Source organism: the organism of the source record quoted next, unplaced genomic scaffold, assembly GCF_019419815.1.
Source record: "Pyrus x bretschneideri cultivar Hongxiangsu unplaced genomic scaffold, Pyrus_bretschneideri_v1 Contig12, whole genome shotgun sequence".
NCBI lineage: Eukaryota > Viridiplantae > Streptophyta > Magnoliopsida > Rosales > Rosaceae > Pyrus > Pyrus x bretschneideri.
The window spans coordinates 327,457-604,935 of record NW_025999413.1 but is presented as its reverse complement, the minus strand read 5'-3'; the positions used below and the strand labels follow the sequence as shown (position 1 = coordinate 604,935).

The following is a 277,479-nucleotide window of genomic DNA, read 5'->3' as shown; positions in this document are numbered from 1 at the left end:
AAAATCTTCAGAATATCCCAAATTAATTTTAAGAAATATGTGATGTGACGAGAATGACTTGAAATTTTAACTTATAATTAATCTTGCAAAAATTCCCAAAGCTGATCCAAGTTCAATTTTAATGCCAAAACGCTTTGAAGAAACAACCTTAGGCATGGAAATGTGTATGATTTCAAGTTTTCAGCATCCAACTGCTTATTAGCTATCGAAATACAAGTCGATCAATGTCGATTATTTAGTCGGTATTATTATTCGTAGTTATAAACGGCATAAGTTCATCATTCATCTTCCATGTTAAACTTAAACCCCAAGCTTCCGAGACGTTGGCTGTTGTTGAATAGGTGCCTCCTTGTCGCACAGAACAGGAGTCGGAGGTGTTCCCGTCAGAGGAATTCTGCCATCCGGAGCTGAGGCTGAACGCGGTGGTGGCCTAGGAGGGACGACATGCGATGGTTGATGAGCTGAAGCACAATCAAGAGGAATGAGGGCGTTCAGAAGGAGAAGGAAAACTAGAGCAGAGTAGAATGCTGGAAAGTGGGAAATGGTGGAAGCCATGCTTGCTAAGGAAACTAACGGGAAATTTCTGTGTGTGTTTTAGTTAACTGAAAGGGCAAGGTATTTATAGGGAAGAAGCTAACTTCATGCGAATCATGCCCCCGAAATTTCGGCTTGAAACAGTGCTAGCAACAACAAACTTTTCGAACTCTCACTCTTTTCTTGTTTTCCCCCTTCTATGCTTCAACACAAAAGTTTCAGTACATAAAAATGTTAGGAGCACATCTCGTAACGGTCAAAACTGCAGCAGGTTCGACAGAGCGTGCTGAAGAGGCATGTCAAGTAATTCTACAAGTAAAAATTTGTGATACAAATACACGATGTATATACAGTTTATTTAACCGAAACAAGAAAAATCAGCGAGCCTGACTCTGTCCAGTAATTACCAAATAAAAAGTTTCTGATTTATAAACAACCTAACTGTATGACTTGAGAACCTATATGTATTTGACTTTTGCACGAGATGGAAAGGCGAAAGTACTCAGCTTACAAGTTACTACTCGTGCATCTTTAGTCTGTAGAATTTAGCTGCAGCAAGACTTTTAAAGCAGATGCTTAGCATATCCTCCTCTTAACTCCCAAGTTCTTTGCCATGAGACGCACACGCAGGGCTACATAAATGAAACGTAAAGGAGAAACTTAACATATATAACAAAGAAGTCTAACAAAACGAAAGTAGAACCCAATGTGCATGCCAAAGTTGATTGGCCGTGTCCTAAATTCCAAAATTCTCCGCGAGACTATATATTCGAAAGACAAGTACAGTGGAAATGAAACAGAGAAAAGAGGCGACACCTTTTCACAGTACTATGGATTTTGACCCTATCTTTCCAGGTGTTGTTAACCCTTTCTTTGAGCCAGAGATCCGTGTTGCCTGGCTCAGAAGAGTTTTGTAATCTTGACTTCTTGACCATTCATCAATTTCACGAGCACGTAGAACTGGCAGAGGATGTGAAAGTTGCCTCGTTTGAGCATTTCTGGACAGCATGAGAGCATGAGTTAAAACAGGCAAATCTAACATGTACCTAACCTAACAAAGGGTGATAAACCTATGCTGTCACTTACCTTATATACCACCCCACAGGGTTTGAAGAAGCTTTGTCGTAGGAGCGAGCTTGTTCCAAAAACGCATCCACATTTAGTTGATCAGCCAGAGATGGGCAGCCCCCAGCTAATTTCATTAGAACAGAGACGACCACCTCTTGTGGGCACATCAAAATGGATATCAGGTAATCAGGATAACCAATATGAAACACAAGTTTATTCAAAAACATGTAGCTTCTGGAGGTTGTATACCTTTGGGTCTTGTGCAACAAGAAGAGCTGCACGATCACAAGTTAGCTCTGCTGCTCGAAGCCAACGAAATAACTGTTCTTCCAACCTCTGAGCAATCATCCCACCTAGCCCTATGAATAACACAAATATTCAAACGCATCAAACACAATGAAACATAACACAAGTAACCAAAAAAGGTCAACCAATGATATTAAGTATCAAACCAGGTATTGTATAAGCTCCGAGGGTAAGAATATTTGCAAACGTAAGCCACACACCATGGTCACATTTCAGATGGCCCAACTCATGAGCCAAAACAGCCTAATTTCAAGTTAAACAACAGAAGTTAACTGAGAACCGAGAGATGATAAGGGTAACACTTTAAAACAAAAGGTAAACAATTAAAATCCAAGAGATAACTTGTCACCTGCAGCTCTTCTCGTGTCAAAAGCTCCACGAGACTAGTATGAACAACAACAAACGGCTTTTTACCACTTATTGCTAAAGTATACGCATTTGGTACAGGACTTTGACGAACATATAAATCAGGAGCATCAATGCTGAGAATCTCCGCGGCCTCCACCATCAATTGATGTAGGCCAGAAAGCTGATAAAATAAAAGGCAACACATAAGCTGACGACATTAACTTTAATGCAAAACCTGGACTTGCAAAAGAAGAACAAGTTTTCCGCTTATATTTCCGCAACTGGACAACCTGATCTTTCGAAACAAGAAGGGACGTTCCGATGTTCTCAAGAAGCATGACTTGCTCTGCAACAGATCCTGCAATGCTCATAAAATAATATATGCACAAATTAGTAAACAAACACCATTTTACACAAGTTTAATCCTACCCAAATTGGATGAATATTACCTAGCAGAATCTTTCCAAACTCATTCAATCCCGGAATCGCTCTCAAAATCAGCGTGTTCTGCAGAACAAGTTGATAAATTTACACTCAGATGCTAAAAGAGTGTTTTATTTTTAATCTGAAGAGACAAATGCAAGTATACAACTGAACATACAATGTAAATGCATGTTTTTTTTACATCTTCTGAAAGAGTGTTTTTACACAATCAAAAGCACTTCTGACTACATTTGGATGAAAACTTAAAAGGGCTTTAGTTCGTAGAAGTACTTTCGAGAAAAGCATCTCGAATACAATACCGTCTGGAGATACACTTGCAATGTTATGCTTCTCCAAAAAGAACTCCCAAGTACTTTTCCAGAAAGCACTTAAATTTTGAATGAAATATCTACATGTTTATAGTAAAATCACTTTCCAGTAAACAATTAATCGCACCTGTTTATCCAAGGGGTGCCGAAAATCATCGGCATCGAGGTTGCTAAACACAACGGAGACAGCTCTGCACACAGGAACTCGAATTCCAACTCTCCGGTACTTCTTGACGGCGGCGAATTCGACGGTTGGCGAACCGAACCGCAAATGATCCGAAGCCACGGAGCTAAAACTAAGAGAACTACGGTTCTGCGTCAGGCAGACAGAAGAGATCAAGGGCGCGGCGGCGGAACCCATGGAAGCCCAGAGACGGAGCCTCAGAAGAGCAACGGCGGAGGAGAATATTAAAATCTAAACTCCATGTTTGCTGATTAGGGAGGTCTAATTGGAGGGATTGAGCATGCGTTCTCCAGACCTCCACCGTTTTTAAGATTGTGTCCACAGCCGTTCTTATGGTGGTCCTTAGGCGCCATTTCGCTTTCGTTGACCGGCGTTCGTGATTTTTTTTATCCCGGGTAGGGGCAAAGACGGTAATCAACAAAAAAAAGGGTAGAATACCCGGCCCAAAATTATTCAATAAAAAGGGGCCCAAGGCCCAATATTAAACCTGCATCACCGTTTGACCCTAGGAGACGAAATCGTTAATTTGCAGTTTAACCAGTCTGGGATGTTCGTTCGTGCACCATCATCGATAATCCTGAACAATCAATCAATCTACTTTCCTCCTTCAAGTCGCAGAGTGTTCGACGGTCGAGATTTACTTGGTCTCCGATTCCTACAACCATGTCAGTCCCCTAACCTGAGCTCAGCTAGCTAGGGCTTTTCTCACTTTCGTGGAAAAAACTTTCCCGGGAAAAAAAATTATTGAATTAAAATTTTATCCAGCTCAGTTGGGTTTTATACGATTTTATTATTTGTGGGTTTTTTTTTTTTAATTTGTATTTTGCAAATTTTGTATGAAAAAGAACGGATTTTTAGTATAATTTTTCTGCATATTTTGTTGGAAAATTAAGGAGGAAATCTGTGAATCGTCCGCCGACGCCGGATGTTGCAGAAAATCAAGAAAAAGAGCGCACTCTTCAAGAGCTTATCAACATCGAGGTGCGGTGTTTTATTTTAATTTAATTAATTGTTATAGTTATTTATTTATTTTTGGAACTGAGGAGTTGATTTTACTGAGCTGAGTTAGATTATTCCGGTTTCTGGTTCGAATTTACCGCCTGGTTTTTACAGTTGATTGAGAGCGGTGAAAAGGAGAGGTTAATGGAGCTTCTGAGGGAAAGGCTGATAGAGTGCGGGTGGAAGGATGAAATGAAAGCTCTTTGCAGGTATTTCTGTGATCCATTCATCAATTACTGTATGGAATTTCAGTAAAAAGTAATGTCTCGTTATTTGATTAGTAATTTCGAGGTTGATGTGGGTTAGGCGAGTTGACCTGGATAGTGTTCCCGCCCCCTTGCACCCGAGTTCGAATCACCCTCCCCTTCAACCAGAGTAGTTTAGAATGTATATCGTCTTGTCATATGAACCTGAAGGTTCGGGACAATTGGAAATCTTTTAAAATGCGCCCTCACTGGATTTGTGATGCATCAGAAGTATGGCATTTGTTAGAAATTCAACAAACCCAGTTACAATGTTGATCAATTTAGGAAACACTCAGTAAATTTACCTAGGCTTCGTTGCCATATACTCGGACATGATTGTTTTGAGGTCATTGATTTTGGCTGATCTCCACACTCTCCTTTTGGAGGTTGCGGCGTGGTCCTAAGAGCTCGATGGTTGTGTAAGCTGAATCTTGTCTTTGGGATTACAGCAACCTCGATTATGCAATTGTATGCAAAAGCCAACTGTTCTAGCCTTGATGTTTGCAAATGGAATTGGATGCTAAGATAGCTTCAGTCATGAACTATTTGATAACTCGTACATCAAATCATCCATTACTTTCTATGTTGCAAAATCGTTTCTGTATATTTACCATAATGTTTTTCATGCACTCAACCAAGTGTTCACATATCAAGGTTGCTAATTGAGCATCTTTTAATATCTTTGTATCGTTAGGGCATTTATAAAGAAAAAAGGGAGGAACAATGTTACAGTTGATGATCTTGTACATGTAATGACCCCAAAGGGCAGAGGTAACTCTTTCTTTCTTTCTTCATATTCTTCTGATTGTCTCAGACTCACAATGGTTTGCATAAAAGGCCTTGTTTGTCTGCATAATTTGCTAAAAATATCATCTTCGTGGAAAACTTCCACATCTTATTTTACCAATTCTCCTATGGCGTACTGTGTTTGGTGTGCGTAATGCAAAGGTAGTGTTGAGAGTATGATAGATGATGGTGTCTTCATGGGAGCGGGTAGCATGATGGATGGTGTGGGAGGAGTTGGACGTCTCTGTAAAAATGGGCTGGTAGTGTTCATGAGGGAGTTTGGATTGTCTAGATGATGGTGTCTTTGAGCATTTGTAATGAAGTCGGGTGGGTGGTGCGGGTCGGAGTGGTAGTCTCATATTCTGTAGAATAGATGGGTTAGGAAGCTACAAGCCCGCAGTTGTGGGTTTTGTCAGAGCCAGGGAAGGTGGTTTTCTGGACCCTGTGGTCATGGTGTGGCTGTTTTCTTGTGATGCTGATCATTAGGGTCATTAAAACCCCTTCACTGTAGCTCGAGCGAGGTTTCTGTTTTGGCATTACTAATACTACACTTATCCTCTGTAGTAAAAATTAATCGGTTCCCTCATAATGTTATCCTCTCTAAGTGAGACTGAGCTTCATTTGGGAAAATGAAATGAAACTGACCGTACGTAAATTGACAATCAAGGAAAGTAGTCTTGGAATTAAAAGAGATTCAAGTTACCTGGATCTCGTTCGACCTTGACATAGTTTCGTCCAATTTCATGTGAACTAGATGTTAATCCCCCGTTTGCCAATTAGTACTCACCTCTTTTCTATCTTCGAATCAACTGATCTCACTGTTTAAATTTGCCATATATTTCTTTTTCCATTGTGTTGCTCTAACAATTGTAAGTTTGTCTCGACTCTTTTCCACACAGCCTCCGTCCCTGATTCCGTGAAGGCGGAGCTTTTGCAAAGAATTCGTACATTTCTTGTGTCAGCAGCTCTTTGATGCACCGTGTGGTTCCTGATTGTGACAAATCTAGGGATATGATGATGATGATGGGTGGTGGTGATGAAGAAGCTTTTTCTGAATGAAACTCATTAGTGAATAGCTTGGAGGGCGGCGGGATGCAACTCCCTTTTTATTTGTTATTTTTTTTGTTTCCATGGGAAAATTGTATAATTAATTGATGTTATGGAAAGCAACTTAAACGAACATTTATATTTTCTATCAAGTTTCTACATTTATCAAGCTTATCATGTAAAAGCCATCCATGGAGATGCCTCAAACTTCTAATTTGTTTGATAAACACATAAACTCAAATAGCATAATAAACACATAAACTCTAAATTGAGTGTTCAGAAACGAAATTTGGGTGTACAAAAAACCTCTTTACATACATTCACACAAATATTTTTAACCGTCATATGGTGATTGTAAATTGAGTGTTCAGAAACGAAATTTAGGTGTACAAAAAAACCTTTGTACATACGTTCACAAGAATATTTTTGACCGTTGTATGATGATTGTATTAGATAAATGTAATAAATATTGTAGTCAACTCCTTAATTAATGGTGGATGTTAGAATAAGAAAGAATGAAGATTCGGTATCTCGAATAGATTTTTTTGGTGATTAATCAATGATTAATGTATCGGTAAAGAAAGTAAAACAAAAAAATCAATCAGTAAGATTTTGTTACCTTTTTTGTGATCAGAGGAAATCTCAATCTCTTATATAAACAACCATGACCTCAAGAACCCTAAAACTTCGTTTTTCTGCATCGTTTCTAAAAATTACACTAATATGGGTCGAAGCAAATCAAAGTTACCTTTGGAGTTAATTCCGAACGAACGTTCGCGTAAGGTTACTTTTCGAAAGAGAAGGAACGGATTGTTGAAGAAGGCAGTTGAATTACGCACACTTTGTGATGTGAAGGTGTGTACAATCGTTTACGAGAGGAAATCCAAGGGCAAAGTGAGCAGATTAGCAACGTTCCCTGAGGAATTTAAAGATGTCGAGGAAATAATTGATAAGTACAAATCAAATTCATCAAAGGTAAAGAAGGTCCAAAGTTTGGGTGACTTCTACGCCACGCAAACGGTTCAAGTGAAGGAGGAGTTTGGGAAGCTACGCAGCAAGAGCTGTGAAGAGAAGTATCCTGCATGGGAAGATCGTCTCGATGCGTTTTCAGTAGAACAAATGCTCGACCTTTTGACAAATTTGGAGAACAAAATTGTAGATACTCATAAGATGCATGGCATGATGAAGGAATCAAATCAAATTGTTGTGCAAGAGACAATACCACCAAAGGTGAGCACCTTTAATTACCAAATCTTTGTCGAATTTTTGTTTTGTAGTTTTTAGGGCCTCCTTTGGCATCTAGGATTATAATTGATCAGATAACTAACTAAATTTGATGTATTTTGAAGGAAGAAATTGTCGTTAACATTCAAATTTTGTTGAAGGTATATATATAATTAAGATGGATTAGCCATGAAAGAAATTTTTCCTTCATAACAATTTCGTGAAGATTGGAAGGGTTTTGGAAGTCGGCATCTGTTTTTTCATTTAGAATACACGACTTTAGCGAGTTATCAAATCCAATCCAATCGTTAAGACCAAGGTCTAAGCGTTATTAATTAATCAAAGCTGGCAAAACTCGAAATTAACAATAATCTACTTTTTAAAATAATGTGCAGGTCACGTTTGAAAGCAACCAAGAGTATTCTCAGATGCAATCTGCAAGCACATTCTGGGCTAATAACAACAACATTCAGTACACTTGTTCTTCAGCTACTACTTCCAACTCCAACATCAAAACATCTACGTGGGATATTCCTGCGCCATATGGAAATATGGATGGGAACTCAACCTTCTATAATCCCATGCAGCAGCAGCAGCCATGCATGTACGACTCAATATTTTCAAGTGCTGCATCTCAACAAGAAGAAGAAGCAGTTGTTCCAAGTGTTGAAAACCCTAACACTATTGGCATTGTTCCGTTGAGCGTTTCGTACGATCAGCCAATGCTTTCGCTAACCATGCAGCCGAGTTATCTGGAATGTCCGATTTCAGCAAGTGCTTTTGGTTTGTCATCCGAATACGAACAACAGTTTGGTGCATTTCAATCACAGCACATGTTTTACGACAACGTATTCTTCGACAACATGGCGCATTTCGAATAAAACAGCAATTGGAAGGCTCTGGATACTCGATCGATGCATGTTTGAGGGTTTTAAAAGTAGATTAAATATTTAAACACTACTACATATAGGCTGGATTTGGTGTTCTGGTTATCTCTTATATATGCAAGTGGTTTAATGGATACTAAAATTATGGGAAGTATATATCTTGTTAATATATTTTGCATCTTATATATGTTGTGCATGTAGAAGGCTAACTTGGTAGCGGTTTTTTAACAAGTGTTTTGATATAGGTGCCTCGTTTTTCAATTTCGTTGAAGAAAATGTAGGAGATTCTAATTACTCTGTCTTTTAATTCCTTGTTAGTGAACGAAACAAAATTTGTTAGTGAACGAAACAAAATTAGGATGATATCTAGCAGAGTAGTACAAAAGTTATTATATACATGATTAACGGACGTTTGATTGGGGTTTAGGGTTTAGGGTTCAGGCAATGCTACCGTTACAGTTATTGCATGCATCCGCCTCGCAAACGATTGAGAATTGAAAGAAATCACAAGGGCAAGCAAGCATTGAGCTAGAAGAAGCTACATTAGTAAACAACATGGTAGATGCTCTTTATTTTTACCAAAAACCAACACTAGGAACAAGAGACGGGCATCCCCAACTCAAGTTTATGGGTACAAATTTGAGGCACACCATCAACTAAGGACTTGACCTTAAGGAGGTTTTATCATTACATTACACAGCGACAGCGCAGTCGGTTCTCTTTTACATCTTCCGACTGCTTTTCATCGTTATCAAAGCTATCAAGTGTTGTACAACTTAAAACAAGCAACTTCACGAGACGAGATCACTTATTCAGCAGCGCTCACTCACGAGAACACTATATAACTCCAGACGATAAAGGAAAAAAGGAAAAAAAAACCACCAGACTTAACCCCCCAAGCTTGCGCTCCATGGAAAATCTGTTGAAAGCACACAGCTGATATGCACCACAAAAACCTACATCGACATATTGCTGCCAACATTTAGCTTATGCTGCAGAGCCCGCTTGTTCGCATAGGTCCAATAGCTCCAGGGTCTGCAAAATCATTAAACATCAAATGAGTTTATACGAGGTAATTACAATTGAACCAACAAAATGCAATGCAGACAATGACTTTAGCCGTCATACCTCAGGAACTGACAGCTCAAGACGGAACTTGGGACCGTCATAGTGGTGCAAAACTGGCCTGAAGGCATCTTCTTCCAAAGCCTTGCAGATTTTTCTAACACAGATCCTTACCTAGTAATCAATTATAACAAAGGGAGACGGTGTCCATCAATAAATTGGAAAAGTGCAAAAAATCGAAAGAAACAGAACTTTCCACTTCATCATTTCAAATTTACCTGAGCAGGAAACCTAGATTCACCTTTACACTTCTTGTCTTCCCAAGCAGTTGGATCAATGTTTGAACCACCAAAGCTTGCTGCCTGCACAAAACCAATTGAAAAAGGAGAAACAATAAGCTAATAATATCACAACAACCTTACTTGAAGAAGCTAATATCATAGTCCAATCTGTATACTTTCTATACTGCAAAGAATATTGCAGACTAAAGTTTGACATAAGAATATTACTATATGGTAAGTTTGAGAACAAACCTCAAAAATGCCATGCAGCTGGTGTGTCGTATAATTGTAGAGAAACAGCGGCAGGCCTGGTGTTATTGCCCGAACAGAATCCCTATACCTTGGAGGTAAACCTACCATATACATATAATGATTAATACGAAAGAGAATTACTTGGGAGTGTCAAAGAAGGAATATAAAATATATAATTCAAAAGCATAATCTGCATTTATTGTTAACTCAGGAATTAAGTTGCATGGCTAGAGGAATACATACTAAAATCACAAATCATTTCGTCCAATATATCATAATCCTACTTATAACTTTTAAGAATTCAGATCCCTATGGAAATCCCTAATAAGCACTAGCATAAACTCAAGGACCCTTTACATGAACTAGCATCTCAGTAAAGATTGCAAATGCATCGTGCAGGGAATGCCAGCTAGATGTCAGTCATTTATACCTGGACCTTAAGTTGTAGACTGAAATTTAACTTATAAAAAAAGTTTAAAACACGAAAACAGATTCTTAAGTGAGCTAAGAATTAGTCAAACTTACCAAATAGTTGTCGCTTCAAATCTTCCTGCATTGTGTCATTGTTGCATACAAAGATGTAACCTCCAAGCACCTCATTTCTTGGGAGCGTCTCAGTTGCCGGCAAGGTCTTGAACCTTTTCTCAACTGTATTTGCAGATTCGTTGTTGTTATTGTTGCTGTTGTTGATTTCTTTGTTGCTGTACTTGTTTCCAGTCATGTTTCCCACAATGCTTGCACTGTTTTTCTGGTAAACTGCATTCATGTTATAAATACCATTCCTGAAGGAACTTTTGCTCACATTTTCATTTACTTTAGAATCCAAGCTCAGCATGTTAAAGTATTGGCCTTCAAATTTGTTATCTTCCTGGAACCCAAATTTATCCCTTGCCCTTTGTTCAGCTGGGCCCTTTGAAAGATCAAGGTTATTCATACGCTCGCCCTTTACCCTTGTCTGCTCAGCCAATTTTGAAGCAGCCATTAACCATTTGTGATCTTCTGCGACTTTTGACTGCCCTCGGAGCTCATCACCCAGTTGCCAAAAGCTGTTCAAGCTCTCCATCTTGCAAACTCTACTCAGATTGACAGATCCTGTAAAACAGTGTTCAAAGAAAAAGAAATTAATAGATGAGTTAGAAAACTTAAAAACGGGGTTGAGAATAGGAAACCAGTTAAACTTAAAATGTTAAAACATATAGCAAATATGCATCATAGGAAAAGCTTATCTAATTAAAAAATTGCACAAAGGCAGTAATAACTATACAAATGCCAAAAGGAACTTTGATTAATGAGCACTGATGGCAGATTAAACAAATTAAGCAAGACCAAAAGAGAACATTCACAATTGGATCGCAGGCATACCGAAACATGAAATCTATTACTTTTTCCTTTCTTTTTTTTTTTTTTTTTTTTTTTGAAAAGAAACAAGAATGCTGCATTCAATCAATGCACTTAAATTGAGAAAAGAATTCAACCCACCCCTCCCCAAAACCCTAAAAAGAAAGTAAAGAGGATAAGGGAATCAATAAAACAGCTAATCTATTCACAAGAGAGAGTTGTGGCACCCTCATATACATGAGCAAGAGAAACAAGCCTGAAAAACTTTGAGAAGTGGATGAAAATAAAGATATACGCGATCAATTGGCAGATAAGATAATAATAACCTTCGCGTTGGAATCAGCATGCTATATTACCATTTATAAACGCAGACTGTTAATCAATAGAAAAATACAAATCTTTAAACAAATTCATTTCGGTGGTTGTTTAAACACAGACACTCAATATTCAAAGTCTAACAAGGTAATTTTGAGATATTGCTATCAATATACCGAAAATAACCATATACAAATCTCTGAAGCTGAGTCTGCATAAATGAAAATAATTTTATGAAAGGACATTTATGCCTTTAAAATTAGGAAAACAAAGACTTCCCAGTAACTAAGTTTAGAATTTACCCAAATTTTTGCAAGGATAGTTTTAAAAATGGAATGTTAAAATATGAAATGTTAAAATCACATAAAAAAGTTTGAAACTCTAAAATTCATTTCACAATTTGGCTTCCTAAAGTATTACCCAATTGGGTTTGCAGAAACACACCTCCACTACAAAATCTGACATGGGAAGCCATTTCTCAGCGTTTTCCAATTTTTTTTTTTTTTTTTTTTAAGTTGTTCTCAAAATTTGAAGTATTTGAAAATAAACAGAAGGTTAAAAAAACGAAGCTTTCAAATTTTGCCTTACATACTTCTCATGATAGGAAATTAACCTAAAAGACCCAGAAACAACATTTTCCAGCCAACCAAACAAAGCAGGGAACAACAATTACAGCTACAAAGTCAACCAAAATACATAAATATAAATATAAATTAATTCCAAATCGTGAAAAAAAATAAGCTAATCAGTTAACAAAAACCTAAATCCATAAAATCAACAAATAAACTCCAAAATCAAAGATCCAGAACGCGCATTTGATATTAAAACAAGAAAAAGAGCAGAGCAACATAGATTAAAGAGAACGAGATGCAATTAACGAAATGTAGCAAATAATTACCAACTAAACTGAGATTAAGCAAATAAAGCTTCAATTTTTAGGTTCAAAGAGGAAGTGGGGGGCTCAGGCTTTGATTTTGTGGAGTGAGTGAATTTTCAACTGGTTAGAAGAACCCTAGATTTGGGGATCAGAGGGGAAGGCTTTACCTTTTATCTGCCGTGCGATGTGAAACCGGAAGATGCGACAGAAGACAGCACAGCAGCTGGACTTTTAGTGTTGTATATATGCTGCACTTTACTGATAATGCCCTCGAGTGTTTGCTGAATTACATTTGTTGCCAATTGGGGTTTTGAATCTTTTCTGGTGGTCATGAGTCTCATGACACATGACTCATGAGTGTCACGATCCATGGGATGTATCGGTTACATGGAAAGGTTCACATGATTTTTCATACGATTCATAGTTTATTTTAGGGGATTAACTAGTCATTTTGTTACAGACTTTATTGAAATTTGGAAAGACTCACATAGACATTTCAGTCTTTTCATAAACATCATCGTATGACTCACTAGCATAAGAAATTGAATAACATGAAGAAAAAAAAATGTTTGAATTAATAACTTAAATTATCCCAAAACTTAAATTTATATATATATATATATATTGTGATTAAGTTATAAAATTTCAACTATAAGTCGAATGAGGATCCCTTTCAGATCCTTTTTGTGAGGATCATGAGGAATTCTTAAATTGTGTTCATTCATCATACATCGTGCGACCATAAATCATTTTAAATATTTTTATTTAAATTAAACATGAATCGTACCTGACAAAAACTATTTGCACAATTTACAATGAACAGACACAATTTGAAGATTTCCAGGATTCTCATAAAGAGAATTCGAAGAGATTCCTCGTTCCTATAAGTAAACGTGGGTTGCTTGATTTGTTTGACATGAACAATAAATTTGTTTGGAAATAATTTTTTGAGACAAAACGATAGCATAATTAGCATACATAGTGAAAGATACGAAAATAGTGAATTAGAATGGTTTGACAATCATACCTAATCACATGTATTTGCAACACTACATTATGGATATAAAAGGTCACTTGAATTTTTAGTTCAAATTATAGTTGAATAATCAACTAGCTATTAGCATAGCGATATCTCTCATACTAAGATCGAGAGTAGTATCAAGTTCAATTCTCTAACGCCCAAAACTATGGAATTGTTAAATTGGTGGTCTTTCCCGTACTTACATATTATACATGAAAGAGGTTGGAATTTAATAACCACCCTCAAACTCGAGTGAAACAAACCACCAACAGGATCGATGCTTTTGGAGATGATCTTGAAGATTCATGAATCATATATGTTTTTATCATGTATTGTGTTTAATTTTAAATAAAAATATGTAAAATAATTTTTTACCGCACAATATACAATAAATATAGAAGATTAACGGATCTCCTAAATTCTCATAAAGGGAATCTAATAAGGATCCGGATTCAACAACAGAACAACCCAGTCGGTGTGCTTGACAAATGGCACGGGATGAGTCCAACGGGGAAAAAGGTGACAACAGCAGGCGGGGCCTGAGCCGGGCCGTAGTCCTTTGTCACAAACTTCCCTGCTTCCACCGTTCACGTCTTTTACCCAACATGCTCATCCAATTGACATGACTTCTAATTTTTATTTATTTATTGTTTTATTTCTGGGTCAGATGAGTTCGAAATTAGATTCCACCGCTTGTCGGAATGTTTTGGCTTTTGTATCGGCAATGACTTGCGTCATACTTGACGACAAGTATTATGAATTTGTCGTCCAAGTGATTAAGTGTGTTTGTTGTTATACGTGAGGTTTTGCGTTTGAATCTTCGACTTTGGAGAGTGTATGTGTCAAAGAAAAAAGAATAATGTGCTATGTAATTGCTGGCGTATAATTTATCAATTGTAATCCAGATAATATTTGTCTTTCTACCAAACAGAATTACAATAATATTGATTTGAAATTATGAACAAGAAATCCCCCTGTTATGTCTGTTGAGCTGCAGACCAAGCCGGCTTAAATATCATCAACTTGTAACGATATTTTTATATGAACAATATTCTATGTGTTCAGTGTCTATTTTATAACATAGTTGGTGGGGTTGCTTGCCAGGTAACGTGTGAGGTCTTGCAAATATTAAGAGCGTTTTATTTTAAAAAAATACATTGCTTTTTTACCAAAAATTAAATAAATACATTGTTCCTCAGGAAAATTAATTTCGTTAAAAATGATCAGTACTGAGAATGTTTCGTTAAAACTTCGTTATTCACCAATGTGTTAGTATTAAAAATAAATAAAAAATCCTTTTGAGTTTTGAGCCTTTTCATGGTTCACGAGTATTGTAATGGACCAACCCTTCAAATAGTTGATTTTGGTCCGAACTTCGAAATTGGCTTGGGCTCTGGCGCCTCATTTGCACAGATGTGCCACAAAGTCATATTTTTCTTTGAGGAATACTAAGAAGATACTCTTAAAATAATTTTATATGACTCTCTAATATTTCATGTTTTTTCATAATATTTTATAATGTTAGCTCGTAAATTGACGTTAAATTGTAAGCTATCAAAAAGTCCCTTTATTATTTCTCTCTTTCTTTTGAAATTGCCAATAAATATTACAAGGAGAGTGTCAAACAATACGATGCTTTCTAGCAAACTTAGCACTAACGTTTATATTTGGATTTTTTTTTTTACTTTATCAAACGTTGTGTGTTAATTATTTCACAAAACATAAGACGTTTAATGCCTTTGAAATTTTATTTTATACTTTTCATCTTTAATCTCTAGCTAAAAGAAGTAAAGGTTCCTTGATTTTTGTGTACAAAATGACCCGTGGTATTTGATAAGTGAAAATGTCTACACGCAAAAGTTGTTGGTATTCCCCTTTTACTTTATATTTAGTGAACAATTAGCAATGTCACAAACTTATAATACTATAAGTTCGATTTTAAAGCCCCTTGGTCTATTAAAATGAATCAAATGTAACCTTTTTTTTTTTAGTTTTGTTCTATTGAAGTGCGTATGCTACAAAAGGGTCAATTTTATCACGTTTTTCGTTAGTTTTTCTTACTTAAGAACGTCTACTAAGTACACTAAAATAATCCTTCATGCAACGAGATAACTATCTAATTGAAGGTAAGAAACTAATGAACGCATTTTAAATTCTTATGGAGCTTCATAACCAAATTCAAATTTGAGATAGGCAAGTCAAGAGAAGATGTTAAATTCAAGAGAAAAATTGGATGTAACTTGAGTCACGTGATTAGCTAGATGATCAGACAGTTTTATAAAAATAGGAGCACAACTCTAGTTGTTTTTATTTTTAAGAAAAAACATATTGTAGTCATAATTTTTTAACACGTCGAGCTAAAGAGGTAGAAAAAAAGAAAAAAAAAGAAGAAAGAGAAATGGCGTCACTCTAAGCATCTTCTAAAACCCTACTATCCGTATAGAGCACGCAAAACCCCTGGCAAATTTCCAGTGCCATGGATTTGCAGCACAACGACTTCGATCGCATTCTTTTCTTCGAACACGCCCGCAAGATCTCCGAAGCCACCTACATTAAGAACCCTCTCGATGCCGATGTTCGTATATATCTCTATCTTCCTAATTTGCCACTCCTTTTTCTTTTTTCCATCTTTTCTTGCTAGCTTTCGAGTTTTTTATTTTATTTTTAAGAAGTTAAATTTTGATCTGGGTTTTCGTATTTTGTAATTTGCAGAACTTGACGAGGTGGGCTGGAGCTCTGCTGCAGCTTTCCCAGTTTCAGAATGTTTTGGAGTCAAAGAAGATGACTCAAGGTGCTAACTTTAAATTTCCCCAATATATCTGTTTTAAATTTTGGGTTTAATTATTTTAGATGTTGGAATTCTCCATGTATTTATCTGGTAGCCTTGAAAATTTGAAATTTGGGACTGTTTTTCATATGGTTTATTTGAGAGTTTCGAATTTGCAAATGCGGGTTTGTGTTTGTTTGCCCAGATGCTATTTCGAAGCTGGAGGAGGCATTGATGATTAATCCTAGGAAACATGATGCTCTGTGGTGTCTGGGAAATGCTCAAACTGCTCGCGGATTTTTTACTCCGGACCACAATGAGGCAAGGGTTTATTTCCAAAAGGCGTCTCGGTGTTTCCAGAAGGCTCTTGATGAGGTACTTCCCCTGAAAAATCTCAAACAATACCGCATTGTTTTTCACCTTTCGATGTGCAATAAGTATCTTATGTTCTTTTTACAGGAGCCGGGAAATGATCTGTATCGGAAGTCTTTAGAAGTGGCTGCTAAGGTGCACTGCTTTCTAACCTGATCTCTTGACAATGCTTGGCTTTGTTGTTGAAATCGTGTGTTGGCATCCATTTTGGCGTAGCAAGACGTGCATAGAAATTTCAATTGTCTCGGGTTTAATGTAGTGTCGGTTTTGTTGAGATTGTAAGAATCAACTAGCCAAGATCCAGATTAAAGCCACAGTAAACACAATCAAGAAAGTACAAAACTGTTTAGACATGAACAACTGTATTTACACTAACCTGATGAACCTCCATTGAAGAAAGCCATTGCAGCAGATGTCCAGATCCTGCAGGCTGCAACTCTTCTCCTCTCTGGTAGAACTCTTAATGCTCTAACTAAGAATAGGACTTAGTTCTAGACTGAGCGTATGTTCCTGAGAGCAGAGATTGCAGCATATATATACATACATATATCTCTCCTAATCCAATGGGGATTTCCTATTACAATCCACTTAGGAAACAACTCATGTTTCCTAGTCTATATCAGTTCTTCTCCATGACAGATTCCTCTATCAACAAGAACTTATATTCATCTTCCTATAAGGCTTTCTTATATTAATCGGACCAAATAGCTAATGCTAGTTCACCAAATACTCATGTTCATATTCTTACATTCTCCCACTTGAACATGAGACATTGAACGAGCACAGCCTTCACCAATTATAAGAAGTGATCACATAGCCTTATTTAAGATTTTATCATCATGACCAATGTCCTACTGCATTTCAAAACACAGAAGCCAAGAATCTCAGATTATTGCCTAAAACAATCAATGATTCAAGACTCACATGTATCCAATCTGCAATTATGACACATGATTAACAATACCAATCCAGAATATGCTCCCACTTTTCAAAAGATTACAATCTATATCAATCTTCAATGAAAACAGCATTTCAATAACTGAATAAAATTCACGATACATACAACTTTTAAAACAAACAAATTGTTCTTGCAAAGCATCATATGAATCTAACAAGTCTATCATCAAAACCTCAACACTCCAACACGGAAGCCTTAAGTTTCGAAACAAAACTGTTATTAAAATATAAAACAGTCTAACAAAATATCTCAGTCTGCTTGCTCAGACCAAAATGTAAACAAAATGCCAAATTGAATTACTCACATAGCAGCAACTTGCAATGTTTCTGAAACAGATCAATTACTCCCACTGATCTAGAGTTTCCAATACTCCCATCCGAGATACATGTTTCTGAAATTCTCCAATGGACAACGCTTTAGTCAAAGGGTCTGCAATCATCATAACAGTGCTGATGTGCTGAACTTCAATCATCCCATTCCTCACTTCCTCTCTTACTTTAAGGAATTTTACATCCATTAACCTTGAGGCAGAAGTTCTTCTATTATTCTTTGCAAAAAACACAGCAGAGTTATTATCACAAAACATCCTTACTGGTTTCTGGACTGATTTCACGATTTTTAAATTAGTCAGAAAATTCTTCAACCACACAGCTTGTTTCATTCCTTCAAAACAAGCTACGAACTCTGCCTCCATAGTGGATGTGGCTATCACAGTTTGCTTCGCACTCTTCCAAGAAACTGCACCACCATTTAACATGAAGACGTAACCACCGGTTGATTTCCTATCATCTACATCACCAGCCAAATCTGAGTCAGTGTATCCTTCAAGTTCCAAGGATTCGCCTCTTCCATAAACCAACATGAAATTCTTGGTTCTTTGTAAATATCTTAGAACCTTTTTGGCAGATATCCAATGTGCTTCTCCTGGATTTGATTGAAACCTTCCCAACATTCCAGTTATAAAAGCAAGGTCAGGTCGTGTACATATAGTTGCATACATGAGACTTCCCACTAGAGAAGCATAAGGTTTACCCTGCATTTTCTCTGTCTCCAAGTCAGTCCTCGGACATTGACTTTTTGAGAACTTATCCCCTTTATGAACTGGAACCTGTCCACAACTACAATTCTCCATATTGAACCTGTGTAATATTCTATCAATGTACCCTCTTTGTGATAAGCCAAGTAATCTTTTCTGCCTATTCCGTACAATCTCAATCCCTAACACATAGTGTGCCTCTCCTAGATCCTTCATATCAAAACTTTCACTGAGCATCTTCTTAGTTCTCTGTAATAACTGTGGACAGGAGCTTGCTAGAAGAATATCATCAACGTAAAGTACCAGAAAAATGAACTGAGAACCAGAAATTTTAAGGTAAATGCAATCGTCCAATTTGTTTTCTTCAAATCCCTGAGAAGAGACAATCTGATCAAACTTTAAATACCATTGTCTAGAGGCCTGTTTTAACCCATAGATGGACTTATTGAGCTGGCAAACCATGTTTTCCTTCCCCCTTTCAACAAATCCAGGTGGTTGTTTCATGTAGATGCATTCCTCTAAGTTGCCATTAAGAAAAGCTGTTTTGACATCCATTTGATGCAGCTCTAAGTCAAAATATGCAACTAATGCCATGACAACTCGCATTGAATCTTTAGAAGAGACTGGGGAAAAAGTATCGTTGTAATCAATACCTTCTCGTTGAGTGAAGCCTTTTGCAACTAATCTTGCTTTGTGTCTCTCAATTTTACCAAGAGCATCTCTTTTGGTCTTGTACACCCACTTACAACCTATAGGCTTGATTTGAGGGCTAGATTCCACAAGTGTCCAAACATTATTTTTATACATTGAATCTAGTTCCTCTTTCATAGCATTCTGCCATAGAGTTGACTGTGAACTTTCAATGGCCTGAGAGTATGAAATAGGGTCATCCAAATCACCAATATCAAAATCTGCTTCTTGCAAGTAAACATAATCACTCATAGCAGTTGATTTCCTTACTCTTGTAGACTTTCTGGATTCAATTGACACTGGTTGTTCAGAATTTGAAGCAGATGCAGGTGCAGGAAATTGATTATCGATTTCCATAGTTTGGTCAGCGAGAGAATCCAAATCTGCAAGTGTTTCTTCTCTTTCATTACTTGATGGTTGACTGAATAAAGGGACCTGAGTGTAGTTGAGGGCTTCTGAGATGTCTTGTAACTGATCCACCTCTTCAAAAATGAAATTCTCCCGCGATAGATCTGTAACATCTTGATCCTCCAAGAATACTGCATTATGCGTTTCTTGGATCCGAGTGTAATGTTGAGGAACATAGAATCTGTAGCCTTTTGACTTTTCAGGATACCCTATGAAGTAACAAGATTGAGTTCTTGAATCTAACTTTCTTTCATTAGGATTGTAGAACCTTGCTTCTGATTTGCAACCCCAAACGTGAAAGTATTCAAAATTTGGTGTTCTACCATGCCATAGCTCAAAAGGTGTTGATATAACAGATTTGCTCGGCACTCTGTTCAAAATGTAATTTGCTGTCTTCAATGCTTCTCCCCACAAGAAACCAGGCAATTTGGATCTCGACATCATGCTCCTTACCATACCTATGAGAGTTCTATTCCTTCGTTCTGAGACTCCATTTTGTTGAGGTGTCCCAGGTGTTGTATACTGAGCTACAATGCCGTTTTGCTCTAAATAGACTGCAAATGGTCCCTTTTGTTGTCCTGATTCAGTGTACCTGCCAAAGTATTCTCCTCCCCTATCCGATCTAACAATTTTAATAACTTTACCTAACTGTTTTTCAACCTCAGTTTTGTAAACAATCTCTTTCATTGGAGATGTGCCCTAACCTCTTATGCCAAAGAATATAAGACGAATCATGCTCTAACATTCTTTTTGAATTGACATTCAGAACACACTGATCAACAGAATCATTTATACATTCCAGTCGCCAAAGATTTTCAGACAAGAGGGCAATGCCCAAAATTTTATGAAAACTGTTTTTCTTAAAAATTTTCAAACATATATCATCAGCAGAGAATGCATAGCCATCTTTTATTATTTTAGAAGCAGAGAGCAAGTTTCTTCTCATTTTAGGCACATAGAGCACATCTTTCAGTCGTAACACGAAACCAGAATTCAGTTTCAAGTTCACTACTCCTATGGCAAGCACTGCAACCTTAGTCCCTTCCCCCACATAGACATTATACATAGTATTTCCAATCTCCTTTTGTTTTTGAAAACCTTTCAAAGAATTAGTTATGTGAACCGAGCATCCAGTGTCAAACCACCAAGAATCAACAGGTACTTCACAAAGATTTGATTCAACACAGACAAGTACTTGTTCCTTTTCTTTGCTCTTCACAAAATCTTTAAAAATCTGACAATCAACTTTTAAGTGCCCTTTAGTCTTGCACCAAAAACACTTAAGTTTAGACACATCTTTAGGTCTAGGTTTAAAGTTGATAGATTTTCTAGGGGAGTTATTTACTTTAGCAGATATATTGAATTTGTTAGAATTCTTAGTGAATTTAGAATTCTTACCAGGACCTGAAGAGCTGCCATTATTGAATGCTCTCTTCTCTCGTCCAGATTGCACATAATTTGCTTCTTCGATTTCCTTGCCTTTCTCTTGCTTTTGCCGAGTTTCCTCTTGCACACATTGTGCAATCAATTCATCTATACCCCAGTTCTTGTCCTGAGTGTTGTAAGAGACTTTTAACTGACTATACTTGGTAGGGAGGGCTTGAAGGATCATGAATACAAGCTGCTTCTCACCAATGTTTATTTCCATAGAGTTTAGCTTCTCGGCAGCATCTGACATTTTCATTATATGATCCCTTATTGAACCAGTACCTTCAATCTTGTATTGAGTCAACACAGACATATACTGGCTTACTTCTGCCTTCTCAGACTCCTTGAATTTCATTTCAATTGCAGCCAAATATTCCACAGCAAGCTCTGGTTTCTTGATTCCCCCTCTGATAGTGTCAGTCATTCCAGCTTCTATGATGGAAAGTGCTACCTTGTTAGCTCTTGACCACCTCTCAAAATCTGACTTCTCAGCTCTGGTGCTTTGATCACTCATAACAGGTTTGGGATTTTCAATTGCTATATCAAACTCATTGAGAGTCAATAGCAAGTTGATATCCCTCCTCCATTTCTTGTAATTACTACCACCAGTAAGGATCGGAATATTTGCTAAGTTTAAGGTCTTCATAGATATTGCAGACATCGATGAACCTGATATCACCATATGAACATTCAAAGTTCTGATTTCATTTCACAGTCTATTGCACATCAAAGCTTTATAACCAATACCCATATATACAATCTTAACAACAACCAGTTGATAGGCGCATATAGGATTATTGATTTCAGAGTAGATCATAAACTGATCACCATATATTCAGAACCAACCATCACACTGATTTGTTCCATATATCTTAGTTTATGATCTGATTAGTTACAATAAATTTTTCATAATTTTAACCAGATATAATCATCTTACGAATGACTTCATTCTTTATACAGATCATTAAGATGCATTATTCTAAGAAACTAAATCATATGCCAAGAATGACTTCTTTCATGTTCATAAAAAATTATAATACAAATCTCTAAACATGGTTCTTCATATTTCTTATCCGAGTATTGAAGATTACATACCTTTTAAAGAGACAACCATCAACACATAGCAGCGGAAACATTTTTTGTACAGGTATTGAACACTCAATAACCAGATTTGATTTACTCGGATTGCAAATAAATGGGTCAGGATGAGAGGGACGAGTTAGAGTTCTCTTCCACTGATGAACAAAACTCAGAAAACCTCAAACAGAGAATCGCATCGATTTCGAATACCAACAGTCAAATTAAACTAACCTAATTTTATTAAAACGCACCGTTTTAAGAAAACCTGTTCTGAGATTTAAAACCGGTTTCGAAACCTGATCATGGTGATTTTCATTGACCCGTGCTTGATTGATTTTAAGAACTTAAATCTAAGGCTCTGATACCACATGTAAGAATCAACTAGCCAAGATCCAGATTAAAGCCACAGTAAACACAATCAAGAAAGTACAAAACTGTTTAGACATGAACAACTGTATTTACACTAACCTGATGAACCTCCATTGAAGAAAGCCATTGCAGCAGATGTCCAGATCCTGCAGGCTGCAACTCTTCTCCTCTCTGGTAGAACTCTTAATGCTCTAACTAAGAATAGGACTTAGTTCTAGACTGAGCGTATGTTCCTGAGAGCAGAGATTGCAGCATATATATACATACATATATCTCTCCTAATCCAATGGGGATTTCCTATTACAATCCACTTAGGAAACAACTCATGTTTCCTAGTCTATATCAGTTCTTCTCCATGACAGATTCCTCTATCAACAAGAACTTATATTCATCTTCCTATAAGGCTTTCTTATATTAATCGGACCAAATAGCTAATGCTAGTTCACCAAATACTCATGTTCATATTCTTACAGAGATGTCAATTGTTCTTGATTACAATATTTCTAGAACTGTATTCTCTTATACTCTTTTATCTGCTCTACTAGTTTATGTTATGTATGTTACAGTTAGACCTAAATTGCAAAGTTACTAATTACTGTGTTTATAGACCCCGCAACTGCACTTGGATTTACACAAGCGTGGTTTGGGTCAACTGGGAATGGAGGCTGCTGCTGGAGCAGGAACTGGACCTTCTACTTCAATTGGTGGAAAGGTACTATTTTTGTCTCACAGTTCCTTTTTCCGATACCTTTGTTCTTTTATGTTCGTGTTTTCCTTACTAAAAGTTATTACGTTTTGCCAATTTAATTTCTTATGCATGCTTCTGTTGTGTTATCGAATTTGAATTTATGGTCCAAAACGAATGTTATTACGAATAATAGGTCCCAGACTCTTAAATTTTGAATATTAGGCAATGAGACAGATGATACAGTACTATTTCATCAGTGAAAGTAAAACAAGTTTCACTTGGTATCCAACATTTGGGATTCATTTTCGCCCATCTAGTATCGTGATATTTTTACATGTTCAATTATTGACAGCGGAGTCCTGGTATCTTTTATGCTTTTTATTTCTACTTGATCTGTCGACGGTTTGTTACTTTGTCCTCCTCCCTTTGCTCTGCAGGCTACAAAGAAAAACAAGAACAGCGATCTCAAGTATGACATATTTGGTTGGATAATCCTTGGTGTCGGAATTTTTGCTTGGCTCAGATATGCAAAGTCCCATATGCCTCCTCCTCCGCTTCTGCAGTGAGTATAGCAGTAACTGGTCATAACTTTTGTTACTCTGGAAGGCAGTTTGGAGATCAAGTTAACTTTTACAGTAGCGATGACAGCGTGACTGATATAATAGATGAACGATATTTAATATTTTATCGAGTGAAATATAAATGATGATTTTGCAGCTAGTTTTTGTGGATGTTGGTTTGTTTTGGCTCTTAATACGAATTTTTTATTAACGCGATTAATTAAGCTAATGTACTACATTAAGCTCATCTTAATCTGAAAATTAGTTAATTAAGCCCAAAGTCTGGGGTTGGATGTATAATTTGGGAGGTTAAACTCATAAGATTTCCTTTTTCTAAGCAATGGAGTAATTTTTTAATATGGCAGTCACGCCTAGATTACGATCATTGACGACTACTAGAGCATATAAAAATTAGTTCCGACAAACAAAATAATTTATAACTCGTCTTATAGATAAATTTTAAGGAAAACTAATGAAAATGGTTTGAAAACTTTGAGTTTTAATGATAAAGACAAAATAAAGAGTAAAGTGAATAGTACCATGATTGACTTTTTAGTGTAAAAATATGGTTTTTTGTTAAAGTGAACGTGGACTTTTCGTTAAAACTCCTTAAATTTTAAAAGTGTTTATGAATCATATTAGCTCATTCATGAAGCATTTTAATTTTTTCACAGATAATGGCAAATTAAACGAATCCAATAATATGTGAATTAGTAACATCACATTAGAGTCTTATATAAACAAATAAAGAGACTAAAGTGAGACTTAAAAAATAAAAAATAAAATAAAATAAAAAGAAAAAGGAAAATTAATTTAAAAAGCTTGAAAACTTTACGTTTTAATGAAAATAACAAAATAAAAGCTAAAACGAATAGTACTAGAATTAATTTTTTAATATAAAAATATAATTTTTTCGTTAAAATGAACAATACGGCGAATTTTTCGTTAAAATTCTTTGAGAAAAACCCAGCGGAGCAGCCCATTCGCCCACTACGCATTGAGGCGAGTCGTCATCGGGTTTTCCACGTGCTATGCCTCTGAGACGACGGCGTTTTCCTCTTGTGAAGCTGGAAGTTTCTATACGCCGGCTGATTGTACGTAACCATTGGCGGACGTTTTCCGACCGTCGTTTCGGTGCGAGAAACTCCAAAACAAAGTAAAAGCCAAGAATTAAAGGCTCTTTGTAATTTTCTATCTCTAAAAATTTGAGATAATGGCCGCGTACTGTTACGGTTGCCAGACGGAAGTGTATAACGGCGGCCACCTAGCTTCCTCCTTCGGCTTCCCGCGGTCTTCGGCGGCGCCTGCAACTTTCGGCCGCGTATACTTCGACGCCCCGAAACCCCGCCGTTTCCAAGTCTTAGCTCTCTCCGTTAAGCGCAGCCCCAAGCGCCTCAAATACGCCGCTCCTCGCTTCACCAAGGTCCTCTCTCTCTCTGTTGAAATGTAAATTAACAAAACTTTGGGGTGAATTTGCAAAGATTATGGAAATTGATTGAGTGATGATATGATCAGGAGGATGAAATGCTTTACGTTGAAGTTGATCCGTTGCAATCGGGAGCTGACAGCTGGAAATTGGAACCCGTTGTTGATCTTCTGAAACAAGGAGCTGTTGGTGTTGTTCCTACTGATACTGTGTAAGTTTGTAAATTTAGCATAGTTCAAATGCCCGCGGTTTAAATTAGATTAGAATATCGCTGGAATGGAAAGAAAAGTTTGTAACTTTTGACAGTAATTGCATTGTAGGTATGCATTAGTCTGTGATTTGAGGTTTAAATTAGATTACAATATCGCTCGAATGGAAAGAAAAGTTTGTAAGTAATTGCATTGTAGCTATGCATTAGTCTGTGATTTGAGGTTTAAATTAGATTAGAATATCACTCGAATGGAAAGAAAAGTTCGTAACTTTTAACAATAATTGCATTGTAGGTATGCATTAGTCTGTGATTTGAGAAACAACTCGGCTATTGAACGTCTTCGCCGGTAAAACCCTCTCATTTTTTAGCTCCATTATTCGAATTCGTTCAAAAGTATCAATTTGTTGTTAAAAATGGTCTTTGTTTCGTTGCAGAATCAAGAACATCGACCCTCTAAAGGTAAAGCATCATGGGTTTTATTTTGTTTTGGTTCTTTCGGATTTTGATATTTGGTTTTTAACTAGTGTGTCTTTGTGACTGAGTTGCTGGCGCAGCCCCTTGGCATCTTATGCCACTCCTTCCACGACATTGATACGTATACGACAGGGTTTCCCCGCGGTGATGGCCAAGGTCACGCAAATTTGTTCCGATATGTTAAGCAATGCATACCCGGCCCTGTAAGTTTCTTCTTTGCTTCTCTTACTATCATTGTTGCCTGTAGCTGTAGGAACTAGGAACAAATTTTGGACAATGTTACATTGTTGCCTGTAGCTGTATTTTCCTCAAATTTGCCCTATGACAGAGCTTTTCATGTAACAGTATACTTTCATCTTAACTGCAACCAAACAACTACCTAAAAATTGTATAAGGTATGGGATGGCAGATGCCAAATACAAATTAAGGAAAGATGTGGGTGTTCGTATGCCTGATGATCCCATATGTCAAGCAATTCTGGAGAAGATGGGCTCACCATTGATATCCACAAGGTAACCCTAACTTGATTTGTATACGTTTGCATACTTGTTCCGTTGTTAGTGAGGGTGATGGTTCGAAATAGATATGATTTGTACCTACTTTTCGTTAATGATTTGAATACACTGTGACAAGATGAGAAGCTCTTTCCATACTTGCATTATAAGCAGCCACAAGAGCTTCTTCTAGAGGTTCTTCTGTTCTACTCCAAATGATGTTATACTGAATATTTTTCCGTGTTGTCAGTGTCAAGTGCCCGAAAGAGAATGAGTGGTTGATAGATCCAGTCATTATAGCTGATACATATGGACCAGAGGTATGCTTTTGCCACTCTCATAAAGGTTTTTTAGTTTGTATTAATTCTTTCTTATTATAGCCCTTAAATTGCGTGTTCAAATTCATTACAGGGCCTTGATTTTATCGTTGATGGGGGGGTAAGAGTGGCTGAACCATCAACTGTAGTTGACATGAAGGTGATCCCTCCCAAAATCATACGACAAGGAAAGGTATTGGGCCATCCATTAATTAAGGTTTCAGCATGCACGAGTCCTTTCTCATAATAATATGAACCTAGCACTCCTCGAACATGATGATGCTGGGTTTTTTCCATGTTACCATCTGTTAACTTATGTTGTAATATTGATGCGACTAGAGACGGCTGTTTCATTTGCAATTTTGTAGCCTCTGAAATATTGTTGACTTCTAAAGTAGTGAGACTCAGCATATCTTTGTGTGTGTATGTATTCAGGGACCTAAATTACACTGGATGGTGACAGAAGATGACAATGAATCTGCTCAGTCGTAGGAAAGCTCCTCTCCTCTATCAGTCCAAAGATAATCATTCATCTCGACAAGTCCTTTGGAGAATCTGGATGTGGGCATGTCTAATGTTGCACCGGTTTTGCCACTTTCTGCTCAGTCGAGGATTTGGGCTATAGATTTACCTCCATGTGCAAGAGGAAACAAAAGAAATTTGTATGTTCTATGTAGTGCTAGGAAGTGCTTCAGTAGAAAGTTAACAGTGTGAAAGTGAACACCGAAAAGGAGAGCTAAGAGTGCATCCTATGGTCAGCACTAGCTTTCCTTTAGCAATGTGATTTGTAAGTAGACTGCAGAACCTTTTTCACAGCAACTACAATGAAAACAAGTTCAAGCTCGCTAAGGGCCAGTTTGGAAATGTTTATTTTCTAGAAGTGCTTTTATCAGAAGCATGTGAAATTTTATAATTCATACTTGGTACTTGGTACTTGGTAGTGCTTTTATACTTCATGAGCATTTTTAAAGTTTCTGCCAAACACTCGAACTTGTTTGGAAGTATTTTTATAATGGCTAAAAGCGCTTCTGGTGAAAATATTTTTGGAATCAATATTTAGTAAAAATACAAGTAAATCCTGGTAAAGCATTTAAAGTGCTTTCTAGAAGAAGCAGATAGCTGGTATTTATTGCAAAAAGCACTTGAAGTGTTTTTGTGTCCAAAATATTTTTTCTACAAACGTTTTCAGTTATTTTAAAAGCACTTCCAAACTAATCAGTTGTTTTGGTTATCTAAAAGCACTTTTAAATACTTCCAAACAAATGCCTAGTTAGTAGATTTTGACACGCTTCTAGTAAAAAATTCTTATGAGCAAAAATGTTTCTTATAGCAGTTCCAAATGAGCCATTAAGGTGATAGTAAGCAAGTACTAAAAGAGAAGTATTTTCTGCAACGGGTTTTTTTTTTTTTTTTTAATCGAAAAAAAGAAAATGGGTGTGAAGAAATCATTGTGTTTCGAAAACGGTTAGACTTGGGACTTTGAAAAAAATGCACCAAGGTGGAGGCCTCTTACCTCAAAAGCAAAGGGTTGGTTGAGAGGTAGTTAATGAGGTTTTTGTGAACACCATTAAAGGTGCAGTTATGAGACTGTCAAGATGGACACTGGTGTGGTTGCCCTGCCCTTTTCTGTACGTTTCCCTTCAATTTAAAGCTGTGAAATAATAAACACAATTACTCTCTCAACATTTACTTTCCCCTGCAATTACCACACCCTTCTCTTAATTTTTTTTTTTCTTTTCCTCCTTCAAGATTTGAGAGCTTTAATGCGATTTACATGGCCGTCCTTGGAGGTGGTTTCCTCATGTTTCCTCGGTATGCCTTTATTGTGCTTAGTTTGCTGTATCTACAAGATGCAGCTGAGTCCATGGTCCTCGTTCGTTTCGACAGAGCTCCGCCGGCACAGTCGAGGTATTCTTCCGCTGTTTTCCGCTACTCCGTTGTCATGCCGGACGGTTCCAATGCATGCAAGCACAACGTGTGTTCCATTTTCTGTCAGGTATGTATTTCAATAATTTTGCGTTATCAGTTCGCTTAATTAGTTGGCTAGAACAGCGTGCGCCTCTGCATTCAAGTTACAATCTCGCTTCCTGTAATTTAGATTAGATTTGATTCGAATACCACTTAAATAAATAAAAAAAATTAGTCCATTTGTGTGATGAAATCTGTTTATGAACAGCTTGATGGCCAAATTTTGAGTCCATGTCCGGCTCGTGTCATTGTATTCAAAAACTTGACCGTTAACTGCCATCACGAATTTCGTCTCAACGTCACAACTCGGGATGGACGGAGAAACTCATCAGCTTATTCTTGGTTCATTGGTGAGTATCAATGCCAGCCCTGAAATTTGTTTCCTTTTTCTAAGTTTTTAAACGGGTGGACTCTGAGATGTTTTCGTCGTTTTTATGACAGATACAATACCACCAACTGCAACAATTTTTAGTGAACAGAATTACACGAGTGCTGAAAAAATAGCCATTGATGTCACATTTAGTGAAGCTTGCACCGGAAAGGGCGGCTTCACATGTTTGAACTCATCAATCTGTGATGTAAGTGGATTTCTTACTTCTTTTTATCACCCTTGCATGATGTTATTCAAGAACATTCTTAGTATTACCATGGAAAGTGATCGAGAAGGTAAGTTTCATGCTTCAACGATTGACAAGGGTTAAAATTTGAAAACTTAATTGCGTTTTGTGCTTTTGTAGGTCATAGTAAATGGTCCTGGCCATGTACAAGCATCTTCGTTACGCATGATTAAACCTAGTATCAGTTACAGCCTTGATGTAATTCTCTCCCCGAAAAGTTTATACGGGCGTGTTGCCATCAGAATGGCAGATTGTTTTTGTACAGATCAGGCAGGAAACGGATTTACAAGGACAAATGGTTCCACAATCATCGTTCGCTTTGGTAATACATAAACCAAAAATTTACTTCAATTAGCCGCTTGCTGCATAAGCTTGGGGAGAATGTACTGATCACATTTGTAATGAATCTCTTAGATAGAAGGCCAGTTCTCGCAGATTTTTGGACCTCCGTTCCAGCCTATGAGTTGGCGATTAATGGGATTCCACGAACTGTCCGTGCTACTAACAAAATGGAGGACTTGGAAATATTTTTGGACTTCAGCATTCCCGTTATGAACACAACAGAGCAGGTCCGGAATGCATTGGTTGTAAATTCGGGTATCTTAGTACCTAGTCATGGTAGAAATCAAGGAAACCGCGGGTTTAAATTCCAAGTAAGCAACTACGTCTTTCACATAACCTTTTTTGTGAGTATGGTGTGTTAGCATAGCTCATTTATGTTTAACCTTTCATGTTGTAGCTCAGAAATACATCTGCAACTGAAATCATCACGGTTAAATTACGAGCTGGATTTATACTCGGGAGGACAGGCACTCCTGTCACATCGGTTCCCTCGGTTACATTTCTTTATGGTAATATATTCCACAGCTCAATACGTTCCAAAGATAGTTATGGGTGCACTTTAGTAGCTTTCTCGAGCTAACTATTTACTTTCTTTCAGATTCTGTGGAGACTGGTGTAGGGTTGAGTACCGGTTCTCAAAATTTTACAAAGGACCGTGTCATCAGTGTGGTAGTTGAGTTTACAAAGCCGGTCTTTGGCTTTCAGGCCTCCATGGTAAATGTGTTCGGGGGTAGAATAACAAGGCAGGTGCATATGGCGACTCTAAAACTTCTGATATCATAATACTATTTGTCCAATCAGTAGCTTGCTGCATTCACATACGTTTGAATAAAATGTTTCTTTTAATTTTAGGTTTAGGGAACTCTCGAGAGCTCTGTACTCGTTGAAAGTTTTGCCAGCCACGGAGAATGTAGTGTCAGTTGCGATTCCAGCAGGGAAAGTATATGACATATCAGGAAATCCAAACATGGCATCTAACCAACTCGAAGTGAAATACTGTATGTATCATTCTTCGCACATCTTTTTTGTGACATTCCACATCGTCCAGGGGAGTGAACCTTATATGTATATTCCCATCCCTACCTAGCACGAGGCTTTTTGGGAGCTCACTGGCTTCGGGTTCCATGGAAACTCCGAAGTTAAGCGAGTAGCGTGCGAGAGCATTCTCAGGATAGGTGACCCATCGGGAAGTTCCCGTGTGAGTTCCCAGAAACAAAACCGTGAGGGCGTGGTCGGGGCCCAAAGTGACCATATCGTGCTACGGTGGTGAAGTGGGCCCGAGAAGTGGATCCCCCCGGACCGGGATGTGACATTTGGTATCAGAGTCTAACGTTGGCCGCGGTGTGCCGACGAGGACGTCGGGCCCCTAAGGGGGTGGATTGTAACATCCCACATCGCCCAGGGGAGTGATCCTTATATGTATATTCTTATCCCTACCTAGCACGAGGCCTTGGGAGCTCACTGGCTTCGGGTTCCATGGGAACTCCGAAGTTAAGCGAGTAGCACGCGAGAGCATTCCTAGGATGGGTGACCCATCGAGAAGTTCTCGTCTAAGTTCCCGGAAACAAAACCATGACGATGTGGTCGGGACCCAAAACAGACAATGTCGTGCTACGGTGGTGGAGCGGGCCCGGGAAATGGTCTCCCCCGGACTGGGATGTGACATTTTTTCCTAGATTTATTCGTGATGGTTCATATATTGTACTCTGTAGCCAGGGAGAAAAAGCTATATTAAAACAAAAAAACAGACACCTTTTCATATGGCTACCTCCCTGCTTGACCCTCTAAATCTGTGCAGACTCAACCCCTGCAATATCAATCGCATTGCACTCTTTTGTTACTGTGGGTATATTAGCGACATCATTAGCAGCTGCTATTTTCTCCGTTTCTTCTGCAAATCTTGGAGCAGTGGGAACTCTTGCTTCTGAGAGTTCCAACGCCGTTGCTTCTGACTCAATGAACCTTCATGTAAGTAAAGATTAAACAGTTCAGCAGATACAATATCCAAGTGGACAGATTTTGATATCTGTAATTTTGCATTTCTTCAGTTATAATATCTGTTTGTTTTTAACGTAGGGTATGGTCGGACACCTTCAAGTTTTTGTTCTCGCAGACTGGCTCCCAGTTAATCAGCCAATTGAATATTTGGAGACAACGAAAGGTCTTAAGTGGCTCATACCTCGCCAGGAGCTTCCATGGAAAAACGACAACTCTTCAGGTTGGCCACACCAAGAGAAGCTTGAGACAACGACTTCAACTGAAATTGACATATGTTTTACCAACTCATCTTATATGTGGTATGATATACCAGTGCCAATTGAGGTGTACCCCAATTCGGGTTGGCTTCATGGACTGCATAGTATGCGTATGCCACCTTATGGACAACCTCTTGATTCGAATGAATACTTCACATATTTCTTGGTGAGTATATATTTCAGCATTCAACGCTTATGTTCCTCACTGATGAAAACCACTCGACTGCTAATCATTTATGTTACAGAGAGGAGAGCCGTTGTCTGCTAGCAATGTCATCAAGGGAATGGAGAATTACAGAGGGTAAGCTCCACGTTTACCTTTACTTTGGTGCTTTTACACTAAAATCTGAAGACTGGTTGAAAGATTATACAAAACGCGATATCTAACTAAATTGTAACAGGTGGGAAGATTTGCAGATGAACCTTTTTTGGCTTGGCATTGGAGGAGGCAGTTTAGTCGTAATCCACGTGTTGGTAGTACTTTTCCTAAGGTGGAGACTAGGGACTCCAGTTCACGGAATACTCTCAGTGCCCAGATTCGAGCTCTTTCTTTTGATTCTCATGCTGCCTTGTATCTCTCAGTCCTCTGCATTTGTTATTAAAGGTAAGCAGACAATTTTGTTCTCTCAAAACCCAATTGTTTTGATTGCCACTCAAGCGTGTTTTGAACATAAGACTACTCTAATTTACAGGTGGTACGATGGGGGGAATAATTATTGGGGCTTTATTGCTAGCTATCCCCACAGCCCTTATCTTATCGGTGTGTCTTTTTCAAATCATTGCAATCTTCTCCAGCAATTTTTTTCAGTACAAGGAAGTCAAGCATGTAGCTAGAAAAGATCCGTGGTATGCAAAGCTCTGGTATTTATTCACTGGGAGACCCAGAGCCGGAAAATGGTTTCATAAGGAAGGGCTTCCTTCGTCTTTCCTTCAACAATTTGGGATTCTCTTCATAAGTTTGCGGGGTCCTCCATTGATCATCTCTGCTGATCAAAATGAACCGAACAGCGTATCCAAATGCACTGGAAGTGGCCATAGTGGTATTGGGAAAATGGGACCGGTCAGCTTGGATGAAAGCACAGCAGAAACAACAATTCCTATATCCAAAAGGCTCTTGGGTTGTGCTAGATCCTCCTATATTATTCTCGATCTTTTAAGACGGGTCTGTTTGGGCATCATATCCGGAGCTAACTCATCAACGAAATCAAGCCAAAGCATATTAGCATTGGCCATTACCCTGGTACAGTTCATCTATCTATTTACTCTGAAACCCTACATCAAGAGGGCAGTCCATCTGGTGGAAAGTGTCTCTCTACTGTGTGAGGTGGGCCTATTTTCGCTATTTATCGTTATTAATGGCTCAAATCTTGTTAAATCAAGAAGCTTCGGATTTATAATGCTAGCTCTCCTGTTCGTTACCTTCGTTGCCCACATGATAAACGAATGGTATACTTTGGTAAAATCCGCACTCAGACTCTCACAGCCTCAAAAAAATTCATTCAAGCTCGGATTGAAGTTTGTTGCTAAGGGTCTGATCCTCCCGTTCCTTCCAAGGAAACAATGGTCAAGACTCACAGCTGCATCCTCTCAGCCTACAACAGGCCTAGCTCCACTCCTTCCGGATACAAGAGCACCGCATGCTGACCCTATTAGCGCTATGACTGCAACCATAGTCCCTGTGCTCAGTCCGGGATCACCTGGCCCTAATGTTGTACAAATCATAGGTTCCACTAATGTGGAGACGGCCCTTGGCACACAGACAGCAGCAGAAGCAAAACGGCAAAAGGGTCTTAAACTAGAGCCGACAAGTGATCTGAAGAAACTGAGGGAGCTGGCAATGGCAAGCTTTTCGGGATATTCGAATCTTGAGGAAGCCAGTACTAGCTATGGTACTAGGATGCAAACTCCTCGAGCCTCTACTTCTAGAACAAAACAGTAGTATAAAAACTAGCATCAAATTTTCTGATCTATTAATGTAGTTCCTGTGGTTTACAATCTGATAGACATTTTTATGCTGAATTAGTAGACAATTAACAGAAATAATTAACATTTCGAAACCCGAAAATTTTACTGAAGATTCAACAGAAAATAGTTTCTTCATTACAACAAAACAAGTTCATCAACGTAACAATTACATACATCAAAACTTTCGAAACTTTAAGACGAAAATATACAATCAGAGAAGGAAATTAACAGTGGTTTCTTCACTGAGGTGAAAACTATTTACCCAATTCTTGATGTGAAAGGGAAACGGCGCAGTAAAACAGTAAAGGGAACAAAGAGCCTCCAAGAAATCTTGCTTCAGTGGTAGTCACCATAATCATGAGGCATACCCTGAGCAACATTGGCAACATACCCATCAGTGAAAACATCTTCAACCGGTTCTTGCTTCGCGGCAGGCGCTGTCAGCAGCCGGTTCAGGCCGTGCACAGCCAGCCACCGGTTCAGAAACAAATCTTGAGCCACCACCGGCATTTCATTAAGCGCGGGAACATCTCCAAACTTGACCACATTGATCATAAACCCTTCTTCAAAAGTGGGCAGCATTGTTCCATCTTCAAGCGCCACCAAATCTTGCCACATAAGCAATCTCGGAAGAGCATGCTGCCGAAATATCAGCGAGTAGTCGGTGCTGTTCCTCTGGTAATCATCAATCGCCTCGTCGATCGGAGCGAAAACTGTGAGCCGGGTCTTCCGATTGAACCCCACCAGCTGCGCATCAAGAAATGCGGCAAAGATTGAGTACCCTTTGGACCTCAGCAAATCAGCTACGAAACCGAAAGATTCGGGACCGGGCCGGCGAGGTTCAGCCTCCATCACAGTCGCACTCGGAGCAGGGCTCGGCGGTTGAACACCGGAAACAGAGCTCATCAATGGAGGATCTGCCGCCCGTTCTTGAAGGGCGTCGGTGGCCAAGAAAGACGAATTGAAAAACTCGTCGATTGCATAAACGATCACCGACCCATCATCCAGAACGGCGTTAGGATTAATACCCAGATCGTTGATCGACAAATAGCCCTGGAAATTTGGGGAGGCGGTGACGGTGAGGGAGTAATTGGTAAGCAAAGTCGGGATCTTTGTATTGGGGCGGAGGTACTTGAGGGTGTTGACGGAGATTCTTCTCGGGGAGATGTGGTAGAGGAGGAGGGGGAGTGAGGGCTGGCCCAGGCTCATGAAGGCGGCGTCCGGCGGAGCGAAGATGGTGGCAGCGGGGGATTCGAATTCGATGGAGTTGGAGACGAGTTGGAGGGTGAGGGACATGGAGAGGAAGCCGGAGTTCGAGAGAACCTTGGCGGCGTTCAAGAGGGTCACGGAGGTTGCGAGGGCGGAGGAAACGGAGAGGGAAAGGATGGTGAGGAAGATCAAGAGAGTAGCGGCGGAGGTCGCCATTGTAGAGTCGCAAAAACCTTTGGGTTTCGGAATCTTGAGTTTTCACAGAGAGAGAGAGAGAGAGAGAGAGTCTGGTTGTTGGAGATTTGAGCAGAGAGGAGGTGAAGTGAGTGCTGAAGTATTCAGTTAAAAAGCGGCGGGAAATTTAGAACGGAGGCGGTTAGTTTGTTCAGGTGGTTAGAGCTTTGACCAAACAAGAGAAATGGTTTGACTCTTCCTTCTCGAGGCTTCGTCCGTCGACGATATAATAGGGCGACTAAACGCACCGTCTTGGAGTTTGCAGTAAATCCGAATTAAAGCCCAACACCATCTTTGTCACATGGGCAAAAGCCCCAAAATCAATCCTGACGGGAATAAGTCTGGCTTAGGTCCTTTTGCCCGGCTGAAGGACCTAAGCCTCTCTCTGACGGGAATAAGTCTCTCTCTGCTGAAGCTTTGATCCTTCGAGCTGGGTACAAAACGTGGCCCTTTTGCCTGGCTTTGGTGTAGGGGTGGTAATCTGCGACTCTAGTTGAGGGTTGGTCTCGAATTGGTTATCAAAAAGGTTTACAAAATATTGATTTTGAGAGCAATTTAATTCAGATTGTTTCCGCATTGATGATCCTTCTACTTCGACTGTTCGTCTCGAATTGGTGATAGAAAGGGATTTTAAAAAATAAAAAATAAAAAAAGGTCATTAGTTAGATTTGAGGTCGAAAAATAGACAAGAAAAAAAAAAAAAAGAGGTTGAGTTGGATTAGGAGAGTAAACTAAATGGAATGAGGACCTCGGGCGTATAAAGCTTATTGGAGGGGTACCAACATCAATCAAAACTCCTGACTCTTAAAGGACTTTAATTAATCTCTCCCTCCTTGGACTTGAAAACCCTAACTTAAGGCTAAAGAAATTGATCACATCATCTGGATTCCGCTAGCTTCTCAGTCACAGTTTTCAGAAGGAGCAAAGGGTTGATCAAAACCGATCGATCAGCTGCAGCACCGCACCACACCATCTTCACATGCTAAGAGTGCGTAACACTTAAATAATTACTCCCTCTCTCTCTCTCTCCATGTTTTTAATTGTTATTGTTATTATTTTGTAATTCTGATTGTAGTACGTACCCGATGTTTTCATATGAATTGATTGTGAAATCTTCAACACTACCTCTTCCGAGATTTTTAGATATACTAACAAATATTTTAGATTTCTTGAATTTTAACCGCTGGAGGATCTTAAGGGATATTGAACGGTTTGAGCATATGGGCTTCCACTAGTTCCGAGGGAGTGTATATGTAGGGTTTAGGGTTAAACATATTGTTTGTTTGCTTTTCAAGTTTTCGCTAAGTCGTGATTATTCAGCTTTCTCTAAGAATACTGAAAGCTAATGATTATGCATGCAATGCATGGCAGTAGGAATGAATGGGCATGACCAGCTAATCATGGATTTCGATGAGGACGAATACATTAGCGACGACGACAATGTTGACGACGACGACGGATACTTTAGCGGCATCGAGGAAGAGGACGACTACTTTGGAGACGAATACCACTGCGACGAGTACTACTGCTTCGAGTTCGGCCAAGATCTCAAGTTTGAGAAGACGTTATTTCCTGAGGGGACGATCAAAGAGTGGGTTGCTAAAGATGAAGTGCGAAGATTTATAGCTGAGAAATTCAAAAAATTTCTACTCACCTTTGTCAATCATCACAGTAAAAATGTTCAGCAGCAGCATGATGAAACTGAAGTTGAGTACGTGCGCCTCATCAATCAGATGGTGTCAGGTAAACATCAATATATATAAGTATATGTATATTGTCCCTCTTAAAAATCTGGATCACAAAGATAAAAGATTCATGCTCCATTTGTTTCGTCGCAGCCAACAAGTGTAGTCTGGTGATCAATTACGAGCAGCTTCTCCCCGTTCAAATCCAAATTGCCCGTTGGATGATCAAATCCCCCCGACTTATTCTGGAAACCTTTGAAGATGCTGCCAAAAATGTTGTGTTTAATTTACACCCAAACTACAAAAATGTCCATCAAAGCATCTACGTTCGCATAACCAACCTCCGCAAGTGCGTTTCCATTCGCAACATTAGGTATTTATAAAACAACCACTCTCATTTTTTCACCTTGGCTTTGGGCAACCAATTTTACTTTAGTGGCTATTGTCCGTCTTTTTTGATGATATTGATTTCAATTTTGTTCCCGAATCTCTAACATGATGTTGTTGAACGCAGTGAAACCCATTTGGATGCCTTGATTTGCATTCGAGGGCTTGTGACCCGATGCTCTAACATATTTCCTAAGTTGCAACAGGTAATTAATTAGGCCTTGTTTGGTAGTGTTTTAGAACGAGTAAAAATACAAAACCTTGCCTTGTTTTTAGCTAAAAAAAAAAACTTTCTAACAACAAAAAATGCTTCTGAAATCATTTGGCAGAAAGAGGTTGAAAGTGTTTTAATTATTTAATTCCGTTTGTTTCTTGCATTAGGCAACATCGTCGTCCAGGAATTATCAGATACTCACACTCCAAGAGAGCTCCGGAAGTGTGCCTGCATGTCGACTTCCGAGATGCGTAGAAGTGATAGTATCGAATGATCTGATTGATTCTGCCCTTTCTGGGGACGAGATAGTGAGATATACTCATTCCTCCCCACCTTGATTGATTTGTTTGCTTTAATGCCCATTTAGCTTGTTATTTGTTTCAGTGAATGAATATTTACTCACCTTATTATGTTTCTATATACCTCCTTAATTAATTTTGATTTATATTTCTAATTATAGGAGGTCACCGGCATTTATACAGATAAATTCGACTTATCGTTGAATGCAAACAATGGAACTCCGGAGTTTGCCACTGTGGTTGAAGCAAATTATATCGCCAAGACCAAGAGCCGGGATTGATGATTAGGCATCTCCATATCCATCTCCGTCGCGGTCGCCTTACAATGCAAGAAAAGAAGTCATTTTGATTCTTAAAAGTTAACATGAAATGGGTATTTCGAACTTGGAAATTCGTCTATTATGTTATTCATATTAATGCAAATCGTCAATGCATTCATTATTTGTGAGCAATTAGATAACACTTTGAACCCATCTCTCGATTTCCATTTGAAATTCACTGTTCCGCATGCTGGATCATTTACTATTCCATGTTCTTCCCGAAAATGGGCTAATCTCTATATTGTGCGAAGCTAAGCATCTTCTATAATGTTCCTAGTTGAAATATTATTTTTCTGCCTAGTATTATTGCATAAACTCGTGTCTATTCCCAGATCTATGCTTATATTGCACAAATCAATTTCCACATTCGCGGGTAAATGGTTTACATAATTACTAGATTAGTAGTGGGCTTTAACTAAAGGACGATGCTAGGAAGACTAAATTTGTAAACTAAACGATGTGTCATCAATAGGAACGAGCACGTTTATCAATGTTTCAGTAACAACTCAATCATCACCTTCCATGTCATTTATTTAGTTTGTAAACTAAATGATGTGTCATCAATAGGAAATACCACGTTTATCAGTGCTTATGTAATAACTCAACCATTGTCTTCCATGTCATTGTGTTTGCAAAATTTTATGTACAAATTAAGTTTACCTAGCATTACCCTAAACTAAAACAAGCCAAAATCCAATCTCTCTTCTGCCCAACATCCCAAACCCTGAACTCTTTCTTCATCCAACTAAAATCCCCCAAAAATTAACGTCCACATTCTTCCGCATTCCAAGAGGAACAATATTTAAGTTGAAAAAAAAAAAAATTACAAATGAAACCGACCTACCAAACCAAATCATATCCAATCACTCTACATAATATATCCTCTCTTTTTTTTGGTGGGGGGAGGGGTGGGGGGAATTGATATTTGATCCTTGCACAAAACTATAACTTGTAAATAAAATAATAAATAATAAAAATATGTTGCAGTCTTAATTTGGTTAGGAATGTGATTGCGTAAATCATATTGGGATTCTGTAGTATCTTTTAGATGGTTGTAATAACTAAAAGCTAAGAAATTTACATTCCTATTATTATAAATAAATAAACGCATAATGAGGTGGCATAACATCCCCATCACAATTCCTCAAATTCTCTCTCCTTCGCACCGCACCTCTCTCTCCCACCCTATAATTTTTCAGTTAAATAGACCTACAACAAAATTCAATATAATATTAATACCAAATGAGATTTGGCTCAGACAATGGTTGAGAGGGGGAGATCGGGTCTTGGCACTACAAGAAAAAGACTCTTTTGCGACCCTCTATTTGCGACAGAGCACACATGTCACATCTCGGTTCGGGCCCCCATCACATCCCGGGCTCGACTCCACCGTAGCACGATATTGTTCGCTTTGGGCCCCGACCATGCCCTCACAGTTTTGTTTTTGGGAACTCACACGAGAACTTCCCGATGGGTCACCCATCCTGGGAATGCTCTCGTGCGCTACTCGCTTAACTTTGGAGTTCCTACGAAACCCGAAACCAGTGAGCTCCCAAAAGGCCTTGTGCTAGGTGGAGATGAGAATATACATATAAGGATCACTCCCCTGGGCGATGTGGGATGTCATTACACAACCATCGCAAATTCTTAGTAATATAGATCGTAAGGTTTTTTGGAAAAAAACTTTTGCGACTCTACTTTAGGTAATGTCGCAAAAGATGACATTTGATACGACACCCTCCCCAAAATTTTTAATTTGGCATCTGGTTTTTCATAGCACGCCCTATCTTTCGATGAAACGTATTTATCCGCTTTCAATTTTTGGTAAAGTTAGGATGAACTAGAAGCTAAAATGTTGATCATACAACATTTAATGTTTTTGCCCATTTGGATAAGGGTAGTTTCTTTGATGGACAATTGTCTCTAAGTTTCCGGAATTAGATAGAGGAATCAAAACGCATCCATAAAGCAAATTATTTGATCATTCATTAGCCTTTAAGTTGCTATTGGTGTGAAAAAAGTATGCATTGTTAGGTATTTGGAAGCAAAATTGGGGTTCTTATGAGACTTGAGTTTGGGTCTTCTATGTAAGTAAGTTTAAAATAAACTTGCAATGTAATTTTAGGTTATAATACCAAAATTGAGTTTTTCCCGCCAAGAAAGAACCGAGGGAGATAAAATGTCGAGCATACAACATTTAATGTTTTTGCACTTGTTTCTTTATTTATAATGCACTTGTTAGCACCTTCTTGTTTTAGAAATAGTAGTTTCTACTCGTGTAGATAATTACAGAGGATGAACACTTGGTCAAACTCTTAGGCCTGTTTGGGATTGAGGTGCTTAAAAAAAAAGCTACTATGAAAAAAAGCTATGAAAATTTTTGGTGTTTGGTAAATTTTGAAAATCAGCTTTTTTTCAAAGTTGAGGGTGAAAAAAAGCCCAAAACCAAGAGATGACAAGAAGCTGCAATTTGCAGCTTCCAAAAGCAGCTTATTTTCACCACACACGGATGAACAGTGTCCAGCTTTAATGAAATATACCATAACCCAAAACTGCCCTCGGCTTTTCCCTTCATCGACGCTCTCGCCTTTCTCCAAAACGCTCTCGCCTTCCCTTCACCAAAACGCTCTCGCTCTTCACCTCAGAGCTCTCACGCATAACCCGAACCTCAGGCTCTCTCTCGTTCTCTCGTTCTCTCGTTCTCTCGTTCCGTCGTTCCAAAAACTACCGATCTCGTTCTCCAGGTTTCTCCAGGTAAGCTTCTCATTTATTTGTTTGGATTTTTCAAATTAGGGATGGGGAGATTAGGGAAAGAGGGGTGGGAAGAGCAAAGGGATGAGGGTATAGGTGTCGGGAAAAACAATTGGGGATGGAGGGTGGGGAAAAATTAATTGGGGAACGGCTATGGCGTCCCCAGAGATGACCACATGGTAATTGCCTTTCTGGGTTTGGTTTCATTTGTGGGTTTTTTGGGGGTTTTTTATTTGGGTTTTGGGTTTTAGGGTTCAAGTTCTGATCTTTTTGTTTATGATCTTGTTTTCGTGTTCTAATCCTAACTAGTTTAGATTAAGTGGCTAAACTTGTTTTTGATCAATTTTATTAGCTAAAGTTGCAAGCTTTGTGTTTGGCACTGCAAATTGTAGATTAAATGTTAGGATTAGTACATAATTAGAGCTCTGGTTGTGATTGTGTTATGATTCTTGCTTGTGCTAATGCTTTTCGGTTTTCGGGATTTTACAGGGAAGAGTATGGATTACAAGAGCGTCGAGGACGCGATCTTCGGTTTGGAAAGTTAGTGATAAGCAGCCAGGTTGACTTCTGTCTTTGAAATTCATGTAATCATTGTCATTGTGCTAATCATCCTCACCATAACTAAATGTGCCACTGTTTGGTTTTGTGGACCTGTGGCAGGTTATAATGCAAGTGACTCAGATTCAGATGAACTGAAGGGTGATTCTTAGCACGACGAAGTTGGCCTTCGTGTCCTATCAAATTTTGAGCTGGTATCGCTATTGTTCTTGGCCTTCTTGTGCTTGTTCTTCTACATCCTGCAATGTTTAGAATAACATAGCATGCAAAATGAGTGAACAATGAATATGTTATCCATTCTCAAAAGTTTATGATCATATGAAATCTGAAGAAGTTGGATTTGTGTTCTTTAACTGGTTATTAATTTACATGGTTTCTTTGTTTTTGTTTGGTGGGGTAACTGCATTTTTTGTGTGCGTGTACTTGATCCACAATTGACTGACATTGACATGCTTTCGTTTTTGTTTATCTTCCTTTATACTGTTGATGCAAACAAATTTACAGAATATTGCTTGTTTCTCCTTGATTTTCAAGCTTAGAATTTGCTCCCTCCTCCCCAATTTCCTTCCCTTCTACCAAGACAAGAGGACGGAGCAACAGTATGTAACATATTTCCTTCCCATTATCATTTGTGATTCCTTCCACTTCTCCATCCTTATCTTTTGTTAAGATTTTCATTATACATGTCTAGTAAAAGAATATTGAGGTAATATGGTCAAATTGAAATCTGAAGAGAAAAAAGTTAAAACTATTCCTTAAGCTTGATCTTTCAAGCTCTGTGTGCTAGTATCTGTTTGTGTGGATTGCTGTGTGTGCCATATCCCAGAGGATTTCAACTCGTCTTTCGTTGTGCCTTTTTACTGATGAATAGTTTAGCACACGTCGCTGCATAGAAAAAACATAAAATAGATTCAGCATTGTGCATATTTTTGTTCCTTATGGCTATTCATTTTTCTCTGGTACGAGACTGGGTATATGAAACTGAACAGTAAGCAATATTGTGATACGTAATGGTGGCAGGCAAGTAGTGATCAACAAATAACTTTATCCTCCGCCAGATAATTGATGTTTTCCTTCTTCAATTGTGCATATCCCGCTAAATTGATCTCTAATGTCTTGTTTCTTGTGGTAGGATGTCGTAGGCTGTGCTTGGAATCGTGCTGACCCTCGCCCGTCATGGATGTGCCTGTAACAAGATTTATACTTTCTTCAGTTAATTTTGTTTATTTTCTGGACGTATCACTGTACCTAAGCCTTTATTTTCATGGGAAGACAATCATTTGTTAATTGCAATTTCATCTCTAAAATTTCGTTTGAGTTATTGTGAAAGTTAACCATGCTTAAGTGAAAGAACACGTGGCAGATGATAAGAGTTTATGATGGTGAGCAATAATGCTCCCAATAGTTTCAATAGTCTGATTTCAAATAAAAAAAAACTACTTGAATGTAAAACGCATTGAAGGCCCTAAAAACTTAAGACCTCGTTTTCAATGGCTCGTAGAGTCTCAGAGCAATTCCACGCCTAAAAAAATGAGCTGGTTCAAAGTTCATTTAATCCACCCAAAATGAAATTTTCAATGGCTCGATAGTAGTGATGATGATGATGATGAATATCAAAATTATCAAGTTGAAGGATCACATGAGATAGAGGCATTAAGAAATAGAATAGCAACAAGTTTGATGAATGCATCTAATTAGACTACTTTCAAGTACATTAACAATATTGTACTAATGAATCCTAGCTATTCACTCTAAAATATTTCTATTAAAGTAGTTTGTCATACTAATTAATATTTAAGATAAAGTTTATAAATATTTTTCTTCTAAAAATAAAATATATTTAGTAATTCACTTTTATTTGTTAAGAAAATTAAATTAATAGCACATCTAGTAATATACCCTTTTTGGTCATTTCACACAGTCACAGCTGTTTTACAAAAAAGTTTACCAAACACTATTATACTGCTTTTTGTTTCCAAAAGCACTTTTACAAAAAAGTTTACCAAACACTTTGCTGGCTTTATTTCACAGCCGCTTATTCTCACAGCACAGCCACTTATTCTCACAGCAGCTTTTTTTCAAAGCACAGTAATACCAAACCAGCCCTACCTCTTGTAAGATATTACTTTTGTAGTATTGTGTTTAGATGAACTCTCCCGACTGTTTTAGCTACGTGTACTACTTTGCAACCTATGTCAAGGACGATCAAGTCTCTTATGCGCACCATTAGGGTCTGTAGGAGAGAATTTCCGATCAAGAACATTCTTCGTTTGTCGTGCTTTGGCGATCTCATGCAAATAATTCCCAACAATGCATACTTTTTTCCACACGAAAAGCAGTTCAAACCCGAATGAATGATCAAATAACTTGATCTATTCGCACATTTCGATACCTCTATCTAATTCCGGAAACTTCAAGACAAACAAGCACCAAAGCATTACCCTTACCCAAATCACCGCATTTATGCATGAACTTATCGATTTCGAGACATGGGTTCTACTAAAATCGAAAATTAAGCAACACCCATTTGATCAATTTAACTTTAAAATCAAAATCCGTACGAAAAAAAACCACATGCAATTGAGATTTTATTCATGTTCTATCACCACAACACCTAACAAGAAAAAAAAGACCAGAACAGCGAATGATTCGAAGAAGGAAAGGAATCTGTGGATCTCAATTTAATTTAATTATGGTATTCAATTGAGTATTTTAATCTGATTCAGGATTTTGGTTCACAAAGTTGATTTCTTTACACAATCTGAATTTTTTGTGTGGAACCCACTTTCGTAATCGTATTTAGATTAATTTTTCATTTAATTGTTGTTTTGTTAAATCTGAATAGTGATTGATACTATATGTTCATTGTCAAGATTAATACTTTTCCAAATTTGGGGTTTCTTGTTTTGTTTTTGGTTTTATGACTTTCCTTTCGCTAACATTGTTTGTGTAATGATTAGTCATTGCAAGCCAGTGTCGAAGGAGGAGCGAAATGGTTGGTTAATAAATTCAAAGGTTAGTTTTCTCCTCTGGCTCTGTTTACTTGCATTGTCTGTTAAAGTAAACCTCACATAATGTTGTTTATATGACTGATTTTACGAGTCCTGAAAGTTCGGACATTGTAGTTGTATTAATTCATGGGGTTTATATGCAATACGTCTATGTAGTGGCAATGAAAAGTGAGTTAGCGATCGCGGATTCTGGCCAAAGTATCGGTGAGCTCGAGTTGTAGAACGCGTTGTGGTTGAGGTTATGCCCGAGATGGTTTGTTCCTTAATCTTAATTATGCTGGGTAGATATGTGTATATTTATACAACCCTTTTCCTATGGCTTTAACTTGCTCAGGCTCTCGAAAATGTCGTATGTGGAGTACAAGTAAGTAACTTGCTGCTGGGATTTCTTGAAATAGCCCAACATTACAAGGCAAAAGAAAAAATAGCGAGTTCTATAAGTTGTATTTGTGCTGTCGTGGACGGCGGAATGGTGCTTCCAAGGTCTAGGTTTTGGATTGTATAAACTGCTATCCTCATGGGTGAACTAGTACTATATTCGTTCACTGATTTTTTGGGCGACAGAGTCATTACTGGTGTAGTAAATTGAAAAGAATTGAAGATCATCTCGGTGAGTATTTTTTGCTATCTTAAGCTGCTTTGCTTCTTTGTTTTTAGATAGTTATTATTCTAGTTAGGGTCTTGCTTTTGTCATTCGAATCAGGGTTCCACTTCATTCTTGTTTTTTGTTCTGTTGTCGATCAATATTACTACAGTGAAGTAATCTTGATTTGTATTGCTAGAATGAAACAAGATTGTTCTTTGTTTTAAATAGCTACCACTTCCCTTAATTATCTTGATTTGTCTTGCTACAATGAAATAAGATTGTTGTTTTTTCATTTGCGTTTTTTATATATGTTCAGGGATTATTCGGATGATGTACGCAACACATGATGCAGATGCTTGTAAGTTGACGAAGAGGGAACCAGATTATTTACTTGTAAGAATGTCACTGCATCGAATACGTATATTTTCTTCTTTGCATCCCAACATATAGGATCTCGTCATGTTTTCTCTTTTACAATCAGCATTTTACCAAAAATAAAAAGTACACGGAAGAAGGGGGATTGCTCGTGAAGTTCTAAGATTGGTCTTGATTGTATCATGGTTTACACAAATTGGTTGCCTATGTATATGAAAATGTTCTCGCATGGTTTGCACAGATGGGAGTGCACACTTGTTACTGCAAAGGGGAACTCTTTTTTTTTCATAGCTTGTCTTATACGAAAGTGTTCTTTCATGGTTTTAATGCCCATCCTGTGCTTCTGACTGCAGATTCTTTGTTCGTGGTGATGGGCCTTTTGGAGCGCTTGCCTAGTTTATTGTTGTTCAACTCGGTAACTTTCACATTCAATTGTATTTCAAGAACACTCGTACCTCCGATTGGTGAGCAGAGATGCATTTCTTTTCTTTTTGTTTCCCAAATTATTTGCAGACTTTGTGTTTGTAATAACTCTAATTCTTGCACTGTTGCCGAGGTGGACATACCTCTGTTTTAATTTGAGCCTCTATGCAAAGGACTGAGAGTAGAGCTGCTGCAGGGACATAATTTCTCGCAGGTTCGAGGGGAGGAAGTTAGTTGTCGAACTAACTTCCTAGCAAGGAGTGACATATTTCCTGTAGGATTGTAGACGGTATAAATGTTTAAATACTGGAAGTGAAATATTTTCTTTAATATCAAAGAAACCAAATAAGTGTTTTTTTGTTTTGTGAATTATGAATTATATCAATGCTTTTGGATTTTATTTAACTTTGAACCTGCAGTAAAATTTCAAATGAAATAATTTGGTGAAGCTGTTAAAAATAATGTCATTGTGGCATCTCATTTGACGCCCCTTTTATTTTATTCTTTTTATAAACCTAAGACCACTTATTTGCGACGCGTAAGTTGACGTCGCAAGTCCGTAGTTAATACTATTTGCGACGCGCTTAAAGCGTTGTATATAATTAACCAAACATTTACGACGCCACTTTGTTGCGACGCGTTGCTACCCGTCACAGGCCTGTCGTAAAAGGACTATTGCGACACTTTTAGCCGCTTTCGCAACGCTTTTTGTCCGTCCGAAAAGGCCCTTTTTTTGTAGTGTGGGGTGTTAATTCAATTATTTTGGTAAATTTAATTTGTTGGGTGGAAGTTCTTGCACGGGGAGAGTAGCAAAGTGAAAGAGAGAAGGATAGAAGAGTCATTTTCTCATTATAGCATTACTCGTTAATTTGTGCCTAATTATAGAAAATATTTTATTGAGGTTCAAAACAATAATCGATCACTGATATATGACTAACTTACAAAGATTTCATTGATTTTGAATAAATAATTTTAGCTCCAAATTCCTTTACTTTCTCACACAGTACGTAATCCGGATACATATCTATATAGGATCGGTATCAAATTTAAATATACCAATACCACAAGGAGTTAGTTCTCTCGCTAATTTTAATCCCTTGTTTCACAAGTAAGCCCTTAGATGTGTTGGACTTAATCTCTAACCGGACTACAAGAAAACCGATAACTCTAACTTATTCTTTAGCCTATATATATCATTCATATGTTCGTATGATCAGAACTCCAAAACCAACAAGATCGTCTTTAAGGAGCAATGGATTCGAAAGCAAAACGCCAAACTCCTCCTGGAGATAGGATCAGTGAATTACCGGATGAAATTCTTTGTCACTTACTTTCGTTCCTTCCAACTTTACATGCCGTGCGGACCACGATTTTGTCTACAAGATGGAACAACGTATGGTGTACCAGTGCTCCCATTAGCCTACAGTTTGATAGCAGAGATTTTTCTTCTGGACCTCAACAACAAACGAGGTTTATGAGATTTGTTGACTGCGTGATTAAATTATGCGGCTCATCATGCAACATTAGAAGACTATGTCTTCACTGTCACTCTTTCGCTTTTAAAGATGAAGATTTCTCTCGTATTCATAGATGGATATCCACTGCCATAAAAAACAATGTCATTGACCTTGATCTTTATTTGTTTAGTAATAATAATTATGATTCCTTCGAGAAATTTGAAATGCCTCCTAGCGTTTTCCAGTGCAGATCATTGGTGAGTCTGAAGTTGGACACAAATTGTCTTACCTATAGTCCATCTACATCAGGTTGTTTCCCAAGCCTCAAGTACCTTCATGTTACGTTTCGGGACTATATTAATGAGGGAAGGGTAAAAATCTTTCTGAACTGCCCTGCTCTTGAAGATTTGACTATAGTTGGAAACGTGGGTGGAGATGTTTTGGAACTTAACATCTCCGCACCTCAGATGAAGACGTTAACAACTGATAATCTCGACTGCAAGTTTTTCGTTGATGCCCCGAGACTTGAAAACCTCAATGTCAACATCGATTGGCCTTCTTTGACGTCGAATTATGTTTTGGAGAATTCTAAATCTTTGGTCAAGGCCAAAGTTCATGTCAAATATATAGCACCAAAACACAAGCATCGATATCCATCTTATGTTCCCAATATATCTGAGTTACTTGCAGGTACTTCAAGTGTTAAATATTTAACATTTTTAGCTCCTCTGTATCTGGAAGCACGCTATCTGCCGGATTATGAGAATCTGAACCAACTGGAGTTAGATCTTCGTTGCTTTTGCTGGGACCTTGTAGTAGAGTTGCTCAAGAAATGTCCTAGTATGAAACACTTGATCTTAAACCTTCATCGTACAGCATGGAATCACGATTACAAGCCAGTCAATCCACCAACGCTTGTGCCGGGGTGTCTCTCGTCACACCTTAAGACTGTCTCTATGCGTGGATTCCACGGAGAACAGGAGGAGGTTCAAGTGCTCAAGTACTTGTTACACTACGGTGAGGTTTTGAATAAGATTACTATTTCTACAAGGAATTTCGTAGGTAATCCCGCATGTCTTACAAAAGAGGACTTGTATAAGGAAATTTTGTTGTTTCAAAAGGGTTCAGAGACATGCCAAGTTGAAGTTATCTAGAAGAATGCAAGCAGTTTTAGCTTCTCTGATAAGAGAAGGGCCGGGTTCGTATACTCTCAAAGTTGTAATTTAGACATCATGATATTTTCTTATTGTGAATGCAATTACGCTCCAAAAGCGTTTTAATTTTTATAAATAAATGTGAACTAGAGATTCGCGCAACACACATTTTTTGAGAGTTGTATATATATATTAGATTCACATTTTTACATGGACATGTTGTCATGACAAATATTATATGACGTCCTATTTAGTAAAATCTAAATTCTAAAAATTGTTGAGGCAAATTTGGAAAACAATATAACGGCCGGCCTCGTAATCATCATCTTTTTACCACTTTTTGTTTTTCTTGTTTCCTAATCTATTTACAATAACAAGGAGAACATGATTCCTTAATTTTAGGCTAATTACAACATAAGAAGCCATGTTGGACAAAGTACTAAACCCTAGCTTTGTATTGTACCTGGAGTAAAACTCTAAGGGTGCGTTTGTTGCACCGGACTATCTCGGACTGGATTAGCGTTAGGGACTAAGCTAGACTGGCTTAGATTAGACTAAGCTGAACTGACTTAATGAAACGTTTGGTGCAGTGTCAGACTAAAAAGAAGGATAATAACAAACTACAATATTATATTTTTTAATTCATATATAATAATATTATATTAATTAATTCTATCTTTTTTATTCTAATAATACTCTCCCTCTCTCTGGAAGCCTTCATCCTTTTCTCCCTCTTTATCTCCCTTGTTCTCTTCGTCCCACACTCTCCTTCCCTTTCCTTTTTTTTTTCTGATTAATTGCCAAAAAAATTCTGCAAAACGAAGAATCGAGCTTGGTTTCTCTGGTTTTTGTTCTGTGCAAGATTCCAACTGGGGGGAGCTTTCCAATTCTGTGGATTCAATCAGAGCTGCAAGTCTTTGGAGTGGCGGAACCGGCCTGCAGCGATTCCCAAGCGTGCTTAGAATATCTTCTATGCAGGAGAGGCCGACTGCTTCTGAGTCGTCGTCGCAGCAGCATAACTACAGTACCATCAGGATGGAGCAACTGTTGTCGTCGCGGCCAAGTTCGAGCCGAGCTCGGATCTCGGCGGAGCAGAAAGAGAAGAAAGCGAGGAGAGAGGAAGAGGGGAAGGGGGAATTGGCGAAGGGGAATGATGATGGCTCTCGGCGTTTGTGAACATAGAAGCAGCGGAAGACGCGAGGGAGTTAGTCCCCGCTAATCCCATGGTTCTCGACGGGTTTGCTAGCGAGGGAGTTAGTCCCGGCGAGTCCCTTCTAATCTCATTAAACTTAGTCCCGGACTGTCAACAAACATGGGACTAGATTACTACATAATCCAGTCCAAGCCAGCGAAAGCTAGCGAGCTCAAACAAACACACCCTAAACCCTAGTTGACTAGAGGATTGGACTTGTGTTGATGGGATTCCCGATGGCCTCCAATCTCTCAATCTTCTAACATTCTCTCTCCAAAATCGTTTCAAATTCTTCTTAACTAGGTTTGCTACGTATTATCTGATTAATTTTGTTTGTCTTTTCTCTGGGAATGTTGGAACCGTACGTAACAGATAAAAGGAATCAGTATGTTGACTTTCATCTTTTCATGTCTTCGCGGAACTAGAGAAGACAATTACAGAGTCCAAGTTTTTCAAAATTTGAATTAATACTTTTTTTCATCTTTTTATATCTCTGCCGTCAATCGATTGTGTTCGATTTAATAGTTTAACCAGGGCCGAAGTGGCTGGTGTTTCTTAAGCAGTGAGATGGCGCGCTGATGCTTTATGGTGAATCGCTTATGGGATGGTTCCTAGGAAAGTCATTGTCTATTCTCACAAGTGTTAGTCTGTGAATTAAAAGATGGTGGAGGGAATAGAAACGTCATGAAGCTATGAAACTAGCGGCTATTTGGATCTTCATTTTCAGACTGTATTTCAGAGGAGGAGATTTGCATTTCTGCTGTCAAGATGGGTGAGTATTCACGACCTAAGCTAAGCAGTAATCCGTTTGTCTGCATATTTAATAGTGTGAAAATATATATCCCCATCAATTTTAAAAACAAAAAAATAAAAAAATTTACACACTTTATATGTGGGGTACCGTATATACTAATATTATATTATCTTATTCATATTTATTAATGTTTTTTTATTTCTTTTAGAACCACCTCTCTCTAAACATATTCCTCGTTTCCTCCGTCCACTTACTCACGCGTTTTTCTCCCATTTCGCCTTTTTTTATTAGAATCTTCCTCCTTTACTTTCCGCATTCTCTCCCTTCCCCATTCGTGTCCACTTGCGGCACTTGACTACTCTCTTTCCCTCCAAACAGATATCATGAACCCGTGGACCAGCAATGTATTCGATCATTCTTTCATTTACTTTTCTAAACAAGTGCTAAAACTGGAGTTGCCGATCAAGCAAGGAAGAGGGCAGTTGCAAACTTTCATTAAATGATGGAGATGATGGTTGGACATAGTATGCTGCTATTGTAATGTTGCATTTCGGATGTTATAAGTGTCACCTGAAACGTTGCGTTTCCACGTGGACAACCCTAATTGGTTTCTTTCCACGTGGACAACTCTAAATCTCTCTCTCTTTCTCTCTCTATCCATCTCTCATTTTGTCATCGTGATTTTCTTACTCTTCTTCGTTTTCTTGATAATTTGTGATAGTGAGTGCAAGGTATCTTTGATTTTCTTTTTTAGTACATTGTGCAATTCCACTACTTAATTTTTACTGTATTTAATTAGAGGGTTGGGGTTTGAGATTTACATGTTCTTGATTTCTCCATCTCTCTCAATTCTCAACAGTCAAGAACGTAAATCTCAAACCCCAACCCTCTAATTAAATACAGTAAAAATTAAGTAGTGGAATTGCACAATGTACTAAAAAAGAAAATCAAAGATACCTTGCACCTCCTCCTGAGTCACTGGGTTCATCATAGCTGTTCAAACTCGATAGAGATCGAGAAATCAAGAACACGGAGACTAACAAAATCGCTATCACAAATAATCAAGAAAACGATTGAGAGCGAGAAAATCACGATGACAAAATGAGAGATGGATAGAGAGAGAAAGAGAGAGAGATTCAGAGTTGTCCATGTAGAAAGAAACCAATTAGGGTTGTCCACGTGGAAACGCTGCGTTTCAGATAACACTTATAACATCTGAAACCCAGCGTTCCAGTAGCAGCAAGACTATGTCCAATCACTCGATCTCCATCATTTAATGAAAGTTTGTAAACGCCCTCTTCCTTGCTTGGTCGGCAACTCCAGTTTTAGCAATTGTTTAGAAAAGTAAATTAAAGAATGATCTGGTCATTGGGTGGTATATGTTTATACTGTATTTGGGTAGTGTCCAAATCGTCTTGACCATATTCAAAACGTTGACCATGTCCAAGCCGTATTCAGGATGGATCTGAGACATGTCAAACCCTCCGATATTTCGAGATTTTGGAGTGTCCTTTCAACCTAAGTCTTCACAGGTTCTGGAATTTGGAAAATAAACTAGCTCGTCAAATGCATACCAGCTTAACTGCCACCTCATCCCCAGTTTGTAAACTTCCTAGCAATCACGTGCTCCATGATGCAGCAATGTCAAATACGATTCGACCCACAATATTATGCTCTATACTAATCCTAATCTAATATATGAAGAAGGTATACAAATATAATATATTAAGAAGTTATGCTAATCTAATATGTGAAGAAGGTTCTAGTCTTATATGAAGGCGAGCAGTTGATGCAACGGAAAAGTTATTTTTTTGTGACAAAAAAGTCACGAAGTTCAAGTCGTGAAAACAACTTTTTTACAAAGCATAAATAAGACTGCGTACGATAGACGTTCACATCTTCTATAATCATAGAATACGTATTAGTGCTGCATAGTGTTTAACCAAAAACAAAATTGTGTTGCATTGTGTGCTCTCCACACACAATTGCATGCAAGGCCACATTGGAGCGTGTGTGCGGATTATATGTGCCAGTCTTCAAGCGTGTGTGGTCACGTGTTTCTCACTCTCACTTTAATTGACTCAATTACCATCCGAAAATTGTAAGTTAATATAAAATATAAATACAAAGTTAAGAAAAGTTAATTGGTAATTAATTATATTCACTACGAGATGGTCTAGTGGCTAGAGATAAATTTCAGGCCTAGCATATTTTGGGTTCGTTTTTAACGCATCACACGATGGTAATCAAAAGAAGGCTAAATTGCTTTTATGGATCTTCCTGACTTCTTGGAATGATTGTTGTGGCGAAGCTACTCATCTGATATTTGGTCTTAAAAAAGAAAAAAAAAAAAGGTAATGAATTTACATTTTGTTTTATTCGTGGGGACCATATTACTAGATAAGGACTACACATGGTATAAAAATTTGGAAGCAATACATAGATTTAGGAGCCAAATGTTTATTGAAGCCTTTCACTTCCAAATTCCAAAACTGGCGCCAAAAAAGATTCCCGCTACAATATTAAAACTTTGAAAAATGTCCAGCCAAGGCTTCCCTCGCAAGCTTCTTTCCCTTAAAACCTTATTTCCATAAACGTCCTTCTTCATTTACCATAAAGCCCTTCACCAAACCCAATCTTCGAACCACCACTGGTCCAACACTCACCAAAAGGGTATTTTACCAACAGAGATTTCAAATGACCGTTACACCCCTCTTCACAGTTCACAGTTCACACCATCCTCATCCGGTAGCCGCAAACGCAAACCACCGAAATCGGACAGCGCGCCTATTCACCCTCCTGAATTTCCCAAAGTACCCTCGTGTTTGGTTCATTCTCCCGCAAGCTTCTCGTAAATTTGAAATCACCCGCTCCCAAAACCCCAATTCAAAAAAATTCAAAAACCCTCCGCCCTCTCTATATATATTCAGTCCAATCCCACCCTAAATAATCAATCCTAAACCACAAATATTCACAAAATTTGATTTCGTTTCTGAAAAATCCCAAATCGAGTTTCATCACAAAAATGCCTGCCTTCCCAGAAGAGCCGCTGCTAGCCCCGAACCCGGACCGCTTCTGCATGTTCCCAATCCAGTACCCTGAAATCTGGGAAATGTACAAGAAGGCGGAAGCCTCCTTCTGGACCGCCGAGGAGGTCGACCTTTGCCAGGACGTCCGCCACTGGGAAGCTCTATCCGACGGCGAGAGGCACTTCGTCTCGCACATCCTCGCCTTCTTCGCCGCTTCCGATGGAATTGTCCTGGAGAATCTCGCCGGAAGGTTCATGAAGGAGGTCCAGGTCGCCGAGGCCCGCGCCTTCTATGGGTTCCAGATCGCCATTGAGAACATCCACTCCGAGATGTACAGCCTCCTTCTCGAGACATACATCAAGGACTCCGACGAGAAGCACCGCCTCTTCCACGCGATCGACACCATCCCCTGCGTCACGAAGAAGGCCCAGTGGGCCCTGAGATGGATCGACGGCTCTGAGTCTTTCGCGGAGCGAATCGTGGCCTTTGCCTGCGTGGAAGGGATTTTCTTCTCTGGTAGTTTTTGCGCGATATTTTGGCTAAAAAAGCGCGGTTTAATGCCGGGACTGACTTTCTCGAACGAGCTGATCTCACGAGACGAGGGCTTGCACTGCGACTTCGCGTGTTTGCTGTACTCGCTGCTGAGGAAGAAGCTGAGCGAGGATCGGGTAAAGTCGATAGTTCGGAACGCGGTGGAGATCGAGAAGGAGTTCGTGTGCGACGCGCTGCCTTGTGCCCTGGTGGGGATGAACGGCGATCTGATGAGCACCTACATCGAGTTCGTGGCGGATCGTTTGCTTGGCGCGTTGGGATACGGGAAGATGTACAACGTCCAGAACCCGTTCGATTGGATGGAGCTGATCAGCCTCCAGGGGAAGACCAACTTCTTCGAGAAACGCGTTGGCGAGTATCAGAAGGCGTCGGTGATGAACAGCATCAACGGCAACGGTGGGTCGCATGAGTTCAAGATGGACGAGGATTTCTGATCGTCTGATTGAGTGATGGATATCGCTTTTGTAATATCTTTGTTTTTTTATATAATTTTAAAATTAGGTTTGTTTTTTTGTTGATTTTTCAGTGTCATGTTCGAAATTATAAATGAAAGATGCGATATTCCCATAATCTTAGTTTATTTTTAGGAAAATTAATAAAAAAATGATTTAAAAATCTTGAATTTTAATGAAAAAGATAAAATAAAAAGTAAAATGAATAGTATTATAATTGATTTTTTAATATAAAAATAAGATTTTTTGTTAAAATAAATAGTAATGAGAATGTTTTTTTAAAAGTTATTTTATTTTTAGAAAACTAATGAAAATGATTTAAAAAATTTGAGTTTTAATGATAAGGACAAAATAAAAAGTAAGTGAATAGTATTAGATTTAATTTTTTAATGTAAAAATATGATTTTTATTAAAATGAACAATACTGTGAATTTTTTAATCTTTTGTTAAAACTTCTTATATTTTTTTCCTAATTTAATTTTTGAATTGTGTGAACAGAGTTATTACTTTTTATTTTTTTATTTGTTACTTTTTGAGTGAGAAAATAATTAAGAACAAAAATGAAATGGCTTAGGAAAAGCCAAGGTGTCTTTTTATCGACCTCATCCTTAGCGGCCATAGCCGAAGCTTGAAAACTGAGTTCGTAGTTGCAGAGCTCCTCCGAAATGCTGTCGAGGGAACAGCTGCTTCATCTTTTCGATCGATTCTCTTTCCTCACATCTCAGCCTGGTACATTTTCCTCCCTATTGTTCTCGCGCGTACTTTCCCTTTTTTTTTTTTTTTTGGTGAATTTTTCTTCCATTTCTTTATTTGGATTTGCAGAGGTGAAGAAAAGAATCGCAGATGGTGTTGAGGACAAGCAGGTGAGTGAATCACCATTATGTTATGAATTAGTGAACCGGGTTCTGTAATTTTGGTATAGTTTTTATACATTCGTGGTTGTTTGAAATTATTTGTGGTGCAATTGTTTTTGGTCCGAGTAACCAGTTCTTCTGGGGATCAAATCGAGGGGAATGCTGGGTTTCTTCCCCTCGCCGCAGAAACCTGACTAGTATATAGTTCCGGCTGAACTTTTGGCAATGGTGTTTTTGTTTTAGTTGTTGAATGTGATTATTAAGTATTGTGCAGGAAGCTGTAGCTGTAACTACTGCGATCCAGGAGGAGATATTTTTGGAGATGGGGATTGGTAAGTTTTATCTTCAAATGCCAAGCATATCTTTCATCCAAATGATGAACTGCAAGTACTCGTTTTTCGTTAACTTTGGTAGTAGTTTGTGATCTAAAATTGCTGCGTTATTGGTATCGCTAAGCCCTATGCTGAATTTACTTACCCGTCTCTCTTGATACTGATACCGTTTAAGTTTTAGGATATCTCTAAACCAAGTGGATCCTTCACTTGGTTCTCTCTTCCCCAGTTCATCGTTGCTATGTTGAATAGTAAAAGCCTTATACATAGTGATTCTTTAAGCAATTACTGAATACTCACTTTGGTTCACTAGTCGATTGTGTTCATGTATATTTGATTGGAAATCTCGACAAGAGTAAATTATCATGCTGCAGTTATACATCTATTGGTTCAATTTCTTCTTTATGTCGAGTTGAGATCCAGATCTTGTATGTACATGTGCCTGCTACTTACTGGAAAACATCGATCCAGCAATGGTGTTTTTAACAATCAAATGAATGTATGCCACTTATAAGCTTCATACCACAATCAAGGTACAACCTACAATCTTACTGAACTTCGCAGTAAATGTTTTCTCTACCGCAGATCCAAGATTTGGCCTATCGTGCCTGGGACAGGTGAATGTTGAATACGAGAATGATCAGGATGTGATGATTCAGTTTTATAAATTCGTTGCAAGGTAATCTCTTCTGCCCATTTATGAATTTAAACTTGTAATTGGAAATAGCATTCAAATAGCCTGCTTGGATAAGTAGTTGTTTCCTTTTTTTAGTTTATATGAGGATTCAACCAAGTGATGAAGTTGTACAAGGCCAAAGTTTTTATGGCCACCTAAACCTTGTGCTTGTGTTTTTGTTTCTTGCATTTCGTTCATCGTGACTACATTTTGTTCTTAAGTAAGTAAATCTCTGCACCATTTTTAGGATATGTTAAGATGCTGTTTTTTTTACTCTGTAACTTCGGTTATCGATTTGAAAGTTGTCTGAGTTTAGCTGGTGAAGGATTCTAGAGTCTAGTGAGTTGTAACTTAGTAAACCTTGGGGTAGTATGCGTTACCTTAGATATTGGGTTGAAAGCGCAAATCTTACCTTTAAAATGTGGGGAAGGACAAAAGCAAAGGTTCTGATATTTATATAGTATGTTGCTGTAAGTACTCATCTGCAAAATGGCAGGGAGGAGATGGCCTGCGATGAAGCTGAGCTTGGAGCAGATGAATTTGCTGAAAGGATGCATAGTCAAGAACAATTACAGGAACAGGTAATGTATGTCCAAATATGACAATTGAAATGTTAAAAGTTTATGTTTCTAAAGCACCAGAAGTAAATTTTCTTTTTTCAGCAACTGGAGATGCTAAAGCACATGCGTAAATTTCCCATGGATGATCAATCTGCAATCCTCAAGAAGGTATGTAGGCTGTATATAATCTCTTAGCTTCCGCTGGATCAAAAATTTGGAACCTAAATGACCGAAAGATTGGTTTCATCTGACTAAATTAGAGATTAAGAAGGCGAATGCAAACGTCTTGTCGAAATTCTAATGGCTATTTGGCATGTGATTTACAAAGAACAAAGCCAATGTATGTTGTTTTGTTATCACAGTTGCATCAGCAGATGGAAAACGCCAACTTTGATGGTGCTGCATCTGTTTTGTCACCGGAGCAGATTCAGGAGACTGTTCGAAGGAGGGTGTCTCCTTTATATAACCCGAGATAGATTGGGATATGCATCGGTGATGCAATGTAGTTTGTACTTTGTATTTCAGACTCCAGTTTAAGTATCAATGCATTTTAGTTATTGAGTAACTTGGAAACCAAATTCGAGTTATGAGCTGCGGCGTTAGAGAAAGTATCTAATTCCTTTGGGATCGAAATTGAGGATGTGGTGCGTTGGATTTCTGAAATGCCTGAAAAAAAAGTTACCAGAGGTGTTTCTGGACAACTACGTTTGAATACAAATGCCAAAGACCTTCCCGAGTGAAAAATAATAGGAAGAAAAAGGAAGGAAAATGAACCCGAAAAAGGTCCCACCGAGATTTGAACTCGGGTTACTGGATTCAGAGTCCAATGTCCTGACCACTAGACCATGGGACCAACTTGGTTAAAGCTGGACCTCTTACTAATATAAACGAAGGAGTTAAAATAACAGTTTAAATTTTGGTAAAGTTATTGTTGAATCTGATTTTTCTCCTGGTGTTTATCTGATCCATTTCATCATCAAACACTTATACAAAGTGACTAGGGTTGCAAGTCGCGGATTATTTTGTTTTATTTTATAAATGATAGGATAATATGCATTACATTCGGGGAGAGGGATTTGAACACGAAACTTTAGTTGCTTGAGTAAATGTTCTTAACTAACTGAGTTACAAACTACTTACAATTATCTTGCTTATTTGAGTCATGCAAAAGCGATGCGCTTTCACATCTTGAATGAATCTCCGCTAAAATATTTCGAGATTTTAGACAGGAATATACATGATCTTGTTATAAGCTCCTTTCATACTCATTTATGATGAAATGCGTGCATGGAAGCAGTGACGGATTTAGAATTGGAAAATGATCAATCAATCTTGTTTGATTGACAATCTAGAATTATTAGAAGAAAATAAGAAGACTAAGTAATAAATTCATTTCAACTTTATATATAAGCGTTGCTCGCTTAAAATCCTCATTTTAAGAACATATGAAATTCGTTTTAATTTGAACTCTTGGATTAATCTAACGCATGAAACCCTTCTTTCTTCTTCCCCTACCCGTGACTCTCCCCTCAATTCCCTCTCTCTCCCTCCCCTTCCTCCGTGTGGGTTTTTTTATTTTTTTCATTATTGCATATGAAAAAGGATAGAGGAACAAAAAGAAGATTTAAAAAAAAAATGCATAGATGTTAGGAACAAACGCTTCGGGACGAAAGAAGTTTTTTACTTTGATTTAGTTTTTAAATTATTAGTTCACCAACCCAAAACAAAACGAGATTCAAATATTCAAACGAAACCTTGGACAAGCAACCAATACACAAAACAAAACGAGATTCAAATATTCAAACGAAACCTTGGACAAGCAACCAATACACACACACACACACACACACACACATATATTACACTTTTTGCTTGTTATGTTGGATTACACAAGCAACCAATAAGCGTTGAGACTACTAATTACCAAACTTGTGGTTATGGAGAAAGACGTGGCATTGAGGCCAAAAGTCGAACGGTACATATAAATTTACAAGGTGTATCCACTACACATGTGTTAAAATTTAAGCTCATTCAACGATCATAAATAAGGTAGTAAGCATTGCTATCACTCGAGGGTGGTGAGCAAAAATATTCTTAATTTACACTCTTAACTCAGAGAAATTTCATGCAATTAAGATGCTTCATGATATAATTGTATTGTGCTACTTGTTGAATAACTCAAAGATACTAGGTATGCAAAAGATAAAATGTTCAATACGCTAGCAAACAAAATTAGTCTGACTTTGTGTGCTTAATACATATTATATATAAAATGTTCGTTTAAATTATAGCACACCAAATTTCAAAAACAGAAAGTTGGACCGAAAGGTTATTTTACAATTTTTGGGGTTGTTACGTAAAGATTCCATCATCCCAAATAACAGTTTGAATTTTGATAAAATTATTGTTGAATTTTAATAAAGTTCATTTCAACATTGCGTATATTTTACACTTTTTGCTTGCAAAGTTGAATTACATAAGCAACCAATAAGTGTTGGGATTACTAATTAGCAAATTTGTGGTTATTTGGAAAGTTGTGAAATTGAAACCAAAAGGCTAACGGTCTCATGTTTCAAAATATTTTTAATTTTTTCACGTGACATTGTGTGACTAATTTGAGATAATGCCACACTTTACACCTCAATTACGTGTAATTATTCTTCACATTTTGCAGTTGTGCTCTCCAACTAATTGGTCCTCTTCCTCTTGTAAAGACATATATTGTAATTGAATTGTTTCATAATGACTACTCGTTGATCACGAGAAGAGATTTTTTAATGTGACCAGTACACGGGATGATACATCATTTGTCACTATACAAATGGTGGGATATGTGAGCTAAAAAGTTAATAACTTAAAAAATAAAATTTTCCATCACTTCTATTAAAACATGTAGTGTACCACTTATGTTCTCATCACAACTAAAAATTTCTTGATCACGAGGTATTTAAACTAGTCCATGTTCGCTGATTCATTGCTGATATATATTAAGAAGAATGATTAGCGATAATCAACTATAAATATCCATGCACTAACCATCTTCGTTTGAATTATTGCTCATCAATTAATTTTTATATACACATGATCCTCACTCCAAATCTTCACATATATTATATACTGAATTTAAAAACATAGGTTTATTTTTTATTGTTCAAAAACAAGTATTTAAGTTGAACCCAGAACCACATTTCATCATATCCACATTCAGTTATGTCTCTTGTAATCCAAACACCCGATTTAGGCTATTTTCCTCTTTTCCCTTCTGTCCTTCTCTGCATCCTTGTTATTTTTCGCAAGAGATCTCAAGCTCGAACCTTAAAGTCTCCCCCAGGGCAATGGAAGCTACCTGTTATAGGAAACCTGCATCATATGGTGGGTGCATTGCCACATCACATATTGGCAGACTTAGCCAAGAAGCATGGACCCATCATGCACCTAAAGCTGGGACAATTAGAGGCAGTGATAATTTCATCCTCCAAAGCAGCACAAGAGGTGTTGAAAACACATGAGCTCACATTTGCTCAGAGGCCTCAGGTTTTGGCTGTGGAAGTCATGTCATATGGACAAGCTAGCATTGCCTGTGCTCCTTATGGAGATGTCTGGAGAGAGCTGAGGAAGATTTGTGTTTCCGAGCTCTTAAACCCAAAGCGCGTGCAGTCTTTCAGGTCGATAAGAGAGGAAGAAGTGCAGATTCTTGTCGAGTCGATTGCTTCGGTATCACGGTAAGGACGACTAGGCTTTAATTTCAGCGAGAAGTGCTTCGGATTTACAGATGGCGTTGTGTCCAGAGCAGCATTTGGGAAGAAGTGCAAAGACCAAAAGGAGTTCACGTCGTTGTTGGAGGAAGCAATTAAACTGGCAGGAGGGTTTGACATACCTGATTTGTTTTCTTCACTCAGATTTGTTGGTTATCTTACCGGGACAATCCCCGCTATGATAAAGTTGCGTGACAAGATCGGGAAAATCCTCGAAAGTATCGTCGACGATCACAAGATCAAAAGATCAGAAGTTTTCAGCAGTACAGCAGGCAATGACAAAGCAAAGGACGAAGAAGATTTTGTTGATGTGCTTCTAAACCTTCAGGAGTCTAATAAGTTGGAATTCAACTTCACAGTCAATCAGATCAAAGATGTTGTTATGGTATGTAAACCCTACAATTAATTATGAATGTTCATGGATTATCTAGTCCGGCTATATTGACGTTTGTTCTTTATTTAATGTCATTCTGCTTTGTATCAGCGATCAAATATGTTACTATGAGCCGTAGAAACGAATGTTCAATTAAATAATAGATTGCGATTTGCCATCACTAATGTATCGATGTTATTGGCATGCAGGACGTTTTTTCTGCCGGGAGCGTGACTTCAGCGACCACCTTAGGGTGGGCAATGTCAGAGCTGATGAGAAACCCTAGAATCATGAAGAAGGTCCAAGCTGAGGTGAGACAAGTACTTCAAGGAAAGACAACCGGAAGATTTGAAGAAACAAATGTTCAGAAAGTGGAGTATTTGAAATCAGTGGTGAAAGAAACCCTAAGGCTGCACCCTCCAACCCCATTGCTCCCAAGAGAAGCAAGGGACATGTGTTGAATCGGCGGATACGATTTGCCGGCCAAATCAAAGGTTATTGTTAATGAATGGGCATTAGGAAGAGATCAAGAGAGTTGGGGAGTGGATGTTGAGTCTTTTAGGCCTGAGAGGTTTGAGGGTTCCTCCGTTGACTTTCGAGGGTTTGACTTTGAGTTCATTCCGTTTGGGGCCGGCAGGAGAATCTGTCCGGGAATATCATTTGCTACTTCGCTGATTGAACTTGCTCTTTGTCAGTTGCTCTGCGACTTTGATTGGGAACTGGCCAACGGGATCAAGCCCGATGATCTTGACATGACTGAGACTTTTGGAGTGACATGTAGAAAAAGGAAGGACTTGTACCTGATTGCAACCCCGCGTTTTGCTTCAGTCAGTAGGTCGTAGTGGCTCGGTGTGCTGGTTGTTTGCCATGGCGGAGTCAACTGCTCCTGACGTCCAGCCTATGGCTTTTGCTTTGGTTTTTTTCCATTTGGTCACAAGTGTTTGGTTTGCTACTGTTTGCATGTTTGTGCCAAAACAATTATCAACTTTGTATATGAATAATATTCGTCAATAACTTAGGAGGTGTTATGAAATAGGAAACTTTGTACTTAAGTTCTTAAATCTTAACTTGATTTAGAGAAAAACTTGAGTAGGGCAGCCTAATCAGTTGTATGATAAGACACTCTTACAAATAAACAGACTTATTGTATTTGAGTATTATCCGACCGAAAGTAGCTACAACTTCCCAACTCACACGGACCTAACCCTTATGAGTTGGCAAGACATCTCTACTCCAAGTTTATCTCCTTTATCAGAATGGCTAATTATGATCGCTTGAACAATTATAAAAGAGAGAAGAATAAAGGTCTTCAAATCAAATTATTCAAAGCCCAACTATAGCACACCAAAAACCTTCTCGTGGATGAAGGCTTGTAGCTCAAGCCCAGTGGACTGGTATAAGCGGCCCAAATAAAAATTAGAACACACTGGGCGGGGATACCCAATCAGCAGCCACCACGATAAGGCTGTCAAGTGTCAACAAATTCACATTCTTCAGTTTATGAAAGCTTAATAATTTCTCAGAAAAGGCGGTTGCGTCCATGGCTTTCAACGTCGTCGGGGCTTTCAGAGGGCTGTCTCTCCGCCCAACCTCCACCTCCACCTCCAGCTCGTCCTCCTCGTCCTTCCTCAGAGGCGACTTGGGTTCTCTGCAAGTGGGTCCCAAGCTGTCGTTAGTGTCGTCGGGGCCCTCAGCGACTGCCATTGACGATTCAAAACGCGCACAAGAAAGGAGGCGGGAGTACCAAGAACGGTCGCGATTCCAAAGGGCAGAGGCTCGGCGTCAAGATTTACGGCGACCAGGTCGCCAAGGCTGGCTCCATCATTGTCCGCCAGCGCGGCACCATGGTAACTTCAAAACAACTTGACAAGGAAATGAACTGTGTCGAACTCGAATTTGGGTACTTGTGGCAATGGGTCGTGTTCGGATTTACTAATTTATGTACGTGTCGTGTTCATTTCGTTTAGACGCATGTTTATTTCGGCATTCGGATTTAATAAATCAAAAGAGAATCAATAAACAAAAATAAATGCGATTGTATAGAAAGAGAAATGGACGTGCGGAAATCATATTTATTGATAAGTGTTGCACTTAGAAATATAGAATGTTGTTGTGACGTGTGTGTTTTCTTTGGCATCAAATTATCAGTTCCATGCAGGGAAGAATGTGGGGCTTGGCAAGGACCACACCATCTTCTCTTTGATCGACGGCATGGTGAAGTTCGAGAAGTTTGGACCCGACAAGAAGAAGGTATGATCCGGAGTTCCGAAACCAATCGCAGCTGGTGGTTTGATTGGCTGCGTGTTGCATACTAACACGAATCGTTGATTTGTACCATCTGCAGATTAGTGTTTACCCGCGAGAAGTGCAGCCGGAGAACCCCAACAGCTACAGCGTGAACGTAAGAAAGCAAGGAAGGAAGGCTACATCCTCCAGAACAAACCCCAGCTAATACTTGCGTCTGCCGATGCTGCAGATGCTGATCCAGTCTGTTGATTCTTGCTCATCTTTTAGTAAAAGAACTTAGAAGCGTTTCTGCATCATATAAGCACTTTCAAAAGAAGCATGTGTCAAAGAAGTGCTTTGACAACTTTTCTACAAAGTGCTTGGATTTCAGTGTACTTCAAATGAAAGCACTTATGAACACAAATGTTTCTACGTAAGCAATCTCAAACGATGAAAAAGAAAATTTTAGCGATAGTTGCTGAGTTCCAACAACACTTTCAAAAGAAGAATGTTTCTACGTAAGCTGTTGACTCCTAACTGGTCAACTTTGGATGGATACAAGGAAAATTTCTAGAGAACGATTAATAATCATCACCTACAACATTCAAAATCTTCCAAACATCCTTCCCTGAGTTTCAACTTATGTGGAGCCCGGTTTTTTCTCATGTTGAACAGCTCTTGGGACGAATGTCATGCCACGAGTTGGTCTACGACCAAAGCTGATGGCTGAAGGGGTCGAGTCTGATGTGCTTAATTTGGAGACGCCAGAAACAAGGCCATCCATGGTTTCGTTATCTACTTGCATACTAGATGACTCTGCCTTCTTCAAAGTAGCTTGTCTGCGTTGGTTCTTCTGCCTCTGTTTTTTTGAAGGAAGAGCCTTCTTGAAAAACTCAAATGAAGTGGGGAATTTATGCTTGTCCACCAGATGTTGCTGCCGACTTTTGTAGTTCTTGAACTTCAAACCACAGCCTTCCATAAGGCATTCATACTGTTAAACACGGACATCCAAACAAATTTAAAACAACTAAACCAGTGTCTGCTCAAACACAAGATAGAGAAATCTTTCATCTTTGAACTAAGATGATCGCTTCAGGACGCAAATAACAAAGCATAGGTAATTAGGTGTAGACAACCATATCATCTAGCAAAAACCATGAGCATTAGTCAAGGTGTAATACGAGGAATTCAAGGGAAGAAGAAATGTATGAATCGTATTCTATGGCAATGTTTGTATTTTGAGTTTGCTTCACACAAAACTCGAATATTTTTAAAAATGAAAAACATTTATAGAAACGTAAAATTAAAACATTCCTTCAGTAATAAACCTGGACGCGTCTCTATAGACAAAATTGTATGTTAACAAAGATATTATCTAGAAAAATCCATGAGCTTTGACAAATAGCGGATCAATTCTTCATCCTTAAGTACAATCCAAATCTGTACTTAAAGAGTTCTTTGAAACTTTGAAGGATAATGATATGCAGTTTAGGGTAAGGATTCAAGCTATTAGCCCATTCATTATCAGTAAAAACATATAACCATGAAATGACTTCTACTGTCATGTTTGTCTTCTGTTTTTGGTTCTCGGTAGTTAAAAATCAACAACGTTTGGTAAAAATGAAAGAGGAACTGTCACTATGCCATTACTTCCTCAAATTCAAAAGGAGGACATACGACATACGATCATACTCAATCAGACAGTGCCAACACAGATCAAGGAGGAAAATAAAGAGCAAATACCATGAGATGGCCGCGTGCAACTTTCGCCTGAAAGAAAGAATCGTGTGCTTCAGATACATGTATGCTGAGCAACCGTGACGTTGGGTAGGCTCTAGAGCACACAGAACACGACGCAGTGTGCCGTGCATTGTAGTGATCTTCAAAGTCCTCCAAGGAACTCAAGCGAGCACCGCAACCAACAATCGGACAGAAACACCCCCTGCAAAATCAAACCACACACTTCACTTTCGGGAAAAAAAGCAACACAAAACAAGTGTCTTACTGTAGTACACAAATTTTTTATAACCAGGACATATGACTACCTGCCTTCCCCATCTACCATTTCTCGAAGCTGATGCTTTTCGTCTTCCGTTAAATCCAACGCAATCTACGCAATATTACAGTAAATCATTAAGCAAAAAGCAACCAAATTTGAAATTCAAATTCATTTCAGCCGAATGTGCAAGCAAAATTTTGAAATGCTAATTCCTAATTGCGTTTGATGATTAAAAACCCCAGTTCAAATTCGGACCGAGCGACGTAAATCAGCTGAGATAACATCAAAATTCATAAAATTTAACCAAATTACACAGAAATGCAAACCTGTTTGGCGAGCAGTTCCCTCTCGATGTTTCCAGATGCGAAGAAAGGAGATTCGGGAGCGAACTTCCGACGGAGGGGTTTCCAGTGCGGAAACCCTAATTGTGCTTCTTCTACATCCGTCGACGCCATGGCCGTTGTGCTAGACTGACTGTTGGTCTTCTACTGTGAGCCCTGAGCGAAGAGACTGGTTTGAATTTTGATCGCGTATCGCCAGATTCCAATGCTTCAACCGAACGGAGCGTTGAGCGGCTTGTAACCGCCTACTCCTTTCGGGCTTCGTCCTCGGCAGTCCACGTCATGAGATATTTGGGCTCGATGATTGACTATATGAACCAAAAGATAGCCCATCTTTTTATGGGCCTATTTGCTTGCGTCGTCTTTGATTTTCGGCCCTCTAAATCAGGCCTATTTTTAATAATTTCACTCAAAATTCACAGGGACTTCATGAAAGTCCATTAAATTTTATGGATATATATATATATATATATATATTTTTTTTTTTTAAATAATGCTTGAGAGATCAAATTTGTAAATTACATGATGTGTTATGAATTTTAATTTTTTTTATGAAATGAGATGCTACGAAGTTAGTATCGTGTTTCAAAATATTTTTTATTTTTCATATGCCATTGTATAATTGATTTGGGATAAAGTCAACACTTCATGCCTCAGTTACATGTAATTATTCTCCATAAAACAATTGTATTATAATTACTAGTTGGTCAGGATGTAATTCAATTTTTTGATCATACCTACTCGCTGAATGAAAAATGCTAAGAAAACTCTCTCAAAAGTAAAAATCATGATAGACTCTCTGTCACTGATTTCCACTCGACTCTCTGTCACCGATTTCCACTCGTTAACTAAGTCAAAGATCCAAAATACTTAATGTTAGTTGATACAATACGCTAGCAAACAGAAACAGGCCGACTTTGTCGCTAAATATTTAAGAATGATTAGCAATAATCGACTATAATTTAATCCATGCACTAACAATCTTCGTTTGATTTATAGCTCATCGATTAGTTTTTATATTAAAGGTCGGCTGCAAATCCCACTCTCCGCATTTACAATGTTTTAATTTATTATTATTATTATTATTGGGTTTGTTTTGTAAAGATTCCATCATTGAAAATAACAGTTTGAATTTTGATAAAATTATTGTTGAATCTGATTTTTCTCCTGGTGTGAATGTGATCCATTTCATATCAAACGCATATACAAAGTGATTAAAGTTGCATCTTACGGATAATTTACATTAAATTATGGGGAAGAGAATTTGGACATGAACCTCAAGTGTATGGACGAATATTGTTTTTAATAATTGAGCTACAAAACACTTGCGATTATCTAGCTTATTTGAGTCATGAGAGAGAGATATGCCTATACATCTTGAATGAATCTCCTCCAAAATATTCCGAGTTTGTAGACAGGGATAGGCATCGCCTTGTTATAGGCCATTCATACTTATTTTATGATGAGTTGCATGCATGTGGAAATAGTGACGGAGCCATAATTCTAGCAAACGACAATCACATGAATTATACACTAATTAATTTGTACTAGGAAGGGGAAGGAAACTAAGGAGAAATGGGTTGAGTTGGCCGAGGTGGAAGATGATCAATCAATCTTATCTACTAACAATTTAAAATTAGAAAATGATCAATCAATCTTACATACTAACAATTAAAATATGAAAATGGTTAATCAATCGTATCATACTAACAATTTAGAATTTATAGAAGAAAAAGAAAGACTACATAAGTAATAAGTTCATTTCAACCTTGCAATATATTACACCTTTTGCTTATTAGTTGAATTACATAAGCAACCAATAAGTGTTGGGACTACTAGTTAACAAATTTGGGGTTATGGAGAAAGATGTGGCATTGAGGCCGAAAGGATACCGGTATCATATAAATTACACTCTTAACTCATAATTTTTTTTCTTCATGCAATTAAGATGCTATATATGGACTGATGGAGACAGTATATTAAGCACGTCTCGCATTTCAAAATATTTTTAATTTTTTTACATGACTTCTTGTGATTAATTTAGGATGACGCCACACTTCACGTATAAATTACATGAAATAATTCACCATACTATGGCTACTCCTACTCATTGAATAATCCAAAGATTCTTAGCATCAAACTATCAGTTCCATGCAGGGAAGAATGTGGGGCTTGGCAAGGACCACACCATATTCTCTTTAGTTGACCGCATGGTTAATTAAGTTCGAGAAGTTCGGACCCGACAAGAAGAAGGTATGATCTGGAGTTCCACAACTCGTCATGGTTGGTGGTTTGATAGGCTGTGTGTTGTAGGCTAACACGAATTGTTAGTGTTTACCCTCAAGAAGTGCAGCCAGATAACCCTAACAGGGGTTAAAATGAGGGAGAACTTCGGGCTACAGCGTGAACGTAAGAAAGCAAAAATGGAAGGCTACATCCTCCAAAACAAACCCGAGCTACTACTCGCGTCTGCCGATGCTGCAGATGCCAATCCAGTTTGTTGATTCTTGCTGATCTTTAGAGAATGAGGTTGTCCTTTGATGCTAATTTACTCAAAATTGTGAGCAACCTTTGCAGATGATTCGCCTTTGTTTTTTGTTTAGCAGGCATGAGTAGAAGAACTTACAAGCGTTTCTGCATCACATAAGTACTTTCAAAAGAAGCATGTGTCAAGGAAGCGCTTTGACAACTCTTTTACGTATGCTTGGATTTCAGTATACTTCAAATAAACACACTTATAAAAACATAAAAGAGATAATTTCGACCAATTGTATTATTACACTTGGTGTAACAGGCCATGTTCGCGATACATAATTGAGGATCCAGTACAAAATGCAAGTTGGCAGCTTGTGAGTGCTATCACAAGAGAAATTTGGGTCATATTGCTTGACTAGCTGACTAGATTGGCCACCTAGTAAATAATGGCACGTCATTAGTTACTGCCACATAAAATTCCACTAACAAATATATTATCATTTATGTAATCAAAATATGAATAATATAAATAACATGTTTGTTGATAGTGTGCCAGTATATTTGTCGATTTTAAATGATCGAACTAACCAGCTGATTAGGCGGCCATGCCGTCACATAATTTGGCTCCATGCAAAACATTCTCAGCCTCTGCTTACATTTCAATTTGATGGGTGCAAGGAATCCACAAAAAACATTAGGGTTCCTATCATTTCTTTGATTTTAAGTCATCAATCATTTTGGAAATAATTAAAATTAGGGTAAATAAGAGTTGGTAGAGAGATAATGTCTTCTACAAAATCTCCACATAGCTGATTGAGTATTGCATAAGACTTATTTAACACATTTGCTAAGAAAATACACTTGTTTAATATGGATGAATTTTATTTCTACACGACTTTTAAAATTTGAAAATACGAACTTAATTTATATGAAAGTCACCTTCCTATTGTCATTTTCATTTCAAGCTAGCAAGTAATGACTAAGGGAGCAAGTAGTGACTAAGAGGAGTTGTTGCCTTCCAAAATAACTAATGCCAACGAGACCCAACTCAACCAAATGGTCAAAGACATACACATAACGTTAAATATAAATATATATATATATATAGGAAGCTTTTAAGGGAATGGATCTTTATTTTTTTTTATAAAAATGGGGATTAGTTGTGGGGCCCACATCACATCGAACTTTAATGATCCAAACGTCTATTTTTCAAGTTGTACCTCATAAATTATCCTTACAAAATATTAGCTAAATCGGAAATATTTAAGACATCCAATTAGGTTCAAAAAAATGAACAAATACTTTATTATATAAGAAACAATGAAATTTGATCTTGATAATTAAATAGGCAAATGGTTTTAGATTGAATTGAATTTTTGCAAGGATGATCTATGAATCGAAACTAACAAAATAGACGGTTCAGATCGTTGAAATTCGATGTGGAATGAACCCCAGGCCTAATTCCCTTTTTTTTTTTCCAAAAAATGAGGATCTCTTTGCATAAAAGGCCTGTATTTGTGTGTGTGTGTGTGTGTGTGTTTATTTATGACTTGCATGGTTCAACAATTGTTGGGGGGGGGGGAATCTTTTAGTATTGAGAATTGCATGATCACGTTGTGTTACTAATTTACGTGTTATGATACAGAAAAGACAACATGATTTCAATTTTACGGATATGCAACTTAAATAGTTAACAACGTTTTATCCATACACATGAGAGCACGTGTCCAAATTCGTGTAAGCATGCAAGAGTCATAGTCATTGAAATATTCATAGCTACAAAGTTTGACATACAAAGTTACTTGGATGCATAGATGGCTCTACAAGACAATGACCAATAACCAAACACTAGAAACATTAATCAAAGTGGTGGAATTTGGAAGCTTTAGAATTTTCTGATAAAATAGGGTTTGAAGGGCTGTCATTGTCTCTCTCAACTCCCCTTTATCTTTTGTAACTATAAAATAAGAATCATAAATCAATGGATATTACAAGCAGAGAGAGAGAGAGAGAGAGAGAGAGAGAGAGAGAGAGAAAGAGAGAGGAGAAAATGAAGTTATGGAGGAGAGGGTTGTTTGTGGTGTTGGTCATGATGTTTATGCAGGGGAAGGAATCAGAGGGACGGTTAGTAGAAAACTTCTACAGCTCTAGTTGTCCAAATGTTGAATCCATAGTGAACCAGGCAGTCTCTCGGAAAAGAGATCAAACGATTATCACACTCGCGGCGACTCTGCGATTATTTTTCCATGACTGCTTTGTTGAGGTAATGTTGCAAACTTGCATCCCAAGCATTGTGTTTAGAATGTTCCAAATAGTGATCTAAGTTCCCAACATCGTTTGATCAATTTAGGGATGCGATGCGTCGATCATTATTGCTAACGGGGACGCAGAGAAGGATTTTGCCGATAATCTTTCATTAGCAGGAGACGGGTTTGACACCGTGATCAAGGCAAAGCAAGCAGTGGAAGCACAATGCCCTGGCGTCGTGTCTTGCGCTGATATTCTGGCTGTCGCTGCCCGCGACTGTGTAGTCCTTGTAAGTCTTGTCATTAGACTCAATGACTAATGTTCCACAACAGAGTGTCTCATGTTCTGCATTCAAATTCTCTGCAGGCAGGAGGCCCTTCATTCCCTGTGGAATTGGGACGCCGCGATGGACTCATCTCGAAAGCTTCCCGTGTGGCTGGGAACTTGCCAGAACCGACCTTTAATCTCAACCAACTCACCACCATGTTTGCCATACACAATCTTTCCCTAACGGATGTCATTGCGTTGTCTGGAGCACATACTCTTGGCTTTTCACACTGCAATCGCTTCTCAAACCGCCTCTACAACTTCTCGTCGTCCTCTCCTGTTGACCCTTCTCTGAATCCTGACTACGCCAAGCAGTTGATGGCAACCTGCCCCAAAGTGGTAGACCCCAACATTGTCATGCCCTTGGATCCTGACACGTCCTTCACATTTGACAACGCTTATTACAGAAACTTGGTTGCCGGGAAAGGGTTGTTGAGTTCAGACCAGGTTCTATTCTCTGACTCCGCATCTCGGTCTACTGTCCTCGATTTCGCTAACAACGCAGATAACTTCAACGGAGCGTTTGTCACCGCCATGAGGAAACTCGGAAGGGTCGGCGTCAAGACTGGTAATCAAGGGGAGATCAGGAGAGACTGCAACACCTTCAATTCATGAGATAGCAGGATTCCACGTTGTACGTAGAGCTTTCAATAGATCAGATTTCGGTTCAATCCAATACGAACCCAATAATCCGATTAATAACAAGTTACATCTATTCAATCTAAATCTAATTGTTAATGTTTATGGATTAAGAAGTTGAATTTGATAATCCGAAAACGATGGCAACCCAATAATCCAATTAATAATAAATTAGATATGAGACGAGACCAATTCGATCAAAATTTAATTATGTTACATGTCCAATTGTACGCCCCATAACGAAAAATAAAATGTCACACTTATGCATGTAAAAACGGTCTACCCTCAAAGGGCCGCCACGAGTTCACCTTCTTCCTTTAGGCTATGGGATGTTCCGAATTCAGAGTCGGGCTTTATTGGACCCGTTTTGACAAGATTTGGTTCTTGCATAACTGCAATTTACGCTCTGAACCGGCTCAAGACTCGGTCCAAATCCAAAACCCAGCCCCTATTAAGAGCAATTTCACCCCTAAAGACTTTAGGCCGGTCTCTTGCTTGGCTTGGGTTGGGTGCAGGTCGAAATGCTAGGCTGGAGTGGATAACCTGGGTGCCAGGCTGGTTTTTTGGCTAGGTGCTGGCCTAGCCAACTCCGTTCCTTTTATGTAATATGTTTTAAGGAACCTTTAGTTCAAGTGGTTACATAGAATTTACCCATGCATGCGTTTATAATCCTAGCTTCGATTCACCCTCCACGGTCCACACTATCTTTCAAAAAAAAAAAAAAAAAAAAAAAGACGAGAATCACTTTTGAAATGATTAAAAATTAAAATTAGGGTAAATAATTAAGAGTTGGTAGAAAATTTATGGTCTTTTACAGAGTATGCTTATACACTATGCCAGGCATGGCACGACAGTAACATGCTATTGCTAATATTTAAATTAACACATTTACTAAATAAAATAAAATACTTTTTTAAAACGGCAGAGTGTCCGTTCCACACCACGTTTAAAATTTCAAAACATGAACTATAAATGATTTATGAACTAAAAATGAATATCACCTAATTCAATCAAATGATCAAATAAATGTATGAACATATGACTTCAAGTGTGAAACAAAAAGTTCGAACTGCTTAGCGTGACAGTCATATTAAGAGTGTGCTGAATTAACGCATTATGATATAACAACAATAATAATTATGTCTTATCTTATTAAGTGGAGTCAGCTAGATGAATCGTAGGATGCGCTAGGTTTTGCTACATTTTTTTTTTATTTCTTAAAGTCTCTATCCAAGTCTTCCTCTACTCATTTTACCTTGAGCATCCGTCCTATAGTCACATTTTCTAACGAAGCATCAGTAGGTTATTCGCATCTTCTAATAATTATGTCATCAAGTCTTCCTTCATCTTCCTCTACCCATTTTTCCAAGATGCTGTGATAGGGATAGATAAATGTCATTGTCTTTCCATGTCATCTCCCTTGAATCTTCTATCACAATAAAAAGGTTCCTCTACCCATATTTCACTTAAACAGGTTCATAAGTGAAACAGAGCCAGAGAAAAACAGAGCTAGAGGGAGAAAATGGAGGTATGGAGAGGGAATTGGATCCTCTCCGGATCCACACATCATTAGCCTGCTGAGTATGCGATCCGGCCCATTGATATTTGATCTAATAGCTACAAACAAGAAGCCCTCTAAAATTTATAATAATTGTAGCCGTTAGATCAAATTTCAAAGGGCCGGATCACCTGTTCAGCAGGCTCATGATATGTGGATCTGGTTCCGCATGGAGAGGGTTTGTTTTGGTCCTTGCTTTGATGATTCTGCAGGGGAGGGATTCAGAGTAGCAGAGAACTTCTACGGCTCTAGTTGTCCAAATGTTGAATCCATCGTGAAGCAGGCAGTCGATATAAAGAGACGCCAAGCGCCTCCCACAATCGCGGGCACTCTGCGATTATTTTTCCATGACTCCTTTGTTGAGGTAATGTTGCAAACTTGCAAGCCAAGCATCATGTTTAAATTGTTAAGAGTCAAAAGTTCCCAACTTCATTTGAACTTTGCAATATTCAATGGCAGGGATGCGATGCATCGATCATGATCGCTTCACCAAACGGGGATGCAGAGAAGAACTTCACTGATACTCTGTCGTTACCAGGAGACGGGTTTGACACCGTGAGCAAGGCAAAGCAAGCAGTGGAAGCACAATGCCCTGGTGTCGTCTCTTGTGCTGACATTTTAGCTATGGTTGCCTGAGATTGTGTATTCTTTGCAAGTGTTGTCTTGAGACTGAGTTGTCACATCCACTGGACAATGTACTACTTCTCTCATGTTCCACATTCAAATTTTCTGGCGGCAGGAGGCCCTTCCTTCCCCGTAGAATTGGGACGCCGTGATGGACTCATTTCGAAAGCCTCACAGGTTGCTGGGAGCTTGCCAGAACCTTTCTTTGATTTGTTGCAACTCAATACCATGTTTGCCAAACACAATGTTTCCCAAAGTGATGTCACTGCATTGTCCGGAGCTCATACTCTCGGCGTTTCACACTGCAATCGCTTCTCAGACCGCCTCTACAACTTCTCATCGTCCACTCCTGTCGACCCTTCTCTAAATCCTGACTATGCCAAGCGGTTGAAGGTAACCTGCTCCAAAGAGGCAGACCCCGGCGCAATCAGTGACTTGGACCCTGACACCCCATTTACATTTGACAATGTTTATTACAAAAACTTGGTTGGCGGGAAAGGGTTGTTGAGCTCACATCAGGCTCTTTTCTCCGACTCTGCATCACAGCCCACTGTCCTTTTTGCTAAGAACTCAGGTAACTTCAACAGAGCCTTCGTCGCTGCCATGAGGAAGCTTCAAAGAGTCGGTGTTAAGATTTGTAATCAAGGGGAGATCAGGAGAGACTGCACCACCTTCAATTCACGATCATCGAAAGCCAAGAAATATTCATCATGGTATGACCTACTGGTTCTAATCAGTAGGATTAATAAGCACCCGATAATCTCCGAAGAAGAATTTATTTCTCAGGAATTTAAGTTTTTCATTGTTAATTGTAATTGTTCCTTATTTTGACGAAAATCTGCCATCTTTTTCAATCACTGGAAGTAAATATGATCCTTGCAAAACAAGTAAGTATATGAAGCTAACGAAACAAAACACCGGCAACAACAAAATGAGAGACAATCTTACTATCAATTAATGGGAAACTTATGGACACAACTGATCATGAAACAAAAAATTTCAATGTCAATTGACAGGCAAAATTCAATACAACGTTCTGATACTCCAAAAGACAACCTTACATGACCAAACATAGCACTGAATTGGGACACTGATCCTCGAGAGTTCTGAAGAGGCGTATATTTGCCTTAAATCATCCTTGAAATGTGGTTACAGAAACACACAAAGAATCTACACAACCTCAGGCAAAGTATAGAAACATCAAACAATTTGGAAGAAATACAATGTCGTTCGAAAAGGGCAACTCAGAAAAAAATACAGGATGTATTGGATGGAAGCCTCAGCTCATGAAAGCCCAGCTGGACGTGATTTTCCATACAGGTGGGCATATACAATCTTAGTCCGATGTACCAGAATCATGCTTAAAACAAAGGCAACAACGCATAATCCGGACATGATTAACGAAGTTAAGAAGAAGCATATAGAACCGTCACACTTTGGTGCGTCCATTCGAAGCATGCCTTGGAAAACTGATGTTCCTGGACTCATGTGCGGGTGATGGTGCTGATGAGCTTGCTTCTCAGCTTCAAAGTCGTATATACTGCTAGCAATCACGCCAGAAAAGAGCAACGAACCAGCAGGGTTTGCAATTGTGAGGAAATTGTATAAAGCCCCGAACTTTTTCAAGCCAAACAATTCAGAAGCAGCAGCTGGCACAATCGCCCAATGAGCCCCGTAGCCTAGTCCAACCAAGATGGTGGCAATGTGCATTGCCCCAGGCCATCCGAAAGCAATGAAGATATGCCCAACTGCCATAAGGAGTTGTGCCACAGCCATTGCTACCGGTCTTGGATAAGCAAAGTCCCTATCGAATGCATAGCGATGTATGAGAATTGAGAAGTCACAAAGCCAAGTTTAAATAATTTCTACAGAAACTCTAGATGAGAATGTAATCAGTTCATACCTCACAATAATCTCAGAGAAGTAACCGCCACCAACCCGACCAAGAAAGTTCCAGATGCTGATCATGGATACAAATATATGCGTATTGTCATACCCGAGAGACTGGCTCATCTGACCGAGGTTGTCAATCACCGTTAAACCAGATCCAGAACCCAAGAGAAGTGAGAAAAAAATAAGCCAAAAGTCAGCTTTGATCAAAGCTTGTGTCAATGTGAAGTCCTCCCCTCTATGCGGACCGCTCCTCCTCTTAACCCTAACTGCTCCATCGGCAGCTGCTTGGAATAGTTTCGATTGCAATTGAGCAATTCGTTTTTGCCTTTCGGATGCTGGAAGTAAGTCCATTTCCTTAGGCTTCTCGTCTTCCACCTCACTAAATATTACCTCATTTGCATCGTGCCCAGATTTCCCGCGGTCTTGTGTCTGTGGCTCGGGTAGGAGTGCCTCTTCTTCTAGAGATCTTGCCTCGGAGGAAATGCTCAACGAAATGGGAATCACAATGGGAATCAACAGGAGCACAAACAAAACCGCTGTAAATATAACCATCACGGTGTGGCTCAAATCAATTAGATCTTCAACTAGCATGACCCCCATCAAATAAGCAGCTAATAGGAGGCACAGGCTATAAATAAACGTGAAGCTCATGGCATCGGTTGGCCGGACTTGTCTGTGACCTCCAACTGGTCTGACTATAAACATTAATGCAATAACCACCATTGCTGGACCAACCGCAACCATGAAAATCAAAGATGCATGGTCTGGGGAATGGATCATCACATATATCTGAGTCAGAATTGCGCCGCTCAACCCAGCAAAGCCCTTGAGTATTCCAACCACGGGACCCCGACTTTTTGGGAAGTTTTGCACACAAGAGACCAGAGCAACTGTGTTGAAGAAGGTCTCGCCGTTTGTTCCCACGAATATAAGAATGCACATCTGCGAAATTGAAAATTGTATTTGTTAAAGATTAAACCAAGGCAAGAAAGATGATAGAAAGTAACAGGACTCCGTCTTATCAACTCAACTTCTCAAACCATATATACCAAGAAACACTCTATCCATTTCCAGAGTTTCAATCAGTATATATCCGCAAAATGAACAAAAAGAAGTGATTTTCGCACTCTCCTTTTTCTCCGCCTACCCTCCTCCCTCTCTTTTAGCCTTTGGATTGGATTACCAAAGGAAATAAAGAGACATAAATAGGGCAAAGAGTGCAGAACAAGAAAAAGGGAGTGAGAAAATCACCAAATACCATCCACAACGGCAAAACACACGATCAAGCAATAAAAAAAAAAGTAACTAAAGTAAAAGAAATACAAGAAAAGCAAAGAACTTTGGTTTGATATGATACTCACAGCCCACAAGTTCAACGAAGGAGCTCGACCAGTAACAACAAGCCACACCCAACCGTACCCAACAAAATTCATCAGAGCGCCAACGAGCAGCGCCGCCCACAGAGGCAGCACCTCGCACAAACTCCCCGCCAAAAACCCAACGCTGTCCCCGAGATCTTTAGCCACCCCCAGCCGCGAAATCTGCCGCTGATTGTAGTCCATGGAGCTCTTGATCACCGGCGATATGCTCCCGAACAAGTAGCCGATTCCCGCACAGGACTGCACCCACATTGCCGCCACGAAAACCAGCCATCGGTTGCTGAAGAAGGACCGCAGCTTCTCCTGCACCCGACCCATCACAGAAAAGTGATATTTTCGATGATTTTCAGTTAAAGAGATGATTTTTTTTGTTGGGTTTTTATTTATTCACAATTTATGAGAAGATTAGGAGGAGGAAGAAGAAGAAGATATGTATTCCGGTGACGGTAGTAGGCTGGGGGCGGCTGATGGTGCTGTGCTGGTCTGGGACACTCAGTGACAGGTTTTTATATTAATTTAAATTTGTCCATGTGACTGAAAATTTGTCGATCTGTCGATCTTTCATTGGTTCGTGGATACCCGTACCAGCGAATTTTGAGAAAATTAAGAATAACGATAACCAAACAAAGTGCAGCCTTTTGCGATGAAGTAGGTTGTCGTTTTAGCATTTGTTGCATAAGGAAGTGCTGCGTAACATGCGGTCGGTGGACTAGCTTATAAAAAAATGGAAAAGGAAAACGACATGGACCATGTGGTCTGCTCTTTATTCTTCCACTTGATGAATTATGTCGTTTCCTCAATAATTATGTAAGGGACATGGATCTGGGGATTCGGATCCATGTATCTTAATCCATTAAATTCATATATTCAAACCATTGAAATTTGATCAAACGGTTAAAGTTATTATAACTTTTAAAATAAGTCATTGTTTATAGCCGTTTGATTAAATTTCAATGATCCGGATACATGAATTTAATGGATTATGATACATGGATACGAAAAGAACTCATGTCCTTATGTAAGGACCCCAGTTAATATTTTGCTTGATCATGACTAGTAATATACTAATATACTAATCCTGAAATAATTAGAAAATAATATTTTTCGATATCTTCTTATTAAGTAGTTGTCTTTCTCATTGGTATCAATCCAAAATGAACGAGCAGAGTCGCATCTTCGAATAATGATCACATGACTACATGTCAGAAGAATCATCTCATTACATTCAACCCTCATGAACTCTTTTGTTCAAGCTTAGCTTGATGGTTTGCTTTAAAGTTTATGCGGAGTTCCGATGTATATGGGTGTAAGGAATCACTTAGATACAATGTTATAGTGGCTGAAAGGTAGTTATCTTTTATGACGGTATTTCATATTAGTAAATAACTTTAGAAGTAAGAGAGTGAACAAGATTCTAAAATCTTCATTGATAATATTAATTTTGGGTATGAGATTCTCTCTCTCTCTTTTTTTTTTTTTATTGAATTGGAAGCAATGTATTCATTAATCAAACTCATGAAGAGTTACATATGTCTTGGAATAGAAGCTCCTGAATAAGAATAGGAGGCTCCTCAAACCAAACTAAATTATTGCTACTAAACAAAGCAAACTTCGCAAGCCGGTGTGCAACACCATTACATAAGCGAGAGACATGAATAAACCTCACCATAGGGAAAGTGGATGCTAGCTGCAGTACATTGTCCGCTATCATACTAATCGTTGATGAGTCTGAATGAGTCTGATTGAGAGTTGCAATGGCCTTCATGTAGTCACTCTCTACCACGACCTGTTGGGAGCCTTGCTGCTGAGCCATCTGCAAGCCATACCTCACTGCATACAGCTCCAATATCAGCACCACCTCCACACCACTCAACTTGTCTTGATTATTCAGTGCCACCCACATGTGAGTCGGGGTAGACCATTGTGGGTGGGGTAGAGAGGCCCACCATGGTATGAGATTCTCTTAATCAATGATATTTAACGTGTGAATTTTTATTTTGAAAATTTATGTTTTTCGTCATATTTTTCGTGAAACTAACTTTATAGTGGATATTATAAAAGTAAAAAATAATCTAAATTAATTTCAAATTTAATTGTGGCTTGTGCGTGCTCATGGATTTTTTTACTTTGTAATTTTTATAAACAAATAAAACTATCAAAAAACCAAAAAAGATGTTTAATAAAAGAAAGATGAGGTAAGAAATACATCCAGGCACTTCATAACAAGAATGTCGATATGTCCGAGTGGTTAAGGAGACAGACTTGAAATCTGTTGGGCTTCGCCCGCGCAGGTTCGAACCCTGCTGTCGACGATTTTCTTTTTCATTATACATATTTTATTATTTGGGCTCGGCCCACATCCATTTGTCCAGTTGGGTTTGTTGGCTTTGCATCTTTGGGCTCATTTGAGCTAATAGTCTATTTTTTTCGTTTATTAATACAAAATTAAGAACGCCTCTAAAGGAGATGTTAAATTTTTAAACATCAAAATGATAGTTGATAGCTTATGTGGTAATTTGACATTTTGTACAATATTTTGCTCCATCCGATATGTCAAATAATAATGTCATTTAATAAATTTTTTTATCTTTTGTGGAGTCCAATGATTAAAGCAACCAATCAAATATTTAAAAAATACAACAACATTTATTATATATTATATTAATTTCTTAAAATCTCATTTCATAAATTTGACATTTACTGTCAAATTTGACAGTAAAGGGCTTTGCCTTCAAATGACTCAGCGCCACCTAAGAAATTGAAGGCTCGTTTGGAGAGAGTTTGTTGCCATTTTTTAGTGTTGTATGCCTATGTAGCAATTTTGACATCTCCTTTAAAGATGCTCTAAAGATAGTAGATAATCTTAGACAACGGAGTATATGGTATTTACTATTTACCTATAAAGATTTTGGTCTTTGTTGGGTAATATTTGGATGCAAGCAATATAGTCAGGAAAAATCGAACTCAAGACCTTGTGGGGAGGGAAATTTGAACTTAGGCTCACTCGATTAACTAGAGTTGGTCATTTTAACCCCTCCAGTTGATCTAAGTCACCAAAAATTTGAACTCGGGATACTTCGGTTGAAGCAGATTGATCTTTGCCGGTATTCCAATTATATATCCGTATGTGACTGGCCGGTAAAACCCGGCCACAAGGCAACAAAGGTCTTTTTGTTAAATACCAAATTGATCTCTTAAGCAATTGAAAAGTGTCTTTGAGATCCAAATGCTTCACCAGAATCAAATTTGGTTGAAAGAAAGGGGGCCAATACTTAATAGGATTTCAGAAAAGGAATAGGAAAACAACTATTTTTATACATAATGCCTCAGTGACAAGAAAGCTCCCTACCATCAATCTTATTATCTCAATTTCTAATGGTTCTTAAAAAACACTGACATCAGAAGTCGGGTTAAACTAATGAGAGATTCTTAAATGCTACTGACTGTATAATTAAGAATTCATCGCTATGATTACATGACACAAGAGATATAAATACATAATAGTAAGATATGTATTTTCTGTAAATTGTGGGTATCAGCATCTACGGCAAAAGTACAGTTGAGTAGCATTCTTGTAGGGTTTTGTTGTCATGCGGGAAGCTTCCTTTAATTAGGATGCACGTGATGTGAGGTGTAAACTACCAAAGTACTAGAAAATGTGAATGTGGATTTTTTTTTTTTTAATTTTTTAATTTTAGGGTCGGAAAATTGAACCCAGAACGCGTCGCGTAAAATTCGGATCAGGAATTCATTTCCAACCATTGAGCCACGCTATGGTTGTTGTGAATGTGGAAATTGGAATAGCTTGATACTCTAACCTTACACTTAACCTTTTCTCCCTAGTCATCAATCCCTTGTCTCTTCCTCCCAAATGCTCAACTTTATAATCATGCATACCTTTCATCTTTCTTTCCCTCGTACCATTACCAAACAATCCTTATCCCACTCATTATACCAGCAAATCACAATCAGATCACAGCTAACACACATTTCTTAAGTTTTGGGAGAGGTCAAGCGATCAAGCGCGTGACATATCGAAGGAAGAAGATGTCGGATTGGGGGCCGGTTTTCATAGCAGTGCTTTTGTTTGTACTGTTGACACCAGGACTGCTGATTCAGATGCCGGGAAAGAGCCGGTTTGTGGAGTTCGGAAACTTTCAGACGAGTGGAGTGTCCATACTGGTTCATTCCATAATCTACTTTGCTCTCATTTGCATCTTCTTATTAGCCATTGGTGTCCACATGTATTTTGGCTCTTAATTATCACTTGGTTGCACCAGTGTATTATCCCTTAATTTGCTTGTTTGTCTCTGCATCTGGATTTGATCTTGTACTAATGTTTGGATTTTCCTTCCTTCGTTTCGGAGATTTAAATTGCTCGTTAGGATCGTGTTCATTGTTAAATGATAGTCAAGTAGTGAAGGTAAAGATTTCTCTCCGTCTACATTGTTTGTGCCGTTGATTTTTAGGTTTGCTGGGTGCTGGATTTTAACAAGAAACATCAGTACAGATGGTCAAATAATTCGTATAATTTTCTGTTTTATAACCATTTAACGACATGTGATTCAGAATCTGTGGATAGGTCATCAAAACACGCTAGCTTAATCAGTAGCTGAGCCGAGAATTATGCGAATATTTAGCGTAGAATTAACCGAAGTTTCTAAGAATTAAAGCAACGAGCTTAATTAATTAGCCTCCATGTTCCTTCTAGGTGAGTTCCTAGCTAAGGCTTTAACTGGGGAACTTCTAAATTGATTAACCAACTAAACAAAATTAATTAAACGGAAAAAATGTGAAATAATATGCTGATCTCTCCGTTACATGTCTAAGATCATGTTTATTGCTGAGATCCTTGTTAGCGATATTTCATCATGAAATAATTACATTTATGCAGATTATGGAAGGTAAATGAAAGCATAAAGACCCTTGAAAAATAGAAAGATTGGTATGAGTTCTTCATTTCACATAGCAGAATTCAGGAAGGTAAAATGGTAAATAGAAAATAGTAAATAAAAGCAAGTAAAACTACAGAATTAACTCCACCCTTCAGCTGGTGTGCCAAAACCACAACATTTCTTGGATCCTAAGCATAGATGTGAATGTCAAGAATAACGAGAAACAGAATGATGAGCAAACCATAGATCACGGCGTGCAACAATATCGATGCGATGCTCGTTTTCATGTTCATGAGTTCGAAGGGACGTTCCCTGCCGGGCATCTGAAACACCAATCCTGGCGACAGAAACGCAAATAGCGCGGATGCTATCAGCGGAGCTGCCCAATTTTTCATTGTCAAAACAAGATGTCACAGCAGAAGAATAAGGGAGGAGGAGGAGGAGGGGAAGAATGTAGCAAAAGTGTATAAAAAAAAAGGAGCTTTAGATGCTTTATAATTTGGATTTATGCCCTTGAAAGAGGGGAATAAGAATCCCTTAAAGCTAGAAAGAACATATTTATTCCACTTTAATTAGCCTTTTTATTTGAATTTTAACTGCTTTGTTGTTGCAGTTGTTAAATTGTTTAAGTAGAAATGAGATGTTTGATTAGAGGAAATTCTAGAATACAGCAGATCATCTCATCTTTATGATTATTACTAGTACAAAAATATTTCATCGAAACCATGTCCCTGCATTCCAATCTCATCCACCATTCTCTCAATCACACCTTTTAAATTTTGAGTGGACAATTACTTTATCTAAACCGTGTTCTCGACGCACTCAAAGTTTTATCGTCTAAAAAGCTCGAAGTTTTACAACCACATTTCAATGTCCGCTAAGGATTTGTCAAAGATGTAAAGAATAATTAAAAAAATAAAAGCTTTGAACTAGTGGATGGTGGGTCCAGATTGCACAAATCTACTCTGTAACCCAAAGCAGAGAATCGAACCTTCATCAGTAGCCAGTGGGCTAGTAGCTTCCTTGTCTCCACTGCTCGCCATGGTTGCTTGAAAATTACAATCACAAAATTACAAAATCGTTTCCCAAATTCCGAATCCCAAGTGTCACTCTCGCTCACTCAAAAACCCTAATAAAATACGCAAAGCAATTCATCCCCAATTCCTCCATTTCGTCACAGCAACCGAAAGCTGGCAACTTTAACCCCCAGCTAAAAAACCCAAATCCGAAAATCCAGCATTTGATCTGAAAACTGATTTTTTGAGGACGCAACAATGGCGGACTGGGGCCCAATACTGATAGGGGTGGTGCTGTTCATCCTGCTGCAACCGGGGCTGCTCTTCGCTTTACCGGGAAACAGCAAGCAGGTGGAGTTTGCGCACATGAAGACCAACGGCAAGGCCATAGCTGTCCATACTCTCATCTTCTTCGCTCTGTACGCCATTCTCATCCTGGCCGTCCACGTCCACATCTATACCGGTTGATCCGGTACCGCTACCCTCCGCCGCTTTGGATCTCATATGTATGTTGGTCTGTCTCTCTTCTGGGCTGGCTTGTTGTAACTTAGTATTTGTACAATTTTCTTTTGAGCTCCATATAAATGTAAAGCACAAATCTGTTTTCTGACTTGAAGAAGAAGATGCAGCTGCTTGCTTATGAATTCTGCTCTGATCTGAGATATGAGAAACCCCTTTTTTTAAATTAAATTCTGTCTACCAACTAATTAAGGTGCAATTTAATTACTGTTCTTTTATTTGTTAAATGTTGTAGAATAGTGGTCTGAACTTGTTTACTTGATTGTAGCCAAGTTGGATTAGAATCTTTCTGCCAGTGGATTAGGTTAATTAGATTAGATTAGAATATCGCTCGAACTTTGAATGAGACATCTAGAGTGGTGTTCGGAATTTGAATAGCTACTCGTTTAGAAGGCTATGAATGTCTAGGCTTATTGGTGTCAAAAATCCGTTTGCTAGTCGTTGATATGCAAAATTCCAGAGTCGGATCTGTTGACGCTTAGGGGATTCATTTTGTTAAGCTTCACATTGCGCAGATAGATACGGTAGGTTCTTATCTAGAACTTTCCCCCTTAGGACGTTTGCGCATGCTTGGATGACAATAATACTCAATAAAATTGTAAGTCAATTCCATAAAATTAGGTTTATTACAATGTTCATGATGCTATAAAACTTAAACATAATGGACCGAAAACTTAGCATCACTACAAGCAAATTCATTGAGATGCTCCTTTACAATGTCCGTGTCAAGTGTGAATGTGAACCAAACCAATCATGTAGCACTACACCGTTAAACTAGGAACACAGTATAAGCCATAAGGGAAGAAGAAAATCCGAATAAGGAGTTCGTTTACAAAAAGATGAAAATATATCGCAATATAAAAAGAAAAGAACAAACTACTCCAACTATGGGTGGTGGCTGAAAACAATATGGATTAGTTGAAATGTATGTGAATACCAATTGCAATGATCAAGATGGTGATTATGCAGAAGTATATGACGGCATGAACAAGAATAGCAATCCCGCTTGTGGCCATGTTTCCGAACTCCATCACCCTATGTCTTGCCGGTAGTTGGAATAGCAGCCCGGGCGACAGGAGGATGAACAAAACAACTGCAACAACAACCGGCCCCCAATCAGCACTCATCTTTCTATCTCTCCTCTCTCTCTCTCTAGGTAAGTTGGAATGAAGAGGTATGAAAACTTTGAGGCTTCTTTCTCTCGAAACAGATAAACAGAGCGTTGTGCTGTTTCCGAATATGTAGAAGGATGGAGCCTAATGTCTTAGCGAAGAAGGAGAGACGGATGCTAAACTTAGTGAGAAAGAAGAGAGTGGGATTAAAAGAGGAGAAAGGTATTAGGAGAAGGTGGCGGATTGCTTTATGGACAGCAAAACAAAGATGTTTGCTTTCGTAAGCTTCCAATAATTGTTCGTTTCCAGAAATATCGTAAAGTAATATGTGGGAGAATGAAGTATAAAGTTGAGTTGGTATATGCACATGTTTGGAATGCTTTTCTTGTTTGGTCTAACTTTCTACAGGAAAAAGCTAGAATGCATACATCAAGGAATTATCATGTCCGCTACTTGAGTTGACTGCGGTCGATAAAGAAAACAGACGGAACTGCATAAATCGTTCCCGTGTTGTCTCATGTTGACCCGTATGTGGTAAAAATAGTGTTATATTCACGTGGGGATCAACCTCAATCAAAATCGATATTTTCATCCAAAAGTACACATGGGTTTCACAATGGTAAAGAATTTCATTTCTTAATTGTGACCGAGATTGGTAACCGGCTCCATTGTATGGATTTGATTAACGGTTTTTTTTTTACCACACTGGGGCTTACTTCTATGAGCAAGTATTCATTAGGTTTGTCTGAATAGGGCAACTCTCACACGAATTAAGGATTGTGAGATTGTGAGTCGTCATGTTTTGTAAGAGGGCCACAAATGACACGATTGAAGCATCCTTACACGAGTTTTTTTTCATATCTGTAAGAGTACTGATGTTCATAATATGTTTTTGTATCACATTTTCATACCACCGTAGGTGGCATTTGACGTAGATAGCCACATTATTTGAATTAATCAGATTTTTAATTTAGTTCATTATTTAATAAACTAATAATTAAAAAAAATAGGTTAATTAAATAATGATTGTGGTATACGAGAAGTTTTTCTCCTTCATTTTCTTGGGATTTGCAAATTTTTTAAATGATGTTGTTGTCCACATCAGATGCCACCTAAGGTGGTATAGAAATGTGGTATAAAAACATGGTATGAATAGCATTACTTCATCTGTAATTTAGCCAAACTTTTTTGGCTACAAATTAATACGATGATGTTCGAGAACAAATTGGACCCACAAATGATAACTTATTGGGCCTATGTTTAGGCCCAAGAATAATTGGATTTGGGCAAGAAACAAGAGCCCAAAATCAAATCACCGTAGCCCATATTTTCCAAAAGTCCAAACAAAAGTACCACGTAATGCCATCCAATGAGTAAAACGAGGAAGCCGTTTTTGTCCGAAGGAAAGATACCGTCGGCTGTTTTCTAACTCTTTGCTTCGTCGTGGAGGCCGGAGTATTCTACCTCTTTCTGTCTCGTTGAATTCCCATTTTGTCCCTTTCCCGCCCGGACTCACCCTTTTTATGCTCCTTCCTTCTCGTTGCCCTTTCATTTCCACTTCCACCGTACCAGTCATCGTCTTCTTTATTATTCTATCCATCAACGTTGCTCGGAGCCTCGACCTTACTGCGAAACTAGTTAGTTGAAAGCATGGCGGATTGGGGGCCAGTGGTGATAGCGGTGGTGCTTTTTGTGTTGTTGACGCCGGGGCTGCTGTTTCAGCTGCCCGGGAACAGCCGGGTGGCGGAGTTCAACAACATGCAGACCAGCGGGGTTTCCATCTTGGTTCACACCATCATTTACTTTGGCCTCATCACCATTTTCCTCATCGCTATCGGCGTTCACATCTCCACTGGCTAGCTTATATGCACGCTATCCATCTCCAACATTTACATTTTTCCGATCCGCGCGCATGCAGGGGGATGCATGAATGAATTGTTTTGTGATTTTAGTAAGAGTTGAGTGTGTTCGATGAAATTTATCAGCACCTGCTGTCTATGAATGTTACATGTTTGAAAACTTGAAAGCAAGCTACTTGGATCAGTCTCACTAATTAAGTGCGTGTTTGGTTCACTCGCGGAACTGGTTCTTCAAAAATGAATTAACATAAGCCAAAGCAAGATGAATAAAACGTTAACACATATTTTGTGCACCAAAAGAAAAATTCAACACGATATAAGCTTTTGCTGCTCGTAATATTCTCTGCAATTGTTGTCTCGATTAGAGTGATATGGTCTCCCCAACCAACGATGGTTTTGTTATAGTCGCGATAACATTGTACGTATCTTTGTACAAGACGTTATGTTTTTCATTTTTAAGGTAGATTTGACTTCGGTAACCGTGTACGAGCTTACTCATTACATCTGTTTATACAAATTATCCCTAGATCAGTATATTGGTCACTAAAAACAATATATCAATGTTGTATTCTTGTCTTGTTGATTAATAAAATATCGTTATTCCTCGTCATAAAAAAATCAATTCAATCTGGGGAGGGCTAGGCTAAATCTTGATCTGGGCCCACATATAGAAGATTTCACGTCTAAATTATGTTGGGCCATACAAGTCTCATCAATTTTGCCTTTAATTGTTAGTAACCCAACAGCCCAACACGAGAGACAGGTGTATATTGTTCCCCTTTTTTTGTTGGACCGACTGCGAAGAGGTTTCATATTCCAACACGTTCAGTCATCTTACTGATACGTGGTCACGTTTGTTTTTGAGTGGCAAAGCAACTCCACCAGCATGATGTGATCGATTTCTTAGTGGTTCATTTTCAGTCCTTCTTATTGGTTCATTTTTAGACCATACGATGTGATGATTAATGATTAAATTTTTTCTTTAAAATTTGTAAATAAGATCTATCTACCAACCGTCACATAATGTAGTTATAAAATACACTTTTTAAAGAAAAAGATTCCCATTTTATTCAAAAAAGGGGAATTAGTTATGGGATCCACTCTACAACGAACTTCAACAATCTGAACTGTCTATTTTGTAAATCTTAATTCATAGATCATACTTGAATAGGACATACTTGCTAAGATCGACATATTTCGTCCATATTTCTAATATATCAGTTAAATATAGAAAAAACTCTTATATTTCGTCTAAACCAATGTTTGACATTCTCTAAATTTTCATTTTAAATTCCTATCATTTACATCAAAAACAACCGGTATCAATATATCCGTCAATATTTTCACAAATTTACAGATATCTTCACGAGTATTAATATTTTAAACACTACATATACATACGTACCCAAATCCATAATATTTAAAATAAAATATTAATAATAAAACATAGTGGCCTTACATTACAAAGTCATGTCGGGATCTCATACAAGTCACACACGATATCACACACATAATCTAAAACACAGAGCGGCGGGGTCCACTCGGCGGGACGTCTCAGTCTCGACAGATGTCACCACAGTTGGTGGACGGGGCAACCTGAGTTATTGCCACATGTACAATATAGTACATAAGTTGCCTACACCCTTGGAAAAGTAGTCAAAACAATTGTAGTATGGTGGCCGGAACATAGTCGTCGCTGCTGCGGCTGTTGTTGGTGGTGGTGGTGGTGTTATTAGCGGCGGAAGTGCTCTGCCGATCCGCTTCCTCATCGGCAGCTCGGTCCTTGCTCTGCTGCTCCTTCAGCTTCAGCGCTGCAATCTGAAAAATTAAAGCCATCAAGTGACTGAGTACTAGGTATATATATTTAATTTGCTTTTCTGTCACAATTTCTACCTTAATTTCTTCAATAACTCCACAAATATATAATTATATTTATATACCTCATTTTCCAAGCGAACCTTCTCTTCTTTCATCTGTTTTTCCTGTTCAGATTAGAGACAGGCATAAATATTTACACCAACATATAAATTGCACCAAATTAAAATTCAGTGACATAGAAACTATGGATATATATATATATATATATGACACCAGCAGAAATTCAGTGATCAAACAACTGAGAATATAAGAAAAATATTAAGTGAACCAACATAGTCGATCTTAATGTACACACCACAAAAAAATGAAGCAACAAAAATGCAAGTCCCTGCACGAACCGTGGGTGCGAGGGAGGCATATCCACGGTACACATGGACCGCTCACGGAGAAATGTGTAACGTGGATATGCCCTCAAACAGATTGCAATTGGCAATAGAATACATTAGAACCCCTTCCACGTTACACATAAAAGTAGAGTGTCATGAATAAAACTGGCTGTGTTGGGGCCGGAAAAGTGAACTGGGGCAGGGGAAAAAGATGAGGAAGAATTGTAGGTTAGCCATAAGATTGAACAGGGAGGATCGAGTAGGGTGTCTGATGAGAGAGAGCCTAAATCTAAGCTGATACTATGTAGAAAAAGGTCTTTTATGTTTCATTCATTCACAAAGATACAACATACAATGAACCTATTGTAGAAGATTCAGTGAACCTAATCTAGAAGATTACGAAGAGATTTTGGAGAGTGAGAAAATCTCGCTAATATGGATGAGTTTGAACTACAAAACTCTACTCAAAACCTGAAGAAATACCTGGATATCATGGAAACAACAGAACTTACTAGCATCACAATTGTCCAGAAATTAATACTCTTCACAGGATTTACCAACTTCCAAAACTCAAGGACAATAGCATAACAAAAGAGAACAGACATTTCAAACATTATTGATCATCGACGAAATCCCAGCTAGAAAAAGAAACTATATATGCAGGTTTGTATTCGGAAATAGGTACTTGAGCCATTGAAACCAGTCTGAGTGAAACCATAATGCTATTTTTGGGTTCTTTTTCCATGTTCTGTCTCAATAAACCAGAATATGTACTAGTTGACAAACCTTTAGTGATCTTGTTTGTCTTAGAACTGCATCCAATTCCTTCTCAAGCTGGGTGAGCTCTGGAACATCTAGATTATCAATGTCTTGTGTTTCCATATCGCTGCAAGAACATAATCAGATATAAGTCACGTGTGTGAAATGTAATGAAGCTTCTGTACATGATACTTACCTTTTAAATATTTTCAGAACTCGGTTAGCGCCTGTGCGGAGACCACTGCTTTCTGAATTATGGTTCTGCAGCCGAGATTAGCAGGATGTGAGAAGAGACGATGTGGTAAATGATAAACCTCTATTCTTATCCTGAGAACATAGGCTGAAAGTATTGCTACTGGCTTTTGTAATTATTTTGACAGTGACACAAAACTTTTAAGTCCTAACAAATACTGTAAATTGGTTGTCTGGATCTGATACAAATGTTAAGAGTGACTTCTGTTAAAAAGACTGGAAAATGATATTTTTCATATTTATTGAGGTGCAAAGTATCGAATTTAGAGTGACAAGACATACTAGAAATTAGATCAAGGGAAAAATCATGCATGATGTAGCTTAAGATGACTAGTAGAGTTGGTTGAGACTTGACAGTTACCACATTGGCTTGGCAGAGTTTACCACATTGGTGGAGTGAAATTAGGCATGATTGGGAAGCAATTGGTACTCCCCATCTAACACAAGGGCGAGGGCTTGAGAGCATCTGGAGACTAAGAAGCGACCGCAATGACGGGCCTTGAGATTCTATCAGGAAACCTAATGGCAGGGGGTAAGTAGGCCAACCTCTTATAAGCTTATGCAAGGTTTCTTTACTCTACAAAGTGTCACATCTTCACATGCTCCTCACCTGTAGCAAGGTTCGCACAATACATAAGAACAATATCTAATTTGGAGCACATGTGGCCATATGGCTTCAAATGTTGGATAACTTATTCTATACTATGATGGAAGTTGAGATTACGGGAGAAGCAGTCTAACTCATTATAAGGATGTTTAGGATTTCTAAACTTTTTAATATGAGACACCTTTCTATATCTTCACATGTGCTTCACGTGTGACGATGATCAAGTAAAACACAGGAGCATCACATATTGAAATTGAAGGACTCGCCTGAGCAAGTGTGGCTGGGTAAGGTCAAAAGTGGGCTAAGTTGCACTTATATCATGGAAGAAGTTGAGCTTCACCCTTAACTTTCTAAGAAATAGCTTTCGCTTATCCTCACATGCCTCCAAGGTTTGGAGGCAGTCAAGCTAATCATGTGGACAACACATATGAAGTGACTTGGAGCACATGTAATTATAGAGTTTTACATGTGAGCCAAGTTGGACTCCCGAAATAAGGCTCCAACGACAAAGACTCTTGTCTATTCCTAAATAGGTTGTGACTAGAAGGAACTCATCTCATCCTCACACACCTTCTAACATTGATGAAACTTTAAGCACAATGCATGGACAAATTAACCGGGTGACCTAGAACAGGTATGGCCTTTGGGCTTCACATATAGACTAACCAACTTCGATACCATGAAGGAAGTGGAAGTTTAATCCTGAAATCAATTGGAAATAAGGGCAGAGGCCCCAACTTCTAATAAGCTCTGTGGGACAAATCTTTCGATTCTCACAGTTATGGAGTGAAACTACACATAATTGGGAAGCAATGGACAAGCTTACTTGTTCACCTGCACCTTACAAACAAACAGTGAAGTTGGGGAGGGGAGCTAATACAGGACACTTGCATAGTGGGCTGTGTTACCATGTAGACAGTGACCACAAAAGCTTAAATGGATAAAAAATTGACCAACAATATATATCAAACCTAGTTTTTAACTGAGCTCGATAACTTGGTAGATTAACATATAGGTGAATCCAATTTATGATTTCAAATTCAACACACTGTTGATAAGTATGCTTATTAATCCAATCTTGCTCAGATGGTGATTGCGTGTTTGATTCCTGGCAGGTGTCTCATACACTAAGGTTTCAAAGAAGAATACATCTTACAAGTGAAAATAACAAGAATTAACTACTAGGATATAATCCTGTTAATTTTACGCAGGGTAAAACGTTTGACTAACCTTGTCAGTACCATCAGCAGTCTTGGAAGCAGCAATCTCCTCATCATTATGTGTCTGGTAACGCTCCAGAAGCTTTTCAAAACTGAAGTAGATAAGGGTCACAAGGAAAAAATATATATATCAGAAGCCAGATTATTTTATGCACTGATTAATATGACAGAAACAAATAATCCATGATATACTTACACGACAAAAGATGCCATTTGTACGAATATAATTCATCTAACAAGTAGGATTAAATTGAAATAAAACATCTAGGGCTAGTGATTAACAGTAAATTAAGAAATGTGGAATTTCGTAGTTAAGTCTAATTGTCAAGAAGCATGAAAAAACACACACGCCCCAACTCCAAAACCCTATCTTGAGTAAGTTGAGGTTTCACCATAAATCCAATTGGCGATATGATAAGTAGACCAATTACTTATAAGCACATGCAAAGTTCCTACTTTTTTCGATATGGGATTGTTACTCTCAACATGCCCCCTCAGGTGTTGTGGATTTTTCAAATAAGGTGACATTAAGAGCGTGTGGCCGTTGAGCTTTACACATGAGACAATCTACTATGATACTATGAAGAAGTTGAGGTTACACCACAAACCAATTGGGAATATAGGAGTAGGCCAATTACTTATAAGCACATGCACAATATCTCATTTTTTTGATATAAAATTATTACTCTCAACACACACTCGTATAGAAAAGGAGGCCTAGGGCTGGCTATGTAATATATATGCTCTGTATATCCAAAACAAACTTCGTCGTTAAAAACCAGAAGTTTAAAGTTCTGAAAATTTAAAATTCTGATCAGATAACCTTTATGATATTATGAAGCCCTAAAAGGGTCCACTCCTTACTCATGTCAAGCATTTCAATGATCTTTAAAACAGAAAAAAAAAAAAAAAAAAACGAAATCGGCTTACTGTTCCTAATAATGGAGTTCATGCATGTGAGATAACAAGGGATTTAGAAGAAAAAAAAAAGATAAAAATGCACTACTTAATATTAGTATGAGGAATTTGAAATACAGTATATGATCGTTATAACGACAAACAAAGTACTAAGAAATGACTCATATAGTGTAACCATTTGTACATCTTTTGTAGTCATTCAAAGGCATGTCTCGTATGCTAATGACCATTCCAAGTGATTTGAAAATCCTTCTCACATACATTTATAATACCGACGTAGTATATTTCTAAACCTCTACCTCTCCCATTTCATAGTCTTTCTCTTACAATTCGGCCTCGATCAATTAGAATTACTTGCAAGTTCATCACACAAACATAACCTTAATGCATTGTATCTAACTCATTCAAAATCCGTCGTCTAATATGTTGTAGAGCATTTCTAGCTAATATAACCTAAATTGCTTGACACTTGCAAATTCCTAATCCAAGCATAGCCTAAGTCACAATCTTCACATGGCGAGCTTGGAGCTAGCTATCCCAATTCAAAATGTCATTCGCAATTTAAATGCTAGCTCCTTCGTGGCCCAAAAGCATTAAACTCCAAAATCCAATTGCCCTCAAGTGAGTCCGGACCTCAAGCGTTGTCATTGCTACGATTCCATTTGTTGCGAGAAAGCTAGTGAATGAGTTCGACCACGAATATTCACAAACTTGTGGAAAACCGAATGGAAATAAGAGGTAGGTCAAAGCTTCCTTTTCTATTGTAGAAAATTCAAAACACAGACCCTCTCATGTGGAGATTAAGAGTCTAACACGTAAAAAACGTATTAAGTGATGATTGGACTCAAGAATAGCAACTTTGATACTATATTAGATTGTGAGTATCTAACCTAAATCAATTGTCAAGAGCAAAAAGGTCAAGATAAATAAGCAATGAAGATAAAGCTTCTTTTTTCATGGTGGGTCCACTCTCCAACACATGTCCATATTCCCTTCTAATTTAGCCATGTTCCAAATAGATATGAAATTCTAACCTATGAACCTTGACATTTGTGTGTGTCCTTCTTGAGAGTATCTCACCTTAAAGATGAAAGTTTGGCATTAGGTATTAAAAGGTCCTTTGGACCTCGTCGCGATTGCCAATTGTATTTTAGATGCTTACACTATAATATATATAGTAGGTTAAGCACATGTTAGGTCGAACAAAAACACTTGCTCCTAGGCAAGTGAGAGTTGTGGCATGCTGGGAGTATCTTTTGCATTAAGTACTTAAAAGAACTTGACGTTTCCACGTATTTCCAATTGATTGTGCATTAAGCGTTTATAATCTAACTTGGTATCAGAGCTAAAATTGATAGATATCCTTGAATTGAAACATGATAGGAAACAATAGGGACCAAAACAGAATAAAATTGAACCAATAGGGATAGAAGTAGAATTTTGTTCTACAAAGAATGACATTTGGTGGATGTTAACCCGTATGAGTTGGAAGAATCTCCAAAGATCGATTTTAGCTCTTTGGGAAAAGAGGAAATGAGTTTCATGACAACATGTGTTTTGTGTCTTTTTCATTACTTTCTCAATCCTTTATTAACTAGTCTTTTCATCCATTTTCTTTATTTTTTATGGGAGCTCTTTCTTGTATCCTTGTTGTAGGTTTAAAGTTGCCCGACTAATTTATGCGACTAGTGTTTTCATAAAACCTCGTGTAGCCATTTAGTATTACAGGTCTAAAATATTCTTCTTCACTTGTAAGTGTTTTAATATTATTGCTAACCATTGTGAGGTTAAGCACACTCCTTCTCTCTAGTATAGATAATATCGTTTATTAAAAGAAAAAAGATATTAAAAACTCATGACGGCTGCTCTCTCTCTCTCGATTATGAGACCTATATATTAGACATTTCCCTAGGAGTGTCCAAGAAAGATAGTGCCTACAAAGCCTATACATGTAACTATTAGAAGAATACGAATTTTAGGTATTCACCATTGCATGCATTATGAGACAGATGCTCAAGGTAAAAGGAATAGAGAAAGATCTAGAAAGACTTGCAAGGAGACTTTAAGAAAAGACTTGAAGTATTTGGAGCTAACTGACGACTTGGCGTAAAATCGAGCGCACTAACGTTTTAGCATTCATACAACTATCCCCACTTAGTAGAATAATACCTTGTTGTTGGTATTTCACCATTCCAAGCATATGGTAAATCCCCCAAGAAGGTTATAATAAGTGACATATGCGATTTTACTCTCAATGTAATGTGAATGCCATGACCATTACGGCAACACTTCAAGATAGACGGGCCAAGGATGAAAACTTGATTCAATGGAGAACTGATGGATCAAATAGTTGGGCCTAATCCCTATACTGCACCACTGGAGATGAACATCAGATCTAAACTTCACATTGCAGTTAAATGCATATTTTTAGTGTTTTAGGAATATCTAAAATCGCTTTCAGATGATGAGTGAAGTTTTAATAATGTGTGACATGAAAAGCTAATGCTTTTACATTTTAAAACCACTTATAAATGCTTTTATGAAAAAAACAACTAGCAAGTGCTTCTTCAAGAGTTCCAACTGCATTTTTAAGAAGCACTTGAATTTGATAGAACTTTTTATTTGCTTCTAATAAAAGTGTTTATGAGCAAAAGTACTTTCTGAAGGAATATTTTTAAACGGGTTCTAAGTTTGGGGCAACAATAATTTAAATAGTAGACCAAAGGACATTCTCGACGTGGTATGCAATCGAGTACTTGGATTGGAGAATATTGTCTCACATCATAAAGTTAATAAACCTTGTAAGGGCTTTAGAAGGAGTTGGACTATTCTTCAAATTTTCTTAATTGTATTGTAATACTTTGGCTCACGTGTGAAAACAACAGTCACACATACTATATACTACCTAATATGTGTTGTCAACAGTCACATGTGCTCACTCATTTAATATGTGTTGCCACGCATTTGGTTTGAGTGTAGTCACATGTTACTGTATGTGTGACGTTGTTAACAATTATACCACATAAGGTTATGTAAAAACCTTCTTGTCATCCAAAGGTTTATATAAGGAGCTAAGTTGATCCCTCTAATTAGTTGTTTTAAGGTAGAACGTCAACTTCTTTCATAGTATTAAAGCAAGTTGATCATGTGTGAAGCCTCACAATCCTCTATGCTCCATGTCATTAATTACATTGTCTATATTTTAAGCTTGAAAATTAGCGAACACATCAATAAGTGTGTGAGGAGTTGAATTATTCCTCAATTACTATTTGTTTTGGTTTTACTCGACGCCAGATGGCAAACTATGAGGTATGAGGTCAAGCTAGGACGCTGACTATGTCAGTGGATTATCATCATACACATTATTTAGATGCATGCATAACTTATCTACATATATATTGTATTTTATGAAGTATAAGCTTAAAGTTCTTTCCTATAAATACTAGTTAATTTCACATTTATAGTCGGATCATATGTAATAGACGATTTTTTTTTTTTTTTAAAGGATTGGTTTTCAAAAAAAAAGAAAATTTAAAAGGATTTATAAAAGCTTTTTTTTTTTAGAGAAAATTAATTAGATTGTCATCTTTATAGTAGATTTTATTTATTTATTTATTTTTTATGATGATGCCATATCCAACATAAAAAACAATGAGAAGAGATCCTCTCCGGATCTCTTTCACCAAGGCCACAGGATCAAGTAATCCGAACCTTTCAAATTACATCCTACGGCCTACTTGTTTTGACCGTTGGATGAAATTTGAAAGGTCCGGATCACTTGATCCGGTGGCCTTGATGGAAGAGTTTCGGAGAGGATCTCTTCTCAAAAACAATGATGCCATTGATTTTGATCCTTTCTTTTAGGTATGTTGTTAATGCAAAAAATCGAATTGATTTTGGAACAACGTAAAGTGTGAAGGTATATGATCTTCGAAAGGTTACTTCTATCACCAAGTATAAGTATTATGTAAATAGAGATAGGAAAGCAAACGCAAGATATATGTAGTTTATCTTAAGTTGGGCTATGTCCACGAGGGTAGAGGAGTTGTCATTAATATTCAAGCACAATCACCATTAGTGAGTTCTAATAATGAATTAAGTAAAATAATAGCATTAGGGATTAATTTATAGGACAATAGTCTCCTTTCATAGCTGAGGAGAGTCACATGTCCGCTGTTGATGTGAGACTAGGATTTTTATTCTGATGTTGACACATGTTGCGTTGTGGTTGGCCTTTTGGTTGGAGAGAAACTCTTGTGCTTCGGCGACACCCCCTCAACACGAATCCTTCAGTGGGTCTCTGAAGGTATAAAGTTGATCGGTGTCGGTAATTTCGAGAGTACTGTTTGTACCATACTTCACCAATCTCGAAACTACCAAGCACCGGTCAACTTTATACATTCAGAGACCCACTGAAGGATTCATGTTGAGGGGGTGTCGCTGAAGTACAAGAGTTTTTCTCCAACCAGGAGACTAATCACAACGCGAAACGTGTTAACATTAGAATAAAACTCCTAAAGTCCACACTGACCGCGGACGGAAGCATGCGACTCTCCTCAACTATAAAAGGAGCTCATTATCTTACAATTAATTATAATGCTATTATCGTACTTAATTCATTGTTAGAACTCATGAATGATGATTGTGCTTGAACCCTTGTATCATGTAAATTCTACAATATTAGTGAAAACTGCTCTACCCTCGTGGACGTAGCCTAACTTAGGATGCACCACGTATATCTTGTGTTTGCTTCCCTATCTATCTCTTTACACACTTGGTGACTGAAGCAACCTTGCAAATATCATACCCTGATACTTTACGTTGTTCCAAAGTCAACTCGATTTTGCACATCAACATATATTATAAGAATATACAAGTAGATTTTGATCTTCGTCCTTTGTCTTGGGTATATTATTACGATATATAGAAGTAGATTTTGATCTTGGTCCTTTCTTTCCTAGGTATATATTTATAACACTACGTAAGATTTTATTGAACTTTATAAACTTATGTACCTTCGCCCTTCATAGAATTGACTACATCTTTCTTCTTTCTGCAGAAAGAGTTGATGTTTAAATTCTCGTAGTTAACATCATTATACAAATATCTTTACTACAGGGCAACTTTAATATTTTTATTTTTTTTTAATTTTTAAATTCAAGATGGTTAACAAAGCCGAGAAAGCTAATTAATTACTTCTTAGACGCAAAAATCACCAATAATCGTGCAAATCGAACGAATAGACGTAGACCTTCACCTCCTATTAACCCTATAATACGATATCAGATATGCTTAAAAGTAGACATTGACTGCTCTGATGGTCCATTCTACTACGTGCTTCGCCAACTCACGTCATGCCGCGAAACAAACTTCAACTCAGACATGCTCACGACGTGCATGCATGGAAACTTTTCCTTATCAGCTCAACATATCGTCCTATACTATTTCAGTGAATTATCGAATGAATTCTTTCATGCACTGAAAATACTACTTGACATGTTGACGTGGTGTTATAAATTCACTCGCAAACTAATTCGACTTACAGTACATACAACAATTAATACATGAGTGTGTACCATAATCTCGACATACAATAACAATTATCACACACAACAACGTCCTATCGGATCAAATGTTGATTATATTGAATATTCGCTATTTTAGATACCTATGAGAGCTAGTATTACTTCCTTTTCCACATTTTGGATTCCATATCACATCGTGTTCCCAAATTAGATGTGATTAGACAATCTATGAAAGGTTGAGGTACGTGATAAGTAGTGGATGATAAGATGAGGTATGCAATAGAGGGCAATGTTCTATTGTCCTACTGGAGTCAATAATCAAACTGTACATTTGAACCACACATTATTTAGGTAAGAACTCGATACAAAGAAAGGGTAGATATACATAGTACGCGTCTTCACTATCTTATTAACTATATCTACAGTACTCATATAACAGCAATTCGGGTCCTCCACAGGCCCCTTGAAGAGAGTGCTGCTATGTCCTACTCTAAGGACACTACTGTCGGTAGTATAGTGACATGCAAACATATTATAGAGTAGTGGCGGCTCTGCTAACCCATATTTTAATACTTACTTTAATTACTTTAATGATGACCATCTTTCGATCGCTTCAATCTCAATATATATATTAGGTAAAGATGTTCACGTTATCAACGGTTGACGATGGATGCTCCAGTTATTCTGTTGTATGCTACACACACCATAGTGTTGTACATGCATGCATGGGATGAGGTAACAGATGATGATGATGATAATGATGATGATGATAATAATAATAATAATAATACTGAAAGCTAAGTTAGTGGGATATTTGGTCCAATGGCGACCATTGGAAACGTAGGATAGGAGAAGGCTGGAAATTCAGAATCCGAAACCCTCACTTGTAACCAAAGGACAAAGTATATCTGTAAGCAAGGACAAAGAATATCGAAAGCTAAAGATATACGGGAACGATATTTGTTCTTTCAAATTTCCATCCATATCCCCAAAGGGACGAGGACATACACAAACTAAAATTATACAGAAGTTGTGAACAGAGGACACAAACAACAACAGAAAATAATAAAATAAATAAATTAAAATAAATGGATCCATTGATTGGTAAAATTTTTAATTACATAGCAGCCTAGCACTACAGATGGATACATACAGAAGAAGGAAGAAAAGATCATTCGAGAGCCAGCTGGCACGTTCCTATTTGCTAAAGAATTATGGCGGTGGAAACTTGGAAGGAAGAAGAAATTAAAGGGTGCGTACCTCTCGGCGCTACAGAACTCGTAGAGCCTCCCCTTGGCGGAGAAGATGACGAGGCCGACCTCCACGCTGCAGAGCACGGACAGCTCACGTGCCTTCTTGATAAGCCCGCTCCTCCGCTTGGAAAACGTCACTTGCCGCCTGATCTTGTCGGCGATTGGCTTCAGCTGCACCTTCCCTCGCCCCATTAATTACTTGCTCTTTGCTTGATCTCAATTTCTGTCTCTCTCTCTCTCTCTTGTTTCTCTCTCTAGTTTCCGGGAGCGAAATGTAAAACCCTAACCCTAGAAGCAGCAGCGGATTCGAAAGAAAAGAAAAGGAAAGAGGGGTTTCTACTGATTATACAGAAATTAGAATCCCCACCGGCTTGCTCTATCTCTGATAGCTCAGTCAGTCGGTAACTCCTCCCAGCCGTTGCTTCTTGCTTCTTGTTGTACTTGTGTTGTTGGATACCATTTCCATTCGAGGAATTTACCGTTTTAACATCAAAACTGACCGACCCCGTCTCTCTTCTCCCTTCTGTAGCTTATTCAACTCGGCTGTGTCGACTCGGTTCGACTCGGTTCAGATATTTTGAATGGAGGATACTACTCAAAAGAAAGAAAAAGAGAGAGAGATATTATATATATAGTGGGAGAAGCAGAGGATAGATACTCTCGGAGATATTGGCAGGCGTACTATATAACGTGTCTTTATTTGAAACACCAACTAAAGCTGAATTAATGTAAAATATTACTATTTTGGTTTCTAGGACAAAATTGGAAATGTACCATGGCAAAATAGGAAAGCTATGTTTTTGGTGTTTGTGTGGATATTTAATGTGTCTTGGTGAGAGTGAAGGCCCAACAATACAAAAAGCAAAGGGAGGATTGGGCTCGGATAAGGTAACAGCCCAAGAAGAATTAAAAATTATTTTTGCTAATAAATAGGCAACAAGCCTATGTTAGAAGTGATAAGTGACAGAGGGCAGCTCATCCCAGCAAAAAGTACTTTTTAAGGGTATGGATGGGTAAATAAAGTGATGACTCACCACGTTCCGAAGGACATCACCAAAAGGCAAAGCTTGGACAGGCAGGCTAAAATGTTTATAAAAGCAGCAAGGGATCCCAAAGACAATAACACTCAACTAATCAATCAAAATACATCCCACTTTACTCTCAGAAAAGAAAGAAAATAGAAAGTTTAGTTTGTCCAAACTTTGTTCTTTTAGTCATACATTCACCAAACTTTGTCCAAATGTTCATCGTACATTGTACGACTAGTTTTCGTTAGGTACTATTTGTATTTAATTTTAAATAATAAAATTCAAATGATTTATGACTGCTCGATGTACGATGAATGACTCATATATGAGGGTCCCTAGGATCTCCACAATTTGGATCCGAATGAGATCCAAATCCGTTATTTTATTAAAAGGTAAACTTTCTATTTGGTTTCAGCATTGTGCAATAAAAACAAAAGTAGTCTGATCACGTGATTGGTCTAATAGTTTTTTATTTTTATTTTTTTGAATTAAGTAGTATTTGATAATGTACAATTCTTTATGTACAATGTGGATGCGAGCTGGGCGCCTTCTTCCGCCTCGGCGTTTGTTAGAGCGGTTGTAGGGGATTCTGATGGTATGTTTGTGACAACATGAACGTATATTCTCCATGCTTCTTCTGTAGCAATTGCAGAAATGGTGGCAGTTCTAAAGGGGTTTGAGCTGGGCATTCCCTTGGGCTTAAATTCGGTGATTATTGAGTCCGACTCACTAAAATCTATCTCTTGGCTGAGGAATGTTCTGACAAATGGTAGTTGGGAGGCCTTTCCTGCTTTGATCAAGAGCAAGAAGCTTGGAAAGTCATTTCAAGACTGTCGCTGGTCTTGGATCCCAAGATCAGTCAATATGGCAACAGACCATCTTGTGTCGCGACAATGTCGGGAGATGTGCGATTACACCTGGGTCAATCGGGCCCCATTTCCCTTGTTCATGTACTTAACAACGATAGGCTTCCATGCCCTCCTTAAACTTTTGTATTGGTAATGCAAGGGGTGACGTGTTAGCATAGGTTGCAACGTCCTTTCAATCTGCATCCCCTTGCATTGCCCGACTTTATTTTTTAGCTAGTAGTTGCTTGCCTCTATGTAGGCCTCGTTTGTAAATTTTTAGCATCTTTGCCTTGGTAATGCGATTTCCAGTTCACCAAAAGAATTTCAATCTTATGTGAGTGTTGATCAATTACATGTTCAATCGGTTCTAAAAATTTATAAATATACTACTAGGATTGCACCGAAGTATTAAATGTATATCTGTTTGAATAGTTAGATTAGAATTCACAAACATCATTTGTGCATATCTAGCCGTCTAATAAACCTTTTATATTGTGCCTTGTTTACTTTTCGTTTATTACTGCTTTTTATTCTTTCAAGCGATAATAAACAGGAAAGGGGAATTAAACTCAAACTACCGGTTCAAATGTGAATATTCTAAACGAGCAAAGCTACAAATCTTTTTGAATGCATGCATTTGATACATAAGATTGACTTGACTTGGACTAATTGTATAGATTGGCTTGGATTAGTTTGGCATGGGTTGAGCCGGTTAATTTAAGACTCATTTTAAATGACTTAAAATAAGTTCACATGACATAAAGAAAGGTGTAATTTTAGTTTATTCAAGCGTTTTTTTAACTCTATGTTTGATATTGCTTAAAATTAGTATTTTTACAAAATGAGATGATTATGCTAAACAGGTGAAAAAAAAAATTAGTTACGAACTCATTATTCTCGAAATTCATTCTGAAATCTTATACTAAATTCGATAAATTGATATACTACCTATTGCAAATTTTTACAATTTTAATCGAAAATAACTGATATTAGTATATTCATAAATTTACATAATGATATTTTCATTTATTCGATATTTTAAACAAGCTTTTGTCGCATCAACCACGTCCTCATCCTTTTCCATATTTACGTGTACCAAATTTTATCCTGTTTTGGGATTGGCCGTAGGTTGTCGTGGTCGCGAGCATGGAGTCCAGATCAGCTGTGCCCAAAGACCCTCTGCCCACCCTGGTGTCCTTCTTTCCACGACATCTTCTCTCCTTACTCTCCCAACTCGATCTGCACGGTGCACACCAAATATCTTTTGCTGCTTTCCCAGTCCATCCCTATCAGGGTGGAAACCCCACTTAAAATTGGCCTTGAATTCCTGAGCTTAGATATTTTTCTATATTGGTGGTCAAACGAGATATATTCTTACTTACTTTAACTATTTGTAACGGATATAATATGGTGTTTGATTGACTAAATTGAGATTATAAAATTTATCGTCTAATACAGATGCGTAAAAATTTCAACTATAAAATTTAATTATGTAGAATTTATCGTCTACTACAGATGTGTAAGAGTTTAAAGGCCTAAAATCCAATTATGTTATGGTTGTCATAGTTCATAAGTTATTTGTAAAAATATTCTTTCGCATGGACAATCGTTACTTATATGCATAAAATACAGATAAAGATACCCTGTACACGAGGTTTTCTATGGTGTTCCAGACAGCCAAAAAATATACCGGTTTGTAGTATGTACACTTGGCGTTCGACTGGGGGTATATGGCATGTGATCTTGGAATGAATCGATAAAGGAAGAAAGAGAAAGGGCAAACGTATTCCTGAAGTTATGTCAAGAGAGAAGGCGGTAGGACAAAATTCCATGACTGCGGTTTTTGTTGAATTGGACTGACGCCGGTGATGTGTATTTTAGGGTTAGCCCAACATTTGGCGCTGGCATACACCAAGGCATGATTGTTTTTTGGACCCCATGGTCAATTTGGGCCTATTGCCGTCCATCTCAGTGGCCGGATTCACAGCCCAATAGGTCATACAAGAAAAAATGTTAGGTTTAATTGACATTGCATATCATTTTGTGCACGCTGTCCAATTGACTGTGTGATGATTCGGATGGTATTGTAAACTTTGAGACTCTTATATGGGATATTATGTTAGTTACGTGTTGCATTGTATTGATAGAAAAACTCATCAATTTGATGATGATTAAACGTTTAAAGAGATAAAATGTATAAATTGTACAATGACGGAAATTGAAACGACAAGATTTTTTTTTTAGAATTTACGAATTTTCTTGTTTGGTAAACTTAAAAGAACAATGGAATTGAATACGGAATTTGTTATTTTTAAACTTTCATTCATATAAATTAAAAAATGACACATATTTACATGAAATTTAAACTTAAGAATTGGAGGTCCCAAATTCCAAGTTTTTTTTTCACGCAAAAATTCCAAACATAGTGTAACTTTGCAAGAATATTGGGTTACTTTCCATTGCTAATTAGTTTTGATGGTTGTGGCTTTATATCCTTTTAATTAATCCATCCTTGGGCTAATATAGTTCGTTTGACACGAATATATGCTTTCACAGAAGTGGTAAGAGAGGTAGCTCCTAGTATTTAGAAAGTGAACCAATAAGGCAATAATTTAACATCAACTTGGAGTATCAACGTAGCTGCAAATTGCAATAGCTTGAATCGTAATAAGTTGCATGTTCTAGCAGCTTATTCGGCCACCGTGATCTTTGTGGTTTGATCGAATTTTTAACTTGAAAAATCGTCAATTTAATCATTATGTTTTAGTGTACATATTCCTGTTTTGATCGTTTGTCCAAATTCAGTAATATTAGTGTGCTCATGTGTCGCACATAAATGAGCACACATTAAAATAAATAAGGTCAACTTAGGGAAAAACAATCATTATTACCAATAGAAGAGACACAATGATCAAATTAATAAAAAATAATTAACCTGAAGAATGAACTGAAAACCAAGTAGTACCGAAAAGATTTTTTAACCTAAAATTGTAGGGTAGGACCGTAAGATCCACAGCCTAAAGAGTAAAAGGAGAGGATAATGTGCGATTCTTAATTCCACTTTAGAAAGAAAAAGCAAAAGTAAAGAAAATAAATCATTACGATGTTTCATTTTCACCCATTAACTTTTCAACTAAGAATTTAAAAACTTTAATAGAAATTCTTTTGTCGAGCTCCATATTTTTCATTTTCGCATATTAAGTTATCACGAAATTGAATTCAAAGTTGTCCTAAATTCCGAATAAGTTTTTTTTTTTTTTTTTAACTATAATAAAAAACACCTGGTAGTGTTCACTCAAATGAAAAATCTTATTTTTACACTAAAAAATGAATTTTGGTATTATTCATTTTATCCTTAATTTTGTCCTTATCGTTAAAATTCAAAGTTTTCAAACCCTTTTCATTATTTTTTTTTTATTTTTATTTTTTGGGTTTGAAAAAGGAGGCTAAATGATAATAGCCCAAACAAAGCTATTTAATGGTTAACATAATCCCTTTCTCTCAGTGGTGAGAGTTTTTCTCACTTTAGTGTGAGGTTTTTAATCTTCAGAAATTTACAGTGGCGCCGATCCTAGCTTTAGCCGGGATCGGTCGCCTTTCCCCCCTTTCTTTCTTCCTCTTATTTCTTCTTGGTTTCTACAGTGTTGTCCCTCTTATTGCTTCACTAATGTCTTCAATTCCTCTGCCCTTGTGGGTATCCCTTTCTCCTAAATAATTACTATTCCGAACTTTTGTCATGCATACTGTTGAGATCGTGCATAGAGTTTTGGTGTTTACACCAGCTCAGGTGTTTCCAACACCACCATTTTCTCTATGTTGTCTACTTTTACCGGCAGTGTCGTTCGTGGGTTTCCACGGACTTCATCCTGATAGTTGGCTTCTCTTGTTTAGTGGTCGGCTATCCTATTTTTATGGAAGTGCTCAAGGAGCGGATCGGAGTTGGAAGGTGCATCCAATGAGGCAATGCTTGGTGGTGGGAGAGGAATTGGATGGATCTTGTGGAACAAGGGAGGTTGTGAATACTGTAGAAGTTTCCAGATTCTGTTGTGTAGCTTTGGTTTGGGCCTATCTGTTGATTGGCTCCTGTTGTGTTTTATTTTGTTTCTGGCCCATCTTTTGCTGTTTATATGTGTACTTTGGACTGCCTTTAGTTAGCTTGTAAATGTTTCAGTTGGTTGGTAATAAAGTGAAACTGGTTGGTAATAAAGTGAAACTTTTACCAAAAAATAAAAAATAAAAATAAAAGAATAAAAACAAAGTTAGTTAATAATAAATCTAGATATGAAAATCCCAAGTTAATCTTCACGAACAAAATTAACTGAACAAGAAGAAGAATTATCAAAGTAAAAGTTGCCTAAATTTAAATCAAGACTATAAGTCGCTAAACTATCCGCTACAAATTTTTTTCAAGTAGATAAGCGCCAAGATCTTGAAGCAAACCCGATAGGACAAAACAAGGGGACCAAAGAATAATTATTGACACAACTTGCAACACCTGATGAACTTTAAGGTTAGAGTCTGATTCCACTAGTAATTTATCAATATGTAATCTTCATGCCAATGGTAATCCAAATAATGTCTTGATAACTCAACAATGAGAATCTTACTTGTGCCCAAATTGGCGCAAAACTCAAAAATCCATTAACCATAAGAATCTCTTAAAACACTACCTAATCCAGTAGAATATTATTTTCCTTATTGCAATCATCAACATTAAGCTTAAACCAATCCGAAGAAGGAGCTTCCCAACAGAGCAAAGATTCAATACTATAGGTTTTGTTAATCTTGTGAGTCTTAGCATTCAACCATTTACTAAGGTAAGTACAAATAGAAATTGTAGGTTTGTCAGTCATTCAAAATCTAGCTAAAACAAATGTATTTCTCCAACACCAAATAAACCAACAAGCAACGGAAAAAAAACTAGTCTATGCTCTAAACCTCCAATATGAGTGATTTAGTAGTGATATTAAAATATTAAAATGAAATCAATCATGAAAATTAATGTGGTCTGGTTGTTAATTATACATTCCTAATAAGTTTTTCAATTCTAGTTCCTGGTTGACGTATATCATATTTATTTAAAGTAAACATAAATTTTCAGGTTTTTTTTGACATGCATGTGTTATAGGAAAACGTACACTGATTTAGGGTTTGAAATCCTCCAATATAAAAATGCTTACACTAATTTTCTTTTGTTCTGCAGTTGATCAACTCTCCAGGAAATCAATAGCAGTACACATCGATTAATCACCAAATTCGAAATTATACACAGCAGTATTCATCTAAATTTGGGTGTGCATATCCATTGATTTCGTGCCATGTGATGAAGACTGTGATAACTAATTAAGATCAGGTGCACAGATGTAATGAATTATTAACAATTGATCGTTGATTCGAACATCGTATTAATCATGCATGCATGCAATACTGACTCAAATGATGCCATACTTGTAACTTTTAAATTTGGTGATACACATAATTAAACAAATGAAATTCGATCTCTCTGCACAAATATTAAATCATGTTTAGGGATTTTTATTATGAGATCGAACATAGTAATTATACATATTGTGTGATGGATCGTACGTGTATTGGGTCACTATTTGATTATCCCTCCTTGTGATCAAGAGTTGATCCGTTCGAGCTTGAAACGTTCTTGAACCGAGGAAATATAGCTGGCAGCCTTCGTATCGACACCCTCGTCACCAGCACCGCCATAATGATCAAAGTACTGCTGCTTGATGAGGCTGTTTTTGATATGATGATCTGCAGCGCCTGCCGGAACAATAAACGAAACCTTCTGCTTTGGCTGAGCTGCTGCAATCACGTAATCCTGGCCGTGGACTGTATACCCAACTGAGTAAGCTGGTGAAGTAGTAGCCTGGCTCGGCTTCACCTTGCTTGTTGCTATGGCGATGCTACTATATTGCGTACTTGTTTTCGAATTAGGTTTTGCAGCTCGGCAGAACGGCATCAACTTCCCCTTCATGAAACCTCCGCGTTTACGATTCGACTCCATTTTCGTAATCTGAGTCCCTTTTTTCTATGTAGCTCTATATCAAATGTGTTAGAGCAAATATGTTGTAGTGCAACGACTGAGGAGTCTATATAAATATATATATATATATATATATATGTTGTAGTGCAACGACTGAGGAGTCTATATATATATATATATATATAACATTTTTTTGTTGCGGTACGCATTTTCTTTTTCTTTCGAAAAAGTTGCTGATCAAGTTGAAATGGGTGCAGCAGATGGCCATGGTCGAACAGTATATATCGTGGTCCTTCTACTAAATATCTGGAAGAATCATCTTTAATTATGTACGTGTTCCATTTATCCCGATGTATGGATCATCACTATCAGCTAATTAGTTAACAAATACTTTATAAGATATGAGAATTTGTTTTTTAACTATTGCCAAATTTCAGAGAAACGAACTAATTTTACAACACAATATCATTCACAACTTACCCAGCTGCTAGCTCAGTTGGAGCTGAGTTTTATCATAAGAGTTTCAGGTGCAATAAAAATAGGGGTGTGATCTCCACACACCCCATTTTACTTCTCACACATCTTTTTAATTTTTGACCGTCAGATCAAATGAATTAAAGAAGATCAACGGACAGAAATTATCAAGGGATGTGTGAGAAGTAAAATGAGATGCGTGGATAGTACACCCTTAAAAATAACACCATATATTATCTATTGCAATTTGTATTGTCAATTTTTCCATGTGGAAGTTTCAACAATTATTCTTCTAAAACCAATAATTATGTTTGATTAATTATGTCCTTCACATTGTTTGGGGAGGTTAGGCACACTAATAAACTAATAATTAGTTGCCAGTGACAAATAAAATAAATAAGCGTTAGAATATATAAAAAGAACAGAATCACTTGGAAACTAATTAATTAAGAACTTATAGAGAAAGGCCACATATCCTACTACAGTTAAATGTGTCATTTTAGAGAATTAAGCAAGAATTTTATGCTTCTCCCACGAGCTAAACGATTACTATTAGCCTATGTTACAATTAAGGACATGTTTTCGTGATGTATTAAATGATTAATTTGCATATCCTGATTATGATTCCCCAAGTTTTAAAAAGTGATTTTTAATCAACTTTTTGTTGCTTGATCCATGAGGACAACCGAATAGATTATACATCCGTCTCCAAAAAGAGATAAAGTGCTCGAAAGAATAACGATCGGTCGTGCATGTTTTGCAGATCAATTTTCAAGTAACTGACCATGGAAAAATATCATGCAACTGATCGTCATCCTCATCGTGATCATCATATTTTACAAATTTACGGAGAGAATTGTTGGACTTTTGAGATTCTTAGTGTCCCATATGAGGAACTTTTAGTTTCCATTGCTATTTATATAGGTCTAATCCTTTGTTCTAGTAATTAGAACTTGGACCATATGGAAATTGAATGAAGGTTTGGTCCTTATAATTGTGTGGATTAGGTTTGTATAATATAGCCTAATGCCTTGGAAGTTAAAATTAATCCAAGTTCATTAATTATAATTTCAGATTAAGTTTTTTAATTAACATGTTAATTAAGAAACGTTTGATTAAGAGACACAACTCTTTCTAAGAGTTGTGTGTTTTCAAATACGCTCAACAGGTAGTTGAAAGGGTGTGAAACAATCTATATATTTGCAATCACAGTTTCCAAATAGAATCATCTTTTCTTCCTCTTTCTCTTCCGTACAAAATTTCGAGAGAGTAAACACACAAAACAATTCTCCAGAATTCTATAATCTAGTGCGGGTTACACACAAAACAATTCGCTAGAATTCTATAATCTAGTGCGGGTTATAGAATTAGATAGTTGTATCATGGTCGAGCAGACATTGTAAAACCACAGGCACAAGAGTGAGATTGAAATACTGTTCGAAGGACATAACTTTTGCGCTAGCTTCTACTTGTGGTTAATCAAGTTGCTACCAATTTAATTCATGTATTTATTCCTGCTATTTCATTCTGTATAGCAAGTATTTTTCGTCAATAAAATATTTCAAGTTCTGTTATTTTTTATTTATTTCTGAATTGTTTTCCAACAAGAATATATGTATATGGTGGTACACTGGTAGCAAACAGGCACTAGACAATACCTCATGCTTCTTGTTTGTGTGCTTGGGTCGTTGGACGAGGCATATGGTGCTAGAGATTTAGACAGCAAGCATAATTTCTTGAAAAAATAGAAAAAGGAAAAAAAAAAAAAAAAAAAAAAAACCCTAAACTGGCAAACTTGCAGGGGGCATATATTTGGTGGGATAAGAACGGTGTCTTTTTCAAAGTACACCAGCACTCTCGGTCGATCCACTTTCATCATATATGAGGAGATTCAGATTGCTTGGCTTTTCATGTAGCAAATCTAGAGAGTGCAAACTCAGACACATGATATATATATATATATATACTGATCAGCATGAAGTAATTACGAATTACACACACACACACACACACACAAGCTATTTCTTAACAAGAATCTCGTTCTACTGTAGCAAAACCGGGATAAAGATATTAGCGTTGTAGTATATATGGTAAGGATCATGTATTTATCATATACATACAAAGAGATATACCATGTCTATGCAGTTGTATTTTGGAGGTTAATGAAAGATAGAGAAAGGAGAATATGATCTGATGATATATACTTTAGGATGATGGATCAAGCTATGGCTAAGGATACTTGCAAATTGGGGATGCTTTGCTTTACTCAAGCATGTGCTATCTAGACAGTAGAAAAATTTGAAAAAAGCTTCCACATTTCTCTAACTTTTAAATTTCGCGGATAAGATATTCTATTTCTACCTGATTGAAAAGTCCCCTATTCCTAATTCCCTCTCTATATACAACTTGGTTTATTAGTGCGTGTTGGAATTCTTGTTTATTTTCCATGTTTGCTTTGTTTTTCTATCTTCTTTTCTAATGTAAGTCCATTCTCCCTCCCAGCCTTTGACTCTTACTATGTTCTCGGTTTGAATTTTGAATTTTTTTATGCGGCAAGTGATCGAATATTTTCATGAACCAAACTGGCGTAGTTGCTTTGCATCCATCCACAACTTTTGTGTTCATGCGCTTTTGGGTGAGGAGAGACTTTGAATTTGAGATGTAACGGGTTAAAGAGAAATATTATATTCATCAGGATAATTCACTACTTACGTTACTTATATAGTAGTTAGTCTCGCTGAATAGCAGGAGCAACTTTTAATTTATTATTAGCGCAAATGATGGATTCAATAAGTTCTTGCCAATACAGATAACGAAGAACCATAAGATTGATTACCTTAACATGACAAGAGATATTTCTTTTTCACTTTTTGGGGGTCTCAATCGTTAAGGAATTCAACTGATCCCAATCCAAAGGCTGTGACAACGCGACATGTCCCCAAGATAGTATCTCATCTTAATTTACTCCAATTCTTCTATATTAGCATGGAAGTGAGAAAACTTGATTTGTGGTGTCGACCGAGACGATGTTATTCAAAATACACCTTTCACAATAGCATGAAACTCATATAATTCCGTTTTCACTGGACCCACAATGATCTTACCAGTGTGCGAGTTACTCAAATTAGACAGCACTAGCTGACTAAAGGAGAGTCCATTTTGTCTGAGTTTTAGGCTTTCTCCCTTTTCCCATCCTGGGTTTTCTGTCTGAGTTTACGTGCTTTCGTAATGAAAATTGATGAAGCCCAATGTATTCCATAGAGAAGAAAAGGCCACAACAAGAAGTTAGATACACAGGATGGGAGGACTATCTATGTGTAGTGTGTACACATTATGTGTAACATGTTTGTGATATTGGCACGGCTCAATTAGATTAAATGACCCGATCAATTAACCATCAAGAACTTTTGTTTGATTGAGCCATGCCAGCATCATTATCATCATTCCACCAAATCATTATTTGTATGACAGAGAGGAAGATATTGAAATAATGGCTTTGGGCAGAGAATGCTTGGAACTTTGAAATGTTGGCTTCTTTTGTAGAAGAAAGGAGCGAAACCCATGCAGAAAATATTCATAAATCAGTACTAAAAGTCTAAAATGGTTATTTTCTGATTAATGTTAAACTTTGAGGCAAAATATTTAATCAGGTACATTTTAAGCACTCTAATTGGCCAATTAGAGTCGCCCCGCTATCAAAATCTATCAAAATTTGAGCTCAACTCTATATCACAACGAATTCTTGAATGTATCCAATGTTATATCTTATTTCTCTATTTTTTTCGTCATGTGATAACACATGTTAGAATTCGGCTATCATCTTAATTTGGTCACGTTTATGTTGAGAATCAATACGAACAAATAATGATTAATTTCACTATAGTTGGGATTGTGTGGGAGCAATTGCCTTCAAACTTCATCCAAGTTTCAAGATGATGCTTTAGCTTAGAGTCGATAACTCTTTGAATTCCTTCCTCAACCATGGGATTATATTGTTCTCTATTATAAGAAAGGAAACTCTAATAGAATGTATGTCATGGGAAATAATTTCGGCACTACTCTCTTATCTTTCTAGCCATTCTTGTTTATTTCTGTCACTTTTTTTTTTGGTCGAATTTATTTATGTCACTTGATTTTCTTTTAAATTATTCAATTCAAATGCTAAAAATAAACACGGTAGTCATGTAGAAAACAGGTGGGTGTTAAAACTCCTGATATCATCAGTCTCACTCTTCAGACTTTAATTGGATTATATATTGATATAATCAAGCACAAATCAAACTAACTTGTCATCTCCTAGTTTGGAAAGCAAATGGAAGAAACACTATTGTTCGTTTCCATAAAACACAATTACTTCAAAACATTCAAATGGTTGGGAAGTTTTCTACAGTTGACTAGTCCCAGATTACTTATTCAATCAACATGTGAGAAACTAGTAAAGTATTAAAAACACAAGCTATTCCAATAAAATTGGAAGCATTTGCGCTCAGTTGTCCCAAAAGCCATCAGGGCACATTGGAAACATCATTTCTGGATTTACAGGCCTGTCCTCCACATTATGTGAGCATGGATGAGTTGTGGTGACAGTGGGTTGAGCCCAGTGGTTTAGCCCACTAACTGGATTTTGTGTTGGATGAGATGACAGAAGATAGAGGGCACAACCCTTAGTGCTTTTTGGTGAGGCAGCAGCAATGGTTGTTGGAAACTTCTGTTGCTGGCACAAGAAAGCTTGAGGGGCTGCTCGGTTGCCTGCAGCGGCTTTAGGATCATTTGCTTGCAAGAAAAGAAATTGTTTATCTCCTCCGCCGTTGAAGGAATTGGGAGGACTTCGTTCGTCAGCTGCGTACAACCACTGGTGGTGGTAGTTAGAACGCATGGATTCTGCTCCTTTTTTGTCCTTAACAGGCCAGATACATCTCACATTAGTTGTTGCACATACTCGTGGATTACCAAATTGCACGATCCTGGGACCTGAATGTTAAGAAATAGAGAGGCATAAATAACAATCTTATGATGTTGAAATATCTCACATTGGCCTTAGAAAGAAAGAAAAAAGAAGAGTTTAAATATTTTAACCCCACTTCATCTAACACCGAGACATTTTTTGATAAAATCTCACACTTGTCGTGTGACATCCCACATCGTCCAGGGAGTGATCCTTATATGTATATTTCCATCCCTACCTAGCACGAGGCCTTTTGGGAGCTCACTGGTTTCGTGTTCCATGGGAACTGCGAAGTTAAGCGAGTAGCGCATGAGAGCATTCCCAGGATGAGTGACCCATCGGGAAGTTCTCGTGTGAGTTCCTAGAAACAAAATCGTGAGGGCGTGGTCGGGGCCCAAAGCGGATAATATCGTGCTACGGTGGTGGAGCGGGCCGGGATGTGGTGGGGGCTCGGGTTGGGATGTGACATGTGATAATTAACAAATTAGGAACAACATCAATGTTGTTTGAAGTGGGCCGATGACCCACCTCTCGGATAATTTTACACATAAGGCAAGGCAATAATCAATATGGATGATTACCAAACGAATGAAAAATATAAAATTCTCTATGTAGGACGTCTGTCAATAGATATCGTAGGGGATATTGATATAAATCCATCGATTCATTCCTATTTGTTTTGCTGGCTACACTGATGCCAATAATCTGTGCTCTTATAAGAACGGTGTGTCAGTCCTCTTAAAGACAAATGTACTCGTCTCAATTCCATTTTTGGTTCTAAACCAAGAGTTAATCACAATTTAGCAAAATAAATCCAGTTCGGAAAACATCTATCAAGACTGAAGACAGCAACAAAAATATAGTTACTTAGTCCTAATTAAACAATTCAAGTGATTTGGTGCATAGACTCCATACCTTTGTATGTGGAGAAGAAGAAGTGGGAACTGAAGTACAAGGATTCCGGTTTAGGTTTCCGCCGGCGCTGGTTGTGTCCACTGAGACGTTTTCTGCAGCTTCTCTTCACCTTATCAAAGTCCACCAGAGAATGGAATCTACAATCATATCTAGATATTGTGATTCAAACTGATAAAAAAAAATAAAAAAAAAAAGCTCTTTGTTAATCAATTGTCCATAAAATTCGCCGGGCAAGATACATAAGACAACGAAAACACCGGAGATTATTCATTTTAGAAAGATAATTCATCGGATAGGTTGTAGTTTTAAGCCTTGAACCAAATACATTAGGACTTGTTTGAAACTGTTCTTGTGTAAAGCACTTATGCTAAAAGTGCTCTTGTTACAAACATGTAGAATTTATTATTAAAATTCCAGTGCCTTTCTATGAAGTATTTATACGATAAGTTTTTAATTGTTCATTAATACTTTGAAGTTTTAGCCTTTACAGAAGCAATATAAAACCTACTCTTACTATCGGATTTAAATAAAACAATTAGACTATTCTTACCAAAAACTATTAATGAAGCATGGTGAACTGTTCATATATATATATATATATATATATATATCTCTGTGTGTGTGTGCGTGTGTGTGTATTATGCACCTGCTGCACTGCTGGCAGAATCGCTTCTGTTCGCCCCTGACGACGACAACAGGGGCCTTGGAGTGGAGGTGGCAGACTCTGTGCCGCCGATGATATTCCCGACAACGGCTGAGGTCCGCCCTGCAACCGTCGACCAGGCATAGAAATTTCAGTTTATCACCTCCATTGTTACTACCACTAAGCCTTCCGGACGATGAGAGCTTCATTGGGTCCTCCTCCAATCCTAGTGATTCAGCTGGTCGATTCTCCATCTGGGGTTGTGAGATACTGGAACCCACCAGAGCAGCAAGGTCGCTGTCCTCGAAGTCCCAGTACTCCATTGCTGCCCGGTGTAAGAATAACTCGGATCTGCTGGAAAGAAAAACAGAGGAATTATATTCCTTAGAAACTGCGTTGAGTTTTGAGGATAATGAGCACTATGAACTATGATAATTCTGTTCCCACTAAAACAAGGAGGGTCAAAGGATTCATTGCAATGTGAAAAACCCAAGTTGGAAATATATAAGTTTAATCCCCTCCACTAAGAGACTCAGGGAATATAAATACATAGATTTCCCCATAGTTGGTAAAATGTTTTTGTTTAAACAATAGAAAGAGAGCAGATAAATCAAGGGAGGACCACATGAGGCCGAGAGGTTTCGGCTTGTTTTTACCTCTATTATTCTGTTTGTCCCTAGTTTATTGGGCCAGTTTGAAGCATTTTTTTTGTTTATAGAAAAATTAATTAAAATGATTTGAAAATTTTGAATTTTTAATAAAATAATAAAAATATGTTGTAAATGAATAATATCAAGAGTGAGTAAAAATGTCTTTAACATTAAAAGTGAACAATATCATAAGTGTTTAGTTAAAACTCCATTTCTTTATTTAGGAGTGCAAAATAAATAATAATTTAAAGAACAAAAGTTGTGTGATATTGAAGAAAATTACAGGGAAAGGACTTGTAACGAAAGAGACAGGTATATATCTTATTACTTTTCAATCCAGTTGCACATTTTATAATGATCAACATGGAGAATATAAAACTTTTAATCATGTGAATAGTAATGTTAGGAAGATTATCTATTTGAATTATATTTTGTAAATTATATGATTTGATTATTGATAATTAGATTATTATTTAAGTGTTGATTAACATGCTTATTTTCTATTTGTAACACATCACATAATTTACAAATTTAGGCTATAAAACTTTTAATCATGTGAATAGTAATGTTAGGAAGATTGTCTATTTAAATTATATTTTGTAAATTATACGATTTGATTATTGATGATTAGATTATTATTTAAGTGTTGATTAACATGCTTATTTTCTATTTGTGACATATCACATAATTTACAAATTTAGGCTAAAAAATTAATTTACCTAGCATTATTAATGGGAAATTCCCTTCTCGAAATGAGAAAATTTGGTGTACAAATATTTGTCACATAACATATTATTTCACATATTAGTATATGAGTGTGCGAAATGATTGATATATGAGGGTGTGCCTGAATACATTAGAAAATCTCTTCTCGAAAACTAGACTATTTACATAGAAAATTATTCACATTACATACAAAATGCTCTTGTATTAGAGTGTATCATAGTGTTGCCAGTTTTGTGTCTAATTGACATTTTTAAACATATAAATGTGTGATTCTCTAAAAATTAGAATCGAAATCCTTTGTGTTAAAATATTATACATGTAATACTAGTAAAGAAAAACTAGGTTGATATCGATGGTGATAAGTAGTGGCCTAGCAAACCCATAAATATCATCATAAAAAATTCAGCATCCACCATGGGTATGACCAGGCTCCATTTCATTCCACTTATGATCCATATGAATCCCAAAAATGGTATATAAGAAATCTTAATGTCGGCCTAAGAATTAGATTATACAATTCATCAAGATAAGAACGACTACTTAAACACTAAATTAAAGGATCGTGTTTGGTGTTATTCAAAAACCTTGTTAAATTTTAGCTATTGATATTTTTCAATTTATTTGATCCGACGGTCAAAAATTAAGGAGTATGTAAAAAATAAAAATAAATATGTAAATAACAGTATCAAAAATTGAGAGAGATGTGTGAAAAATAAAAATAGATGTGTGGATAACACTACCCTAATTAAAATAATTAATAGTGATGAAAGTCATTGCCATATCTCAGTAGATATAGTGGTGGGTTTCAATTCATGCGTCTGGGTTCGAAACTTTTTTTTTTCCCCTTAATTTTTTTACAAGCAAACAATATTATTTACATTAAAGGAGAATAGGTAAATTTAGTCGAGTTAGCAATAATAGTTTTGAACGCTCTCTCTCTCCTTAATAATAAAAATAATGAAATTTAAAAAAAAAAAAATTGAAAGTCACTGCCCACTGTGCCCACGCCCATATGTTAAATTCAATTTTAATGAATGGGGCGCACCACTAGTAGTGTTAGATTATTCGTCCGAGTGGGACTCATTCTTCTTTCACTCATACCTAATTTCAAATTCGTGGTTTGGTGGTGGGTCAATTCATTAGTTCGTGGTTTAGCATTATTTTTTTATTGGGTAATGCTAAGGAGACTTAATTTAGAGATTAAATTTTGAAAACTAAAAGACATGAAAGTTTATGATTAATTTATTACTTAAACATTGATAAACGTACTCATTTTTATTGGTGATATATTATTTAGTTTGCAAATTTAATCTTCAAATTTAATCTCCCTAACATTACCCTTTTTCATTTACAGGTTTATTTTTGGATTTTTTGCTTGCTTACGTGTCAAAGTAGTTTTCTCCACAACTTGCAATATATTGGCCAACATTAGGTTTTTAATTTTTATTTTATTAATGGCTATTTGAAAGATATGTAATAAAATAAGTTTGACGGTAAGTCTCATTCCTTTTCAAGCCTTTGTCGTTATACTTTGGCCTGGATTAGGTAGGTTCGAGTTTTCATTCCTGGTCCAATACGTAGATAAGCAACTTATAGTCTCTCCTAGAATCTCAACTGAGTTCTGTAAAGCTCATTCTATAGTTCCTTAGTCATGTCAAAGTGAATCAGATGATCTTACTAAAGTTAACCCAAGCCTTGCGATTTGTTGTGGGTTTTTCGAGATTCAGCAGGTTATTTTCTTGGTGGTTTCTCCCTAAGTTTGGGGCATCATACTTCTTTCTATGCAAAGTTTCATGCTTAATCCTTGCTGTGGAGTTGGCTCATGCACGGGTTGGAAAATTTTATGGCTAGAAAGTGACTGTTTTAGTGTGATATATTTCTTTGCTTTTGGTTCTTTTTCTCCTCCTTTGGTAGCTCCAGACCCATTGGAAACACTGTATATCCCGGTTGTAGCACATGATTTTCCATTGCTCTCACATATTTCGAGAAAGGAATGCAGTTGCTAATAGCAACAAATTAGCTAATTTAGGGCTTTTCTTGCCTTTACTTGTTTGGCATGACGCTCCTTCAAAGGTCTTCCTTTTTCGAATTCAGATTTCTTCAACATGTCGGCCTAAATGTTTCTCTCCCCTTCTTGATGTATGATTTTCTTTTTACCTAATCCTTTTGGAATTTCCTTTTTGTTTTGCAGCTTATCTTGCATGGTCTTACCTTTAAGGTTTTATTTTAGAGGGGTTTGGTCATATATCCCCCTCCCCTTTTTTTCTTGTATTTTCATTTTTAAGAAGGGTCAAGTTTATGTCCCCTCTTTTTTTCAAGAAGGGCAAGGTTTATGTCCCCCCCCCCCCAAAAAAACCACCCCAAAAATTAGGTGTAACTTTTTTTTTTTTTTTGTATGCGTAAAATTTTCTTACCCTTGTTAAAAACTATAGTTCAAGTAAACATATGTATATATTTAGGGATTTTTCGCTAAAATGGATCAGGAGATTTACAAAACTCCTCACTTTGGTTCTTGATACTTGAAATCAATAGAAGTGGTCCCTAAGATTGTCCACCATCAATCATTTTGGTTCTTAGGTGAAAAATTATGTTAAGTTAGGACCAAAATGACAAAATTACACTCAATTTAATAAATAATAGGCCAAAATAATTTGACCAAAATTGAGGGTATTTTTGTCATTTTATTCTTATTTTATGGAGATTTTTCACAAATAATCAAAATGATTGATTGTGGACAAACTCAAGGACCAACAAATCTCAGAGACCAAAATGAGGAGTTATGTAAATCTCAGAGACCACTTTGGCTAAAAAGCCTATATTTAGTTCATAAAAGTGACTATGCCCCAGACCTGGCCCTAATGGCCAAAGGCAAATGTATCGTATTAATATGTAATTTTATGAATTATTTGGAGAAATAAATTGAGTTGGATGATGAATGAACCAGTTATGCTTGATTTTGTGAACTACTCATGATGAGAGAATGAGTTAAGTTGTTGGGAAATAAATTTTGGGAGTTGTGTTAGGATCTTTTGTGTAGTTGAGTTCAATTTTTTGTAGGTATCAAGTCTTAAGTCAGTTTAAAGTGCACATAGTCTTTATTGGGTAATTCAGAATTGGCGACAAAGAATTAGGCAAAAAGACTAACAAAATATGGGCCTTGAATGTTTTGTGAAGGGAGTTAGTTGTATAATTGAGTATACCACATCACCACTACCATATTATACGGATTAACGGAAACATAGAAAGTGTTCAACAGTTGCATTCATGCATATCATTTTATATGTGCATTTGAAGTAGGTATATGAACTAGGAAATCCAAGAGGGTAGGCAAGATGAGGTCAAATTAATTAGATAGGGGACGAGAAATTTTCTTGTATCATTAGAAGAATTGAAGTTTTATTATTGTCCCTTTATTATTTCTTTGTAACTTTGTAAGGAATTATTGGTTAATTATATAAAAGGCACGTGATGGTAGTGATGAGGACCCTGATGTGCCTCCTGGTTTTGGTTGATGAGTTCTCATGCTATTCCGTTTTCAGTTCTATTATGCAGCCATCAATTTACATAAACAATGCAGTAAATCATGGCCATGGTAACTCCTGAGGAAGTTTTTTTTTTTTTTTTTTGGTCAAAGAAACTTCATTAACAACACAACAAAATTACACAAGGTGAGGCCCAGCTAAATACAACAAAAAGAACCCAAAAAACAAACGGAAAAAAAAAAAAAAAAAAAAAAACCCCATAACAAAATTTTGAGCGCAACAAAGAAGAAACCCAAAGTAAACCCAAATTGCCTGTATCCACCACCGCCGCCAGAAAGTTGCATACCAAGCCTCCAACACTAGAATTCAAGTCGATCATAGCCCGATAAGTGGATGAAAAGAAGACTTCAACAATTTTCAAAGAGCGCAACAAAGATCAGCACCACGAATTGAAGGAAGATCGCAGGAAACAACCCACAAGCAATAAAGGCAACAAGGCCAAGCAGAGGCAAGAAGGTGGAAAGAACCCCAACCATCGATAAAACCCGACACTCTACACATGTCACGGCCCGATCCCGATATACGTTCATGATCAACACGTGACCTCGCCAAGTATCCGTATATTTAACATACCCCACCTCTGAGATACGTTTGAAGGACAACTCCAAATTCGGATTGCGTAATAATTTTTGTATACTTTATGGTTGCATCTAACCTCCTCGTTAGACTGCCTATATACCCTTAATAGGGATCAAGCCATTCGTAGTTCATCATTTGTCAAACTCTAAACTTTTCATAAAATACTTCTAGCAAAAAACATAGAGTACCACACTACACATCAACCATAAGCCAAACAACAATTGTCATTTTTCCATGCACACAAGTATGTCATTCACACACATATGCTTTCCAACACCATTCCATAATCACATCAATCAATAACACGTACAAAACACCGAAATTGAGGGCTAGAGCGACACAGTTCGGCTGAAGCCTACATCTCTAAAGTTGAAATCAAATCCAAGGAACCAGTAAGTCAAATGATGTGATTCAGACCACTCAATGAAATCCATCAACATCGGGTTCCAGACCACTCAATGGAACCAAGACACCAAAGGGGATTCCGGACCACTCAACGAAATCCAAATCTGGATATAATTCCGGACCACTCAACAGAATCACGGAGTAGAAGGGATTCCAGACTTTTCAACGGAATCCGAGTGGATACGATTCTGGACCACTCAACGGAATTGGAGATCACGAGGGATTCCAGACCGCTCAACGGAATCCAGATAGAGCAGGAAACTAGACCACTCAAAAGAACCCCAGCGGATACCCAGTTCCAGCTCACTCAACAAAACCGAGCAGAAGACCAAGGAACATATCAACGGCTCGAAGAAACAAAACATGAACCAAATGCTTAATTTACAAAGGCTCAACGTAATGAAACAAAGCACAAGTACTAAATTGAGAACGGGTCAATGAAGCGAGAAATGAAACAAGGAAACGGGATATGAAACAAGCTCCGAAGCAACAAACCCCATGGCAATAGGTTAACGGTCCACTACTAGCCCTTACATTTCATCACATCATACCAATCATGCAAATCAAACCACATTTCAAATATTCATGTCAATCACATTTCACAAATATCATCAGTACACAAGTCAAATCACGTTTAATAAACATAGGTCAGTGGCTAAATATATAAAAAATCACATTTAAATAGAAATCACATTTAAAAAACCAATTCATATTCACAAATGATATTAATGTAAGAAATCAAGGTAATAACCATATCACTTATATTCAAGTCACTCTCTAACCAATTTAGGCCCACTAGACTTCAATTAGTCTCCTGTGGTACTAATTTTAGTATTTAGAACGCTTCAAGACATGTTAACCAAAATCAACCATCGGTCAGTGATAGGGTCCGCAACCTATGTAATTTGATCCTAAGATCTGCACATCAGATTTTAGATCTGTAACTTCCCAAGAGTCTCATTAAGCTCATAGAAGAACATACTCAAATCTCATCGTAATCCAATGGTCAGGATCTTCGTCAATCACCAATTCAAGTGGTGGTCAATAATTAGTTTTATAAACTTAGAAATCCAATTCGGGAAGATCCGTATGTCAAATTCTATATCCGTTAGTTCCTAATATCCTCAAATATTACGTTCTATAATGCATTAAATTTTGGTGACAATCCAACGGTCGGATCGTTGATGTATATAATAATCAAGTAATGTACCATGATGAAACTAGGTTCAAATAATCAATTCCCATCATACGGATATCAAATATGAAATCAGGACATCTAATTGAACTTACAAAGACATCGTCAGCCCACTGGCCACGAGCCGCCGCGAGTGGCGGTTTCCTGAGAACGGAAACCCAATTTTTCGACTAACTTTAACAATTACCAAATTTTATAAGAATGTATATCTCAATGAGATGAACAACTTTCATACCTGGACCGAAGTCCAATTCAGCCGGTAAACACCTGAAAACCGCTTCGATCCGCCGGAAACCCTTGAAATAAGTGCTCTCGATTCGACCTCAAAATGAACTCCGACGCCCCAAAACTTGTTTGGGCTTTGTTCCTAATCTCAAGAGGAGTATTTTGGTTGTGGTGCTCGATGGAAAACCTTTCAGAAATGGCGGATTCGTCACCGTGCACCCGTGTACCCTTCGGTGCATTCTCACCAAATTAAAGTCAATTCCTGTTGGTATTTGGGTGGAAAAGGAAGAAGGAGCTATGGGGAAATGTTTTCCAGGTGGTGGTGAGCTTCAACTCACCCGAAAACCATAGTGAAAGGTGTCGGAACAATGGGAATCACCGGGTTGGGTCGCGGGTCAAAATGGGATCCGAGTTCCCCTCATTCTCTCTTATCTCTTTTCTCTCCTTTCTTCCCCCTCTCATTGGTCCGTTACCCTCATTTTCTCTCATTTCCCTTCATTCACACCCACACACGTGGCTCCTGATCAAAGCTCCAACAAATCCAGATTAATAATTAAATGATTATTTTGTCTCTATCTTTGTTTGTTTATAACTCTTTCGTTATAATTCCAAACTACATTCTGTTTGCGCTCACATGTTCGTATCAACGAGTACTATCCAAATATGTAAAGAAATCTGAAAAATTACAAAAAGGATCAAATACGTCCACGAAGAATTCCGTTTAATTCATTAAGGGTGATTTTGTCCATTTACTTATCAAAAAATTTATACGCCGTAAATACAAACACCGTCAAAACTAAGGATACAAAATACGTAATCTTAACTATTGAAATCCGGGGATGAAATTTCACAACACATCTTCCTCCTAAAAGCGAATCTCGAAGATTTGCATTTGTGGTGTTGATTAGTGGAAGTCGATCCAAAGTGCGAGATCCATGGAGAAGTGAGCCAATTGGAAAGGGTAAGATGTGTAATGTTGGAAATTAAGGAGGTGGAGGGAAAAGTAAATGGAAAAAGGGGCGGTGATGAAGGGAAACCAGAGGCATTAGAGAGAGGGAGTGGAAAGAGAGACCGGAGAGGAGGGTTGAGACCAGTGAAATTAAGGCAAGATATGGTGGATGATAGGAACGATCAGGCTTATAGACAGTGGAAAAAACAAGCTGAAAAGAAAACAAAGCAAAGGAAACATAAAAGAGAAGGAAAAGAGGACTCATTCTGGAGATCCTGAGGAAGCTTATATTGAGGTGATGGAGTGGGAAGGTTTATTTGCGATTGCCTTGATAGAAGAGATGATTAATTATTGACTCTTGGATATTTAGTGCATCAAAAATATTTAGCTTCTAGATGGTTAGACCTGATGCCCTGATGTGTGAGCAACAGGAAATCTGTATTCAAGTTTGGTAGATCATGAACAAGATGCCAAGATTTGCTACAAAAATGTGCAGTTAAGAATTGAAACACGTAGGATAATGATCAAATAATTACGGAATAGGAAGTTGATGTGGGGTGTACGGAGGTGTATGTAGAAAATCTGGGGTGTGAGAGTAGTATGGAAAAGTTTCTAAGGTTAATTGAAAAGTAGATGTTGGGTGTGAATAAAACAATCTTTTTTTAAGAGAATCCTTGTAGGTTTTTTCTTTCCTTATTTCGATACAAATAATAGAGTGAGAAGAGGAGATCGAGGCAATCATAATTTACACCCTTAAGGTTTGAGGTGATTTTTAAAATAGGGCAGTTTTAATTTTCTCACCTTATCCCCTAAGATTTTAAAATTATATAATTATATAACTTTTGTATATTTGAATGTCTAATTATTCATTAAATTGATGATTTTTTTGTCAATATGGTGTAAATGGCTTATATATCAACCAATTACGAGTTTCATGCCCACCATGTTTTCAATTTAATGAAAATTCAAATAACTCCATAGACAAAAAGTGTAAATTGCCACAATTTCACAACCTTGGGAAGCAATATGAGAAAATTGGAATCTAGTGGCCCATTTTTAAAATCACCCAAACGTAGAGAGGGTGAAATGTAGTTGGCCCTTATTTTAACTACAAACCCAAGAATCATATAGTTTATAATCAATCTAGAAATGCTTTGATACGATGTAAATATATGACTCCGTTAACATACAACATCTACAGATCATTCCGAATTAATTGCCTTGAATCTAACACAACCAATAGCACAAATTAGTTAGTGAGGCAGATGCTCTAGGAACATCAAGGCATCGACCCTAATTGAAAATGAAACCTACTGAGATCAGATTGAACAGAATTTTGCCAAACTAATTGAAATATTCTTGAATTTGTGATTGGGAAGAAAAGAAAAACGATAAAACTGAACTAATTAAAGAGAAGACATTGGTCATCTTCCCTAACTAATTGAATTAACAGAACAGCTCTAAAAAGAATAATATAATCAATATAAACCCGCATGCACTTGATAAATTAGCATAGCAAAACCAGTCAATAAATCCACTGGCCACCGCCAAGTCAATTAAGATATATAGTACAAAACTCCATAATAATATTGATGAGTACAATTTCTTTTACAAAAGCAAGCAAGCACATTACTTGGATATTTCTATAAATATATATACGGAAATTATGTAAACTGAATGAATGAATACTTAATTATAATTTCAGTAGGGGGTGTAAATTTGCATCTGACTCAAGATATGTTCAAAATTATCAGAAGGCTTGTCGATGGGATGGGTGTGCGTTCCTTCGTAAGTGGTCACCACAATGCCTTCGTCCTTGTTTAGGCGTTGGACTTGTTTTTTAACGTTGCACCCTTGATACGTGCATCGGTAGTAGCTTCTGCAGATTAATTAGCAAGATCCAGTATTGTTATTCCATATATATTCAGGACATATCATACAATTACTAAAAAGTAAGCATACCTGCATGCAGGCATATGTGTAATCATATGATTCAAAAGATAAATATCAGTTGGAACATGCATTATTCTTTGGGCATTGAAAATTTGAAATGATCGGTCACGTTGCACTGGTTCTGATTATTGATGATCTTACACTGCTGCCTGGTGCAGTTCCCAGACGATAGAACTGGAGCAAATCTATCAACTAATAGATTGAATATGTAACCCTTTTGTGTAACTTGTAGTTCTACCATGTAGTCATGGGTCCCGGCATGTACGCCTCAAATACATTACAATTTATACACAAGTTGTTTGTTCCGCATCAAAAGGTAAACTAACATTTACATAATTGTTAGGAAAACTTTTGCAGGGATCAAAAGTTTTTGCTTCCAGTTAATTAGCTAGAGAAAACCCTAGCTAGAACTCAAAACAAGGAAAAACAAATTAAACACTAAACAATTTGTTGAATAATGATCCCACATCGAAAATCTTAATAAATTTTAGGAGAAATTAGGATGCAATCCCCAACCACCAATATCCTTTGATTGAAATCCGATTGATTTTAAATTTTTGATCAAAGTCCTCTACTTTATACACATCAGCATATTTACATTTAAAACTTTATGCCACCCACAAATGTAATTAATTCATTTCTTTTCAAAATTTCATAAGATTATTGAGAACTAATCAATTCCTACATATTAGGCAAAACAAAATATGTTTTAGTACATAGCTTTTTATTTCTTTTATATCTTAGTTTGAATTCAAGTTATTTCTTTAACGGGTACATGTGAATTTAAATGTACCCATTGATGTATTTGGGATATTTGCACCCATAAACATGTTATGGTTTTTTTGGACTTGTTATATACAATTTTTATAACGTGTATATTTGAGTTCCACATTACAATTGGTACATTCTTTCTCACAATTCCTTTGTTGGGGTACAATTACAGTGGGTACATATAAATCTGAGATAATATTATATATGGGTACAAAGATGAACACAAAAGGCAGGTTTAATTTGCACTTTGTGGGTAGAAAGACAAGAAAATTTTGGTTCATGGGTACAAAGATTGAAACATAAACAATTGTACCGCAAATATACTACAATTAACGGTGTTATGATTTTGTACTCTGCAACTTTTGGATTGCTTGGGTGATTTTATAGAAGAAAATTGTGTGTGGGTTCTCGTTGGCTAGGTTGTACCCACCAGTAAGCAGTGCAGATTATTTCAAATTTGAAAATCAAATTAAACTAATATTTGGTGTGCCTGATATCACTGATATGTGATATAAATTTGGGATAATTTGGAGGTCTCAGTGGAAAGGTTAGTAATTTAAGGTGCATATATGTTCATCGCTTAGGTGAGCTAGCAGAATGTAATTAATCACAATGTAGTAAATGGAGGACTTGAATCAAGGTTTTTAAACTAATAAAATGTGAGTATATAATATATGATCAAAAGGGACCGGAAACTAAGTGTCCCTAAATTTTATATATATACCTATATTGGGTGACATCATTCTTATTTATACCAACAGTTTTTGCGTTAAAACTTCATATTTGTTGGGTAGCAATGTAAAATTATGTGCCAACCATTTCAAAGTTTAATTTTAAAATTTTCATTGTAAAGAAATTTAAAAAACAAAAAACTGTTTAGTAACTGTTTTTCAGTTTTTCAATATTCATTAGAATGTGAAGCTAAAGTAAATAAAGGAGAGATCCCCCAATTTTCCTTCGCCTATATGCCCGATACACTTCTTAGTGGAAAATCGAGTTAGGATCTTGCGTAGGGATGGCAACTGTTCGGTTTAGGGATGGAAATGCTATATTCATCTTCATAACCACGAAAACTAACCATATCCATAACCACAAATTAATCATCAAGTATTATCCATAACCATACCCACCAGATAACAGATTCCCCATAGGTTAACACTTATATCCATCTTCATCAATAAAAAAATATATTCATTCAATTGACGCATGATAATTTAGTAAAAATTAATTTCGTCATTAAATATTTTATGTATAAATGATTTAATGAATGGATATTGTGAAGCATAAAAATTAAAGCTAAATGTTGATAATGTTGGTTTGATCTTTGATATCTCTCATAAGTACCATTGAATTCTCATAAATTTTAATTCATATTAAAACTTTTGAACTTTTCCACAAAATGCAACTCACACAATGCAATTTTTGTATTCTCAAGGTAATGGATTCAGTGAATAATAAATAAATATATATATTTTTAATAATTTAATATTATATAATATATATTATTCAGTTCGGGTTTGGAGATGGATACGGATTTGGGACCGCTATAATCATATCCAAAACTATAACTGAATAATAATCACGATTTTTCCCCATACCCAAAATTCACCTGAATTTTCATACCCAAATCTAATCCAATCGGACGGTTATCTATGGTTATTAAGTTTAATGGTTAGAATTGTCATCCCTAATCTTGCTTTATTAGTGGAATCTACTAGCTTGCACTAATGTATTCGCAAAAACCAAAGCAAATCTGAAACACAAGCATCAAAATCACAGTACGAAAATCAAATGAAACACAAGCACCAAAGTATGGTATGCACCGAGTTTTCGAGATGTCTTATTATTTTGGACCATTTGACTGAATAAAAAATAAATAAAGGATTTTAGCTTTTCATTGTCCCGATTCATGTCATACACCAAAGTATAATAGATTTTCAATAATCATATAGAAAGATGAAACAAAAATATAATGAAGGTATATAGCTATATGTATGTACCTGGGAAACTTGTTGGCTTTCACAGCTTTTTGACCGTATTTTCTCCACCGATAGCCATCGTCAAGTACATCGACCTGACTTCTTGTTTGAAAAGCATATTTTGGCTTCTTCATCTTCTTCTCCCCCTTATTCTTTTTCTCTGAATAATTATTATTGGCCCGATGAGGATCGACGCTGCTCTGATCAGCTCCAACAACAATATTATTCATGCTTGCATTTGCACTCGGATAATACTGCTGATAATATTGTTGATGCGGATGACCATCTTTATGAACTAATACTTCACCTGACGATGATCCAACGTGGTTTTCCGTTTTCGACTTCGATCTCAAGCGCAACAACCCATCTGAAGTTTGATCAACACGCCCATGAAAGTTATTCGTGTAAACGTTAGAGCTTCCCATATGATGATGATCTGTATTTGTGGAATTAGGGTTTGGATAATTAGCTGATGAGGAGCAAGGAAAGAACATTTGATACGTCTCCATGATGGGCTATCTAGGGTTGATGGCGCTAGCCAAAATAGAAGCAGTATATAAAGCTAGCTAGAGGCGGCTAGCCAATGGCCAAAAACTTTGTAAGTTGTAAATATATGATTTGAATGTATATGGTCTAATATCGTAGTACATAAGGTGTTGAGTTTCTACACTTGCGTTTTGGGTTCGAAACTCCCTCTCTCCTTAACACATATACACAAAGTTGTACATATATAATTTGAATATATGTGGTCCAATATCTTAATAGATAAGGTGTTGGGTTTCTATACATGCGTTCCAAGTTCGAAACTCCTCCTCTCCTAAATCATATATATACACCAAATGTAAAATAATAAATTAATGCTAAATAATTCAAAAACCATGAGAGATACGATATCATATGCATATATAGGGTGAGAACTGAGACATGTCGTAAAGGGCACGAAAATTGTCCAAGTTAGTAAACGATAATTGGAGCTTCATCAGCGGGTCTGATACCTTGTTGGAATAATGGTGGCGGCTTCATCATTGCCCTTACGACTACGACATTACTTCTTTACTTTTTATTAGTTATTTACATTGGGTATATGAATGGCAGAGTTTGGAGTGAAATAATATCGGATTACAAAAGAATAATTGTCATGAAACGAGTATATTATCAATTATATACCAATCATATAACATCACATGTACATTTTTCAGAAAAATTAGATTCTCATCCTTCCTTTTGCTACTCCTTTGAATAAAATTTTATTCATTTTTATTTTTTGATCAAGGTCCTTGGTATTAATAACATCATTAGTTATTTCAATAATAAAATATTTTTTGTTTCTAATATATTCATTTAATGTTAAAAATGTTACAATTAGTATATTTATATTTATGGCTAAATGTTTTATCGTATATTTTTATTTTTAGTTTGTACCCATTTTTAATTTGCAACCATTTTTTAATTTGTTCCAATTTTCTTTTCAGTTTTAATTTGTACCCATATATTAATTTCTTTTTGTGCCCATATTTTATAAAGTTTTATTTGTATTTGTACCCATATTTTTTTATTTATTTGTACCCATTTTTAATTTTGCTAAATGTACCCATGCTAATTATATATACCATTCATGTAATTTTTTTCAATTTTTTAATCTTAAAATGTACTCATTCTTAAATATACCAATTTGTTATAGGTAAAATGTACCTTTTTTTTACATAAAATCTATTCAATTTTTTTCTAATCCATTTTTAAACTTATATGGGTACTTTTTTTTTTTTTTGGTGATTTTGAAGAATGTACCCATGTTTTGGTACAATAATTTTTTGGTTAATTTTGATGAACGTACCCATGTTTACACACACACACACACACAATAATATATTTATATTTTAATATTTTAATATTTTAATCCCACAAATTATGGTTTTTTATTTAAAATCTCATTAATATAAACAACTATAAATTTTAATTTTTAATTTAAAAAAATATAGTAACGTACATAAAAATAAATTATTACATTAATTTCAAGGACTTGGATCAAAAATTGAAAGTCAACAAGGTTTTAGTCAAAGAATTTGCATAGTTAAGGACCGCATCCAAAGTCTCCTTTTTTTTTATATAATGTTGTCTAATTAGAAAATAATTAATTATTATAAGAGGTATAATCGTATCATAAACGTTGCTCTCTTGTTTTAGTGTTCAAAGTAGAAACACACAAGTAAATGAGAGTTTGACAAAGTTGGTAGTGATGCATGTTCGGTTCCCTTTGCTTGGTAATATAAATAATATGTAGGTATATGTTCATCAATTGGCACAAGTCAAAACGTAGACTAAGAGCAGTTGCATTTGGACTGGAGACTATCTATATACAGAGTGAGTGTGTGTGTGTGTGTGTGTGTGTAAATAGACATCGCACATGTGTTGAATTTTGCAGTAGTTGGACCATATGTCGCGCGTCCAATAATGACTCTGTTTAATAATAATAATAGTATCTTTATTTAATTAATTTTGATCAAATCATGAAATTAATTTTAGGGCTAGATTCTTGGTTTTGTAGTGCATTATATATATATATATATATATATATATATATATATGTATCTGCAAATTGTGTGCAAACACAAACGGACACCCTACCCGTGGTTTCCACGAAATGCTAGCTTAGCATAAATATGTAAAAAGTTGTTCACTATAACCTTTCATATCATGCATCATCCAACTTATTATTATTATTATTATTATTTTTTATCATGTGCATTTTAAGAACAAACACCTGTATTTTAATGGTAGCCAGCATCCAGATCTTCTGGAAGGATATTTTCATTACCTTTTTTTTCTTGAAAAATATTTTCATTACTTGTACTTACGTATATCCGCACATGTACAAGGTGAGTCCCTAAAAAATTGATGATATATGCATTTGTGTGCGTATAAAGATTAAACATTTGAGGCATTACGTATATTACCAAATGACAATTATGAGGACATTTTTAAGATGTTTAATAGAATTTTTTAATTTGTATTTCTTAATTACAGGGGATAATAGTATATTAATTAATCTTAAATTGAAAAGGATTTGAATCTGGATGCAATAAGTTGAAGAGTTAAGACTTTTACACATAGATCAAAAATACAAAACAAAAACACTAAACTCGTTTAGGACATTCACCAGGAAATCGAAATCTGATTAGTTTGGTCTAAAGACAAATTCCGAGATACAAAGACATGTGTTTGAATTTGGAAAAAGAGGTTCACGTGATTGGGACTTTCCCCGCAGCCCTCCATAACAACAAATTTGAAAAGCAAACTAAAAGTACTTGGATTGTTTTCAAAAGATGTTGAACCCTCAAGTAGTCAAATTCCACACGTTATGTTGCAAACTTGCAATCATGCACACGAGCCCCTGTGCTTGATTTTTCTTTTTCCGGATTTGAACACATATTTTCCTCTTTTTCCGTATTTTTGTTTTAATATTTACTGAACATATTAATTTTCCGGCATTTGAAAGCAGTGTCGGATCTAAAAAATTTAGAGGAGGTGTCAATAAGAATAGTGCACGTAGTATGTAAATTTTTTTTTGGCCGGATAGCATCTAAATTGACATTTTATTGAGCCGTGATATGTCTGAGGTCATTTGCCAAGTCATATTGCACGCCTACCGGCTGACACTAACTTCCAAGCAAGCATGTCAATTCATGTGAATAACTTTTGAAAACCATGCCGACATATGGCGAGTGAGCTTATCGAAAGATGCCCATAGCAACACATACAAAGGCATGAGGGTAGCAACTCTTCCATGGAGAATTTCTAAGCTTGGGGGAGTCAGCTAACTCAACTTGCTCTAAGGTGGATCCGCATTGTTTGAAAAATCATGTTTGTTGAAGTGGTGGATTGCCTTGGTAGATAAAAACTTTCACTTCAACTCGTTGCATCTCGGATCCAAACTCTCTTTCTCTCCTTAATTTAAATGAATTTAGTGTACATAATTTATTGTTTGTAATTCTAATGAATAGAGAACATTTAATACTAATGAATCTGATAATATTTTGTTGACAGTTCAAACTTTCGGCAAGAACTACTCCTACAACGTAACGAACAGAAGTAGATGATTCAATGTCTTTGATTTGTTAGACTTTGATATTATCGACCGATTTGTGCATATATGCAGAAATCTTTCTCATTATTATAGTGGATCTTCAAGAAAAAAGAGTTTATATCGAATAAAATATATACTTTGATTTTCTTGTGTTAAAACTTCGGCTCATAAACACAAAAGAATTGTACGAACTTTTTTGAAAATATTAATTTATAAATTATTGGATGAATTCTTCACGGAAGCCATTTGAACTTTGATTATTCGAATTGGAAAACGGTTTAACGAATGACGGACCGTAATATACCAGAAAGGCAGTTGAAAAATATTCAACAACCATTGACAAAAATGTAGGCACTCTAATCATTTCCAACATAGACAAAGGGAAAATGCAGGCATCTACTTTCCAGTTTCCATCCGATTTTGAAAATGGGTCACTTTAACCTCATTGCTTCGTGTCTTCAAGCGTCGAGGTAACCAGATGACGGAATCTTATTCAAACATTTAACTCGGCAGCTCTGCTCACAGCTTTAAATCTTTGTTTACACATTTCCATCACAGATCATGAAACCAGGGCGAAAGCAGTCATATTTGACATCTTGAGCCTCAGCAAGCTTCGCCCACCATTTCTTTATAATGCGATCGATTTAAATTTTGTGATTCGTCAAGGAACAAAATTTGACAATACTGTTTCTGGAATGTGGGTTGTAAGGTGCTTATTCCAATTACCCCACTTGAATGAATGCATGAGCAGTGACGCAGCACGAGCGTATAAGGATTACAAATGTAAATTATGAAGAACAAAGGTTTCTGAAATCCAACAGAGATTGGGATAAAACAAATGGTTGTTTTGATTATTTCTGAATTGGTGTCTTATCTAGGGAGCCAATGACTTAAATAGAATTAAACACAGCCTCGGAAGGGCTAAGAGCCTTTGGAAATTAAAAAAGACATTAATAGGACCACAAATAAAAAGTTTCATTTTTATTATTGAATTTAAAATACAGTTTTGGAAGCCAAAACAACTTCAAATGACTAAAATCCATCATAGTTCATGGCAAAACAGTGAGTTTGAATAGGAATATTATGGTCTTTTCAGAAAAGTACTATATAGCAAAATGGAGCTTGGACATCAGATCTGCAAAAATCCAATACGTCTGTTTGTCTTATCAATTATAAAGCGCTTCCTTGTTTTACTTTTCCTCGTAAAAATCCACTCCAATCTTGTCCTAAATCAGTCACCTTCACTCATAAAGAAGTTGCCTGTTCATCTTACAAAGAACTAGGGTTGACATGAACCTTGATGAGTAGACATATACATCAACCCGACGAACCCAATATTCTTGGTGTTCAGTTGGAATCACAAAAGATCTAATACCATACAAAAGATTAGAATATCCAACTTGATAATCTAGCCTCTTCATGCATTCCAAATTTACTTGTTTCCCCAATCTTGCAGTTTAATTCCACATCGACTTTATCACCGACAACCATGTCAATCATAATATTTTCAGATTAAACAATACTTGATTTTCATGGATGTATTCTTGTGGGATTTCAACTTGCAAGATCTCGTCTTCCTCAATCTTGTTCTCCCTTCTCATAATCTCCTCAACTTGAGAAGAACTTGACCGCGACTTCTCTTGTATTAAAGACACCTCCACATTGGTCTTTTGAGGTACATCTTTTTTTGTTTTCGTTCGTAATTAATTGTGGAGTTTCTCCTTTGTGAATATCCTTTTCAACTTTGATAGGGTTGTCAACTGGTTCAACAACTTCCTTTTTTTCCATTTGCCCAACATGGCGTATCAATTATTTTCTTAAGAGCTTCTGAAATTTTCTTGTTTGCTCTATCAATTTTTCACAATCCAATTGATTCAAAAATCCAGCAGTAGAGTCAAAAGCCAATTTATCATATTTAATTGTACGATCATCAACATCATCAAACATAAAGCCATATGAAGGAAAATACCATTCGACAAGAACTCTTTTCATCTTTCGCCATGTTTTGATCTTCAACTTGCCTTGTCTTTCTCAGGGTTCTTGTAGATGATAGTCTAGATGAAGTCATCTTTACCATCTTCTTTTTTGGAACTTTCTTGATCTCAAAGTAATGCCCGATTACATCTACCCAATCTTGAAAATTTCAACATACAAACTTCCTCCAAAGTAAGGAATATCTTCAATATCTTCAAAGTTATATTGATGAGGACGGGGAATCCCATAACATTCCCCTTCAATATTTAGTACTGTCGTATGAATGTTGCCGAGGATTTCACTTCTCCCATGATCGATTGTCATTAGAACAGCCAAATTCCTGCTCTAATGCCAATTGACGCATTCGAAGTATAGTAAAAGGAATACAAACGCAAACCCAAAAAAATCGGAAAGCTGGAATCCACTAGAATAGTGATAAAATCTCGAAGGTTTTTTTTATTAAACCTTGAATGATGCCTTACATGGAGAGACAAATGACTTAAACAGAATTAAACACAACCTTGGAAAGGCTAAGAGTCTTTGGAAACTAAAAACAAAACATTAATTGGGCGACAAAAGAAAAGTCAGATTTTTATTACATAATCTAAAATGAATTTTGGAAGCCTAAATGACCTTGGATGACTAAAATCCATCATAGGTCACATCAAAGCAGTGTGTTGGAACCGGGACGTCGTGCTAGTCATACTAAACATATTGTCCACGTGGTCTTCTCTTACTGGCTGTAGTTAATTTTTGTCTCCACAATAAACATGAAGTTCCAGAAATTAGCCACAAAGTGTTTTGCGAAGAAATTCATTCACAATTATTTTGAAGCCAAGTATTGTTCATAAGCAGAGATGTGAATGATGAGGTTGTTAAGCATTGTGCTTTTTTAGTACGATCGCCACACCTTAATATGTTACTATTTATTCACTTATGTTATCATACGTAGATTATTTATTAATACTATACTTTAGATCCTTGTCCTTATCATACTCCACCATTATAGGCATACTACGCCTTATTTTTTTAGTGTGAATGATAACATTGAAAATTTTATCCTTTTCACCAAAAATTTCACATATTTTTGTAAAAATAGTTTATTCTATTATGTGTATATAACAATTGTCGTTCATAAGTATGGATGTCGGTAAATCAAATGGTGCTTGAGTCACAATCAAGATAAATTTATGCAATGCTATCGTTTGACTGAAGCCCTTCTAATTCTTGGTCAATTGGGTCCAAAGGTCAAGGCCCTCTTCAGCAAGCCTTCAGAAAAAAGTTTGAGTGCAACTTCCATTCATCCTTAGACTGCTTGATGCCCAGTTCGGCCACCCCCGTCAATCAACACCACGAACTTACCACTACAAAATCCCACTTCGCCACGCGTCTATCTTTGATCAGAAACTTGTATTTATGGTGTATGTCGAAAAAGAAGTAGCGACCAACAAAACATTAGGTAATACGACCAAAATTATAAACAATGATTAAGCTAATGGTTCATGTTGTTACCTATTGGTTAGGTAGTGTTCCCTTCATTCAATGATATATTTATACGAAAGAATTTGAGAAATAAATTAGTTACGGATTTGTCATTTTCAAAGTAAGCTTCAGATCTTTTAAATATTGATTCATTTATCCATGAATATTAGGTACGTACCTTACATCTATTGGTACGGTACTATTAGGGTTTTCATCTCTTCAATTGATAATGTTTATTTGACAATTTATCCTTAACAAACATACACCATGGACGAAATGTTTTTGGAGTAGTTTTAAATAATTTGTGAATAAATAGTTGACGGTGTCACCAAACTTTAAGTTAATTAGAATGCTATCACCACACTCCAAATTCGTTGTATTCTTGAAAATGCTATGGCTCCATTGGTTTTGTCCTTGTTATTAACAAAAGTTTATTAGGTGCTTTTCATTAAAGGTTTTTCTTTTAACTCCACAAGAAGTTAGCTAGCCAAACATCAACAGCCGCACGGAACAAGTTCTCAAGTTGATATATCATGTAAACTGAAAATTATACTTTCTTTCCACCTATATAACGAAGGAAGGGTAATGTTAGATGACTAAATGTGTAGATTTAATTTGGTAAACTAAATGACATGGTTAATGATTAAATTATTATTTAAGTATTAATTAACGTATTTATTTTTTATTAATGATGTATCATTTAGTTTGCAAATTTAATCTACCAATTTAGTCCGGCTAAAATGAAAAATGATAGCTCCTGTTCCAGTAAACGGTTTCTTAATTACCAACTGGCGTTGCACAAAATTGCAGCCAGTGCCATCACCATCAGTACGGGTCTCTCACAGGGTCGGACTTTAACCCGACATTTACTCAAGTATCCAGCGTTACGATTTGGTTCGCATATAATAAGCACTGCAGCGCTCGTATTACCGCCATTGCAGAAACAAAGATTAAATATTTAATCCATCGTCTTCATCGATGTCAGCGAGAAGACGAGACTGACCGAGCCCGCCTCCAACAATGTAACTCGCTCGCTTTTCACGTGTTCTTATTACATACACACCATCCTTTTTCAATTAATATTAATTGTGTATATAGGAGTGGCAGCACAGCAGCTTGATCCTTGCTTGATTATATCAGCCAACAAATGGGGAGTCCTCCTGCGAAGAAAGTCCTGATCACCTCCAATGGCGACGAGATTTCACAGAGCATCGCCTTCTCTCTGGCCCAACGCGGCTGCAGGTGATTAAACCTCAATGGGTTGAATCAAATGGGTGAGATTTCTTCTGTTCTGCGTATTAAAGATTTGATTTTTGTTTGTTTGTTTGTGGTTTTGAATAAGCAGGTTGGTGTTGATGGGAAAAGAGAGCTTCCTGAGGCGCTTTGTGCAGAAAATAACGGCCTCACTGGAGGGTGAGGTGGCGCCGGTGGAGATGGTGGACGTGGACGTGGAGGACGAGAGGGAGGGAGCTTTTGATGAGGCGGTGGAGAAGGCATGCAACATCCTGGGTAATTTGGATGCCTTTGTGCATTGCTATAGTTACGAAGGTCTATAAGTTGACTAATTTAATCTAATTTCTTCGCTCGGAGATGATTTGAAAGATTGTTTTACTTTTAAGTGCTTTGAATCCAGCGATTTAGCGGGTTATCCAATCCAAATCAATACTGTGTGCCAAACGAGGTGAGGAGAAATACTTGACACTCGGTTCTTGTAAAGTTCTAATAAGAAATTTACACTTCAAAAATCTCATTTTTCACTCTAAAATTTCTATTTAAAAAATAAAATGTGAGGAGGAGTGTAGAATATAATTTTAGAGTGTTAATAGCAATTCCCAAAATGTATATACAATGAATAAAAGAAAACAGGGGGAAAACTTGGATTAGAAAATTGTATTAAGTGAACAAATTTTTTCTTGGAAATATGTTGATCCCGCGTTAAAACATGTTTTAACAAATTATTTTACATTCGGGCATTCTTCGGTTTTGTGCATATATGTAAAGTTTGTTGCAGTAATTTTTTTTTTTTTTTTTTTTTTTTGGGACAATGGGATTGAGCTGGTGGAGAGTTCTCAGCCTCAGGTGGCGAAGTGCAAGCAAGCTTGCTGCTGCTGCCGGTGCTGAAGGTGGGGCGGAGAGAGGTTGCTCTATGGCGGCGGATGATATGTGGCAGTCATTAGGATTTGCTTCCCCGATGATGCATGGCAATGATGAGAGAGCATGAAGAGTTCATACCCAAGTTCAAAAAGGAAATGGAGGTTGAGGAGAAGTTGGCACGTGAGCGTTTGTAGCATAAACTTTTTTTTTTTAATTGTGGATTAAGAAAGCTACATTATGCATATTGAGTGTGATTATTCTGTAAACTAATTTGTTTGGCATGAATTTCTGTTATATTTATTGGCTTCAAGGGGAAGGGGGAAAAAACACGCGTGAGAGGAAGAATAATTGGAAGCTTTAGCAAGTTTTACATAATGGTTGCCAAGGGGGAGATTATCGGCTGTTCCCGAGGATATGATGTGATCACGTGATGGAACACGGCAGGGATATATTTCATTGTTCCTATCTCTTTAAATTACGTGACATGATCATGTGATGAGATATATAAAAAGAGCAGAATATAACTCTAGCTAGTTGTATGCAATAATCTAATAATGTGAACAAATATATATTCCGATTGTATGCAATCATTTTAATAGATATAGGATGATTCATCAGAATTGTATACAGCATTTTTGCTTTTCAACAATTTACCAGATATCATCATGAGTACCAGAATTCAAAGTAATGCCATGATAAAAGATGGTTTCAAATTCGCAGCATGAGCGTGAGACAAAGGTGGTCTTGACGTAAATGAAGAATAATCTGAAGAAATTAAGACACAGAAATCTTGAAAGAGAAACCTCGAGACAGAAATGACAGCAACTGATAAACGTGTGAATAATATTCTGTTACAAATGAATGAAACTTAAACTATAAAAGAAGGAAGAAAGGCGTATATTATAGAGACAATTAGATATAAATCCAAATGCACAATGATTGATTGCGAAATTGAGATAAAACTTTGTCAACAGACTCACAAGTCCATCAGCACACTGAAGAAAGATGATTACCATCTAATATCTCTTATCTTTTAGCTTGATTCATCAACACTCGCTCACTCACAAATACGCCCACACTGAAAGATAATATTACAAAGCACAATATTGACATCCCGACACACAAGGGACGACCACTGTCCGTTTCTTACAACTGTGGTTGCTACAGCTCCAATACCAAGTCTGCAATGCAAAATGCAAATAGTACAAAACTGTTAAATGTATTCATAGTAGATTCAGTTTTTCCAAACCTTGAGTACATAATGTGGTGCTTATGTGGAAAAACTTGCTGCGAAATGACCAGATAGATCCGAGCGAGTTTTTCTTTCATGAAATGACAATGTATTCAGAAACATTGTTTCTTGGGTTAATGAATTCTGGACGTTAATGTCATATTACAGATAATTTTTATTTTTACTTGGGTTTTTCAATTCCTTTTTTGTTTGTTCCAAGTTTATGTGTGCTGCTTTCCTCAAAAATCATTTTCTAGAAGTACAACAGTAGGATATAGAGACTTTGAAAGAGATTGTAAGAAAAAGTACGGAGTAACGGAAGCCTTTGCACAAAACTGAGCGCACTGGCATTCTAAGATTCATACAGCCAGGTTTGGTATTGCTGTACTTTGAAAAAAAAATTGCTTCTGCTGTGCTGTGAGAATAAGCAGCTGTGAAATAAAGCAGCAGAGTGTTTGGTAAACTTTTTTGTAAAAGTGCTTTTGAAAAAAAAATAAATAAAAAAAGCAGTATTATAGTGTTTGATAAACTTTTATGTAAAACAGATGTGAAAAAAAAGCTAATTTTTCAAAGCTGGGTTTTGCAGCTTTGTGTTTTTGGCTTTTTTTTCACCCAAAACTGTGAACAAAAGCTTAAGTTGAATGTTTACCAAACATAAAAGAGCTCCCAACTTTTTTGATTGCCATTTTTTTTCAGAATCAGCTCAGTACCAAACTAGGCCTAGTGGGATAAAGCTTGGTTGTTGTTGTACAATAGTAGGATATAGGTTCAGTTCATTGTGGTTCTCTTAAAGTTTCTTTTTTCGAAAAGGCTGATGGTAGAGTTTGAACTTTTTCTCAGATGTTGTAAACTTTTTGTTCTCCTGGATTTTTGGTGTTCTGTACTTGATTTGCAGAACCTGTGGGGACTAAATCAAATTATGTCAGCAATGCATAAAAGTGATACTTACATTCTGCATCTGTTTTGATCCAGTGCTCTCCCTTTCTCCTAGAACCGCTGCCACTCTGCCTGTATTGGGGAAAGTTCATGAATTTTTTACAATTTTCAGTCCCCTCCTTTGCCCTTGCCCCGTCAGGGAACCTTCCGTTGTCTTCCCCCATGAGCATCATATTTTCATTACAACCACTACCTGCACTGGAATTATTCTTCTTCTCATATTTCTCGGACTTGACCGATTCTCTAGCAGCTATAGAGCTTTCAGGATGGATCCTTCTATGGAACATACGTAAGACCTGCATGTAAGACACAATAAATTTGAATGTGAAGTTTTATCTTTTTTTATTCCCAGTATAAGTAAAGGCTGCACCAGGCAGTTTGGGACAAATTATTAAAAGAATGATTGTTGTCTGAAGAAGACATCTAATGGAAACACTACTATATATTGTTTAACTGTTCTCTGTGTGTATGTACTTATGTACCTCCGTGTGTGTGTATTTGTGTGTGTGTGTGTGTGTGTGTGTGTGTGATGAAGAGCCATCAGATGCACTGTTCTCAGAAGATCTAGCTGTAGGAACCCAACCTTACGGGGTTTCTTCTTGGTTGAAAGAGAATCAGATGCCTCACCAAGTTTCTTCTTGATGGAAACAGAATCAGTTGCATCACCACCTGTAGAAGGGGAAGATCTCTTTGAAGAAGCATGGAATTTTTTAATCATCTTCTTCATGAACCCCATTGCAGATCTATGCTTATGTTTGACTTCTATCTCCTCAATCTCACTTTTCTCCTTATAATCAGTTGTGATTTTGGTCCTATCAAACAGCTCTTGCAGTGATGTCTTTTCTTTCTTTGCCTCCATTGTTGTTTCTGGTAATTGAGTTGAGGACCCAAAGAGATATCCTTTGAGCGGATATGCTGCAGTCCAGTATTCTTCATCTTCGGATTCCTCCATTTGCATGCCACTGAGTGTAATAGAGCTAGCATTACTGTCCCTTGCTGATGATGCACGGACCCCTTCTTCCTTTGTCTCAGCCTCAAGAAACTTCTCTAGCTCATAGCTGATGAGCTTCAAGTCGTTCTCTGTTACCTCTGCTTTTTGCTGAGTTAAGTTCTCTAAAGTCGTCGCAAAAGTTGGTGTTTCAGGCTCATTGATACTTGATTCTGAGCCAAGAGTTCCAATGGTGAGAAAACCATGAAACAGCTCTGAGATGGTACCAGATGTTTCTTCTTCTCTCTTGGCTTCAGATTCAGCAAAAGATTTTTCTTGGTCTCTTGCAGGTGGCTGCAAGGATGTAGATCCGTATCTGGAGCCAAAGTTTGACTTCATATAGGCATCTTGGTCATCAAGTGATGGCTGAGCTGAGAAGGCAAACAAAAGGGTTCCCTGAAGTTAGTTACACAAAGAATTAGGTCCGAAAATAACAATGGAAGAAAGGATTGATCTGTGCATATAAACACGTCATCTCAGTGGCTGCACTGCTCGCCAAATAAACTGTCAGCTGATGGCTGAATGACTTCATTAGTTAGTATAAGTTGGTCCGTGGTCGTGAGACCACTTGGTTTCCAACTTTTTCTTGAGATTCCGAGATTTTTTTGGACAAGCAGAATTCAAATATCGGTTATTCATGTTAATTATGTAGAATTGATGAACTCTTAGTTCTTAACTGCAGCATAATATAGCAAAGTCGATTGTTATGCTAATTTTGTAACCTGATTATGTGTGAATTCTTAGTACATTACTTAGCATTACTTACTGAGATCCTTGCAAGGCTCAATGCTACCGTGCCGAAATTTGTAGTGCACCCATTGTAATAACTGCATCAATGTAAGTAATGCTAAGATAAAGTCAAAAAATTGAAAACAACTCTCGTTATAAATTTGGTTCGAGTGTACACGTACCTTCATTTTCGTGTTTCTTTGAGGTCTTGATGTTATATTAGTTTGCATGCAAGATTGGCTTTAAACAGAGATGCTACGAAGAGGGGCAGAACAACTTCTTTTCGTTAGGAATTCCAAGCGAGGTGGAAGTCACTGATTGCTAGAAGAATCTGACGATGGTTGAGTAGAGAGAAACATTTAGAAAGATACAAGACTGTAGTTGGCTATTCTTGTCAAGGCCAAATCATGTAAACAAATTGAAGGGTGGTTCGAGTATGCATTAGTATATTAGTAAAGTCGTATGTAAGCTTTAATCAACGTGTAATAATGTTTCACATAAATCTCCATAAACGTCGTAACAATTGCGGTTTGGAGTATCACAACGATGCACCCGAGGGGAAAAGGGGTATAGGCAATTCTGCTTGTTTCTTTCTGTATACGGTACTAATAACAATACTAATACCAGTAATCTAAACCTTTCGTGCAGTTATAATTTTGACGTCAGTGGCTATTGATCGAGGTTTGGTTTCGACCGGTTGTCTTGTTTATCATGTCTAAGTATCTTATGGATGGAGGAGGCAGTAGGTCAAGGTTGCTGGCCCAGAAATATTAGCATGGCCCGCGCGCATCTCTGGAAGTTACGTATTTATGGAAAGGGTAATGCTGCTGTAGGCTTAGAGACAAAGCCATTAGCCCTTCGTGCTTGCATCCTCGATTAGACCTCTTACTGTCTTACAAGTGGGCTCGGTAGTTACGCGTGGCAGATAAAGCATAGAAGGGAGATTTTTTACTGTGTTTAGAACACAGACACATACTGATATGCTATTATATAAGTGCATGAACACTTGAAAAAAAAAGATCTCTCGTACAATGATATGAGGTGTACCACCTTGTGTTCCGAATGTACGGAAAAATCTCTCATCGAAGAGAAAGGAAGAGTCCTTTACAGAAAGTACATTCATAGTTTATGCACGTAAACCGAGTCTAAGAATTCGCTTCAAAGCATTGAATATAACTGCTTTTGCAGAAAGTATATTGATAGTTGCAGAATTTGTTATGCAAATGCAAGAGATGTATCGTGTTAGTCCGGTGGGTTTATATACCGGACATTCTATTGTTATGTCGTCAATATTGTGTTAAAAAACAAACGTTCTGCACATGGAAGTAACCCGTAATATGAATAGCCTCTTCGTTTCGTTTTGTTTTCCTTTTTTGGGACAAGACTGGTGAATAATGAGTCACCCTCTATAATTGAGACAAGCTTGCCCAAATCTGTCAAAATACCAACCATTAGTTTTAGGGTATCCTTATTTTTAGCTACTTTTGGAGGACCAAAGACAGGGACAATCACAGCCCATTTCACCTTCCACACACCACAACAAACACTTCCAATCCAGTAGTTTTGGAAAAGTATTGGATTGGACAGTTTCTGTTTTTTGGTCTGGTTCATATTCTTTGTTGTTTTTGTATGGTATGGAGTTACTGCATGATCATACCCATCAGTATTGTTATTGTTGAAACTAAGTTCGTTCTTATTTGCATGGAACTTGTTCATGATCATGATATGATAAGACCCCAACTTAGAGAGCAGTTGAGCGGATGAGGATCCTCTCCGGACCCTCTTCGGTGGGATTCTAGAAATTCTCATATCATGATCGTTCATCGTACATTATGCGATCAGTTTTCGTCAGATATTATTTACATTTAATTTTAAATAAATAAATCTAAAATAATTTCTGACCGCATGATGTATGATAAACGGCTAAAATGTGAAGACCCTTAAAATCCCCACAACTTGGATCTGGATGGGATCCAAATCCCAGTTGACCCATCTTAATTTTTTTAATTAGTAGATTAATTTTTTAATTAGTAGATTAATTTTTTAATTAGTGGATAAAACCAATTTGGTTTCTAGGCATTGGATTATCATCATGGATGGTTGCATTTCCCTATAGTGTTAGACTTATATTATTTTTGGGAGTTGTTACTGAGTTTCAAAAAAGTAATCTTGCACTTCTTGAATACATCTTCATTTGTGTTTTCATAACCTTTTTTTCTATTGGGTTACAAAAGATTACTTTCTCAAAGTGCTAATAACACACCTTAACATTTTTCCAATGTGTAGAATGGGGGTTAACACGAACTAACAATACTTGAGTAGTGTGAGATTGAGCGGACCAAAATAGAGGGCGTTATGATTTTATGCAAGCTTCCCTACTTATGATGTGGTCGGATCCACCTACGTAAATTTTCTCTTGAAACCATATCAAAACTATCATAGAAAAGATATTTGAAATCGTTGACATATTATGACAACTTTCACACCAAGTGGTTCTGTATACGAGACTTGGTAGGACTAAATTACAATGTTATTCTATGCTTTTATGATAAATGTCTTACAAATGAAGAATAACTTATCTATACTCGAATGCCTTATGACATCCTGAACTAATGACACATTATTACGTGCTTTAACTTTTGTACGTTTCATTATATCATTAGTTTTGAATGCCACGTCGAAATCACCTCAAGAAAAATTAACATAATTTAACCCAACAAAAGACATTTAGCTTAACGTAATCAAACATCCTACAGAAGTTTTTCTCTCGACGCAAAAAACAAAATGATAAAATAGCATTCACAATGTACATTATCCTTGAAACAGCTCAGAGGTGATGACAAAATACAGTGACCATGATGGGGTGAGACACGCGGCATATTTTAATTGGACCAACAAAAATTTACCCGTGTCCGGATTGGTTGGATAAACTGAGTTTCAATAAACTTTCCAAACGCCTCCGGTACCTTGTCCAGCTCCGTCTCTGCAACTGCACGCCTCCCCACACGCCATCCCTCGAAAATCCATTGACCTCGATTGAATAAAAATAATATCCCTATTCATATCCCAGCAATCCACACCGTCTGATCACCATCTCACAGTCATGGGGACCGAATCATCGGCAGCGTCCGTGGAGATATCAGAGCCGTTGCTTCACGATTCCGACGACAAAATCAAGGCCGTCGACTCCGACTCCGACGACCGAATCCCCGAATGGAAGGACCAGATCACCATCAGAGGGCTGGTCGTCAGCGCCGTGCTCGGAAGCCTATTTTGCATCATCACCCACAAGCTCAATCTGACGGTCGGGATTATCCCCTCCTTGAACGTCGCCGCCGGGCTGCTCGGATTCTTCTTCGTCAAGTCATGGACTGGATTATTGGGAAAGTTAGGGTTTTCAGTTGCCCCTTTTACCAGGCAGGAGAACACCGTCATCCAGACCTGCGTCGTTGCCTGCTATGGCCTCGCTTTTAGCGGTAAATCTAATTGCTTCTGTTCTGTTCTTCACTAATTAGTATTTATCACATTACTAATTAACTGATTAGCTAGTTCTTAGCTCTCAGTCTCCCACTTTTGTTAGTTAATTTTGATGTTAATCATGGAAATTGGTGTTTCTTTTATCTTGTGTAGTTATATAATTTGTCAATGTGAAATGAATTGTCAGGCGGGTTTGGTTCGTATTTGATTGCCATGGATGAAAGAACATATAACCTAATTGGTTCTGATTACCCTGGTAATCGGGCTGAAGATGTTATTAATCCGAGCTTGTGGTGGATGAGTGGTTTCATGTTTGTTGTCAGCTTCCTTGGCATTTTTTGCCTTGTTCCGCTTCGCAAGGTGACTACTTTTTCTCTGGATATCGATGTCTTATGGGTGCTACCTATGTGTTTGACTTTGAGCTAATACTGATGTTAACTTTCTAACTGAATACTGCATTGATTCTGGCGTTTCCATCGAAAGAATCGTCTTTTTAAGTTGATCTTGGCATCTCGATTCATTCGGTTATGCGATAATTGTTAGACCCTTTGATAGAAGCAGTTGTTCCTTGATGTGTGGTCGTTGGCTAGGACTTTTTTATGACAGAAGTTAACGTGCCCGTTGGCTACCTATTATGGTATTTTTTGTATACTTGTCTTTTGTTAATGTATCCTATCTCATCTTTATTAATCTGATATCAGGTTATGGTCCTGGATTACAAACTAACATATCCCAGTGGGACAGCCACGGCAATGTTGATAAATAGCTTCCACACTAAGAGTGGTGCAGAGCTTGCCGGGTAAAGCTTCTGTCTCAAACTACTTTTTCCCTTTGTGTCTGTTTTTATAAAAACAGATGCATTAAATGAATCTTTTAAATTAACACGGTCATAATCTTACTTTGCAGGAAGCAAGTTCATGCTTTAGGGAAGTATTTAAGTATGAGTCTAATTTGGAGCTGCTTCAAGTGGTTCTTTAGTGGTGTTGGAGATTCATGTGGATTTGACAACTTTCCTAGCTTTGGTTTGGCACTATTTAAGAACACGTAAGGCTATTGATTCTTCGGTTTTCCAACCCCTCCCCTTCGACATTCTTTCACCCCTTGTGTATAAGTTGAGAAAGCGGCAAACACTACTTGGTGGAGCTAGTGGGGGTCCTTTCTTTTTTATTATTTTCATACCAATTTTGGGATGAAACAAATATCAAAATCAGAATAGAATTGGTGTTTTGGATTCCCTAGTTATGAATGGTGAATTCCACAAAAGCAAATAAAAGGGCTTTTCTAAGGAAGTGGCATTCGTTTTAGTAAGATCTACAATATTTTTACAGCAGTGAAGTTGCTGATGTTTTACATTACTGGCTTCATGCAGGTTTTATTTTGACTTCAGTCCAACATATGTTGGATGCGGTCTTATATGCCCTCACATAGTCAACTGCTCAGTTCTTTTGGGGGCTATTGTATCATGGGGTTTTCTTTGGCCGTTAATATCCCAGTATTCTGGGGTCTGGTATCCAGCTGACCTTGGTAGCAATGATTTCAAAGGTCTTTATGGATATAAGGTATTATGCTTCAATTTCCATTTCAGGCTCACTACCTTGATTCTTAGGCTAATTACATGGGTGTAGTACTGTAGTTTAACTATTTTAGTACGGATTTTGTTGCATTTCTTATGACAAAGACCTAGAGGTAGAGTAAGGGAGCATAGATGGTTTACTACACACTCATTCATAGTTATTAACAAAGACCTAGAGGTAGAGTAAGGGAGCATAGATGGTTTACTACACACTCATTCATAGTTATTATTTTTGGTCATCTAATTTGCTCAGAAAGCTATATACGGAGCTAGAAATTTCTTCTAGTGGGGGCAACCCAAAAAACAACTAAGAAAATTATGGCTTATACCCAATATGATAGTAGGGATGATTTCAAATGATGATGTGTCACAATTCCAATGTTACAAAAATTTCAGTATACTAGTGGAAAGTGGCAAAGTGATGAGAAAAATATTAATGCATGATAGGCGGGAGAGGAGTTTTTTGGTTTGAATGACAGAACAAGAGCACTTTTGCTCATATAATATTTGATATAGAGGATAAATAGTATGAGGGTATGTTGGATATTGGATACATATATTTTCTTCAAAGATGACGCATGTATATTATATAACTGTGGTCTGCAACTTAGCAGAGGAAGTACTTGAGTGGGGGCATCTGCCCCCAGTGAGCCTTCGTTGGCTCCGTCCATGTTTTCTTACCCATTATGTTGTTTGCAGGTCTTCATAGCTATTGCCCTCATCCTAGGGGATGGTCTCTACAATTTGATCAAGATTATAGCCGTTACTCTCAAGGAAATATCCAATAAGAGTAACAAACAGAGCAACCTTCCTGTTGTCAAAGAGGCCTTAGGTCAGTATTTACATGGTCTCTGATATTCATTGAAAATGTTGTCACTGTTCGTTCAATGCCAATGTTGTCACTCTTCACATTAAACGGTTTGAACCCATATAGGCAGGCATGTGTTCACAGCACTGATGTTTGAACTGTATGTTCCTGTAGTAGTGCTTGTATATTAGTAATCTTGTTTGAGTTGTGACATAATAGCATAACTGGCTGAATTCTTACTGTCAATTATGGCTGTAACAAAATCTGATGTATTTACCACAGGCAGTGTATCGTGCTAGAAATAGAAACTAAAATTGAGTTTTCTATAGTATTTAAATGTATTAGGTATTTTCAAGAAAGACTCGAATTTTATACTTGTTGTAGGTTCCTTGAACCAAATTAATTATTCGTGGCAGCCTTTATTGGCTAAAACATCTGATTGGTGTGATATTGCCTCATGTTAGCAGATAACCTGTCAAAGAAAAGAAGAGGGGATAACATCTTATACTTGGCATAGTATAAACAGATTAAAGTTTGCATGCATCTTAATTATGAGGTTAACCTATTCTATGCTGAAGACTAATAGGTTTTTGATTTGTGCTATAAGCAGGTGATGAGAGTTCAGAAGTAGCACTGGAGCAAAAAAAGAGGGATGCAATATTTCTTAAGGACAGGATACCGACCTGGGTTGCCGGTGCTGGATATCTGGGCCTAGTTGTAATATCCACAGCAACAATGCCAATCATCTTTCCGCCTCTGAAATGGTATTTGGTTCTATGCTCATACATCCTTGCTCCTGCCCTTGCCTTCTGCAACTCCTATGGCACTGGCCTCACAGACTGGAGTTTAGCTTCAACTTATGGGAAAATTGGTCTTTTCATCATTGCTTCATTAGTTGGAAGTGACGGCGGGGTTATAGCTGGGTTAGCAGCTTGTGGGGTGATGATGTCGATTGTCTCTACTGCAGCTGATCTCATGCAAGACTTCAAGACAGGTTACCTCACTATGTCCTCGGCCAAGTCTATGTTTATAAGCCAGTTAGTGGGAACAGCCATGGGTTGTGTGATTGCTCCGTTAACATTCTGGTTGTTTTGGAGTGCATTTGATATCGGGTCACCTGATGGTCCATACAAGGCACCCTATGCTGTTATATTCAGGGAAATGGCAATCCTAGGTATCGAGGGCTTCTCCGAGCTGCCCAAGCATTGCTTGGCTATGTGCGTTGGTTTTTTCGTGGCAGCTGTGGCTATAAACCTGCTGAGGGATGTGACTCCTAAGAAAATATCACAGTTCATTCCAATTCCCATGGCAATGGCAGTCCCATTCTACATCGGAGCATACTTCGCCATTGACATGTTTGTTGGGACGGTGATATTGTTCATATGGGAGCGAGTGAACAGGAAGGATGCAGAGGATTATGCAGGGGCAGTCGCTTCGGGTTTAATATGTGGTGATGGGATTTGGACAATCCCGTCGGCGATCCTCTCTATTTTCAAGGTCAATCCACCCATCTGCATGTACTTTGGGCCTTCGAGCAGATGAGTTGAGCCACATGCTGTGTTGTAACAATGTTGGGTTGCAAGTTCAAAATTTGAGCTGCTGGGAGGTTTGGTTAGAATTTGTAAATCACTACTTATGTATGATTCAGTTGGGGTTGTCCATCCATGTACATTAAACAAACGGTTGCATACTCCGAATTCGCAGTCTCGTCTTGCCTTTCCTCTTTCATTTTCCTTTTCTCAAAGAAATGTGGCGAGAAGCACTATTGTTCACAAGTGCTTTTTCTGTAGTTTTTTTTTTATTAGAAACGCATTCAAGTGCTTCTAGCCCTTTTCTGCTCATAAGTGGTTTTATTAGAAATCCGTTGAAATGTTTATCACAAACCCAATCGATCATAAGCAACATAAATGTCTTTTTAGAGATAAGCATGTTAAAATTCCGAGTGTTTCATGAAAAAGGAGTTGGAGGTGCAGATTAAGATATGTGTGAAGGAAATCTAGATGTGTAGCTAAATCAAGAGGCTAGGCACCATTTTGCTCACCACTCTCAAGTGATGGTGACGTGCTCTTCTTATCACCATATTTATTACCGTTAGATAATTTTAAATGTTGAAATTTGTATAATGAATAGATACAAATTTCAAAATTTAAACGTGTTCAGCAATGATAAATATGATGGAAATCATTACCACTGCTTGAGAACGGTAAGCAAATGCACCCATTTTGGAAATGAGGCACATGGCATAGATGGTGACCTCTCTAGCCTCTACTTAGCACTTGGATTTCCACTGGATTCCTTTTTTCAATATCCCCAATTTTGATAGATTGATGCATCACAACCACCCATCAATTGGGTAATGGGTTATATCTATCTATTTATCCATCCATCCAAAATTATTGCCATCAATTTGTCAAGTAACATCATCGATCAATACCAAAAAGTGCAAAGTCATCACCTGTTTTTTTATATATATGTATATGTACATATATATTTGCCAAATTTATAAAATTTAGAGGTTAAATAACTATATAACCTTATGAAATTTACCTCATACATTTCTCTGAGATTTAGTTTCTATTATTTATTTATTTTAAGAAATTTCTTCAGAACTTTGGCATGTTACAGAAATTGAAAAAAATCAGAATGTCGATAGAGAAAATTACACAACTTAAAAGTCCAAAACAAAATAACAAATAAAAAGCAAAAGAAGGGGATAATAGTGAGGTCCATCTGTCTCTCTCTCTCTCTCTCTCTCGATCTCGATCTTATCAAAAGGAGTCATTCAGTTAGAGATTCTGGCTATTTATTAATTGGAGCTCAGCAATTGGACGTTGTGGCGCTCCTGTTTGATGTGCAGCATGCAACTTCTGCTGCTTTTCCCATTTCTCATCATTGTTCTTCCTAAACTATGTATCATCTTTATAAAATATAAATCATGCTACCGTAACTATCGTATCTATCCATTGACATTTACAAGCAGCAGTAGATTCAGGATTTGAATTTTAAAGGATTCTAATATTAACAGTTTAAAATTTTAAAATAAAATTTAAGTTTTATTCACTGAGACATTTCGTTGAACACTTAAAGTATTTGTTGTCGTCAACCGAACCAAATTGCTATGCCGAAGCAATATGATGAGTGGAGAATTTGTGGAGTGTTGTCGACGCAACTTGCGAGAGACCTTTCGTCAAACACTTGGTGTGCACAAAAGACCATGTACTAAATATTCGGAGGATCCTCATAAGATCTTCATATGTATATTTTTTGGACTTCAGGTGGTACTGAATCATCTCGGTCCTAATGTGCATCTACCACTGTACACAAGTATGATGATTTTATATGCATGTAAGCTAATAACCTATAACGCATTTTAAGTAGTTTGATTATCTTGAAGTTTATACATTGTTGATATATCGTCTTGAATTATAAATGGTGAATTATGTTTCTGTTCAATATAAATGTTTTCATAGGCTGCCTTCTACTTCGATTCCTTGCTATATAAATCACCTATATTATTATATACAAGTTAATCTCTTGTCACAGAGCAATTAATCTTATATATGAAGTGAAAGCAAAGTTGTTTTCGGATTGAAGATTTGAATTCATAGGATATCTAAAACGGGGTATGATATTTCAACAGCTAACTTTAGAGGAGGGGCCTCCTTTGTCTCCATGATGGGATGCACATACGACTACCAATTCAATCACCACCACACACATCGCCCTTCCCGCCATTATTATCATCACACAAATCAATAGGTCTTCTCCCGCACCACACAATATCAAGCACAAACCTCACGAATATATATATATATATATATATAACGAATTATTATTGGCACTTTCAAGAATCTTATTCTACACTCTTTACAAGTGTATTTTTCATTTCAAATATAAAAAATTTGGAATGTAGAATGAGATTTTTGAATATGAATAACAATTCCCTATATATATACACACACACGCACACAGCTTTGAATATTTTCATATACACAAAGGAAAAAAGAGAAGAAAATAAAAACCATGCTCATTAACGGCCTTAATAAAGTTTCTTAGCAATTGCTTATGTTCATCATATTAAAAATTAAATTTAAATATAGATCCCACAACAGTGACCGAGAGCTGCATGCTTGCATAAGTTCAAAGAGTCCATATATTCATGCAGAGGAACTGAGGACGTCAATGAGTTAGCGGTAGAATCGGTAACTTCGATTCTTTCAAGGGAAGAAAAATCGATCGGTGGTCTTTGTCAATTTAATTGTATATATGCTGAGTTCCTAATTAAATAATAAAAAGGAAACACAATAATCATATCAACTTGCAAGCTTTTGAACTTTGAAAACTAAAGCAACTTTGGACCAACTAAACCGACTGATTAAACCATTCTTGTGGCTGTGGTCGACTGGTTTATACATCACGAAAGCGATATTGTTGTCTGGCAGACCATATGTATACATAACCTAGCTCCTTTAAGTTTTTAGAAAAAGATTGAACACGTAACCCTGAAATTTCCATTAGGGTTTCATCATTTGTTTTTTCTTCTAGGGTTCTAGCTAGCTAGCTTGAGAATATGTATGTCCTAGATTATATATATAATCCACAATATAGAAAGGGGTCGATATATATAGGGAATTGTTATTAACACTTCAAAAATCTTATTCTACATTTTAAATTTTCTATATTAGGAAAGAAAAATACATTTGTGAGGAATGTAGAATGAAATTTTTGGAGTGCTAATAACATTTATATATATATATATCAAAGAAGGAGATCTCCATTTTGCACTCAAATTTGTTTGTAAGTTAATTTGTAACCCTATTTATGCATAATATAATTCACTGCCTTTTATTTCCGTTTGTCTACTTCGACCATTCTCATCACATCGTGCGACGTGTGATAGTATTGATGGTTGTTTTACAAAAGTTACCATGGTAAAATTAAAAAGCACTTCTTTTGGTAATATAATAATGGTAAAGCAAATTGTGATCAAGTAAGCAAACTTAGTAGTCAGAAAAGCATAATTAACTCAGTAGTCAATTCTTTATCCTAAAGAAAAAGGAAAGTCTGAAATTTGGTTCAAAAATAAAATTAGGGCACAGTTAGGTAGTGGCAAATTTATCCTCGTTTCATCCCAATAATAACCCGCAAAGCCAAAAAACATTTCTAATTTATTTCGTCAAGCAGTTTGTTGAACAATTGGCCGACTCTTATTATTGTGTGCTTAACATACATCTTCGCTCTTTAATGCTATTTTAAGAGGTGTGTTTTTCACACACTTCTTTTTATTTCTCATACACCTTTTGTTAATTTATGTCCTCTGATCTTCTTCAATTCATTTGATTCAACGGCTGAAAATTAAAAAGGTGTGTGAGAAGTAAAAAAATGTATGTCCCCCCCCCGCGCCCGCGCCCAAAAATTGTGTCTTTAGGTACATATTGTTGTAGTCAATCCATACAAAGAGCAAGGAGAGCTAGCAAAATCCCACAACTACGCTGAACGAGCTTTCGCAACCAGTGAACGATGCCACGCCATCGGATTAGAAGAAGACTGCCCCACCAAAGCATGCAGGTTAGATAAACAAAAATTTAAGAATAATACTAGGGAGATCATTTTTTAAATCAAATTTACAAACCAAATAATGTGTCACTAATGGAAAATAAGCACGTCAGTTGACACTTAATTAATAATTCAATGATCTACAACTACATCATTTAGTTTATAAATTTGGTTTAAAAATTTTGATTTCTCTAACATTACCCAAAATTAAATTAAAGAAGTGAGGTAATGTGCATTGACCGTAATGTATATCACCATTGATTCTTCAACCTTTACCATCCACATTGTAATATTGTATAATGATAGTTAGGGATAATTTGGTAAATTTCGTTTCGTAGAAATTAAATAATAATGTGGGTTGATAAATTAAAAATAATAATAATGTGGGTATTAACAAGTAGCTTAAGTTGCACTTTTATGCTTAAAAAAGTGAACTTGTGTGAGTTTTTTTTTGTTCTTTTTTTTTCAAGGTAATGGAAGCAATTCAAGCAAACATAACGTGTGTGCTTGTTGTGATTATAGTATATTTAACTTAATTAAACCCTTAAATTATGAACGGTAGAGAACACACACACACATGCACTTACCTCATCAAAAATGATAATTCCCTTGTCGGGATTATTCATATCTTATGATATCTAATTAATTTATGTGGTGGACATTAACACACATAAAATTGCTTTCAAAGTACAATTAAAAATGGATTTAATTGTTTAAGAAATTGGGATTAGGCATCTTTGTCCTACGAGAAATTTAAGGGACTATTTTGTCACTTTGCTGGGTTGTTATTGGCATCCAGTGCTCACACCAATTATCATTGACAAGTGTGAATCTCTATCTCATGCAGAACAATCTCTTCTACTTCTACCATCATTCTCATGGAGACCAGAACAATTCTGAGAGATAATTACCGCATTGCCATTATCCTTGAACACTAGGGAATATTATTTCTTTTATGTAAAAGTTAATTTTCAAGGTTCAAGAGAAGGGTAAAAATGTGCATGAACTTTGGGATGAAGGGAAGTGACATAAGCACATAATTTTTCTCTTTTTTGCATATAATTCCTTTTTGTTAGAGCATCTTCGATGGTATAGGCAATTGAGTAGTCAGACCGATTTTGATGAGTCACATAGGCAAAAACTAGCTCCAATTGTATAGGCCTTGAGTTTGCAAATGTTGCCTATCCTCCCAAAGTAGGCAATGTTGCATACAACACTATAAAGTAGGCAAATGAGACCGCACATATCCTTATATAGTAAAAGATTCCATGTGGATGAAGAGCACAAAACTAAAAGTTAAATGTAGATGTTATAGATGAAAGAAAATAATAAAATATAATTTTGCTTACTTGATTTGTCTAATCTATTAGAATGAGATTTTTAAAAGACAATTAAATAGATAACATGTCACGTCAGCCCTTAATATAATTTTAGCTACTTTGGTTGTCTATGCCATTGGATTTGGGTAATGAAGGAAGAGTAATTTCCAATTGTAAACTTCCAATATAGCAAGCACGGTCCCATGAGAAGTAAGATTTTGTAGATGGCCCATGAACTGTTCGAAACTTGAGTAAAAGGCCCCACCCCATAAGGGCCCACTAAGTTGGTATCTTCTTTTTTTTTCTTTTTTTGGTCAAAGAAGTGTAATCAGAGTATTGTGACGTTTTTAATTAATAATATAAAATTATGTTAATTTGTTTCATTGAACCAGAATATTACAATAAACTGCAAACTTATTCTATGTAATTTACTAGACTTATTCTTTAGAGTAATTTTCTGTTTAATACCTTAAAATTTCTTAGTTTTCAACATTTTATACATCAAGTTTTTTTCATCTCAGTTAATACCTAACGTGATAATTTTGAGACACTTTCATTCATCGTTAAATTTTCTATTAAAACAACCGTTAATCTATGACGTGACATTCATATGAACAATGATTAAGTGTCAGGTTTCAATCTGAGTCCACATGAACACTAAAAAAATTAAAAAAAAACCCTTTGTATTCTGTAACAACTAACAACAGCATCCTTTGTAATATGTAAAAACTCCGTATCACTTAAGCCTTGATGCTGCTGAATGCTGCTGGGCCCGTCATACAATCTTGTTCTTTCCCTGTGTGTCTTTTTAAAATTCATATATCAATTTTTATATAATATCTCAAGGATGGGTCTAGACCTAGAAGGGAGAGCAAAATATAAGGATTTTCTTGACCAAACTTATTAGATCGTTAAAATTTTATCTAATGACTACAATATTATAATTTTAAGAGGGGTTCCCTATTTGTAGTTTTTGAATAAAATTTCAACAATCCGATGAGCTTGGTCAGGAAGATTCTCACCCTTTGCTCAGGAGAGGATCCTCATCCATCTAGAAGAGTTGGTTAGAAGCAAACCCCACCACCACCCATTCATGAGTTGCCAGGTGTTGAAATCTCAAGCGTCCAGCTGGCAGTTGAGTCCCTTACAAGAGATGGCATCATAAGTATTGGTTTGCTATTGCAATTATAGCATTTGCATGAAAAATCAATAATGAAGAAGGGGAATCCAATCAATGCTCAACCCATGGACCATGGTCCGTATGACTCCATGGAATGTGGGAAATATAAGGGAATGGGCTTTTGATTTCTTCCCTCCAAGATCTTAAGGGTATTTGTTATACTGGATTATTTTGGATTGGACTAGTTTCAGGGACTAAGTTGAATTGGCTTGACTTGGACTAAGCAGGATAAAAATAGTAAAGTATTTAGTGCAGTGCCGAACTATGTCCTAAACAAAAATATTTTTTTAGCTCAAAAACATTCATTTCAATTTTCCTTTATTTTATTATTTCACTCTTCATCTGTTGCACCCCTCACTCAACAAAATGCAATACAAACACCGAACTTCACAAACAACCATCCACTCAATCAATTGTTCAAAATTGATGGTCTGAGAAAGTAGTAATCTGATGCATACCATGTGTAAATCTATACAACACTTATTTAATCAGAAAGCAAGTTTCTTACCTAATGCTAAAAACTCCGTGTCAATTTATAGAAAAATATAAAAGGGTAAATTACACTTTACCGCCTCAGGTTTGAGATCTATTTCAATTCCTTACAACATCTTTAAAACATTTCAATTTCATACCTTAAGTACTATTTTATTTCAAAATAATACATCCGTTACATTTTTCATTCATTGATCCGTTAAGTGCTGACGTGACTGCCACATTTGTATCACATGGCTGCCAAATGTGTGCCACCTGGCAAGAAGAAGAATTTTTTATTTTTTTTCTAAAACCTGGAGAAGAAAAAAAAACCTGATTAAAAAAAAAAAAAAAAAGAAAGAAAGAAAGAGAAGCAATGATCCCCACATACCCCCCAACAAACCCAAAAACCTTCCCTTCCCCCCCCCCCCCCCGAACACCCCTGCCAGAAGCAAACCAAGAAACATCCAACCCCCCTTCCCACCCCAAAAAAAACCTGCAACCAAACCCAGAAAACTCCCCCCCCCCAAAAAAAAACCAGGACCTAGTGCTCCCCGACGCATCACCGAGTGGGCTCGTTGGTTCGTTGGTCGGCTCAGGAAACAAGGTATGCATTCAAATTTTAAATTTTTTCGGTGCTTGGTTGGTGGTGGTTTGAATGGAGTTAGGTTTGCTAAGGGTGGGTGGGGTTGCAGATAAGAGAAGGTGGGGTGGGATGGGATGGGAGGTGAAGAGAGTGGAGGAAAGGGAGGTGGTTGGGAGGCTTAGGAGGGAGAAGAGGGGTGGGGTGTGTTTTTGGGTTTTCAAGTTTTTTTTTTTTTTTTCTAGGTTTAAAAAAAAAAAAAAATCTTTTTGCCCACGTGGCACACATTTGGCAGCCACGTGGCCCAAATGTGGAAGCCACGGTAACACTTAACAGATCAATGGATAGAAAATGTAACGGATGTATTATTTTGAAATAAAATAGTACTTAAGGTATGAAATTGAAATGTTTTGAAGATGTTGTAAGTAATTGAAATAGACTCCAAACCTGAGGTATGAGAGTGTAATTTACCCAATATAAAAAGACGGTTGGAAAAGGATCCGGCGATGATCATTTTCCTAGGGATTCTGCAATTATATATGTTCATCGTACATCATGTGGTTAGTTTTCGTTAGGTATTATTTATATTTGAATTTTAAATTTTAAATTTTAAATAATTTATGACCGCACGATGTACGATAAACGGACACAATTACAGGATCCCCAAGAAAAAGGATCCTTGCTTTACATTCACAACAATTATATCACTGCTCATGTCTCTTCTTTGACCTCTCTAACTACATCTTTACAAATATTCTCACCCTGTCGATGGATAAAATTTTTAATCCATGATGATACAGCAGGTGTTAAAAGAGACCATAAATCCAAAAATCAATAAAAACCCAGAAAATCGGTCAAAAGCTCTAACGACTAAAATCAATCAAAGCCCAGAAATCGATCAAGACCCTGTATAATTTCACGAATCTTCATAACAAAATCAAAGAAAGTGAAGAGAAAATGGAAAAAGGAAGCCATGCGAGACTTATGAGGACGCAGCAGTGCTTAGAGTGATGGTTTGGCGAAGTTGTGGAGCAGGACGAAGACGATGCGGGGAGTGGTGGGTGACTTCAAATTAGTCTAGACAGATAAGGAGTCGAGCAGGACGAGAGAATGGGCTTAACAATCCGTTGGTTTATGGGGGGGTCTCGCTAAGACCTTTTAGCTAGCCCTATAGTTGGGGCGAGTGAACTCTAGTCCCACTAAAGTTAATCCCTTCAGCCAACAAACATGTAACTAGCTAATTCTTAATCCAGTCTAGTGCAGTGGAACTTAAGGAAGGCAAACAAACGCACCTTTATAGTACAATGATTTATGATATATATTATTAGAACGATAGAATGTGTGTTTAATGATTTAAGAGAATTTAATGGGTTAATTAAAATTTAAGTGATAATGTAATATGATACATTGATGTTTGGTAGAAAGAATCGTCTCTTTTATCTTTATACATAAAGCCAAGGGTCCAATGAAAAGTATTTTTGGTGTCACAAGCTTCACAAAAAATAATTAGATAAAAATGCTCATCAAACAAAAAACTTCAAAAGCAACCTAAAATAATGCATCAAATATGGAATAGGTATTTTCGTCATTTTAATAGTGTTTTTTTAATAATTAATTTCTTTTGTACAAATTTTTTTTTTTATAATTAATACCTCACAATAATTTAATAATAATGTGATTTAATTAGTTTTTCATTAAATATTACTTTTTATATTTTTAAACACGTTCAAAACATTTTAAGAGCCGTGTAATGTCGGTTATAAAAAAGGTCTTTCGCATTTGGATAATAATGTGATTAAATTAGTTCTCAAATGATTGTTTTTTTTTTTAACAAACAATATTATCTTCATTAAGGGGGTGGGGTGGGCTTAGCCTCACAATGAGTTATTAATAATGTGATTCAATCAGTTCTTTATTAAATATTATTTTCTCTATTCTTAATATAAATTCAATAGACACCGATTTTAATACGTGGTTTCAGCTGCTTTAATTAGTTTATGAGGGGTTCCTTCGATCTAAGATTATTTATTCACTTCAAATATTTGACTTTCATTTTGTCAAATACATTTATGCATATAAATATTTAAAACGTGTAAGTCGTGCGCAGCACGCCGTAATTAAAAATATATTTTCTACACTAACTTTATGTAAATTGCAGGAGGAGAATTCAAATTTTAAATACAGAGTAGAACACATTGTTCTTAAATACTTTCCTAAACTCATATTTGCTTTAGAAGGAATCTTATCTGACTAATCATGTATTGTCGTAAGTTGAACTTGTTTATATAAATGTGTAACTAATTCGAAGTACCGACACACCGATATTTCGAGACCGGAGAGTGAAAACACGAAGTTGGCAGTTGAAACTTGAAGTTGTGTTCATATCTGCCGAGTCAAACCCCGCTACAGTGTCAAAAGTGGCAAGTGAAAAAGTAAGAAAGGACGGACAGGTTGGAGAGAGAGAGAGAGAGAGTAAAAAAACAACCAAATGCAGGCTGCCGGGAGGAGAGAGTAGAATTTGACAATGGGATACGTTGGGATTTTAATATCTTGATGGTTTTGTCATCTCTTTCTTTACCAAAACAGTGATAACTCATGAAAGTGTAGGACTTTTCAGGTCACCTTCTTCAATCAAAGAGGACCCATTTTTCTCTTTTTTCATTTAATTTTTGTAATCCCCTGTTCATGGATCCCAAGGGCTCAAAGCAGACACAAGACATACCCAGCTTCTTGAGCCTCCCCCCACAACCACAATCACAACCTCAGCAGCAGCAGCAGCAACCACAACAACCACCTCAACCCAACAACAACAACATGAGCGACAACAAACCTGCTGAAATCAAAGACTTCCAGATTGTAATCGCCGACAAAGATGAGTCGGGAAAGAAGCAGTTGGCGCCCAAGAGAAGCTCCAACAAAGACAGACACACTAAAGTCGAAGGCAGGGGAAGGAGGATACGGATGCCGGCCCTCTGCGCCGCCAGAATCTTTCAATTGACCAGAGAGTTGGGTCACAAATCCGATGGGGAAACAATCCAGTGGCTCCTCCAGCAGGCCGAGCCGTCGATTGTTGCCGCCACGGGACCGGGACGATGCCGGCGTCGGCTTTGGCGGCGGCAGGGGGCTCTGTTTCGCAACAGGGGACTTCGTTATCAGCTGGATTGCACCAAAAGATCGATGAATTGGGGGGGTCCAGTGGGGGTAGGACCGGTTGGGCAATGGTGGGCGGGAATTTGGGGAGACCCCATGTGGCAGGGGTGGGCGGGCTATGGCCCCCTGTCAGTAGCTTTGGGTTCCAGTCATCATCTGGTCCTCCATCAGCCACCACAAATCTGGGCACTGAGAGTTCAAATTACCTGCAAAAAATTGGGTTTCCTGGCTTTGACTTGCCTGTCTCTAACATGGGTCCGATGAGTTTTACTTCAATTTTGGGTGGGGGCAATCAGCAGCAGCAGCAGCAGCTTCCTGGGTTGGAACTTGGGTTGTCACAGGATGGACATATTGGGGTTCTGAACTCTCAGGCTTTGAGCCAGATTTACCAGCAGATGGGGCATGCTAGAGTACACCAGCAGCCGCCGCAGCACCACCAACAGCAACACCACCACCACCACCAGCAACCGCCTTCCAAGGACGATTCTCAAGGATCCGGACAGTAGTGGTCGCATTAGAATTTGTGAAATTTGGATGGGATAATGCAAAAAGCAGTAGCATTTTGTTGGGAGACTGAGTTTGTTGTTTTTGGTAATGCTATTTGTATTGTATAATTGGAAAAAAGTGAAGAAAAAGATACTTGAGGGAGTTCAATAGGGACTGGATTTTGTTTTGCCCCTTGTTTTTCTCTCCATTGCATGACTCAAGTCTCCATATTTACAGGTGCTTTTGCTTAAATCTGCTTAATTTTTCAGCACTCTGTTAGCTTTAGCCTATAGGGGAATTTGATTGTTAAAAAGTGCTTTTGCAGGTGGGATAATTGTTGACAGTCAAATTGCTTTGGGTTTGGGCTCAACTGCTGCTGCTTTGAATTCAGAGGTGTGTTGATTGTAGTGTAAGGCATCCTTTTAATTGGTTTTGTTCTCCACTTGGTGTGGATCAAGTGGTGCTAAGTTTGTTTGTGAAAAATTTAAACATAGAGTTCTATAGTCATACTTAATCTCCAATTTTCTTCTTAGATTTCTTAATTATATTAGATCTTCATTGTGTTTTTGCACAAATTACGGGGCAATTACTTATCATACTACTTGCGCTTTACTTGCTTTTTCACGCCACTTCCGAAGAACACATCTTTGTGTTTTACCCCCATGAATTCCTTACTTGCAACCCAATTATTTTTCTTTGTTATAACTACAGGGTTTAGGCTGTTAGATATGTGATTCATGTGATATTGGTCTCACAGCAGTGGCGTTGTTAATAGGCTGATAGCCTAGTTGCCTTCCATATTGTCTACTTGAATGTCCAAGTGCATTTCACTCCCTGGACATGATATTGCATTCTAACGTCTTTGACTCCAGAATATCAGTTAGGAACTCAAATTTTTTGCAGCTTTGCTAATCGATCTGGTTCACCGAACTGAATTCTATTGCTGGATATTGGCTAACATTATCATGACTCTTGAGTGCAATTAGAAGACTTATCCAGAATGCTAATTGTAATTGACTAAGAATATGCCAAAGTAGGTCACTTTAAAGATCTTCAGAGATTTTCTTTCTTTTGAGCATCTGAGTTGTATTTGTCGGTATATGCTGACTACTGTATTCTGTTCCCAGTTAATGTTTCATCGTTACACAGCTTAAGAGCCATTAGTTGTGCTTAGTGTTTATATACAAGTACAATACATTTGTGAGACTTTGTAACCCTCTCAATTGGCTTTGGCATATTCCAAGGAGTACGATGGAAATTACGCGTCTTGTTTTAGTTTCAGAACTTAAGAAGGGAACAGGTAGAACTCCATTTGGTTTCCCTAAGAACACGACTTTTCCGTCAAATCTGTTTGAATATCTTGATTGTCATTACCATGTGGAAAACTGCTTCACCAGGCGACTCATCAAACTTGTCTCGCCTCGTGGTGTCAGATTGGTCTTTGGTTTTGTTCCATAATGTAAGCATCTAGCAATTTCAAACCCTTATCTAGTTTCAATAGCTTTTCTCCGAGGTTCACATATGATGGATCATCGCTGGACAGATGATCAAGAAGTTTCGGTTTCGTGGGTTCACATTGTAAAAGAGATTATGCAGTTCATCGAACTTACGGCTTTTGGCATTGTCTAAATTGTTTGAGAGGTTTATCTCTGTGTTTGAAAATGACTTGTGAGGCTGAAGTTATACGTGGTCAGCATTAGCCTCTCTTTCGTTCTTTGTAGTTGGCAGCAATATAGTCTTTGTCAATGGAATATCTTTATGCTTCTCCCTTATCTCCTTTATCCGTTTCTATCATATGGTCGAAAATGCTATAAATTGATAAAGTTGACATCGATTCGACCTAGCCAAGCGATCAAATTACCAGGAAATCCATCCATACGTATGCCTGATAGTAGTTAAATCTTTGAATGTTCGATCCAGCATTTTCACCAGTGTCTCTTGAACTTGCTTCCTCCCTCATTTCGCATGTCACGCGAAACAGCAGAAATCTGGTTTGCTACGTCGGCACGAAACGAAGAAACTATCTTGTATAAATGTAACGTCGGACAATTTGTGTGTTGTTTATGAACTGGTACTGAAAGTTATCATTAAAACCCCACTAATTACGTTTTTGACTATTTCCCGTGACATTTCTTGGTTCGTACTCTCAGTACTCGTCCACTGTTTGCAGATTTGATTGAACATAATTTCTGGTCTTGGTTTGGAATCGAATATTGGTGTACATTTAGTCGTATGTGAGATTCTTGAAGCATAAAATATATAAAAGCTGTCTTCAAGGGTACGTACGTTGCCGATGATCTCTCATATATTTGACGTTTTAGCTGTACGAGAGAGGATCCTCGCCTGAATTTTGTTGTGAAGATCGTGGAGATCCTCTAATCATATATGTTCACTGTGCATTATGCGATGCGATCAGAGGTACTGTTTATATTCAATTTTAAATAAAAAAATTTACAATGATTTATAATCGCATGATGTATAATGAACGGATGTAAAAAATTTACAATGATTTACAAAGAGGATCCGGTGAGGATCCTCACTCTAGCTGTACACTTTCATCACCATGAGTCACAATACCCGACGAGAAAAAACTAGCCTTGTGTTTTCTGATACATTATTTGTGAAAGAAACTAAACTAGGGTATAAAGATCTGAATTGCATAAGCTCAACTAAGTTAATTATGAGTGAGTCAATGACTTCATATTTATAGAGATTACATGAATATGTTTGTTACAGATTACAAGTATTTCAGATTTACAAAACAACTAAACAGATTACAAAGAGATGTAGATAAGTTAGGATTGTTCAGATATCCTTTGACTGATATTTGAACTGTGGCAATTTGTTTCAATAGCGGGAGCTAGGATTTCAAACATAGATGACCCAAATTGCTGACTTCGCACACTTTTCGACTTGTACAGCTGACATGGTTTATCAATTTGTAAGGTAAGTCTCAAAGTTAACAATACGAGATTCTTGTATGTTGATTTCACCCGACTTGTGTTGGTCACGCTAGACAGACCCATCGACGTTTATCTCGACCATCCACCATATGAGCTAACAATATGTAACCATATGTAAAAGAGCCACGTTACCAAATTAAGCGTAGACGACTTTTAAGTCTTTCTACCCTAAGCTGCTATTTCCATGAAGATTCGTAATTCGTCATTGAGCTACCAGTGCAAACCACATTACTAACACTGTCCACTTTCCATTAGTACGTACTGCATTTGCATTATTAAGTCGAAATTTCACACATCAACACATGATAGGGCTGGTTTTGGTATTGCTGTGCTTTGAAAAAAAGCTGCTTCTGCTGTGCTGTGAGAATAAGCAGCTGTGAAATAAAGCAGCAGAGTGTTTGGTAAACTTTTTTGTAAAAGTACTTTTGAAAAAAAAACAGTATTAGAGTGTTTGGTAAACTTTTATGTAAAACAGATGTGAAAAAAAGCCGGTTTTTCAAAGCTGGGTTTTGCAGCTTCTTGTTTTTGGCTTTTTTTCATCCAAAACTGTGAAAAAAAGCTGAAGCTGAGTGTTTACCAAACACAAAAACAGCTCCCAGCTTTTTTTTGATAGCAGCTTTTTTCAAAATCACCTCAGTACCAAACCAGGTCTTATGCACTAGAGTTTTAGATTGCAAGATTCTTTGGACTTTTTGTTGATCCTAAAAACTATTAAGCATACATGGTGCACATGCCGAGTAACTAATGAGTTAACTACATCATTCGGTTATGTGTGGGACGTGCCAACTCGACGGCTGAGCTCGGGCTGAGAGTAAAATGTGTTGATGTTGCGTCGAGCGTGCTGCTGACTTCTTGATCTTGCAATTGCAGCTGAGGAAGGAACACGTCTTGGCCTTCGAGTTCTAGAACCTAAAGATAAGACTGCTAGTTTTGCGAAGTTCAATATTAGATTAGTCTTTCAATGTGCCGAATGTAGTAACCTGGTAACACATCACTTCGCCGAGAAGGCTGATGAGATGACCTCTACCAACAAGGACTCGAAAATCCTTGTCGACCGAGACTTGGATAGGTAATCAGTCGACTTCGAAGCAATGCTGTTTATCTTTAGTTGCTCAGCGATCGGCTAACTCTACGGTGTTATTTATCCAAACTGAAGATATGTTGGCGGAAAAAATAAAATAAAAAACTCAAGGTTGTTGAGAGGTTTCGCATAGAGCGAGAGTTTGCGCAAGACAGTTTGTGTGTTCAATTGGAGGGGCTTGAATATATACTCCCTCCTCTATTTATAGTAGCGAAACCAATCATAGCCGGGCTAAAATCATACTCGGATTAGAACTTCTCAACCTAATTTGATTAGGTTTCAGCCAATCCTAACTCCAAAAGGACTTTGAACCGAGCTAATCATCAAACCAGATTCATCTCCTAAGTCTCATCATCCTTAGCCTCTTAAGACTCCTCATTGCACTAGGTCTCGACTACTCCATCCTTATCTAAACCAATCCGTCCTGCAATAGGATTCGGCCAATCCTGACTGGACGGCCCATGATAATTCTAGAAGAAGATTACTTGGTCAAGAACAACTCCTAGCTCCGCCCGAAATAATATTTTGGGCCCAAACACTCTTTGACCAAATTTTAAAAATAAAAATAAAAAAATAAAATAAAAAAGTCTTAACTTGCATTGCTTTTGATTTATGTCATACATCAAAACATGATAGAATTTTTACGGACGAGAAGCGTTTGATTGAGTCATAATCGGCTGGCCTTCACCATGGTCAGACACCAGTGCAAAAAAGCCGCATGCGACGGGTCGTACAAAAAAACTTTCCTTGGAGTGGTGAGAGGAATAATATAAAAGTATGTAAACCAACAAACTAGACAAAACATGGTTCTCCTCCATCACCGCAAGAAGACACGTACATAGACGGTAGACTGGTCCTTCCATAAACAATTGAGGTTATGAAGAAGACGCGTACGATTGATTAGTTTAGAGGATGAACCTACACGACCTAGAAACTTGACCAATGTTTTCATGAATGAATTATTTTGTTAAAGCATCCATAAAAGAACAAAACCCAGAAAAAAAAGCTCCGGTGTCACGGTCAAAATATCTGACGTGATCAGCGTCGCACGAGTGTATACGGGTGGTAGCGAATAGGCAAAGTAGAACCAGTAACAAGGAGAAAAGGAAAACCCAAGAGCTATTAGGTGGAGGCCCAAAAATTTGATCCACCTCTAAAAGCAAGCCCATATATGTTGGAACGTACGCATCATATTTTGCTCAACTTGTGAGGTGATGACGCTTGTTCACAACCTCCTGCTGACGCTGTAAGGTGTAAGTCCCAATTGTAAAAGACGATGCCTGCATGCATGCATGGATTATCTAATTTTAGGTTTTCTTGTATTAATGAAATATTGTGTATCCAATTATAGTATCTACTTTTTCTTACGAGCATGACGAGGACCGTATGAATGAATTGAATTGTAGATATAGTATCTTGAAAAGTCCCAAGTACACCTAAATATTAGGGATGAACAATGATTATAGCAGACGGGTAACTGCGGTTATTTACCCATAATCGTTTATACTCATACCTGCATAACCGTGTACCCGTTGGGTAATTGCCTAAACGTTTATACCGATATCTATAACTGTTTATAAATGGTTAACCATACCCATAACCGCATACTCATTTAACCGTAACCATTTAATACCCGTTTACCCATTAACCTTTTTTAACCCATTTATCTTTTTTTTTACCATTACCCCGTTTTCATAATTTTTTTTAACCATTAAACACCGTTATTTTTAATAATTTACCATTCCAATAATTAAAATAATAATTTATTGATGATATTTTTAATTGATATAAAATGAAGAAGCAAGAAAGTTAGTTTTAAAAAACAAAATTGGAAATAGGATATATAAATTATAGTAGCAATGCTAACAAAAGTGAGGGATTAGCAGAAATCAGTGGCGGAGCTAACATGGGGTAATTGGTTGTCCTTGACCCCAAGAACTTCAAAAACTCCATGTATATTTGTTTGTATATTGTACTTGACCGCTATAAACAGCTAAGGAAACTAAATTACAACATTCTCCTCCTACTTTTTTTTTTCTACTATCATATTTGTCTTCCTTTTCTCTCTTCTTGTAAAAATACTTTAGTTGAAATTTCTTGGCAATCTTCAATATTAATGCACAGCATCCTGCATGCACTGTTGACAAGCCTCTACAAATGTCGACGTATGTTAGAATAAACCTTCGGCATATGTTGACAGGAATTAGAAGGTGCATACTAGATGCTTGACGAAATGGCTCAATCAAGCTTTTTTTATTAATATTATGACCCTATTATTTGAAAATTCTGGCTATGCCACTGGCTGAAATGGCAAGTCGCAAAATGTTTGAGGAATTGGTCTTGGGTTGAATTAAGTGAGTGGGGCTGAGGGGAATTGTTATTTATTTTCCTAATTTTTTGGGAAAACTTTTACTACTAATCCATGTTACCAATGAAGGTAATATAATATTAGTTAAGTATTTTTGGTTACGAAAACTGTTTAGAAGAGTATATTCTTGAGTTATTTAACCTATAATGTAAAGTATTAACATAATTAGCCATATAAACCATGCACTATAGTCAATAGCATTGATCTAAGTTTTGTTCGATAGAGAACATGGTTTGTATTAATTTTACATATATAAAATAAATCGGTAAACGGTTACCCGTTTATAATAGCAGTTAATACCCATAACCACCCATTTAAATTTCACGGGTAAACGGTTATACTCATAACCGTTTATTTATTTAAACAGTTACCCATAATCGTAACCGTGAAATTTAAATAGGCGGGTAACTGCGGTTACCCGTATTTTGCCCATCCCTACTAAATATCCATATATTCTTAGGAGGTCTTAATCACGTTGGACTTTTATGAATATAATAAATTTGATATTTAATTATGATTGTCCTATTACGTGACTTGGCCTAATTTTCACTCTTCAACATCGATGTATCTAAAGCAATAGAGAATTGAAGAGGGAGATATGAACTTAGATGTCAACAGTGAGCAAACTATCCTGATTAACTTGGATAGAATAAGTAGTTTGGCAACAATAAGCAATCCATTCTTCTAAGTTTCTAATAGCGAGTGATTGACTCGTCGTATGTTTTATCTGTCATTTCAAGCTGCATGGAAGCCTCCATCCCATCCCATCCCCACTTGTTCATCAACAATTAATTTATTAGACTTTATAATCCTGGGGACCCCGTTTTGTTCTATCGTGTTATCCCACCACAACAAGTGTGCAAGTGCAAGTGTGAATCCATCAAATCTGCTCTCTACTGGCCCCATTTGGATATTGGGGTGCCTAATTTCTCCTTTCCTAATTTCTCCTTTTCAAGTTCCCCAAGGGGCAAGCTAGTTATATCCAGGCTGCTGCATGCTTCCCTTTCACTTCTAATTATTCCCAGAATCCTCGCTTTCTAGCAGGAGAGAGATTTCTTCATTGGGGCATTCACCTACATGTGATCAATTCAAATATATAGCTGCATTATGCTAACTCCTTGATCACGCCACGTGGATGAAACTGAGTGACGTTCGTTAATGTTGGTGATGCAACCTGGATAATGTTCTTCTATCTGTACGAGAGATTTTTCAATATAACCGGTACACAGGATGGTACATCACGTATCACTATACAAATGGTAGAATATGTGTGCTAAAAAGTTAATAACTTAAAAAATAAAATTTCCCACCACTCTTAGTAAAACACATGGTGTACCACTTGTGTTCTCTGTCACAACTAAAAATTTCTCTATCTATACCTGTAGCTGAAAGATATATACATTATTATATGCCAAATAGGCTCATATTATCTTTTTTTTTCATTTATTTAAATAGAATAATACTTAGGTAAGAATTTCAACTCTTAATCCTCCTTATCTGATTCTCCTTTGTTAAAGTTTAGAAAAGAGAATTCAAGCTACCTGGAAACAGTGCATCTGTGCATGTAATTTGCGATCGAGATTAATCCTAATTCAGCCAAACTAATCGTCGTTTGCCCTAAAAGGAATAAATTAGAAGACACGTATGCGTGTCTTGGAATTATGGACCTTTATTCGTTCCTTCTTTACACTGCAGAAGCCAGCTAGCAGGCAATCTGATCTGCTACTGCCACCCACCCTTCTAAATCACAACTGCTTAATTCCTAAGGCTTCTTAAACTACTACATATTCATGTCATGATTTGCCATATTTTTTAGTTCATGAAATATAAGAATAATGTTAGGTAAATCACTAAATTTGTACACAAAAAATGTGGCACCATTCAAATTTGTACGTTAATTCAAGTTGGAATTTTATAAATCATTGAAATAAAAAAATAGGAGACTTTGGATATGGTCCTTAACTACTAATGTTCTTTGATTGAAACCTTGGTGATTTTCAAATTTTGATCCAAGTCTATGACATTAATATAATAATGTATTTCTATTTAGATTATTATATTTTAAAATTAAAAACTGAAATTTGTGGTTGTTTTATATTAATGAGATTTTAAATAAAATTCATAATGTATGGGATTAAAAATATTAAAGAATAAATTAAACTCTCTAATATATTGTGTGTGTGTGTGTGTGTCTATATATATATATAAACATGGGTATGTTCATCAAAACTAACCAAAAAATTATTGTACCAAAACAGGAGTATATTTTTCAAAAACACAAAAAAAAAAAAAAAAAGGCTTAATAACATTATTAAATTTCTTCCATTAAACTTGACATGGATACATTCTTTAATCAACGAAATAGAATGTACCCACATAAATTCAATAAAAGATTAGAAAAAAAAAAAGGAATGGATTTTATATAAAAATGGGTACATTTTACATATAAGAAATTGGTGTATTTAAGAATGGGTACATTTAAGATTAAAAATTTGAAAATCATTTTATAAAAAATTAATGGGTACAAACTTATCGTTTTTTTTTTTTAATTTTGAAAATGTTTTGAATTGAAAATTAATTAGGAGTTTAATAAGGGTGTGAGTATTAAAATCCTAAATCAATTACTAATTTTTATTTTAAAAAATTATGTAACTAACATATAAATTAATTAATATATTAATGTTAGGAACTTCGATCAAAATCTAAAAACCGATAAGGTCTCAATCAATAAACATTAGTAACTAGGGACCGAATACTAAATTTTCCTAAAAGAATTATATGGTATAGAATGTGCTACATCGATTAGTGCACAATTTTGGTGCACGAGTTTGGTGTACGTAGCACCATCGAAGATATAAATATATATGTTGTCTCTAAATGACGAATGAGATAAATTAATTCCTCAATTTGAGGAAATTGATTTCTGTACACGCATTGTCATTCTGCACACGCATATTTATTTGATCTATTGATACTCTATTGACTTCCTCCATTCGAAGATTACAAAAAAAAAAACATGGGTGTGTACAAAATGATGTGTGGAAATAATATCCTATACACACACACTACACACACATATATAAATGTATAAATATATTTGGATCATTTGTTAGTTGGAAAGTCTACAACGATATCCGTGTTATGTAGTTTGGGAAGCTCCACGTTTGTGGCTCGTTTATCAATCTCTCATATATCTCCCACTGTAGAGTTATCATCAACTTCCCGTTAAATCGATCGATCGTTCTCAATATATATACGTAGTGACAAGATATCACAGATAGATTAGGTATACGTTAATATCAATGGTGTAGCTAAGAATTTTTCGGTAGGTGAGCTAAGCTAATATTATTACTGTGTTTTTAATCTTTTGTTGCTTACCTAAAGTTATATAATAGTAAATATGAAAGTAATAATTTGAAACAAAAAATTTATACTATGTTTTCCAAGCTTCTAGCCTTCAAAATTTCAACTGAATAAAATAAAGAACCATTTATGGTATGGAAGTTTTAATTTGTTACTATTAAATTATAATATTGGTTAAAGTGACGAGTTTATTTAACATTTACTAGCATATGGGCACACACAAAGTGTGTGAGAAAATTTTTTATTTTTGTTTTTGAAATAGAAGGAGAGAGGAAGAGAGTGATAGAGAATGCAGGAGTGAGAAATTTTTTTTTTTTAATTAGAAATATGTTAGAATTACATGTAGGTGAGGTTTTGAAAAAAAAAAATGCAAAATTTGGTTGTGTGTAATTACATTTCTGCCCTATATTTCTTATTCATATTCTGATTTAATTAGAGGGTTAAACTGGTAATTTCATAGGATTTTGGTTGATAATTAGTGTTATATTAATTAGTAGAGATTAGCTCTTATTTTCCTTAAAACAGCCTTAAAATTCAAATTTGCATTTTCTAAAGGGAATATGACAATTAAAATCATAAAATAGCCCAAAAGATTAATATTTTAAAGCTTAAAGATCTACAATTCTCTCTATGTTATAATCTAGGGGAGCCTTGTACTTGACTCAGCCAGTGGTTACTGGTTAATATAAATATTAATTACATAATCTGTTGCTTGCAAATTGCAACTGCTAGCCCTATATTTCTTATTCATATTCTGATTTAATTAGAGGGTTAAACTGGTAATTTCATAGGATTTTGGTTGATAATTAGTGTTATATTAATTAGTAGAGATTAGCTCTTATTTTCCTTAAAACAGCCTTAAAATTCAAATTTGCATTTTCTAAAGGGAATATGACAATTAAAATCATAAAATAGCCCAAAAGATTAATATTTTAAAGCTTAAAGATCTACAATTCTCTCTATGTTATAATCTAGGGGAGCCTTGTACTTGACTCAGCCAGTGGTTACTGGTTAATATAAATATTAATTACATAATCTGTTGCTTGCAAATTGCAACTGCTAGCTATATATATTATAAGTGTTGGTGGCGATGGGTTGTATTTGGACGGATTTGTGCCCTAATGACCAAATAACCAGATTAAGTGAGATTCTCCTCTCAAATATAACCAGATTTGGCCTCGAGCTCACCAGCTTCTTTCTTTGAATCCTTTCTTTCACCTTTCCACGCTCCAAATTAAACCATACATTGTAATTTATATGCTCATTTGTAATACAAGTTGTGTTGAACGTTGGAAATATCGTCCTTAGGACATTGAGGCCCCGTTTGGCATGTCGTATAAAGTATCAAATAGAATAAATACTACTGAAAGTAGTTGTTTGATGTATTTTCGTACTAAATAATCACCCGTTTAATTATCCAGTCCATCAAATTTTATACAGTTGACACCGTACTATTAAAATACCCCAAAAGCTCGATAATTAGCCAGGGCGCTATCCTCTCCATTTCACACAGCAGCCGTTAACGACTTCTCAGAGTGGGCCTTCGAGCAGTTCCTCGACGAGTTCTCCACCCCGGCCGCCACTCCGTGAATTTCCTTCCAAATTTTTTTGAGGAATAATAGAAAACAAAGTCCTCTGTGTGAATATTCTTGGTTTGTGGTGTTTTAATTTTTCCCATTTTTCATTTTAAGTTTTAACAACAATTATTTTGTGAAATTTTTTAGAAAATTATTATAGTCCGACATATTATCCGATGCATAGATTAATCCGACACAGCATCAAACGTTCGACTAATTTAGTCATATTATCCAATGACTATTTATCATATCCGATTCAAATAGTCAGTACCGTCCAAGCTGCCAAACGAGGCATGAGTGTTATTAATCAACTAAACAGTTAAATTAAAAAAAAATATATATATATATATATATATGTATTATACCGCACACGATACATATCCATGTATGCATCCAAAATAATAATAATAAAACATTAGTGCACACACTTGTGTGTGAGAGTCTTAGACAGAACAAGCTAAGTAGTATACTATGTCACGCTTGTAGAATTATCAAAAAGATATACCAAAGACTCACTTCAAACAAAATTTTAATATTGTCTTTAACTTGGTAATTACCACTTGTATAATCTGTCAGGTGTAGACCTTTATCACAAAATGCCTCGGTATTAGTTGGATGAGGTTAGGATATACAGGCCCGCTCCTCTAATACCTTGTAGAATTATCAGAAAGACGGCCAAAAACTACTTTCAACAACACCGATATATCCCCAACTAGGTAATTACCACCTACACAATCCCTTAGGTGTGAGATTTTATCACAAAATGCATCGGTATTAATTAAAGTGATGTTAAAATATTTAAACTCTTTTTTCTTTCTTTCTCTGGCCGATGTAAGATATTTAACAACGCTGATGATGCTGGATAATATGGTTGATATGTTTCACTTTTACAAATTATTAATCATTATTAAAATGAAATTACATATTAAAATTTAATTACAACAGTAACGTTATGTGATCGTGTTTCAGACGTACCTTTAAATTATAAATTTAAGCAGCAATATGTATTCTTCCAGATACTAAAGTTAGGTGCACATGCATCAATAATATTTTCTTGATTTTACATCAATAGTCTTTTTCTTCGGTTTGCATCAATATTCAATAGCACTTAATAATTTCTTTTTCTTACTCAACTGGGCAAACGGGCATATGATTTCCGTGGGCAGGAAACCAGTCACTCACGCTGGAATTGCCGCCAGAAATACCGGCAAATATGCGACCAAACTGTAACGAACTCGTTCCTTGTGTCAACTCACCGCCAAAAAGTCACGTGGCATTGGAATCCCTCCTGGCTAATTGTACGGACGCCCATGCCATGCCTAAAATATCAGAAATTGTTGAAAAATCACGAGTCCTCTCGAAAGAGCGTCACAAGCCAATGGACAGCGGGCTGCGACGAACCGCTGGCCAAGCCAATCACAATTCGACACGTCACGAAAATACAGCTGACGATGTACTCTCTTTTCCTTCGAACGGACTTTTCGGACCCCACGGCCCACGTGCCCGTCCTGCCCGCTGCCCCGCTTAGCACCTTTCGTTTCGTTCGTTTTGTTTAAAACACACTCTCTCAGCGGGGTGGATATTTCCATGATTATTGGAGGAGGCATCGTTGTATATAGTATATTTCTTAAAATCATGTACTCTCAAGTGTAAGATTGTCGGTGTTTTTCTAAATTCGGTCTGTTTTTGAGGTCTTGGGTTGCTCGGAAATCTCCGGTAGATTTGGAAGAGAAGAAAGAAAAATGGACGATGAGTACGCCAAGTTCGTCAGGAGGATGAACCCACCGAGGTATTTTCCCCTAATATTTCTGGGATTTTCTGTTTTCTGGTAAATTGTTATGCTTTTTTGGTTTCTGGGTTTTGTTTGTTTTCGTTTTTAAGATGAAGGGTCCGTTGAATTATTTTGTTTTCTCTAATTATGATTCTGATATAATTTATGTGCTCTTTGTTCTCTCAAGTTTTGATTTTTGTACCGTTTGGTTGATGAAAAAGCAGAACTTTTACTTGTTTCAGTAAAACTTGGGTAACAATTATTCCCTCCCTTTCCTGTTGAGTCTTCTTCTTCTTCTTCTTTGATTCAGAAAGTAAAGATGTATTCTTTTAATTTTCGTTTTCTGATTGAATTTTAGTTTTACATAGAGGACTTATGGGCAGCTGACTTTTCCTTCCATCTGTTCCCTCTCCATGAATTGTACGCGAAGTGATTTCCGTACACACATTTTCTCCTCTGCACAATTGGTTTGTTTATGGTTTTTGGATTGAATTATTCAAAAGAGAATTAAGGGACAGAAATAAACACTTCAATAGGGTGTGTAGAAGGAGAAAATGAGTGTGCGAAAATCGTTTCCTGTATGCTAAAAAGGCCAAGGGTTTAATTTTGGAGCCTATATGGGCATATGATTTTTTTTTTTTTTTTTTTTTGGACCCCCCCTTCAGGAAACTACTTGGTTTGGCCCATTTGATTGTCCTCTTCTTTGAACATTTGATTGTCCTCTTCTTTGAAGTGTGTATGAAAAAGCAAGAAGCTTCATCTGATTTGCCCGTTGTTCTTGATTTGATTGTCCTCTTCTTTGAAGTATGTAAAGAAAGCAAGAAGCTTCATCTGATCTGCCCGTTGTTCTTGCAGAGTTGTGATCGATAACGATTCTTGCGAGGATGCCACCGTTATCCAGGTGAGGCTGCTTGTACCTTCTGACCAGTACTTTTTATGTTTTCTTATGAGATGTATTTGTTGATTTCGTTCATGTATGTTGGTGCGAAGAATTCGGTTGAAGATTTGAATATCCAATTGAACACTATTTTTTTTCCTTTCAAATTTTGATTAGGTTGACAGTGTCAACAAACATGGAATTCTGCTGGATGTTGTCCAAGTGCTCGCTGACGTGAACCTTGTAATAACCAAAGCTTATATCTCATCTGATGGTGTATGGTTCATGGATGGTAAGGTTTTTTATTCAACTTCCCATGTCAAGGCTCAAGCTTTCATTTTTCTGTATTTTGTTTCTCTTCTTCTAGTTTACCAAGTCTGTTCTTTCTGAATTTTCTGTTTTTCAGTGTTTAATGTGATTGACCTGTGACGGGAAAAAAATCAGAGACAAGGACATTATCAATTATATTCAAATGGTAAGGATTCGATCCTATTGCAGTTCCTCTGGCTGTTAAGAAGTCAGGGGAGAAGAGTAGCAAACAAACCTTCATGTCTTTATGTTCTTTTTCTGAAGATGATGATAAAGCAATTAAGTTCTGCATTTAAGGTCGTTTTCCTAGATTTCTGATGGGAAGAGACAAAGTAAATCGTTTAATGTTATATGACAAATCGTCGTTTAGAAAAACATGATTTCATCTGGCATCTAATTTATGCTATAATTTCAGTTTTGTTTAAGGAAAGCTGTTTCAAAACTAAAAGAGATACGTTGTTGCATCCGACGCCTACCTTTCTGCATTGCCTATGATCTTCTCCTGGACCAAGATATATAGACCTATGGGAAAAGGTCGTCATTTTTCAGTTTACTTTTTTATTTTGCAGAGACTTGAAAGCAATGGTGGCTTTGTACCCTCTATGAGAGATTCCGTCGGCATGATGCCCTCAGAAGAGTACACCTCCATTGAGCTCAGTGGTACCGACAGGCCTGGCTTATTGTCTGAAGTGTGTGCAGTTCTTGCAGACCTTCACTGTAATGTGGTAAATGCTGAGATATGGACACACAACGCTAGAGCTGCAGCTGTAGTTCATGTCACAGATGATTCCACTGGCTGCGCAATTGAAGATCCAATCCGTCTTGCTACAATTAAGGAGTTGCTTTGCAATGTCCTCAAAGTAAACAGTGAGTTGAAGGCTGCTAAAATGACACTTGCAACCCCTGGAGTTACAAACAGAGATAGAAGGTTACATCAGATTATGTTTGCTGACAGGGATTATGAAAGGGTTGAAAGAGCAGAACTACGGAGAGTTGAGGATAAGGGCTCAAAACCCCATGTAACCTGCGTTGGATTGCAGCCAGAAGGATTACACTATCATTACCATGAGGTCAAAAGATCGACCAAAGTTGTTATTTGACATCATCTGCACTTTAACAGACATGCAGTATGTGGTTTTTCACGGAATGGTCAATACCGGGAGGACAGAAGCTTATCAGGTAAGATAAATTCCTGTTGAAATTGGTCTGATGTAATGGTTCTGGTTTGCAAAGCCAGCAAAGCTCGGCTGGATCTGACATAATCATCAAATGGCAGACATTCATTTGCAATTTTTGCTCTTTGGGTTGTGGATCTCATTTCTTCATTCTAACACACGAGGTAGTTTTCTTTTTAGGAATTTTACATTCGACATGTTGATGGGCTTCCTATCAACTCAGAAGCTGAGCGAGAACGTGTTGTACAGTGCCTTGAAGCAGCCATTGAAAGGCGGGCATCTGAGGTGCGGTGAACTTTTACCTGACGAGAACCCTCATGTTCAGTTTTCATGTCCACAAAGTTACCAACACATGTTGCTTTACCATGCAGGGCCTGGAACTACAACTGTGCACAGATGACCGGGTTGGACTTCTCTCAGATATCACGCGGATATTCAGAGAGAACAGTTTGCGTGTCACACGAGCAGAAATTTCAACTAAAAGTGGAAAAGCAATAGACACATTCTATGTCACGGACGTTACAGGAAGCCCAGTAGACCCTAAGATTATCGATTCAGTTCGCAGACAGATTGGGCAGACCATACTGCAGGTGAAGTGTAACTCAAGCCCTCCACCAAAGCCTCCTCAAGGGACAACAATGGGATATCTCTTCGGAAACTTATTCAAAGCTCGAAGTTTCCAGAGCCTTAAGTTGGTTCGATCCTACTCTTAGTTTCTCAATGTTCTGGAAAGTAAACACTGTAAAAGAACAAAATTACCAGACGTCTTAAGCTGCATATAGGAAGAAGAAACCCAGAAACCACTCTGGATACTGTCAAGACAGTGGTTGGGTTTGTATATTTTGTACATTTGTAAAGATATATATTGTAACTGTATAGTGTGGTGTACAGACTACAGAGGTTGTAAAAAGATAGAAGATTGTACAGATACATACATTCATACATAGCTCAATGAGGAAATAATGTAAATATTATAGATTAAATTGCTCTCTTTTTCCTCTCAATGTCTGCCTAAGATGATAGATTAGATGCGTTTTTAACTTTGTGATGGATGGTTTCCGTAGCATTGACGTTGTCGACTTCATCTTGGTTTACCTTCTAACATTTTTACTTATCCTGTTGATTTCAAAGATACATGGCAAAACACTAAGCGGAGTGGCGTTTTAAGATTCAAACAGCCGATCCTATTGAGTGGGATAAGATTTTGTTGTTGTAGCTATTGATTTCCAAGGTCCAAACTTTTAATATGCTTGAGGGCCGTAGTGAGGCAAAAACATCGTGAAATAGGTTTTATGATGTTATTTTGCAAAACCAATAAAAACTGAGACTTATAACTCACACTTAAGTTATTTGAACAGTCTTATTATTTATTGTTATATAGGTAGATTTTATTGAACTTTTAAGCTGAAAAAGAGTAATCATCATAACTACGACAAATTTCTCTCAGTCATAACATCTTTCAAACGTCTTGTATGAATTTTGAAAAACTTCTAGTACTTTCATAGTGTCAAAAAAATTAGACTATATGTTAAATTTTTACAAGTTCAGAAAATGTGAGTTTTCGTGTATGCATGTGAAAGCTAAAGGATCCTCACTGGATCCTCTTTGTGAGGATCTTTGAATCCTTCAATTACATTCGTTCATCGTATATCATATGGTCAGAAATTATTGTAATTTTTTATTTAAAATTAAATATAAATAATAGTTGATAAAAACTGACTGCACGATGTACGATGAACATATGTAATTGAAGGATTTTCAAAATCCACACAAAAAGAATTTGACAACGATCCTCACAAAGATAATCCGGCGATAATCCATTTGAAAAAGTTGTTATAAGTTATGTGGAAGCGGTTTTAAACTTTTTTTTCGACTCAAATTAGTAATTTTAGTTGAATATTAACCAATGAAAAATACTAGTAGAGCTGAAAGTGTATTTACAGCATCGCTGCTGATGAGGCCTCGCCATCGTCGCCAGCTCTGTTTCCGCCAATGAAAGCCTCGTCGGCAACGGAGCTAGCCAGTCGAATAAGCCGGGTTCTAATCTCCGCTTCCAACCACACAAGGCCGACTCGTTCATGGGATCCTTCTCTCGAGACCATTCTCCACCGCCTCGGTTGCCGCGACTCACTGAGCCCCTCACTCGTGGCCCGAGTTATCGACCCCTTCCTCCTCAATCACCACTCGCTCGCTCTCGGCTTCTTCAACTGGGCTTCCCAGCAACCGTCCTTCTCCCACACATCCCTCACCTACCGATCAGTCCTCAAGTCTCTCTCGTTTTCCCGCCAATTCAACTCCATTGATGCCCTCCTCAAGCAAGTCAAAGTCCAGAAGATCAGTCTCGATGCTTCGGTTTATCGCTCCGTAATTGCTTCACTAATCATTGCAAAGAAAACCCACAACGCTTTTTTGGTCTTCAGCGAGGTTTCCTCGCTAATTGGAGACATTGGGCATTGGATTTGTAACTCGCTGTTGGCTGCGCTAGCATCCGATGGATATTTTGAGTATGCCCAGAAGGTGTTTGATGAAATGACTCTTAAAGCTGTCCCCTTGAGCACAGTTGGTTTTGGTGTTTTTATATGGAGACTTTGTGGAAATGCTGAATTGGGTAAAATTTTGAGTATGTTAGATGAGGTTAGGAGAGGTGGTTCGGAGATTAACGGCTCCGTTATAGCTCTTTTGGTTGTTCACGGGCTTTGTCAGGCTTCTAGAGTATCAGAGGCTTTTTGGGTATTGGATGAGCTGAGAAGTAGAGAGTGCAAACCTGATTTCATGGCGTATAGGATTGTCGCCGAAGCACTTCGGTTAACTGGGGACGTAGTTGGTACCGAAAAGGTTTTGAAGAAGAAGAGAAAGCTAGGTGTAGCTCCTAGGACTAATGATTATAGAGGGTTCATATTTGATTTGATTTCAGAGAGGCGGATATGTGAAGCAAAAGAGTTGGGAGAAGTGATTGTTAGCGGGAATTTTCCGATTGACGATGATGTTCTCAATGTCTTGATAGGATCAGTGTCGGCAATTGATCCTGGCTCGGCGTTAGTCTTCTTCGAATTCATGGTTGGAAAAGAGAGGTTCCCAACTCTTTTGACTTTGAGCAATTTGAGTAGGAATCTGTGTAAGCATGACAAAAGTGATGACTTGCTGGAAGTCTTTCGAGTTCTTTCATCCGGCGGCTATTTCAGAGATTTGGAGACTTACAATAGTGATGGTGTCGTTCTTGTGCAGAGCAGGGATGGTGAAAGAAGCCTATGGCGCTCTTCAGGAGATGAGGAAAAATGGATTAGGCCCGGACATTTTGACTTATAATTCTCTTATTGAAGCATGTTGTAGGGAAGATCTGTTGAGACCTGCTAAAAGGCTATGGGACGAGATGTTTGCAACTGGGTGCAACGGAAACTTGAAGACTTACAATATCCTAATACATAAGTTTTCGGAAGTAGGCCAGGTAGACGAGGCTCAGAGGCTCTTTTACCACATGCTGGGTAAAGGGGTTGCAGCCGGACACGATGACTTACATTTCTCTACTTGAAGGGCTTTGCCATGAAAAAAAGGTTGAAGCCGCTTTCGAAGTTTTTAACAAGTCTGTTCAACAGGATATGATGCTTGCACAAACTGTATTGGGTGCATTTACTCATTCTTTGTGCAAAACAGGTATCTTCTGTACTGATGATTATACGTAATGGATGTTTCAATTTTCACATCATGTACCTTCATGCTTCGCCAGTATATGTCCAGCGCGGAGTGCCAGAGTCGGTAGTTTCAAATGTTTTGGCTTGTTGCTAATGCGTTTCTGATCTGTGCAGGTCTTTTTCTTGCTGCTTCTAAGTTACTCTGCGGCATCAGCCATGATGTAACACAGTCCGATTCCCATGTAACTTTGCTGAAGTATTTAGCTGACGCTGAAGAGATTCCTGTTGCCATCGAACACATTAAATGGGTTCGACAAACCGCACCCTCGATGTTGCAAATTATATCAGCTGAACTTTTAGCATCCCTTTCTTCTTCTTCGAGACCAGAGCCAACTCTGCAGTTGCTTCAAACAATCCGGGAAATATCAGGTCTCAAACAATAATGCTCTAGTTTAGATTGCTCAGACCAGAGGTTCAATTTAGATTGTAGAAGTTTGGCGTTCGGATATTATAATTCACAGCAATAGTTGCATGTTTATGATAATTTGATTGCTCCGCAATTCATCCAGTACCCCTTCCGGTTGAATGGTGGATGTTTTCGTCTGTCGGCTCACCAAAATAATCACCAAACCTTATTCTACTAAATGAGGTCGGATGTATGAATCCTAAAATGCTGCTTGCTGTTGAATGGTAAAGTTTTAGTCCGTCAGCGCACCAAAAATTAATAATAATAAAGAAAAAGAAAAGAAATTAAGGGAAACTGGTTTCTACTAAAATTTACGATTCTGTCGTACAAAAGTTGACATTTGTCAGTGAACTCTGTTTCTCAATTACACTATACATCCGGTCAATGACTGCAACGGTTCTTTAACTACGTAAATGTTCTACCTTGGAATCCAGAGGATTGGAAAACTAAGAAGGGGGAAAAAAATCTGAGGTAACCATGTCTCTTAAATTAGCTGTACAGTTTTTATACCGAGAACGAAAAACATTACAGGTCGTACAACATGGGTCAATCGTTAAGGCGATGGATCTCACCCATCAAGATCCGGTTGCTGGTAACCTTAAAGCCGAGGAGAGCTGGATCAATCTGTCTTCCTTTCTTCCCTTTCTTCTTGCCAGTCCGCCCCGCTTGGCCACCTCCATCAGACGGCTCCAGTGCAGCTGCTCTGTTGGCTGCATCAGCCTCTGAAATGACTGGTTTCTTGAGCATGTCTATGAATGATGTCTCGGACACAGATGCGTCACTATAAGATGAAGTCCTCCTAAATTGCGCATCATTCTTGCTACATGCTTGGGTTTCATAGACCTGGGTTGCAGCTGGATTTCTTTGTATGACAGGTAAAGGAACTGCTGCTTCAGACAAAACGTCCTGGGAAGATAAAACTCGGCGTCTATTCAAAGCATTGTCATACCCTTTGGTTACAGTAGAAGGCAGTCTGTGAATGGACCATCGAAAGTTACAATCAGATTGGCATCTCAAACACATCATCTGTGCTATAAATCACCAAAGTAGCTAAGAGAGAGAGAGAGAGAGAGAGAGAGAGAGAGAGGTCTATCATAGAACTTAGAACGTGCAAAATCATTGGGAAATATGCTTTATGTGCACACTGCAGAAATAGTGTATACCAACATATAGGTAATGAAATTGACTCGGTCATCTCATAATGAACCAGCTAATAGCGCGTCACTTGAGAATAACGGATATTCAAAATCACTCACATGAGGCTACAAGTTCATGCAAAGTTACAAATAACCAAACAAATAAACGTAAAGTACCTCTCTCTCTCTCTCTCTCTCTGTTGCTCGTCTCTCTCACACACACACATTCAAATAATAGTATTGCACATAAAAGGAAAAAGAAAAGAAAACTACCTCCCATTAGAAACCTCTTCTCCAAGTGGTTTATCTATCCCTGTCTCAGAGCTGTAAAAACTCCCACCTCCACCTGTACCATCAAAAGAGTTTAAAATTCGTCCAAAATAAAGATGAGACTAAGAAACAAGATTATTTGAAAAATTACCAGCACTGCTAAGTGAACTCTGCCTGCTATGGGCATTACTACGAAGATCCCTTGATGTTTCTTCTTGTTCTCCCATGTTGCCTTCATAGCTTTTCACTCCCTGTTTCTTCCAATTATTTCCCTCCAACTCTGATAAATCTTCCACAAATGCTCTGGAATTAGATCTAAAAGGCCCTTCTGTGAAGGAGTTGTTCATACCAACTGGTTGATCAGGAAGAAGATCAAATGGATGATGTACAGATTCTCCCCGGCTTCCAGAAGACGATAGGTGATGCTGATAATCAACTTCTGATAACTGTATAGATTGACTGAATTTTTGGTGAAGGTCCATCAAAAATTGTTTTGAGTGTTCTTTATCACCATCAGATGAAGCCCATATATCTGGATCAACAAAAGCCATGGTAGCTTCTGAGTCGCGGTTTTGCTCAGCATGACGATGCAGTGATTCAATGGAGCTATCTTCCAGATGTCCATTGTTCCCAAAGGGCAAGTGCTCCAAACCAACTGGATGAGAAGAATAAAACTCATCCAGACCCAGCCTGCGAGCACTCAGAATATCCAAGTTCATCGCATGGGAACTAGCAGGAACAGATGACCTCTCAAATTCCACAGAGTTAGGTTCGTAGAACCCTCCCTGAGGTTGCTCCCGTGTGGCATGATTCCAATTGAGATGGCTTAGTTGCTGTTCATGGGTGGGAAACCTCTGCTGTTGCTGGTAATTTTCTGAAGAGCTAAATCCTACCATCTGAGCCTGGTGATGACCAACAGGATTCCTAACAACTTGGCTTGCTTCATCTACAAACCGAGGCCCACCAACACGCCTTTCCCCTTCCATCTGCAGTTGCTCTCTCAATGCTGCGGACAACTGCTGTGCCTGCAGATCCGAAATGTGCATATTCCCTTGCTTGGCCTGAGATATGAGGTCAAAGAAATCAGTCTGTCCTGAGCGTCCTATATTTTCTTGGATGATATGCTCTAACAATGGATTGTGTCTTGAGGAATGGGAGATCTGGTGCAAGTCATCTAGAAGGTGCTTCCTTGAATGTAATTGATCGAAAGGGTTGCCTCTTGTAGCATCCGCCTTCCACTGCCCATAACCAGAATCCGGTATTTGTTGATGCAAAAACTGTTCAAGGAGCACATGTTGAGCTTGAGATTTCTGTTGTTTCTGCAATTTTATTTGGTGTTGGTGAAGCTGCTCCTGCAAGTGACGCTGTTGCTGAAGCTCCAGCTGACGCTGTTGCTGCTGAAGCTCCAATTGACGTTGGTGATGCAGCTCCAACTGATGCTGGCGCTGCAGCTCCAACTGACGCTGGTGCTCCTGAATCTCCAACTGACGCTGGTGCTCCTGAATCTCCAACCGATGCTGCTGTTGCTGAAGCTCCAACCGATGCTGCTGTTGCTGAAGCTCCAACTGACGCTGCTGTTGCTGAAGCTCCAACTGGTGTTGCTGTTGACGAAGCTCCAACTCATGCTGCTGCTGACGCTGCATTTCAAAAATATGTTCCATATCTGCCACTGGATGACGGAATGACGGCTGGATATTAGGGTTCTTGCTGTCAGAAAAACCAAATCCAGGGAACCCGTCCACTCCTGTTCCTGCACTATGTGCAAGAGTAAGTGGAGAAAGATAGTTCAGCTGCTGAAACCGTTCTTTTAGTAATTGCTGTGACATTATATGCTCTGCCGGGTCATAGCCACTGTTTTGTTGTCCCATGTGAGATAAATGGTGAGGATCTATAGAACCCATACTAACATTAGTGTTATTTTTTATATAATTATCAGGCCGTGTCTCCACAAAGCAAGGTTGATCAATCATGGCACCAAGGGAATTCTGATTAGCAATAATGGCGCCTTCCTCAAAGAAGGCATCTCTAAAATGAACCTGATCATCAATGCCGAAAGATGCATGAGATGATTGAGCAGGCCTTAAACGTGAGTTGCCTCTGAGCTCTGACATCAACAGGCCAAAAGGATGCAACTTATCGTCCTGCTGATCAGGCACGCTAGTTTTTGAAACTTCATTTGCAAGGGAATGAAGGCTGGGAGGATTTGCAAATAAGCCATGAATGTCAGCTGAAGACCTCGATAGGCAATCACTGCTGCTTTTAGGCCTTCCAGGAAATACAATTTCTGTACAAACCAAAATGAAAGAAGCCATTAAAGTAACAGTGTAGCAGACATAAACAATAATATAGAAAAGTAAAAGCAAAAAACACAACACACCCTCATCTTCTGCTACAACATTCTGAATGCCTTGATTGTTTACAATAGCGGACCCCCCATCATAGTTAGGAGCAGATGTTCTCTCTCCCAAGCTGCCTCCAACAGCATCCGATGGCTCTAATTGAGTAGGCAAACTAGAATTAGAGACGGGCTCAAATTTAGTTTTCAGATGTGGCATCACTTCACCAAGTTCTTGAAAAAGAGATCCATTGGGCGCATCAAATGAACGAACTGGCAAGTCAATTCCGAAAAATCCTTGCTCAAACCATGCAATTATATCGATCCCTAGGAAAGGTCCTTGGATATTCCCTTGAGGATCGAGGTAGCACAAACTCATATCCTCAGGTGTGACAATTCTTTCCAAGAGATAGACGTCCTCATTGCTCTTCAAATAGTGATGATCACTGCTTGCGGTTTGCTGAAAATTGGAAAATGAAAAAGGAAACTTGAATCATCAGGAAACTGGCTATCAATTTCAACTGTATCAAATTTAATGCAGTCCAATAAAGGATGCTTCAAAGACCAAAATCTCTTACCTCCTGGCATCTTGAACTTTTTAAGTCAGCGTCATCATTACTGGGATCAATCTCCCTATCAGCCACTGCTGTGACCGTCAGAACTTTTTGCTCACCTTCAGTAGCAACACATTCTGGAGAAAGTGTAAACAGTGTATTCAAATACAACAAGCTGTAATACCAATAGTTTCAAATGAAAGGGCAAGAAACATAAGGTCTACAAAAGCTTTTCCTTACCTTTTAACATATGTGTTTGTGAGCCACAAATAGGTGACTCAGCACCAGTAACCGGAAAAGAATTGTTTAAGTTGACCTTTTCAGCAGATTGGACATTTTTTCCTTCCTCCTTGCTTAAACTGACATTGCTAGATCCTGAATAGATGGAAAAAAACTAGTTTCAGAAACAAATGAGAAGGACAATGCGGCAAGAGTCTCACAATATGCAACTTATCTACCTTTAGCATCTTCATCTAATACATTCACGTCCCCAGACGAGTTGTATACCACTTCACTGCTAGTAATTCTTCCCTTATATATGTCACCCAGACCAGCCTGAAGGCATCACATCAGCAAATAATGGTGGTCAGAGAAACAAGTCAGTGCTTGCCTGTTTAACCAAGATAACTACAGAGCAATTCCTTATGGATAACAAGCATGTCATATATTCGTACATAGGTCTGTGTGTGGCTGTGTGGATATTTAAATAAATATTTAACAACATAATCTGTATACCTCTTCCTCTGCATCAGGGGCAATAAAAGCCAATGGCTCAATCAAGCCCACTTGGGTTATGGTGATACATGCTCCATCCCATCAGGCATATCAAAAGTCGAATCCTTCTTTTGCTTGCGATAAATATCAAGGAGCTTTCCTCTGGGATAGCAATACATATTGGCAAAACGGCCAGATTTTCCTAGTACAAGTTTGCCAATCTGTAGGCTTCCATTAGTGTTAGACCTCCCTCGTCCAGCAGCAAATCCTACTTTTTCTACCTGCCCTCGAGCCATCCCAAATCCTGGTGCAGCACGATATGGGCCTGCCCCAGCTGATTGACCGTCTATGCGATGACGCGGCCTCCACTTATCACGAGAATCACTATCACGCTCAGAAGCTGCACGGTTGCTGTTGGAAAAAGACTGCTTCTCGACATGTACATCTTCCCTCTCAACATCAGTCTTTTTCTCTATTCGCGAGTCCTTCTCTTTATCTTCAGGCCCCCACCTTGATGACCATTTGTTATCTCTTCGGGATTCAATCCAGCGGTCAGAAGACAATACTTTATTCTCTGCAGCATCCTTAGTTGTAGTCGCACCTACACGGCGATCTTCTGCTCTAGTCTCAGTATTATCCCTGGTCAAACTAGCACCTAGACGGCGATCTTCTTTCTTTCGATCTCTCCTACCAAGTAAGCCTGTTTCTCTCTCCTCTTCACGCCAGCGGCGACTACCATCTAAATCAGGTGCATTCCTCTTCCAATCTTTTTTCTCCTGAGATCCATCTACACGCCAAATGTCTCTCGAATTGGGATCAGTTGAGTTTGCATGAGACAGAGAATCATTTGCATGCACTTCCTGTCATTTTTATCGGTATTTAGAAACGGATAATGACGGTTGAAAACAAGGAGAATTATAATCCTTTGCAGAGAGAAAATCTAAATCCTTTTAATCATTTTTTTTAAAACATAATAATTCGCTCCTATGATAGCTCAATGTCCTTTTTGAATTCAAACACTAGATTAGATACATGGCTTAAGAGACAATAACAAAATCCTCAGAAGCATAAAGAAAACGCAAAATTGAGAGGCTTCAAACCACTACAGTGCATTTAAATTAGTAGAATTCAACAAACTATGGTCTCCAGAAAGAGAGGGTAAAGATACCAAAGTATGACAGCAATCACTAAAGAAAATAAGGATCTGACAAGTCATTACATCACTTGTATGTAAAAGGGTTAGAAACTGTAAATCTAGTTGTCTGTTCAACCCACGATAACATTTAAGTTTATACATAATTAACAGCAGTACAATTAAGGGAGAAGAACTGAAAAGGTACATACTCCTGACGTTCCAGTTGCTAGTGTCTTGGAATCTGGTTTGGCATATAGCCATTGTGGAGATAAAGGGATGCTGCTGTCTGAGGCAACTTGATCTGCAATTAGGACCATGTTAAACTAATTAATTGGCAGGCTCACACTAATCATAAACAAAAATACAGTAAATGAAAGCCAATGCGGTGAACAAAATTGAACATGGGAAAACAATGGATAATTAGAAAGGGAGCACAACCACCAATTGACAAGTGAAGGGACCCCGTTAGCTGTCTTCTCCTCACTGTTTCCTTGGAAGGCTTCATCTAAGATGACAAACAGAAAAGATACATATTTACTTACATTCTTCGAAAGCAGATTGTCCATAATTTAAAAATCCAAGAAGTTCACCGAAAGTAAAAATAAAATAGGCCGAAAACAGTGCACGAATAGTTCAATGAACTGCTAATAGCACCAGCACTACTAATGAAAAACACAACAGAAAGGAAGATGACATGAGCACCTTGGCAACAGAATTATCCCAAATTTCGTCTCCAAATTAACATCGAAAAGAAAAGCGATAACGATATCATGAACATTCAAAAGTTTTTCAACACATGACATTCTAAAGAATACAGATATATGTATATGTATATGGATATGTAGGTGTATGTATGAATGCGATTCAAATCGAGCAGAAAAGAAACTGATGCGAAAGAAACAGAGAGAATCGATGCAATGATAAGAGATATGGATTGAGAAACGCCGAGGAACGCAAACCTTTGGCGGAGAAGTGTGAATCGACCAGATTCGAGGGGAGGAGATCTTGAGGGAGACTGACTTTTCCGTGCGCCATCGGAGGTCAAAACGATTCGAATTGCAGAGGATTTGCAGGAATTACGGAGACGAGAGGGCAGCTAATCGGGCTTCGAGATGCGGAAAGAGAGAGGGAACGCGGAATTAGCCTCTGCAAGCGAACACTTGCAGATGGGGAAAATGGGAGGAAGACAGAGAGGCAGAGATTTCTAGGGTTTGGGGAATTGCAAGTCTTGCAGGCAAATGAGAGAGAGAGAGAGAGAGAGAGAGAGAGAGAGAGAGAGAGAGAGAGAGAGGTCGCAGAGGGGGAGAGAGAGGGTGAGGGTTTGGGTTGTGTATGATCGGAACAGGCAAAGCGAAGTGTAATTTTCGTGGAGACCTTACAAAAATCTATATATGCAAATAGGGGGTGAGGACCGAAATTTGTTTTTTCAGTTTTAACTTTTTTACAATATAACGAATTTTTATTTTTGGAAAATTTTATTTTAAATCTCTTTTCTCAAATGCAAATGCGTCTTCACCTTCAAAATAAATAGATAACCGTAGTTTGACACTAATTGTTCTCTTCTGAAATGGGTGGATAATCGTGGGTTTCCCTCAGTTGTCCTCCTTAAAGGATGAAAAAAAAAAATGCAAATTTGTATTTCTTTTCTTATTAGGCAACAATTTATTTATTTTTTTTTTTGTGACTCTGGCCACTTTAGTAAACTTGTTCTAACTTTTAAGTCATGGTATTTATTTTTCTAATATTACGAGTTCTAATGTCTTATCATCATTTTGGTGATGACCCTCACATCTTTACCTATATAGATTGATGGCTATGGGAAAATTCTTTTCATTCTTTCGCTATTCATGATGGAAAAAAATCAAGATATTTATCTTTCTATCTAATGTTATAATGCATATTTTTGTTTAACATTGGCTCGTATAGAATGCTTTTGTGGAAATTGTTTATGTTCGAAGTAATTTTCTTTAAAAATCAAGACTTGAAAATACCTCTGCGATCGTTTGAAAATTATTTTAAATAACTGAAAGTATTTTAGATAAAATATTATCAGACACAAATCCTAGTAAAAATGCAAGGTAATCCTAAAAAACACATGAAAAGGGAAGCATTTAATTGCTTTTGGAATCTAAAAACACTTTCAGTCATTTAAAAGCACCTCTCAAACGAATCCCTAACAGATGAACTATGAAGCAAAGCACAAACAAAAGCTCATCCGGTACATGACTCATACAAGAAAATTTCAAATAACATGGTATACCAAAATAAGCATATTGCATATGAGTTGTGCAACAGAAACAATCATCATAAAACATAATGTAATTGCTCATCACTGGATATCCCCAAAACCGTACCAAATTCGGCATGTCCATTCAGTCTTGATCCAACCGGCTAAACAACATTGCGGCATTTAAAGGAAAAGAAAACCTCAACGGTTGATCTAAACAAACTTTAACTACACAAAATCGAAAAGCAAACTCGGACAATCTTTTCCTAAGTAGAAAGAAGTACAAAAAACAACCAAATTTAATTAAGCCTTTGCGCAGCTTCTTTCGCAAGGAGCTTCTCCTTCGCCCTAGTTTTTGCCTGGGATTTGGAACCCATGATGCCGCCACCCCACTTTTTCCTGTACTCCTCATACTTGTCATTGAAGTTGGCCTGCAACAAAGCGAGACACCAAATTAAACAAAGCGTTCAATCTCAATATGGACAACGTAAGCACTACAAAGTAAATTAACAACAGCTTCGAGAAATTGGTCAAGGAATTTAATTCAATCCCACCTTGATTGCCTCCAAGACCTTGCTGAACTCCAACTTATCCTCATTCTTGACTGTTGTCAAGCACAAAACTGATGCAGTTTTCTTGTGGACAATCTGAGATAAACGTTTGTTCTTAGTTCATATATAATAGACAAACCGACTTAAAACAACCAAGAATCTAGAAATATAAAAATATTACCGATCCCAAGCGTGCTTTGCCCTTCACAATGCAATATGGGACTTCCATCTTCCTGCATAAAGCAGGAAGCCAAACAACCAACTCTATTGGGTCAACATCGTGTGCGATAACAACAAGCTGGGCCTTGTTCTGCAAGTAAAATACAGTTGCAAAACAACATTACTCAAAATGTAAACGCTGTAACAAAGAACATAAGACACATGCACATGGCAGAGAGCAAAACCTGCTCTATGAGGTAGGTCACATGGTTGAGACCATACTTCACAACAATAGGCTTCTTGGCCTCAACAGATTTGCCTTCGGTCTCGGCCTGGGCCCTTTTCAAAAGGCGCTCCTTCTTTGCAGCTTTGTCCTCAGGCCTGTACTTGAGAAGCATCTTGAACAGGCTGGTGGCTGCACACAGGTATAAGAGACAACGTTATAATTTGTGCGCTTCCATAAAATCCAGCAGAAACAATAAAGGCCGCGACAATACAGTCACAAAACAGTTTGGAAACATACCAACGAGCCAGTACACCCGATATACCATAACCGTAATACCTATCGACATCTCACATTTTCTTCTATATAATGAAACAAATTATATTGTGCCGTAATCATATCAAGGAACATGAATTTGAGAAACTTGTAATCAGCACATTATAAATGATAAACCCCAAAAATATAAATAGATAAAATTCTTTGTAAACTTATTCATCAAATCAAAATCTCAATCTAACATTCGTATATTGGAGAAAAAGAAGAAGAATAACAGTCCTATGAGGGTTCCAAACAATTTCTCCAAATAAAAGTACTAAAATGCAGAACCAGGAAAACGCAATCAAAAGGCAAGAGTTATCGAAAACTACCGAGGTTCTTATCGAGGGTCTTGGTGAACTGGTTCAACGCTGGAGGAACCTTCAACCTCTGCTTGAGGATCCTCTTCTTCCTCTGAATCTGAACCACCTTGGGCCATTTCACGAACCGGGTCAGATCCCTCTTCGGTGGTAATGCCCCTCCGATACCGAACTGCTTCGGGCGCTTCTCGAACAGCGGGTTTACAACCTTGTCCTATAAAAACACCACACAGCACCACCAATCAAAATCACCATGGAAGCAAATCGCAAAATCATCATATATATATATATATATATATTGAAACAGAAGATGCATACCGTCTTCTTCTTGGAAGCTGCGACTGGAGCTTTTACGCCTCTTTTGGGGGCCTGAGTAAAAGAAATGAATATGTGAGAAGTGAACAAGGACGGTGAAGATTAATGGAAGCTCCAATGCGACGGTGGTGGAATGGGAGGCGGAGGAAGACGGAGAGGGAGCAGATACTCACCATTTTCGGAGGCTGCTGCTTCGACCTGCTTGGTAGCTCTGAAACTCCTCAAACGGCGTAAACCCTAGAAGAAAGGCTCACGATTTATATATTAACTAACAGTGACTGTACTGGCTGGGCTTTCAGTTGAGTTATGCGATGCCTTGTGGGCCGGTGGCCCAATTTATAGGACCCAAGGCCCATAAGATCTTTCCTTTCTTCCTTGTTTTTCCTAACAACGCCGCTTCTCTCTCTCCTGCGGTTGAACGAACTTCAGGTTGAAGAAATGCAGTAGAGGATACCAGCAGCAACAAACTCTCATCAGCACGCAGCTGAACATGAACAATCGAAACGTCGTCGTGTGCGACAATGGCACCGGGGTACACTCCTCTATCTAGCTTTCCTGCTTTCCCTCACACGCAAGGAAAAGCATTTATAAAAAAAGCACTTGTATTCTAATCTGTGTCCAACGATCCAGCAAATTTTGACCTCTGTTTAGGATCCGCAGGTGTTAAATCATAATTTAATTTTTGGGTTTTGTTAATTTCGTTTGATTGAACTTGCAGTATGTGAAATGTGGATTTGCTGGAGAGAATTTCCCCACCTCGGTATTCCCTTGCGTAGTTGGAAGGCCACTGCTTCGATATGAGGAATCCCTTATGGAACAAGAAATCAAGGTTAATACTTTAATTGTCTTTTTAACACAATTTTTAATCTTTATTAGCTCGTGATTTAGTGATTGGTTCAGAGAGCCTTTTTTTTCTTGTAAATTTTATAAATGAGTTTAGGATGTCATTGTTGGAGAAGCTTGCGCGGAATTTCGGCATCAACTGGATATAAATTACCCGGTTAGCAATGGCATTGTGCAAAACTGGGATGATATGGGTCATGTCTGGGACCATGCATTTTACAGTGAGCTAAAGGTAAACGCTTGCTGCCTTTGATTGTGAATTTCGATGTTATAGTTTCATTCGAATTGTTAATGCTCTGATGTGTACTTTCTGTCAACAGATAGATCCTACTGAGTGTCAGATTTTACTCACAGACCCGCCTCTTAATCCTTCAAAGAACCGTGAAAAAATGGTATTTTTTTTGTTTTGGTAATGGTAATCGCATCTGTACCATAATAAATATCGTGAATTATGGCATTCTTGGCTCATGATTTGGTGCTGTTCGACATTTCAGGTTGAGACCATGTTTGAGAAATACAATTTTGCTGGTGTCTTCATTCAAATTCAAGCTGTTCTAACCTTGTATGCTCAAGGTGCTTATAGATGATTAAAGGTTAAATGCATATGATATTGGATTTTTAACCACCCCCCCCAAACCCCCAACTTCTTTTGTTTCTCCCTTTTTTGTTTTCTTCGTGTTATTTCTACAAACAAGTATGTCCTTTTGACTGTTGCACTTCAAATTCTTCGAAAACATTGATGGGGAGACTAGAGTGAAAGCGCTTATTATTACTTGCCAGAATTATTTGTTGGAACAATCATAACATTAAGTTTTGCTTTTTCCGGGTCATGGGCTTCATTGTTTCCTTATTTTTCTACAGGCTTGCTGACTGGATTAGTTATTGACTCCGGTGATGGTGTTACACATGTGGTAAATTCCTCAAAAAACTTCTATGTTTTGTACTAGGAGTATTGGGAACAGCTTGCATATTGTATCACTCTGCAGATGTATGTTTGAGCTGATTAGTTCTTGGAGAATGCACAGTGATGGAAAGCATTGAAGGGAAATCAAACTCTATATCAACTTTTAATTAATTTGCTCAACGTTCTAGGTTCCAGTTGTTGATGGCTACTCATTTCCTCATCTTACAAAGCGAATGAATGTAGCTGGCCGACACATAACTTCCTATCTTGTTGATTTACTCTCACGGAGGGGGTGAGAACCATTTGCTTATAATTTAGTAAGATCAATATGGTTTGCACTATCTTTGGTTTGTTAAAATAAAACTTTCATTTGACTGAGGATTGAAACTTTATTCGTGAAGGTATTCAATGAATAGAACAGCTGATTTTGAGACTGTTAGGGAAATCAAGGAGAAGCTCTGCTATATTAGGTAAACAAAACCTGTATTCTTATGTTATGGAACTTTTTGTTTTTAGTGCGGAATGTTGTGAAAATTATTAATCTCATGAATTATGTATCCAATTTGATGCAGTTATGATTACAAAAGGGAGTATCAGTTGGGACTTGAGACCACCATACTTGTAAAAAATTACACTGTAAGTTAGTTTCCATAGCATCTCATTAGATATCCAATTCTTCTATGCAAGGCTTGATGGAAAAGACATAATCAGGGGTGGCCATTTTATAAGATCTTTTTTATTTGTCTATGCTTTTTGTATGTCGCGCTTTCTTTGCTCTAATGCCAGTAATTTTTTCTTATTTTGGTGATTCTTCGTTTTTGTCTGTCATTTTTCTCTTTGGCTCCCCCTTTATTATATCTGCTATAATTTTAATAAAGAGATATATATTGATGCTAATTCTCTGATATATGACGGTTTATTCAGCTGCCAGATGGAAGGGTGATTAAAGTTGGCACTGAAAGGTTCCAGGCTCCTGAGGCTCTTTTCACTCCTGTAACTTTCCAGTTTTCTGTGCTCTTTTCTTGATGTTGGTTGTTTAAACTTTTCTCTGGTCAACTAAATTGCTCAAATGTTTTCAGTCTAGCCTCCTGTTAAATCAATTATCATTTTGTTACATATAATACTGAATGCAATTTGCACCTCTTCAAAGTGATATCAGCACCTACAATGCCGGGTTTGTATAAAAGTTATAACAGCTTGAAGGCTTTGAATAATCATATATTTTCCTTGTACAGGAACTTATAGATGTTGAAGGTGATGGGATGGCGGACATGGTATTCCGCTGCATTCAGGAAATGGATATTGACAACAGGATGATGGTACCTATATGAATCCTATTGCAAATTAGCATGGATTATTCTTTTATTCATTTAACTTCCTGTCATTGATTGTATGATTTTATTGCCCTTGTTGCAGCTCTACCAGCATATTGTTTTAAGTGGAGGGAGCACGATGTATCCTGGATTACCTAGTCGGTAATATCTTACCCTTCTTTGTATCACTTGGATTATAAATTTCTTATTTAAAGTAGTTTCTTTTTCCAGTTATATCTGACATGGGGATGTCAGGTTTCTGTATATTTAATAATTAAGCTTGAAATTAAATTTACCCTTTTACGTTGACAACTGAATGAATTCTTTTTTGTCGTATGGGCATTTTGTTTCCTTATTAAATTTTGGTTTAGGAGTCGATGAAGTTCTGATATTAGATGTGGTGTTTCTTCAGTTTGGAGAAAGAAATACTGGACCGCTATCTTGACGTTGTTTTGAAGGGTAACAAAGATGGACTGAAGGTAAGATAAGAGTTTTGTGTTTCATGGATAAGAAAGAGAACAAACCGAGCTTTGAAAAATGTGAAACAGTTGGAACATAGCATGTGTATTATGTTGGTATTGAAGTGGTACTAAACGGACTATGGCTAGGTCGGGATATCCTGATTGATATCCAAACTTTAGTGATTAGAAAGAATGTCATCAAGTTGAATGTGGCATAATCGACTGAGCTCATTCGTTCTATTTCTCACGCTCTAAAGTTTGGGTTGAACAGAAATTGCGATTGCGAATTGAAGATCCTCCACGAAGAAAGCACATGGTGTATCTAGGTGGTGCAGTCCTTGCAGGAATTATGAAGGTACATGTCATTGCTTGTTCTCTCTGTCTCTGAGATCGAGTTTCCATACAATGTCATCAATTTCCCACATTGGAGATGGGTAACTGCAAGTGGTCTAAGAAAATTTCAATGTGGTGGTTAACACATACAGGACGCTCCTGAATTTTGGATCACGAGGGAGGATTATCTAGAAGAAGGAGTTGCTTGTCTAAGCAAGTGTGGTCAGGCATGACTTTTTCGAGGTCAGTGTACCACCCGCTTAGCTGTTTTCAGTAGTTGGAATCGAAGAGTGACAAGTAAAACCATGCGTGCCCAAGAAATTGAAATATCAATTGGTGTTTGGACTTTTGAGTAACCATTTTGTGAGCTATCGATAAGCCTAGTGCGAAGAGTTCGTGTGATGTTGTATCCGTATAGCTGGAAATGTATACCGTAAAATTGTAGCGATTATTTTTGTATCTCCGACTCTGTTTCCAATACAATTTATTCGTCTGCGACACTTTTCATACACCCTTGTCTCTATCTCTCTCCATGGTCTTCAAAGTTCTAAAGCATGTCGCTGTGTATGTTGAAAAGCAACCTCACTGTTACTGTGCCATTTCCACCGCAATGATCACAGGAATTACGAGTCACGAGTCCGGCCGAAGAAAAAAAAAACTACAAAAACATGAGAGCTGGGAAGCAAAGGTTAGGACATTATTATGTGATAACTTGTAATTGTTGGAGAATGGGATCCTGCATCAATTTTATGGTAAAATAATATACAATTAATATATGGAAGTTTCTACCTCTAAACCATCGAATGTCTTTTGTGATAAAATTGAACGTCTAATAATGGTGGTTAAATTGGGAGAGTATCGGTGTTATTAGTTGACCAAGCTATTTTTCAACACATCTTGGGCCCAATTTACTAGGCTTGAATTTGTCTCCTTAATTAGTTGGGTTTTTTAATGACTGAGCATTCGAAAAGTTGCGTTGGCTCTAGTCTCTGAATGATGATTGGACTTTCAAAAAGTTGCAGTAACTTCGGTATAATGACTTGACTAGTTCCTATGTGGAAATTGGTTGTCCTTGTGACGTCGTGTGGGGCTACTCGTGAGAAAGCATGTTAGAGTTTGCGTTGTGTGATTGTCGTGATTTCCTTTGTTCAAAGAAAAAACTTGGAGTAAGAGGAAGCAAAGCAATAGGGAGTTAGGGAGTTAATGGAATTTGGATACCAACCCCACCAAATAAGCCCCCACACTTTTCTCTCCTATGACATTAGATTCCTTGTCTGGTGTGTTAGGTTTCAGTACCAGTGGCCTACCCCCACCCATCTTCCTGCCCTGTACTCTATTTCCAGATGAAAAACACAGCCTCTGTAGTTTCATTTCGTAGCCTGAAAACATTTGGATCATCGGATTTCAGGCACAACTACCTGTCCCTTTTCACCATTACCTTCTCTTTCTAAAACAAGTAACGCAATTGATAAGTTGCGTCATTCCACCTTTCTATAATTATCCTGCTCCTCCAGTCCTCCTGGAACCTCGAAAGCCATTCCCTTTGCCGAGCCTCATCAGTTTTCGGGTTCGTCATTTGAGTTCTGAGCATTCCTTTCAGCTATTTTCAGAATTCTCCTTTCCGTTCATCAGCTTGCTCATATGGTTTGTTCTCTCATAACTCACTTTAAAGGTTTGTGTGGAACTGCTTTGAGAAGGGCTAAGTGCTTCTGACAAAGTGTTTCGGAGTCATAAAAGCGCACTTTCCTTAAAAAAAAAAATTCGTATTTCTAATAAAAGTACTTCTAGCAAACGTTTATGAACACAAATGCTTCTTAAAGAAGCAGTATCGAATGAGTCCTAAATTCTTTATGATCTTGCTTCTTCTTTTCTGCATTTCTTGATACTGTGTTTTCAGGTTGCTGAATTCGGAGACTCTGCCGCAATGGACAGCAACAACACCAATGGCCACGCGTTCCAGCTGAGAGTGAAGCAAGGAGAGCCAACTCTGGTTCCCCCTGCGGTTGAAACTGAGAAGGGTTTGTACTTCCTCTCGAACCTCGATCAGAACATTGCGGTGACTGTTCGTACTATTTACTGCTTCAAGTCGGATGCAAAGGGAAATGATAAGGCAGGGGAAGTGATCAAGGATGCTTTGAAGAAGGTTCTTGTCCACTACTACCCCCTCGCTGGACGATTAGCAATCAGCGCGGAGGGAAAGCTCATTGTGGATTGCACCGGGGAAGGAGCTGTTTTCGTTGAGGCTGAAGCAGATTGCGTGATAGAAGAGATTGGAGACATAACAAAGCCGGACCCCGAGACTCTTGGGAAGCTGGTTTATGATGTTCCTGGTGCAAGGACCATACTGGAGATTCCTCCACTGGTGGCTCAGGTTTGTGACTATATCTCTTCAATACAATTTCACTTCTCGTCTCTTGAAATTACGTTTGTAAATTAATGATCATTTCATTAGGTGACTAAATTCAAATGTGGAGGATTTGCTCTTGGCCTGTGCATGAATCATTGTATGTTTGATGGCATTGGCGCTATGGAATTCGTGAACTCGTGGGGTAAAATCGCCAGAGGTTTACAATTGACAGATCTTCCGTTTTTAGACAGAAGCATACTCAAAGCTCGAAACCCACCTAGGATAGAGTACCTGCATCAAGAATTCTCAGAGATTACTGCCACTTCTAGCACCAACAAGGACCCTTGTGAAGAAAAAATGCTGTACAGATCCTTCTGTTTCGACAGTGAAAAGCTTGAAAAACTCAAAACGAAGGCCAGGGAAGACGGGGCGCTTGAAAATTGCACTACATTCGAAGCCCTCTCTGCATTTGTGTGGAAAGCTCGGACCAGAGCGCTAAATATGCTGCCTGAACAACAAATAAAGCTCATGTTTGCTGTTGACGGGAGGCCTAAATTCAGCCCGTCGCTGCCAAAAGGATACTTCGGCAACGGCATTGTACTGACAAATTCCATCTGCAAGGCAGGTGACTTGCTGGACAAGCCACTGTCAAATGCAGTCGGACTAGTTCAAGATGCAATCAAGATAGTCACTGACAGTTACATGAGATCTGCCATAGATTATTTCGAGCTGACGCGAGCTAGGCCTTCGTTGGCCTCCACACTCTTGATCACGACTTGGTCTAGGCTGTCATTCTACACCACTGATTTTGGTTGGGGAGAGCCTGTGCTCTCGGGCCCGGTGGCATTGCCGGAGAAGGAAGTGATCTTGTTCCTTTCTAATGGAACAGAAAAGAAGAACATAAACGTGCTTCTGGGGCTTCCGGCTTCTGCCATGAATGTCTTTGAAGAACTGATGAATGCCTAGAGATCCAACAACAGCAGCATGAAATTGTTTTTTCGAATTAAAGCTCATGTATTTCGAAATTATTGTCACTTGTTGTAATCTTATTATTATTCGTTTGTGTAGTGTTATGTAAACAGTCAGCGAGATTGCCGATGGTGATTGGGTGTATTTTCTTTGTGGAAGCATAAATTAATGATGGTTCATTTATCATATTTTACTTATGTTTTTTATTCGATTAATGAGGTAATTCCTCCTTTAATTTCACTAAATAGTAAATATTAATCTCAAATAAAAATGAGAGGTCGAGAAGATTCATAAAGATATTTCAATTTTTTTATCATTATTGTGTGATTTAGCAACGCAGGAATAAAACTCAATAATAAGTTAATAACAAACAACAATAATAAATGAGAAACACTAAGGAGACTCACTATAGATTTTTTATCACTTCATAATTTTAGCATAAATTTTATAATATTGGCACGAGATTTCCATTAAACTGCGAGATGGTAAAAAATCAATGACAAATTCCACTTTTAAAATAATTTATTTGACGTTAAACTGTAAAGTGATACAAATTCCCATAAATTACACATTATCAAAATTATACGGAAAGTGCTACATATGTCTGAACCAGTACGACGTCGTGGCGGGATAACTTTTGTGCAGTTGACAACCCTCCCGGCTAAAACCCCTAAACATAGAACTCAAGAACACCACAAGCGAAGGGTGCTTTCGGAACTTTAAAAATCCCCGACGGTGGTAAGAAAATAAAACTCAAGAGAGAGAAACTCGAGAGAGAGAGAGAGAGAGAGAGAGAGAGAGAGAGAGAGAGAAGGAGAAGAAGCCGTTGAACAACTTGAACTATAAAAAGATTCCGTCTTTCGGAGTTTTCCGAGTCCGAATTCAGCTGGGTAAGCTTACCCCCTAATCCTTCATGGACGAACTCGAGATTGCTACTTGTACCCGCCGCTGAATATTTTTGCTCTGGCCACCGCATTCCTATCAACGCAAGAGGTACCTACTCCAAGCTCTAGGGTTCCAATTTTTAGTTTTTTTTCGCTAATTGTGTTTTCTATTTCTTAATTCTACTTTAGGGCTGTAGAGTGTTACTCTCAGGCAATATTTGAAGAATCTTTTTTTGTTTGTTTCTGAATTTTGGAGTAATATTTTGAATTTACTGGTTCAATTGGACAGGAAAAGTCAGGGATAATATGTAGATTATGGAAGAAAAAAATTTGGGTTTTGGCTGGATGCTGCTTTTGTTCATTTTCTTCTTCTTCTAATTAATCTGTTGTAAATCTGTGATTAGTAGTTTCAGTTAAAGGAAAACTAATGAAAAAGGCATGAAAACTTTGAGTTTTAATCAAAATGACAAAGATGTGTTGTAAGTGACTTTTTAGAGTAAAAATGTTTTTTTCGTTAAAAGTGAACAGTACCAGAAGTGTTTCGTTAAAACTCCCGTCGGTTAATTAATTAATTTAGTTTGATTTGTCATTGACTAATTGAGTATGTAATGTTGAGTAGCTGAATGATTTGAAGATGGAAACTTTATAAGCAAGCACATTGATGTTTGGTGGTTTGTAGGTACCGTGAGTGAGCATCAGGTGTAGCAAAATTAGGAAAACATACTGCCGATTGTGTGAATTGGCGTTTAGAATTAGAATTGGCACAATGATTGTTCTTTGTTTGTTACATTGTCATTTTGGTCTGGGAGTTATTGCCAAACTGTAGATTGTAGTGCGCAGTCATTTTGGCAATACCATTATTTGTATGGACAACGAAGATTTTACTTATCATTCATTAAAGGAAACTTGTCGGTCATTCATTTCATAATCATTACATGTTAGGCACCTGGCCATATATCGGTCGTCAAAGGAAATAGAAGTACGTAATAGGCAAACAAAACGTCAAAACCAATTTCAGGAATCTTGCATCACATTTGTACAGAAGCGGTCACATCTAGAAACATCTAGAGCTATCTTATTTGCGCACATCTGCTTCTAAACCTATAGCCCAAAGATGAAGACGTGATCCGACCATGTAGCCCATGAGCAGGCCCAAGGGCTAACTAATGGCCTACTCTATCATCGGAAAGTGTGACCAAATCATCTATCCCCTATATTTTCATCAGTTTCACAAACGGTTTAAAGTGCATAGGCAAAGAGACCACCATTACCTCCAACAATTTCTAGTTATGGATAACGGATTTATCATTCTTTATTAGAGGTAGCCATCTGAATCGAGTTTTGACTGTATTCTCTCCTCCAAAATCATTGGACTTGGGCACTTACTTATTGCCAGTTAGCACACAAGTATGGTATTTATTGTATTATCACACTGACTGGACACAAGTGTTACATTTCTGGGATTTGTAGTGGCATAATAGCCAACTCCAGATGCAGAGTCATTTCACTTTCTATATTTTCTTTATTATCCCTGACTAGATTTAAAACATTTATATTTTTATCATTTTTTACTAGTTTTCGTAGGCTCATTACAAGCTCTTGTTTAGGTGAATTTGAGAAGGCATTATCCTTCCGCTCTGGTTTGGGTGCTTGAATCATTATAAGTTTTAAAGTAATTTATCATAGGAACTGTTTGTAATCTAAATTTGTTGACACAAAATGATATTATATGCTATTTCTCACATGTGATGCTAGAGGGATGAATAGTTGATATATTGTCCATGGTTACAATTTGATCGTGACTGTTGCTTTCCTAGATGCAAGGTTTCCCAATCTTCAGTCTTATGATGACGTGAAATTTTGTTTTGGTCGATATACTGTGCTTCTAGGTGTCTTGCCAGGTGGAATCTGCTACTGTATATCTAAATGTTTATTTGTTTTGCTTGAAGGTTTTCTCAGTTTAAGGGCTGCATTGTGCATTATAAGTTGGACCAACTGTTGCTGGAATCATGGGAAGTACATTCAATCCGCAGATTTTAGTGGAAAAGCTAGCCAAGCTCAATAGCTCGCAAGCAAGCATAGAGAGTATCCTTTTGCTGACATCACATGGATATCAATGTTCTTTATAGCTTTTTCATAGAGGAACTGTAGACAATTTTTCTGGCTGTTCTAAAGATTTCCTTTTGTGGGACAATTTAGCCACCATCTTGTCTCATAACTCATTTCTTTGGAAAACTTAATTGATTTTGAAATCAATTGCCAAAATCGCTGCCAAATTTGAATCCTTTTTACCTGCTATTCCATAATCATTGTTTCGTTTATTGTCTAGTTGATATTATACTTTTCTTGTAAGTTTTAATTTACAAGTACAACTAGTAATACCTGTGCATCTTGAGCTTTGGCATATCTCATTATTTTTGCACATGTTGTCGATGCTTGTTATCTTTGTTTTCTGAGTACTTGGTTGTTATCCTTAATGCAATTTAGCTTTATCACATTGGTGCATTTTCCATATGAATAAAGCAAGACAAGTTGTTGAAACATGGGCTAGGCAATTTCATTGTGCTCCACGCGACCAGAGATTGGCTTTCTTGTATCTTGCAAATGATATTTTACAGAACAGTAGGCGAAAAGGTTCGGAATTTGTTGGTGAATTTTGGAAGGTTCTTCCAGATGCTCTTCGTGATGTAATTGAAAGTGGAGATGAATTTGGAAGAAATGCAGCACAACGATTGGTACAACTGCATACCTGTTTCTACATTTTTAAAAGAAAAAAAAAATGGAATTAGTTGTCATGGAGATAGTTTCTATTGAGAACAGATTAATCCAAAGGAAACCTTGAGCAAAACCAAAATTTTGGTTTATAAGATGGATAGAAGGACTCAACTCTCTATATGTATGCATGTGCATATGTACTGTTTCATTTTCTTGTTTTCTTCTTGTTGTAGAAACTAACCTGCAGCTGTTGCTGATTGTTGGGGTTCTATGTTTCTACCTTGTAGGTTAATATATGGGATGATAGAAAAGTTTTTGGTTCTCGCGGCCAGATTCTCAAGCAAGAGTTTGTTGGACAGCACCCGGAAACTAATAACAGAAATGGGAAGCATTCGGGTGCCAGACTGGTAAGATCGTATGTTATGACTATTGCGTGAGCATTTTTTCAGTTTACAGTTTGATGGCTAACCTTTTTTTTCCTCTTACCTTTTTCATTGAAAAAACAAGAAGCATCCTGCTGGAACTTCATTGGACAAAATAGTTTCAGATTATCAAGTTATCCATGGGCAGATGGACGAGGATACTATATTGAGCAAATGCAGGAGTGCTATTAGCTGTCTTGAGAAGGTTGATAAGGAAATTGGTGTAGATGTCAATTCAGGTATACCCAAGATGTGTAAATTCTTGAGAACTTTCTCTAACTTTTAACATATGTAGTGTTCGTGACTTAACTTTGCCCTAAATTGTCTTTCTTCACTAGGGCAATTTCATGGATCTGCATTTGTGGAGGAGGTTCAGGGTCAGCATGCTATACTGAGGAACTGTATTGAACAACTAAGAGCTGTTGAATCATCTAGAGCTAATCTTGTGTCTCATTTGAGAGAGGCTCTTCAGGAGCAGGTTGGTTGGCAGACAATCCTATTAGCAAAATATCAGAATTTTCATTTACTGTTTTATGACGTTATGATTTTAGGTGATCTAACATGGTTTTGGTATCAGGAGTACAAGCTGGATCAAGTCCGAAACCAACTTCAGGTAAGCTGTGTGTATCTATCTATCTCATCTAGTTTTGTCGTGGAACTGTCGAAGTATAACATAACTCTATGAATGTTGGTTAATTCATCACGATCAAATTAAACTGGATGCCGAAACTTTAGTTAGATATATAAAGATTCACCAATTGAGATGTCAAATAAAAGTTAGATTTTGTAGATTTGTAAATACCTCTGAAACTTATGCTTATCGGAGAGGGTGAGTTGGTTTCTTGTGGGACTCATATATAAATCTTATGCTTATTGGAGGAGGGTGAGTTGGTTCCCTTTCTTGTGGGACACATATGTTGATGCATTGTGATACTCCATGGGGTTGACTTGAGTTCCTGCACTTATGAGTTTAAGGTAAATTGCAATGCCCTGCATATACTGTCCAATATCCTTGGTTTTGGATCAACTTTATGCAATTCAAATTCATGTAGAATCGACTAATGATGATATCCTTTGTCAAAATAACTGATCTGAATTAAGTAGTAAATAAACACTTATACAGCTAATTATATAGTTATCACGTATTGACTGTTGGTTGTCTTGCCATTTATAACTCTAGTTGTATAGAATATATTCTAAGCGTACACTGTGCATATATTGTTTTCCAGGGTGCAGAGTCCCAGTCAGAGCTGGCCACTAATATCTGCCATCGGTTAGTGAATGGGGACAATGCACAGCAGATAGCAGTCCAGAGCTCAAAGGAAGCTCATACCTCTGTAGCACCTCCCAGTTTTATGGTAGGAAGAGAACAATCAGCTCCAGTAATGTACACACAGCAGGTTCCTTTTGCCGAAAAATCTGGTCGCGTGGAGGAAGATCCTCGCAAGTCTGCAGCTGCTGCAGTGGCAGCAAAGCTGACCGCATCAACATCCTCAGCCCAGATGCTCTCTTATGTCCTCTCCTCTCTGGCATCAGAGGGTGTCATCAGCAATCCAATTAACGAGTCTTCTGGTGATTATCCATCCGAAAAGAGGCTTAAGCTGGAGAACGACCAATCGTCGTCCTATGTACCCCAGAGCCCTAACCCGTCTGCATCTCCTCCCTTCTCGCGTTCTGATTCTCTCCCGCACAATGTCTCTACCACCAACCAACAATACACTCCTAGTGAGGCACCACCTCCCCCATCATCTTCTCCTCCACCATTGCCACCATTGCCACCGCAACCACAGTACCAAGTGCCCCAATATGTGCCGTCTCCTGGACAATACACCTATAACGTGGCCCAACAACCACCACCCCCAATGCCTAGTTATCAAGCAGGAGCTCCAGTAAATGGCATTTCTCCGTTCATGGCACCGGCAAACACTTACCAGAGTTTTCAAGGTTCAGACGGTAAATTCTACAACCAGCAACCACCGATGCAGATTTCTAGGCAATAAAAATCTCGGTTTCGAGAGAGGAGAAGGTTGTGCTGTAGCTTGTCCCTGCAGAGGGAACTTTGTTGCTTATGTGCCTCTAATTAACTGCCTAATTAGATCTGCACATAGTAAATGTTTGTAAGTTTAAAATTGTGGAGTTACTTTTGAACTTCCATCCACTGTTTGGATGGAGGAAAAAGGATTAGAATTGTTAACTTATGCCTATCAGCTATTGCCGGTTGTGGGATGTTTTGGTTTTTAGGGTAAAATTCAGATGCTTCCGATTGGACAAAAGTTAGATTGGCTTAAACAAATATCTGTAGTTTCCATTGATGATCTGTTTTGGTTACATAATTATATTCTTATTAATATTTTGTTACTGTTCAATTTCTATGCAAATGAAAACTTACGGAAATTACATGGACTCGGGCAGAAATTGGGCCTAGTTGTCAAACGACAACCATTGGTCCGTAACACGCCCGTTGGGTTGGAGCTAATTTCTGAATTGGAGTCCCTTGAACAGGCTCATTATATGGCCATTGTTGTAATGTGAGCTTCTAGCTAAAGCATTAAGCCCCCGAATTATTACTTATTAGGGTAGAGACCCAAATATTCTTTCTTACTAAAAGCCTCATATTCCAACAACTCAAAGCGATGAAAATACTTTTAGTTGAGGAGGAGCCCAAATATCTCAATCTAAAACGTTGTCCTGGTATTTCAAAAGTTACTATACCGTGTGGTGAGCAACCTACCAACATCGTTTGGTCTAGTATGGTGCCGTCCTAATTATCATCTTCCATAATCTAATCCTCATGCCTCTCTGACTTTCTTCCTTTCTCCCTCCCATGATCCCCAAACTAAATTCTTCCTCAAAGCTCACAAGTAACCAATTGTCTGAACTCCGTAGGAGCAAAAAACATCAAATCAAATTCGATGAAAGAAATTAATGTGAAAATATTGGATTGGAATCTTAAACCTAAAGATACATTGACAATCATAAGCACATCCCTAAACTTTTATGCATGATAAAATATCAAGATTAATATACGAACATTCATGGCTCCGCCTATTAAAATCACGATCTCCTTAATTTTCTTTCGCACATCCTGCTGTCTTTCTTTTTCAAGCTCAATTTCTCGTATATACAATTACGATTCACGAACATGACGTAATACAAATAATCAAGGACGGTGGCGATGAAAGAATCACGTTTATATGTACGTGCCTCGTGTCTCTTACAATACAAAACGGAGACCATATGCATGCATCATGCACGTTTGCTAATTGGACGTCGTTGCTCTCTCTCTCTCTCTCTCTTTCTCTCTAGTTTGTCAGTGGCTTAAAATATGGTGAAAAAGAAGCGAGTAGTGGAAATGGACTCAGACCATTGTCTACGACTGTCTCTTTCTTTTACTTATACATTAACATGCCCAGCACCACAACACATATCATATCCTAGCTTCATGTTTGGCCGAAACCTCCAGTAATTTCAAAATCACGCACTAATAAGTGTTTTAAGTTCTCACATAACATTATCATTGCATAAAAATCGTCTCTTGATCAGTGCTACAAAAATACTGTATCAAACTACCAGAAAAAACGCATAAAACTTGTTTTCTAGATGGGATTGATATAAGAACCAAGACATTAGAGAAACTCCACCCATACCAAAATCGCCATGGCAAGGAGCAAGAGTTGCACATAACCCCAAAAAACAAAACCTCCGACTGTACCAAGTTGCCCTGGCAATCAGTGGGCCCTATACTCCCCAACTTATCCCAAACACTTCGGGCCCTAGATGTTCAATCAATCTGACGCCTGGCAGACTTCAGCATGACATTAGTCACTTTTTTCCTTTCTTTTTGAGATTGTAGAGTATAGTTGCATTAAAAGAGTTATTATTTAGAATGGACAGTAACTGTCTTCCCCTTCCCCTGGCCCGGAAGCACAGTATAATTTTGTCATAACATATATAACATAACATGGTGCCCAACTTTGTCTCTTAAAGTTCCGTACTAAATAAAGGAATCTGACTCAACCCTCTCCCCTTTCCCCCATTCCCTAGTCCCCACAGGCAGCATACATTATATGGTCAAGAGCAAAGACACAAACAAACGACAAACAATTTCTTAATGTTGCCGGCAAATCTTGAAAAACCACCTAACGGTAAGTGTAAAGTGTAAACAGAGAGAGAAGAAAGTTGGAATTCTATCGAAAAATCAATTGACAGTGTGAAAAATTATTTAATTACTTATAAATATATGCAAGGATCTTTTATTTTTTTGGATGTGAAATTTATTCTCAACATGTTCTCTATTAGCGTGAGTATTAAGCAAATGGAGGGAGCCAATCAGGGACCAAGACAGAAGAGATGAAACCACAAATTGCCGTGTGGCATGACGTTCGCTGAGTTTGATTACTTGCCCTACTACTGTTGGAACCACATGGTGAGACAAAAGCACCGACATAGGACGTTAAATTCCAATTGCAAATATTAAAGGTGATGTTTTGTTTTACCATTTCAAACGTTATATGATGATCGAAATTATAAGTAATTATTTAAAAGTTAACTCTGTAAAATGAACTAAATCAAAAAATTTGTCTAAGCAACTAAGTATTTAATTGAAAAATATAATTTATCTGTTTATTTGATGATCGTTAGATGACTAAATATTTTTTAATTTAATAATTCTTTCAAGAATGGTCTAAAAATACATTATTCAAAATGTATATAAAAAAATTTCAACAAAAAAAAAAAGGTATATAAAAAATTAAATAGCAAAGTGTAAATAAAAAGATTACTAACATCTCTCAATATTATAACATTTTTTCTCTCTACCACTAGTTTTGTAAATATATGTTTGTTCACACACACTAATAAATAAACAAACAAACAGAGATTATACAAAGCTCAAATTCCTAAAAAGAACAAGAAAACGGCCTTGATATTTGAAGCCGCCTAAACATAACATAACTAGTGTCCATGACCATAAGTCATATTTAATTAATAAAAAATATATTTGTAAGTACCAAACTTAGTTTTTATTTATTTATTTATTATTTTTTTTGTCAAACACCAAACTTAGTAATTAATAATATTAAATATAAATTTAATTGATTTATTAGTTAATAATAACCTAAGATAGCAAGATTAAAGCATGCATGGTTGTCGAAAGCGAAAGCGACAAACAGGAGGCTACAAGGGCAGTAGAAGTTAGGAAAGAAAGAAAGGAAAAGCAGTCAACGGTGGGCTAACGTCATCCGGTTAGCAAAGTTGAGGAACAAAGGCTGAGAAAAGCCGTCATGTCGTTTCGCTTTAACGGCTCAAGGAGCTATGGCCAATTATTTATACTATTCACCATCCTCTAAAGTAATAACCAATTATGATTCTCTCTCCTCCTTTATTTCATCTTCTTCCATCTTTTCTTCTCAGATTCTTTTATTTTATCTTTCTATTGCTATAAAAAATTAATATACAATATTAATATTATTTAACTGTGACCATTCAAATAAGAGATGATGAAAGAAGAGGAAAAAAAAAAGGTGAAGATAATCCTACTCCTAACCAGCATTGCCTCTTATTTTAAATTTTCAAAAACGACAGTTGCGTCAGACTGTGCTCAACAAAACTACATCATCATCATCATCACCATTCAGATCATGGAAGTATAAAGGAGGACAACTTAGGCATATGCGTGTATTCCGCCTCGTTTGAAATGCTTTTAAAATAAATTAAAGTGTTTTTGTTCAAATTATTTTTGAGTTTTAAAATTACGTGAAGTATTTTCAATAAGAAGTATAAAATGGTATCTTTTGTAGAAATATCACATCCTTGCCCGGACCCCCATCACATCCCTGACTCAACTCTACCGTAGCACTATATTGTCAGCTTTGGGCCCCGACCACGCCCTCACGCTTTTGTGTTCTGGGAACTCACACAGGAACTTCCCAGTGAGTCACCCATCCTGTGAATGCTCTCGCCCGAACTCGCTTAACTTCGGAGTTCCGATGGAACCCGAAGCCAGTGAGCTCCCAAAATGCCTCATGCTAGGTAGAGATGGGAATATACATATAAGGCTTAGAGGATCCACTCCCCTGGGCGATGTGAGATGTTACAATCCACCACCCTTAGGGGCCCGACGTCCTCGTAGGCACACTTCCGGCCAAGGATTGGCTCTGATACCAAATTGTCACATCTCGCCCCAGTCCCACCACATATTGGGCTCGACTCCACCGTAGCATGATATTGTTCGTTTTGGACCCCGACCACACCCTCATGGCTTTGTTTCTAGGAACTCACACGGGAACTTCTCAGTGGGTCATCCATCTTGGGACTGCTGTCGCCCGAACTCGCTTAACTTCGAAGTTCCGATGGAACCCAAAGCCAGTGAGTTTCCAAAAAGCCTCGTGCTAGGTAGAGATGAGAATATACATATAAGGCTTAGAGGATCCACTCCCTTGGACGATGTGAGATGTTACAAGAAAGCACTTCAAATATTTTTCTAGAATCATTTACATTTTTATTAATAATTGATTCCAAAAGTGATTTCAGTAATTTTATAAACACTTTCATACAAGCCATTTATTTCTCTTAAGTGTTATGAATTAGCGTTGTTAAATAGAGAGAAGTTTAAACAATATTATATCATGCAGCTACGTGACGTTAAACTCGTCCGTCATGAAAGAGAGGGGAGGTGCTGGCCAAACAAAGAAAACGGTAATGTTAATAAGACTAAATTTGTAAACTAAATGATATGAAAGTTGATGATTTGATCATTACTTAAGCGTTGATAAACGTATTCATTCTATTGATGACACATCATTTAATTTGTAAATTTTATCTACAAATGCGTTACCCCAAAATAAAATATTTGGTCAAACAGTTGCATGCTGACCTAATATTCCATAAAGTTTCTTCTTCGTGCTGCTCGGGACCCATAAAATGCTTTCCATAAAGATATTAACTTCATAATTAACTGTGTTTACGTTTTACTAATTTAAAACAAGCGTGAACTTTACTGGTGTTTCTTTTTAAGTTTAAAGCGAAACCCTGAACTTGTTTATATGAAGCCGAATTCAGTGTGTTCATACACTACTATGTGATACACAAATATATTACATTTTGAGCGGATTACAATAGCACCAACAAGTTCGAATAAAATTATTTGTACCATATTATTGATCACTTTACCTACTCTCACATTTTAATAAAAGTGAGGCTTATTCCTTTGGAACCTAATTTTTTTTGTTATAAATGCTCATTCCTCATTTGGGATATTTCTGGGCACTCCGGCCTTGTTTTTTCTCTGCATGTTCCTCTCTAAATGGTAAACTGATCATATATTGCTAGTCTGAATAATGAATCAGCTGCTAGCTGATAACAGAGAAGAAGATAAACACTGCGACAAAATCCCAAAAAGCTGAGGATTTCATCACGCGACCTTTAAATTCATCCCTGCCAAATGCCACACAACGATACAACTTTTGTATTTACCAAAAAAAATTAGACCGAATACAACTTTTGTACGATTGAATCTAATATTCTTTATTGGTTTTCTCCCTTTCCCACTTAAAAAAGATTAGATTCCCGAGAATCGAAGTTTACTCTTCCACCGTCCACTCCCGGCCGTCGAGAAATTTTTAGTTGTGACGGAAACACAAGTAGTAAATCACGTGTTTTAATAGAAATAATGAGAAATTTTATTTTTTAAGTTATTAACTTTTTAGCATATATATATATATATCACAATTTGTTTAATGACACGTATCATCTCGTGTACTGGTCACACTGAAAAATCTCTCCCGACCGTTTGATGAATTGTACATTACCATCCCACGGCCACAATTTTTTATAATATGAAGTATGTTTTTAATATCCACCAGTATATAGTACACAATACAAATCTTTTGATGTTAGTTTATCAGCAGTAAGCTATATATATTGGCCATTTACAACACATTAACAATCTATTCATACAATGCCTACTACACACGTATACTGGAGCATTGGAGAATTTTTTATGGTATGAGTCCCTTGATTTGTTTGTTGAAAGTTTAAACTTTGAACCGTTGGATTCCTTTGAGTTTTGACCATATAGTCATAGATAGTACGTACGTTGAGTGGATTCCTGGGACATGCATGCCTGTTGGATTCCTGGGACATGCATGCCTGTTGTGTCTCAATCCTTAAGCCCTTGACAGAAAAAAAAGGTCTAGTGCAGAAGCCTATATGTGTTTGTGTGTGTACATATACAAATATATATATATATATATATATATATATATATATATCGAAGTGTTTACAGTCCAGGCTCTTTCATAAAATAAAGGAAGTCCAGGATCTGAACCTCATCCCTGGGGCCATCTGCAACTTATTCTACGCACTGAGTATAAAGTTGTCTTACACTCATAAAAAAACCATGAATCTCTACGTACAGTTCGTCAAAAAGCATATTCACGGGCTGCATGTATATATACGTGGGTGTATACATGATGCATGTAAACAATATTTACAGATATACGTAGGTATGGCGTATGCGTGAAGACAGAAAAGGGAAGGGGGTAGAAAATTAAATAAGAGGCAGACAAGTGACGATGCAGAATCGAATAATATCAATTTCTTTTTCTTCGCCCAGCTCCAGCTCCAGCTGGGACTTTTATTAGGCCATGCATATCCTTCGCGCCCAAGACATACCCTTAATTGCTTGCCTCTGTGCCTGTGCACTGCACTGCATCACCTCTTCACTCTTCACTCTGCCGAGAGCTAATGACCCCAAAAAATCAAAAGCAGAAAACCCTACTTTTTTCTGTTAAGCCTGTACGGACTCTCACTCTCTGGGTTTTGTTTGGCTTGGTTTGGCTCTATCCTTTATAAGTAATATTAATTAGAAGTACTAGTACTGGAAATTGATCAGCGAGATTCAGGAAATGTTATATATATGAAACCCTAAATAATGAAAAAGCTACTGCCACACATTGGACATGCTGCATACATGTCTAAGCATGCGCGCTGTGAGCCATGGAGCCAAGCATGCATGTTCCCCCACCTATTGCTACATTTATTCATTACAAATAATTCAAAGCCAATAAAGCTAACCAAACATTATTAGTAATTTAGTATAGTAGTACCATACTCGTTAATTAATAAGCCACTTAATTTGGTTTATCCCTCTCATTTTGTCAGATCGAATCAATTGAAGTAAATTAATAAACAAAAATTAACAATAGTGTATGTGAGGTAAAAATAATGTGCATTTGAATAGCACTACGCTATAACTTTATCCTAGTATCCCTTTTTCGAATTAACGTAGATTTCAACTTGATGTTTCCCATAGGAGATATGTAAAATAAGATAAGAGTTTGATACATGTGATAATCTACGCTAAATTCATCTAAATGATATAGAGAAAGAATCTAATTTTGTTAAGAAGAATAGTATATTGTTGTAGCCAACTTAACTAAACTTATTAAGTTTGCAAATTAATAAGATTATATTCTAGAGAATGATTAATAGGCACATATCTATTAGTATTAAGTGAAAAAGATGAACTCAAAGGATAAAACGTATAATATAGTATAAAATAACTAGTAATGAATATGAATCCCCATCCCCCCACATGCAATATAGAAGAACAAGATAATATATATACCAGATTTTGTATATATGGAAGAATTTGTTTTCGATAACACAGAATTTAAAAAGCGTACAATTCCATTATATAAAATAATACATCATGGAGCTTGAACCGCCACGTTATTGTTAGATTTGATTCTTACCAAAAGTAAACTTGAATCACATTATTAATAGCTCATTGTGAGGTTAAACCCACTCATTTTCATTTTAGTATAAATAATATCACTTGTTCAAATAAAATAATACATCATGGAGCTTGAGAATATTCATCTAAACCTAATTAAGCAGCCCATATGTACGTATATATAATAAATTAGCTCTGCCGGGGTCTACAAAATTCGATCTAATCCAAAATTATAATTTTCCAACGGTATCAATAGCATTTTGTTTTCTTAATTAGAATAGCATTCCGAGGGTAAATTTTAATTAGAGGTTTTTTAGGGATTTAGTTAAAGTAAAATGCTCATGCAAGGGTTTTCTTCAAGAGAAGGAACAAAGGTTTGTGATCGGCACGTTCTTGCTTTTTTTAATTTTATAAATTTGATAATTAATCGGATGGCGTAGGGGCCGACAACAAGGACGGACGCAGCCGTCTATTGCCCAACTCTCTTCTGAAAAAGCCTGACCTTCATGTCTCCTTTCCTCTCTATATTATAAGCTCTCCTGTTTGTATTATTATTCTCCATTAATTTTAAAATTTATTCAAAGTAATATAAGAAAATCTGATTTTTTTTTTTTTTTTATAAATATTATTGCATGAAGAGGAATTAAAGAAAACTTGCATGCGCTGACGACTACAATATTAGATTTAAACCCACTATTTTTATCCTTATTCCAAGAATACCCATTAAATAAATAAATATAACGGAAGGTTAAAAAAAAAAATAATAATAATAAAAAGAGCTTGAAATATGTTTAATGACAAAAATATGTTGCAAGTAAATAGTATTAGAAGTAACTTTTAAGGGTAAAATTGTCATTTTACGTTAAAGTAAACAGTACCGAGAGTGTTTCTTTAAAACTTCCTAAAAAAAAAAAAAAAAAAACCCCTTCAAAGTTGAACCGATAGGCCTATAAATACAGACCCTCTTCTCCTCCATTCCTCACCAAAACCTCACTTACTCATATTACTACTCCTCTGAACTCCCAAGTACTTAGCCAAAAAGCGGCTTTTCTAGTCTGATATCTATACATTCCTTCACTTCACTTCAACCCAAACCCTAACCTCCTCAACAATTTAAGCTAGCACAATGCACTACCAGGCCGAGTCATGGGGCTCCTACATGCCTACAGGAACCTCCATGGGCATGGAGGACCCTCTGGAGCGCATAGAGCGGATGGCGTCGGAGAGCGCGGTGGTGATATTCAGTATAAGCAGCTGCTGCATGTGCCACGCCATCAAGCGCCTCTTCTGCGGCATGGGCGTCAACCCTACTGTGTACGAGCTGGACGAGGACCCCAGAGGTAAGGACTTGGAGAGGGCGTTGATGAGGCTGCTTGGGACCTCCTCCGCCGTCCCCGTCGTCTTCATCGGTGGAAAACTCATCGGCGCAATGGACAGAGTCATGGCCTCTCATATCAACGGCACTCTTGTTCCTCTTCTCAAAGAGGCCGGAGCTCTCTGGCTCTGAGATTGTTCGTTCTCTTCTGTCTTGAAATTGTTTTTGTTGTAAGAAAGAAGGGAAAACAAAATCATGATTTGTACTGCTACTTAATTAATTACATAAGGGCAGGCAGGCAGAGGAAGAGGAGTGGCTTTTGTGAGTCCACCTCCGTTTTGGACACTAATTAATCACTAATGTCACTTAATTAGATAGTTAATTGTTCATCTGGGTTTTGCTTTTTCTTTTCTCGAGTGTGTTGGACTGTCTTCGGGCTTTTACTGTGGGCCTTCAGAGATGTGTAATTGCTCCCTCCTCTGTATACAAAAAAATGGGAAGAAAAAAAAGAGAGTTAAATTTTTTTACTTTAATCTCCACAACCTTGCCTTTGTCTCTGTCTCTTGTTTCATTGATTTATTTGCATTATATTGTTACATTTTTAGGCTGCGTTCCATGTCTTTAATTTGCCGTATATGTAAATTTTCAAAGAATATTAAGCTTAGGAAGAAGAGAAGGGCCAACAATATGTCCTTTTGCAAACAAAAGGCTAGCTTTTTTTTTTTTTTTTTTAGACAACATCGATATTTTTACACTAAGGGAATGAGAGTTCGGTAAAGTCACACAATGGGCAGCCTAATTTGGTATCAAATGTGCCATTCACGATATTCAAACATAGGACCTCTTACTTCCAAATGAAAAGGAATACCACCAAACTGTAGTGATAAGTGGCAATAAAAGGCTAGCTTTTAGAAATTGTATTTTAAATCTAAGACCTAAAGTAACGGCGTCGGTTTTAAGCATAAAGTAGTGGTGTCAATGCGTCGCTGACTTTTTTCTTATATGTTATCGTGTAATTCAAAATTCTAAAATACGATATTGCAATGAACAACCTTATTAATATTCTCACGTACTTAAAAACGGTAATTATACATTGTAAACGCACCTCATATAATTTATCATTAATAAAAACCAAACCGTATCACTCATGTTATGACGAAGCACGTAATCGTTTCATCATCATTCTTCCACATTTGGAGAATTTGCATCCACATATTTCTCAGGCTTGCGCCGCACAATTTGCCAGTTTAGTCGACTCCGTTATTTTTGCTGTGATTGATACCCAACTCCACTGTGGCAGCCACCAGACGTTGACGGTCCATGATCAAGCTTTGACTGGCCAACTCATTGCATCGGTAAACTTTTCCACGGTGATCATGATGGATGGTAGGCTCAAGTCTTTTCCGTTACGTGGAATGGGACCAATGGGTCCCGCAACAACATCGTAACCCTCGTAGCCACGTCGTACGACAACAAAGTCAAATTCCACCACGCAGGAGGACAGGACTTCAAATGATGATTTAGGTTTAGTTTAGAGAAGGTGGTTGTCTGCCATCCTATTTTCATGTTTTTTTTATGCTTTTTTGTTTGTATGGTTACGATTAAATAACGTAAATATTTTATATTCATATTATTTTTAATTTTATTATTTTTATAAAAATTAATATGAAATGTTAACATAATTTAACCGTAATCACATATCATAAAAGAGTATAAGAAAAATATGAAAATTGAAGAACAGACAATTCACCTCCTCGTTTAGAAGGTGCGCAGTGGTGTGACTGGAGAAAGTTTTAGCGCGTGACCTTTGCTATAGTCACGTGGCGCATCTTCCTATTGCTATTACAGTATTTGTGAGTGACGAAATTGATAAATTATGACAAAAAGATGGACAGGTGATGATTTAGACGTGAATCGGCATTTTTAAATCACGAAACGCTCCGGTTTCTTACAAGGAAGGGTGATGCCATATAGATTTATAAAGTTGACACGTTTGGTAAAAAGGTTTCAATGTACCAAAATATCGACACACGGTTTTGTGATATACTTAATTTCAATGTGTTTTTGTTTTTTTTATTAGTTGAAGCGGTACATATCAAAATTGTGGTGCACATATTATATCGAGAAATGTTATTACGTGGAAAATATTTTTGTACACTTAAATTTTTTTTGCATGACCGACGTATTTCTGTAAAACAAATCTAAGAATCATTTTGATTCGAGTCCTCCAATTATTAGACCAAATAACAATACAATATTTATTACAAAAGCGTGGAAGAGAATGGAAGCTCCCGAAATACATTCTATTCGAAATTAGACTACATCCAACCGTATGTGATTAAATTTGGAGCAATGTATTAGAATGAAGTTAAGCGATCTCCAACCGATTCGGTCAAAGGTTAAAATAACTTAAAATGACACTGAAAATCATCTACAACTAAAGACTATGCCACAGAGCTGGTAGGTCCCACCGGGACCAAAAAAGATGAATCAAACCAATTGCCTAGTCCCAAAGGAGCTAGCCAGCTAGCCCCGGGCTGACTTCCTCCATCTCCCAAACACGTTCCGTACAGTGTCCATCTCCCCAACGAGTATCGCAAAACCTCTGTGTCTTGTGAAAGAGACCTGAAACAAGGCCGTATCGCCCGGCGCACGAGCTGACTGTGCCGTTGCTGGGGAAGACGATTATGAAGATCTTGGACCGGGCGACGGATTATGCGGCGTAAGTGCTGTTGTCGCTGTGCTAGAATACCTCGCCGTTGAGGTTAGTTTGTTTTTTTATCTATGTGGGTTCTATTGTTTTTAGTTTTGGGTCGATCTAATTATGAGTATAATTTTCTGGGTTTAATTCGATTTCTGGATACAAATCGGTTTAGTAATGTGTTATTAGTTTTTGAAATTCAACATTTGTTCGTTATTGGTGGGTGTTGATTCCCTGGAGTTTGATTGGTTAAGATTTTCATGTTTATTGGCATTGTATATCTCGAACTTTTATGGGTTTGATCTGATTTTTTCTTGTGAAATTTTGTTTAGGTGTTGGAGCTCGCTGGAAACGCTGCAAGGGACAACAACAAGAACCGCATTATTCGTGGCCCGAGAGCCCTTTGGAAATTTCACTCTTTTTTTTTTTTTTTTCTTTTTTTTTTCTTTTTCTCATTAATTTTCTTAATCTCTACTTTTCAGATTTTTAGTAGGAAAAAAGGAAAAGGAAAGTGAAAATTGAGGTTGTAGATTATTGGTATATAAAAATATTGTAATTTTTTGTGTATTTTGTATGTAAGCATTTTTGTTTAGATTATTGGTATATAAAAATATTGTAATTTTCTGTTTTTCTCTGTGTGCGTGATTAGTTTGTTTTTATTTTATTTTTGTGTTTATTTGGAATTTGCAAATTCGAGGGTTGACAGGGAAGAAACGGGATTATTGGAGGGACGCGTTTGGCAATACGGATGGTAAACTTTGATACCAATAGACTCGTTTTAGGACTTCGGACCCACCATTGACGTGAAGGATCTTCATAGATTAAAATAATAAATTATATTTGGTCTTATGGTCATGTGGTCCTTTCGATTGGAGATAGTTTTTTGTTACATGATTATGTTTGGCCTATGACTCTCTGGTTCTCGGTTGGAGATGGTAAAAAATATAGTATGACACTGTTCATTAAAATATTAATTTGTTGAAGAGCTATAGCATTAAAACGAGTCATCTGACTCCTTATTCGATTGAAAATTGCCTTATATGCTCATGCATTGGTTGAAAATATTTATTTTTAAATTTGCAAGTAATTGTACTATTACATTTAATATACCGAATTATATTCTGGCACTCTTGAAAATCTGACCCAAATGGAGCATCATCTTTCTTGGATTAGTGTAATAATCAACCCTTCTTGTAGGAATTAGCAACCTTCACATCTATCTACCATTTAACTTTTGGTCGATGGAATCTCTCGACCAAGTCCACTCTCACTCATTCAAGCATGGGAGGCCCAAAGCCCAAAAACTGCAGCAGGGCTTTTTAGACTAAAATTAATTCACTACTACAAGGAGAGAAACTCTCCCTTGTAGCAAATATTTATTGGATTGATGGTGTATATTTTGAGTACTTGTCAAGCATTCTTTGAAGGGCTTATGCTACTATGATTATGCCTTAATTGTAAAAGAGAAACTCCTCCTAATCAAGGATAGTATAATGAAGGGTATTTTTCTTGTGCGACAATCTTATGGTTCGTACCACTACCTGTCTGCAGATATATTCTAACACATATAACTGCGATGTTCCAAATTTTTTCATCAGGGTAAATTAAACTGTTAATTTAGTTATATTTTTAATATTAAATCAAATCAAGGTGAATTGCACTCATACTAGCAAATGATGAAGTGTGTTAGCATGAAATGGTGAAGTTGACCGATGCGCAGGTAAAATGTGGGTGTTGAATTATCACTAAATATCTAATATATCAGATTTTCTTTAATTAAAGAAAAAAAAATCTAGCTGAGTTTACAAAGCATTTATGACGGCATCCGTATCTCACCCACGCGTCAAAGTCTCCCCACTAACTTCTGGGAAATGTACGTTTGTTAAAAAAAAACTCTGGTCAATGTGAACGGACACGGAAAGAGAGGCGACCCTTCCTACTCCCAACTCCCGCCACCTTACTCTACATCGCCAATCACTTCGCGCCACCTCATATAAAATCTGCACACAAACCTTGTCATTTGATAGAATTTCCAGCTGCATGTGTTCCCGAACCAGAGGATCCAGATTCTCTTGTTCTTACATGGTCTACTTTTTTACTGACAAAAAAAACCTAGATACCATTTACTGACTGACAGCATTCAAAATCCAAATCTCACTAATTTCTTTTCCATTTTTTATTTAATTTTCTCTCTTCGTCCCGAGAAAATTAGAAAATCGAAAGCAATTGCTTCCGAATAAAATAAAATTGAATTATTTTTCTTCTACTTCTGCTCGAGAAAATATCCCAAAGAGGCAAGATCGAGTCTTGAAGTTTTCTTCTCGCCAAAAACCCTAATCAGACACGCAGAGGAAAAGCAACAAAGCTCTCCCTTTCGCCCAATCCGCGTCTTCCTTTCGGTACGTTTCCTGATTACTCCGATAATTACGGATTATTTGGCGATTTTATCTGTTTTTGTTTCGTGAAAAATGAAGAATTGTCCAGCACTAATGCAGTGATAAAACGAGCTAATTATTGGGGGATTATCAAAATTGTGATTAAATTGGGTGTTTTTTTGGTGGTCTAAACAGAGTATTGGAGTGGAAGCGTTTTGGGGTTGCGTGGTTGAGTTGGTGTGGAAAGTTTTGAGCTTTTTTCAAATGCCGGAGGAGGACCTGGTGGAGCTCAAGTTCCGTCTGTATGATGGATCGGATATCGGCCCGTTCCGGTACTCGCCGGCGTCCACGGTGGCAATGCTCAAGGAGAGAATCGTGGCCGAGTGGCCAAAGGGTCAGTGACCTCCACTTCGCATTTGATGATTGTTTGCAAGTTTTTACTTTTAGTAGTGGATGCCACTTTCATGGGTTTAATGTTTATCCAATTTTCGTTGTTTGTTGATGATGGAATACAAAATTTTCATTTGGATAATTCTAGTTGATGCATTCTGTTGGTGAAGACCTACTCTTTTCAAGTGCTGATTTTGCTGACGTTTCGTAGTTTTTGTTAAGTTTAAATCCTACAGAAGGGTTTGAGTTCTGTTAACACTCTTGAAATGTGCGATGTTTCGGAGTTGATCTGTTTCAGTTTCAATTGGGTTCCCTGATTCCAAGTAATCAAATTATGAATCGAAGCACATTCGGATGTTGAGATAAAATTTTATTATATCTACTTTGAACAAAAATATTTCTGTTGTTTCTGGTAACTTCTTTGTTTCAGGTGTTTTGTACTTGTGCCGTTCTGTATCCAGACTTTATTTAAATATAGTTTTCACATTGAACTTGGAAAAACTTTCAAACTTTCAATTTATATTGCCACACTACCGCTTGCTTTCTGTTTGAAGCATGTGGGAAGCGAGAATTTAAAAGTGCAGTAGAAGATATGAATGAAAGTTGGAAAGCTAATGATTTGTTTCACATGGACCAAAGAAGTTTCTTTTAGACAAGTAGGTTTGTGTTTATATTTTTTCTGAAGAAGAAGATATGAATGGAAGGATCTGCTTGAATTATTTTTGAAACAGGAGCATTTTTATCAGTTAAACCCACTTCCAATCGGTGGACCCAGATAATGGTGCCTGTGAAAACCATTTTTATAGGATTATTCTTCATGACATCTCTGTTGGGCTGAATCATTAGTCCAACAGACTTTGTCCGCATAAGTGATTAGATCACGACTGTGTAACTTGTCTTGATCTTCATGCTTATGAAGGCAATGTTTTTGTGTGTGCTTATTTTGACGATTTGTGATAAGGATCTGTTTAATCCTATAATATGCCGCTTTCTTTCTTTAGCATATCTGAGATTTGCTAACAAGTTTCTCTCTCTGATGTTAATGTTACCAGTTCTGCTACGTTATGGCTTTTAGATGGTGAACTATATTGAGCAGGAGTAGGAATTTTCGTTACAATACGAACGTCCCTTTTTTTCTTCTTTTTATCATTTTCTTGTGCTTCTTAACTTTAATCTGCTCATCATTTTTATCCTTAACATTTTTTAAATGCTATGATATCAGATAAAAAGATTGCACCCAAAGGAGCAAACGACATAAAATTGATAAATGCTGGGAAGATTTTGGAAAACAACAAGACTGTTGCCCAGTGTAGAGCACCATTTGGAGAGCTTCCAAGCGGGATTATCACCATGCATGTTGTTGTTCAGCCCTCTATAGCGAAAGCAAAAACAGGTATTTTTCATCTTAGATTGTTTAGTGTGATATCTCTTTCGATGTGAAATTGGTAATTTGCATACATGTTTATGCCTGTTTCGTCAGATTTCTTACTATTACGACCTAGGCTAGCAGCCAATATTTTTTTCCCCTCTTCATGGCTGGTCTGTTACTGGTTAGCGGCTCTTCCTACTTCCCTTTATCTTGTTTAATGCGACAAACTTGAAGTGTACTTTTGTTTTCCTTGGCACTACCAAAGCACGGGTTTTATCAACTAGTCTCATTGCTAATTCTCTTTTTGGGCGATCATGGGCACCTTAGAGGATTGTCCTCGCTCAGCATCCTGCAGAAAACTTATGATTCCATTTTCTTTGATATATTATGATGGTGCTAGATTTCTAGTTCATTTCAGCTGAGATCAATTATGTGTTAAGGGTTGACTCCCGCGCAACATGTGATGCACGTTACATATTTGTTGATATCAGCTTCACTTGCTGAATGTTATTTTCTCTGTTTTCATGAACAGAGAAGAAGGTTGATGAGGTCCCAAGGAAAAGCATGTGTTCATGTTCGATATTGTAAGAGAGTGAGTCGTGGTGGCAAGCACGGTGAAGACCGTGAGGTTGCCTTGGGGTTGCTGAGGTCTGCTGGAACATGTTTAAGAGTAGCTGGAGAGAAAATAATTTGTACCACAGTCCAATCCCCCATCGTCACGCGATTGTTGGATGGAATTCCTGTGTAACAGTGCATATTAGTGAAGTACTTGGCGTTTTATAAAATGGGTGCGTGCTTGGTGTATTTTTATAGCTCTAGTATCTATATTTACGAAATCATTACGATGCTTATGTGAATCGGATGGTCTCTTCGTTTATACTTCAATTCCTGTTGAAAGAGTACAATGTTGTGGCAATATGATGCGATACTTGTTGGTCCATCGGATCGCTGTGGTGTTGAATTGCTTTGATCATATGAATGACTAAACATAATTATTGTCAAACGTTCTGGGAATGATTCCTCTGTAATTTGTTCTGAGAATGTTGTAAACCTGAGCGATTTTACCTTCGCTTCTTTGCTTCATTGAATGCGAGTCAGAAGTCAAAAAAGGCTGAGTAAATTTGATTTTTTATGCTTCATTATTGGTTGGAAATTTGAAAAAAACAATTTGTAACCAATTGTATTATTGCACTTGGTGTATCAAGCCATGGCTTCGGCATACTGAAATTTTTTTCCAATTATTGGTCGTTTGGGCAAATACTGCATTGCATACTATTGAGGCATGCCCTGAAACTTGACCAATACTTAATAATCTTTTTTTAGTACCTACAAGCATTTAGTGTTGACGTATATTTGATTATTGAATTTAATCCAACAATTTTTAACCACTTAATTAATTATGTTGGATCAAATTTAACAGTCAAATATGTATCTGCACTAAATATGTGAATGTAGGGTTAACGAAAGCTTGGAGAGAACTAAAATAAAGCTTGGCCACCCTAATAATATGAGTAAAAACCTATTTGTAGGCTTGTAGCCTTAATGCTCAAAATTATTTTAACTCCAAATTTTATACAGGTAAACAGTGTACAATGGAGAAAATAAAATAACAGTTAAGGGAAAAATACACTACTTTGCTTCCAATTTTAAAGTTTGCATTCTGTTTGACTGTGACAGATGTAGTGGATTATCTGCCAAGCTATTTTGCCATCAAATTAATTATATATTAGTAACAAATTAAATATCACCACTCACTTTTTTTTTTCCTTTAAACAGAGAGAGAAGAAACGAAATGAATAATAAAATCCCTTCCTGAACGCACCTCACCACCACCAATTGTTATCAGATCTCAGAGTCCAGTGGGTACGACACAATGCTGGAGCGACCCTGTATTGAGCAGGAAAAATAATTAATTAAACAATTATTTAATATTTCTCCTTATTAATCAACAGAAAGAATAATATTTGTATACTTAAGTAAGTTAATGGAATCAAGGGATCAATCAATATTGACTTTATATTCTTAAGATCAATATTCTCTACCGAGCAAACAAATTCAACCCTTTTCGTTGTTTTCTCTAACCTTCTTCTTCTTTGGATTTTTTGCATGGATTTTCTTAATTAGACAAATAATATTATCTACAAAAATGAAAATCTGATCCAATTTAGAAAGAAAAAACAAATTAGCAGGCACGTACGTGTACGTAGAAGCAAAAAAATCAGCATCTCCATGCAGAAGCAGCCATAATAGACCTGTCTTGCCACCCCAAGAGCAAGCAACCGTTGTCCTCCGTCATCCTATACCCGTCGCAAGAATACAACCCTAGCAATATCTTGGACTGAGTCACCGCGTTCGCACTCAGCGCCACGCTCTTAAACCCTTTACTCTCCATCACCTTCCTCCACTTGTCCAACCTCTCATGCCTCTCCGTCCGCTCCGCCCCTTCACACGCCACGATGTTCCGGATCTCCGGCGCAAATATGTACTGCTCCACCTTCGCCCTCTGCGCCGAGTCCGGCGGAAAGGTCGCATCCAACGAGTCGAAAATCGCCGAGTAGTAATGTAAAGCCTCGAGAAACCTGCCCAAAAAGTAGGGCCCGTTATGACTCGCTTCTTGTTCCACCAATGTCACAATGTTGGGTGCTTGGTCACGGATCATAGCTAGCAAGTTCCCGAGGCAATTGACCGGAACTCGGTGGAGTCGGTTCACCGTGTTTACAGCCAGCGCTTCGCCAATCCTCCGGTTGAACATGTGTGGCTTGAGATCTTCAAGTTGCTCCCCAACTGCATGGAACTCAAACGGGACGTGAAGAGATAGGGCTAGTTCTGTCAAACACCGGCCCGTCTCTTTCACAGCCTCTATGCAGGGGCCCACCCCTGTTATGCGGAGAAAGGGAGCCCCACCGGGGCGGGCAGCTAAGGCCTGCATGAAAGCCGGCCACTGATATCCTTGAAGAATATCTAGGTCGATGACGTGTACACGTTCTTCAGACTCGAACGCCTCGAAGATGGCTTGGTTGGCGGTGAAGTGTGCGAATTTGATGTAGGGGCAGGCTTGGTAGACGATTTGGTAGATTTTGAGAATTTCAAGCGAGTTTGGAGGGAACGGAGAGAAGGGTTGCGGGGCGGAAGCCCTAGGGTTTGTGGTTAGAGTGGCGGCCAGGCGTGCGCTTAGGGCATCTGTGAAGCAAGAAGCAACACGCTGCATGGAATCGCCGAGTGGCGTCACCACTCGGTTCAGGTGGTGGAGGTACCTTCTTGCTAACATGTAGTCTTCTTTTGCAACCGCCTCGGCGCAAACAAGAAGGAGGTGAAGCAGTTGGAGCCCGCTATCTTGTTCCTGCACATTCATACGTGCATGGAATGATTAATTAATGAGAGGATTTAGGGTTGCTACATGTACAATATTTGTGTGAACACGTTATGCAAAAAATGCTGCATAGAATTTAATTGTGACAGCAGCTGCAGATGAATAGTTCAGGACGTGACCGTTTGTGACCTTATCAATATGTAATACAATAGTAAGGAAGTTTGTTCCACGGGAATATAATTTTTCAGATGTGATTTTACACGATCACGTGATATTATTAATTCAAGTATTATATTTTAAGTTTTCATTTCATAAATAAATTTATGTATTAAAAGATAATTAAATTAATAATATCACGTGATAATATAACAAATCATAATCAAAAGGTTGATCTCCAACAATAATAGGTGTCATCAAATGTGTTGACCGACTCGTACACATTATATCTCATTGAGTCATAGTATATCTTGTTAAAAATAAACAAATGAAATCGACCTCAAATTTGAATAAGAGTGTTGCTAGAGAGATCATATATTATATATTGGATCACATGATGATGTAGTAATTGAAAGTTGAATTCTTTCTCTAATGATTCAAAAAAAAAAAAAAATTCAACTCTCCACATGTACATGTAATTTACAAAAACATTAGTGACCCTAATCAAAATATTCTGTTGGTCAATATGCATAGTAAAAAATTATCCTAATACTTCGATCAATATGCATAGTCTAAGATTACCCATATGATAATGCTAAGGAGACTAAATTTGGAGATAAAATTTGCAAACTAAATAATGTGTCACCAATAGGAATGAACACGTTTATCAATTCTTAAGTAATAAACCAATCATCAACTTTCATATCACTTAATTTCTAAAATTATCTTCAAATTTAGTCTTCCTAGCATTACCCTTACCGATAATGTCTTCATGTTTACATCGTTCAATTAAGTAAGATGTATGCACGTACAAAATTTAAATGATTAAGATATAAAAATTCACCTGCTCATGAACCATAGGGATGGCAGGCGCCATCATATTATAATGAAGGTTCTGTTGTTGTTGGGGTTGGTGGTGGTGTTGTTTTTGCGGCTGTTGTTGCTTCTCTTGCATGCGTTCTTGTTGCAATTGTTGTGAAAGTGGCGCGCCGCTCATCTGCTGATAACCGCTACCGCTGCTTCTCTCTTGCGTCAGCTGAGAATTACCAGCCGTAACCAACGACGCTTCACTCGCCGATCTACTAAACCTCGAAGAGTTATACATCGGCACGCAGTCCAACGTGGCGGATGGAACTGTCGATGATGCTGGCAAGTGATCGTGATGATTGTAAGACTGTGACGAGCTTCCTGATATCTTGGACGATGTTGTTGTTGGGAATGCGGCTATGAATCCGTCACGTTGATAATCGTCCAAGAAGTCTTCGATGGAAACAGGAACAGGGAGTGAGTGCGTATTCTGATCGGCCGGCTCCATGTACTGGTTAACAGGAGAGTTGAAAACCCTACGGAGCGGGCTGAGTCCTTTGCCTTTAGGGTTATGGGTGCTGCTGAATGCTCCGAGGTGCGGCGAAAACCTAGGGGAAGAGGAGCCCGAGAGGCTCTGACCTTGCATGGACTGAGCGTAATTGTAATTGTAATTCTGATGAGTTGCTGAACCGCCGATTTGGGCAGAGTTCGGCATGTTGTTTGGGACGGGCGATAAGACCATAAAATCGGTATCGAATTGCTCGGAGAACATAGACTCCCAGATGGAATGGTCAGGAGATTGGACTTCAACATCGTCTAGCTCGAACTTGAGCGTTGGAAAATTGAGGCTAGGCGGGGTTAGGGTGCTCTGCTGATCCAACTCGGAGGATGGAGGAATTGTGATTTTCTTAGATTCTGATATGGACATAGACATCGTCGTGGATTCGGTCGGAGACGGGGGTCTGAGGTCGGAGCTGCATGAGTTCTCACTCTTGATAGACCCCATGCTTCCACAATGAGTATTGATCATCATGGTGATTAATATCAATTGATCCTTCTAGCTAGCTATCTACAACACAAATATGAATATATAGCTAACTATCAAGCGATGATGGATTCAAGAGGATGATCAGCCAAACTGAACTTAAGACACAACCCAACAATACTGATGAAAAATATAAATACGATGTTAGAGTAATTAACTAGGGTTTAGAGCAGCTAACTAATCTCTCATTAAGGTGGTAATTGAGCTACTTAGACTAGTTAGCTAGGCATAGAGGAGGAGTTTGGTTTTCGTATAGAGAAAAAGTAGGAAACTCTTTTTTCTCTCTACTTATTGTTTGAAAGGAGCTAAGGTTTGGGATTTGCGTGTTGGCCTAAGATTGTGTAAGAAAGGGTTAAGAAATTTAGGTACAAAATATTAAAGCGAATAAAACGAATGGCTTGTGTTTGTAGGTTGTGATTTCATCACCTCCATTTCATCTCCATTGTACTAAGCATAGCTGTTTTGTAGGGGCATTATTTTGTCGTCTTTTGTACCTGATTTAACTGTATGTTCACTAGCTATGGCCTTGGTGAGCACATGAGACAAATTCAGTCTGTTCGGGTCCCACCTTTCTTGGGCCGGCCCAGCTGAGAACAAGGAGGTTGGAATACTTGTGACAGATCTTCTTAACAAAAATAAATAAAACTCTTCTTGTTACTTTCATGTAAATTAATATTGATATTGTTGGCCATTGGTTGGAGAAAGGGCTTTTTAATCATCGCAATTGCAAAAAGGATTTGAAAAATGGATCTTGACAAAGAGATACCAAGGCTTATTATATGTCTCTCACTCTCTCTCACTATCTTTAGACTTTCTAAGGTAAATGGGTACAATTGGGTAGTTAGAGGCACAAGAAAATGGTCCGATTGTGAAAAAGGAGTACATGACGATTTGCATGTTAAAATTTTGGTAAACACGTCCTCGTTGGTCTACTCTTAAGAGCAAGACAATTTTTTTTCTTTGTTACATGGTAAAATCAGACTTTGATATCAATTATTAAGGACTTACAAATAAAATTTGCTCCATATTACCACATAAAAGATAAGTGCCCAAAAGTTCTTAAACCACTCTAAAACATGTTATTTTTCCATGTTCACATGAAAAACCTAGCAGTTTACCTATAAGATAGTATTCGGTTGCCAATAGGGGAAAGTGTGGAGTATAGAGAAAGACAAAGGGATGATTTGAGAGAGGTAGGTAGTAATTAATTAAGAGGGAAGACGCGGTAAGAGAGAGGGGAGGAAGAAAGAGGCCAAGAAGGGGACATTGGCAAAGTCGTCGGATCTGGCGTCGGTGGCGCCGCCTAAGCCTTGGATTTGCCAAAGGAATGAAGTGCTTGTCTCAACTCTCCGTCCCTTTTCCCCTCATTGCCCTCTTCAGAGGCAGACTCCTCTCCGTCTCTCTCCATCGTCATCAAATTAATATACTCTTTTGTCTGCAGTCTTGCTTTATAACTACGATGCATGGATACGATGATAACTAATATTCTCTTGTATTTTTGTGTCGTAACGTATTTATTTGTGATCATACAATAATTATTCTTATCAATTTGACGCATCCTCATTTCGTGTCATGTCATATTTCGTATCTGTATCCGTGTTCATGTATCGCAGCTTTATAATTAGTTCAATATTTAATTCAAATCAATATAGTTAATAGTTAAACATGAGTATAAGTCTGCAGCCCCACCAGTTAATGGCTAGTCCTTGAGAAATACTTACACTTGCGTCGATTTGTTGTATGCAATATATGTCTCGTATTCACATATGGTGAGTCTTTGATTTGCAATATCACGTGTTAATGTAAAATATACATTACAAATACGTGACACATGTTGCATACAAGTTTTTCTACCGTCACAAGGCATATTCTATGTAAGTGCAAGGCACGCGGGATTATAACTGATCTGCTGGCTTGGACTATATCATGCCCAAACATATGGCCAAGTCAAAGCACTACCAAATAGAAACCTCATTAATCAAATAATATAATTGTCAACTCTATTGGTAGCTTTCTTCTATGAGAAAAAACTTATGTAGTGGCTGACTAAAACACCTCTTATATAAACATTATTGATCTCTTCATATGATCAAACACAATACAACCTTGTTAACAAAGAACAGTGTGGTCGTCCAAGATGGGCTCAGAGTTGAAATGATAAAACTTAACAATGGTTACAATAAGCGCTCGATATGCTCTAGCCTTTCTTTTCTCTATTTTTGGCCGACCCTTTATAAGGAGCACTCGTCCTCCTTATATACGCCCCCAATGAACCCCAAGTCTCTATTGTAAAAATATCAGAGAGATGGGCCATACGACTCACTTCCAACAACACCGATATTGTCCCCAACTTGGTAATTACCACCTGCACAATCCGTCAGGTGTGGGGTTTTATCACAAAATGCCTCGGTGTTAGTTAGAGTGGGGTTAGGATATTTAAACTATTACTTTTCTTTTTGTATGACCGATGTGGGATTCAACACGCCCTCTCACGTGGGACCCAATTAGTGGGTCACACGTGGGAGATCCACACATCGGCAACCACGTGGAGCCAAGGGGACTCACCCTACACGCGGGGCCAAGGGACCCACCATCATCGCGTGGGGTCAAGGGGACCCACCCATCACATGGTAGTACAGTACGGGCCCGCTCCTTGGCTTTGATACCATGTAGAAATATCAGAGAGACAGGCCATACGACCCACTTCCAACAACACCGACATTGTCCCCAACTTGGTAATTACCACTAGCACAATCCGTCAGGTGTAGGGTTTTATCACAAAAAGCCTCGGTGTTAGTTATAGTGGGGTTAGGATATTTAAACTATTACTTTTCTTTCTGTATGACCGATGTGGGATTCAACATCTATGCTTATATTTTCCATCACCTTTGCATTTAATGAACCAAGTGTGTTGACATGACATGCTAGTTGCCCTTCTGATCTTTAGTCAACACATGGCAACAAAGTGACACTCGTTTAGATCCACTAGCATGTTTTCTTGGCCAACGTGTACTTAGCGCCTTGCTCAACCTTGGTGTTTGTGGAAATCCACACCTGAGCGCTTGATCTGTTAGCCTTTATGCCTCTTCATAGGTTTCTATTCTCGTTGATGACCACCACGTGACCTGGGGTTAGTACCCGAGTAGACATACCCCAAGAACTTCGTGCTATAAAGTTGTTAGTATGCCAACTTCCAGTCAGTAATTGGAAAGTACTTTATGAGGAAGCACTTAGCTTTATTGCTTGCAGTTAAATTAGACTGCTGAGCGGTCATCTATAGCGCTCGAGATCATCCTTTCAGTTATGTTGGGCCTTGATCTTCCTTCCCTTGGGCCTTTATCCTTTCTTTCTTTGGGGTTTATCTTTCTTTTTAAGAACCATACTATTATTACTAATTATGCCTGTATTTAAGTACTAATTGTATAAATTGGGTCCGGACCCAAAAGACACAGGGAACTCTGAAAAGTAGTGAGAAAAATGAGGGACGTCTATTACTTTTAAGCTCATACCTACAATACAAGTTACAGTGACCTGACCTTTTGTCTTTAATTTATGGTCCTCTCTGTTCATAAAACCTATGAACCCTGCAAGCTTCACATTTCTCTATAACACGAAAACAAAGTTTAGGCCATAAGTAAAATGATTCACTATTATACATCAATATATTTATTATAGATACGTTTTAAGCTTGAAAAATCACTTGATAAACTTTTTAGAATTCTTCAATTTACATCTGACCAAAAAATTAGGATTTAGGGTATATCGCCTTCTCTAAACACAGATACTTCCTACCAGGTAATGCTAAATCATAACTCGTCAATATTTAATTTAGAGCGCAGATGGTATAAACATAAACTATATACTGCGAAAACCGCTACCCTAACAAAACTGAAGCATGTAATTCTCACTTATGCGTCCTAACTAACTTTTTTACCAGATGCTGAAGTAAGAATCAATTGCAAATTCCAAGCGGTTTCGCCAAGAACCTCATAGCACATATCGTTCTCGGTGAACAGAACTACAAACAGATATGAGGTGTACAAGTTAGAAATCCCATCTGTTGAAGGGATTAAATGTGCAGAAGATTCAGCAATTGTATCCCTCCTGCTAGGCAAGCTTGATGTGGAGTTCTTCTTCTGCATGCAATAATGTTCCTGGTTACAAATCCACATCAGATGAAATCGCGGTCAAATCGAAACAGGCCAATCTCTGCATTTACAGCCTAAACGCTTTGAACTTCAGACCTTCAAAGAGAGAGTGGGAAGAAAAAATAAGACTTAATCCACATCTGTTTAGTTTTGGAACTCGATTTAATCAAAAGAAAAACCAGTACCTTGGAATCGGCCTTCTTTTTTCCTTTCTGCATTTCTTGTACGGTTCTGTGATGTACTGGGGCTGGAATGGGATATAAATATTCATGCATGCATGGTTTTGGATCCAAGGACCCTGATTGATTGGCTAATTAACATATATTTTTGTATTCATGAAAATGTATACTGGGGTTAAAACGTGATTTATTTTGATGGAAATTTTAACGATGATGACAAAAATTAAGGATCATAGTTGCACGTTTTGATCGTTAAGAGACCGATAATCATTAATTTTTAGTTGAGAACCATTGCTCTAATTAAGTTAAAATTGAGGAACTATTGTTATAATTTTCTCCAATTACATAACAACCAAAAGTAAAAAATTAATCAAATCAGAAACCAAAAAAATTACAATAATTAATTAATTAATAATTAGGCTGTGAGCCTGTTGGGGCTGTGCAACTGAGGAAGGGATTAGACAAACAAATGAACCGACGGGTTTGTTTAAAGAATGAATATGATCAGTACTGTTCATAGAAAATTGAAAATTAATAAACAAAAGCATATAAGAAATTTCTAAACGCCATATCTGATCTGGGTACTTCGGACATTTCACCTGTTCGGATGATCATCACGTGATTAATTACACCTCGCTAAGCACATTCTGATACTCGATTAATTTATGCTTCGTCTTCAAGCTTGCTACTGCCATTGAAGGGTCTTTCTTTTTGTTGTAATTTATGGTTTCTTCCTGAATACGGAGGAGTTGGGGTTTCCATCAAATAACTCATCAATGTACGTCTCTATATCCTCCGGCTGGAATTTTATGTACTTCTCTGTTTGCCTCCCCGCGTCAAACACCTGCGAGAACCGCCCCAAGAACGCTCGGTACGCCGGAATCATCACCGCCGATATCGACACCCTCAGCTCCGACTGCAGCTGCTCGTCGCTCACCACCCACGTGCTCTGCGTCTTGTGGATCTCATCGAACAACGCGTTGAAGCTCTTGAACCTCTCCTTCAACACCGGCTTTGCCACCTTCCCATTCACGCTCAGCCCCTCGTGGTTCAAGCACTGCAGCAGCCGGTTCCATGTCTCCCTCTGGTAATTTTTGTGGTACTGCCTTAGATCTGACGACCGCCGACGGTACCACGTGTCGCCCATAAGCAAGTTGATCTCCGTCGACCCTTTGATCTTCTGCAGGATGTACCGCCCGTTGTTCATCATGAATATGGAGCTCAGCGCCACGTCTTTGTACAGCTTCGCCTTCGTCTCGAGATTCGAGTCCAGCAAGTCCATCACGCGCATCAGCTGCAAGTGAAACGGCGATTGTATCTCGCTGGTGTTCCCGGATCCCTCCCCTGCCTCGTACTCGCCGCGATGAGGCCCACTCGTCGAATCTGCGCGCTCGATCTTCGAGTGCTCTCTAAAAACCAATTCCAGCGTGTCCTTGTACTCGCACGCGTACCTCAGGTAGTTTATCGTGTAACGGGTCAGCGGATGGACTGCCCCTCCCGGAACCGGGTTTCGACCTGTCTCGGCCTTAATCGAATTCTCCAGGTCACAGAAAGTACAAATCGCCGCCTCGCCCAGGCGGGTCCGGGCGGTGAAGGTCTCGTGCTTCAGCTCGTTCACGCAGTCCACCGGAAACAAGGTGTCCATTTTGGGGACCACCTCCCGCAACGCCTCGTACATGTCCAGCGTCTTGAACAGCTTTTCCGCCGACCGCTTCGATATCGCGATTCCTTCAGCAAAATTGAGAAGCTGTATCATCACTCCTCCCGCCAAATTGCTGAACAGGCTCGACGATATCGACGGGTAGTCGGCGAACACCGCCTCGACGAGCCTTCGCTCGCCGGAGAAGTAGACAGTGGCGCATTCCTTTAAGGCCTGCACCCACGAGACGATCTCTCTCTCGAGCGATTCCCAATGCATTTTTTGAATGTCGTCGAGGCTGTGCTTCTCTAATCCCAATTCGTGCAAAGTCTCACCGAACATGTGCCTTCTCGAGATCATGTAAACCTCGCAACACTCTGTTTCGTATCCGCCTGATATCATCTCTTTGGCTATCTTGTTCAGATTGTTCACCACCTCTTGAGCATATCCCAGAAACTGATCGGCTTGTAGTTCATCTCCGCCGCCACCCGACTCAGCCTGATCTGGCAATGCGCCGCCGCTGCTCTCTTGATCTTGTTGATCCTGCTGCTTATTACTGTCGTTGTTATTATTCCCGCCCTTCGTACTATGGTCTTTGCTATCTTTATGATCTTTATTGTCTTTATGGTCGCTGCCGCATACGGAGTCAGTGATGGTGCAGGTTCTAGATTCTTCTAGAAGAATTCTGAATTCCTCTTCCAGATACAGCAACGCTCTGTGCTGAATGCTTCCGAGGCGGTTGATCAACGCACCGTGACTTTCTTCGAATTTCAATCCGAGGAAAGAGAGATACTTGCTCAGCCTCCGTATCCGATCCAAAGCATCCAGAAACAATGCGTCGTTCTCAGGCTCCTGACACCACTTCACCTTACCGTCGCCGGAGTCGCGTTTGGCCACCACCTCATCCTCAACCAGATTCAAGAACTTTCCCACCAGCTTCGGAAGCTCATCTGGAAAGCTGACACCGTTCACGACGTCGTTTTCATTTTTTTGGGATTCAGGCAGACACGAGATGCAGCGGTCGAGATCCTCCGAGACCTTGTCGAGGGTCGGATCCTCTTCCGGTTCTGGTTCGGGTTCAAGAACCGGGTCTTCGTCCAGTACCGGAAGTGGATCGCTCTGATCTTCAACATTCTCAGCGTTAAAATCCTTCACCCTCTTACTATTGACCCTCATACTGCTGAAATTTTTCAACTCGTAATCCGGGTCATCACCTTCGTTCCCCTGATAAACTTTGGTCTCAGATGGATTCACATTACTAACATTTGGATCGTCAAGCTTTGCAGTCGAATTATGCTCATTATGAACCTCAGCCGTTGGATTAGACGGCTTCTGATCATCAACTGGCTTTGTGTCAACGGACTTACGATCGTCTCCATCGGGATTTGTAGTAGTAGCGGACTTGTTATCATCATTAGGCTTTGGCATTGCAGCGGCGGAGGAGGAGTCCGGTGGCGGTACATCGGGTTTGGGCTGGTCGTCCTTCTCCGGAAGGTTCTTTTCCATTGTTCAAATATGTGGGAATATTTTTGGATGGAATGATTTGTTTGCTTGTTTTCGAGAGGAAATAACCAAATCTTTGATTTGCGCGTCTCTTTCTCTCCACCTCTTTAATTTGTCTATTTGTTTTTTGAATTTCTGATTTATTTTTATTTTTATTTTGTTGTTAAGGGACGGTTTGAAATGGTCGTTGGAAAGGGCGCGAGAGAGGGGAACGTACGGACGTGGTGTTTGTTCCTTCCAGTGTTTTGGTAGTTGCAAATCTGAATGCTTGACCGTTGACTGGCCTTTCCCTCCCCGCCTTCTTTTTTGCGGTCGCCACATCTCTCATCCTCTTTTTGTTTTTGTTTTTCAATTAATACTTTTAGGGCTATTTACAAACCGCACCCATAGAATTTGGGGTCGTTTTTAAAATAGGCACAACCTTTCAATGTTTCACCTTATTCCCTAAATTAAGTATTAAACCATGATTTGAAGCACTATTGTGTTTGTCTAGGATCTCGATAACTTTTGACTTGGAGAAAAATTTAGTGTGCCTGATACATGATCTGGTACACCAAGTTAAAAACTTGAAGAAAAAAAAGTTTTCAATTAATTATATTATTACATTTGGTGTGCCGGGGCATGTTCATGATACATTGAAAAAAAGCTCTCGTTGACTTGTTAGCCATGGGTTCCACCTTTTGAATGCAATCATACAACATTCCAAATTCAAGGCTATTTTTTTCTCGTACGATATGAATTGTTAAAGTTTTAATACGTTATAATAATATGAATAAACTTAAGGCTAAATGAAGTTTGAATAGTGCTATTTACACATCTATTTTTACCCCCACACACTCTATTCAGTTTTTGGTCATTAATCTTCTTCAATTTATCCGGTCCAATGATCGAAAATTGAGAAGGGTGTGTAAGAAGTAGAAATAAGTGTGTGGATATCACTAATCATGCAGTTATACCTTTCAATTTTAGAGTATAGTTCAAAAAGGGATATATGGTTTTAATTTTCATATTGCACCATTAAGTTTTGAATTCTATCAATTTACTATCATCTAGTTATTTGATTGTTCGGTATCCTTCGTTATTTGATGATCCAACAAGCATGAACTAAGAGTATGGTCGAGAGCTTTGGTTTTTTTTCTGGAACACCAATCCAACATGTTGGTCTCAATGGTGAATGGTGTAAGTGTGGCTTACACATATCCTTAAAACGGATGCCTACATTGCCAATTTAGTAGTGTAAAGAATCATATAATTAAGTTGTGAAAATATATACATTGAAAATTGAGAGAGCTTGCCCCCTGAATGGGGTCTGATCCGGCTCAAGGGATTAGTCCTCGCCTACATTTGAGGGAACCCTGGATTCATCCAAAAAACATATACATTGAAAATTTTCAAAATTTTATGGTACAATTTGAAGTACAATTGGAAAAGGTCGAAACACTATGGTTTAATTTTAAAAATGACCTAAAACTTGCGGGTCACGGTCACGGCTTGAAAGAAACGGGGTCTGATTTCAATTTAGATAAAAAAAAGGCCCGCCTCAAATGTGGCCCAACCCAAATCCAGTATCTTCGTAGTTTGTCTGAATCAGTCACTTGGAGTGAGCTGGCGGCGACAAAGCGAGCGATCTGTGGCTTCCAGATCCATATCCGATCACCGACACACAGACAAAACGAAGAAGGAAAAGATGAGATATGGCGTTTGGCGTAGGAGGCGGGTGTCCGTCGGATCAATTCTGATAGTCTGTGCGTTGTGTGCTGGAATCGGGCTGTTGATGCTCAACTTACGACAAGTCGATCCTCCGACGAGCCCCGATTTCTATATGCAAATTGAAAATTTGGGTTCGGATTCGGATTCTGAAAACGATTTGGGTTCGGATTCGGATTCTGAAAACGGCGGCGGAGTTGAGCGGGAGACGGAGCCGCATGGCAAGAGTAAGAGAAAATCAAGCACGTGCGCGACGGTGGAGGAGATGGGAAAGGAGTTCGAAGGAGGAGGGTTTTGGGAGGAGAGTCTCAGAGTCAGGAAGTTTATTCAGCATCACTTTGACTTGAATGGTATTGTTACTCTTATTTTTCTGCTGATTTTAAAAGTGCTTTTACATAATTTTTCTGCTTTTTGTTGAAGTGATTATTGATTTCTTGTTTGGGTTTGTCAAACTTGATGGCATCATACTTTTGAGTTTGAGTGTAGAAGTTGGGATTTATTGAGTAGAACTTTTAGGTGAGGGAAGCTCATGCGGTTCATTCAATTTCAGGTGCTTCCAGGGTAAGAAATCTTCCACCGGAACAGTTTTGTCGGCACGGATTTGTGATGGGTAAAGCATCAGAGGCGGGTTTCGGGAACGAAATGTACAAAATCTTAAGTGGTGCCGCGTTGAGTATAATGTTGAACCGGTCCCTGATCATTGGGCAGACCAGGCATATTGGTTCTTTCCTCAAGCCTTTCTTTTTTCGTATTTCATCGTAGTGTTCTTCCTGCTGTAACCTGAATTGTTAGAAATAGCTGCTCATTCGCTTACAGCTAAAGCATATTAAGTTGCAGCAATATGTGTTTTTCTTGCGCTCATATTGGTGTTACTTGTTGCAGGGGAAAATTCCCTTTCGGGGATTACATTTCTTATTCCAAATTTTCCTTTACGATGAGAGAAATTAAGCATCTGTGGAGACTTAATAAATGTGTGAAGAAGTATGGGAGGCAACTGGTTATGAGGACTGATGACTTTGAGAAGCCAGCACAAACAAACGTTCTGTGTAGCAACTGGATGAAATGGAAGCAGCCGATTATATGGTAAATGAGAAACGTGCTAAGATATTGCCGATAACTCATCATCGAATTTGATATCATCACATGATTGTTGACACTATTCCGGCAGGTTCCAAGGTACGAATGATGCTGTGGCAGCCCAGTTTTTCTTGAAGAACATCCACCCTCAGATGAGGAATGCTGCTTCTGCTATATTTGGGAAGCCAGAGGTTCTCCATTCTCGGCCCAATGTATTTGGGGAGCTGATGAGAGTGCTTATAACCCCTTCTGAGGATGTCCAGGCGGCAGTCAATTGGGTTCTTGGTGGAGCTGAACCTGATATTTCACTGCACATGCGAATGCTCATGAATAAGTAAAGCAGCCTGCCTTTTAATTCTTTCTTTGACTAGATTAACTACGAGGTTCAGAAATATAGGGTTGATGAGGTAGGACATCTTAGTCCTGTTAAGCATTGAATGTTACAGAACAGAAATGGATGTAGTTTAGTGAAAAATTGAAAAGAAATTTTAATGTTGGCAATTAAAACAATACCACTGGTTTTGCTTCAGCTTAGCAGTCCACTCATTTTGAAGTATTATTATCCGTTCCCCTGTTAGTTGATACCATCAGAAATCTGTCACACGCACGCGCACACACAGAGAAATGCCACGTATTCTCCTATGAATTCAATCAATGACACAGGTTTTTGCCTCCTGTTTCCAGGTCTGTGAGAGCTGCACAGGCAGCGGTGAAGTGCATCAAAAAAGCCATGCACAATGTTGGCAAATCCCCAAAGCCTAGGGTGGTGTTAGCTTCTGATAATCCCTCTCTTGTGAAAAGTATTACACCAACTATAAGTAAATTTGCAGAGGTAACGTACTTTATCCGTGGAATATCCGAAATCCTATTGCATAAATGCATTCTATATCACTCTTGAAATTATAACTGGATGTAACTTTGAAAGTCTCTTTTATTACACGTTGTTCAACAATCAATATCTGTCCTTTTGATTTTAATTCATCATTGTTTTTTCTTAGGTTATTCACTTTGATTATGAACTTTTCAAAGGAAATATATCCAATGGCCGTAAAGGATTGCACAGTTTAGATTTTAGAGTGAAAGATTGGGGTCCAGCGCCGAGATGGGTTGCCTTTGTGGACTTCTTTCTTGCATCACGTGCAAAACATGCTGTTGTGTCTGGGGCTCACAGGCGTGTTGGGACTACCTATGCTCAGTTAATTGCAGCACTGGCTGCAGCAAACAGTCTTGGTACATACATGCATATGGTGCTTGAATCATATCTGTTTACAAATGTTGCTCAGAAGTGTTATAATCTCTCTTCTATTCTCTCTTTCTCAGGCGACAAACCTACTGGTTCAAGTTTTGCATTCTTAAGTAGCTTCCAAGGTGATTTGCTGAGAGGAGGTTTACGGTTTCAGATTGGTTGGGGGCATGTGTGGAACAGATTTGCAGGTCCCCTTGGTTGCCATGGCCAGCCTAATCAATGCGCTTTCACACCATCTTCTCCCTCCGGCATGGTGGGATGGTCTTTGGCAGTCACCGCTTCCTAGGGATATCAAGAGGCTGGCCGAGTACGGCATTGAGCTATCCGGTTTTGGGACGGTCAACGAAAATCATCTTCAGTCTTTTTGTAGTTCAAAGAAAGTGGTTGTGAAAACTATTCCGTTCCCTTTGTAGTAGTTAACATTGCATTTCATTCGTGCTCATTACACATTGACAATGACACTGCACTGATGTGTTTTGGCTCGTCGTCCACCTTTTATACTTGTTCGATTACTAGCAAACGCAGCTTATGAAATCTGAGTTTTTTCTCTTCTACTTCTAGCAAGCATCTCTTCGTCGAACTGTTGCTCAGTTAAGTTGCAGCGCGCTGCCGTCGAAAGCTTCACCATCATCTTTTAACTACCAATGTGAACGGAAGGTGTCGCCGTTCTATCACCATCAGAGCCATGGCCGGCTTCAATATTTCACAAGAATAATAATAATGTATGTTATAAAGAATTAATGGGTTGGATATTCGGGAGTCAAAGACCAATCAAAATCAATCCAATACTAATTAATACGTAATCCATTGAACACTACTTGAATAGAAATGAAATCACGGAAGATTGAAAGGTATAAACATGAACGTATGATTTGTATCCATATTTAAGTTAATTCCCAAAAAAAAACAATACACTTATTCTGTAAGATGAAAGGGGATCCACTCCTGATCTACTTTGTGGAGATCCTAGAGATCCTTATATTCTAACCATTCATCGTGCAACTAGTTTTCGTCAGATACTATTTATGTTAATTTTAAATTATAAAAATCAAATTATTTCTAATCATAATATGAATGACTAAGATGTAGGAATTCCGTAATATTTAGCCTCTAAATAAATATTACTTATTATTTTATGAGTAATTAAGAACTAAGAATGTCAAAGAAAAAAGAACAAGTTGACCCAAAAGTGAATAATAAATACAAAAAAAGAGAAGGTGGGAGTGTGACATCATCATATTTGGCGTTTGGCAAGATAATAGAGACAGAATGGATTCTCCTATTTAAAAAGATCCTCCCTCTGTAACTCCTCGTCCACCGTGGTACGTCGTTTTTTCGCCCAACCGTGTGTGCGCGTTTCGGAATCGCAAAATCTCTCTCTCTCTCTCTCTCTCTCTCTCTCTCTCTCTCTCTAGATATCGTGTAGAAAACTCGACTGATGAGAGAGAAGAAATTAAGCTGAATGCTTAATTTGGGTTTTTAATCATGTGATTGGGATTTTTCGGAAACATTTTTTCTTATCTGGTGGAGCGACATGGGCTATTGCCCATGTTTCGGGTTCAGGAAGGGGAGGAAGCTCGAGACCGGTACGGACGAAGCCAAAGACGACAAAGCCGACAAGAAGAAGACGATAAACAACAAACCACAAGAAAATGCGACTCAATTGCCGTCTTCTGGTCAGTCGATCTTTTGAATGCAATTGCGTTTCTTTGTTTCTGGTTTAATTTCTTGGTTTTTACCAGTTTGAATAATGCCATGCGAGTTTAATCCGATCATAAAACTTTAGACTTAAAGAAAAGACTTGGTGATGATTCTGTTTCGTTCATGTTTTCAGAATTTGGGTTCTCATTGCATGCGTTGTAACTGAATGCGATCGTGTTCTTGGAGTTTTCTCGATTTGGGGTTTTTGTTTTTGTAATTGACCAGTTACCACCTTCAGTTTCTCGGGTTTCCATTGAAAAATGACTCATCTTTTTGAATCCCAACTCCCAAGTTTCCTTCTTTTCGTTTCTCGTCGAAGTTGACGCTTTTGAAGGGGTTTTTCTACTTTTCGACTGGGATGCCATGACACATCCGCTTGAATTTTTTGAGGGAAGCAGAGAAATTAAGTGACAATTGATGGATTGAAACCCTTAAGTTTAGATTTAATAACTTAACATGATGCGGTTAAAAAAAAAAAAAAAAAAAAAAGAGATTCTTGGCGTGAAGATGGCGATATAGGAAGAGTGTTGGCAATAGAATGTGTGAATGCGAAATCGTAAAGTGAGAAAGCTAGAAATATTCTGAAGGTTAAGTGAGATGACAGCAATAGCTAATGTTGAAGTCATACCAGAAGGCAGTGTATCCCAAACCAAAAACGATGTTTAATTTGTAGCTGAGCTTTTTATAGTCAGAATGTACTTCTAGGATATTGCTTACTTTGCTGAATTTGAACTTAGATGGTTTGTGTCTTGACTATACACAAGGGATCAAAATTTGACGTCGACGTGATACTGTTTTGCTCTTCTGCCCTGTTCTTTTAGATAGTTCTGCTTGTTGTATGGAGTTCATATTAGATGTTAATGAAGCTTGTATGATAATCTGCTCCAGAAGGAGATGGAATTAATGGCAATAACAAGGCTCAGACATTCACTTTTCGTGAGCTTGCAACCGCAACTAAAAATTTTAGGACAGATTCCTGTATTGGAGAAGGTGGTTTTGGGCCCGTGTACAAAGGGAAACTGGCCTCTGGTCAAGTAAGTGTTTCAAGGGCTTCTGTACTTTTTATGATTTGAATTAAGTGATATCTTCATTCCCATCACTTTATTGATTTTCATGATTTGAGTTATTCAATTTAAAGCAGGCTGTTGCCGTAAAAAAACTTGATCAGACAGGCCTTCAAGGAGAAAAGGAGTTTCTGGTGGAGGTTCTCATGCTCTCTCTTTTGCGACATTCCAATCTTGTCAGTTTAATTGGTTACTGTGCTGAAGGAGAGCAGCGCCTTCTTGTCTACGAATACATGCCTTTAGGGTCCTTGGCAGACCACCTCCATGGTACATGCTTTGTTGCCATTCATTTTTCACTTTATAACACGATATGCAGTTCCTCCCATGCCAAGTTCTCATTACTTGATTTACTCAATTATACATCTTGTAAAAATTCAGAGGACCTTTCTAAATTTCACAAAATCAACCAAAAAAATGGTAAACAGAAACAATGAAAGACCCAAACCAGAGTTACAGCAGTGTAACTCGTGAACTCCTTCCTTTTATCAGAAATGGATTGCAAGTGTTTATGCTCAGATTTCCCAACGAGTCACATTCCTGATAACTTTAGCTAGCCAGATTAACATATGAGTCTTATAGCATCACATATGCCGGTCATCTAGTGTATCTTTAGATGTTGTATCCTGGTTTTAATAACTGAAGAATGTGAATTTTTCCTCAATCTATGGTGTTGAAGTCATCTCTAGTCCGGGTAATAGAACACATGCACAACTAATAAATGATGGACAATCTCTGTTGTAGTTCACCTCAACGCTGGTTTATACGTTTGGTTTATATCGCGAGTTGAACAGGAAATTTTGTTTCAAATCTGTATAAGTTGTATGTAAAAGTTAGTAGCACCACTGTAGAGGTCTAAAGACGTTTCCAACCGGTGTTTAACCATCACAGTCTTAACTTCTAAAACATTTATGTCTCTAGACTCTAATGCTAATCCCATTCATTGAACACGTTAGCATATATCTTTTACTTAAAGACTTCTGAAGTGCTAACCTCCCCATGTAATCATTGCCAGATCTTCCACCGGCTCACGAGCCACTTGATTGGAATAAACGGATGATGATAGCTGCTGGTGCAGCCAAAGGATTGGAATATCTTCACCATGAGGCTGATCCACCTGTGATATATAGGGATCTAAAATCAGCTAACATTTTATTGGGTGAAGATTTCTTCCCAAAGCTTTCTGATTTTGGGCTTGCAAAATTTGGTCCAACTGGAGATAGATCGCATGTCTCCACCAGGGTCATGGGTACCCATGGCTACTGTGCTCCTGAATATGCTAAAAGTGGAAAGTTAACGGCAAAGTCTGACATCTACAGTTTCGGGGTAGTATTGCTGGAGCTGATCACTGGTCATAAGGCAGTCGATAGCAGTCTTGGTCGTGAAAAACATCTTGTGGAGTGGGTAATTCATTTTGTTTCATTTTGTTATTGTGATGTGTACTAGTATTCCAACATTACATCTGCATATTTTTGGTAGCGGTTATCGCATTTAGTTGTTAAGGCAATTGTGAGCAATCATTATGTTTTCTCTGCATAAATCCAATGGCTCAGTTTTACTAATCATTTTTTTCTTTTTAAGAGAAAAGAATGCATAGCAGATTTAGCAATAAATAATGGTTTTGATAGTATTGTGCTCAGTTTATGAAAATTGAATTAGCCATGGTTGATCCTATTTACTCATCTTTGTAGGCACGTCCGTTTATGAAAGACCACAAGAATATTGCGCAACTTGCAGATCCACTTCTTAGAGGTCGGTTTCAGGTATCAATATTGAGAAAAGCCTTTGAAGTAGCTTTCATGTGTCTCAGGGAGGATGCCAGTACCCGGCCTTCCATGACGGAAGTGGTGCTTGCTATGAATTACTTGACCTCCCGCCTGTATAGTGAACCAGATGAGAACAACGTGGTTGACATAAAGAATTCAGAGCCTAACACTCCAGATGAAACGGCAGCTATGTTGAAAAAGGAGTCCGAAAGAGAGAGAGCGGTTGCAGAGGCCAAGATGTGGGGAGAGACTTGGAGAGACAAACGAAGACAAGGTGCACAAAGTACTGATGATGACTTTAGATAGCTAATTCGATAGTGCAATATCTGGGTTGAATACATACATGTTTACTTACAAAATGTTCTTTTACCGTGGAAGTTTTAACTTTGGCTGATTGTGTGGCAAGTAAAATTGATGCCCGAAGTAGTTTTAAGTCAATATGCAATTGTTTCAGATTTGTTTTCTTCAAAAATGCAGAACACCGCAAAATCATGAGTTTATTTTGTTTCGGGGAATAAATTTTGATACTGATAGAGAGCAGAATCGATTATTCGATTGGAAATTTATTTCCCCAAATGTTTGACTTGAAATCAGGAACTCCGTAGATAAGTTGTTTCTGAATGCTGGCGGTAGGGATAGGATCAGGTGGCTCAGGGTCTATAACTCTAGTCCTTGGCTAATATGGTGTGGTTAGCAACAATGTTCCACGGATGAGCTTCAACCTTTGGTCTGCTATCAAAGGTAAGCTGTGAATTCTTGACGGAATCCTCCTTACTCTCTGTAGGCTATAGCAGATGGTACGTTTTGTTTCAAGCTTTCCCAGAATCTCATGAGCATTTTTTTGATTGTTCATCTCGTGATGATACATACTAGTTAGAGGGCATGGTAATTATGGAGTCCATGGAAAAGGTAAACTACTGCATTCTGCAGTCAAAACACTTGGCCTGGTGGAGATTGTGAATGAGAACGAGCCTCCCATGGTTGTGCTGTGCATGGACTCGTCTAGCCTTCAACTTCTATGTTTTTCGATTCTTCAGGAATGGAGTCTTTCCGTGGAATGTAGACAGCGAAAGCTTGTGGTGCTCAGAGATTATACGTGCCTTGATGCAGTCTTCCTTTTTCGTCTGTTGATGTTGCCCTCTATGCAAGCAAGGGGTTTTGCTTCTACTGTATCATGTGGTCATGACGTGGTTAAGTACATTGACATTGTTAGTTATTTCTGTTTTATGTTGGTATTCAAACCTTGTCAATTATTATTCTCCTTTCTGATAAATAATGATTTACCGTTTACCGTTTACTATTCACCCACCAGAAAAAGGAAGCGTTCATGTCAAATTTATAGACAAAGATTATCTCCAGATCATACTGTTCGAGCAGACAATTCGGACCATTCAATTTAATTCGACATTTCCCATTAACTTAATTCGATTGTTCACCTCACGCAAATCAAGGACGTAAATTCTATAGTACTTAGGCTCTGAACAGTAAAGTCAGTAAAACAAAATATTCAAATTCCAATTTACCATCCCACCCCAATTCATTGTGACCTTTTGAGTTTACCTAGTTAGTCCCGCAGTTTTATGTGAAAAACAATCTCAGTAAAAAGTACCTTTCCCTTTTTTTCTCAGTAAAAAGTAGATCATTGTTTTCCCCCAAGGTAAACATATTGTGATCCAGAGGCTGCCGATCATCTCTTTCAATTTTCCGTTTCCAAAAGCACATTGAAACCAAAACATTAATAAACGATAGCAGCTTGTAAAAACATGCTGAATATATAGCAGCTCTAATCTAAATAAACTTATTTTTTTCTCATTACAATCGAAATTGATATTGCTGTTCTAAGTTATACAAAAGAAACATAAAATGTGGAGAGTTTAAAACCCCGCAAAAAAATAATTAAAAATCAAATTTATTGTTTTTCAGTAAAACGGCACTATTTCTTGCGGCTAAGTTTATTAATTAGGAGTGCATTTTTCCTTACTGAGCATCACCATCTGAGCAAAAATATTCTCAATTAATTAAGTTCCCAAAATCTCTAAAGTTAATCTTCTTTTCATCGAAATTAGGAAAGGAAAAAGAAGTTTAATCCTTTTAATCTTTAGGTACGTATTAAGCAAAGAGCATGATTGCAGCTTGTGTTTGAACAATATATTGGTGTAATGATGACACACATGGCTTCGTCGTCCAAATTCCAACGTTGGATTGAGTTTAAAATTTAAATGTGCAGCTGCAACCATCATATGGATTTTCATGGAGGATGCCGCAATTACCATGGTTTTCCTATACACCAAACAGTCTCGTTTTCTTTGCTGTTGCTTGTTCATCTCATCTGCGTCCCACTTGACATCAACGAGTCCATCAAGCATGTGCATACCCGAAACAAAGCTCTCGTTGCGAATAGAGGATTAAAATAAAATGGATAATTTATTGCATTCAAGACATGTTGAATGAAGAAATAAAAAGAAAATGAAAAGAAAAAAAAGAGCTGTTATTCCCTTATCTTCTCACCCATCTTTTAATGAAAATTTTAATTACAAATTTATCGATTTGTAAAATAACTAATAATTACCTTAGTTACCCCCATTTGCATTACTTTTTTTTTATAAAAAAATAAAAAAGAAAAGCTTGTGCGTGATAACTCTCACGCTATGTTTAGACGATTTGTCTCCTTTGAACCCTAACTTATCATTCCCATCTCCTTTCATTAAGAGCAAGCAAAAAGAATGAACTTAGAATGATGATGTTTCTATGGAAGAAATAGATGATTATGTTTTTGTCGAAGAGGTAAAAGATAACTTTATGTGAGTCATCTTGATTTGTCGACATCGTATAATTGAAGTATAGCTCTGTGACTTTTTATCTCTAATTATATATATATATATATATATTAAGGGTTATTTTATGAATAATAGTGGGTGAGAAAATAACATTTTAATTTTTTAACTTCTTATAGTGGGTGTAAATATAACGTGAGTGGAAAGATAAGACAACGGGGTGGGTCTAGTAGCTCTAAAAAAAAATGTATCTAACTTCCAGGTATAATCTTTATTAATTAATGAAACTCTCTTTGTTAACCAAAAGAAGGTGAAAAGCCTACTTAATCTTCTATCACATAAAAAAATGATGGACAATAATGTAAATTCACAAGTCCAAATTTTACTGTTTTTTATTGAAACCTTACATACAGGTGATGTTATCTCTAATATTTAAAATAAAAAACAAAAACCTCCCACTTCTCCCACGTTTTCTCTCTCTCCCTCTCTCCTTCTCATTTTCTTAAAAAATGTGTTCATACACACAAAGTATGTAGGCAAATGCTAGTACTCATTAAGAAAACTTGCGGAGTTTCTTTTATGAATAATTCTCTTCTAATTCATTTAAGATACAATCTCATTCACCTCTATTTTTAATATATCTTTGATTCTATAGACTTAATCATTTTAATTCAATCCAACGAGTCAAACAAGGCCGAAAGGTTTTATTTTTTTAAATCATAAATATTTAGTCTTATTTTCTACTCATTTTTTTATCAACGAAGGAGAGGAACCGAACAACCCGGACACTTTCAACTATAAAGTTGGGCCGACGGCCGGTATTCAAGAATCTCATAACTCATATTTCCCATTTGACCAATTTCAATAGTCTGATTTTCTTTTTCCTTCCCTTTTAGTTCTTTGAATAGAAGAGAATAATCTAGATTAAGAAATAATCGTTATTTAATCTAATCTATACAATATATTAAGAAAATCCTCATTGTCAACTTTTTGATGTTTTTTTTTAATTTTGCCCTCACTTTTGAGACACTCATGACAACAGGAGGGCAAAATAGTAATTTTGTACATTTTGACAAAATAACAATTATATTCCTATTTTTCTTATTTTATCCACTACTTTTGATACACAATATTTACATAAAAAGTCAAAATGGTAATTATGTAATATTAAGAAAAATGTGCCCTTATTAAGAGATCTCATCATTATTGTCTCATACTCTTTTTAAAAATTTGATTTTTTTTTATAGTTTGAATGAACTGAAACGGTTGCACTTGAGGAGAATGTGGGACGATGTGGGTGGTTGTTCACACACGTAAAATGCATGCTCTCTGTTAATAAGGAATTAAAACGAGTATATTGAGTGTAGATTAAGAAATCTATAATCTAGTGCATAGGGTTTTAGATACCTCGAGATAATTCTTCACTCAACCAAACACGGTCCAAAGGAAAGGGCTCGTAAAAAAGCAGACTAGAAGCGAAGAAGGGGCTGCGCACATATTCTCTCTGTTGGGTTCACCCACTACAGCCGGTACAGCCCCAAACCCCTACACCCAATAACATCACGCCACGTCACCCAATCCCCTCTGTAAAGCGCAGACACACAGTAGTGATAGACCAAACCTCTCTCTCTCTCTCTCTCTCTCTCTCTCTGCGCCCTTTGCTGCTCATAAGTTTATAACATAAGCCATTAAAAAGGATGATGAAAAGCCCTTTTGCTCCTTTCGCTTCAACCCCACCCGCCCGCACGCCTTGTCGCCCAGCTCGCCGGAGCCCGACCCATTAGCAATTTCGCCCGACCCGATCGACCGCTTCAGCTCCACTTTTCCGTTATTTCTGCTTCGGAGTCCGCGCCTGAGTCAAAAGCGACTACTAGAGAGTGGAATCGACATTGCTGTATCGGGAATCGAGCGAGGACGACCTTAACGAGCTGAAGCTGAAGGGGTTGTTGTTGGCGGCGAGGAAGAGATGTACGTGGTGCCTCCACCGCAGCGATCGGATCCGGCTTCCGGATCCGCCGGCGCCGCCGATGATTTGCGGGTCTACCAGAATTGGAAGGGCAGCAATGTCAGTCCCCTTTTATTCTCCTTTTCGTCTTCTCTCTTTCGGCTGCTCAGATTTCTTTCTTTCTTGTTCCATCTCTGCTAGATTTTTTCTGGAATAATTTCAGTTTTAGAGCTTCATGTATTATGGTTCCACTCATGCATTTGCATCGACAAGGTTTTTAATATTTTTATGCTGTTACGATTGGTGTCATTGTATGCCTTTTTTTTCTTCTTCTTTTTATTATCTATTTTTCGATAGATGTTTTAGTCAAATAATGAAAGTTCTTATTTTTCCCATGTGAACAATTTGAAAGTAATAAAAAGATGTAAAAATGAGAGATTGCGTATACATTTGAGACGAAAGTGAGTATAATGATGAATTCGACTAAGTTTATGTTGATTAAGACGGAATTAAAGTGTTGGTGGCGTGTGTTTATAGTTTGATGAACATAATGCTAATGTTTTACAATCATAGGGATGTCAAGCTTTTTGCTTTTAGACTTCAGATGGTGGTTGCAGGGCAGTAGCTTGCTTTGTCATGAATGGCATTGTGGAAAATTACATAAATGTAGTGTTTTTGCTTCTTTGCAGATATTTTTCTTTGAGGGAAGGTTTGTTTTCGGACCAGATGTAAGATCGTTGGGGCTGACCATATTTCTGATTGTTGCTCCTGTCACAATATTCTGCATCTTTGTTGCCAGAAAGTTGATGGATCATTACTCACATCACTTGGGAATATTCATCATGGCCGTCGCTGTTGTATTCACAGTTTATGTGAGTTCTCTTTCCAATTCACACACAGCTTATTTGTGTAAAGGAATTTTATGTTTTGCCAGAAAATCTGCTATGTTATGTCAAAAGGAACTCTCTCTGTTTGTGTATATATATGTGTGTGTCTCTCTCTTGGTGTATGTATACGTGTGTGTGTGTGTATACATATATGTAGTATTTGAGTGTACTGCATTGCAATGGAGTGTGGTTTTTTGTTATAGTACTGTCGGCATGCTCCAAATGGGAATGATAAGTTTCCTATAGTTTTCTTTAGTTGAAAGAGTGTAAAACTTACATTGGTTGGACCGCACATTAAAAATGCTGTTCTCTAGTCAAAGAGCTTAGGGAGGAGCATGGTAAGTTATGGAGGATAGCATTTGTGATGAGAAATGGATCAATATAAGTTGGTGGTATGTTCTTATGGAGAATATCACTTCCTTTGAGTACGATACTCTTTACCTCTACCACTTTAGACAGGCTCCTATCTGACTAGGTTTAGGAGTCTATTTTGGTAGTTAGTTTTCTTATGTTAAGAATCGTGTAAATGATAATTAGTTAGGTTTGTAGAGTTGTTGTAATAAGTTCTGCAGGTTCTAGTAAAATTGTTCCTTCAGAAGCACCCATTAGCAGGTGGATATAGTAATATAACTATACAAATGTCGATGCATTTGCACTTTGTGAAAAATGCTGACGCAATGTTCTATTTACAGGATTTAGTTCTTCTCCTGCTTACCTCTGGAAGAGATCCTGGTATAATTCCCCGTAACACACACCCCCCAGAGCCTGAAGGATTTGATGGGAATATAGAAGGTGGGGCAGGACAAACTCCACAGTTGCGCTTGCCTCGCATCAAAGAAGTTGAGGTGAATGGAATCTCTGTCAAGATCAAGTATTGCGATACTTGTATGCTTTATAGACCTCCTCGCTGCTCCCACTGTTCAATATGCAACAACTGTGTAGAAAGATTCGATCACCATTGTCCCTGGGTTGGGCAGTGTATTGGTCTGGTAAGTAATTCTTTCATTAGATTCATGTATTCTAATTCCTCTGCCAATGAATATGAATTGAGACAAACAGGCACACTTGCGAGCGTGTACACACACCATGTGTGCATGCGTTTGTACTATTCATGCATACATACATTCGTGCATTCTTGCATGCATACAAATGTGTGCATGCTTTTGTACTATCCATAGTTATTGTAGTAATGTACGAAAGATTTGGAATGTATAAATCTTCACATGGAATTCACAAAGTGACTGGAGTTTTAAACGTTTTCATAGATGTCCTTTAGCTTATCTGGTTAAATGTTTGTGCTTGTGAAAAGACTTAATATGACTAATATAGAAGGTGCAGTCATTGGTACATGTTTCTTGATTTGGCTTGATGTAATTACCTCATGATACTTGATGCGTGAAACTTTGAGTATAAGGAAAATGAATCTGAACATTCACTAATTTGGTTGCAGAGGAACTATCGATTCTTCTTCATGTTTGTCTTCAACACAACTCTTCTTTGTATATATGTTTTTGGATTCTGCTGGGTGTACGTTAGAAGGATCATGGGAGCTGAGGAGACAACGATTTGGAAAGCAATGATTAAAACTCCAGCATCTATTGTGCTAATAGTTTACACTTTCATATCGATGTGGTTTGTTGGTGGTCTTACTGCCTTCCATTTGTATCTCATCAGTACAAATCAGGTGAGGAGACCCATCTTGAACTTTCACAACCCTTTAGCATAGAACTTTATCCGTGTGATACGTATATTAGCATGAGCATGAGCTTATATCTGTGTGCATTATTTTTACAGACTACATATGAGAATTTCCGGTACCGATATGATAGGCGAGCCAACCCCTATAACAAAGGAGTTGTCGACAATTTCAAGGAGATATTTTGTACCGCCATTCCCAAGTCTAAGAACCATTTCAGGGACAAGGTGCCAAGGGAGCCGGCGTTACCTCCTCGATCAGGGGGTGGGGGTTTTATGAGCCCAAATATGGGAAAAGCTGTGGAGGACATTGAAATGGGCAGGAAAACCGTATGGGGTGACATGAGTGCTGGGGGAGATAATTACGAAGGGCAGCATAACGGCAATGATCGCGTGAATGTGAAAGATGGTGAATTAAGTGAAGTATCCCCAGATATAAGGACGACAGTAGATGAAACTGTGGATCGTGCTGGAATGCATCCCAGGCGAGCCAGCTGGGGAAGGAAAAGTGGAAGTTGGGAAATGTCCCCAGAAGTTCTTGCCTTGGCAGCTAGAGTCGGGGAACCAAACCGCACAGGCGGGAGTAGCAGCGGTGGTCTGACGAACGAGAACCGACATACATAGGCAGCCAAAATGCTAGACCAGCAGACTAGCGAAACCGAAGATTTGATTGTCCTGCAGAGTGGCGGGTTGTTTTCGTGCGCGGCCGTTTTAAGTCCAACATTAATATTATGTGCAATACGGGGAAGGGGCTTTCTTGTAAGGTGTTGGGTTTGGCCATTGTGGGAGTTGTGTGTTGTATGAGTGAGCTTTCTTGTTTTGTATTGCATTTGTGGAATTAGTTAGTTACTAATTGTATTGCCATTGTGGACACTCTCTCTCTCTCTCTCTCTCTCTCTCTGTGATTCACCAACTATATTGTGAGTTATTGGTACACCGTCACATATTATTACTATTAACAGGACTAAAAGTGGTCCCAATGGGCTGCGATTAAATCGAAATCTCTAGTTTTTGGTTTCGAGACTTGGGCAATTAGGAAATGAATTACCACACGTCTCGTCTGCATAAAATAAAAGCTCTTTAAACAAGCTAGGTGAGCGAGATTAATGTTGGCTCGTGTACACTCTTCCCCAGGACTAAATTTAACGTTCGTCACATTTTTCTAATGCAGATCACCAACTAAGAGCTATATTTATATTATTAAACAACTCCAAAGTCAAAACTGTGAGAGGCCGGTCAACGCTATGGCCAGGAGGCCGGAGAAAGCGCTGGCCATGGAACCCAGGTGATGTTTAATTGCATTCATACCTTAAACCCGAACGCCGTCAAACGCTGTCATTGTTATTTTGTTTATAAACACCAAATGCAGATATAGAATGTGGTTCATGATATGGTCTCTATTTTTCTCCAAAACTATGTATTACTGCAGGGACTGCGACCTTGTCTATTACACTAGGGTTATGTAATCTTTTTTTAGTAACATCCTAGTTAAATTATCTAAATTACCGACACAAAGATTCGAACTTTAAAACGGTGATAAAAAGCACATTGTTGTAATTAACTTAACTAAAATCGGGTTTGTGGCACTAGATTTATATTGCTAGCTGGTTTCTGGTTCCCCAAAAGGAAGAAAACAAAAGGAAAATTAAAGCTAGATATTGGCTTGTGGCTCCTCTTCAATCTGGTTACTAGAAAACCGTGCTCTGTAATGGGAAAATATTTGATTTGAATTAATAAGACAGTAAATAATCCTGTACACTTCCCTCGTCGGTAAAAAAATCTCAAAAAGTTTGAATTAAATAATGAAACGGAAGGTGAACATAGTTTGAAAATTTTGAATTTGAATGATATAGATAAAATAAAGGTTAAAGTGAATGGTATTAAAATTAATATTTTAATGTAAAAATATAATTTTTCGTTAAAATAAACAGTACCAGAACTATTTCATTCCTAGAGAGGAGACGAGAGTAATTAAAGCTTCACCAATTCATTTCGTTTTCAGTCTTTCTTCTTCTTCTCTTCTCCACCTCTTCTCTCCCAGAAGACATTTACTATTAGATGCTTTTGTCCTCAGAGACAGCCAATGTAGGACTGACTGAGAAATCTTCTGTTCACTCACAACTGTTTTGTTGGTTGTCTTTCACTCGTGATACCTCTAAAGGCTCCCGCTTTTAATTACATGTAAGTTTCTCAACTATTTTAATGAGCATTTTTTGTATTTTTTGCCATTTGAATTGGTGGTTTTTTCTTCTAATTATGTTTTGTGGGAGGTTTGATGGTTTTATGGATGTGTGTGCTTTGAAGGAGATGTATAAGAACCAGCTGCAGGAGCTCGCACAGAGAAGCTGTTTCAACCTCCCTTCCTATGCCTGCACCAGAGAAGGACCCGATCATGCGCCGAGATTCAAAGCTTCCGTCAACTTTAACGGCGAGATCTTCCAAAGCCCGGCCTACTGCACCACACTGAGACAGGCGGAGCATGCTGCTGCAGAAGTTGCCCTCAATAAACTCTCTACCAGAGGCCCTTCCAGGTCTCTCACGGCCAGAGTTCTCGTAAGTTCATTACTTTCTTTAACAACTACCAAAAGCCTCTCTGTTTTTAAAGTTACGAGTAAATTTTAATTAATTAGCAAGTTTTTTGCTTGAATTTTATGTTATATGCATATGTGAAGGATGAAACTGGAATTTACAAAAACCTCCTTCAAGAGACGGCTCACAGAGCTGGGCTGAAGCTCCCTGTGTACACCACTGTAAGATCAGGTCCCGGCCACGTCCCGGTTTTTACGTGTACCGTGGAGCTTGCCGGCATGATTTTAGCGGCGAACCGGCCAAAACCAAAAAGCAAGCAGAGAAGAATGCTGCAATTGCAGCCTGGTCTGCCCTGAAAAGAAGTATGTTTGTTCTCTGCATATTCTGTTTTAATTGTGTTTTGATTAGCATTATGCAATTGCTTCATGAAATTTAATATCTTTGTGCAATTCCAGACCTGGGTTTTTTCGCAAACAAAGAAGCAGAAGAAGAGCAGGCAGTTGTGACAAGGCTGCTCTCAAATTTTAGACCCAAAGATGATAACAACAACAATAACAATAGCAAGCAATTTATGAGGAGGAGGGATCCAATTCAAGCAAGGAGAAGAATGGTCAGATCATCGTCGTCGTTGTCATCGTCATCATCTTCGTCTAGTAGTAGTACTAGCTCTCTACAGAATCAAAACCGGAGGCTGATAGATCTGTTAACAGATTTGGTTCCACAAGTTTCAACAGTTCAAAAGCAGAACACTTTTGCATCTCTTCTTCCTCCACCTCCTCCTCGAACCGCCTCGAAGATTTTGCCACCAACTACAATGCTCAACAAAGACAAGTCCCCTTCCTACCCGCCGTTATCCAATTATAGGCCAATCCCGGTACAAGTGAATGCGAGGGGAGGTTCACAAGTTATCCAACCTCCATTGGAAGAGCACCAAAGGGATGAGGAAGAATGGCTTGGTATTGGAACGGAGGGTGCAAGTGGTTCAAATTCAAGTGGTATGTTTGGTTCAGGTTCTCCATACAGGCAATTTCCTGTGTCCAATGCCGGAAAGTTTGGCGCTTTTGAATTGTCCGGTCCAATTAAGGCCGCGCCCAGTGTCAAGATTTCAGAAAGAAGGACTAGTGGATTCCACATGTATAGTGGAGGGTTAAGTCCTCACAGGAATATTGCACCTGCGGTTCAAATGAGATCGGTGATCCCAGTTTGTGCAGCACCACCGGCACCGGTGAGACCCTCCTCAGCAACAAAAGTGATGGCAATGAAGGGCATTTCATCAGAAGCAGAGGCAGAAGCAGGCTTAAGTTTAAGTGCTTCTACTAATTCATCGTCATCAGGCAGCTCAAAGTCGAAGATGCCCGAGTCAAGTTCAAGTTCCAGTCGGCAGCTGGGTTCCGAGTTCAACAAGCTGCGGTTAGGAGGAGGCAACAAAGACGGTAATAAGATTATATAAACCATAATTAAAAGTTAATGTCTTTTTACTTGGATGGAAATTAAGCAGCGGGGATGACATGTTATTACATGCATGCTGGAATTTTTGGATGATGGGAATATCTCGTATAATATTTCACCTTTGGCATGAATCAATTAAATACAGCCCAGTGACTGGCGGACTGGCCAGAGAGAGAGAGAGAGAGAGCAATAAATGAGAGATGGAAGAGGTAGGTTGCAGTTGCAGAGGATAAGAGAGGGGGGAGAGAGAGGAGAGAGAGAGAGAGAGAAGGTAGATGGGGGGGAGCAATGAAGGCAGCCTGAAGAGGGCCAACAGACACTTGCAGCAATTAATTTAGCCCTTGAAATATTTAATGCTTCTGTCTTCGCCATTAATGCTCACTTCTTCAACTTCTTCGTCTCAGTCCCCTCCTCAGAAAGAGAGAGGCAGACAGCTTTTTCTTCATCTTATCTTCTTCTTTCAAGTGCGTATTGTTTGTTTATTTAATTCAATAGCCTCTCCTCCTCACCAGAAGAAGAACTTATATGAAATCGGTTCATCATCACGTAGCATTCGAATCCAATAGGGCATTAACATGTGGAGAAATATTTAGTTATTTACATACAGCACTTCATAACCTCATCAGTAGATGAAAACATCGAATGATAAATTCGTTTTATATAAGTTGCTCTTCATCAATATTATAATAATGTGTGGAATTAAAATCACCACATCTGCCTTGGGAGAGCTACTTGTATTAATTAGAGCTTATGATATTTTGAATGAATGAGAGAGCAGTAGCCGTTGTGTTGTGTTGTGTTGGTGTTAGTGTCATTGGAGTTGTACAGTTGCCAATGCACATACCATTCGCTTCAGCTCTGTAATAGCTCATTCCAAAAACCAAACCTAAGTATTTTTTTTTTGGTGACGGTAATTTTCGGTTTGGTATTTACAGAAATATAGAGACAAAAGTGATAGTGTCACGAAAATGACACGAAAAAATTAGGCATGTTTGTTATCGCTCAAACTTAAATTGTCTTGAAACTAACTTTAAGAAATTCTGAAACCATTGTGGCATGAACAAAACTATTTTTGAATCTACTTTGGTTTAACCTAAAAAACACATTTTTTTACATATGTTTTGTTTAAGGTACAAAACAAAGAAATTAAACCTTAAACATCATTTAACTTCATGAATCAACCATATATCTCGATGATCAAATTAAACTTCAAGTCTTAGACAATAAATATTACATTAAAACATTCTAGAAAACCAATAAACTTTGAGACTAATTGTTATTGATGTAATCAAGCCACATTGATCCGGCTATGTGATCTCTAACATCATTCATAACATTGTCGTCATTCAAATGCATGTTTTCCCCTTCTGAACTTGAACCATCCAAATCAGATGATGAATCACTTTCTGAACTTGAACCAGTGTTGTCCACTTCATTTGAATCCATCCTATATAGACAAACCAATAATTATATTCACTTATGAATGTACAAAGCTAAAAGCTACATTCACTTATGAATGTACAAAACACATATATACTCAGTTCTATGTAGTATGTACTATATACTCAGTTTTCACGAACTAGATGATAAATAAAAAGGCATTTTATGCATGCGAATATCAAACAAAATAAGAGCAGTGTGACCTAAGAGTAACTCATTTACCTCTTCCAAAGACACAGGCATGATAATACGACTCCACGCAAGTCCCCAGTTGAAAAGACAAGGTTAAAGGAAATCTCAAAAGAAAGGGGACATAGTTTTTGTATTGCAAAAGTCATACAAATTTACCAGAAAAATGAAAGATCAAAACTTAAGTAGCATTCAATTCTAATTAGCTAAATATGTAATGAACAAGAAGAATAAGGGCAAGCCTAAACCAACAAGTCTCCCGCTTTGCGAGGAACATAAACCCCCATGAATAACAAAAAAGATTGGAACTTTGCCTTCCTATTCATTGTTCTTCATTCACCAAATTAACCCTTAATTTGTAACAGATTAACAAATTTAAAAACAAGATATTCACAAAGGCTCCTATTGAAATTTGTAGGTAAGTAGATGCTATTTGTACCAGAGAATCCAATGTATCTAATGAATAAAAACAAGATATTCACAAAGGCTCCTATTGAAATTTGTCAAGTTCGATTAGATGGGAAGTGCTTCGACCACTACACTCATCCCGTCTTTCCAGCCTTTGAACATGATGAATCAAATGGAGAATCAAAGAAAATCAAGGGTTCCAAAAAACAGAGGGGTACATGAGAACACAACTGAAAATCACTACCCTTGTTGAATTCCAAGGGTTAAAATCCAAATTGCACAATTTTCGACAACGAGACTTCTCTTATTAAATCCAAACAGGAACTATCGCTAAAAAACACAATGTAATTCAAAGACCAAGTCTGTCATTAAAGCATTCACAGAGAAAATATGAAAAATTCATTTTTGAACTCAAACATTTGACATTTTGGCTACTCCAAAGACCCATCCAATGAAACAAGTATATCACATAATATTACTTGCTACATACATGTAGCAAATGTCAGAAATCCATTCTATGAAACAAGCAACCATATGAATTTTGTAACCAACCACATATTTACCATGTCAGCATAAAAAAAGGATCTGAACCCATCAGCTAATTTGTGCCATCTATCAATTCAAGATAGCAAAAATCCAGCCTAAAAAGATGATTTTCAAGCTCGTAGCCATCTTATAAACAAACCCCACTTCCAAAAACTCCTCAAAAGTTGAGTTTGAATGGAAAAACGGATAACAAATTATGACCATCAGACTAACAAAGAATGGATTTTTTAATACACTTTTCATGTAAATTAATCACAACCAGATGGTGGTTCCCAATCCTTTTCTGAAACTAACTACGTAAAATGTGAGTGATGAACAATCAAAGCATTAAAGCATGGTTTTTTTTTTTTTAATATATATATATATATATATCAAAGAACAGAGAAGATGAGGAGGAGGACCTTGTTCGATGATCGGATTCTTGAGCTAATAAGGCTTGTCCAGAACGCTCTCCATCGAGAACGAAAACGACCAAGTCCGATTTGATGTCCTTGTGAACAAACGCTTGTATTTGTTCTTCCTGGAACCGAAATCGATCAGTTTGGATTGCGATTTGCAATGCCACACTGCCTCTGCTCCGCTGCTCGGAATATATATACAGTACATAAATGAATCGCAACAATTAGACGGATAAACTCAATTTCTCACAACCCAACACATAAATCCAACATTTTGATCATTTTTTTTTCCGAGACAAAACAAATAGTAAGAAAAGACCATATTGTTGTTCTACGAAGAGAATTAGTCTATCCAATAAACCACTAAGATTCAAGCTTAAACAATCACCCACTGTCTCTTGTAGAGCGGAGGCTTGTTCACGAGTAACTCAGATCTTGTGATCGAATCTGAAAAAAGAATCTAGACTTTTGTTGTTTTAATTCATATTGGGCTATTCTTAAATTTTTTGATCTAGTTTGATAGGCTTCCAAAACGGGTTTTTTTTTTAAAACTTAAAAATGGTTTGAGTTAAAACTTGCGCAAATCCAATACCAAACGCCTTAGGTTTCCAGTGATTTCTAAGGTTTGGAAAATCTTTTAATGAGAACATGAAAAATAAGTTAAAATGACTATCAAGGAATTTTAAAAATACGGAAATTGAATTGACGAGATTTTATTTTTTAGAATTTGTGAATTTTCTTGTTGGGTTAACCTAAAATAACAATATAATTGAATACAAAATTTGTTATTTTTAAGCTTTCAATCATAAAAATTGGGAAATAACACTTATTTACATAGAATTTAAACATAGGAATTGGAGGTCCCAAATTCTAAATTTTTTTTCACGAGGAAATTATAAATTCCTATGTTTATAAATCCAAACAAAAAACTAATACATGTCAATTTATAAATCTTGATTTTTATTTAAATTTCAAATTTATTTTCCTGGTCCAAAGATAGTACAAGTGATTTCCGAGTTTTGGAAAAGCTCCAGCATTTTCAAATAATATTTTAAAAGCTTATAGGGCACCGAACAAGAAAAACGAAATGAGAAAATTACATCAAGAGATCCTAGTACGTACTAACGTCGTCGATTGGAGCTGGGTAGTTTGTTAACAGATTCAATCGGTTTCCTTTCGGTCTTTGGATTTTCTGAATCTAGTGAGCCCAATAAGCTGAGAACACAGCACAAGGTTTAGCTGGGCTAGGCTATTCTACAGCTCCAATTCGACCCAAAGAAAAGCCCAATGAAAGCATGAGGAAACGCCTTCTACTATTAGAACATGTATGGAGAAGGACTTGAATGGAACATATTTATCGTTATTAGTTTTGCAAACAAATAATACAAGGAATGGTTATTGGTACTTTAAAAATCTCATTCTACATTCTTATAAGTGTATTTTTCTTTTCTAATATAGAAAGTTTGAAGTGTAAAACGAGGTTTTTGAAATGCTAATAACAATTCCCATAATACAATGTTATGTATAAATTTTTCTTCACATACTGCATTATTGAATTGGGACAAAATTTGGCGCCATTCCTCTTGGAGGAATAGGTCTCTACATGTATTCCAACTCCTAATTATTTTATTTTGTAATTTTAATTAGATGTTTATGTATATATGTCAACCATATTTATAAAGGAAAGAATGACACCTTAAATATGAAGAACATTATAAAAGGAATGCATTATTCTCTTAAATAATCAAAGTGACAATTATTATTTTTTAACAAAACGATAGTATCTTTATTAGGGGAAGTGAGCTAAGCTTCACAATAAGTTAGTAATAATGTGGTTCAAATTCGTCTTTAACGATAATCAAAGCTAATATCTTTAACTTACAAATGAAGAGAATATCAGTATATTGTAATACTTATGTTTGTGAGTGAAATAAAAGTTGTGAAATGATCACGGATCATATTACGATGCGCTTTTTTTTATATAGGAAAAAGTGCGAGCTAGCTAGAAGCTGGTATTTCTCAAGGCAATTGGATCCTCTCTTGAGCTCGGGATGGGGATCCCCATAAGCATCTCATCCGGGACATTCAAACTTGATCCAATGACTGCAATTATTGTAACTTTTAGAGGGATTCCCTGTTTAGAACCGTTGGATCAAATTTCAACGATCCAGATGAGCTGATCTAAAGAATCCCCATTCTAAACCAAAGAGAGGATCCAGTTCCTTTCTCAAGCACGTTTCTCCGACATGCATGATGATGGAATCTGACTCGTTAAAGTGGAAGAAAATGCGGTAATAATTTAAGCATGCAATATGAGAGAGGTAGTGCCACATTGGAATTCCATAACCTAATTAATTAAAATCCGAAACAAGACAAATCAAAGGATAGATTTCTGCAGAAAAATAAAGTACGATCATGTGAGATGGGAGAAAGAAAGAAAGAAATTGGCTTCGTCAATCGCTCCCAATGGCCACTGTAACTTCTGATGACAAATGGCACCAGATTCGCTTTGCCTTAGTCACCATCCAACTCCATAGTAAACTTGTGATGGTGTCCGCTAATTATTAATGGGTTGATTAGGCCCTCAAACTTCATTATCAAACTACCTCTTTTCTACTCCTTTCATTTCCCCCTTTATTTGTAATCTGTATGCATGTATATTCGGTAAAGACGGGCGCACACACATGCTTATGTGTGTGTATATACCAGGGTTCTGTGCGAAAGTGAATTGAATGTCCTAAAAAATACTATGAATTTTATTTTTTTTGTTCAAAAAAATAATTTTAGTTTTCAATTGAACTTCTATAAATTCTAATAGCCACAAACAAATTTAACAAATCAACATGTGGAAAGGTGGCGTATTGTTTTTTCTTAACTATTTAGAGGGTCAGGTTCGAATTTTCATGTTATTGTGTGAAATTTTTATATTATTTTGTGGAAGTTTGTACATTAATAAAAATAAACTGAAAAGACGATGGAGCCGAGTTTCAAACCCATTTCCTAAGCCACTATAAAGAAGCAATAATACCACTTGCGCTAAGATTCAAGTTTGTAATATTCTATACATACTACCGTATATACGTAAATGCATGCAAATTTAAAAAATTAGGGGCCCTTCCGATTTGGGGGCCCTGTGCGTTGGCACCTAATGCACCCTCTCAGGACCTGCACTGATATATAATAAAGAATAACTTACACGGCACATATACACCGTCATTATAACGTTTCATTCTAATAATAGAATAACAGGTCAAGAAAATTGTATCATAAGTATGAAACGTCAAGGTAGGAGAGAGGGGCATAGTTTGAGAAAAGCTAGATGGCCTGGCAAATTTTGGAAATGTTGAACGCAAACCTAAATGGTGACGTCTATAATGTGGATTGATTGGAGATACTGAACGCATTCTTAGTTAGTCCCGTTTTACAGAAGACTATGAACAAATGTGGATGGTTGCTGGCACCACCTGTTGAGATGAGATTGCATGTATGTTGTTGGTTGGGGAAGCTGTATTATTGGGCTCGTTCTTATTAGGTTTATCTTACAATACGAGGGCTACACATCATGCATCTTCACCCTTATCATTGAGAGATTAATACTGATTTTGTCAATGGTTCAATATCGATATCGTTTTTCAACTTAATTTCTAGCTGACTCAACAATAGTTGAGTTTTTTCTTACAAAAATTGGATGTAATTAGGAACAGAATCGTGCAATTATAAGTTGTAAATTGTTCAATGTAATGTACGACTCCTATCGCCTAGAAGAAGATTGTAATTTAGATGAATCCAATACAATAAGGCTTTGACGTTAGCGTGCCGTCAGTTGAGAAAAAGCAAACAGAAACCATGGCAACGTACATGGGAGCTCTAATGCGAAGACGTGGAAGCATGCATAATACAATCATACCTTCGCACCTAGCGGCGTCAGAGACCGGACACTTTCGCACCAGGCTCTCGCTACCCTAAGCGGCGGAGCTTATCTCTTGGCGCTCTATGCTTTTATATTTTCATTTCGTAAAACAAAAATCAAATTTTATTTCTGTCCTGACCGTAGAAAATAACAATATTAGTTTTTTTTTATTTTTTTGACAAAACAATATTAGTTTCGTATTCGCGTCATCTTCCAGACTCCCCTGATTTCCAGAAGGTGAAAAATCAAACAAATGACACGTGGAAATTAGGTCCTTGCACCAACATTGTAATATTTTTTTCTTTTCTAAAGAAAATTAATAAAAATAATTTGAAAACGTTGAATTTTAATGATAAGAACAAAATAAATAGTACCATAATTAATATTTTAGTATAAAAATATAATTTTCTATTAAAATAAATAATATCAGAATTTTTTTGTTAAAGCTTTTTTTTTCTACACAGAAAATTAGAACTGTTGACGGTTGACCAACGTGAAAATACGCTGGTTGAATTAAGGGAATTAAAAAAAAAAAACCAATAGCGCGCGGGATATTTGGTGAAAAGGGGGTAGGAATAATGGAATATCCAGAGCATATGAGAAGATGAGAGGGGGAATATGCTGCGGACAAAACCCCTCCACAGTGGGAGCAGGATTCCTCCGCCTTTCCTCCTCCAAAATAAATACCTCCTCCTCCTCCTTCCCACACTCGTCCTTCCATCAACGTATTACACAACTCTTTCGCTTCCCAGCATCCTCTCTCGTCTCCCTTGTCTTTTTGTTTAATCATAAACATTATGGCTCTCAAGGCCGTCCACGTCTCCGACGTCCCGAATCTCGATCAGGTGCCGGAAAATGCTTCTATGGCGCTCTATTCCTCCCGCTTCGCCAAAGGTATAATCTTTGATTAATTAGTCCTCTAATTGTTTATCAACTTCTCATTAAATTAAGAAGGTTGTTAATTTGAATAATATTGTGGTTATAGGTGCGGAGATGAATCGGGCTGCACCGAGGATACCCAGGTTTCTAGTGATCGGACACAGAGGGAACGGAATGAACGCGCTACAGTCGTCCGATCGGAGAATGAGAGCCATTAAAGAGAACTCCATCATGTCCTTCAACGCCGCCGCCAGATTCCCTATCGATTTCGTCGAATTCGATGTTCAGGTGAGGCCTTAATCTCTTGTAATCTATTTTCTCAGTTCAATCAAACCAACGGTCCCAATGTGGGGGTGCTTTTTGGGTATATCATTTTTTATTTTAGTGAATTTGCCGAAACTTTGAACCCGACCTGCATTTTTTTGTCGCCGCGTACGCGGATTTTTTGTCGGCATCTGCATGAGAAAGAAGTTTGATTTTTTTGGGTCGATCTGTAGTGAAATCCGGTTCTGGGTTTTAGGGTATTTCTGTAATTTCGGCTATTTTTCTATTTTTGGTGAATTTCCTAGATGGGGTTTAACGAGCTACTAAATCAAGATCAAGTCTTTTGTTTTTCTGTTTCCGGAAACTCGTCTTGAGTTTGAAATGTTACTGATTATCTCCTTTTCTGCATTTTTTTCTTCCTTAATCTTTGGAAATTGGATTAAAAAGAATGGAGGTGGATGAAGAAGAAAAAAAAAGAGAAAAAAGTAAGGATAAAAAAAAACTGAAACAGGAAAGTGATGGTGGCTTTTTGTAGGTAACCAAAGATGACTGTCCGGTCATTTTCACGACGATTTCATCCTCTCCGAAGAAAATGTAAGCCTAATTTCTCCACCCTCCATTTGCTTTTTACTCTTCGTTTTATGATCATCTAGTAATTAATTTTCAACTTACAAGTTAAATTTTGGTCTCATCAGGGGACTGTGTTTCAGAGGAGAATTAACGAACTGAGTCTGTCCGAATTCCTAAATTATGGTCCGCAAAGAGAGCCAGGGAAGGAAGGAAAGACATTGTTGAGGAAAACCAAAGATGGTAAAATAGTAAAATGGGATGTCGAAAATGATGACCCTCTCTGCACGCTCCAAGAGGCATTTGAGCAGGTCGATCCATCTCTCGGCTTCAACATCGAGCTGAAATTCGATGATAACATTGTTTACCAGGACGACTATCTCTTCCGCGTCCTTCAGTCCGTCTTGCAAGTACGTCCATCGATCATTGTGTTTCTATATTTGTATCCAAGTTTAAATCCGAGGTGCCAAACGAGGCCTAATTGTTTGTTTCGATAATGCTTGTGCTCATCTGGGATATAATTTTGTGGAACAGGTGGTGTTTGAGTGTGGCAGAGATAGGCCGATCATTTTCTCAAGCTTCCAACCTGATGCCGCCCTGTTGGTTAAAAAGTTGCAGAACACCTACCCTGTAAGCACTTTTGTCATGTATAATTTGCTTTTGAATGCGATCAATGTTAAATGTAACGAGTTACTAATTATTGTGCTGAATGAATTGATGATGGCAGGTCTTTTTCTTAACAAATGGTGGGACTGAGCTTTACTATGATGTGCGAAGGAATTCTTTGGAGGAGGCGATAAAGCTGTGTTTCGAGGGTGGTTTACACGGTATTGTGTCGGAGGTTAAAGGCGTGTTCAGAAATCCCGCGGCGGTAACCAAGATCAAAGAGGCCAAGCTTTCACTCCTAACTTACGGCAAATTGAAGTAAGCTTGCGGAATTCTGTTTGCCTAATGAATTTGAGATAAAGAGTTTAATTTCAAAAATTATGAAGGAATGTAAATTGATCATGGAATTTATGATGAAATTGCAGCAATGTGCCGGAAGCAGTTTACATGCAATACCTAATGGGGATCGAGGGAGTGATAGTGGATTTTGTGAAAGAGATCACGGAGGCAGTGTCGGATATGATTAAGCCATTAGGTGGGGCGGAGGAAGACGGGGAGAAGCGTTTGTTGGAAGAAGGCGGGCCGATGCAGGTGAAATCAAAGCCGGAGTTCTCAGAGAGGGAGCTTTCTTTTCTATTGAAGCTGATTCCGGAGTTGATACAGCTTTGAGATTGTTTTCAAGATTTTGTTTTCTCCTTTGTAAAATTAAAGTAGGGGGCATAAGCATATGCATACTCATCATTCAGGTTGTGGAGGTTGTCGCATCAGGATATATGCAGTATTGTTGTACATATAATTTAGTTCCTTGAGGGTCACAAATACTATACACATAAGTTGTGCGCTCCTCCATATGTATCTCAGAACAGAAAGTTTTATGTTAATTAGTTGAGCATCAGCAGTTTGTTTTCATCTTCTACTCTCTTCTCTGTCTCTTAATCTGTCTAGCTCTCACTACTCTAGTTTAGAAGTTAAAAGGATAGCAACGCTTCGGGTTGGATGCGAAAATGCTACATCCATTCCCATAATTACGAAAATCAACTGTATTCATAACCACAAATTAACTATCGGGGATTGTTAGCCATACCCATTTTGAGTAACAGATATCTTATTGATTAACGGTTATATCTATCTTCGTCAATACAAAATATATATTTGTTCGGTTGATGCGTGATAATTTAGTAGATATTAATTTCGTCATTAAATATTTGATGTATAAATGATTCAATGAACGAATCTTGTCGAATATAAAAATAAAACCACTGAATTTAAAACATTAATGATTTGGCTGATCTTTGATATCTTCTATAAGCACCATTGAATTCTTATTGATTTTGATTCAAAACTTTTGAACCTTCCCACAAAATGCAACTCACACAATGCAACATCTATATTCTCAAGGTTTTCAAACCAAAAATTGATACTCAAACACGGACCGGACCAAACCGAATCGAGCAGTTCAGTTTTTAAGGTTTTGAAACCGAATTGTAAGTTAAGAAAAAGGGTTTGGTTTTGGTTCTTAATATCTAATACCGAACCAAATTGCAATACAAAAAAAAAAAAAAAAATTAGGCTTTTTAAAGTTTATAACAACTAATGTAATTTATGTGTTTATGTTTTTGTGTTGTGTGGTGTTGACCAATTCGAATTTAAGCATTGCCTCTTTTATTTTTAATCTACAATCACAACAAGAAGCTCCAAGGCAATCTCAAGCTTATAATTCACAAGGTTTAATGGTTTCTCATCCATTGGTTTTACTTTCACAAAGTCCAAAGTCTTCCTAAGTATTGCATTCTCAAGCTCATTCATAAGCTCAAAGGCCTCATAAACCTTCGAAGATTAAGTCTCCAAAAGGAAAGGGAACAAGAAAGGGTTGAATGATCAAAATTTTAAAGTAGTGACTTAAATTGAAACACCAACATTTTTTTTGTTGAATTGCATGAAACCAAAACCAAATCAGTGCCTATCGAAACCAAAACCCTTTGAAACTGAACAAAACCAAAACCAAATGATTTGGTTCCAATAGGATGTCATCATGTGTAGGGCTACTTCCTAACACTATGGTCGGTCACCTCCTCCTATAAATACCTCTTTATGTACCGAATCTTGGTGTTTTTTTTTTGCTACGCATACAAGCCCCAAACAATCATTCCTTTAAGATAAACTAACTTAGGCATCAAAGATTCATTGGCCAAACCTCCTCTCCTCCCCCACCTCGCGGGTGAGTGCGTCTTCGGTTTTTTTATTAGAGGTGTTGATTGTTTTGTGGTACAAATTCATCAAGATTGAAGACAACGGATTTTTGCTACCACATAATACAATCACCATCACAACGGTTAGGTGGTTATTGTATTAACAACATATATTCATAAGAATTATATATGATCGTCAGATGATAATTTTACTAAATACATGTAAATATTGTGGCAAATCCTCTAATTGCATGAGTGAATTAACATAAATGAACCTGGGTTTTCTTTGTTAGAATTGATCTAAACTGTTGCATCCCAATCATACTCTGGGCTTTGTGACGTGCCTTTAGCCCAATCTTAAACTTGAGGTTTTATACATGCGTACATTATTTAATTTATTTTGTTGGAAGGAGCATATTCTCCAAAGAAATATTATTGAAGTGGGAAATGCCCTTCTCAAGTTGTATGGATGATGAATGGGATGCGCTATTTACAAATTTTGATACTTCTCACATATTTCTTGTTAAATTATATCATTTGTTATTTTTCTATTTATTTAATCCAACAATAAAAAAAAACTATTCATTTAATCCGACTGATCGAAAAAAAAAAAACAAAAAATATGTGACAATTATTGAAATGAACCACGGAATTGGATCCTTTCCTGAGCACAAGCTCAGGATTCTCCTGACCAGGCCACGTGAGTAGTTGAATTTTGATTCAACGGTTATAATTATTATAACTTTTAAAAAGATTTCCTGTTTGTAAACTTTAAATCAAAATCTAACGATTTACGTGTGCTGATCAGAAGAATCCTAAGCTTGTGCTCAGAAGAGGATCCAATTCCATGAACCACAAAATTGCAGACAAGAATCCTTCTACTATTTAGGCATCAATTTTACTGTATAAATTGCCTTTTTTAGATGGATCGCTTCCAACTGTTAAGTCCTAGAGTTATACGCAAACAGCTGGGATTAGGTTCTTGAAAGAAGAAAATGAATTAATTAATCCAAAGTTTAATTGACAAGGGTAGTAATTAATGGGCATCTCCGCATCCACATGATAACGAATCTCACTGCAGCACAATGTGTACGTCAATTTTCGAGACAAGACCACACTGCAAGGCACAAGGTGGAGCACATTTAATAATGTGGCTTATGCTCTTCCATTCTCTATACATTCTCATCATTTTTTATTTGTGCGGTTATGATTAAATTATGTTAATATTTAACATTATTATTATTTTTTATTTTATTATCTTTATAAACAAATTAATATAAAATATTGATGTGGCTTAACTGTGACCGCATAAAATAAAAAAGATAAGAGTATATACGAACTGGGAGAATGGAGAAGCCGGGTCCTTTAATAATATGTTTTCTTCAACTAGTGTTTTAACCAAACACACGCATCTCCCTAATACATATTTAGGGTGTGGTGTTCTTCAAACTTTCAACTTCGAGGCCATTTGTTATCTCTGATGAATCGTGTAGTTGTGTTTGAAAACTTTTTAGAAAAATGTTAAAGGAGATTTTTAAAAGTGTGATTTTTTATGGATTCTTATCCTCTTATATTTTTACTATAATATTTTATAATGTAGCATGAAAATTAATATTAAACTGTGAAGTAACAGATAATCACACTTTTTAAAAAGTCTTCTTAATGTTTCTCCTTATCTCATCCCTCAACCCAAAATTCATCCCAGATGGTCGCTATGAGTTTGATTTTCCTAAAAGGTCCAAAACTCCAAAAACACTATTCACCATAGAAATCACTATTCCAGATGCAATTTGCCAATTTGAGATGCAAAACTGATAGGGGCTCGGTTTTAATTGGATAGTAATTTTTACGTACCTTATTTTACTTTTCACATATTTTAAATTTTTTTTAATATTTATATGCTCTTCCATCCTTTTGTCTTTACCTTACAAGTAAGTATTGAATAAAAGCAAACAAATATTAAAAATTAAAACGATGCGTAAGAGGTAAAATTTGGAATGCGTAAAAATGGCTCTTAATTTCCCATATATGTTAGGTAGCAATCTGGTTAAAACAAAACTATTTCCTCAAAACCTAAACTGATTATAGTTTATATCTTGATGGAAATGATGTTATATATAATGCTGTCAAATCTTCTAATATATACACCTCCAATTCTTTAAATCAATAATTACTAGAAACGTACTTTGCAAGAAATCATGAAAATATAAGGTTAATCAAATATATTTGCGAAATGTACAGTTCATATAGATTTTCTGTAGCCACAAGGAGAGTAAGGACAACAACCACAAAGTAGGAAAGTCAAGGAATATAATTAGCTAGGTTAGAACAAGAGAGTTCGTATTTAAGTAGGTGACTGGTGAACGAGACCAAAACAACATATAAATTATAAAAAATTATAAAAATAAGGGATTTGGATCGTCTCAGGATCCTGAGCTTACTGAGCAAATAACATATACCGTTGGATTTTGATCAAACGGTTATAATTATTATAACTTTAGAAATGTCTTTTATTTGTAGCCGTTGGATAAAAAATCCAACGGTCTACATGAATTGCTCAGTAGGCTCAGGATACTGATCTCAGGAAAAAGTCCCCCATACATGTCAGATTCAGCACACAACGTGTCACACGCGGGGCTTAGCTAACAGTGTTTTAACTTTTCAGTAACTAGGAAGAAAAGCATGCTTATTGACCAAAAGCAAGGTAATTAGTCCTCACACGGTTGTGGACACAAAGACCCGTCAAAATAAAGCAGCAACCCAATCCTTTCCCGAGTCAAGGAAGGAGAAGAGCTTCCGAGTGAGACTACGAGTCAAGAGTTTCCTGGCACTGCACTGCAGCCACTACCCCTCTCTATTTATTAAAACGACACCTCTAGGTCTGTCTATGTATCTATATATATGTGTTGATTTCCTCACTCTCGAATCTGCAACTGCAAGCACACAACCGGCAGGCTTGCCAGCTGCCGCCCAACTCTTCTCCTTTTGCCTTTAACTTTTGAATCAACGTCCACACATGCCATTAATTTCCTAGCTCTCTCCCTCTCTCTCTTGTTGTTGCAGTTGCCCAACACTAACATATGTTCCTCCTCTCCCACACAACTAATTGCTTCTGCTTCAATTAAGCTAAACCAAGCTGAATCGTTCATCAGATATTAGATTAATTAATCCATCATATATATAGATAGAGAGATGGAAAATATTAGAGAAAACTATGTTATAAATGGAGGAGTGAAGATGCCAGTTGGGTACCGGTTTCGTCCCACGGATGAGGAGCTGGTGATTCACTACTTGATGAGGAAGGTTCATGCCGCCCCATTGCCTGCTTCCATCATTCCAGAGTTCGATGTCTTCGAAACTCATCCCTGGGGCTTGCCAGGTTAGTTTTGTTCATGCTTTTTTTTATTACTGATCTTGTTTTTCTCTCTGCAGACTTCATCCTTTAGTTTATTCATGTTTAAATGATATAAAAGAGCATGGATGAGCATAAATCATTGGAAGTGTGTGGAAATCACTTTTCTTTTAATATCGGAGTTTTATTCAAATTATAAAGCAAGGCTAGCTAGCTAATTGGTTCATCGTTATTGGGTTGTGCAGGTGATGTTAGGGAAAAAAGGTATTTCTTTTACAATGAAAATATGAATAAGAATGTTGGCATCAACAGCAGGAGAGCTGCTGGATGTGGGTACTGGAAGCCTATTGGCAAAAAGAAGCAGATTGTTAATAATTCTGAATCCAATGAAGCCGTTGGGATCCGGAAGACGTTGGTTTTCTGTGAAAGGAAGCGCCGCCGTTGCCACCACCACCACCATAGGAGTACTGATACTACCACTCAAACTCGATGGCTCATGCATGAATACCGCCTGTTGGCTTCTCAAGCAAATCCAACCCAGGTTTTGGAAAAGGAATCCGGGAACTGGGTGGTCTGTCGCATATTTCAGAAAAAGAGAAGGCCTACTCAAAGAACATCAGATGATATGGGGGTCGTTTCTCAACGCTCATCAAACTGCAACAAGACTCGGAGATTAATGGGGGATTATATCTCTGCAGATGATCATTCACGACGTTCGGATCCTGATCTTACAACACTTTCTTCCCCATCATGCTCGAGTGACATCACTCGTGAGTTCTCTTCCAATGACAATGGTGAGCTAGACGATGATCAGGAGGGACACAGTGTTAGCATGCCGATTAATATTTAGCTATGTTATTATATTGATCACATTAATCTTGTTTTGTTTAAGATCAGTAGTACTATCACGATAGCTTTGGTTAAGCTTCCTTAATTCTGTGTAATTCATCATGTAATCCAACTCTTGCGCAACAAATTAAATGAGAATGGCCACTAGCACCAAGAGGCAAAAGGAAGAGGCATTCATATTGTTGTACCCTTCAATTTTGTAAGGCTCATTTATGAGTACGAGCATTTGATAATTGTGTTCTTAAAGAAATTCTATATCGAACGTTATAGGTTCAATAACATTCCGTCTTAATTTTAACCACAAGAAAACTTCAGTTATTGACGATAATGACCTATATATAATAGGATGAGAATTGTTATTAACATCCTAAAAATTCATTCTAAAAAGACGTATTAGTAGTTATTGCCAACCGTTTCTTATAGTATTTATTGGTTTAATTGATCAAAATCACCATGTATGACCATAGTGAGAGGAAAATAAAGTGGTGAAATGCAAAGATGGCATATGATTAGTTTCTGAGTAAATCTGGAGGTAGTTTTTCTCTTTTCTTATCAAAAGGGGCAAATGATTTCTGAGACAAAAAGATGACCCAATTGAATTGGGTATATCTATCCATCAATATAATGTGATGATGGTTAATAGTTTTATTCATGTAAGAGTACATAAATTACTAAGAAAGCAACAAAGTTTGCTGCACCAGAAAAAGGAATCCAAAGACACATAGGAAAAGGATAAGAGGTTTTAGTCTTGGTCCTTTTGGTTCTGGGCATAAATGAAAGAAGGTTCTTTTTTTAGTTCTATATTATCTAATCTAATCATGGCACGTAAATATAAAATAATCAGAAATATGTTGGTGGTGGCAGAGAGCACATGTGGGGTGGGGGAAGTCGCAGACTCGCACCCTTCTTTTTCTATATAATTCGTAACTTAATACCCCATCCATAATATACAAGTAATTAAATTCCTCGCCCTATGGAACCTAGCTCGATGACTTTTTTGCTTTTTTAGAGCATTTTTAAAGACGATATCAAAATATACACATCAGTTATAACAGTAAAAAAAGATCACACTAATATTCTCTAACCGAAGTATCAAATCCTATGAGGTGATGACATAGATTGGCAGCAAAGGAGATTGCTATCAAATTTGACAGCTATTTCTGCTGTGCTATGAGAATAAGATTATTTTTGCTGCTTCATGTTTTCAACTTTTCTTCATCCAAAACTGTGAAAATAAGTTGTTTTTAAATATTTACCAAATATTTTTTTGAGCTCAACTTTTTTTTTGTACCTACTTTTTATAAAAAAAAAAATTTAATACCAAACCAGTACTTAGTCCTAATATATAGAACAATTGGAATTTAAAAATGAACAAGATTCTGTCTTGTTCAATCATGTATACGATCGATGATTAATTATATTGTTTAATTGATTATTACGCAATTAAAGAAGGGTGTTGGTTGTGTTGGGGAAGGGAACAAAACATAGCACAAAATGTTTTCTATGTACTTCCAGAGTTAGGATAACGCAACCTCTCATGGGAGCTTGAGAATAAGATTCCTGCTATTTATTCCTACAGCCTTTATCTTATTGATTATTAAGATTTTAGTTTACCATTAAAACGCATTGATGCTATAAACCCTAATTTTCATAATACACTATGCACAGTTTTGAAGATTTAATCACAAACGTAATTGGAAGTGGCTAGAACAACACAGCATAAGACATGTGGGACGACTGCATAGTGGGCCACACGGGAATGCAAACTCAAAGCGGTCAATCAAGTGCTGAAGCAAGACAAATGCAATTTTACTTGGTAATTCAAGCAAGGCAAGGCAAAGACTAAAGACTCAATTCGAGGTCAGTCACACATCAAGACAAAGTGATCGTTTGAAAAAAAAAAAATTTAAATGACTAAAAACGTTTTTGATCAAAGCAATGGTAAGTCAGGTCGATTTATTAATCTTCATGACAATATAGATACAATGTTATTGTTATCTAATTATATAACATTAAAATTGAAAGATGAGTTTCTTTGCTTCGGTGATTTCCTTCATTCATGGTTCCCATAGCCTAATTATCATCTATATGGTCTTGTTTCCGATTGTAAAAGTTTGATCAAAGAGAATTTGAGCTACAATTTGCAGTGTTGTCATAAAGAATGTAATTTTGCAGCTGAATGACTAGCCAAATGAGATTTAAATAAAGAGAAATTTTCAAGAACTCGCGGAACCTTTTATTTGTTTAGTATAAACTCTTTCCAATAACTATTTTGATATTGCTATAGTTAGATTAGTTGTTCTTTAGTGCTTTTTTTTTTTTTTTTCTCAAGTTACCGAAAATAAGAGGAGTGGGGGCGGAATGCAGCGGTCGTGTCAGTAGTTGAAGGCTTAATTAGCAAGTAAAATTATGCACGTTACTCGTTTAGTGGCGTAGAAGGTGAAATTAATTAATCTGGATATGTGTGAGTGATCTGACATGTGAAGTGGGAATAGTCGTTGTGGTAGGCCAGGACAATGCATTCAATTCAAATATTTCCAGAGGAAACAGTTCCTTGCTGTACATGTATGATGTATCTTTCCCTTTCGCACAGAAATTTCCTTTTAAATTACCTATTAACTGTGTCTTGGAGAACATTCGAATGTTGTCAATTAAGAATCTTAAGCTAGGTTTTTGCATCCAATATTCATTGGATTTAGGAATTTTCAAATCCAACTACGTAAGGTTTTGTGCGTGCACGTATATAACAGCCAAGAAAGAGAGACCTACTTACATTTTGAGAAACCTCAGGAAGGTTTTAAGAGGCTTAACAAGAATGGCCCCTTGGCAAAAGAAAGGCCCATCATCACGTTTGCTGCAGATTTTTGACCGAATCCAAAAACACAAGCCTATTGGTAATTGAAGCCTCGTAGCTTAATTCATCCTTGACACAAGTTTTTTATAAACAGACACGCGATACTATTTAAACATACAAAATAATATATTTGTGTTTTTTAATACAATAAAATACGTGTGTGTGTGTGTGTGTTTGTGTGTGAGAGAGAGGTAGTAAGATACACTTTTATTAGAGAGTGCACTAACAAGTGTGTCAAACATCCAAGACAAAATTACATTTAAATAGTTATACGGGTCCAAGACAAAATTAAAGACCAAGCACAAAGAGGGTTCTTAATTAATGGTTCTACAAATTAAAGTTATCATATAGCAGTAATAGTGTGAGAATGCGAGGATAAAGTCTCATGTCAGTGAATGACTAAACTACACAAGGGTTTATAGGGAGTTGGACTTAGGGATGGGCAAATACCCATTGGTTATGGGTAACCGCGGTTATCCATCCATTTAAATTTGACGGTTACGATTATGGATAACCGTTTAGATAAATAAATGGTTATGGGTATAACCGTTTACTCATGAAATTTAAATGGGTGGTTATGGGTATTACCCGCTATTATAAACGGGTACCCATTTAACCGTTTATTTGAATATATGTAAAACTAAAAATAAAAATAAAAAAGTTTCTAACTATGTTTAGTATCCCTAGATATATTGGTTATAAAGGGCCATAATATATATATATATATATATATATTTATGCCTCACTTGAGAGAAAAATATAGTTAATAGAACGGGCTAATGTTTAATATATATGATCAAATGTGCTAAAGCATTAGAGTGTTCGACAATTTTGTTTTGGAGTCTTTTGGAGCTTTAACCAATTCAAGATAATGATTACCTTGAGCATTTAGAAACATGTTATTATCAGATGATGCGTACGTATATATATTATTAGAGTTGTTAGAGATTGAAGCGAAACGAGAGCCGTGTATTATTTTGTTTATTTTCTTCACTAGTATTAGGTAAGAGAAATGAACGTAGAGATGGACAAATGAGGAAAACATGATTATTACTTTTTGCTTTTCATCTTTTTGTACTACCCATACTATATAAGCATACGTCTCTTTTAATGCATGTAAACGGCTTACACACCAAAACAATAAAAACCAAACTTCTACTATTTAAGCAATATAATTTTGACTTCTATTCTTCCACTTTCCACCCTTAGCCATATGTGGTTGTTTTGTTCATGTGGGCATTCACACCAATTTCACAATAGAAATCATTACTTGAGTATTTATAGTCTCAACAACTACTAATGTTAGTGAGAAACAATTCAAGAATTAATTACAAAAAAAACAAAAAGCACAATTTTGTATTATTTGTAGGGCAAGTAACCCCATTATTTTTCTTAAAAAATGCACAAGGTACGGAGAAATATCATCACAGTAATTCCCAAGCCTATCTTTTCTCTTTATGCAGCTCCACCCTTCTCTCTCTCCTTCAGTTAAATTTAGGCCACAACGCATTGTTAAACACGCTCCTGACACTGAGCTAAGGGAACTGAATGCTTGTTTACTACAGAGCCATTCACAATATTCATCAAACAATCCAAGTAATCTATAAAACATGGTTTCAATTTCGATATTTTTTCAACAATGATTGCATGAAACATTCACCATGAAGCATGAACTCTAATTTTACGTTTTTTTTTTTCATTTTCAAATTATAGATTCAGCTTAAATTTATTGTTCTTATAATTGTGGTGAATTGAATATGCGTGAATAAGAGAAGAAAAAATGTGGGATTTTTCAAACCTTACACGCATAGGAGCCGCAGCCTGAAGCCACGCTGCCCGAGCCACCAAGTCATTCCTGCTCCAAAACTCTAAGGTCTAAAATAAAGCCGTTTTACATCACCTTTCTTATGGACTTGGGCTGCCTACAGTCGACCCGCAACCCAATTGGGCATATGCACCAAACCGTCCCACTTGTTTTTTTTTCTTCTTTTGGGCCTTATTTTATTTTTGGCTCGCATGAAATAACAAGCTCATGGGTTAGGCCTTGTTTTTCACTTTTCCTTCTTAGCCCAATAATTGAGTATGTAATCTGTTAACCCATTTACTTCTCATTTGTTGCCCAACAACCCAACAACCACTCTTTTGGGCCTGCAAGCCATGACAACCCCATATTTTGGGTCGTCACTCATTCTTTTCACACATAGGTCCCGAAACTATTCCCGTTCACTACATATGTATATTGTGTTTGTTTGCAGGTATTATGAACATAGAGTTCGTACTTAAACTCGAACTTGAAGTTTTGAAAATAAGTGCCATAGAAATTCGAAGTTTCATAAAACAATACACTTGTAAAAATCCAGAGTTCTTGTATGTCATTTGTTAGGATTATATGTAAATGATGCTTTTAAAAACAACTGTAAAATTTAGTTTGTGCAAATTACTTTATTGTCCATAATTTTATTTGGTGATAGAAGACAAAAATGTTTTTTCACCCTCTTATAGTTGACAAAAAGAGTTTCATTAATATGTGGTTTAAATTAACTTCTTCCTTACAAATCTGTTATGTGTAAATAAACTAACTTGAAATAAGTCCTATTTTATGGAAAGAGATCCTCTCCGGATCCCTTCCACCAAATCCACCAAATCAATCAATCCAGACCTTTGAAATTTGATTCAATAGCTACAAATAGGGGGTCCCTTTAAAAGTTATAATAACTTTAGTCCGTTGGACTAAATTTCAAGGGTCCGAATTAGGTTATTGGGTGGATTTAATGGAAGAAATCCCTTTCCCAATTTTATGGCCTAACAATTAGATTAGTCCAATTTTTTGTTATTTTTTTATTTAGGTCCATGAATAGGACTCCATGTGTCAGCAATTTTTGTTGTGAGGTTGATAATTTGCATTGTGATTACTATTTTACTCTACTATAGCTATTCAATGGAAAAAGAAAAAAAAGAAAAAAAAAAGGAAAATGATACGATCGGTATTTTTCTAGCTACTCTCCTTGAAAATAATCGCTAAATAGTTAGCGACTATATCTCAAAACAGTCGCTATCTTCACACCGATCCCTCTCTTTTTAATTTTTTTTTTCAGTTTGTTTTTTTTTTAATGTTTTTTTTATTTCTCTTATCATAACAACAAACTATCATATTCGTGTTTTCCAAATATATATTTTTTCCATGCAAAATATATTATAATTCATTTTTAAACATTTGTAATCAATGATTTAAAACCCAAATTTAAATATATTTTTCTATCTTCTCACTTTAAGAATCAATAAAAAATAGTTTTCAGGACCTAATAATCAGTTGGATCACATCCAAAGGTTTTGCAATATTTTTCTTAATTCCAGCGCAAAATATTTCTTAAAGCTAAAAATTTCTATTTTTGTTTTTCACAAAAAACTGTACGCTACAAGCCAAAGTTAGAGTCATTATATTTGCACCACATATTTTCTAAAATTAATTTAAGATATTTCCAAAATTTTGGACACCTATAAATCTCTTGGGGGGCCTCGCTATTAGTTATATTATTTGTCTATTTTTTTTTTCAACTCAGGTACCCTATTAGTCGGCATAAACCCAGATTTCAGCTGATCTTTTACAATCTAAATTACCTATCATATAAGTACTTTTACAATCTAAACTACATGTTATATAAGTACTTGTACAAGCTAAACTACCTATCATATTATAATATTAGTCGGCATAAACTTAGATTTCAATTGATCTTTTATAATCTAAACTACCTATTATATAAGTACTTTTACAGTCTGAATTACCTACCATATAAATACTTGTACAAGCTAAACTACCTATCGTATTGTAACTACCTATCATGGTGGAATAAGTAATTTTACATGATTCTAACAGTAAAATGTAGTCCTCCATCTTGGTAATGTTAAAAGCCCCCGAATCTAACACAATCAATGTCAAAAGCCTCTTGAGCAATTACTTACATAAGACAATCAATGTATAATGCTCACGAATCATGTAGACTAGAATCATGTAACAAATACTAGCAAAAATGAAGCTTACTGTTGTAAACGACTCAACGAAAACATGAAAAATTACTTGTAGTTCTCATAGCTTCATGCGAATTCAAATTTAAATTTGGATACTAATCTGCAGGAATCGCGAGGAAAATTGAAACAAGAGTCGAATAGAGTTTTTCATGAAACGACGAGATTTGATGAGTAACTTTTATTTTTTATTTTTTAATACAATGATATATTTTACACTAAAAAAGATGAGAGTTTTTTATGAAATGATGTGTAACTTAAAGTTCCATGTTAATTCTGGAAGAGTCATGATAATACATTCAATGACAGTCAGTACAATTTTGTTTTCAAATTATGGACACTTTAATTGCTCTATTTATTAGACCTACCTATGACTGTGCAATACATTAGACTCATATCAAAACATGCGGATCAGGATCCTTTCCTGAGCAAAGGGTAAAGATCTTCCTGACCAAGCCCATTAGGCCATTGAAATTTTATCTAACGACTACAAATAGAGGGCCCTTTTAAAAGTTACAATAATTGTAGCCGTTGGATAAAATTTCAATGGTCCGATGGGCTTGGTCGGGAGGATCCTCATTAGGGATGAGCAAATACCCATTGGTTATGAGTAACCGCGGTTATCCGCCTATTTAAGTTTGATGGTTATGGTTATGGGTAACTGTTTAGATAAATAAATGGTTATGGGTATAACCGTTTGTCACATCCCGGCTCGGGGGGGACCACTTCCCGGGCACGCTCCACCACCGTAGCACGATATTGTCCGCTTTGGGTCCCGACCACGCCCTCACGATTTGTTTCTTATGTGAGTTCCCAGAAACAAAATCGTGAGGGCATGGTCGGGGCCCAAAGCGGACAATATCGTGCTACGGTGGTGGAGCGGGCCCGGGAAGTGGTTCCCCAGGGCGGGGATGTGACAATTTGGTATCAGAGCCTAACCCTGACCGCGTGTGTGCCGATGAGGACGTTGGGCCCCTAAGGGGGGTGGATTTTGACATCCCACATCGCCCAGGGGAGTGATCCTTGTATGAATATTCCTATATCTACCTAGCACAAAGCCTTTTGGGAGCTCACTGGCTTCGGTTTCCATGGAAACTCCGAAGTTAAGCGAGTAGCGCGCAAGAGCATTCACAGGATGGGTGACCCATCGGGAAGTTCTCGTGTGAGTTCCCAGTAACAAAACCGTGAAGGTGTGCTGAGGGCCCAAAGCGGACAATATCGTGCTACGGTAGTGGAACATGCGCGGGAAGTGATCCGCCCCGGGCCGGGATGTGACACCGTTTACCCGTGAAATTTAAATGAGCGGTTATGGATATTATCTGCGGTTATAAACGGGTACCCATTTAACCGTTTATTTTAATATATGTAAAACTAAAAAAAAAAAAAAAACAGTTTCTAACTAGGTTTAGTATCCTGAGATATATTTGGTTATAAAGGACCATATAATATATATATATATATATATATATATATATATTTATGCCTCACTTGAGAGAAAAATATAGTTGATAGAATGTGTTAATATTTAATATATGTGATTGAATGTGCTAAAGTATTAGTGTTCGACAGTTTTGTTTTGAAGTTTTTTGAAGTTTTGACCAATTCAAGATAATGAGTAGCTTGAGCATTTAGAAATATGTTAATATTAGATGATGCGTACCTATATATATATATATATATATATTTAATTGGCCTCGAGTTTTCAATAAATATTTGACCCCAAAATTAGAAATCGATTAAATGGCTTGGATCAATGAACATATGTTTCAAAATAAAAATCCAAATATTTATCAAATCAACCTTTTAGCAGACTGAAGTGTACTTACATATATATATATATATATATATGTATGTATGCAAGAATATTAATTAATCTACAACCATGCATGATTCTTGTAATAGATTGACCTTCAAATAATTGGGAGACATCGCATATATTCATAAATAATATTGCCATTAATATAAAAATACATGTTAAATGTACTTATAACGGTATTTAATAGTTAGAAAAAAAAAGAAAATTATGACAAATTTCTTTTAATTTTCAAGTTGTTAAAAAAATAGGTAGACGAGTAAAAAAAAGAAAAGTAAATGGGTACACGATTATGGGTAAATGGATATGCGGTTATGGGTATGGTTACCGTTTATAAATGGTTATGGGTATGGGTATACCCGTTTATGTAAATACCCAACGGGTAAACGGTTATGTGGATAAAAGCTTAAACGGTTATGGGTAAATAACCATGGTTACCCGTCCACCATAATCGTTGCCCATCCCTAGTTGGACTACTTCCTATATTATCAATTAATTTTAGAGTAATGCTAAGCAGACTAAATTTGGAAACTAAATTTGCAAACTAAATGATGTGTCACCAATGAGAATAAACACGTTTATCAACGTGTAAGTAATAATCCAATTATCAACTTCTATATTCTTTAGTTTTTAAAACTTTGTCTACAAATTTAGTCTCCTTAGCTTTACTCTTAATTTTATAATGCAACTTAAACTTTCTTCAAATAACACGTATATATAGACGCGTGTGTTTATGAAACAAAATTATGAATTAGTTAAGCAATTTACGTAGCTTAGTATGGCATGCCCATCCCTCTGGACCTCTGGTGCAGGGTTGATGGTTAATTATGAACGTCCTAACCCCGCAACATTCGTTTCTCCCTCATTTCAACTCCCGTGAATATTAATTTTCTCATTTTCTTTCTAATTAATTTCCTTCACGTCGGACAGCGTACTCTCTTGATCGACCCGTTTAGACTGGATCAATTTTATTCACTTATTTTGATTTATTAATTCCAGGCTGCTGATCGGATTAATGATCGCTCTCTCCGCAACACCATCTTGATTGATCTCTCTTAAGTTTACTGTTCATGTCTCTCCTCCTTGTGCATCGATACCTATAGGCGCAGCCGCCTCGTCATAGTCAGCCAGCCAGCCGCCATGGGTTGCGGCATTTCAAGGTTGGATCGAATCGCAAAGGAACGGGACATGCATGACAATTATACCGAGGAGGACGACATGAAAGAGAATGAGAGATTAGGGCGGCTGGAGAAGGTCAGAGAGCACACAAAGGAGAAGAAGCAGCTGCCACATGCACATGCAGCAGCGAATAAGGGAGGCCGCCAATATTACCAGGGCGGCCGTCGAGATTTTGATGACGATGATCGTGACCAAATGCTACCCAACGGTGGTGAAAGGGAGGATAGCTTCATTAATTGTCCGCGATCCCCCAGTTTTAGGGACTATTGCATTGACGACGACTCTGATGAAGAAGATAGGCACCACACCCCCATCAGCGGTATTAGTGTGTCCTTATGTCTAAATAATATCATTAGTTAATAATTTAACCTATTAATAATACATAAGCATTTTGCAGGTGATGATGCTGATCATATTAAAGATCATGCAGCAAATTCAGCGGAATATCGGGATGCCAACAAGGTAATTGATAGCTAAAAGCACAAGCCCTAGCCGTTTATATATATTGCTTAATGAATGGATTAATTATTAATTAAATCCTAGCTAATTTGCTTTTCTGTTTTGCTTAAACATATAATTAATTAGGTGCTGCAGGGAATATCAGAGGATGATGAATTAGTGAAAAAAGAGAGCAAAGGGAGATCACGAGGAAAATTTAGGGGTGCGTTATCGAAGGGCCAGCAAACGAAAAGAATTAAGTCCTACTTGCATGTCTCCAACTGGCACCACCACAACAATCCAATCTCACCGTCACAAAGCCCCCAAAAGATGGTTGCTGCTGGAAATTGATTCGTTCGTTCGTTAAATTAATCTGCATGTACATGCATCATGAGTATGTACCATATCAAATTATTAATTAATGATGCATGCATGCATCATATTTATATAGATCAGCTTTCCCTCCATTTCTCGATCGAGATCTCTCTCTCTCAACCCCAAAACATGTATAGTCGCAAGGGTATACATGATTTTTGTGATGAAACCTGATATTGATCTTTTATATATCCGACTTATATTTCTTTCATGTAATAAAAAGTTCATCATGGTACAGAGTCTCATTATTTTCATAGATATTAAGAGAACTATGCACGATTGTGAATTCAGATTGACAATTTGTCATGCAGATAAAACCACAAAACCCTACATGCATGCATGCGATGGTGCTTACCCTCAATCAGGGTTAACTTTGCACCGACCACTGCAAACTTTGTGTCCTGACTTCTAAGGAAAATAACGTATCACAGGGATCTCAGGCCATGCTTCAAAAGGCGGCTAGCTTCATTTGAAAATTGCTGCTCCTCCGGGATCCATCTTTGATTTGTGTCTCATCTCGTCCCTCAGCACTTCCCTTTAATTTCCTCCTTAGGCTTCAGGAAAACGTAACACGCCTTTTCGAATTTTGACCTGTTGAAGTCTTTATTCAAACGACAATAGTATCTTCCATATATCACTTCATTTTCTTCATTTCCCCACTCCTCCTATAAATTCAAAGGCAAGCTAATGAACAGTATAAACTGAAAAAGATACATCTCTCTAAAGA

General features: G+C 37.4%; 42 protein-coding genes, 3 long non-coding RNA genes, 3 other non-coding genes and 3 pseudogenes across 61 annotated transcripts; 34 read left to right on the top strand and 17 right to left on the bottom strand.

Annotated features, from left to right (window-relative positions):
* Positions 1-102: 102 nt before the first annotated feature.
* On the bottom strand, positions 103-3,390 carry LOC125474265 (protease HtpX homolog). 4 transcript variants are annotated; one of them, XR_007255844.1, is made up of 11 exons: positions 3,136-3,389; positions 2,706-2,763; positions 2,547-2,614; positions 2,258-2,437; positions 2,055-2,151; positions 1,852-1,961; positions 1,621-1,754; positions 1,351-1,532; positions 1,046-1,166; positions 639-736; positions 103-461 (listed from the first exon to the last, which is right to left on the bottom strand). XR_007255844.1 is itself a non-coding variant. In XM_048577742.1 (9 exons), exons 1-8 carry the CDS (start codon positions 3,367-3,369, stop codon positions 1,355-1,357), a joined length of 1,059 nt encoding a protein of 352 aa, XP_048433699.1. In that variant the 5' UTR covers positions 3,370-3,389; the 3' UTR covers positions 822-1,166; positions 1,351-1,354. The 4 variants fall into 4 exon arrangements, 1 of the variants encoding a protein (XP_048433699.1); XR_007255843.1 differs by having other exon boundaries at positions 103-736; XM_048577742.1 differs by lacking the exons at positions 103-461; positions 639-736 and having other exon boundaries at positions 822-1,166.
* A 305-nt stretch (positions 3,391-3,695) lies between these two features.
* Positions 3,696-6,438, top strand: LOC103941828 (transcription and mRNA export factor ENY2). The gene is made up of 5 exons (XM_048577741.1): positions 3,696-3,857; positions 4,086-4,173; positions 4,306-4,400; positions 5,131-5,207; positions 6,122-6,438. Coding segments are annotated over exons 1-5 (336 nt in total). The 5' UTR covers positions 3,696-3,855; the 3' UTR covers positions 6,196-6,438.
* Positions 6,439-6,992: 554 nt separating this feature from the next.
* Positions 6,993-8,374, top strand: LOC125474173 (agamous-like MADS-box protein AGL11). The gene is made up of 3 exons (XM_048577614.1): positions 6,993-7,499; positions 7,619-7,654; positions 7,889-8,374. The coding sequence occupies exons 1-3, from the start codon at positions 6,993-6,995 to the stop codon at positions 8,372-8,374; spliced, it is 1,029 nt and encodes a 342-aa protein (XP_048433571.1).
* Positions 8,375-8,923: 549 nt separating this feature from the next.
* LOC103960883 (B2 protein) lies at positions 8,924-12,815 on the bottom strand. 2 transcript variants are annotated; one of them, XM_048577740.1, is made up of 6 exons: positions 12,676-12,815; positions 10,504-11,070; positions 9,979-10,079; positions 9,724-9,807; positions 9,509-9,619; positions 8,924-9,415 (listed from the first exon to the last, which is right to left on the bottom strand). In XM_048577740.1, exons 2-6 carry the CDS (start codon positions 11,039-11,041, stop codon positions 9,368-9,370), a joined length of 882 nt encoding a protein of 293 aa, XP_048433697.1. In that variant the 5' UTR covers positions 11,042-11,070; positions 12,676-12,815; the 3' UTR covers positions 8,924-9,367. The 2 variants fall into 2 exon arrangements, with proteins under 2 accessions (XP_048433697.1, XP_048433696.1); XM_048577739.1 differs by lacking the exon at positions 12,676-12,815 and adding an exon at positions 12,530-12,668.
* Positions 12,816-15,908: 3,093 nt separating this feature from the next.
* On the top strand, positions 15,909-24,045 carry LOC103936773 (mitochondrial import receptor subunit TOM20-like). The gene is made up of 6 exons (XM_048577738.1): positions 15,909-16,104; positions 16,242-16,320; positions 16,502-16,671; positions 16,756-16,803; positions 23,245-23,349; positions 23,763-24,045. The coding sequence occupies exons 1-6, from the start codon at positions 16,006-16,008 to the stop codon at positions 23,889-23,891; spliced, it is 630 nt and encodes a 209-aa protein (XP_048433695.1). The 5' UTR covers positions 15,909-16,005; the 3' UTR covers positions 23,892-24,045.
* An 827-nt stretch (positions 24,046-24,872) lies between these two features.
* LOC125474264 (uncharacterized protein YciO) lies at positions 24,873-27,650 on the top strand. Its single transcript, XM_048577737.1, has 9 exons — positions 24,873-25,308; positions 25,401-25,522; positions 25,815-25,868; positions 25,957-25,981; positions 26,077-26,199; positions 26,342-26,508; positions 26,741-26,810; positions 26,902-27,000; positions 27,243-27,650. The coding sequence occupies exons 1-9, from the start codon at positions 25,099-25,101 to the stop codon at positions 27,297-27,299; spliced, it is 927 nt and encodes a 308-aa protein (XP_048433694.1). The 5' UTR covers positions 24,873-25,098; the 3' UTR covers positions 27,300-27,650.
* A 633-nt stretch (positions 27,651-28,283) lies between these two features.
* On the top strand, positions 28,284-34,008 carry LOC125474263. Its single transcript, XM_048577735.1, has 14 exons — positions 28,284-28,435; positions 28,557-28,803; positions 28,984-29,125; positions 29,217-29,353; positions 29,513-29,714; positions 29,807-30,045; positions 30,132-30,243; positions 30,333-30,477; positions 30,587-30,732; positions 31,533-31,702; positions 31,811-32,155; positions 32,235-32,290; positions 32,391-32,593; positions 32,682-34,008. The coding sequence occupies exons 1-14, from the start codon at positions 28,389-28,391 to the stop codon at positions 33,926-33,928; spliced, it is 3,438 nt and encodes a 1,145-aa protein (XP_048433692.1). The 5' UTR covers positions 28,284-28,388; the 3' UTR covers positions 33,929-34,008.
* Positions 34,009-34,290: 282 nt separating this feature from the next.
* LOC125474172 (putative fasciclin-like arabinogalactan protein 20) lies at positions 34,291-35,379 on the bottom strand. The gene has a single exon (XM_048577613.1). The coding sequence runs from the start codon at positions 35,377-35,379 to the stop codon at positions 34,291-34,293; it is 1,089 nt and encodes a 362-aa protein (XP_048433570.1).
* A 5,819-nt stretch (positions 35,380-41,198) lies between these two features.
* On the top strand, positions 41,199-42,904 carry LOC103953162. Its single transcript, XR_668002.3, has 4 exons — positions 41,199-41,232; positions 41,543-41,612; positions 41,714-41,805; positions 42,744-42,904. It is a non-coding gene; the product is annotated as an uncharacterized LOC103953162 (long non-coding RNA).
* Positions 42,905-47,258: 4,354 nt separating this feature from the next.
* Positions 47,259-49,793, top strand: LOC125474171 (F-box/FBD/LRR-repeat protein At1g78750-like). Its single transcript, XM_048577612.1, has 2 exons — positions 47,259-48,525; positions 49,480-49,793. Exons 1-2 carry the CDS (start codon positions 47,259-47,261, stop codon positions 49,791-49,793), a joined length of 1,581 nt encoding a protein of 526 aa, XP_048433569.1.
* A 3,282-nt stretch (positions 49,794-53,075) lies between these two features.
* Positions 53,076-54,714, top strand: LOC125474089 (ribonucleoside-diphosphate reductase small chain). Its single transcript, XM_048577518.1, has one exon. It carries the CDS (start codon positions 53,589-53,591, stop codon positions 54,576-54,578), a length of 990 nt encoding a protein of 329 aa, XP_048433475.1. The 5' UTR covers positions 53,076-53,588; the 3' UTR covers positions 54,579-54,714.
* A 447-nt stretch (positions 54,715-55,161) lies between these two features.
* LOC125474088 lies at positions 55,162-57,583 on the top strand. Its single transcript, XM_048577517.1, has 7 exons — positions 55,162-55,325; positions 55,419-55,459; positions 55,725-55,782; positions 56,368-56,461; positions 56,955-57,039; positions 57,121-57,186; positions 57,381-57,583. The coding sequence occupies exons 1-7, from the start codon at positions 55,262-55,264 to the stop codon at positions 57,492-57,494; spliced, it is 522 nt and encodes a 173-aa protein (XP_048433474.1). The 5' UTR covers positions 55,162-55,261; the 3' UTR covers positions 57,495-57,583.
* A 203-nt stretch (positions 57,584-57,786) lies between these two features.
* Positions 57,787-61,988, top strand: LOC125474170 (annotated as a pseudogene).
* Positions 57,800-57,871, bottom strand: TRNAQ-CUG. The gene has a single exon. It is a non-coding gene; the product is annotated as a tRNA-Gln (tRNA).
* Positions 61,989-62,398: 410 nt separating the features above from the next.
* LOC125474262 lies at positions 62,399-63,804 on the top strand (annotated as a pseudogene).
* Positions 63,805-63,818: 14 nt separating this feature from the next.
* On the bottom strand, positions 63,819-65,974 carry LOC125474261 (zinc finger protein 511-like). The gene is made up of 4 exons (XM_048577734.1): positions 65,698-65,974; positions 65,418-65,482; positions 65,116-65,314; positions 63,819-64,363 (listed from the first exon to the last, which is right to left on the bottom strand). The coding sequence occupies exons 1-4, from the start codon at positions 65,824-65,826 to the stop codon at positions 64,013-64,015; spliced, it is 744 nt and encodes a 247-aa protein (XP_048433691.1). The 5' UTR covers positions 65,827-65,974; the 3' UTR covers positions 63,819-64,012.
* Positions 65,975-70,153: 4,179 nt separating this feature from the next.
* LOC125474260 (peroxidase 55-like) lies at positions 70,154-71,487 on the top strand. Its single transcript, XM_048577733.1, has 3 exons — positions 70,154-70,450; positions 70,538-70,723; positions 70,801-71,487. The coding sequence occupies exons 1-3, from the start codon at positions 70,169-70,171 to the stop codon at positions 71,374-71,376; spliced, it is 1,044 nt and encodes a 347-aa protein (XP_048433690.1). The 5' UTR covers positions 70,154-70,168; the 3' UTR covers positions 71,377-71,487.
* A 1,393-nt stretch (positions 71,488-72,880) lies between these two features.
* LOC125474259 lies at positions 72,881-74,509 on the top strand (annotated as a pseudogene).
* Positions 74,510-74,514: 5 nt separating this feature from the next.
* On the bottom strand, positions 74,515-77,432 carry LOC125474258 (protein NUCLEAR FUSION DEFECTIVE 4). The gene is made up of 3 exons (XM_048577732.1): positions 76,837-77,432; positions 75,486-76,417; positions 74,515-75,386 (listed from the first exon to the last, which is right to left on the bottom strand). The coding sequence occupies exons 1-3, from the start codon at positions 77,170-77,172 to the stop codon at positions 74,867-74,869; spliced, it is 1,788 nt and encodes a 595-aa protein (XP_048433689.1). The 5' UTR covers positions 77,173-77,432; the 3' UTR covers positions 74,515-74,866.
* Positions 77,433-79,084: 1,652 nt separating this feature from the next.
* Positions 79,085-79,166, top strand: TRNAS-UGA. Its single transcript has one exon. It is a non-coding gene; the product is annotated as a tRNA-Ser (tRNA).
* Positions 79,167-80,603: 1,437 nt separating this feature from the next.
* Positions 80,604-83,455, top strand: LOC125474169. Its single transcript, XM_048577611.1, has 2 exons — positions 80,604-81,106; positions 83,007-83,455. Exons 1-2 carry the CDS (start codon positions 80,902-80,904, stop codon positions 83,231-83,233), a joined length of 432 nt encoding a protein of 143 aa, XP_048433568.1. The 5' UTR covers positions 80,604-80,901; the 3' UTR covers positions 83,234-83,455.
* LOC125474257 lies at positions 81,789-82,395 on the bottom strand. Its single transcript, XM_048577731.1, has one exon. It carries the CDS (start codon positions 82,142-82,144, stop codon positions 81,938-81,940), a length of 207 nt encoding a protein of 68 aa, XP_048433688.1. The 5' UTR covers positions 82,145-82,395; the 3' UTR covers positions 81,789-81,937.
* Positions 83,456-83,871: 416 nt separating the features above from the next.
* Positions 83,872-84,453, bottom strand: LOC125474256. Its single transcript, XM_048577730.1, has one exon. It carries the CDS (start codon positions 84,409-84,411, stop codon positions 84,199-84,201), a length of 213 nt encoding a protein of 70 aa, XP_048433687.1. The 5' UTR covers positions 84,412-84,453; the 3' UTR covers positions 83,872-84,198.
* A 1,448-nt stretch (positions 84,454-85,901) lies between these two features.
* LOC125474123 lies at positions 85,902-86,464 on the top strand. Its single transcript, XM_048577562.1, has one exon. It carries the CDS (start codon positions 86,047-86,049, stop codon positions 86,254-86,256), a length of 210 nt encoding a protein of 69 aa, XP_048433519.1. The 5' UTR covers positions 85,902-86,046; the 3' UTR covers positions 86,257-86,464.
* Positions 86,465-87,669: 1,205 nt separating this feature from the next.
* LOC125474254 (truncated transcription factor CAULIFLOWER A-like) lies at positions 87,670-99,622 on the bottom strand. The gene is made up of 6 exons (XM_048577729.1): positions 99,001-99,622; positions 91,308-91,389; positions 89,415-89,479; positions 89,246-89,345; positions 88,196-88,237; positions 87,670-88,073 (listed from the first exon to the last, which is right to left on the bottom strand). Exons 1-6 carry the CDS (start codon positions 99,183-99,185, stop codon positions 87,912-87,914), a joined length of 636 nt encoding a protein of 211 aa, XP_048433686.1. The 5' UTR covers positions 99,186-99,622; the 3' UTR covers positions 87,670-87,911.
* On the top strand, positions 87,970-91,314 carry LOC125474255. 2 transcript variants are annotated; one of them, XR_007255842.1, is made up of 4 exons: positions 87,970-88,109; positions 89,432-89,519; positions 89,848-90,002; positions 91,193-91,314. It is a non-coding gene; the product is annotated as an uncharacterized LOC125474255 (long non-coding RNA). The 2 variants fall into 2 exon arrangements; XR_007255841.1 differs by lacking the exon at positions 91,193-91,314 and having other exon boundaries at positions 89,848-90,193.
* A 6,870-nt stretch (positions 99,623-106,492) lies between the features above and the next one.
* LOC125474168 lies at positions 106,493-106,888 on the bottom strand. Its single transcript, XM_048577610.1, has one exon. It carries the CDS (start codon positions 106,886-106,888, stop codon positions 106,493-106,495), a length of 396 nt encoding a protein of 131 aa, XP_048433567.1.
* Positions 106,889-111,543: 4,655 nt separating this feature from the next.
* Positions 111,544-114,429, bottom strand: LOC125474087 (teosinte glume architecture 1-like). Its single transcript, XM_048577516.1, has 3 exons — positions 113,848-114,429; positions 113,202-113,338; positions 111,544-112,312 (listed from the first exon to the last, which is right to left on the bottom strand). Exons 1-3 carry the CDS (start codon positions 114,165-114,167, stop codon positions 111,828-111,830), a joined length of 942 nt encoding a protein of 313 aa, XP_048433473.1. The 5' UTR covers positions 114,168-114,429; the 3' UTR covers positions 111,544-111,827.
* Positions 114,430-123,640: 9,211 nt separating this feature from the next.
* On the bottom strand, positions 123,641-127,411 carry LOC125474253 (probable WRKY transcription factor 75). The gene is made up of 2 exons (XM_048577728.1): positions 126,840-127,411; positions 123,641-123,994 (listed from the first exon to the last, which is right to left on the bottom strand). The coding sequence occupies exons 1-2, from the start codon at positions 127,325-127,327 to the stop codon at positions 123,817-123,819; spliced, it is 666 nt and encodes a 221-aa protein (XP_048433685.1). The 5' UTR covers positions 127,328-127,411; the 3' UTR covers positions 123,641-123,816.
* Positions 127,412-135,505: 8,094 nt separating this feature from the next.
* Positions 135,506-135,914, top strand: LOC125474167. Its single transcript, XM_048577609.1, has 2 exons — positions 135,506-135,600; positions 135,704-135,914. The coding sequence occupies exons 1-2, from the start codon at positions 135,506-135,508 to the stop codon at positions 135,912-135,914; spliced, it is 306 nt and encodes a 101-aa protein (XP_048433566.1).
* Positions 135,915-137,613: 1,699 nt separating this feature from the next.
* Positions 137,614-140,440, bottom strand: LOC103936127 (protein LAZY 1). Its single transcript, XM_048577681.1, has 4 exons — positions 140,374-140,440; positions 139,203-139,978; positions 138,633-138,915; positions 137,614-137,633 (listed from the first exon to the last, which is right to left on the bottom strand). Exons 1-4 carry the CDS (start codon positions 140,438-140,440, stop codon positions 137,614-137,616), a joined length of 1,146 nt encoding a protein of 381 aa, XP_048433638.1.
* A 2,995-nt stretch (positions 140,441-143,435) lies between these two features.
* LOC103938498 (probable metal-nicotianamine transporter YSL6) lies at positions 143,436-147,922 on the top strand. Of its 2 annotated transcripts, none has more exons than XM_009348503.3 (7): positions 143,436-143,812; positions 144,001-144,173; positions 144,515-144,612; positions 144,720-144,857; positions 145,183-145,372; positions 146,086-146,218; positions 146,805-147,922. In XM_009348503.3, the coding sequence occupies exons 1-7, from the start codon at positions 143,440-143,442 to the stop codon at positions 147,734-147,736; spliced, it is 2,037 nt and encodes a 678-aa protein (XP_009346778.2). In that variant the 5' UTR covers positions 143,436-143,439; the 3' UTR covers positions 147,737-147,922. The 2 variants fall into 2 exon arrangements, with proteins under 2 accessions (XP_009346778.2, XP_009346777.2); XM_009348502.3 differs by having other exon boundaries at positions 146,802-147,922.
* A 9,714-nt stretch (positions 147,923-157,636) lies between these two features.
* On the top strand, positions 157,637-159,460 carry LOC103938499 (transcription factor TCP20). Its single transcript, XM_009348504.3, is given in 3 exon segments — positions 157,637-158,379; positions 158,382-159,176; positions 159,265-159,460. Coding segments are annotated over 2 exon segments (969 nt in total). The 5' UTR covers positions 157,637-157,988; the 3' UTR covers positions 158,960-159,176; positions 159,265-159,460.
* Positions 159,461-171,741: 12,281 nt separating this feature from the next.
* LOC103938500 (ACT domain-containing protein ACR6) lies at positions 171,742-175,406 on the top strand. The gene is given in 9 exon segments (XM_009348505.3): positions 171,742-172,080; positions 172,918-172,963; positions 173,117-173,231; positions 173,346-173,365; positions 173,367-173,414; positions 173,818-174,269; positions 174,271-174,427; positions 174,604-174,708; positions 174,795-175,406. Coding segments are annotated over 9 exon segments (1,332 nt in total). The 5' UTR covers positions 171,742-172,033; the 3' UTR covers positions 175,137-175,406.
* Positions 175,407-176,301: 895 nt separating this feature from the next.
* LOC103938501 (pentatricopeptide repeat-containing protein At5g14080) lies at positions 176,302-178,620 on the top strand. Its single transcript, XM_009348506.3, is given in 4 exon segments — positions 176,302-177,624; positions 177,626-177,919; positions 177,921-178,074; positions 178,227-178,620. Coding segments are annotated over 4 exon segments (1,926 nt in total). The 5' UTR covers positions 176,302-176,415; the 3' UTR covers positions 178,496-178,620.
* A 182-nt stretch (positions 178,621-178,802) lies between these two features.
* Positions 178,803-185,912, bottom strand: LOC103938502. The gene is given in 11 exon segments (XM_009348509.3): positions 178,803-179,491; positions 179,928-180,000; positions 180,076-182,208; positions 182,302-182,719; positions 182,838-182,950; positions 183,054-183,188; positions 183,272-183,368; positions 183,549-183,607; positions 183,610-184,387; positions 184,872-184,963; positions 185,622-185,912. Coding segments are annotated over 11 exon segments (4,401 nt in total). The 5' UTR covers positions 185,698-185,912; the 3' UTR covers positions 178,803-179,064.
* Positions 185,913-186,963: 1,051 nt separating this feature from the next.
* On the bottom strand, positions 186,964-189,052 carry LOC103938504 (60S ribosomal protein L7a-2-like). Its single transcript, XM_009348510.2, has 7 exons — positions 188,946-189,052; positions 188,776-188,826; positions 188,470-188,671; positions 187,845-188,014; positions 187,622-187,750; positions 187,444-187,536; positions 186,964-187,320 (listed from the first exon to the last, which is right to left on the bottom strand). The coding sequence occupies exons 1-7, from the start codon at positions 188,946-188,948 to the stop codon at positions 187,189-187,191; spliced, it is 780 nt and encodes a 259-aa protein (XP_009346785.1). The 5' UTR covers positions 188,949-189,052; the 3' UTR covers positions 186,964-187,188.
* Positions 189,053-189,141: 89 nt separating this feature from the next.
* LOC103938505 (actin-related protein 2) lies at positions 189,142-193,135 on the top strand. Its single transcript, XM_009348511.3, has 15 exons — positions 189,142-189,304; positions 189,491-189,601; positions 189,713-189,847; positions 189,936-190,007; positions 190,110-190,188; positions 190,477-190,526; positions 190,708-190,811; positions 190,921-190,989; positions 191,092-191,155; positions 191,444-191,512; positions 191,755-191,838; positions 191,936-191,994; positions 192,245-192,311; positions 192,565-192,648; positions 192,779-193,135. The coding sequence occupies exons 1-15, from the start codon at positions 189,263-189,265 to the stop codon at positions 192,857-192,859; spliced, it is 1,170 nt and encodes a 389-aa protein (XP_009346786.2). The 5' UTR covers positions 189,142-189,262; the 3' UTR covers positions 192,860-193,135.
* Positions 193,136-193,861: 726 nt separating this feature from the next.
* LOC103938506 (omega-hydroxypalmitate O-feruloyl transferase) lies at positions 193,862-196,130 on the top strand. Of its 3 annotated transcripts, none has more exons than XM_048577727.1 (3): positions 193,862-194,193; positions 194,524-194,997; positions 195,079-196,130. In XM_048577727.1, the coding sequence occupies exons 2-3, from the start codon at positions 194,551-194,553 to the stop codon at positions 195,937-195,939; spliced, it is 1,308 nt and encodes a 435-aa protein (XP_048433684.1). In that variant the 5' UTR covers positions 193,862-194,193; positions 194,524-194,550; the 3' UTR covers positions 195,940-196,130. The 3 variants fall into 3 exon arrangements, with proteins under 3 accessions (XP_048433684.1, XP_048433683.1, XP_009346788.2); XM_048577726.1 differs by having other exon boundaries at positions 193,862-194,298; XM_009348513.3 differs by having other exon boundaries at positions 193,863-194,270.
* A 490-nt stretch (positions 196,131-196,620) lies between these two features.
* On the top strand, positions 196,621-202,313 carry LOC103938507 (regulation of nuclear pre-mRNA domain-containing protein 1B). 2 transcript variants are annotated; one of them, XM_009348514.3, is made up of 8 exons: positions 196,621-196,935; positions 198,776-198,911; positions 199,314-199,561; positions 199,829-199,948; positions 200,049-200,202; positions 200,302-200,441; positions 200,541-200,576; positions 201,193-202,313. In XM_009348514.3, the coding sequence occupies exons 2-8, from the start codon at positions 198,836-198,838 to the stop codon at positions 201,961-201,963; spliced, it is 1,545 nt and encodes a 514-aa protein (XP_009346789.1). In that variant the 5' UTR covers positions 196,621-196,935; positions 198,776-198,835; the 3' UTR covers positions 201,964-202,313. The 2 variants fall into 2 exon arrangements, with proteins under 2 accessions (XP_009346789.1, XP_009346790.1); XM_009348515.3 differs by having other exon boundaries at positions 196,622-196,935; positions 200,052-200,202.
* A 7,864-nt stretch (positions 202,314-210,177) lies between these two features.
* On the top strand, positions 210,178-211,512 carry LOC103938508 (glutaredoxin-C1). The gene has a single exon (XM_009348516.3). It carries the CDS (start codon positions 210,826-210,828, stop codon positions 211,204-211,206), a length of 381 nt encoding a protein of 126 aa, XP_009346791.1. The 5' UTR covers positions 210,178-210,825; the 3' UTR covers positions 211,207-211,512.
* A 1,790-nt stretch (positions 211,513-213,302) lies between these two features.
* On the top strand, positions 213,303-214,342 carry LOC125474086. The gene is made up of 2 exons (XR_007255804.1): positions 213,303-213,778; positions 214,048-214,342. It is a non-coding gene; the product is annotated as an uncharacterized LOC125474086 (long non-coding RNA).
* A 1,611-nt stretch (positions 214,343-215,953) lies between these two features.
* LOC103938509 (membrane-anchored ubiquitin-fold protein 4) lies at positions 215,954-218,852 on the top strand. Of its 2 annotated transcripts, none has more exons than XM_009348517.3 (4): positions 215,954-216,114; positions 216,286-216,484; positions 217,703-217,873; positions 218,382-218,852. In XM_009348517.3, the coding sequence occupies exons 2-4, from the start codon at positions 216,355-216,357 to the stop codon at positions 218,435-218,437; spliced, it is 357 nt and encodes a 118-aa protein (XP_009346792.1). In that variant the 5' UTR covers positions 215,954-216,114; positions 216,286-216,354; the 3' UTR covers positions 218,438-218,852. The 2 variants fall into 2 exon arrangements, with proteins under 2 accessions (XP_009346792.1, XP_048433682.1); XM_048577725.1 differs by having other exon boundaries at positions 215,964-216,114; positions 216,282-216,484.
* Positions 218,853-220,061: 1,209 nt separating this feature from the next.
* LOC125474161 (GRAS family protein RAM1-like) lies at positions 220,062-223,152 on the bottom strand. The gene is made up of 2 exons (XM_048577604.1): positions 222,160-223,152; positions 220,062-221,189 (listed from the first exon to the last, which is right to left on the bottom strand). Exons 1-2 carry the CDS (start codon positions 223,150-223,152, stop codon positions 220,068-220,070), a joined length of 2,115 nt encoding a protein of 704 aa, XP_048433561.1. The 3' UTR covers positions 220,062-220,067.
* A 4,733-nt stretch (positions 223,153-227,885) lies between these two features.
* On the bottom strand, positions 227,886-231,128 carry LOC103938511 (exocyst complex component EXO70B1). The gene has a single exon (XM_009348519.3). The coding sequence runs from the start codon at positions 230,637-230,639 to the stop codon at positions 228,216-228,218; it is 2,424 nt and encodes an 807-aa protein (XP_009346794.2). The 5' UTR covers positions 230,640-231,128; the 3' UTR covers positions 227,886-228,215.
* Positions 231,129-232,219: 1,091 nt separating this feature from the next.
* Positions 232,220-235,230, top strand: LOC103938512. Its single transcript, XR_007255839.1, has 7 exons — positions 232,220-232,693; positions 232,894-233,056; positions 233,226-233,426; positions 233,512-233,754; positions 234,105-234,252; positions 234,419-234,650; positions 234,741-235,230. It is a non-coding gene; the product is annotated as an uncharacterized LOC103938512 (transcript).
* Positions 235,231-236,027: 797 nt separating this feature from the next.
* On the top strand, positions 236,028-240,478 carry LOC103938514 (probable serine/threonine-protein kinase PBL7). Of its 4 annotated transcripts, XR_007255840.1 has the most exons (7): positions 236,028-236,342; positions 237,256-237,401; positions 237,506-237,698; positions 238,444-238,832; positions 239,120-239,468; positions 239,789-239,935; positions 240,072-240,477. XR_007255840.1 is itself a non-coding variant. In XM_048577724.1 (6 exons), exons 1-6 carry the CDS (start codon positions 236,201-236,203, stop codon positions 239,797-239,799), a joined length of 1,230 nt encoding a protein of 409 aa, XP_048433681.1. In that variant the 5' UTR covers positions 236,028-236,200; the 3' UTR covers positions 239,800-240,478. The 4 variants fall into 4 exon arrangements, 3 of the variants coding, with proteins under 3 accessions (XP_048433681.1, XP_048433680.1, XP_009346797.2); XM_048577724.1 differs by having other exon boundaries at positions 239,789-240,478; XM_048577723.1 differs by lacking the exons at positions 239,789-239,935; positions 240,072-240,477 and having other exon boundaries at positions 239,120-239,647.
* A 3,309-nt stretch (positions 240,479-243,787) lies between these two features.
* LOC103938516 (probable protein S-acyltransferase 7) lies at positions 243,788-247,368 on the top strand. The gene is made up of 5 exons (XM_009348527.3): positions 243,788-244,033; positions 244,603-244,785; positions 245,493-245,789; positions 246,251-246,484; positions 246,595-247,368. The coding sequence occupies exons 1-5, from the start codon at positions 243,935-243,937 to the stop codon at positions 247,117-247,119; spliced, it is 1,338 nt and encodes a 445-aa protein (XP_009346802.2). The 5' UTR covers positions 243,788-243,934; the 3' UTR covers positions 247,120-247,368.
* A 1,095-nt stretch (positions 247,369-248,463) lies between these two features.
* LOC103938515 (double-stranded RNA-binding protein 3) lies at positions 248,464-251,015 on the top strand. Its single transcript, XM_009348526.3, is given in 5 exon segments — positions 248,464-248,676; positions 248,800-249,048; positions 249,168-249,303; positions 249,306-249,386; positions 249,480-251,015. Coding segments are annotated over 4 exon segments (1,458 nt in total). The 5' UTR covers positions 248,464-248,676; positions 248,800-248,802; the 3' UTR covers positions 250,475-251,015.
* Positions 251,016-258,120: 7,105 nt separating this feature from the next.
* LOC103938517 (glycerophosphodiester phosphodiesterase GDPD1, chloroplastic) lies at positions 258,121-260,589 on the top strand. Its single transcript, XM_009348528.3, is given in 8 exon segments — positions 258,121-258,258; positions 258,350-258,531; positions 259,043-259,064; positions 259,067-259,101; positions 259,203-259,484; positions 259,609-259,704; positions 259,802-259,998; positions 260,106-260,589. Coding segments are annotated over 8 exon segments (1,155 nt in total). The 5' UTR covers positions 258,121-258,161; the 3' UTR covers positions 260,350-260,589.
* Positions 260,590-264,660: 4,071 nt separating this feature from the next.
* On the top strand, positions 264,661-266,303 carry LOC103938518 (NAC domain-containing protein 83). Its single transcript, XM_009348529.3, has 2 exons — positions 264,661-265,248; positions 265,467-266,303. Exons 1-2 carry the CDS (start codon positions 265,062-265,064, stop codon positions 266,069-266,071), a joined length of 792 nt encoding a protein of 263 aa, XP_009346804.2. The 5' UTR covers positions 264,661-265,061; the 3' UTR covers positions 266,072-266,303.
* Positions 266,304-277,479: the final 11,176 nt, after the last annotated feature.

Excerpts from the sequence above, each read along its gene's own strand:
- LOC103938516 (XM_009348527.3), top strand. The coding sequence starts at position 243,935 with ATGTACGTGGTGCCTCCACCGCAGCGATCGGATCCGGCTTCCGGATCC. Across the intron at positions 244,034-244,602 it reads AGAATTGGAAGGGCAGCAAT|ATATTTTTCTTTGAGGGAAG; the intron begins GTCAGTCCCCTT and ends GCTTCTTTGCAG. Across the intron at positions 245,790-246,250 it reads TTGGGCAGTGTATTGGTCTG|AGGAACTATCGATTCTTCTT; the intron begins GTAAGTAATTCT and ends ATTTGGTTGCAG.
- LOC125474169 (XM_048577611.1), top strand. The coding sequence starts at position 80,902 with ATGTCGGATTGGGGGCCGGTTTTCATAGCAGTGCTTTTGTTTGTACTG. Across the intron at positions 81,107-83,006 it reads TGGTGTCCACATGTATTTTG|TTTTTGAGGACGCAACAATG; the intron begins GCTCTTAATTAT and ends CTGAAAACTGAT.
- LOC125474173 (XM_048577614.1), top strand. The coding sequence starts at position 6,993 with ATGGGTCGAAGCAAATCAAAGTTACCTTTGGAGTTAATTCCGAACGAA. Across the intron at positions 7,500-7,618 it reads AAGAGACAATACCACCAAAG|GAAGAAATTGTCGTTAACAT; the intron begins GTGAGCACCTTT and ends TGTATTTTGAAG. Across the intron at positions 7,655-7,888 it reads ACATTCAAATTTTGTTGAAG|GTCACGTTTGAAAGCAACCA; the intron begins GTATATATATAA and ends AATAATGTGCAG.
- LOC103941828 (XM_048577741.1), top strand. Across the intron at positions 4,174-4,305 it reads AAGAGCTTATCAACATCGAG|TTGATTGAGAGCGGTGAAAA; the intron begins GTGCGGTGTTTT and ends TGGTTTTTACAG. Across the intron at positions 4,401-5,130 it reads GAAATGAAAGCTCTTTGCAG|GGCATTTATAAAGAAAAAAG; the intron begins GTATTTCTGTGA and ends TTGTATCGTTAG.
- LOC125474171 (XM_048577612.1), top strand. The coding sequence starts at position 47,259 with ATGGATTCGAAAGCAAAACGCCAAACTCCTCCTGGAGATAGGATCAGT. Across the intron at positions 48,526-49,479 it reads TTCTACAAGGAATTTCGTAG|ATTCCAACTGGGGGGAGCTT; the intron begins GTAATCCCGCAT and ends GTTCTGTGCAAG.
- LOC125474167 (XM_048577609.1), top strand. The coding sequence starts at position 135,506 with ATGGGGAGTCCTCCTGCGAAGAAAGTCCTGATCACCTCCAATGGCGAC. Across the intron at positions 135,601-135,703 it reads CTGGCCCAACGCGGCTGCAG|GTTGGTGTTGATGGGAAAAG; the intron begins GTGATTAAACCT and ends TTGAATAAGCAG.
- LOC125474123 (XM_048577562.1), top strand. The coding sequence starts at position 86,047 with ATGGCGGATTGGGGGCCAGTGGTGATAGCGGTGGTGCTTTTTGTGTTG.
- LOC103938504 (XM_009348510.2), bottom strand. Across the intron at positions 188,672-188,775 it reads CAGCTTCCAAGAAGAAGACG|GACAAGGTTGTAAACCCGCT; the intron begins GTATGCATCTTC and ends GTGTTTTTATAG. Across the intron at positions 187,751-187,844 it reads TGACCTACCTCATAGAGCAG|AACAAGGCCCAGCTTGTTGT; the intron begins GTTTTGCTCTCT and ends TTTTACTTGCAG.
- LOC103936127 (XM_048577681.1), bottom strand. The coding sequence starts at position 140,440 with ATGCAGTTATTACAATGGGTGCACTACAAATTTCGGCACGGTAGCATT. Across the intron at positions 138,916-139,202 it reads CCAAGAAGAAACCCCGTAAG|GTCTTACGTATGTTCCATAG; the intron begins GTTGGGTTCCTA and ends TCTTACATGCAG. Across the intron at positions 137,634-138,632 it reads GATCAAAACAGATGCAGAAT|ACTTGGTATTGGAGCTGTAG; the intron begins GTAAGTATCACT and ends TTTGCATTGCAG.
- LOC125474257 (XM_048577731.1), bottom strand. The coding sequence starts at position 82,144 with ATGAAAAATTGGGCAGCTCCGCTGATAGCATCCGCGCTATTTGCGTTT.
- LOC125474088 (XM_048577517.1), top strand. The coding sequence starts at position 55,262 with ATGCTGTCGAGGGAACAGCTGCTTCATCTTTTCGATCGATTCTCTTTC. Across the intron at positions 56,462-56,954 it reads TTTTATAAATTCGTTGCAAG|GGAGGAGATGGCCTGCGATG; the intron begins GTAATCTCTTCT and ends GCAAAATGGCAG. Across the intron at positions 57,040-57,120 it reads AAGAACAATTACAGGAACAG|CAACTGGAGATGCTAAAGCA; the intron begins GTAATGTATGTC and ends TTCTTTTTTCAG.
- LOC125474161 (XM_048577604.1), bottom strand. The coding sequence starts at position 223,152 with ATGATCAATACTCATTGTGGAAGCATGGGGTCTATCAAGAGTGAGAAC. Across the intron at positions 221,190-222,159 it reads TCCCTATGGTTCATGAGCAG|GAACAAGATAGCGGGCTCCA; the intron begins GTGAATTTTTAT and ends ATGAATGTGCAG.
- LOC103938506 (XM_009348513.3), top strand. Across the intron at positions 194,998-195,078 it reads TTCCTCCACTGGTGGCTCAG|GTGACTAAATTCAAATGTGG; the intron begins GTTTGTGACTAT and ends TCATTTCATTAG.
- LOC103938518 (XM_009348529.3), top strand. The coding sequence starts at position 265,062 with ATGGAAAATATTAGAGAAAACTATGTTATAAATGGAGGAGTGAAGATG. Across the intron at positions 265,249-265,466 it reads TCATCCCTGGGGCTTGCCAG|GTGATGTTAGGGAAAAAAGG; the intron begins GTTAGTTTTGTT and ends TGGGTTGTGCAG.
- LOC103938511 (XM_009348519.3), bottom strand. The coding sequence starts at position 230,639 with ATGGAAAAGAACCTTCCGGAGAAGGACGACCAGCCCAAACCCGATGTA.
- LOC125474254 (XM_048577729.1), bottom strand. The coding sequence starts at position 99,185 with ATGGGGCGAGGGAAGGTGCAGCTGAAGCCAATCGCCGACAAGATCAGG. Across the intron at positions 89,480-91,307 it reads CTGCTGATGGTACTGACAAG|AACCATAATTCAGAAAGCAG; the intron begins GTTAGTCAAACG and ends TCTCGGCTGCAG. Across the intron at positions 88,238-89,245 it reads GACAAACAAGATCACTAAAG|GAAAAACAGATGAAAGAAGA; the intron begins GTTTGTCAACTA and ends TAATCTGAACAG.
- LOC103938514 (XM_048577723.1), top strand. The coding sequence starts at position 236,201 with ATGGGCTATTGCCCATGTTTCGGGTTCAGGAAGGGGAGGAAGCTCGAG. Across the intron at positions 237,699-238,443 it reads CTTGGCAGACCACCTCCATG|ATCTTCCACCGGCTCACGAG; the intron begins GTACATGCTTTG and ends AATCATTGCCAG. Across the intron at positions 238,833-239,119 it reads AAAAACATCTTGTGGAGTGG|GCACGTCCGTTTATGAAAGA; the intron begins GTAATTCATTTT and ends TCATCTTTGTAG.
- LOC125474258 (XM_048577732.1), bottom strand. The coding sequence starts at position 77,172 with ATGGGTCGGGTGCAGGAGAAGCTGCGGTCCTTCTTCAGCAACCGATGG. Across the intron at positions 76,418-76,836 it reads CTTCGTTGAACTTGTGGGCT|ATGTGCATTCTTATATTCGT; the intron begins GTGAGTATCATA and ends TCAATTTCGCAG. Across the intron at positions 75,387-75,485 it reads TTCTCTGAGATTATTGTGAG|GGACTTTGCTTATCCAAGAC; the intron begins GTATGAACTGAT and ends TGCATTCGATAG.
- LOC103938509 (XM_009348517.3), top strand. The coding sequence starts at position 216,355 with ATGCCGGAGGAGGACCTGGTGGAGCTCAAGTTCCGTCTGTATGATGGA. Across the intron at positions 216,485-217,702 it reads CGTGGCCGAGTGGCCAAAGG|ATAAAAAGATTGCACCCAAA; the intron begins GTCAGTGACCTC and ends CTATGATATCAG. Across the intron at positions 217,874-218,381 it reads TATAGCGAAAGCAAAAACAG|AGAAGAAGGTTGATGAGGTC; the intron begins GTATTTTTCATC and ends TTTCATGAACAG.
- LOC125474172 (XM_048577613.1), bottom strand. The coding sequence starts at position 35,379 with ATGGCGACCTCCGCCGCTACTCTCTTGATCTTCCTCACCATCCTTTCC.
- LOC125474261 (XM_048577734.1), bottom strand. The coding sequence starts at position 65,826 with ATGGCGTCGACGGATGTAGAAGAAGCACAATTAGGGTTTCCGCACTGG. Across the intron at positions 65,483-65,697 it reads GGGAACTGCTCGCCAAACAG|ATTGCGTTGGATTTAACGGA; the intron begins GTTTGCATTTCT and ends AATATTGCGTAG. Across the intron at positions 65,315-65,417 it reads ATGGTAGATGGGGAAGGCAG|GGGGTGTTTCTGTCCGATTG; the intron begins GTAGTCATATGT and ends TTGATTTTGCAG.
- LOC125474168 (XM_048577610.1), bottom strand. The coding sequence starts at position 106,888 with ATGGAGTCGAATCGTAAACGCGGAGGTTTCATGAAGGGGAAGTTGATG.
- LOC125474263 (XM_048577735.1), top strand. The coding sequence starts at position 28,389 with ATGAGACTGTCAAGATGGACACTGGTGTGGTTGCCCTGCCCTTTTCT. Across the intron at positions 29,126-29,216 it reads AGCTTATTCTTGGTTCATTG|ATACAATACCACCAACTGCA; the intron begins GTGAGTATCAAT and ends TTTTTATGACAG. Across the intron at positions 30,244-30,332 it reads CTCGGTTACATTTCTTTATG|ATTCTGTGGAGACTGGTGTA; the intron begins GTAATATATTCC and ends ACTTTCTTTCAG.
- LOC103960883 (XM_048577740.1), bottom strand. The coding sequence starts at position 11,041 with ATGGAGAGCTTGAACAGCTTTTGGCAACTGGGTGATGAGCTCCGAGGG. Across the intron at positions 10,080-10,503 it reads TTTGAAGCGACAACTATTTG|GTTTACCTCCAAGGTATAGG; the intron begins GTAAGTTTGACT and ends TGTATATGGTAG. Across the intron at positions 9,416-9,508 it reads TTGAGCTGTCAGTTCCTGAG|ACCCTGGAGCTATTGGACCT; the intron begins GTATGACGGCTA and ends ATGATTTTGCAG.
- LOC125474087 (XM_048577516.1), bottom strand. The coding sequence starts at position 114,167 with ATGGAGTACTGGGACTTCGAGGACAGCGACCTTGCTGCTCTGGTGGGT. Across the intron at positions 113,339-113,847 it reads TTCTGCCAGCAGTGCAGCAG|ATTCCATTCTCTGGTGGACT; the intron begins GTGCATAATACA and ends ATATGATTGTAG. Across the intron at positions 112,313-113,201 it reads CTTCTTCTCCACATACAAAG|GTCCCAGGATCGTGCAATTT; the intron begins GTATGGAGTCTA and ends CTTAACATTCAG.
- LOC103938507 (XM_009348514.3), top strand. The coding sequence starts at position 198,836 with ATGGGAAGTACATTCAATCCGCAGATTTTAGTGGAAAAGCTAGCCAAG. Across the intron at positions 200,442-200,540 it reads GAGAGGCTCTTCAGGAGCAG|GAGTACAAGCTGGATCAAGT; the intron begins GTTGGTTGGCAG and ends TTTTGGTATCAG. Across the intron at positions 200,577-201,192 it reads AAGTCCGAAACCAACTTCAG|GGTGCAGAGTCCCAGTCAGA; the intron begins GTAAGCTGTGTG and ends ATTGTTTTCCAG.
- LOC125474260 (XM_048577733.1), top strand. The coding sequence starts at position 70,169 with ATGGATATTACAAGCAGAGAGAGAGAGAGAGAGAGAGAGAGAGAGAGA. Across the intron at positions 70,451-70,537 it reads TCCATGACTGCTTTGTTGAG|GGATGCGATGCGTCGATCAT; the intron begins GTAATGTTGCAA and ends TGATCAATTTAG. Across the intron at positions 70,724-70,800 it reads CCCGCGACTGTGTAGTCCTT|GCAGGAGGCCCTTCATTCCC; the intron begins GTAAGTCTTGTC and ends AATTCTCTGCAG.
- LOC125474256 (XM_048577730.1), bottom strand. The coding sequence starts at position 84,411 with ATGAGTGCTGATTGGGGGCCGGTTGTTGTTGCAGTTGTTTTGTTCATC.
- LOC125474265 (XM_048577742.1), bottom strand. The coding sequence starts at position 3,369 with ATGGGTTCCGCCGCCGCGCCCTTGATCTCTTCTGTCTGCCTGACGCAG. Across the intron at positions 2,764-3,135 it reads GGCACCCCTTGGATAAACAG|AACACGCTGATTTTGAGAGC; the intron begins GTGCGATTAATT and ends CTTGTTCTGCAG. Across the intron at positions 2,615-2,705 it reads GTTTGGAAAGATTCTGCTAG|GATCTGTTGCAGAGCAAGTC; the intron begins GTAATATTCATC and ends TGAGCATTGCAG.
- LOC103938508 (XM_009348516.3), top strand. The coding sequence starts at position 210,826 with ATGCACTACCAGGCCGAGTCATGGGGCTCCTACATGCCTACAGGAACC.
- LOC125474089 (XM_048577518.1), top strand. The coding sequence starts at position 53,589 with ATGCCTGCCTTCCCAGAAGAGCCGCTGCTAGCCCCGAACCCGGACCGC.
- LOC103936773 (XM_048577738.1), top strand. The coding sequence starts at position 16,006 with ATGGATTTGCAGCACAACGACTTCGATCGCATTCTTTTCTTCGAACAC. Across the intron at positions 16,672-16,755 it reads TCCAGAAGGCTCTTGATGAG|GAGCCGGGAAATGATCTGTA; the intron begins GTACTTCCCCTG and ends TTCTTTTTACAG. Across the intron at positions 23,350-23,762 it reads CTACTTCAATTGGTGGAAAG|GCTACAAAGAAAAACAAGAA; the intron begins GTACTATTTTTG and ends TTTGCTCTGCAG.
- LOC103938498 (XM_009348502.3), top strand. The coding sequence starts at position 143,440 with ATGGGGACCGAATCATCGGCAGCGTCCGTGGAGATATCAGAGCCGTTG. Across the intron at positions 145,373-146,085 it reads AAGGTCTTTATGGATATAAG|GTCTTCATAGCTATTGCCCT; the intron begins GTATTATGCTTC and ends TGTTGTTTGCAG. Across the intron at positions 146,219-146,801 it reads TGTTGTCAAAGAGGCCTTAG|CAGGTGATGAGAGTTCAGAA; the intron begins GTCAGTATTTAC and ends TTGTGCTATAAG.
- LOC125474253 (XM_048577728.1), bottom strand. The coding sequence starts at position 127,327 with ATGGAGACGTATCAAATGTTCTTTCCTTGCTCCTCATCAGCTAATTAT. Across the intron at positions 123,995-126,839 it reads AAAGCCAACAAGTTTCCCAG|AAGCTACTACCGATGCACGT; the intron begins GTACATACATAT and ends ATTAATCTGCAG.
- LOC125474264 (XM_048577737.1), top strand. The coding sequence starts at position 25,099 with ATGGCCGCGTACTGTTACGGTTGCCAGACGGAAGTGTATAACGGCGGC. Across the intron at positions 25,309-25,400 it reads CCGCTCCTCGCTTCACCAAG|GAGGATGAAATGCTTTACGT; the intron begins GTCCTCTCTCTC and ends TGATATGATCAG. Across the intron at positions 26,509-26,740 it reads TCACCATTGATATCCACAAG|TGTCAAGTGCCCGAAAGAGA; the intron begins GTAACCCTAACT and ends CCGTGTTGTCAG.
- LOC103938505 (XM_009348511.3), top strand. The coding sequence starts at position 189,263 with ATGAACAATCGAAACGTCGTCGTGTGCGACAATGGCACCGGG. Across the intron at positions 189,848-189,935 it reads CATTTTACAGTGAGCTAAAG|ATAGATCCTACTGAGTGTCA; the intron begins GTAAACGCTTGC and ends TTCTGTCAACAG. Across the intron at positions 191,156-191,443 it reads TACTTGTAAAAAATTACACT|CTGCCAGATGGAAGGGTGAT; the intron begins GTAAGTTAGTTT and ends CGGTTTATTCAG.